We start from the raw sequence: 288358 nt of genomic DNA on the forward strand, positions 1-288358 counted from the left end.
GGGTGCAATTGTAAATGGGGTTGACTCCTTAATTTCTCTTTCTTCTGTCTTGTTGTTGGTGCAGAGAAATGCAACTGATTTCTGTGCATTGATTTTATATCCTGACACTACTGAATTCCTGTACAAGTTCTAGCAGTTTTGGAGTGGAGTCTTTTCGGTTTTCCACATATAGTATCATATGATCTGCGAAGAGTGATAGTTTGACTTCTTCTTTACTGATTCGGATGCCTTTAATTTCCTTTAGTTGTCTGATTGCTGAGGCTAGGACTTCTAGTACTATGTTGAATAGCAGTGGTGATAACGGACATCCCTGCCGTGTTCCTGACCTTAGCGGAAAAGCTTTCAGTTTTTCTCCATTGAGAATGATATTTGCGGTGGGTTTTTCATAGATGGCTTTGATAATATTGAGGTATGTGCACTCTATCCCTACACTTTGTAGAGTTTTGATCAGGAAGGGATGCTGTACTTTGTCAAATGCTTTTTCAGCATCTATGGAGAGTATCATATGGTTCTTGTTCTTTCTTTTATTAATGTGTTGTATCACATTGATTGATTTGTGGATGTTGAACCAACCTTGCAGCCCTGGAATAAATCCCACTTGGTCGTGGTGAATAATCCTTTTAATGTACTGTTGAATCCTATTGGCTAGTATTTTGGTGAGAATTTTTGCCTCTGTGTTCATCAAGGATATTGGTCTGTAGTTCTCTTTTTTGATGGGATCCTTGTCTGGTTTTGGGATCAAGGTGATGCTGGCCTCATAAAATGAGTTTGGAAGTTTTCCTTCTATTTCTATTTTTTTGAACAGTTTCAGGAGAATAGGAATTAGTTCTTCTTTAAATGTTTGGTAGGATTCCCCCGGGAAGCCGTCTGGCCCTGGGCTTTTGTTTGTTTGGAGATTTTTGATGACTGTTCCAATTTCCTTACTGGTTATGGGTCTGTTCAGGCTTTCTATTTCTTCCTGGTTCAGTTGTGGTAGTTTATATGTTTCTAGGAATGCATCCATTTCTTCCAGATTGTCAAATTTGTTGGCGTAGAGTTGCTTATAGTATGTTCTTATAATTTTTTGTATTTCTTTGGTGTTGGTTGTGATCTCTCCTCTTTCATTCATGATTTTATTTATTTGGGTCCTCTCTCTTTTCTTTTTGATTAAGTCTGGCCAGGGGTTTATCAAACTTATTAATTCTTTCAAAGAACCAGCTCCTAGTTTCGTTGATCTGTTCTATTTTTTTTTTGGTTTCTATTTCATTGATTTCTGCTCTGAGCTTTATGATTTCTCTTCTCCTGCTGGGTTTAGGGTTTCTTTCTTGTTCTTTCTCCAGCTCCTTTAGGTGTAGGGTTAGATTGTGTACCTGAGACCTTTCTTGTTTCTTGAGAAAGGCTTGTGCCACTATATATTTTCCTCTCAGGACTGCCTTTGTTGTGTCCCACAGATTTTGAACTGTTGTGTTTTCATTATCATTTGTTTCCATGAATTTTTTCAATTCTTCTTTAATTTCCTGGTTGACCCATTCATTCTTTAGAAGGATGCTGTTTAGTCTCCATGTATTTGGGTTCTTTCCAAATTTCCTCTTGTGATTGAGTTCTAGCTTCAGAGCATTGTGGTTTGAAAATATGCAGGGAATGATTACAATCTTTTGATAACGGTTGAGACCTGATTTAGGACCGAGAATGTGATCTATTCTGGAGAATGTTCCATGTGCACTAGAGAAGAATGTGTATTCTGTTGCTTTGAGATGAAATGTTCTGAATATATCTGTGATGTCCATCTGGTCCAGTGTGTCATTTAAGGCCTTGATTTCCTTGTTGATCTTTTGCTTGGATGATCTGTCCATTTCAGTGAGGGGAGTGTTAAAGTCCCCTACTATTATTGTCTTATTGTCGATGTGTTTCTTTGATTTTGTTATTAATTGGTTTATATAGTTCGCTGCTCCCACGTTAGGGTCATAGATATTTAAAATTGTTAGATCTTCTTGTTGGACAGATCCTTTGAGTATGATATAGTGTCCTTCTTCATCTCTTATTATAGTCTTTGGCTTAAAATCTAATTGATCTGATATAAGGATTGCCACTCCTGCTTTCTTCTGATGTCCATTAGCATGGTAAATTCTTTTCCACCCCCTCATTTAAATCTGGAGGTGTCTTCGGGTTTAAAATGACTTTCTTGTAGTCAACATATAGATGGGTTTTGGTTTTTTATCCATTCTGATACCCTGTGTCTTTTGATTGGGGCATTTAGCCCATTACCATTCAGGGTAACTATTGAGAGATATAAATTTAGTGCCATTGTATTGCCTATAAGGTGACTGTTATTGTATATTGTCTCTGTTTCTTTCTGATCTACTACTTTTAGGGTCTCTCTTTGCTTAGAGGACCCCTTTCAATATTTCCTGTAGAGCTGGTTTGGTGTTTGCAAATTCTTTCAGTTTTTGTTTGTCCTGGAAGCTTTTAATCTCTCCTTCTATTTTCAATGATAGCCTAGCTGGATATAGTATTCTTGGCTGCATGTTTTTCTCCTTTAGTGCTCTGAGTATATCATGCCAGCTCTTTCTGGCCTGCCAGGTCTCTGTGGATAAGTCTGCTGCCAATCTAATATTTTTACCATTGTATGTTACAGACTTCTTTTCCCGGACTGCTTTCAGGATTTTCTCTTTGTCACTAAGACTTGTAAATTTTACTATTAGTTGACGGGGTGTGGACCTATTCTTATGATTTCAAGGGGGGGTTCTCTAAACCTCCTGGATTTTGATGCTTGTACCCTTTGCCATTTTGGGGAAATTCTCTCCAATAATTCTCTCCAATGTACCTTCGGCTCCCCTCTCTCTTTCTTCTTCTTCTGGAATCCCAATTATTCTAATGTTGTTTCGTCTTATGGTGTCACTTATCTCTCGAATTCTCCCCTCATTGTCCAGTAGCTGTTTGTCCCTCTTTTGCTCACCTTCTTTATTCTCTGTCATTTGGTCTTCTATATCGCTAATTCTTTCTTCTGCCTCATTTATCCTAGCAGTGAGTGCCTCCATTTTTGATTGCACCTCATTAGTAGCTTTTTTGATTTCAACTTGGTTAGATTTTAGTTCTTCTATTTCTCCAGAAAGGGCTTTTATATCTCCCGAGAGGGTTTCTCTAATATCTTCCATGCCTTTTTCGAGCCCGGCTAGAACCTTGAGAATCGTCATTCTGAACTCTAGATCTGACATATTACCAATGTCTGTATTGATTAGGTCCCTAGTCTTCGGTACTGCCTCTTGTTCTTTTTTTTGTGGTGAATTTCTCCACCTTGTCATTTTGTCCAGATAAGAGTATATGAAGGAGCAAGTAAAATACTAAAAGTATGGCAACAACCCCAGGAAAATATGCTTTAACCAATTCAGAGGAGATCCCAAATCGTGAGGGGGGAGAAAGGGGATAAAAAGAGGTTCAGAAAGAAAAAAAAAACAAAAAACAAAAAAAAAAAAATGAAAGAAACAATTAAAAAAAGAAAACGAATAAAAAAATATAAAAAAAAGAAAATATATATATTAGATAAACTAGTTAAAAAACGTTAAAAAAGAAAAGGGTAAAAGTTAAAAATAATTTGGCAGAAGAAGAGAAAAAAAATTGAAAAAGAAAAAAAAATTAAATTAACTGCAAGGCTAAAGAATAATGGGGAGAAAGCCATGAGTTCCGTGCTTTGCTTTCTCCTCCTTTGGAATTCCGCTGCTCTCCTTGGTATTGAAACTGCACTCCTTGGTACGTGAACTTGATGATTGTTCCAATCTCCTTACTGGTTATGGGTCTGTTCAGGTTGGATTTCTTGTTGCTCTTCTGGGGGAGGGGCCTGTTGTAGTGATTCTCAAGTGTCTTTGCCCCGGCGGAGTTGCACCGCCCTTACCAGGGGCCGGGCTGAGTAATTCGCTCGGGTTTGCTTTCGGGATATTTTGTTCCCTGAGCACTTTCCGTAGAGTTCTGGAGGACGGGAATGAAGATGGCGGCCTCCCGGTCTTCAGCCCGGAGGAGCCGAGAGCCCGAGGCCCCACTCCTCAGTGAGCCCTCAGAGAACAGCACCCAATTACTCCCGTCACTCTGGCCTCCGGCTGTGCTCCGAGCTGACTGAGCCTGAGACCGGTTCAAGGTAACCCCGAGCTGAGAGCTCACTCCTCTGCTCTGTCTCTGTCTAATACCTGTAAGCTCTGCGACACTCAGACACCCCTGATCCTTCTGTGACCCTGCGGGAACTGAGGCCACGCTGACCCCGCGTGGGCTTCACCCAGGTTAAGCCTCTGGAGCGATGTCCCTCAGTGGAACAGACTTTTAAAAGTCCTGATTTTGTGCTCCGTTGCTCCGCTGCTTGCCGGGAGCTGGCCCCTCCTTCCGCGCTCTATCTTCCTGTCGCTTTGGATTCACTTCTCCGCCAGTCCTACCTTTCAGAAAGTGGTTGATTTTCTGTTTCTAGAATTGCTGTTCTTCTTTTTGATCTCCCGTTGGATTTGGAGGTGTTTGCAATCTTTAGATAAGCTGTCTAGCTGATCTCCCGCTACCTGAAGTAGTCTCAGCCTGCCACTTCTCCGCCATCTTGACAAACTGTATTTTAAAGCAAAGACTGTAGTAAGATATGTAGAGGGACACTATATCATACGTAAAGGGTCTATCCAACAAAAAAATCTAACAATTGTAAATATCTCTACCCCCAACAGGGAAGCAGTCAATTATATAAACCAATTAACAACCAAAATAAAGAAACCGATTGATAATAATACATTAATAGTAGGAGACTTCAACACTCCATTCACAGCCATGGACATATCATCTAAGCAGAAGATCAAGAAACAAGAGATTTGAATGACACATTGGACCAGACTGTGCTTTAAGAGCTTGAAGGAAAATGTCAGAGAAAGATGTTTCTCAGTGTCTCCACTCTTCAGTTTTATTCAAGAATCATTTTGGACATCAAACTCAGTCTTCTCTCTTGTCCCTGAAGTTGGTAAGAAGGCTTAAATTCAGATATTGACTTTCTCCAGCACAAATAGCTTGCACGCCTTCTCTAAGTCTTAATCCTTTATCAGATACCTCTGAAACGTACCACTTCAGCTTCAACTTTCTGCAGAGTCATTTAGTGATCTTTGGACTACATCAGCCAATCTTATAAATTCATGACTTATTCTCCTTTCAATTTTTTTTTTCCCTACAAGTGTACTTTTCACAATAGCATTCTTAAATTTTAGCATGGATTATACTTCTAAGTCCAAGTTTAAAAATACATTTTCCAGGAACATACATGAAATGTTCTTTTTTCCCTCATTTTCCCCTTGTACTACTTTGCTTTATACTTTGGGATCATATCACATTTCTTTTGGTCAAAATCATAGAAACAGAATTAATAATGTTAAAAATAGCAATATAACTATACTTTACTAGTGTCAAAGTACTTTAATAAGAATTATTAATGTACTTGACATTTATGTCAGCTCTCTGAGATCTGAAAATAATTCTCATCTTCATATTACAGATGTGAAAACTGAGGCGTATTAAGGACATGGTATATCCTTAAGCCTAGCAATACTGAAAGGAAAGGTCACAGACTGAACCTGGGATTTTTTTTCTTTTTTAATTAAAACTTAAAAAAAAAGAGAAAAGCATACCCTTGACAATATCTCACAGAGCTTTCCTCTATTATTAGGTGTTCCATGCATTTATGTTTTGACTAATCATTTGGAGTTAAAAGGAAATTAGACATTTATTTGCTTGAATAATCTCAAATGATTATGCATATTCATATTTAAAAATGCTTGTGGTTTTTCCATGTAAGAGTTCTTTAATTTGTATCACATGAAGAAATAACTGAAGCTGTCAGACTTCACATGCTGATGTTCTGTTTGATAACAACCTGTGTTTGTACTTTCTTATATAACTGCTATGGAGCCCTTGTATTTGTGCAAATCCATTTCCATTTTTGGAATCATTAGGCATACATAATGTAGTTCATTACTATCAGAATTTCATGCTCATATAATATAATTGAGTCATAGTAATTAGTGGGATGCTCATTTCTGCCTGAAGTTAGAAATTTTCCTTTTTCTTCCTTTTTGACTCTTGGGTCAGAGATATAAAGCTAAGTAGAAATTTGTATAATTATCCTGTGCATTTCAAAAGTTCTAGAATGTCTAACCAATTTAAGTGATTAAATAGTTTTTTTCTCTTTTTTTTTCAAAAATCTGTGAATTCAGGGAAATATAAAGCCTTTCAGATGTAATTAAATTAAGAAATCACATTTTATTTCACTTTGCCTAGCCAACTTCTTATTATCAACATTCCTAGCCTATATACTAAAAAATAATTAATTAACATTTTATTTTAATCACTACATTTCTGGTATTTTAAAAAACCAAGACTTTTTTCTTAATTTTACACCATTTGCTCCCACACTTACTTCAGTCATACATTCATTTATCGGCTACGCATTTTATGTGTCAGATACTCAGATAGGTAATTAAATAGAAAAACAAATAGGGCATGTCCTTGTTTTGACTTTATATATTACATATTCTAAAGGAGTAGGCAAAAATAGCCAAAGTAGAATGTAAGAGATACTCTAACAGAGGGGTGTATGTGTTACTTCAGTAACAAAGAGGAAGAGGAAGACACATGTGGTCTGCAGGTAGATTGGTTGTCAGGGAAGCTTTGTCGGAAAAGGCTGCTTTTAATCAGAAACCTAGAGTCTGGAGTAGTTTGCTGGATATACCAGGCAGGATATAGGGAAAAGACACACACAAGACAAAACAGGCATCTTAAAGTGCATGTATATTTCAAGCAGAGTGAGCAAAATATTGTTTGGGGAAAAAGATGGTGAAGGATATTGGGTGAGTGTCTTAGCGAGAAAACAACTTTTAAATATTCAATTTGAAAGGGACATTAAAGTATGGTTGAACTATAGATAATAAAAAAGGCAAACTTGACTTGAATCCTCCTTCTACACCATAACAACTGCCTCGCCTTGGACAAATTGCTTGACAGCTATGTCTTGGTTTTCATACTTGAACTATGTGGGTGAATTTATAGGTTTTTCGGATTTAAATAAAATGCTAAAATTCATGTGGCAAACATAGTGCTGAATTCTACTCAGATTTCAACTATCAATGTGGTTCCTATTTTTATTACTACCACATTATTAGGGCTTTATTCCATAGGAAGATCATTCCAGCAGCTCTGTAGAGGACTCATCGGTAGAGGAAAATACTGCAGGCTAGGGAGTCTCTTTATAGAGTATTACAACCACCCAGTCTACTGAACAAAGCAGAATAACAATATTGATAATAGCAGCAAAAACACTATATCAAATCATTTAGTGCCTTGTACAGGGAAACAGAACCAGTATTTTACACACACACACACACACACACACACACACACACACAGATAAAAAGAGACAAACAGAAGACAGAGACAGAGATGAGAAAGCAAAGAGGTAGAGATAGATTTATATTAAGGAATTGGCTCCCGTGATTGTGGGGGCTAGAAACTGAAATCTGCAAGCTAGGTGGCAGGCTGGAAACGCAGACAGAATTTCTATGTTACAGTCATTTTGGCAGAATTCCTTCTCCTTCCAGAAACCTCAATTTTTGCTCTTAAAGCCTCAACTGGTTGGCCTTCACATTAGGGAGGATAATCTCCTTTACTCAGTTCTACTGGTTGTAAATGTTAATCACATCTGAAAAATCTAGATAACTGGGACGCCTGGGTGGCTCAGTTGGCTGAGTGTCTGCCTTCAGCTTGGGTCATGATTCCACAATCCTGGGATCAAGTCCCATATCTGGTTCCCTGCTCAGCGGGCAGCATGCTTCTCCCTCTGCCTCTGCCCATCCCCCTGCCTGTGCGTGCTCTCTCTCTCTCTGATGAATAAATAAAATCTTAATATATATATATATATATATATATATATATATATATATATATAACTTCACAGCAATATCTAGATTGGTGTTTGACCAAACCACTAGACACCATAAACTCGCCAATTTGACACATCAGATTAACCTTCACAACAGGGCTGATGAAACCAAGGTTTAGTACCCTTAACTGATAACATGTGAGATGTTTGAGAGGTAATAGCCCAGGCCCTGACTATCTGACTTCATACTCAGAATGTGTCCCATCTGCTATCTTGTCTCCTAGTAAGAGTAGATATGGAGAAGAGGGGATCCATGTGAAAACTGTGTCTACATGAAGGAAATGAGAAAGCAGAGGGAGCATAAAATTGTTTCCTGTAGTTAAGTTTTAATGATTAGGTAGAGAGATTTTAATGATTAGGTAGAGAGAGGCTGAAAAGGAGTGAATGTAGGGGATGAAGAAATGGTGTGTTATGAATCACAGAAGTGAGAGTCCTGGGAAGATCAACCTGTTACCTCCCCGAGTAAAAAACTTGGATTAAAAAAAAGAAAAATCATTGTTCCTTGCCTCCTTCCTTTCCAAATATCATCCCTGCTGCGTGAAATGTCTTTCCACATTTATCCACACCCAGCTCCCCACTCCTCCAAGTTTTGGATAGACGAGTATCTTCGTTGTGAAGTCTTCCGTGAGTCTCCAGGCACACTTAGTCATCTTTCCTTTGCCTCCATAGGCACAGCTTTGCCAATGCTGTCACACTCGCCAGCAGCCTCCTGCACGTCTGACCCAGCTTTGTATACTCACAGCTCACAGAGTGTTTGGTCCCCAACACTGGGCAACAAGCCACTCCTGAACGAATAAAGATTAATTTCCTCATTTTATTAATGTAAGTATGCATATGGTTGGTCAGGATTCTAAAATATTATGACAGATTTATAAATCCTTTTAAATATCTGGCTTAGGTATGAAGTAATAGGTTCTCTGTTCTATAAAGTGGAACCATAACTGTAAATTAAAATGTTGTCCCTGAACTCATTCACACCTCCCTGTGTTTAGTTTGTCTCAGGGTTGATCCCAAATTATATAGCATTCTTATGCCTCTATGTTCACGTGATTAAGTGTGCTAGAGAAAAAATACCATTGATATGTCACTGCTTATTATGGTCTAACTTGAACTAAGTCTAAAAATAAATAATTAAAGAGGGGAAGGAATTAGTATATATTGGCTCACTGAATAAATTCAGCTTTAGAAAAAGGCTTTACTTCCTTTCACATTGAAAGGGGAAAACAAATTAGTCTTTTTTTTTTTTAAGATTTATATTTATTTATTTGACAGATAGAGATCACAAGTAGGCAGAGGCAGGCAGAGAGGAGAAGCAGGCTTCCTGCTGAGCAGAGAGCCCGATGCAGGGCTTGATCCCAGGACCCTGCGATCATGACCTGAGCCGAAGGCAGAGGCTTTAACCCACTGAGCCACCCAGGTGCCCCACAAATTAGTCTTTTGTATTTTTTTTTTTTTTTGGCATCTCACCCAGGCATTTATTTTATTTTTTTAACTCAGGAAAATAAGGGGGCTCTCTAACATTTTGATATAGTTATATAGCATTGCACTACAACTTAAAACTTTATAATCAAATAATTGATTCCAATTCTAATGACTAACATTTAGTTAATAATAGCAACTTTAGAAGTACATATTCTGCTCAAATGATAATACATGTGAATTTATTTGGAAGGAGGAGCAAGTGTGGATTTATGTACTTATATTTATATATTGTAATTTATATTCTGCTTTATATTCTGATCTATATATTCACTTTCAAGCCCTGGAGTTTTGTCTGTCTTTGCAACATTGGACCACAGCGGAAGCAGGTCAGTCTTTCCGGGACACATAGGTGTCCAGTGAAATTGTGCTTGGTAGCTTGTGTAGCGGGTGAACCCATCAGTGGCTGAGCACAAGATCTCCCCTCTCAGTGGGAGACGCTTTCAGATTCATTTTTGCATCTGTATATGGTTTTAGGCCAAAAATGAATGGATTAGCAGCAACTTGGAGTGGCACTTTGGCTACATACATGGCACTTACTTTTGTAAAGACTTTAAATTTGTGTAATATTGGCATATAAAATTCCAGAAAGAAAAACAGAATGTCCATTCACTTTCATGAGAAAATAATTCTATTGTAAATAATAGAGATGCACAAATAAGGATATCTACAACCATCAACATTAAAGAAGCATAGAAAATTCACCTTTTTTAGATAAAAGGATGTTTTTAGTATGCAGCATATTCTAATGTCAGAACCTTTGTTGACCGAGTTACATTAAACCTAGTCTGTTCTAGGTGAAATGTTTTTTTCTTCATTCTCCTATTCTTTCACTGATTGGCTGTTCAGTGTTATCTATTCTTAATTTTAAGCCTCTGAATAAACATAGAATTGCTAACTCAATAGTATGTAGAATACAAAATATATCCTATTCAGATCAAAACTTTACATTTCCTTTACTATTAAATTATGTGGATAAATAACAAGCTGTAATTAGGTTATTTTACTCCATCCTAAATATATGTTTCTTTTATAAATGTATCCTACTCTTAAAATGAATGTGCATATTTGGATTAGCATGTCTTATTCTGAAACTCCCCTTATTTTCAAAAATTCAGGAGAATTGTATTAGCCTCTAGAACATTCTGAGAGTGCCTCCAGGGAGCTTCTCAGGTGCCAGCCCCTTCTTCCTATCTCACCTATAGTTTTAAGCCATTTTAAGATGCTTTACGTAAAGGACATTGCCCTCATTTCTTTCTTGTATTTTTTTTTTAAACTTTCTCTCTTGTAGTAATTCAACAAACATTTAGAATGCCCACTAGGTGTCAGACAATCTCCTAGTAATTAAAATAGAAAGAAGAAGAAAGAAAGAAGGAAAACTTTTCTTGATATCTTCACATATGTAGAAAGAATGAGACAAGAAAGAGCACAATGTGGGGTGCCTGGGTGGCTCAGTGGGTTAAAGTCTCTGCCTTCAGCTCAGGTCATGATCCCAGGGTCCTGGGATCGAGCCCCACATCGGGCTCTCTGCTCTGCAGGAAGCCTGCTTTCTCCCTCTCTCTCTGCCTGCTTCTCTGCCTGTTTGTGATCTCTGTCTGTCAAATAAGTAAATAAAATCTTTTTTTTTAAGATTTTATTTATTTATTTGTTAGAGACAGAGAGAGCATGAGCACAGGCAGACAGAGTGGTAGGCAGAGGCAGAGGGAGAAGCAGGCTCCCCGCTGAGCAAGGAGCCCGATGTGGGACTCAATCCCAGGACACTGGGATCATGACCTGAGCCGAAGGCAGCTGCTTAACCAACTGAGCCACCCAGGCGTCCCAAATAAAATCTTAAAAAAAAAAAAAAAAAAAGAGCACAACGTGAGGAAGAAGTAATTTTCTGTTATTTTCTCTTTGAAAATGAGGAAGTAGCCTGCTTTCTGAACATTTTCCAACTGGAGCTGGTTTTACAATTGATTGGATTATAATACTATATCTTTAAAAAATGGTTTTGTGTAACAAATTAGCACAATAACATAGTTACTCTTTTAGAGACTCATTTGTAGAAGATGCTGCATTGTTCATGCAGAAAATATTTTAAAGAAGTTTGTAAATAATGTATTTTTTTCATTTATTCACAAAACATTGTTGGAGGTCCTATTCACAGTTTCTGTGAAGAAAACATAATAAAAAATGGTGCTTACTCAAACCTAGAGAGAGAGAAATTAATATAATAATATTCAGAAATGCCAGTTGGAATGTGAACTTTACATGTTCAATTAACAAAGACAGAATTTAGGTGCCAATGTAAAACTTAATTCCATTCTTATACCTTTGGGCAATTTTCACATTAAAAAAAAAAATCTATGTGGGCGCCTGGGTGGCTCAGTGGGTTAAGCCGCTGCCTTCGGCTCAGGTCATGATCTCAGGGTCCTGGGATCGAGTTCCGCATCGGGCTCTCTGCTCAGCCAAGAGCCTGCTTCCCTCTCTCTCTCTCTCTCTCTCTGTCTGCCTCTCTGCCTACTTGTGATCTCTGTCAAATAAATAAATAAAATATTTAAAAAAAAAAATCTATGACATGAATAAGACTTTATTCATTTTAACTAAAGATAAGCAGTCTTAAAAGAAAATAAAAGCTCGAATAAAAAAAAAGCATGTTGCATGTCTTGATATTATATTGCAAAAGAGGTCCATTTCTTATTCTTATTCAATAAATATTATTTTGAAAATACTTAGGTATGCTCCTAACTAAAAAGAGGCTTTAAGAAACTATAAGGTAGGGGCGCCTGGGTGGCTCAGTGGGTTAAAGCCTCTGCCTTCGGCTCAGGTCATGATCCCAGGGTCCCGGGATTGAGCCCCACATCAGGCTCTCTGCTCAACAGGGAGCCTGCTTCCTCCTTTCTCTCTACCTGCCTCTCTGCCTACTTGTGATCTCTGTCAAATAAACAAATAAAATTTAAAAAAAAAAAGAAAGAAAGAAACTATAAGGTAAGGGCATTCACATTCTAAGGGAATTTACAGATTTCTACATTAAAAGAAGATGATTATTTCAAACTGTATTTTAAATTCAATATGCTATGTATGATAATCTACATTATGTTGAAGTAAAAATGTAATCTACAAGTTCATTGGTTGATTCTTGTTTATTCTTTTAAAGATTCATTTGTTTGTTTTAGAGAGAGAGTGCAGAAATGAAGGGGGATGGGCAAAGGAATGGAGAGAGAGAGAAAGGGAATCCTAAGCAGACTCCCCATGGAACTCAGAGCCCTCTTGTGGTGGCGGGGGTTGGGGGTTGCTCCATTGCAGGACACTGAGATCATGACCTGAGTCGAAATCAAGAGCTGGACACCAGGGGCCTCAGGTGATTCTTTTTCATATATGCAATATCCAAAGACATCTTAGATTTTTTATATCTATTCTAAAGTGTTCTATTTCCTATGTTTATCATTTAATTTTATTGTTTTAATTCATTGCTTTAGTCTCACTCTAAAAGCTTTTTTTCCCCAATATTGGATGACTCTTACTTAATTTAATAATAATAACAACATAATTATTAATATATTTTATAATTATTAATATTAGTAGCATTATTATTTGGAAATCCTATTCCAGTTCTAAGTTTCTGTGTTCTGTTCCTAGATGTTGCATAAGTTGGACAGAAGGTACTGTTTCCACTGAGAGGTACATGCTAGGGTCATTTCCTTTGGCTATGATCTGTTCCTTCCTTTCAGAGTGTAATTACCTTCTAAGAATATTTCTCTATTTCTTCATTCTCAGGACTGACACTGCTCCAGCTCATGATCAAGTACCACTACTGTTGAGTTCTGAGAAAAATGGGAAGAACTCAAATGGTCTGAATCTATTTCCCCCATTAGTCGCCTTGACAACCAGTGTTTCTAAGTTCATTGTTGCATCTTACATGCATGGAGTCAGTTTGGCACTCTCTGATGCTGGTCCTACTTTTGCAGTAATTATCTGCTATACTTGTGCTGGGAAGTGGTTTCTTCAAATTTGAGATATGAACATGTCTACTTTCTAAATGTTAGGGTCCCCTCAGTATCTCTGTAAAGTGACATCACTTTTTGTTGTTTTGTTAGACATCCATAGGTTTATTCTTACTTGTGAAATACTTTTTTGGGTTCATTTAAAGGAATGTTAAGTGAGAGAGATAAAGTGTACGTATTTCTTATTTTATTATTTTGTTCCATGTTGCAAACTTATATTTATCTTTCAATACCCTGAACACTGTACTCTTCCCAACACAATTTGTTGCTTTAATAAAGAGTTTTTTATTTGAAAATGGGTTTCTTTGATTCTTTGTTTCCTTTCCTCAGGGGATGACAACAATATTCCCTCACTATACCTACACAAAACTTTAAAGTCTTGTTTCCTCTTCAATCCTATCCCTTCTATTTAAACTATTCAGTGAGGTTTAATCTGTTAGCTGTAACTGGGTTCTTTTTTCTCTAATACTTTATATTAAATATTGTCAAAATTTCCTTCACTTCCATTTTTCACTCCCACTATTTGGTTCCACAGCTACTGTTTCTTGACTGGCCTATTGCATTCAGGTCAGTGGTCATTGCCTTCTTTAATGTGCCCAGCTAATTAATTTATTTTACAGCAGATAAAATCATTCCTAAAGTGTAAATCAGATCTCATTTTCCCATGAATCTCCAATGCCTCTGGAGAATGACCTATCATCCTAAATGGAGCACAAAGTCCTTCATGATTTTCAGCTCATATCTCTCTGACTGATTCCTGGCATCCATTAAATTTGGAGTTCTTTTCTCTGGTTCTCCACTTTCTAATATCCTTGATTGTGTGTAGATCTCAACTGAGAAGTCTAGTCACACTAGTGTACAAACGGACATCTCTTCAGAAAAAGTCTCTTAATAATACCTATTGATTACAGACACTAAATGTGGAGCAGGTGAACTCTTGGTGCCATTATTAAAACTTTCCCTCTCTTGGTTTCTATGGATTTTCACTGCTGGCTTCTGTACACTTCTCAGGAACCAAAGAAAGGAAAAGACAACAACAACAACAACAAAAACTCTCTCAGAAAAGCATGAATAGTCCACTGGTCTTACACTTTTTTAACTCATTTTATTCACCACCAACATGAGAAATTCCCTTGGTGCCTCAGAGTTAACTTTCTAATATCAGATTAAGCCATATGAAATTAACAGTTTTTTCTTAGTCAAAAATGTCACATTTTTGCCAATGTTAGGTGATTTAACCGAGTATGTACAGTATTACATTCTACAAAATATTAGCAAAAATTATTGTCTCTACTTCGTTACATTTCCAGTGATGATATGGTACTGCTCAGGGTTTGGTCTATCAGACACCTCACATGCTGATCTACCTCTTAATGTATTTAATTCAGGTAAGATATTTTTTCTGGCTGAAATGGCACTTTTTAAAAAAGATAGACTTTATTTCTTAGAACAGTTTTAAGTTCACAACATAATAGAGTGGAAAGTACAAAGTTTCCATTTACCCTCTGTCCCACATAGGACAGTCTCCCCTACTGCCAATATCCCCTAACTAGAGTGGGGCATTTGTTGCAATCAATAATATTACACTGGCACATCATAAGTGCCCCAAATCCTTAGCTTACGTTGAGTTAACTGTTGGTCTTGTACATTCTATGGGTTGTGATGAATGCATAATGACATGCATTCACCATTGTGGTGTCATACAGAATAGTTTCACCTTGTAGAAAGTCCTCTCTGCTCCACCTATCCAACCTTTCCTCTCTTATCCCAATTCCTGGCATCCACTGATCTTACATCTCCATGGTTTTGCCTTTTCCAAAATGTCATATAGTTGGAATCATAGAATATACCGTCTTTTCCGATTAGCTTCTTTCACTTAGTAGGATCCATTTAAAACTTGTCTATGTTTTTTCATGACTCATTTCTTTTTAGTGCTGAACCATACTTATTTACACATTCATCTACTGAAAGACATCCTAGTTGTTTACAAGTTTTGGCAATTTTGAATAAAGCTTCTATAAACATCCATACGCAGGTTTTTGTATGGACATGTGTTTCTGCTTGCTTGAATAAATACCAAGGGCATGATTGCAGGATGCTAAGAGTATATTTAGTTCTATTAAAAAAAAAAAAAAAGGCCAAACTGCCTTCTAAAATAGTGATGTCATTATGAATTTTCATCAGGCTTCACCACTTTTGTTAGCTAGGAGAAGTCTCATACACTATTCAGGTGGAGCCCATTTCTCTCTCTCTCTTTCTCTTTTCTAATGAAACTTTCACAATCTCCAGTAAAACCAGGCATTTTGATCTCTAATCCACCAGAAATATTGTTTTCTTAAAGCATATGTTAAGTAGACCCCAAATGAAGTCACATCTAGAAAAAGAGGACAAGTGTCCTTGCAAAGGTCCGCTCACCTGAGAAAGGTTTTGGTATAGGATGGTGACTTATGTCAAATATCAGAACTGAGTTACTACAGAACTCTTGTTCCTGGGTGGGGGGGGGATGTATATATGTATGTGTGTATGCGCGCACGCACACACACACACACACACACACACACACACACAGTCCCAGGAACATATAATATATGAGTATTGCCAGTATGTTTTTAGAGTCCACCACAATAGTCTATGGCTGGATACCAGTGAATGAAATAACAGCTTGCTTATGACTTCTGATGTGGGAGCCCTGATCTATTTTGGCAGAAGCTCTTATCTGAGCACCACACGGGAAGAGAGACTTCCTACCCTCAACATTGAAGTAGTACTCGGCAGATTGGGAACAGCACAGTGCCCTTGTCAGGGTGCCTCCTATTGGGAACAGCTGCAGGATGGCAGAATTCAGCAGGAGAATTTGACTGGAGGAAGGGACTGCCTGGTCACAGGTTTATCCTGTCTTTGAAACCATGACCTGTGAACAGAGTTCTTAAGGAAATTGAGACCAACACTTAGTGACGTCCAAAAATCAGTTGATTTGTAACTCATCCTTAAGGGTTAAGGACTGATAAAAATTACTCAGGAAAGGGAATCAGTAGGGAATACCTCAAAATCAGCAGAAAGCCAGTGCCTGTGAAATATTGCTAATGAAATAAGTATGCAACAGAATCTACCAGTTATAGGAATGATTAGAGATCAAATAAAATAATGCATACTGTTGTACTTTGAAATAACATTCTATACAAGGTAAAATATATCATTTATTATAGAAATAAATATACTTTAATTGTATTTTAAAAACCCTTAAAATAACTACATACTACTGCAGTTAATATCCCTTAATGGTTAAGATTAATATAGGAAAAAGTCTTAAAAATTTTTTCATTCAGTATGAAAATACAAATATATTACTTGTTTCAGTTTTTTATTTTATATATTCTTCTGGCATTTTTGACATTACTATCATCAAAGAAAAAAAGTGAGTTCACATAATATAGTAGGTAACAGGCCTGAGGATCTAAAAAATTCAATACAAATCTCAGGAGGATAAACTGTTACAATTTTTAAATTTCTACATTGAAAAAATGACCATCATTAGGTTTTAAAAATGTATTCATTTTTAATGAATGTTTAAATGCTTGCCAAACCGGCAGTGAGTCTTCAAATATTAATGTTTGTCTTGTTATTAAACCAAGTGACATTGACAGAAACAAGGATATCTGCCAAGAAGAAACATTTGTTATTTCTTGTTCAAGAAGGTAATAGAGATTAGACACTTTGATTCACTGAATACTCAACTTAGAGATTTTAGAAAAAAAGTTTTTGTATTATTCGAAAGTTGCAAAATGTTTATACAAATTTATATGTAATGTAGATTTGAATTGTATATATTTTCTGTGAGAGTACTAAATGATAGTATGTATTTGACTGATTAGGAAAGATTGATAAATATGGTAGTGGTTAAGAGCATAGATTCAAGTTACAGTGTTAAATTTACAGTGTCAAATCTTATTTTGGCAAATTATTATCTCAGTGACCTTGGATAAATTAACAGTGCCTTTTTCACTGAGATGGTAGGGGGATTGAATAAGTTGACATCTGTAAATGATTTAGAATAATGTGTTCAACATTTAAAATAAGTCAGTGTAATTTACCATATTAACAGAATAAAGAATAAAATCGATATGATCATCTTAATAGATGTAGACAAGACATTTAACAAAATGCACTACCCAGTTGTAGTAAACACTTTCAGTGACATAGTTACGAAGGAAACATATTTAACATGATAAAATATTCCATGGAAAACCTATAGCTAGCATAATGCTTAGTAAACAGACTACAAATTCCTTAAGCTGATTGAGAACAAAGTAAGGCTGTCTGCTGTCACTTCTATTCAATATTGTGCAAAAAGGAAAGAAAAAAATAGTTCTGATAAGAACAGAATTTTAAAAATTTGGCAGAAAACATAATTACATTTATATAAAATACTAGTTAATCTGGGGGAAAATTAAGATTATTAATAAGCAAATTTATCAAGATCATAGGCTTCAAATCAATATGAAAGTTAATTATATTTTAGTATACCAGTAAACTATTGGAAATTATCAGTTTAAAAACAACAGCACTCACAACAACTTAATTTTAATTTAACTTAATTTGGGAGGTACCTGGGTGGCTCAGTGAGTTAAGCCTCTGCCTTTGGCTCAGGTCATTATCTCAGGGTCCTGGGATCGAGCCCCACATCAGGCTCTCTGCTCAGCAAGGAGCCTGATTCCCTCTCTCTCTGCCTGCCTCTCTGCCCACTTCTGATCTCTTCCCTGTCAAATAAATAAATAAAATCTTAAAAAAAATAATTTAACTTAATTTTTAAACTAAAAAATATATTATCTGGCAATAAATATGATAATCCCATTATAATGAAAACTATAAAATAGAGCAGAGAGAAATTAATAAAATCTAAATAAATGGAGAGATAGTTTATATCACAAATTTAAGGGATTTAAATACTATTAATACATAATCTTCTCAAAAACAATATACAAATTCAATATCCATCCCTGTAAATAACTCAAGAGGCTTTCTTACAGAAATTGACAAATTGATTCTAAAATGGACCCACAAATGTAAAGGACCAAAAGAGAAGAGTTATGGTGCTTAATTTTAATACCATAGTTAGTATAAATAGTTAGGAGAATGTAGTGATAGCAAATAGATCAATAGAACAGAGTCCAGAAATAGACATAAACAGACATAATCAATTAAATTTTAATGCAAGTACAAAGGTAATTAACTGGCGAAAGGTTTTTCTCTTCAACAGATGTTCTGAAACAACTGAAAATACATATCAGGGAAAATAAATCAACATCCCTACCTCAAATGATTCATAAAGTTGAAATGGGTAATTGAACTGAGTGTAAAAGTTCAAACTATAAGCTTCAGAAGCAAACTTCGGATGTTATCTTTGCAACCTCTAAGTAGGTAAAGATTTATAAAAATACAAAAATAATTAAATATGGAAGAAAAAGAGAATAAATTGACTTTATCAAAATTATACACTTCTGCTGCTCAAAATATTGATAAAATGGAAGGGTAATCCACTAATTAGCAGGAAACACTTAATAGATGTGAAGCTGTCAACAGACTTGTATCCAGAATTATCTATGTCTGTGTTTGCACATGTGTGCACATCTATAATTCAATTATAAAGAGTAACAGTTTATAAGATGAGCAAAAGTCTTCTGAATCCCATGAAAGGATACTCAAAATATTAGTCATCAGGGATGCAAATTAAAACCACCATGAAAAAGCACTTTATATTCACTTTAATGATAAAAATTAAAGTCTGATGCCACCATGTTAGTGAGAATGAGCGCTATTGAATTCCATACACATTTCTGCTGGGAGTATAAGATATTAGTCACAGCAGAACATAGTTTGGCAGTTTCTTTTTTTTTTTTTTTTTAAGATTTTATTTATTTATTTGACAGAGAGAGAGAGATCACAAGCAGGCAGAGAGGCAGGCAGAGAGAGGGGAGGAAGCAGGCTCCCCACAGAGCAGAGAGCCCGATGCGGGGCTCGATCCCAGGACCCTGAGATATGACCTGAGCCGAAGGCAGTGGCTTAACCACTGAGCCACCCAGGCGCCCCAGTTTGGCAGTTTCTTGTAAAGAAGACCTATAATATGATGCATCAATTCCAATCCACTAAGCATATGACTCAGCAATTACTCCCAAGAGATTATTCCCAAAGCTTCATTCATAGTAACCGAAAGGGAAATGACACTAATATCCATTAATGTCTTTATCCGCTAATGGATAAAGAAATTGAGGCGTTCAAACAATTCATATCCAGTAACAAAATGGACAAGCAACTGATATATGCAGAGACATCAATGAATTTCAAAACTCTGTGTAAGTGAAAGAAGCCAGTTACAACATAGTACGTAGAGCACGATTCCATTTATATTAAGTTCTAGACAGGCAGAACTCAGTAATGGTGAGAAGTCAGAAATGTGTTTTGCACTGGAGGACTTGAGAGTGTGTATTTACTGACATAGGACCTGAGAAACATACAGTAGTAAGGAAAATGTTCTAAGGTTAATTGGGATGGAGACTGCATCTGGCACATATTTGGCAAAACCCCCCAAATTCTATACTTAAAACACATCTTATTAAAAAAAAAAAACAAAAAACAAAAAACAAGAGTCTACCTGAAAGCAAAATAATTTAATCTATGCCTACTGAACTATAATAAAAAACAGCTACAAGGAAATATCATATATAAAAATATAATAATATCTATATACTTATATGAATATAAAATTACATGTAGTATATGACAGTTTTATTATCTATACATATAACAGCATTATACAGCGATATGCATATATATTTGTATGACTGTGTATTACACATATACAGGTGGGTGTATATATGTAACATAGGTGTTATGTCTCCCTGGATACACCAGTAAATATTTAAAAAGATGGTTAAGAACAAGCAAGAAAATTCAATATACATTTAAATACATTTTAAAGGTTGATCTTCTTTAGTTAGTCAACCATATTTTGAAAAGTTCATTTGAATATCATCTTAAAAAGCATGTTTACATACTTAGATATTATCATTATTGTCACACTAAGATAAAGCTTATTTTTAATATGTTGGTGATTCATGCAGATCATTTTAAGCAGATAAATTTTGTTTGTATTCTTAACATATTATTTCTTAAAGAGCAGTTGTTTGTTTTTGGTTTGTTTGGGGTTTTTTTTGCTATTTATAATAACAGAATAAAGTTGGGGCTTTTCTGCCTTCCTTGTGAGACAATCCTAAAATATTCTTAATAATTACAGTCTTAATGATAAACATACTTAAAGCTTTAGTAAGTAAATATAAGTCTGCTTCTTTTTTTTTTCTGTAACAAAAAAAAGAAAGAGTATTAACTAATATTTCCTTTAATCTTATTCTTTTTTTTTTTTTTAAGATTTTATTTATTTATTTGACAGAGAGAGATCACAAGTAGACGGAGAGGCAGGCAGAGAGAGAGAGAGAGAGGGAAGCAGGCTCCCTGCTGAGCAGAGAGCCCGATTCGGGACTTGATTCCAGGACCCTGAGATCATGACCTGAGCCGAAGGCAGCGGCTTAACCCACTGAGCCACCCAGGCGCCCCTTATTCTTTACCTATAATTTCAAATCCTCTTTTCTCAAGTAATTGAGAAGATAAATAAACCAAGACATAAGACAATAGATTGTTAAGAAAGACTTGAGCCAAAAACCAAGCTTTTGACCAAGGGAAAAACACACTTTGGCTCCCAGACTCTACCTTCAACCCACAGGAGGGACTGAGATTGATAGAACTGGCTTTACCAATACCACTAAATGCTGAAAACTTTGTAGGAATATATAAAGAGCCTTTCTGGAAGGAATGGGAGGAATGGAACCCAACATTGGAGAAGCCACTACCTTTGTGTGGGTGAAGACAAGAGGACACACATTACGATAGAACAGCCTGGGAAAATTATATTACCTGTGTTGTTGTTCTTTTGCAAACTGACCAGGAGGTATCTTATCCTACTATTGGCTCACTAAGACTAGTACAGAATGAGAGAGTCCTGGAGTTCATATGGTTAATTAGGTACCAGCAATGTGTAAAGCAAAGTATATCAGTGTGTTCCTTCTTGTTTTTCCGAATCTACTTCCCAGCATGCATCATTTTCAAAATGCTTATCGACTACAACAGACAATTGCAGGCTAAAGATTGTATACTGCTTAAAACCGTAGTGATTGAGAAATTATTTGAGGCTATAGGAAAACCTGTACACACCCAACACATACGTGAGTGTGCGCACACACACACACACACACACACCCCAATAGTAAATTTTACTAATACTAATATCCAAATCAAACATCTACATAAATACCCAAAATAAACATTCTGAGTTTTTAAAAAGTAACAAAAATCCCACAAAATACAATATCCAAATTAAGAAAAATACACAAAAAGAAGGATAGATGCAAAGAGATTTGATTGGATTCACTAAGTCAAGAAAAAGAAAAAATATATGTCAAAAATAAAAGATAGTATACAAAGGTGACAAATTAAAATAGATTAGGATGATATCTAATAAAGCAAACTTATGAAAGGAAACAAATAGAAATAAAAATGAAATAAAGAAGTGGAAGTGTCAGAAGTAAAAGTGATTGAAATAGAGGACAGGCAAATAAAGTCCACTATCCATGTACTTGAAGTTCTTGACGAAGAAAGCAAAACAAGCAAGGAATACAAAAAAAACCACAACGTCAAAAAATATTGTGGAAATGGTTTTTATTATTTTTTTTAAGATTTTATTTATGTATTTGACAGACAGAGATCACAAGTAGGTAGAGAGGCAGGCAGAGAGAGAGAGGGAAGCAGGCTCCCTGCTGAGCAGAAAGCCTGACCCAGGGCTGGATCTGAGGACCCTGGGATCATGACCTGAGCCGAAGGCAGAGGCTTGAACCCACCGAGCCACCCAGGCGTCCCTGGAAATGGTTTTTAAAACTTTAAATATATCTATTGAAATTTGAAATATTGAAATATTGCCTACCACATACCTTGGAAAAACAAGGCTGCAAAAAATCAATCCTAAGATATATTTTAGTTAAAGTTTTAGACCTTAAAACAAAGAAAAACGATCTGTGAAAACACCAAAAATACCAAACTACATAGAAATCGGTGAAATTCTAATGGCGTTAGATTTTTTTAAATGCTACATAATAAAACTGGGCAATGAGATAGCAGACTTTCAAGAAACTCAGGAAACAAACGCCAAGGATTTTATGTTCCACCAAAAATAGATTCAGAAGCAACATTTTGAAAAGACAAAAACTCAGGTAGTGCCCCTGGTTGAGAGGGTAACTGGTCTACTCCATAAGATTACTGCCTTGACATCCAGTTTGTATAGCCTGAAGGGGCCTTGAACTACCCCAGCCCCGCCTATGAGTCACAAGTGTATGCAAGTTCCTGCTATCACTCTCCGAACTACCTGTGATAAGCATTTTTTTTTTTCTCTCTCCAGGGTCTTCCCCTCATGTGCCCCCTGTATAGGGCCCCCAAGAAGCTCAACGAGACCTGATTCCTTTGATCTGAGTTGACCAACCTGGTCTTAGCCCAGGAACCACAAAGCACTTCCTTTGTGGACCCAACTAAAAGCATATACTTGGGATCCTGCCCCATTCCTTCTGCCTATACCCTGTCTTGACCTTTTATGGCCCCTCAAGGCAGGCTGTGTACCTCCTCCAGAACCCATGAATTAAACTTCTCTATTTCACTCTCCCTTGTTGTACCCTGACTGGACACTTCAAGACTTCAAGACTTTACTTAACAAATGTTATTTAGTTTACAAAGTCACAACAATTGGCTTCACCAACAGAACTGGATAGATGGAGTCACAATTGGGATAGACCTTGGCGGGGGTGGGGGTTGGGGGCATGTCTTTTAAATGCAAATGATTCTTTTTTTTTTAAGATTTTTTAAAAAAATTTTATTTATTTATTTGACAGAGAGAGATCACAAGCAGGCAGAGAGGCAGGCAGAGAGAGAGAGGGAAGCAGGCTCCCTGCTGAGCAGAGACCCCGATGCAGGACTCATGATCCCAGGACCCTGAGATCATGACCTGACATGAAGGCAGAGGCTTAATCCACTGAGCCACCCAGGTGCCCCGCTGCAAATGATTCTAATGGCTGAATACAAATGGTTGAAGCACCTAGCCACAGCTCTCCTAAGGCTCTCCAGGAATTAAAAAGTTTCTTACTAAACTGAAAATGCCCATGGAAGGACTGGGCACTCCTCTGTGCCACAGCAGAACAATGTGCCAACACTCTGGTTCTACCTTCTTAAGGCCTGGGGCCAGTCCTCAAGATCCTGTCGCCATGACACTAGGACCCCAATCCCAGTGAGGTCGACAGGGGCACCCTGGAGAGGAAATCAGCTGAGTATGAGTCAAACCAGTGTTTTGAGACATTCCACTCCATCTTTGAGCAACACAAAAGTTACAGCCACTGCCCCGCATAAGATCAAAGGACCAGCTGCTGAGGTCCACTGACTTCAAGGGACTCATTGAGCTCAGGCCTGCGATTCCTGTCCCTGTAAGACATCAGCTCACAATCAAGCTGTGTACTAGGCACGGCACATATTAGGTCCCTTTACTGTTCAGAGGCATCAAGTTCCACACTAGTCCAGTCTACTTCAGGCTACTTCTGCTCTTACATGCAAATCAGTGTCTTGCCATTGGAGAGAATTTCAATGAACTCCCTTGAAGGAAGTCCAGAGAGTCACTCAGCAGGCACTGCTCTAGGCCCTTGGGGCTCAGATTTCTGAGTTGAGTCACAGGTGACATCTCATGGAGATTGGTGTGATTCCATCTGGCTGCCCATGGGGTTTGGGATCCAACACCTGCCCCAGAGAGCAGCCAAGTACATGCCACTCAAGCAGCAAAGTGTGAGAGCTCCCTGGACCCTTTAAGAGGCAGAGGGACTCTCAGGCTCATGGCTCATACTGCTTCACACAAGTCCCCATTCTGCCTTGCCAGTCTTAGCCTGGCAACTGAGGTCTCACTGTTCAAAGGGGATGGGGTACCTTCAGGAAAGGGCGAAATTGGATATCAAGGGCCTTTCTAGATAATGGGACAATGTAGCATCCCCCATGCTCAGGTTCCTGCCCACTGACATTAAGGTGCATCTACTGGTACCCTCAAGAATGGCCCCACTGGCAGACAGGAGGACTCCTGGGGACCAACTGACTGACATGTGAGGGGAGTCAGTATTCTTCAACAATGGCAGCACTACCATTGTCCACAGTGCAGCATGCTAGAAGGGTGCATCATTTCATCCTGCTAGTGGCATATCCCTAGTCCATGAGGCCTCTCCTGTCTGGGTCCATCTGATAGATCAGTGGCAGTGGGCTTGGCTCTATAACAGGCCATAAAATTAAAGCTGCAAAGGGCAGGCATTTTTATTGATTCATGGATGGTAGCCAATAGGTTCACAGTTTGGTCTGGACAATGACAAAATAATAATGTCATGATTCAAAGAAAGTCTCTCTGGGGTGTCTCCATTTGTAAAGAGATAGCCAACTCACATATGTTGACTATGATCGCTCCTGTTTGTGCACACACGCCAACAAACACCGGAAGCACATTATATTAACATTGCAGACTGATTCAAATTGCATGCCTGTTCAAGGCCCCACATGAGCCACCGCCTAGAGTATCAGTCACAACTCCAGATACAGAACAATCCTTACCCCCAGGCCCCACCGCAAGATGCCATTCTCTATTAGCAGACCCATGTTGCATCAGGTAATGTGGAGTAACAGCACTCACTGACTGGGCATACAGGGGTATATCACCTCCTCACCCTGGCTCTAGCCAAAGTAGTGAAATTATCCCCCCTTTTGGTCCCAAATAAAATTCTAGAAGGCTCCCAGGTAGGGACACGTGCCCCTAGGCAACAGACCTTATGCTACAAGGCTTACTGATTTTATTGGACCACTGCACCCTCCAGTGGAACGAGTAGATATGCAGCTACGATCATTTATACTTCGCTGGGATTCCTGGGACAGCATCCTCCAGAAACGCTGCTTCCCATCATGTAAACTCTTTCTTAATCAGATATGTGCTCTTCTGTTTAGGCCCACTAGATGCTACACATCCAGGTTAAAGTTCTTACTTCCTCTCCAAGTTGTTCCATCGTGGGCTGTAGAATAGGGAATCTCATGGCATTTCCATCTAGCTTACCAGCCCCAAACAGCTGGATTTACAGAGAGGCATAACAGTCTACTCCAAGATATGCTCCTTAAGTTTTAAACAATAAATGTCCCCCAAATGGAGAGATATTTTATCCCAAGCTTTAACACAGATCTGGTCCTCAGATTTTCCAACCTCCCACACCAACCACCAGTCTCCCAGTACTTACAGGGAACCTTAACGTCTTTGACATTAGAACGGACATCGTTCACATCCTCTTACCGAAAAATGCTCCCCTCACCATCTTGATTTTCTCCACACACTGGCCACACACTTGAAGATGTATTGTACAATACGGCTCTCATATCAGAGAGTGCAAGGGGACACAACCCTATGAAATTGCTTGGAAAGCATGATCATACAGATTTTACTGGCCCAGACAATTCAGCAGTGAATTTCAGGCCAAATGGGTGTGGTTAAAAACTACTACATTTTCCTGTGATTAGAAAGTTTACTCTCCATAACCCTGCTGAAAGAAATCTTACTATCATCACCACGTAAGATACCAAGATTGATTATTCATCTTCACCAATAGTAAACTTGGGTTTAAAAGGACTACCTCAAGAGTCGAGTCACATGTGTCCCCCGCTCCACTTTGTAAAAAACGTACAACCTTGAACAATTTTATGTAATTCTCACTTATATTTTTCTAATATGTCAAATGGAGATACTAACTGTAATTACCTCACAGAGTCATTATGACGATTAAATGTGTTAGTATATGTTAGACACTTCAAGCGGCTCTTGACATTTTAATAGGCATATGTGTATGTAAGCTATCATCATCATCATCATCTCTGTCATCGTAATCATTACTATTACGGTAAATGGGACACAGCCTTACAATTCTATGTACGAGTTTTTCAAGCATACACATTAAAGATACTGTTAATCACTGACATTTTAAGTACATTTTATGTACTTAATTTACCAGTTAGTACTTAATTTACCATTGTAAAAAATGGACCATTGCGTTTTAAGTGATTCGGAGACTAGTCTTTCTATTTGTCCTTATTTTTCCTACTTTTCAACAAAATTTTAAAGTATATACGAGGGGCGCCTGGGGGACTTAGTCATTTAAGCATCTGCTTTTGGCTCAAATTGTGATCCCAGGGTCCTGGGGTTGAGCCCTGCATCACATCAGGCTCCTTGTTCAGCGGAGAGCCTGCTTCTCCCTCTGCCCCTCCCCCATCTGGTTCTTGTGCATTCTCTCTCTCTCTATCAAATAAATAAGAAATAAAATCTTAAAAAAATAAAAAGAAAAATAAAGTCCATTCTGATGAATGTATCAAGATACAAAATTTAAAAAAAAAGATTAAAATTAACTGTGTTCGATATTCTGTATTAGTAATGCACTGAGATTTTAGCTTCACAGATAGGGAACCTGAGATATAACGTGATTATCTTTAAATAACTTAAGTTAACCTCTTTGCCAAAAAAATAAACTAAAAATTGAATTTCACTTCTTTTCCGTTCCTGTCTCAAAAATAAAGTTTATAAAAGAGTGCATCGAGTTTGGGTTTCCTTCCATCCAGTTATCTAAATGCTGTCTGCTCAAGCTATCACTTTTGGGAAGATGATGTAAGAACGTTTCAATATATGGTTGGCATAAATGTGCATAGCTGCTGTCAAGAATTCCTAGGCAGAGACTGTCATCTGAAAAGGTTACTGTGACATTTCTAGAATATGCTTTTTCAAATATGAATGAAACACGTTGCCTTTTTGGTTGAGGGTAGGGAAGGCATGGAACCTGACATTTTCCACAGTGCCAAAATTAGAAAACAAAGTATTAGAATGCCAAGATTAATCAATCACTCAACAAGTATTTGTGTAGTACCTGCTTAGGCGTCCCCTGTACTGTTCAGGACTTGCATTTTATCAGGTATAAGTGTTTAATCAAATGAAACCAAAAAAATCAAGGAGTTGCTTTAACCTAAATTATATAGATCTGCCAAGAGAATGTTCCATGCGTTGGCTACTGAAGTACCTACACACTTTTGAATGAATCTTTTCTATGCTCAGAATTATTATAAATGTAGAATCAAATTCTGCCTATAATAAAATTTCTTTGAAGAAATAGAAATACGAAATCTATGCAGCTAAGATGTGTATATATATGTATATCTCAAATCATTACATTGTACACCTTAATCTTATACAATGTTATATGTCAATTATGTTTCAAGAAAGCTGGAAAAAAATAATAATTTCAAACAAATAACCTGCAATACTAAAGTCTTGCTTTTCTAAAAGGAAAGTATGCCAGAAGTAAAATCAACCACTAAGCTTGGCTGTTCTTTACAAAGATGTATTGACATTAACAAAACTATTTAGGAAAGACTTATTTTAGGCTATATTAGTAATAAGGATAGTGGAAATAAATATAAACTGTAACACAATGGCATGGATTTTACACATTGGTTTAATAAACTCATTTAAAATCCTTTTGACTATGAAAGGAGAGAGGCAAAGATCATGGCAAAAGTCTTAGGAATGCTTCTAAATATTTCACATCATGTAGGAGGTTTATTCAGATAAATTTGGGAATGAAGTTGCTGTGCAATCCTTCCTGTGGAGTTGTAAATGTCATGTTCCAAATTCAGGATAATTCCACAGCTGGAAAAGAGTTTTTGCAAACTGTCTACCAGTTTCCTATTATGCTCTTAGTAATTGTTAATCCTTTCTTATACAAATCCCTTAATTTAATAAAGACTGCTCATTGTGCTACTTTATGCATACTTTAAAATAATCTCATTTATAATAATAGTAGAAAATAGGGTTGAACAAATTATCTTTATTTGCCTTTTTTTGTTGTTTTACTCCTACTAATTAGAATTGTGAAAAGTGCTTTTTTTCCCCTCTTAGTTGAGTTCCTTAGTTGAGTTCCATGTCTGAAAATGAAATAGTTCATTCAGCATAGAGATAAATACTATATTTGTAGCCTTAAAGAAATAGTGAAGTTATCAGGGGGATTAAATGCAAACTATAGTATGTATAATAAATGTTTCAGTAGACTAAAATAAAAAAATGTATATATAATTAGATAGATAGATAAAAATTATATATTACATATATTGTTTTGCTGGCTTTGGTTTGGAATATTATATAAAAAGGTATATATGTGCATACTTTTTTTTTTTTTTTAACCATCAGGGCACTTTGCTTCCAAGCATCTTTACTCATTCATATCAGTTCTTTTGGCTTGTTTCCTTGGTTTTGTTGTGGGTTCCTGATTCAAGGTTGTGTCTAGAGTCCCCACTCAAGTAAGTTTGAAGGCTGTCCTCATTGCATATGAGTAACTCCATATGGTTTTGGCAATTCCAACATGTGAAATTTTCTAAAAGTGATCAAGAAAATAGAGTCTTCTGTTCCACTTCAACATTCTTTTTCATCATAATCTTCCTCAAAACCTTCCCTCATCAACAGTCCCTTTATTTGTCTTTTTCACAGCACTATTAAAGTCCCCCAAATTGTGACATGGACCCCAAGGACACCAAAACAAAACGTGGAAAAGTAGTCATCTGTGTTTCTAGCACTTATTTTATTTTATGTCAATTCCCACTATCATAATTTTTAGTACTTCACAAATGTTCCAAATACATTTGCAATGTAACTTCATTTGAAACAATGTTTTGCCTTTCTCAGATTTGTGTGTCCTTGAAGATTTGTCTCTGTTTTCCTAAAGCAATTAGCCAAAATAAGCATTGGCTAATGAACATTTATCTTTATTTTTTTTTTTAAGATTTTATTTATTTATTTGACAGAGAGAGATCACAAGTAGACGGAGAGGCAGGCAGAGAGAGAGAGAGAGAGAGAGAGAGGGAAGCAGGCTCCCCGCTGAGCAGAGAGCCCGATGTGGGACTCGATCCCAGGACCCTGAGATCATGACCTGAGCTGAAGGCAGCGGCTTAACCCACTGAGCCACCCAGGCGCCCTAACATTTATCTTTAAAATGATGGCCCAGTACAGAGCGAGTCTGGAAACAAAAAGTTTTCTAGTAAATGATCGAAAAAGTCACTGAGATTCCTCCTATAATTTTAAGAAGTTCACTATCTAAAGAAGGAAGAAATATCAGATGCAAAGAATGTGTGTATCTATATATATACATGTAAAATTAAGTATAATGTGTGATAAATCCAAATAGTACAATATTTATTAATCCTTCCAACAAATGTTAATTGAGCACCTAAACGGACATAATTCTGTCTATTGAGCATCGTAATGAATAAAACACCAAATCCATGCTTTCATGAATTTTACATTCTATTTGAGAGAGACAGAAAGTAATCATAGTTAACAAGTAAGTCATAGAACATGTTAAAAACGTAGTAGTGTTAGGGAGAAAACGTGCAATATAAGCAATAGGACAGTCTACAACTCTCAAGTAGTTTGGATAGGGGAAGACCTCAATTTAAAAATAACATTTAATAAAGATTTTTAAAATTATTATTTGATAAAGAATTTGAAAAAGGTAGGGACACAAGCTACGGAGGAGAAATCACCAGTGCAAACTCATGAAGACAAGAAGAAAGAGCAAAGAGTCAGTGACTGAAGCACAGTCAATAAATGGGAGAAGAGATCAAAGGGCTTTGCAGAGGCTTTAAAGATATTATAAGAATTTTGCCTTTGACTCTGAGTTAAGATGAGGGAAGAGTAGAGTTTAGAACCAGGGAACAACCAAATGTGAAATTTGTTTTGAAAATATTTTGTAGACCTCAGTGCTGACAGGGGAGTGTAAGTGGGGAAGGTGACAACAGAGAGACCAAGTAGAAAGTTAATTGCTCCTAGTAATTGAGAGTTTGGAGGTTTAGTGCAGAATAATGGTAATGGTGAGAAGTGGTGGAATCCTGTGTATGTTTTAAAAATGAAATGAATTCAACTTCTTGAGTGTGGGATTTACAAGAAAAAGTAGGGTCCAGAAAGATCGCAAAGTCTTGACCTTGGGCGTAACGTTGTAGTAAAAGGGAAAAGACAGCCCTTGCAACTAGATGCTACTGCCTTATACTATTTACAACCTGCAGGATAACTCGGTAACCAAGGGGAAGCTCTGAACCGCTTTCCGTGAGCCAATTCCGTGAGCACTCTTTCAAAGCAGTGGGAGAGTCCCAGCAGCTGGAGAGATGACACAAGGAGACCAACGGTTCACTTTATTTCAAACTCAGTAACAGGCTTCACTTCCGGCAGATCTGAGTCAAGAAGATTCCTTTGTGGCTACCAGGGAGACTGCCCAGGTGTTGCAGTGCTGCATAAGGGTGCACCCCAGGCTCAAGTTCCTGGGACAAGGGAGCGGCAGCTTTTGGTTAGCGGGTGTCTGGCAACAGATGGCCAGTAGGGGGCGGGGTAATAGCTGGTGAAGGCATAATGAAGGGATTACATAGAAATACTTGGGTAGATGTATTTGTCACTGAACCGAGATATTCCTAATTCTCAATCGTAAATCTTAGGGGATTTTACATTTTTTATTTTAGACTATTTTAGACATCTAATTACTCATAATTTATATGTTTAAGTCTACCAATAAATTTCTGGAACTTCTCATTTGCGTGATAGTATCTACTTGACATATAGACAGAAAACTTAGCATAAAAGCATTAATTTATCTTTCCATAAACTTTCTTTGATATTTTGTTGAAAATAAAACCAATGAGAATTGACTTAATCACCATTTCTAATGACCAAAGGTTATTAAATCAATTTATTTCACTTATCTGAATATTTAAAACATGAAAAACAATGACAATAATTTTTCTTCTGTGTTTAAAAAATTAATCACAGTAGAAGTTAGGTTTTTTTTAATAAATTCTGAGTGTTTTTATAACTATTTCACAATTTTTTCCATTTTCACTAAGAATTATTAACATATATAAAATTTATCCACAATTTTTTATTACATCTCTAGGGTCTAGAACACCCTTTGATTTTTATAATAGGTGCTCAGAATATTTGATGAATGAAGGAATAAATGGATGAATAAATGAAAGGCCCACAGTGTTCTGATATAATCAATGACACAATACTGAGAGACATTTTCCACATTTCCAATATTAAAAAAATTGGACATAGAATAATCTGTGTATTGGGCATTCTTTGGGAAAGCATCATACAAGGGAGATTACTGAGAGAGTTTGAACAATGAAAATCATTGTAGGGACACTTTCTATTTTCAGGATCTCTGAGAACTTTAACATATGACCTTCATTATAAAAAATAATAGGATATCTGTAACTAAGGACTGCTTCAGAACTCAGAAAAAAATGATTTCTATACAACATAGTTCCTCTATTGCCAAAGAAACTTGCTAATCAGTCTCCTTCAGGATAATTTTTGGAGACCTGATTTGATGATACTAGAGAAGACTGTCATCATAATTTTTAAATTTATTTAAAGTGAGTAATGAAATAAGTGATAGGGCAAGTTAATATCAGTTTGAAATTATCTGAATGAGAATAATTAAAAATATTCAAATAAGAATTCCAATTACTGATATGCAATATTAATAAAAATAACTAACACTGGAAAATTTTAAACTAATTTTCAATCAAATGAATATTATATTTTGAATCATAATTAATGTGAAATATTCATAAGATATACATTCTTTTAACTTTTCCACTTTTTGTTGATTTTATTTGAATGGATTATCCTAGGGTATAGGGTTTTCTCTCCCTTCACTTCATTCCCCCCCCACCCCTTTAAACTCCGTCCTTTTAACAGTCAGCCTTCTAGTTGTATGAATGGGTTCTTGGAATATAAGAAGTCAAACAAGTCAAGTTTTACTATAATTTGATTTGACAGTCCTTCTAATGTGACTAATTTTAACTAGACCACATGCCTTGTTTTTCTTTTATAAATATATTACCATGCAAACTAAAATGTCTGTAGTCAGAGGAATGTGTGCCTTTTCACCCTGTAAGGTGGGGGGCAAAAACACATCATTCAAGAAGACTGAAATAAATAATTCTGCATTAAGGATATGTCAATATTGTACTCTCCCTCCAAAAGCATAGCATTTTCACTAATTGGAAAGTACAAATCTTTGGTATTGTTTATGATATACTCAGCAGGGAATGTGACTTCCTAGTGCAGGCCCAACAGAGTGCTCCATTTATAAATAAATCATATTTGCAGCTTGAGAAACAAGAGATCAGTTGGTGGCAGTTGGCCTCTGTGAATCTCAGGAACTCCAGATAATTAACTACCAGTATTTTTTTTCCTCCTCTATTGAATCATTCATTGACAGAAAAACAGACTTAATTACAAATAAATATGTAATGCATTTTTGAAAATTTGACATAATCACATTGCTATATCTTAATGGCATATTCAGCATTATTACTGTCATTACTAGGCATTTTAAAAGTCACATGGGAAGTAAGTATATTTTCCATTAAAGGATTATTTCAGTCTGAAATCTGTCTAAACTATTATTACCTATAACCCTCAGTAGCACAAATGTCATACAAAAATAAGAAAATGTTATATTCGGGGCGCCTGGGTGGCTCAGTGGGTTAGGCCGCTGCCTTCGGCTCAGGTCATGATCTCAGGGTCCTGGGATCGAGCCCCGCATCGGGCTCTCTGCTCAGCAGGGAGCCTGCTTCCTCCTCTCTCTCTGCCTGCCTCTCTGCCTGCTTGTGATCTCTCTCTGTCAAATAAATGAATTAAAAAAAAAAAAAAGAAAATGTTATATTCTTTCAGTTATTACTTAAGTGAGTAGAAAAAATGAAATTACTATATTGCTGATGTTTCGGGATAATTAGCATAAAGATGGCCATGTTTTAAATTGGCTTACAGGATAAATTTTAAGTGGTCTATAAATGACTATTACTTTTAATATGGCAATTATTTCACAAGTCAGAACATAACAAAAATTCACTGGAGAAATAATTCTACCTAGATTTTGTTAATTTGGCGAGAGGTCTCCATAGTAATTATAATGATTTTGTGTCCTCACCTGCATTCATTGTCATTTTGTTCCAAGATAGTGAGTCCACAAAGAAACGTTTTCTTTCTAGGGATGGGACAGCTGGGTGGCTCAGTCAGTTAATCGTCTGCCTTTGGCTTAGGTAGTGATCCCAGGGTCCTGGGATTGAGTCCCACTTCAGGTTCCTTGCTCACTGAGGAACTTGCTTCTCCCTCTGTCTGCTGTTCCCCTTGTTCATGCTGTCTTTCTCCCTCTCTCTCTGACAAACAAATAAATTTAAAAAAAAAAATTTTTTTTTTCTTCCTAGAGAAAAAAATGAAGCTGGAGCCAAGGTAGTTGTAAAAACTTGTTTATTTTTTTTAAAAATAAATACAAAAATATAAATATAAAACATTAGCAGATAGAATTTGATGAAATGAAATTGCACAAACGTTTGTATACCAGGTTGCAAATCACACCTACTAACACCACATGTACTTTTTTTTTTCTTTTTAATTTAATGTACAGAACAGGATATACCTTAAATTTTTTTCTTCACCTTTTTAAAAGCTTCATTGGCAAGGGCAGGACGTGTATCTAACAGAAGCGGCTTGTTCGTGAGGTTGCTTAAGGGAGAACTATCCTGTTCGTGTTTCTGAAATTATCTTTTATTTCTAAGATGGACAACACTGAATTTCCATAGCTTTGGCTCTTGGAAGTGATTAAATAAAATTTCGTATATATTCCATGAGACATCCTACAGGAAAAAAAAATTAATGTAATTAATGAACAAATTAAAAAGGAAATGGGAAAAAATTGTGCTGCGTGGCAGGAAAATTCTCCTGATTATCAAATATTGTGTAGTGGAGACGGCGTCTGTCAAGTTACTTGCTCTTGCTTGACTAGAATAGATACTGCAGATCCTCGGTTACGAGTCTTTGTCGCTTTCCCCGCCACCGTACAGCTCCGCCAGCTTATTAAACCGAGGGCCCCACTCTCGGAGGTAATCGTAGTTCTGGTCTCCGTCCGTGGTACCTGATTCCAGGGAGCTCAGAGACTCCGCCACCGAATCGTTTCCTTCGTAGGCGTAGGTTGCGAGGGAGTCGTAGGGGGGCGCCGTGGGGTCGAGATCGTGCTCTTTGAGCCTTTCGTTAATGAAATCCCGGACGTCCGTGTTATCCGGCGCGGTGGGAGTCCTCCGAGGGATAAATAAAGTTTCCGGAATGATATCTCGCCGCAGCTTCTTGTCCTCGATCGCCGCGGGGTTCCGCAGGGTGCCGATATCAAAGGCCTGCGTGTCCTCCTCTCCGCCACCTTCGTCGTTATAGCTCACGATGTTGTCTCTGATGTCTTCTTTAGACAGGATCAGAGGCTCCTTTTTTCGCTGTCTTTTCAGGGCTGCAAACAGGACTACTATAACTTAAAAAAAGAAAAGAAAAGAAAAGGAGATTCATTAGCGGGCCGTCTAAAACACTGCATAAATAACAGGCGGAAGTACTGGGGAGGAATTGAAGTGATTGAGGTTTTCCCGGACAGGCGAGGATTTCAGGCTAAGGTTGTACTTCCATCAGTGCTGGGGGGGGGGGGGGGGGAGGACAGAGGCAGCGGAGGGCTTAGCCAGGGTGGGTGGGGTATGCAAGCCGTGTTTCTAATGCATTTTTTAAAGCCATCTGGGATATTTCTCAAAGGCAGCGAGATATTTTGTCTATTTTTCTAAGAACTGTTTGAAGTGAGTTCCTTATTGTACAGACATTATTTATACTTTGCATTGAATAGCAACATAAGGTGTTACATAAAAAATAGACACAAATGGAATTCGGCTTCAAGTAAAACAATTAAGGAGGACGAAAATATGCTCATATTTTGCATATCCTTGTATAATATTAAAAAAGGCAACATGCTTCACAAAATACAGTGTTGGTTTTGGTTAAATAGCTTTGCTGATGGAATTTACACCACCGGTTTAGCCATCTCTGGGGTATTACGTAGAAATATATATCACACATGACACCAAAAAGAAAGTTACCCAGTCACGTAATAGCAAAGAGTAAATTTCAATTTCTACACTAAATTACCTATAGAAAACATGTAGGAAATTAGCTAGGTATATCTCAAACAACAGGAGATCTACAAATAGAAATGTATATCATTCAGAAAGGGCATCTCTTGGACGCCTGGGTGGCTCAGTGGGTTAAACCTCCGCCTTTGGCTCAGGTCATGATCTCAAGGTCCTGGGATTGAGCCCCGCATCAGGCTCTCTGCTCAGTGGGGAGCCTGATTCCCCCTCTCTCTCTGCCTGCCTCTCTGCCTACTTGTGATCTCTGTCTGTCAAATGAATAAATAAAATCTTTTTAAAAAAAGAAAAAGAATGGCACATCCTTACTACTGATACCTAAGAAGGTATCACTAATAGCAACATAATGATTTTACTAATCATGATGATAATAGCATAAAAGATAGGAGAATGTTAAATTCTCTCTGGCTGTACTAGTTTCCCACTCTCATTCACTATTTCCAAACATTTTGGACACGATCCTTGAAAAGAATAATTTTCAAGGAAACAGATCTGAATTCAATTAAATAAGAAAAGAGAGGGAAAATATTTTACAGGTATATGTATGATGAAATAGCTATATTTATTTAGCTTCTTTAGAAGAAACATTTAAAAGATATGGGATTTGTTATTGTTATGAACTGAATGTGTCCTTTCAAAATTCATGTTAAAGCCCAGATCCCCAAAGTGATGGTATTTGGAAGTGGTGGAGTGCTTAGGGGGTAATTAAGTCAAAGTGTGGAGCTGTCATGAATGGATTAGGTGGTTTTATGAAAAGAAACAAGAGAGAGGATTGCTGTCTGTCCTATGGGGATACAGCATAGACAGCCACATCGAAACCAGGAAGTATGCCCCCACCAAATCTGGAATCCGCCAGTGCCTTGGTTTTGGACTTTCCAGCCTCCAAAATTATGAGAAATACATTTCTGTGGTTAAAACCATCCAGTGTATGGTATGGTTACAGTGGACTGAACTAAGAGAATTACATTAGTATGGGGAGGGCTCTTAGCTTTTGTTTTCTTTTTTATTAACACAGGACAGTCAGACTACCTGCCTTCAAGCTTCTGTGAAAGGGCAAACAAGGGAAATTTTTAATGCAAAAAAAAAATTAATAATAATAATAAGCCTTTAAAAACTGGTAAGTATTCTTGACCTTCAAAGTGGTTAAAAAATAAATAGGCCACCACTAAGACAGGAAAAAAAAAATACATTTATTCTTCAAGTCTTTCAGAAAAATTTGCTTAAATTCATATATTCATGCACACACATAAACTCATAATGTAAAGATTTTAAACCTTAGATTGTTTATTGTCAGCCAAACGATCTTACCCAGTAAAAAATGTTCTAATCATGAGGTTAATGAAACTTACTAAGATTGGCTCCAAAACCCAAGTTCATTTTACTGCTTCTTAAAATGTCAGATACAATGTTTTTTGATTAGGGTCATAGGAATATACACCATAGTTTTAAGATAATGCAACTGGAGAATAAACTTAATCTGATTTTTCATTCAAAAGCAGTTAAAAAGCAATTTGCTCCAGGTTATAAAATCAAGTATTATTGTTTCAGGGAAAGGTGAACCAGGTAAAGGGCTATTTTAACATGATTTCAGTGGAAAAGCTCCATCCAGCCATCATACCAGTAAAAAGCTGGAAATAAACTTTACATTTCCTGAAAACCTAGCTATAACGGACAGCAAAGTACCTTGCCTTGGTTGAGCCACTCAGAAATTGTGTAACCTTGAAAAATGTTTTGGATAGCTCTAATTTTCAGTCTCGTGATTTAAGAAAGGCAATAAATACCTGATCAGATAAATTATTTTAATATAAACAACATCCCATCATTCATGTAGGTCTATCTTAGATGATGGAGTTAATGGGGGTGGAGTTATTTTCATCACAGAATCTCTTATCCACAAATACACGAACGCAAACAGTCCAGGAAATAATCACGTTTTCCATGAGGTCGCTTACCCAGCAGAATAATGATACAGAGGAGAATGGCGATGAGGGCGCCGGTGCTGAGGCCAGCAGGGAGGAGCAAGGCTTCGGCGCTGCAGGACTGCATGTTGCCTTGGCTGTCACAGGCGCACACGCGGATGGTCAGCGTGCCTGTGCTGCTCTGAATCGGGTAATCGTTGTCCGAGATCACCACAGGCAAGAGATACGTACTTATTTCGTGTCTATTGAATCCATTTTTTCTGGTTAAGATTCTGGCAGTATTATCTAAAATAAATTTTAACATATTACAGATGGCTTGGGATCGTCAATTTCTCTCATGCTGATCCCCGTGGTTTGATAGACAAGTAAAGAGATGTTTATGTAAAATATAAAATGAAGATCGGTTTTCCTGTAACATGCCTACAGTGCAACATTTTAAAATACAGATAAGATAAATGAGGTAATCTGAGGAATCTCAGACGATGTTTCTTTATTTCATTTCCAAGTTTTCGGCAGATAAGGCTTTTAAGATGGTGAATTTTTATAAGTAAACATTTTATCAGGATAGCAAGGATAATGGCATACTGTTTTTCAGAGTTTTCAGAAAACACAAAAAAGTATACCAAGAAAAAAAATCACAGTGAATGTTTTCTATTTATATATGCATATACGTTTATACATACACACACGCACACAGAATACACACATTAACCCAATACTCATGAAGAAAAATATGAACGAGTAAATTTTACGGATAGTTGCGCTTTTAAAATCAATCACACACTCGAAATCCTTCAAGAGTCACAATATATGAACAATGGTGAACAAGTTTGTTTTTTTCTTTATTTCTTTTAAAGATTTTATTTATTATTTATTTATGTATTTTATTTATTTATTTATTATGTATTTATTTATTTTAGACAGAGAGAAAGAGAGAGTGTGAAGGGGCACAGGAAAAGCGAGAGACAGAATCCCAGGCAGACTCCACCCTGAGCACAGACCTGCTGCAGGGCTCGATCCCATGACCCCGAGATCCTGACCTGAGCCTAAATCAAGAGTGGGACGCTCAACCAAGACACCCAGGTGCCCCAGCAAGTTATTTAATGTTTCTGAACTTTTGATTTCTACTCATCAAAGCGAATACAATCTATAACCCATCTGGCGACTGATGCGGACTACTAGATAAATGCACAGGCAGATGTAAGGATTTTAAAAACCCAAGCATCCTACTAACTAGTATATTGCTACAGATATTTTCTTTATCTGATAACATCCAGTATCCTTCAATGGAGGTTGTGCTTTTACTTTTTTATTTTTTTGAGTTTGTGCTTTTTTTTTTTTTTTTTAAGATTTTATTTATTTATTTGACAGAGATCACAAGTAGGCAGAGAGGCAGGCAGAGAGAGAGAGAGGAGGAAGCAGGCTCCCCGCTAAGCAGAGAGCCCGATGTGGGGCTCGATCCCAGGACCCTGGGATCATGACCTGAGCCGAAGGCAGAGGCTTTAACCCACTGAGCTACCCAGGTGCCCCGAGGTTGTGCTTTTAACAAAAAAGATTTCACCTAACCTTCTATAATCAATATTTAAAAAAATCAAAATGTACATGGATGATAATTTCCTAGTCTGTTTGTCCAATGCACTTAGTCTTCTTTAGCCAATCCGGTAAGCCTGCTCAAAATGCTAATGTAGGGAAAGGAGTGAGCTAGCCAGTTGCTAAATCAAATATGACAAGGAAAAAAAAGGTGAAAATTTCTTGCAGGTAGAGTTGTTGAACATAAAGCAGTAATTTCCTAAATTATTAGTAAGAAGTCATTTCTACTACATCAGTTAACTATAAAGGCTAGGAAAGAAGATTACCAAAATATAAGACGTACATAAGCAAATTTAAAAATAAATTTAATCCTGGCATTTTGCAAATTTGGCTTATCTTCCAAAAAGTATTAGGGTATAATTCTTCCGTTCTCAAACCTACACTGAAATAAATATTTATATGCATATGGGTATATGTTTTTCCCATTTTCTTTAAGTTTTTGTTTAGATTTTAGTTAGCATACAATGTAATATTAACTTCAGGTGTAGAATTTAGTAATTTATCACTTCTACACAACACCTGGTACTCATTCATAAGTGCACTCCTTAATCCCCATCACCTACTGGACCTGTTCACCCACCCACCTGCCCTCTGATAACCATCAGATTGTTCTCAACAGTTAAGAGTTTATTTCTTGGTTTGCCCCTCTCTCTCTCTTTTTCCCTTTATACCTTTGTGTTGTTTTTTTAAATTCCACAACTGAGTGAAATCATACGGTATTTGTCTTTCTCTGACTGACCTATTTAGCTTAGCATAATACTCTGAAGCTCCCCCCATGTCATATCAAATGACCAAGATTTCATTCTTTTTTGGTGGCTAAGTGTGTATATATATATATATATATATATATATATATATATATATATGGCACTTCCTCTTTATCCATTCATCAGTTGATGGACACTAGGACTGTTTCCATAATTTGGCTCTTGTAGATAATGCCGCTATAAACACTGGGGTGCATATATCCCTTTGAATTAGTACTTTTGTGTTCTTTGGACAAGTAACTAGTTGTGCAATTACTAAATCACAGGGTGCTTCTATTTTTAACTTTCTGAGAACCTCCATACTGTTTTCCAGGGCGGGTGCAGCAGTTTGCATTCCCACCAACAGTGCAAGAGGCTTCTCCTTTCTCCACATCCTTGTCAACACTCACTCAGGATAACAACCCTCAACAAAGTAGGTTTAGAGGGACTATATCTCAATATCATGAACGCCATACATGAAGAACCCACAACTAATATCATCCTCAATGGGGAAAAACTGAAATCTTTTTCTCCAAGGTCAAGAACAAGACGGGATGTCACCTCTCACCACTGTTATTTAACAAAATACTGGAAGTCCAAGCCTCAGCAATCAGACAACCGAATGAAATAAAAGACATCAGAATCAGCAAGGAAGAATTAAAGTTCGCGCTGTTTCCAGATGGCATGATACTCCATAAGGAAACCTAAAGACTCCACCCAAAAACCACTAGAACTGATAATGGAATTTAGTGAAGTTGCAGGATAAAAAATCAATGTAGAGAAATGTGTTGCATTTTTATATACCAATAATGAAAATTAAATTAAGGAATCAGTCCTCAAAAACCAAAAGATACCTAAGAATAAACCTAACTAAAGGATGAAAGATCTGTACTCTGAAAAGAATAAAACACTGATGAAAGAAACTGAAGATGACACAAGGAAGTGGAAAGACACTCCATGCTCATGGATTGGAAGGACAAATATTGTTAAAATGTCTATACTACCCAAAACAGTCTGCACATTTAATACAATCCCTACCAAAATACCACCAACATTTTTCCACAACTCTAGAACAATTTTAAAATTGTATGGAACCCCAAATAGCTAAAGCAAACTTGAAAAGGCAAAGCAAAGCTGGATGCAATAGTTCCAGACTTCAGCTTCTATTACAAGGCTATAGTGATCCAAACAGTACTGGCATAAAGACAGACACATCCATCAACAGAACAGAATAGAAAACCCAAAAATGAAACCATAACTATATGGTCAACGAATGTGTAACAAAGTAGTAAAGAATATCCAAGGAGGGGGCGCCTGGGTGGCTCAGTGGGTTAAAGCCTCTGCCTTCGGCTCAGGTCATGATCCCAGGGTCCTGGGATCAAGCCCCACATCGAGCTCTCTGCTCTGCAGGAAGCCTGCTTCCTCCCTCTCTCTCTGCCTGCTTCTCTGCCTACTTGTGATCTCTGTCTGTCAAATAAGTAAATAAAATCTTTAAAAAAAAAAAAAAAAGAATATCCAAGGAGGAGAAGACAGTCTCTTCAACAAATGGTGTTGGAAAAACTGGACAATGACATACAAAAGAATGGAAGTGGAGCACTTTTTTTTTTTTTTTTTTTAATGTCAAGCACCAAAATAAATTCCAAATGGACTAAAGACCTAAATGACCTAAATGTTAGTTAGACCTGAAACCATAAAAATCCTAGAGGAGAACACAGGCAGGAACCTCTTTGACTTGGCCAGAGCAACTTCTTTCTAGATATTTCTCTGGAGGCCAGGGAAACAAAACCAAAGATAAACTATTGGGAATTCGTCAAAATTAAAAGCTTCTACACAGTACCAGGGATGTCTAATCTAAATTTAGAAAACTAAAAAGCTTTCTAAGGAATGGGACAACATATTTGCAAATGACATATCTGATAAAGGGTTATCTAAAATATATAAAGAATTTACAAAACTCAATAGCCAAGAAACAAATAACCCCCAAAACAAAAACAAAAACAAAAAACCCAACTAAACCAATTAAAAAGTGGGCAGAAGATATGAATAGATATTTTCCCAAAGGAAACATACAGATGGCCAACAGAGACATGAAAAGGTGCTCAATATCACTGATCATCAGGAAAATACAAATCAAAACTATAATGAGACATCACCTCACACCCGTCAGAATGACTAAAATCAACAACAGAAGAAACAACAGATGTTGGCATATTGGTATATTTAGGATCTTCTTGTCTTATTCCTTTTTAACTTTTCAAAAGGTTCTAAATCTTATTTTTGCCTACAATACTTTTAATACATTGAAGAATAAAATGAAGTTTTACCCTAAACTAACCATCCTATTCAAATCATTTTATTAAACATTCAGAAGGTCATCATACAGTTATGCTTTTGACCTATAAGTTAAGGAATGTGAATTTTAAGAATCAAAAGCTCCAAGTGTGGTATCACAGAAACAGGGAATTAATTTTTAAAAATGATAACATAAAATTAAAATTTTCTAATATGAACATTTAGACAAATACAAGGGCATTTTCTTAAGAAGAGCCATAAGGTGATGTCTGTATCATTGGAATTTCTTTCAAAATGCACTCAATTAAAAAAAAAAAGCAGTGAGTTTATGCACTTTGGAATAGTGAGTTATGCAATAGTGAGTTCATTCCATCTGACTTTAGTGGTACTCTATATAATGACAAGTTCAAATATATATTCATATGGTTTCGATTCTTGTTTTGAGTAACTTATATAAGATCAGGAACTCTTCTGAATATAGAAAGATGGCCCTACTTGTTAAAAATAAATTAAGATTCATCTTAAGGTGCTTACCTAGTAACTGTGAGATGCTGTGATAAGATAACACTATTTCAAGTCTCTATTACTTTTTATTTTATTTTTTATTTTTTTAAAAGATTTTATTTATTTATTTGACAGAGATCACAACTAGGCAAATAGGCAGGCAGAGAGAGAAGAAAGGAAGCAGGCTCCCTGCTGGGCAGAGAGCCCAATGTGGGGCTTGATCCCAGGACCCTGGGATCATGACCTGAGCCGAAGGCAGAGGCTTTAACCCACTGAGCCACCCAGACGCCCCTCTATTACTTTTTAAAATTGAGAGATGGCTTGTTGGGATCCATGACTCAGTTTAACAGAAACATAAAACAAATTAAAATGCACTTAGAAAGAGATATAATATTGTCAAATCAGTACCAGGGATGTCTAATCTAAATTCTATATTTAGGATGCCAGATTGAGCAAATAAAATGATGGGTGCTGTTTTTCTGATATTCAAATGGAACTGGACATCTTGTATCTTATCTGCCAACTCTATGACAATTTTTCACATCGCAATTATTTTAGATGTTCAGAGGAACATCAGATGTTCAGATGGAAAAGAGACATTTCAGAAACTACGATTTAATAAACAGATGTTACCAGTGGATGCCCTCTTTTCAACTGAACTGTGTGGTTTCGGCCGTATCAAATACCTCAAACAATAACTGGGTTAATGGAAAACTATCCATTATCTTACACTTCTTTCTGATATTCTGAAAGCCACTGAGAGGTAATAGAGCAATCTGGTTCTGCCAGTGGATATATATTGTTACAGAGGTATTGTAAATATGCCAATGTAGTTATTAAATGTATTTTAAGAATAACTATATCTACCCCCATCTAAGATAACTATGCCTTTTTAAAGGAAGATTAGCTGATATAATTTGTTTAACATAAATTTATTAAGGGGAAACAGGCTCTAACTATATACTTTTGTTTAGACTAGAATAATTACCATGTATATTTTTGAAAGAATAAAGCTGCTCAGCTTTTTAAAAATAGTAACCATTTTCATATTTTTTCCTCTTAAGTATGTTTTTGTCCTCTTGGGGAATATAAGAAATATAAACAGTACATTTTAATCACAGAGATATTATAAAATTTATATATTGCACAGAAGAATAGTGTATCTTACCTTTGCAACTGCTTTTGTAGTGAAACCCCTCACAGACTAATATGGATACTTCTTCTCACTCATATCCCATGCCTTTTTGGCTTTGTGAATATGTTGCCGCCAAATCTCATTGAAATTTGCACAAGGATCTCACTGAATCATTCATTTCTCTACCCCATGTGTCTGATTATTTCCAGCCTTTCTAATGTTTTCAAGATTCAAACTTTTGACTAGTACCCATATTGAACCTTCTTTCACGTCTTTATTGTATTGAAATTTAAGAGAATGAACACGGTCAAGAAAGAAATTAATATCTCATTAAATGTCTGATGAAAACAACATTTTGTAACATAGATCAGTACATTAATACATAAAATGATTGTTACTTTGGAGAAAAGGTCTTGCTAATGTCATCTGAAATCATAATGATGACGTTCTAAAATTTACCTTCATTATCCTGTACTGTGAAGTTTGGATTGACAGCAGCTAAACTGAAGAAAAATTTCTGTCCACCTAAAGGGTCATCTTTGTCTACTGCGCTTATAGTCTGTATTAGCTGCAGAAAAAAGAAAAATGCATATTTATCAAACATCTATGGTTATAATCTGCTTTATAATATGTAATTCTCTAACATTTACTTTTGTCTAAATTTAAAGGCAGTTGATTTTCTTCCTTGTATATGAATCTTTATTTTATTCCGTCTTTTTAATTATTACTTTGACTTTAACAAAATCTCTATCTCTCTCTCTCCCTTCCTCTCTGCTTTTTTCTGTCTCTATTTCTCTCTCCCTCCTTCTCAATTTCTCCCAAATATTATCCATTTCTTCAAAATAATAAATGGCAATATTATATTCTTTGCAGTCTTATTAACTTAGATATAGTATTTGACATGAGTAGGTTATTACATATGTATTTAAACAATGATCTGGGAAAGCTTATCTAATGGAGGAAAAATTTAGAAAACTATTGTAATTATGGCTTTTCTCCTTATCAAAAGTGAAAACTATTCAAAGAATGTATAGATTTCATAGATAATATCATGCAAAAATTTTTAAAGGAACGACTTAAAGAATATGATCTACTTTAATAGTAATGGTTTACTTTATTTGCATTGTCAATAAAATTACATTTTTTAATTCAATATATGTATAACATGCAAAATGGTTATTTTATAATCATCTCTGATTTATTTTAGGATAAGATACAATATAAGGAGCTATCTGGTAACAAAGCATAAAATGTAACACCTTTTACTATAATTAGATCACTTTGAACATGTATGATTAATATTATATAAATATATATGTACTATATGGCTATGTACTTTTTTGCATATATATATAATTTGTCCTTAACTTATATGTATAACAACATTTTATATAATTTTTTGCATATCTTAATTTTGCAAGAGAGCATCAGAAGTTGCTAAATTTGTATACCATATATAAATGGTGAATTTATGCTTAACTGAAAAGAATGTGCTTTACCGCATTGACTTATTTAACAGGGTGTCAATACTTGATGAAAATATTTGTTGCTGATGTTTTGTTGCTGTAAAAAGAGATTTCAAGTTTAAAATATTATAAAATTGTAAAAAATAAGGAATTATTTTAACCTTTCTATATTCAATTAATTTTCTTTTAAATTACCTTATAAAAATAAAAATGTGATAAATTTTAGCTGTTCCCTATTTAATTACAACTCTAGCCACTGATTTCAAAATAATACAAGAAATATAATTAGATCAAACAAAGATAAATGTTTATCATCTAGGAATAAGCAGCCCAAAAAATCATTTAAACTTTGAGTAATTTTAAAATAGATTTTAAAATGTAACATAACTTATTTAATGAAGTTTTAGTGGTAATTTAAGATTAAGTAGAAAGCAGGGATTTATTGCTAATAGCTTACCTATCCAATATAAGACCAAAAAGGGTAATATGTGAAGGAATTAAAGAGAAAAATGTATAAAAATTATTAGCTAATACCCTTTAAGAGGTTTCAATTCAGTTACAAAATCATTCTTGATTGACTTGTTGTCAAGCAGTCTAAAGATTTTATTTTTAGTGATTTAAGAATAAGCTGAAGGAAAAAAATGACATAAATGAGACAACATCAAGTAAGGTAGTAGACTTAATAAAATTTCTATGTTTATATATATATCATTAAGATTAATATTTTAGCACATAATATAGATACAAAATGATAGAAATTTAAAAGTAGAGCTAACGGTCTTTTAAAACAAAAGAAAGTCTCATAATAAATATGCATTTTCAACTGTGATTAAAAATTACAATTTCAGTTTATATTTATAAACCAAAATAATACATTTCAGAGAACAAAATGGCCCTATCTGTACATATATCTGTAAGAAGTTATGATGGTTTACACAAAAATTCTTAATTAATATGTTATTTGAATGAAAGATGATAGCATTGTTGGTTTCAAAATTAGTAATTCACTGATATATTTTCTTAAATGTTACTAAGGAACTAGCCCCTGAGTTGTTCAAGGATCAAATATATTTTGTTTTGGCATATATTTGTTTATTTGTTTCAGTATATGTACCATGTATACATGGGTATAACATATGCATAGGCATATGTACATATATGTGTATGTATATACATGTAAGTATGTGCTAAAATAGAATTCAGAAGTTGGCAACATGAAGGAGATAAAACCACCTGGTCTTTCTATAGAGACACTTGCAATTTATTCCTCCTGGAGTCAAGTTCATTTTAACTCATTTCTAATATAATAGGTTGCCACAATTATGGGGGAAACATAAAAACACTGGTGATGTCCAGTATTGATTTTGAGCATATGAAGAATAGACACAGATAAATCATTTATATTTAATCTCCTTAGCTCTTATATAAATGGTTTGCATTTTTACTAGGCTATTCTAAAATCATCTCAAATAAACTTGCGGATTTTTTCAGTGATCATACCATAATGGAGTGTGGGATGATGACGGGATTTTAAGATATTTAAGTAAGAAAACTGGTCACTAAGTTTTAATGTTTTAGCTTTTTCAGTGGAAAGAGTACCAGTTAGGGAAGTAACTAAACATTGTTCCATGGAAATATGTAATAGGATATTTGGGGTCTGACGAAGGCGTAGAGCTTAGATACAATCTGTGGGTAAGTGTAAGCCCCAGTCCTCCCGTGGGAGACTGCAAAACCTGGGAGACTGAAATGCTTTCTTCCCATAAAGATTAAAAATTATTGAAATATATTGACTGAAGCAGTAAAATTTATTGACTGAAGGAGTGAGACATGCGTGAGGGAAAAGGAAAGAAAAATGAAACAGCTAGTCTTCTCGCCTCTCCTTTCCCAAGATGCTCTTTCTGAGGTGGAAAAGACAGGGAGTTAGGTAGCCTAGTTCAGGCGACAGAGGGGACTGTGAATTTACATCAGTTTTAAGCTGCATCTTTTCCAAAGGAGAAAGTCTCCTACCCTTAGAGCAGAGAATAGACAGAAAAGGAAGAGGGAATGGCAACTATATCTGTCTTCTCATTTTGTCCACACACCAAATAGAGGGAATCATTTCCTATGCTGTCCTTCAAAGTGCCACTTTAATAACCAGTACTTAATTCAGAGGAGAATTGGGTGGGTTGAAATACTCTATAAATAACTAAAGTACACCCACGAGTTCTAACAAGGTACAACATCCCTAGAAGGAGGGGAGACGGAGTTAACGTAAATTTCAAGGAAGGTTCGGTGAAGGACTTTTCCAAATAACCCACTTGGTTTTGCCTGCTAGGCTGTTGCAACCTAGAATTCCATCACTGAGTACATAATGGTTTAGTTCAAGCAACCATTTATCAGCCAGGAGACCAAAATGACATTTAACAAACTGATCTTATTAAAAATAACTACTATGGGAAGCTATAGCACATTCAGCCTATTAGACAAAAATTACTAATCACGTTATTCTTATCAAGTTTGTCCAAATAGGCTACTTTTTAAATTAAAATTGTCTTTGATTTTATTATTTTCCTGCAATATGCCAACTGGTTTCTAAAATCCCCAAATTATAAAGTTACTGAACCAGATTTAGTTTTTATTTTTTAAAGACGCATAAGGGAAAAAAAAAACCAACAAAACACAATCCCTTATTTTGTATATTTTGAATACATTTGGAAATCAGTATTTTAAATGACTCAAATGCTCTGAAAAGATATCTCTTGAAAATCAAATGGAATAACCATAGAGGGAGCAATGCATGTGGCAGTTGTAAAGTGGGTAATTTATCTCTTAGAGAAAAGGCTTCAACTTATATCATGCTGAGCCTGCCAAGCAGAGGACTATTTGGAATGGTATTTTCAGGGCAAACACTGTTTCATTACGAAGTAGGTCGGAAGTAGCTTTGTCATTTAAATATTCCAAATTAAACATTTCCATAACATTTTCAAATAAAAAAAAATGAATCCAATTGCAGCAATTTCACCATTTCAAACAATAGACAGGCTATTGAATTCCTGTTAGAATCTTCAGAGGAAGAATCGTGTTATCCCACAACGTAATTTGCATAAAAATGTAACAATGACATTGATGGTTATAGGGAGCTTCAAATGATGTCAAAACACAATGTAGTTTTGTGATGGCTCCTATTTCTTTAATAAAACACATTTGATTCCCAATGATTATTTATAACATGCAGCTTCCTTCTGTGAAGATAGCACTCAAACCAATTAAGAGCATTTCTTTTCAGCCATATACACTGGAGCTTTTCAAACAACAAAATGAGTCCACTGAGGAAAAGACTTAAAGAGTTATAAACAAAGCTGATGTAGGAAGAATGTTCTAAAAGAGGAAAACTAAGTCATTAAGCACTCTAAGTGTTGCTATAATGATGAAGTACAAGTATAAATTTAAGGAGTGAATCCTGCAGCCCTGCTTTGAAATCATTTGCATACATTGAAATATCGATGCAATGTTTTGCTGATCCCCTGTATCTGTCTGTGTTCTCCTAACTTCCATCTCCCATCTCTTCTAGCGGTTATCAATATTTACCTAGAGAAATAGCAGAGGGTTTTTTTTCCTGGTTTTGTTTGTGAAAATTTACAAAGTGAAAGTTATTTCTTCCTACATCTTGATTTTTGTGGCAACAATGATATCTTAAACTTTCATTTCAACTTCACGAAACAAATGTGAAACACGCTATATGGTCATTTGGAACCCTAAAAATATCACCCTTTCTTTTCTTTTTTTTTTTTTTTAATATTACTGGGACTTATATGAGCATTTTTATCTCTGTTTACTCATTCTTCTTAAGATTGGGAATGGAAAACACTTAATAAACCATTAAAATCTTCCGAAGCGGGGCGCCTGGGTGGCTCAGTGCGTTGAGCCGCTGCCTTCGGCTCAGGTCATGATCTCAAGGTCCTGGGATCGAGTTCCACATCGGGCTCTCTGCTCAGCAAGAAGCCTGCTTCCCTCTCTCTCTGCCTGCCTCTCTGTCTACTTGTGATCTCTCTCTGTCAAATAAATAAATAAAATCTTAAAAAAAAAAAAAATCTTCCGAAGCTTTTAGTCTTATGGGTGCTCACCTGCCCTGGTCTCGCATTTTCACATACAAAAGTGTCATAGAACACAGCAAATTGTGGGGCGTTGTCGTTAACGTCCAAAATTCTCACAAAAACAGCCACGCGAGTCATCTCTTTGGGATTGTCTAGAAAAGGGAAAAGAAAAATTTGTTTAGGAAGACACATTTGTGCACCAGGTTTAATTTATATAAGCATCTTGTGGATATTAAGTGCTCACATAAAAATAAGCATTGTGTTCATTCTGCCAACATAATGAGCAAATACAATAAAGAAAATTACTACAGAGCCTAACTAAGGAGTTGTAAATTCAGTTATTATTGGCCTCAAGAGAACTAGTATTATTTTGGAAAATCTTTTAAAAAGCACAATCCAGTGTAACTGAGTTCATTTTGTATTTGTGGCTTTACTGTCCAAATATGTAAAATAAGATCAAGTATTTATTAAATATTTGTCTTGCAGTATTATATTAAGCTTTACTTAATAAAGTTTTTGGATGAAGAAATAATTTTAAATAAACTATTAACTCGCCCATGCTCATTAGCTCCTAAGTGGGAGTTGTTATATTACAACTTAACCTCCTGACTACTTTAATCACAAAATCACTACTTTAATCACGAAAATGTGGTCCAATGGCTACTCCAAACTCCCCTTTTGGAAATTTTAATATATAATAATTTTACAAGTTTGGTGGAAATTCACAGGAAATATACGCACTTGAATGTTTCATTAATTGTAACCTGTACCACTTCAATAATCCAGGCTCAATTTTGTATAACAAAATTAGCTCAATAGTGACATATAGTATAATAATCATGATTTTTTTTTGCTCCAAATATTGAAATCAAAAGCATCCAAGTGTTCACATAAAAATATACATTAAAAATTGTCTTGATTTGTAAATGGAATTTTAAAATATGAATGTCTATTTAGCTTAGCCTTGGGTAACACCCTCTTTTAGTCAGAATTGTATTATCTCCACAAATGGGCTTTTCTAGGCACTAGTATTGGTATCTGAGAGTGTCCTGACATCGTAAATTCAGGATATATTTATCAGCCTTTGTGATATCCGAAGCTTAGTCTTTGGGTGCAGTTCAACTTCTGTGTGGACTTCAGCAAAGTCAAACTGAAGATCAATGGAAAAGGAGAAAGGAGGTAAGTAGCTAAAAGCAAAGCAAAACAAAGCAAATAACAGATGAGTGAGGGATAATAGCAATCTTATTAAACAGCCTCTACTAACATGGGTTAGGGATCGTAATATTTACCTTTGTGAAATGTATCTGACTTGCTAATTTTATCTATAGAGTTTTCATATACAAGGGTAAGAAAGTATTGTATTGTAGAGATAGGGAGGTTATTACCATGCAAAATAATTTATTTCTCCTCCTTTCTCTCCATGTAATTACACTGTTAGTAAAATAATGAAGTCAGCACTTTTAAAAATAATGTGGAAGAACTGATTACTCAGCAGGGACGTTTACAAGGTTGAGTCGTTATGAAGGAAGGCAGACAGAATTCTAAATCCCTGTGAAGTGTCTTTATCTGCCTTCTTTTTTTCAAGAGAAACTTGGAAAGGCATCCTCTAACACTCCTTTCCACTCTTATCACCCTCGTGCATTCCATTCTTAGGTTCTGATTTCCCATTTGCTAATGTAGTGCCTATTGTTTACTTCTTAGCACATCAAGTGGTTGGAGAGTCCAGACCCTGGTGCAGAACAGAGCTGCTTAAAATCCCAGATTCACCACTCACTCATTGTGTGCCTTCAGTCAATTTACTCCATCTCAGGAGTAAATGCCTGAGGTAAAATGCCTCAATTTACCCAGTTAGAAACTAAAATAGAACTTCTAATCTATGGCGTTATTTGAAAAATTAAGTCAATTAATGTATGAAAACTATCAAATGCTATTATCAAAGTATTAGTTCCTTGGTAAACACTCAATATATGTCAACTATTAAAATCATCTTTATTTTCACTGTGATACCTCTTTGATCTTACATTGCTTGAGAGTTTATGCTATGTCAGTTCACACAAAGCACTCACACAATAAAAAAATATGTTAACTAGTTTCCCTACAGTTCATACATTTGGGGAGCAGTGGAGAAAGGAGAAAAAAAAAAGAAAAAATTCTATTCTATTCTTTTTCTAACCCACCTAGTCCTAAACCATTTGCAAATAGCCAGAGTTCACATACAAAGTGTTCGTCTCAAATGAATTCACAACCTACTAGAGCTATGGCGTTGCTATGGGTATGAGTGGGAAGGTATGATTCTTCCATATTTTCTAGCATGTGGTTTTTCACCTAATAGAGTTAGTGAACACAAACAAAATATTTTCTTTCAATTGTCTTGACATCAATGTAACACTTGCTAGAAGTCAAGAGAGGCAGAACAATGTCAGATCTGAAAACTGCACTGTCAGGCCTTTCCCTGACACAAAATGATGATTCTCCCGCTTTACAGATCACTCAAAAAGTCTCTTCAAATCAAAAGCTAAATCCAGGGGCGCCTGGGTGGCTCAGTGGGTTAAACCCTCTGCCTTCGACTCGGGTCATGATCTCGGGGTCCTGGGATCGAGCCCCACGTCGGGCTCTCTGCTCAGCAGGGAGCCTGCTTCCTCCCTCTCTCTCTGCCTGCCTCTCTGTCTACCTGTGATCTCTGTCTGTCAAACAAATAAATAAAATCTTAAAAAAAAAAAAAAAGCTAAATCCACAAGGATAAATGTGTTTGTAAAACATTAGGCTTAGAATCACCTGTTCAAACAACAGTGCTCACCCTAATCTTTTTACTGGTAGATATTGCAGTAAAAACATAAAGCATCCACGAAGCATCATAGGGAACGGTAGTTGGAATATTTACCACCCAATTCTCTTTCAGAGTCATGCAGGCACACTCTACTCTAGCAAGAATGTATCAGCGATAAAGGACCTTAGAACGTGAAAGCATTCCAATCTATTCACAGTCTTTGCCCTATCCAAGGAAACAAAAGCTTAAATCATTATCTAAAAATCCCAGCCTTTGGAAAGATGAATCTTTTCTACCTGCTTAGGGCAAGAATTTCCACTCTCAAAGAACTAGGCATAGATAATGGAGTCTTTGGTCGTAAACTTTGCTCTACTGTTCTTCGAATGTATTGCAATGATTATAGTCAAGTTTTCAGATGTGGCGAGAGGAACTCATTACGGATTTCTACGATCCAATTGTGACCTCAATTTTAGATTCTTCATTCTCCAAATGGCATTTAAAAAATAATTTTGAAGAAGGAAAAGAGAAGTTATTTCATGGTGTAATGCACAAAATATTCACCTGAGGTGGCACTTGCCATAGGATGTGATACATGCTGTGGAAGATAGAATTAAACTGTTAGAGGCAGGGCTTGAAAATGCACTGGTAAGAAGTACATTTAAACGTCATTCTGCCCTGCTTAGGGCTTGGTATAATGCACACTTACCACAAACCCAGTGCTTAAAATCTAGTAAAAACAACTTCCTATATGCTGTTTCCCTCTCTCCCTTATCCATTTAATGCCCAGAACAGCATAATGGGCTTCTGACTGCTTGTGGCTTGGCAGGTAGGCATTTCCAACAGTTACTCCATAAATTGATTTCACTTAAGGGCAAAAAATAGGTTTAGTTCTTAAAAAGAAGAACGTAATTGGCTTAGCTTTTTACAGAATTGTAATTACTTCAACTAGCTTTAGAAGTTAAATTTCTCAAAGTATCTGAAATGGAAAATGCAATTCCTAACTCATTAGGGTTTGAATTAGGATCTTGAATCAAGCGGAGAGCACAGACAACCATGATGCTGGAATGATCAGATTGGACCCTGTTGTACACATCTAACTGCGGTGACATGGAGATAGATAATAGGAAAAAAAAAAAAAAAGAAAGAAAGAAAGAACGAAAGAAAAGAAAGAAAAAAGCCTTCCTTAAAAGAAAAACAAAAAAAAATCTTCAGTCACCTTTAAAAGACACAGCCATTTATATCTCACTATGGAAAAACTGGGTCATTTGGATGGTGGAATTAATCAGTATTTCAGAGCCAGATTTAAGGAAAAAGCTAAATCTACCATTTTATCCTGAAGCTTTGAATTCACTGTTAATGATCAGTCCAGCCTCGTTCCATTTTTCTGAGACTTTTGGCGATTTGGCCCCATTGCTCTGCCTTCCAAATCCTGGAACGGTGGATTCAAATAACTTGACCTTGATACGTGTTTGTGAATTCGGCTTCATATTTCAGGTCTGGAATTGATAGGCTTAGTTTTTCACCATCATTCAGTCCCTAATTAATGCTTCTTTTTAAAATAAAGAGTTGCTTCATTCCAGTAAATCACAGCCCAGGAAGTAGAGACCTGAACAAGTTTGCCTGAGTGGACAAAGTGGCTGCACAGGCCTGTGTCACTGTACAGGGCTTCCCTCTAAGAAGGGTCCCACGCTTAAGGCTCTGCTATTCCCATGTCAAATGTCTTACTCATTTTTGAGCAAGACGTCTGATGTTTTGTTTTATAATGCCCCCCACAAATTATGTGTCAAGTCCTGTGAATGGGTAAGAACCTTTGCAATTAGAGGCAGATACGATTTTGAATCCTGGATCTGACTGCTATTGCTTGGATAAAATTCTGTAAATTAGGTGTAGAATTAAGTATTGGATCTGGAAACAGAAGGATTAGTTTTAAATCTCAGTTTTACTACTTCTGGCATGGTGACTTTGGGCAAGGTACCAAGACCTCTGGATCCTTAGTTCCTTCTCTGTGAAAAAAGGTCAGTAAGAATATTACTAGAAGGAAATTAATATAAAATTCCTAGAATAATACCTGGCCTAGAGTGCTTAATGTTAGCTATTATTACCAATACCTTGGTTTCCTCATCTGTAAAGAGGAAGAAATAATACTTATCTACATGTTTGTTGTTAAATGGTACACACCAGCATTTAGCATGCATTTTAATTTATAGTGTCTATGTAATAAATCTAATTCATATATTTTCCCCCAAAAGAGGATATCTTTAGGTCAAATTCTAGATAATTTTTATTAGTCAATATTAAATGTTGATTTGGTTTACCTATAACTATCCCTCAGTATATAGGGCAACTATTGAAAAGAATTATAGATGTTGAGAAGTCTTTTTTTTTTTTTTTGCTTAAAATCAATGCTTTATTCTTTTTTTAATCAAGATTTTACTTAAATTCAAGTTAGTTAATATATAGTGTAGTATTAATTTGAAGCCTTTTAAAAACTTAGATTAAAATTACAAGTCATGTGTATAATGAGAAGAAATTATTATTATTATTTTTAAAGATTTTATTTATTTATTTGACAGGCAGAGATCACAAGTAGGCACAGAGGCAGGCAGAGAGAGAGAGAGAGGAGAAAGCAGGCTCCCTGTCGAGCAGAAGCCCAATGCGGGGCTCGATCCCAAGGAGCCTGGGATCATGACCTGAGCAGAAGGCAGAGGCTTTAACCCACTGAGCCACCCAGGTGTGCTGAGAAGAAATTATTTTTAATATGAAATAAAACCTAATATATGTTAAATATTATATACATAAAGTTTATCTTACTGATTTCAGCAGCTATAACAGTAAGATTGTGCCATTGAGATAGTTCACGGTCAAGTGGCTTTGATGTATAAAGGGATCCATTTCCAGAATGTATGTTAAAGATCCTGTCAAGGTCCGTATGGCGATCCAAGGAAAATCTGGACATAGAAAGAGAAGAAAAATACATAGCAATGTTACCAGTTTGTAGGGAGAAAATGGTGTAATGTAAACACACACATAGTAACATGTAATAATTTCATAGGAATATATACAATACTGATGTAGAATGAAGACTATTTCATCGATTTATCTCACACACACACACATACACACAGGATACACCCCCTCCTACTCTTCCAACTCCTCCACCCTCCCACCGCCCAAAATCTCTACCTTCCTCCTCTTCCCAAGGCATGAGCTGGCACTTTGTTCAGCATTTAAAATGATGGCCTTCTGAATATTTACTTTATTAAATCACTATCTATTGCCATATTCAACTGACTGGGAAGTATTTTTTTTTTTTCCTCACAAAGTAGTTGGCATTACAGATGGTTACATTACCGACTGACCTTACCTAGAAGTTGAAAATTCTGTTAAGGATTTACTATAAGGATCAAATGCAAAAAAGCATTCCCAGAAGCAAAGTCTTTTCTATAGTTATAAAATTGGAGCCAACATTAGTTTCAACAGACTAGTATGTTATCAATTTATGATGCTGTTTAGTAACTCCATGGTATGATACTCATGTAGCTTCAGTTTATTAACCATATATATCATTTAAAAATGTATACATTTTAACTCAAGATGTATTAAAAACAGAAAAGTTGGGGTTAGAGTTTTCATACATTTGTGCCAAGTAAAGTCTTAGTAAAAAAAATAAAGTTTTAGCATATGTATAAGAAACCAGCTATGCTGCAAATTGATTAAAATCATTGTGTTGGATTTCATTCTAAAGTCAGGTTTATCAATCAGGTTGCTAAAGTTGGGATAAAATCCCATTATTTGGGAGATTGTCAGGCAAGGTTTAAAATAGTTATATCCCTCATCAGTTCCTGCTACTTCACAGTCCTGGTGGCTTACAAATGCTTTATAGTCCTTGGGTTAGCAAGCATAATCCTCAAGTAATATCTAATGTTCCATAAAAAAAAAAAAGTAACGCAAAACAAAGATGACAAGTCTGGGAGTAACATTCGTTAATGGCATATCTTTTCCAAAGCCCCAACTGTCACTTACATTAGGAAAACTTCATGAAATACTATTTTTAAATTGTGGTTTTGAATAATAACACAAAATAATGTTTAAGTGCCATAAAACTCTTTTCTCTTTTAATGTTCCAAACCTGTTCTAAAAATCAGTTGAAACGTATAATCCTTATGCTGGGTTTTGAATAAATTGCATTAGAAGAACAACTTAAGCCATCAATACGGCTAATGTGATTCTACTTTGAAGGACTGCTTAATTTAGATTTTTATTTTAAATCAGTTCTAACTGGAACAGACCAGTAATTAACGAATCTCCTTAATAAGCCCTAGCCCTCTCTATTAATACAATATAAACTCAGTTTTGCATTTGAACTGCATGTCTTACCCTTCACACATAAGCTTCCAAAACACTGAATCTCTGGAATAATTCACAAATTCTCTTTCAAGTTGACAAAATTATTTTACTTCTGAAAGACTCAACATAAATTTACCTTCTCCTTTGAGTGTTTCCTGATTACCTAGAGTAGAAGCTTATTTGTCTCCTTCCCCCAAAGTATCTTTTACCACTCATCTCTAAATGTAGTATCAAAGTGTACCATTTACCACATTATATTAGGAATTCATTTCAATGTCAAAATGTGAGTTACATTTCAAACAGGAAATCAAGCATGAAAAAAACAAGTAACATTCTTGAAGTATATTAAGCACTCAATGGATATTATTTCTCATACTGGGTCATCTTCCCTAACAGACTGAGAACTTCTTGAGAAATATGTTAATATCTGATATGGTGATCCACAAATATTTGTTAAATGAAAGAAAGAACAACTGAATTCTTTGGTATTTTGGCAAATAAGTTTTTTCATTTCTATAGAAACTTGATGTGAAGTTGCAATATATAAATAAATATAAAGCATTATTGTCCTTGTCAAATCATCTTATATGTGTATGTCTTATTTCTTATAATTTAGTTTAAAAACTAATGACACAATTTAGAGGATTATGCAAAATTATATTAAAGATAAAGAGAGACCCCGGTTCTTTTTCAAACATGATGTAATTACATTTTCCAATTCTCTGTTGGCAAATTATGTGTGCTAATTTTTATTTTCCTTTTTAGATCATTTCCAGAACAAGCACTTATGTAAATTCCTTTGATTATCACATTAACATCCATAATATGACCTAAACAATTTATAATATGCCCAGTATTATATTATCTATCCCATAAATACACTGCATTGGTAAAGCTATTTTATCCCTGATTTTATATCAGTTGGTTTTATCATTATTAACACCTAAAAATATTCAATTGCATTTTCTACATCAAGTCAGCATAAATTCAATTATATGACAAACTTTTTGGCATAGATTTTGTCATTAGTAAGCATTAATTGTTTCCATATAGTATAGGTAAATGAATTCTTCCCTTAGATTTGCATTCTGATTAAATATTTTATTTTTGTTTCAAAAATCCACAGACATATCTTGATGTATAATAACCACCAGTCTATAAGAGGATGTAAAATCTATTTCATTGTGTGAAGAGTATCTTTGTATTGCCACTTTATAACACCACTGGATTTAAATTGAACTCTTTTTTAAAAAAATATTATATTTCACCAAAACAAGGCCACTTTAAAACCAGGAACACAGCACACAGCCTGTTAAATTTCTTAGGAGCTATGCCAGGAAAATGTTTGGTAAGTATTAAATAGGTAAAATTAAACATGTATATTGGTTCTATAAAAGATCCAAAGGGGAAAAAAAATCCAAGCAATACAGCAATTTCAATGAAGACAAATGGACTGGGGAAGAGGCAATTATGGGGAAGTCATGCTGGCAGCTGGGAGCTGTATATCATTACCATATATGTAACCTGTGATGCTCTACGTGGATGGATGGACCTAGAGAGTATAATGTTAGACAAAGTAAGTCAGAGAAAGACAAATATCATATGATTTCACTCATATGTGGAATTTAAGAGACAAAACAAATGGGCAAAGAAAAGGAGAGAGACAGAGACAGAGAGAAACCAAAAAACAAAACAAAACAAAACAAAAACAAAAACAAAGACAAAAACCAAAAAAACCAGACTCTAAACTACAGAGAACAAACAGATGGTTACCAGAGGGAAGCTGGTTGGGGATTGGGTGAAACAGGTGATGAGACTGAGAATACACTTGTCTTGATGAGCACTGACTAACATATGGAACTGTTGAATCACTATATTGTACATCTGAAACATATAACACTGTATGTTAACTGCACTGGAATTTAAAAAAAAAACATAAAATTGAACAAAAAGAAAATATTTAGATAAAATTATATAAGTCAAATAGTAATTTTAATATATAGAAGATATAACTTCACTTGAAGACGTGGTAGAAACTATAGCACTTTTAACTTTAACTTGAGTTAGAGTCGCGAGGCATACAAAATTAGAGATTCTCTACATGCTGCTGCTGTATTCTTAGAAATCAGAGAAGAGTGTGCTTGGAAATTGTTAAACATCATTTAAACTCTTACTTGACTGGTCCATGTGGAACAAGGAGGAGACAAAATTAACCTGTTGAGAATAGGGAAGGGAATGAAATCCAAAACACGTGATGCACTAACAGCTTAAAATGAACAGTCATTTTGATGGTCAATATTATATATAGATCTCTGTATTTCTTTAAAATGATAGAACAGATGTCAATAAAAACTTTTGAGTCTTTCTCATTTGTATATTTATTCATATCTCATACATTTTTAAGCTGCCATAAGAAAGCAAATCAAAAACAAAACAAAAGAAAAAAACAAAACACACACACACACACAACTGAAATTACTGTGATCTTTCTGGCATGCTCTGATTTTTTAAAAATATTTTTTGATACAGCCAAAACAGAAACAAGTGAACAAAACCTTCCCTTCTTTGATGGTAGGAGTACAGATGAGTTTCTAAAATGTAATTCAACTGCATTATGACAGTGCTGTAATTATATTCTTTTAACTGTTACCAGTCTCAACTTATCATTTAAGTTTTATTCATTTAACTGAAAGCACAAATAAAGTGAATTGGTTACATTGTAAATGCACAGCTGACACAGAGCCTTTTATCTGTACCAGGGTCAGAACAACAAATACCTTCCTTAAAGAGACAGACAGATGATGCAAGCTAGGTTTTAGGCTAAAATGCATGATTTAAACTGGACCAAATGACAAAGCTATGCATACCTTGCCCCAAAACATTCAGAGACAATTTACTTCAAACACCTGTGCTCCTCAAATTCATGTACAGCTAAGGAGAGACTCATGTATTTCACTGCATAAATGCTATAAATAGAATTTCATGATCTCTAGGTTTATTTTAATTCCCATCCTTTCATCTGAAACATAGACATAGTTACCTAATGGGGCTAGAAGCAGAATCTGGGTCCCTTGCCATTACAGTTCCGATGATCGTCCCTACTTCAATATCTTCATGAACTTCAAACAGGTAGGACGATCGGCTAAAAATAGGAGGTTCATCCACATCTTCTACAGAGATTTTTACAATTGTTGTATCTTTAAATGGTCCCAGGTAATAAAAACGTGGATCCACATGGGTATTTTCTGCTTCGACCTTCAGAGTGTAAAGTCTTCGGCTCTCATAGTCAAGAGGCTGTAAATAAGTAAATCATCAAATTAGAGTGAGGGAAATTGGATTATATGTTCCTTTCAAGTCACAGTGTGATTTTTAAAGCCTGGTTGAGTTCTGTCAGGTTCTTCATTAAGTGTAAATAATTAAAAGCAATAAAAAATAGTAATATAACCTTTACACATTGGATAGGGCTCAATTTTTACTTTTTATGGATTCAATGTGTAATACTTCAGAACATAGGAAAATTAGATTTTAAATCTTGGACCCATTGGAAAGGATATTAAAACCTATCTTATAATGTGGTGACTAGTTATAAAAAAAATGGGCTGAGACACCGTGCTGTGTTTACGTGTGCATGTGTGTGGGCTGAGGTGTTGGCTACTGCTTAATGTTTGTAAGCAAAAAATTCAGTTATCTTTTTATGTTTATGTTGTGATATTTCCATTCAGTTTAATGACATGGTACTACATAAACTATAAAATTTTGAAAACTAATATAAAACTCTCAACAGTTGGGGTGCCTGGGTGGCTCAGTGGGTTAAAGCCTCTGCCTTCGGCTCAAGTCATGATCCCAGGGTCCTGGAATCGAGCCCTGCATTGGGCTCTCTGCTCAGCGGGGAGCCTGCTTCCTTCTCTCTCTCTCTGCCAGTCTCTCTATCTACTTGAGATCTCTGTCAAATAAATAAATAAAATCTTAAAAAAAAAAAAAAACTCTCAACAGTTGTATGAAACACCGAAGATAAGGAAAACCTTGAGTAAAGAGAACAGAGAAAAATTTAGTAATTAGGTTACATTATGAAACAAAATTCTGGAACTTAGATATTGATGTAGTTTAACATCAAGCGCCTCCCCTCTCATGCCTCTAAAAGGTACGTTTGTTAACAGAAAAAAAGACATTGTTGATTCACAGTCCTTCAACCTTTTTTTTTTTTTTTAATCTGATAAACTGTAGATTCTATTTGCATTACAATTACTTTCCAGGCATGAAAAACAACAAAGAATCCTCATCGTCCTTTGTTGGTGACTGTCCATTTAAAACCCTTTGGTTGTGTATCTTGGCTTTTGCAACAGAATCTCCGGATAGCTTCGCCATTATTCAGTGTTCTCAGTGGTTACTTCGTGCAATAGAATTTGTGGCACATTTCTTTGGGATCTTTCCCTGGGCCTTATTTTTTCCTTATAATGGTGGTATTGACTCTACCATAAAAAAAAAAAAAAAACCTAGTTACCTTTAAACTGTATCACTGAGCATATGTTAGCAGAAAAGTTTACTTTATGTAGCAGAAGCGAAAATGTGAACAATTAAATTATCTTCCAGAATACGCTGTCTCTTTTTTTTTTTTTTAAGATTTTATTTATTTGTTTGACAGAAATCACAAGTAGACAGAGAGGCAGGCAGAGAGAGAGAGAGGAGGAAGCAGGCTCCCCGCTAAGCAGAGAGCCCGATGTGGGGCTCGATCCCAGGATCCTGGGATCATGACCTGAGCCGAAGGCAGAGGCTTTAACCCACTGAGCCACCCAGATGCCCCACGCTGTCTCTTTTTATTAGCAACTCTAATTATTGCTTCATACATCTGCATAGATGGCATGCTACTTTTTATGCCTCTAACTGTGATGATATATTGCTGTTATCAGCTATTAACTGCTTTTTGCTTTAGAATATAATGTTGTTATGAGGGGGGTTTATTCAGGTGACTCAGAAATAGAGTCACGCAGCTATTAATTTGCCTTTTTTTTTTTTTTAAAGATTTTATTTATTTATTTGACAGAGAGAGATCACAAGTAGACGGAGAGGCAGGCAGAGAGAGAGAGAGAGAGGGAAGCAGGCTTCTTGCTGAGCAGAGAGCCCGATGTGGGACTCGATCCCAGGACCCTGAGATCATGACCTGAGCCGAAGGCAGCGGCTTAACCCACTGAGCCACCCAGGTGCCCCTAATTTGCCTTTTTAACTTTGTAAGAACTCAGGTTTCGCGCTTCAACCAACAAAAGTATTTGGTCAAAATGTCCAAGATCTTTGGCTTTATGTTTCTCATACTTGGGCACGACATACATCACATTGGGACTGATCCTGACGTCTCCTAATGGATAATGTGCGAGTGGAGAGCGCATAATGAAATCTTTATTTGCTAAATGGGCAGGTGCTTATTTATACTGAGGTTGGGCACCTTTTTCACAGTTATGATGCCTTCCTGTGTGTCCTTCTCAGTTATGATGTCAAACGTATCAGTCCCATCGCCATCAATGATTCGGTACTCTACTTCTGCATTTTTCCCCGTGTCAGCATCCGTTGCTTTTACGCTCCCAATAGCTGTGCCAACTGGGGAAGATTCGAGAACTCGGAGGTGGATGGTGTCTGCAAAATATGTAGAAAAGGGAGAGGGGGAGAGAGATTGAGATATGTCAATAGAAGTATTCAAGAGTAAACTGTGTATGAGAAAACATTCCAAATCTAGAGCTCTACATCAATGCTGACTGATTAATGAGTTGAATACACACAGTGTGGATAACATTAAATTAAGGGTTAGGAATGGAAAAAGTGGAATTTGGGAGTCTTGGGTCTGTGCATATTACAAATACTGAGTACCAATCTCTAAGAGCGTTAAGAATTCTGGTTTGAAAATGAGCACATTGTCTTTTTTTTTTTTTCTTTTGCATTTGCACAAATAACTAGAGATCAGCTTTGAGTGCAGGGAGGTACCTATGTTTGCTTATACCATCACAACAAATCCCAAGATATACAGTGAATATTTAAATTTCATTATTTCCCCCTTTGTTGTATTTAGTTATTAACTACCCTTAGGTTATTTGAGCTGAAGGACAGAACATTACAAAATTCCATGAATTGAGCTGTAATGGAGAGGAAGCCTATTTTCCAGTTGTGACAGAAGAAACAAAGGATAGTCTGTAGGAGAAATACAAGGAGGCCCTTCACGGTGTCACTGTGAAAACACTCAATTCTGACAAACTCCTCTCTGTTCCACAGCAAAACGAGAATTTAGCTAAGCCTCTAGTGCACCTAGATGTGCTTCCAGTGGGAACAACCTCTACTGCTAATGAGATTTATGTTCTAACACCTGATCATAAACTACATATTACTGACAGATTAATCGACCTGAAGCACACTTCTGATTATAGCACGTTCATGCTCATAAACCCTAAGTAATTCTCCTTAATATACACAATAAAGCCCAGACCTCTTAGCTAGTCATGCTCTCACCTGAGTATATCTTTCCCAGTGTATTTTCCTTTAGTCACTTCTCTGAAAGATTTGCACCATGCTGGATTTTTCAAAGTGTGCTAGTCAAAACTTAATTTCCTAAATCTCAATGTTTTTCACATGCTACTTCACTCACGTAAAATTCTTCCCCCACTATCCTTTCGTAATCACAATACAATTTATCAGATCTTAGGAAATGGCACTGTTAGAGTGTTCAGTAAGTGTTTGGGGGTTGTGCTCCTCAAAATTCATATACTGATGCCAGAACCCCCATTCAGTACCACAGAATGTGACTGCATTAGGAGACAGGGTCTTTAAAAAGGTAATTAAGATTAAATAGGGTCATTAGGGTGGGCTCTAATCTAATATGGCTGGTGTCCTTACAAGAGTAGGAGATCCAGACACAGGCACAGAGCAGAGACCGTGAGAAGACACAGGGAAAAGATGGCCATCTAGAAGCCAAGCAGAGGCCTCAGAAGAAACTGACCCTGTTGCTCTTGAACCTCAATCTTGGACTTTTAGCTTCCAGATCTGTGGGAAAACAAACTTCTGTTGTTCAAGCCACCCAATCTGGAGCACCTTGTTATGGCGGCCCTAACAACCTCACACAGGCACCTCTCTCTATCTGCTCAGTTTGGGAAGCTGTTTCCTAGGAGACATCAGTAAGACGTGGCTTCCGCTACACCCCAATTAGTCTCAGCCTGTTCTTTTTTTGTTTGTTTTAACATTTTCCTCTCCATCTATTTTTGGTAACACGTTACTAAAAGCAACTCCCGACTCATTCCTTGGCTAGTGTCTTATTGGCTCTCTACCTTTGCTGTTTCCTCTAGAAGTCCCTGTCCCTGAATATTCAGATGGCTCTCACTCCCTTCCTGCAGACGACCGCTCAACTGTGACCTCCTCAGAAGCTTTCATCAATAACCTTACTGAAAAAAGCAACCATATTGAAAAAATCCTATTTTCTTCCTAATACTTGCAACAGCTAGTTGTTATATTATTTACTTATTTATTTATATGTACCATGAAGATGTAATGCAAAACAGGGACTTGGTATTTTTCTGTCATTATTTTCTCTTTCTATTTCTTTGAATGTAGTAGCCACTATACACTGATTTGTGTATTGGATAAATGAGAAGCTTTCTAAATTACCTACCCACAGCTTTACTTGACTAAATCCAGTCAAATCTCAGATACTCTCATCACACACTGCGGCCATAGTATCATTTTGAAAACAATGCTCTTATGGATATTTATTCAGAGCTTCAAACTTCTTTGATTGGTCCCATTATACTTAAAATAAAACATACATAAGCTTGTCCTCCATAAATTGGCTTCTCTGTCTTGTCATCCTTTCTCTTAATTAATATTCTCTACAACGCCGGTCTTTTTTAGGTTTAGGTTTCTCGAAACACTACGCTTTTCTTATTTTGACTTTTCTTATTTTGACTTTAAGATTTTCAACTCTTTGCCTGGCTTCCTCTGACTCTTTCTTTTGAAAATATCTATTTCACTATGCCTCTATCGCAGAACATCATCAACTCAACCTATTTACTGCAAGAACTTTCTTTAAAAAAATTAAATTTTATAGAAGCAGCACTTCGATAAATTAATTTATTATATTGTAGCAGAAATAACTTCTCTAAAATACAAAAATAATATCACTGCTCTACTGAAAGCACTTAGTATTGATGTTGGGATAATTTTTAAAAATTTCATTATTTAGTTTATAATGTCTATAAAAGTTGCTTTTATTTTTTTTTAAAGATTTTATTTATTTGCTTGACAGACAGAGATCACAAGTAGGCAGAGAGGCAGGCAGAGAGAGAGAGGGGAGGAAACAGGCTCCCGGCTGAGCAGAGAGCCCGATGCAGGGCTCGATTCCAGGACCCTGGGATCATGACTTGAGCTGAAGGCAGAAGCTTTAACCCACTGAGCCACCCAGGCGCCCCTAAAAGTTGCTTTCTGATAAAATCTTTAGTATCTTGATTATCTATTCTCAGATCTAGAGTGTATGTGAAATATTGCCATAATTTTTTTCAATTAGTGATCAGTTAACTAGACCAAGAATATGGAATATATGGAATATTTAACAAAATAAATAAAAATAATATGAATGATTTGATTGATATACATATGAAATCTCCACAAACCACCTAGAGAATATAGATTTTTTTTTTAAGTGGACTTTTAGCACTGAATCTCATTTGATCAAGAATTAAATTATTAGATATGTTTGAATAAATTTTAACAAATCAGTATCAACTCTCTGACCATGCTACAATTAAAGCAGAGGTTAATATGAAGAAGAGCACTCCTAAATACTTATAGTCCTGAAAAGTTAAAAGAAAACTAAAAGTAATTCCTATGTAACTAATGGTTCAAATAAGAAACAAATACAGAGACCAAAAAATAATTGAAAAATGAATGAAAAAACAAATACAGAAACAAGAGTATAAAAATGTCAAAAGTTAGTTTTTTAAAGAACTCTCAAAATGAATATATATGACAAAAATGGTTCATAGAAAGGGGAGATTGGGCAAAATAAGTATTAAGAATTATTTTAAAGAAATGCAACTACAGAAAATGTAGTGATTTAAAAGATTAGAGAGTATTATGAACACTTATATGTCAATAAAATTAACTAGTTAGCTAAACTGGTAAATTCCTAAAGATAATTAAAAATATACCAATGCTACCAAAGAGGAAATAGAGTATGATTTTAAATACAACTTAATACATGATTAAATATCATTTAATATATGATATGTGATTTAAAATGATCTGTCCTTCTAAATACTAGCAGCTCAAATATTTTTTTAAAGATTTTATTTATTTATTTTTGAGAGAGAGAGAGAGAGAGAGAGCATGCACACATGAGCAGGGAGGTGGGGCAAAGGGAGAAGCAGTCTTTGCCCATTGAGCAGAGAGCCTGATGCAGGACTAGATCCCAGTACCCTGGGATTATGACCTGAGCCAAAAGCAGAGGATTAACCCCCTGAACCACCCAAACGCCTTTATCAGCTCAAATATTTTTAAGGAACATTCATGGAGCCGAAAATTCCTTATTATCAGTTCTTATGTAAATTTTCCTATAGAAAAGAAAAATGAGGACTCTTTCCAAGCTCATTTTGAGATCAATATAACCCTGATACCAACACCAGACAAGAGTCCATGGTTATATAGTGTGGACTAAGATTCAAGATCCACCACACCTAATTGTATAACATTTAGCAAGTTCATTTTTTAAATTTTTGACCCACCAACATTTGCCAACATTTTGAGTTAGTTTTCACCAACATATTTGAGTTTAGTTTTTGGGAAATGTTATTTTAATCACTTTACTATTAACTAATTCCAATTTGGAGTTCACCGGCTTTTCCATTAAAGCCTTTTCAGAGGAGTGTGTGGGTGGCTCAGTTGATTGAGCATCTGACTCTTGAGTTAGAGTCAAGTCATGATCTCAGAGTCATGAAGTCAAGCCCTGCATTTGGCTCTGCACTCAGAATGGAGTCTGCTTGAGATTTGTTCTTCCCCTCTCCATCTGCCTCTCCCAAATCCCCTCAAAATAGATAGATAGATAGATAGATAGATAGATAGATAGATAGATAGATAAAGCCTTTCAGAGATCCCGCTTTGCATTTGGTGGTCATGTTTTCTTACTCCCTCAAATCTGTGAGAACTTTTCAGTCTTTCCTTGTCTTCAATATCTTCTATATCTTGACGCTTTTGAGGAATACTGGTCAGTTACTCTGTAAAATGTCTTTCAATATGGGTCTGTCTTATATTTTCTCATGATTAGATTGAGTTTTTGCATTTTTGTCAACAGTACACAGAAATTATCTCAATTCTCAGTGTATCATATATCAGGGAGAAATGATGTCAGTCTGTTGGTTAAGAAGGTATTTCTGTCAGTTTCCACCATTATTAATAAGCAATTTTTAAAATAATTAATGTATATCTTAGGAGATATACTGTAAGATTATGCAAATGTTCTGTTTCTCCTCAAAAATCTGCCCATCAATTTTAGTACTGATCAGTGATCTCCTCTACAGTAATTAATACTATGATTTTCTAACGGTGATTTTCTATTTTGTTGATTCTTTTCGCATTTACTACTTGGAATTCTCCTGAAAGGAAGAGATGCTCCTTCTCCACTTGTATTTATTAATATTAGTATACATTTCAATCAGTATAGACTCAAAGACATTTTATTTTATACTGTGTATTTTAATCCAATAATATCCTATATATTGCTTTGTGTAAATTCTTACAGGTTTCTTCAGTGGGTGATCCTTTAGGTTGTTTATGACGTCTTTTCAACATGGCTCCATCACTTTTTTTAAAAACTAATTTCAACACTCAACATGGGGAAGAAATCACAACTCCAAGTCAGGAGTCAAATGCTCTACCAACTTAGCCAGCCAGGTGCCCCATCACTTTTTTTTCCTTTTCTTTTTCTCTTTCTTTTCTTTCTTTCTTTCTTTCTTTCTTTTTTTTTTTTGAGTATTTCCCTTAATATCTGCCATCACAAAATGTTACAGGTTCATCTTATATTTTCTTTGACCAAGCCCTAAAATTAGCTATATCTCAAAGTCCTTGCTCCATTTAATAGAAATAAAACCATAATTTGGGTATTATGTGGTATTCAAAGACTTATAATAAATGGCATAAGTCTTGATTCATAATGTGAAATGTGTCAAAAAGCCAAAGGGAAGGTAACTATTTGTATTTGAAATAAGAAACCTAATTATACCTTTGATATAAAAATAGAAATAATAGTAAGCGATTGTCTTGCAACTTGCTAATTGATCTCTGTTTTAAAAATAAAACATCCATATCCTTCAAAAGGAATTTAGATGCTATGATTTATAATATTAGCATTAAGCTTTTACAGCCTAAAGGAAAATCCTGTATTATAATAGAATAAAATATTTCATATTGTTATTATAATATTGTTATAATATTAAAACTGATTTTATAAGTTCACACTTAGAAACTAGCTGTATTTTTATTTTTATTTTAATTGTTGTCTCTGAAAAGGTCTAGAATTTTATTCCACCAGCATGAAACACAATCCTAATGCCCAAATGCTGGTCACAAGAGTTTTCTATAGTATGAGCTAAATTTTCTTGGAGACTTGCTGTTCCCAATTGGAGGAATGGAAAAGAAAGTGAGATTAGGATTTCCTCAGACAGAAATTGAGATATCAGATTAATGGGATCATAGAAAAACACAAAAATCAACTTGTTACTACTGTCCATCATTTTGAAAATTTGATCATCAATAATATAATAATTTAGTTGATTAAAAAACATTGCTCCTGGCAATGCAAGCTAAGTAACTCAGTTCGACTGATAAACAGTAACTATGGATCATAAATTGAGATAGAAATATACATTTGAAGTTATTAAAAATGTATAAGCCCCAAACTGACAGAAAATAAAAACCTACAAAAGTAAATAGAAAACTGAAGTCACCTTTTGGCCTGAGGATATTTGCTATTTCCATAAAATTAATCATTATTTTTATGGCCTCTTGAAGTAGGGAGGATATATATCACCCTCCAAGTCATCCACAGACTTGTTATACAACAGCAACTAGTCTCTGCAATAATGTAAGACTTGTGTTTTGCATGGAAACATGGTCTAGGCACAAACCACCCTCACAAACTTTTACATTCATACTATGGGTTCAAATGGCCCTAAAGAACTATATTTTTACAGACATAAGAGCTTTCACCACTAGGGGAGACAGCTGACACCATGGCCTCCATCAACACGAAGGGAGAGGGTCATCAGGCAGTCTGCAATGACTTCAAGGAGACTCTGTGTATGGATGAGAAAAGCACTGAAATTATGCTACCTGGGAGGACACTTCTTCACTGCCTCTTGCCATCTCTTTCTTTTTCAAGTGCTTTTTAGAAAAGAGAGAGACATTAAGACAAAAGATATGTTATAGCTCCATGAAAATATAGTTGTAAATACTTGGCTCATAAAGATACAAAGGAAGGAAAATGATGGAGTTAGGTGCCATAACATAGAGGACAACATATCAAATGCCTCAAATGTCTCCTGAGATACACACACACACACACAAACACAAATACATATAGATATACAAACATATACATATGGATATATGTCTCCATATGTACTTATATGAATATACATATTCTTAGCAAAAAAATAGTTCTTTAACATTTTAATGGAATATTTTATCAACAGTCTTTACAAATAAGCTTTTGAAATTTCCTAATGAAAATTAATTCAGCCCTGTCAGAGGGTTGCAGGAATTTTTGCCTTGATTATGACAAGATTACTTCTTCGAATTAACATCGTAAGTTTCTTCTCTTCTTCCTTCATGTTTCAGAATAATTCTTGAACTATAAAATATTAAGTCATAACTGCATATTAATTAAATTATTTTATTGCTAAAGACAGCTTTAACCTACATAGAAGGGTGATGACATGGAGATGTGTTTAGTTCCAACTTTATCCTGCAAAGGTCGTTCTTTAATTTCCTTCACATATGCAAAAGTTTTAGTAAAAATTCTGAGCCAGATCTTTTTGGTTTTCCACAACAATCCTCAAAACACGCACACACACACACACACACACACTGCTTCTAAAACTTTAAATTACAAGTAAATGTAGGCCAATAATTTAGCAATCTTTAGTAAGGGAAATATTTCTAAAATAAGACAAATGTATAAAATAAAAGGTTGTAAATCAATCTATGCCCTAATTAACAATCTCTATAAATAAAAGACAATATAGAGATAGTGAAACATATTAAAAAAAAGAATAATTTCATATTGACAAACATAGTATCTCTAAAGAGTCATAAGAAAAGACAGATAAGCCACCAAAAAAATTAGTCAAGGATATGATCAATGAACAGTTTATAATAGAGGAAACAAAAAGACAAATAAAAATACACTGGATTTTAATCAAACAAATGCAAATTAAGGCCATGATGTGCTACCATTTTATACCTACTAAGCTGGAAAAAATTAAAGCTGACAAAACCAAGTATTAAAAGTACGTGGTATAATGGGAACTATTATGCAGAGCTGATGGGTGTTAAATTTGGTGCAATAACTTTGGGAAATGTATTAATTAGCTAGGGCTGCTTTAGCAAAGTACAAAAAAGTAGGTGGCTTAAAACAATAAGTATTTGTCTTATGGTTCTGGAGTCTAGAAGTCTGAAGTCCAGGTACCTGGCATGGCCATGCTTTCCATCATGGCTATGGGAAGAATCCTTCTTTCCCTCTTCTAGCTTCTGGTGTTTGAGAACAATCTTTGGTGTTCATTGACTTATAAGTACATCAGTCCAGTTACATGGCTATTTTCTGCCTGTTTGTTCACATTGTCTTTCCTGTGTGAATATTTCTATGTCCAAATTGCCTTTTTTTATATGCACACCAGTCATATTGGATTAAAGCCCTAACCCTAAAGACCTCCTTTTAAGTTGATTACCTCTTTAAAGACCCTATTTTTATATAAAGGCACATTCTGATATACTGATATTTTATACTTAAAAATATAATTTATAGGGACACCTAGGTGGCACAGTTGGTGGAGTGTCTGACTCCTGGTTTCAACTCAGGTCATGACCAGGATTGTGAGATCCTCACCTATGTCAGGGTCCACACTTAGCAGGGAATCTGCTTGAGATTCTCTCTCTCTCCTTCTCCTTCTGTCCCTACCTAACTTGAGTCTCTCTCTCTCTCTCTCTCTGTCAAATAAATAAATAAATAAATATTTAAAGAAAGGGAAAAAATTTTTAGGGGATGTAATTCAACCCATAACAGGAAACAATATGGGATTACATAATGTGAAGTTAAATAGTAGCATAAACAAAATCCAGCAGTGCATATGAGAATAGTTGCAGAAATGCCATATGGAATTACTATTTGTAAAATGAAAAAAAAAAAGAGAGAGAGAGAAGAGAACCCAAATGTCAGACAGCATGAGAATAGGTAAATAAACTTTTTACATAACTCACATTCCTACATAATTCAAAAGTGAAAACTGTGAGCTACAGTTACGTGGGAAAAATACAGATGAATCTTAGATACATAATAAGTGGAAATAAATAAGAATGTATCAGAAAATTATAAACAGTGTGATATCATTTTCATAAACCATAAACAATCAGAAAACAGTATGTTCAGTGATATATAGATGCTATATGTATATTTATAATCTCTCTCTATAAATATATATATCAAACAACATTAAATCTGAGCATCATACATGTTAACGCAATTTATTTTTAAAGTCCTTGAATGATTTAAAGTGGTACTACTTATATTCTCTTGTAGTTATTATACACTATGTGAAAATTTAAAACAAACAAGCAAACCCATACACACCACAAATAGTCAAGTCAAGCAGTACTTAAAAGTATTGGTAATGTTCCTAGCACTTGACAGATGCAGACATCCTTTTAGGATTGAACAGCAAGCTTCACAAATTTCAACTATATATCCCAGATCTATAAATTATATATTGTATATATTACATATTATTAAAATAATATATTATATAATAATATATCATTTTATGTCATTATATCATATATTTAAAAATATATTTGGGAATTATATATTATCCATATAATTATATAATATTTTATACATATTAATTATATATTAAGTTGTATAGTACTATATTATATTAATATAAATTAATTATAAAGTAATATAAATATTATATATAGTAACAATAATATGTGTAAGTGTGTGTGTGTATAAAAAACAATACAAAGAAACATGAGTATCACAGGAAAACAAAAGAAAACACTAAAAAGTAACAACAATAAAAAATTCCGAAAGCAAGAAAATGAAACAAATAAAATCCTGTAGTTAAATCAGATAACAAAACAATTAATGTGGACATTTTAAAGGATATTCAATGTGCCTTAAGAAGTAAAAGTGGTCATAAAAATCTCACCATATAATAACTATAAAAAGTGGCTGGGCTTTGCTGTTATAGAGCCAAATACAAGAAATAGATATTTACAATATAACAGTTGAAGTTAAAAATTAATGGATGAGCTAAACTGAAGATCATGATCATCCAAAGGGGACTTTGTGAGCAAGAGGATAAATGGAAGGACATGTACACCATTGGAAACGAAGATGTAACTGTGAGGTTGGGGGAAAAAAAAATACATGGATTAAAATGTCAATGGACCTTACAAGGTAACCCCTGATGCTAGAAAAATATTGAGCAATGTCATCAAAATTTGATGATAAAATTACTTTGTACCTCGCCAGCCTATTAATCAAGTGTGATAACCGGATAAGGATACTTTCAGACTCAGCAACTTTCTCTGTCTTTGAGTCTTTTCAAAAAACCTAATGAAGAATGTATTCCAGGAAAATAAGAGGCTAAATCGAGATATGGGAATACATGAGAACTAGGTGGCTTTGTATCCAAATTACAGAAGCAAGGAGTCGGGTATGGTAGGATTTTCTGATTCTAAAGATTAGCCGCCCGTGTTGGAATGAGAATACAAGGGCTCTAGGTGTGCAACCCTGAATGCTGGCAAAAGGAAGCTAAATGCCATAGCTGCTCCCCGACAAATTCTGAGCAGCTGTCCACACAGCACATTGAAAACACAAGTTGTAGTATCTTGAAAAAATACAGTTTTGTTCAAGAGGGCCTCTAATATTCAATAGTTGAAATTATTACATGGGAAATCAAATGTCTGGCTTTGCCTGAGACACCTGAGAGCCAGTGCATCCTCTATCAAACATGTTGGCGCACAAGACCAAAATTTTACATAGTTAATAGCATCGTATTTTGATATGATCATGGTGAAAATCGCAGGGATTTTTTAGACAATTAAAAAATCTATATATAGCTAGTGCTTCTATGAAAATGCTATTGGGACAGAAAAAAGAGAGAGTGAGAATGGTGGAAATAAAAAAAATTAATTACATATTATTTAAATTTGCTAAAATAACTGATAGAGAAATGGGGAAAAAAAAGCACTGATATATTTACAACTGGGGGAGAATAGATTGAAATGTTGCTGAGCTTCGTTTTCATCAGAGGTGAAAGGAAGTCAAAGACGATATATATAAAAATATTTCATCAAATAATACAATATTGCTTACATAATTGCAGCTTAACCTAGATGAACTAAAAAGTAAGTTTAAAGTTGTTTTCTGTAAGGATTAGAGCTATACGTAAGGAAGAATGGAAGAGGTGTCTCATTTTCCTTTTTTTATTTTTTAAATCTATAAACAACACTTTGATGCAAAATATTTTTTTTTTAAATTCAGTAGAAAATGTTCCTGATATTAGGGATTATCAGTTCTGGTGAAAGGTTTCCATATCATGGATCTTCTTTTAACAAATAGAGAAAGAACAAAAGAACAAAAGGTTTTATTGTTTCATTAATTTTACTGTCACATAGATTTTACTGAGTATTGTCTCTGGGAATTTGTTCTCCCACTTTTTATTTTTAGCTTGGACATTTTTGAGATTGCTTGTATTTTTAGGCACACGCTTAGATTCTGAAAATCTGTCTGCTTTAAACTTGTCATTATAGTTCTGGTCAAGGATCCAAAATTATTTATCATTTCATTTTATTTCTTAGTTGGTGCAGGATTTATCTCACTGCAAATTTTATTTCCTTTTGAGGAGAGTAGGCATTATCTGTGTTAATTTTCAGTACCTTTTGAGACTTACACAGGTAAGCAATCACATTCCATTGATTCACATTATCATAAGCCTAAATTATATATTACATATATATGCATATATGCATATGTATATCAGTTCTCTTCCACAATAATTTGTTGGAAGAGACACACAAACACACACTCACACAAACATATAGAAGGTGAGTTGTGAATGTGTGTGTAACATACATGCACATACATATATATATATTTTTTTTTTATCCCAGAAACATTAATAAAAGTGTTTTCTTTTTTCTTTTTTTCTTTTTTTTTTTTTTTAACACAATAAAAGTGTTTTCAAGGTGTCTCATACTTTCCAAAGAGGTCACGATAAAGATCAAGCCCATTCATCAAAATAGTATAGATTTAATTCTCTGTTAAGTAATTCAACAGCTATATTATAAAGATAGATATGTTGTATACACACATAAAATATGCACATTCATGATTATTTTAATTATATGGCAACTTAAGTAATTAATTTGTTCAAGAACTATTTATTCAGCTGGTGGAGCATAAGGAATAGCATGGAGGACATTGGGAGATGGAGAGGAGAAGTGAGTTGGAGGAAATCAGAGGGGGAGACAAACCATGAGAGGCTGTGGACTCTGAGAAACAAACAGAGGGTTTTGCAGGGGAGGGGGGTAGGGGTGTGGGTGAGTCTGGTGGTGGGTATTATGGAGGACTCGTATAGCATGGAGCACTGGGTGTGGAGCATAAACAATGAATTTTGGAACACTAAAGAAAAAGAAATTTAAAAAAAGAACTATTTATTCAGTGCCCAACATATATAATTTGATAATGCTTTCTCTGGAATTATGTTAATGCTCATAAACCTATTTAGGGAAATTTATTTGGTCTATTTTAAAGTTAATAGACTACATTTCTATTTTTTAAATGTATGAAAGAGCTATTCATTCACATTTCCTAATTCATGTCCAAGAGTAGTGTATTGAACGCAAGTATCCTAGTTTGTCAAACAAACTGAAATTACTTACTTTCACTAGGAAGAGCCTGCAAGGGTGTTTACCATGTAGGGGGAGCAGCGGGAGGGGCATTGGAAAGGAGACAGATTGTTAAGCATACAGTTACAAAAGCAAAGTAGCTCCTGTCACCCATCTCACGTTTCATTTTTCCTTAAAGACATCTATTTGCATGCTCCTTATTTTTTATCTTACAGTTGATGGAGCTTTAATTATGTGGTACGCTTTCCTATCAATTCCAATTTATAGTTGTTTTAAAATCATTCCCAGGTGTCAGATTGAATCATTTGCTTCTCTTTTAATGTTTCGAGCAGATAAACGCTTCTTCCTGGTGAGTATGCTCTTAGTTTGGTTATCGACTTAAACACAAAGGCGGAATGCAAGGAGGAACTGCCATTTCTGTATCACATAGGGGAAGTCACATTTAGAAGTACAACCTAAAAGGTAATATTGCAAAGACTTCCCAAGGACTGGGCAAAAATACACAGTAAGTGCACTTTGAGACCATTATTGCCAACCTCACACAACACCTGAATTTTCACTATTAAAGATTTCAAACAATTTCAATGTATTTCTGGTTTTCTAGGATTCAAGTCTAAACATTTCAGGTCACTTATTTTACCAAAATTTTGATCAATAGGACCTTTGCACTTGAATATTAAAGACACTGCAGATTTGTGTACTAGAATTAGAAATAATTGATGGCTCAATGTGAGAACCTTTGGAGGAAAGACATAAGACAGGCAAAGTAAGAGCTGTGACAAGGTGACATCCTTAGAAACCACAGAAGAGGTGCCAGGAAACATTAGGAGGGCGAAAAGGGCAAACTCGGGTTTTGAGCTTGGCAACAAAGAGCTGCTGTTTTGTTTTGTTGATAAAAAAGCAGTAAGGTTCAAAGAGATATAATTTATCTTTTTCCTCTGTTCCCTGCCCTTGTTTCTATTCATATTTACATAAGAACTCTCTACATTCCCAGCATTGTGATTAAAAAAAAAGCACCACATATATGAATCAACAAAATAATTTAACATTAGTTTAATTTTTTTATTTGCTTTGTGTGTAATCTTATTGTAACATCTCTATGCTGCATAATAATCTCAAACAATACTTGCTTTAAGAAAAATGACACAATTATGCATGTTTATAAACCATTCCATTGTATAATGTTTAAAAGATGTCTTTTAATGAGCTTAACAGGAAGAAATTAAAAACAAGATAAAGCTCCTTGGAGGAAACTGCACAGTAGTTAAGGAAATTATGCAATGCTAAATGGGCATTTAGGAGAAAGGAGAGGAGAGCAGAAAGTCACACTGGAGACTGACAAAGGAATGAGGCTTTGCAACTGAAGATCCTCACCAGAGGAAAGACGGAAACCTAAATTTGTGAGCGCTGGAGAGGTGATCACCAACTTCACTTAGGGCACTGAAGTTAAATTAGAGCAAAACGAGATGCTGGGTGATGTCTTAGTTTCCTGTTCATTGAGGAAAGCCACAGGACAAAGCTTTTAGAGAAGCTGCCATTGATCTCCAAAGGGTAGGAAATCCATCTTGATACATATCTTGGAAATTGTCTCCAAGATAACTGGCATCCATAGATGCACACAATTGTAATGTATAGAAACGAGAATGTATATAGGACTTGGGGAGGTTAAGATAACCTTAAATTAGTCATTCATAAACAGATTACATTGTATCAGATACTCCCTCTGTTTGCAATGTGTTTCCCAGAAGGCATAATAAAACTCTGTAACAGCTAAACATATTTGCACAGCTAGTGCGTATCTAAGTATTATATCTATACCTATTAAGGGGTATTTTTCAGCTTCACTCTGGAGGATCCAAAGGAACTTTGAATCCCATTTTGCAAAATGCCAAGTAGCTTAGTCTAAGGCAACTTTCCATGGAATAAGAGGAGAGTTTCAAGTGAAATTTTGTATACTTTCCATGCACATTATTTCTCTGAAGGATTTATATATTTCAGCACACCAAGAATACTTTGCACTGTCTGCGGCCATACCACCCTGGACACGCCCGATCTCATCTGGAATATTGTGCATTTCCCCAGTTCCGTCACTCTAAACATTGAGCTTAGCTCAGATGAAACATGTCTGTTTTCACTTGAATGTCACGCCTGTACCTCAGATCCGCATTATCTCACTACTCCTAGGGATTTAAAACCTACTGTCTTTCCACAGGCATTGTAATTCAAAATGTTCAAATCAAAATGAAATCGCTCTCTCTCTTCAAACAAGTTCTTCTGGTAGAAAGCTAGAAAATAGCTTTTTCCTTTGCTCTCTCTCTCCCTCAGACCTTTTATCGACCTAATTACTAAGTCCTGTGGCTTGCCAACTTAGATCTCTAATCCCTCCTCTCTCAGCATTGGTTCAGACCCTCATCCACACTTGCTTCTGTGATCCAAGCAGTGAGCTTAATTGCTACCAGAATAATTAGCCAAAAGGAAGAACTGTGCCTGGGGCTCTCTCAAAAAATATTCCTTCGGCTAATATATATGGCATTTTATTTTTATATCCATCCTTTTTCCTGATGCTAACCCTGCCTTCTCATCTCCCCATCCCCGCTGCTAATCCTGGGGTCCAGCCACACCAAATTGTACTCATTTTCGTGATACGACCTTTTTTCTTCTTGTCCTTCCTATCGAAAATGCCCTCCCCTCAATGCCCCTTGTTTTCCCATCTAGAAAACTCCTAAATAATTGTCTCTTTCCTGATCCACTTACATCTAAAGAGTTCATCATTTTATGATTTAGACTTGAATTGGCAATTATAGCATGAATCTTACTGCATCGTTCCCCAATAATATGTGTGCACATAACATATACATATGAACACATACTTGTGTATATATACTTATACTCATGCATATGTATATACACATAATCTATGTCTACCACTAAAGCAAGAAGAGAAGTGAAGAAGACAATGGGTGTGAGAGAAACTACAATGTAACAAACAAGGGGGTATATGTATGTATGTGTGTGTGAGAGAGAGAGAAGGGAAAGAGAGAATTTGTGTCTATACAACCTTTCAATATACAAACAATTTATGGATGTATCCTGTATCTCGTATCCCTCTTTATTCATTTATTAATATTTCCTAGCATAGTTCCTGCCCACACTAGAGAGCTTCAGTTGGTGTTTTATAAATCAAGGAATGCTTTTATAACATAATTTCTTTGTAATCTTATAAACTATAGATATTAGGACCATGGGGAAGAATCCTACAAATATTTTGGTGGTCCCAATAAAAATCACAGGTATATCTAACCAATATAAATTACAGAACAATATAAATTATGTATCTTTTGAATATAAAGATATTCAATTTTTTCTAGACAATAAAAAAGGGAAAAAGAAGCATTTTCAATTTCATTCCTTCTTTCTCATGCTAGAGCATCTTCCTCGGGACATACCTGACTCTTGCTCTAGTTGAAGTGCGCTTGATAATTTTAAAATATGCAGATCAGCCCGAGGCCTACATTACCTTGGAATCCCCAGTGGAGGAGAGGTTGACTCTATTTACAAAGCGAAAATCAGCACTTATTAAATCAAATCTCTCTTGTACGAGGCAGGGATTATGGTAGTCTCACAGCTCACTGAATGTACGGGCCTTAAATCCCTATGTATATCATATAGACATTTCCTTGAAAGATCTTGTCTCATGCAAACTTGTTTATTTATCTGTCAAGGAGTAGAAGGATCCCAGCAAAAAGTCAGTCATGTGTGGTCCCTGAGTATTGCAAATGCACCAATCAATAAAGGTTTCATTTCCCTGTTTGTGTAAAATGCATAGACATTTTAAGAATTTAGTATACCCTATCTAAAGTTGTCTGTATAATCTATATATAAGTAGTGAATCATGGAATTAATGAAAAGCAAAATGCTCCAGGGAAGATAAAGAGAATCTTTGATGTACCAACTTCTTTCTTGGTGTAGTGGTTTTTGAACCAAAGAAGCTTGATCCCCAATCTAACTTTTATTTCCCAGTTGTAGAACTTGGAACTAGTAACTTAAGTTGACATGTTTCTGGTTTTTTTTTTAAACTAATAAAATGGCATGGACAATTATATTGTTATTATAATTACAAAAATGGGCAGTTTTAGTGAATTAATGTTTGTATTATATTTTATAGTGTTTAGTAAATGCTGTAATACTGTTTCTATTACTATTATTTTTACAATGCTGCTTTATTTTATTTAAATTTAGGCAAACCAGATAACCCATATTTATGTAACTTTATATGCTAAATAAGGTTAGTGGCTAATCTAGGTCATTCAGATAAAACACGTAAATATACATATGAAATTTTTTTGTAGACTCTGAGTGATTCTGGAATTGTTTACTATTGCTTCTAAATTGGGTATAGTTATGTATAATCTTTAGATACACTTTGATGGGAATATAAAGGATAGTATTAAAATAGTCAGAAAATTAGAGTCTCATTAAGTTTATTTGCACACCCAAAGTGTCCCATTACCTATAATTTATCTTCATAGAAACTGCCCTATAAAGGGGAAAATCTGTGTTAATTTTCAGAACTAATAACCTAATGAAGGACTGATTTTTGTTACTATTCTTAATAATTCATGGCAAAAATATCATAGTAATGAATTCACTTGGGATAGCTCTGAAAAATTATGTAATAAATATTATGTCAAATTCTCATATATTTGATGATTATCTACATACATAATGTCCTAAAACTTATCTTAAGAGAGTCAATGATAAATAAACACAAATAAAACTATCACTCAGTTTGCTTGCATTTTAATAAATCCCCCCCCCAATAAAGTCTCAGCTTAGCTGACATTACATAAATATACAGCTACTGCTCCCTCACGCCCACCTGTCCACCTAAGTTTGGTGCAAACATGTCTGTGACTCAACACTGAGTGGAAGAGGGGCATGTTTCTATGACAGTTGGTTTTCTCAGGAGCCCATACCCACAGTTAAGATGATGAGAAAATAATCTACTTTCTCTGTCTTTTGTTTGTGACAGGATGTGTGGGAAATCATCTAAATGTGAGTAAAGCGCTGTGGTCTTGAACTAGGCCCTTGAGCCGGCTCATTTGTGGTTTGGAGCTCCTTGCTGGGTATCAGATATTTAGCTTCCTTCCTTCTTCTTGAATCCCAATAAAATATCGCCCATCAAAAAACTAGAGCCAAGACCTAGGTACCCACTTGCAGGATAGGACCCTGGCCATCTGCATAAGTGCTTTTGTAAATACTTTTTCTCTAAGCCTGGATCTTCCTTCTCGATGTCTCTTTCGTTGTTTTTAATGGATTTGAGAGTCTTATCCGACAGCATTCTCTGCTCTATTAAGGCGAAGTTAGCGGGATCAGCCTGGCCTCTGAAGATCAGATATTCCTTAATCACTTACTCTGGTGGGGATGAAAGTCAGTTATCAAAACATTTTCCAAGAGATGCTTAAAGAAAAGAAAAGAAAACAAAACAAAACAGGGCACCTGGGTGGCTCAGTCAGTTAAGTGTCCAACTCTTGGTTGCAGCTGCAGTCATGATGGGGTCATGATCTCCGGGTCATGAGATCCTGCCTCCCCAGCACCAGGTCAGGTTCAGCCCTCACGGGGGAGTGTACAGAGATTCTGTCTCCCTCTCCCTCTGCTCCTCTTCCTGCTCATTCTCTCTTTCTCTCTCTAATATATAAATAAATCTTTAAAAAACAAAAAAGCCATTGGACACAAATCTCGTCCCAGTTGTTTTTCCAAGCCCAATGGTGATCAAGTTTCAGCAACTTAAATCTTTTCATAGACCTGTTCCATGAAGCCTATTTTTTCCCATTTTAGGGAAAGAAGAAAGGAGATGGGACGAAAGGCACTCAACTATTCAAGCAGGATACTGGGAGCTCAGATTGCAGGTGAGGAAGTGTGACATCTCTGTGTTAGCACGGTGACACAGCAACACTCAAGGACAACTGAACATTTGACTGGTTGACGAGTAGGAAAAGGTGCTCTGGAGTCCGCATTCATGAAAGTATTTATTTGTTCTTGTGAGGCAAGCACATTCGTTTTGTTGTGGCCAGTGAGGTTATAGGTCTCTCCAGGCTTAAGGTGTTTCTATTTAATCTTTGGCCACAAAAGTACAGCAGCAGAGACAGGAAAATAGTAAGATCAGAAATATTAGATATACTCCTGGAGAAGGAAAAGGGAAGGGGAGGAAATCCATTTTTATCAAGAACCTATTATATATTGCCTTTACTACTGAAGACATTTTACATATGTGACCTTATTTCTTAACTGCAACACTCTCAGTATTGTACAGACCTAAGGTCTAGAAAAGCCAAATTACCTAATTTTATGCATTTTTAGTTTCTGAAATTATGCAGGACACCCTAGACAAGCCCCCCCCCCAACATAATCCCCCCTAAAAGAGTACACCTGCCATTCTCTAGCCCCTTAACTGCTTTATGTTCCTCACAGTACTTACCACACCACCAGCCCTCACATTATATTCATGTCCTTATCACTTTATTGGCTAAACCTTCAACCAGGAGCTCAGGTCTCTTGTTCACCACTGTAGCCTAATTCCCACTCAGGGGCTGGCGGAAAGGAGGCGTTCAGAAATTACCTACTAAGCCACCCTTAATTCAAGATTTTTTTCTAACTACTACAATATATTCTTTTTCTATTTTATTTTCTTATTCATCTTAGCTTCTTAAAGTATAAGCATTATTTCTTCAATCCTTTTTCCTGCTTTTCTTTTATTCCTCAACTTAATATCCTCCAGTTTCTTCCAAATGATTGCAACTAAAACCAGTTGGGAAAGATTATCCACGATTACTCCCATTATGTAAATTCCAATAGCTGCTATCATGTGCTCATTTACTTGGACTTCTTGGAAACAACTGTCGCTTTTGTCCTCCCCATTCTATTTTTCTGTGGGCTTTTTAGCATTAAGTTACAAAATATATAAAAATAAAAAAATACAGAAAAGCAAACATTAAAACCATCTACTATTTCATCACCAAAAAATCTCCACAACCACGTTGAAGCATTTATCTTTTTTTTTTTTTTTTTACCCCTGAACAGAATATGCACTTTCATAAATCGGAAATGTGCTGATTTTCAACTTTGTGAATTCTTCTTGTCCTGTCTTTATGGCATTCAGTGGTTTTAAGTAGTAGTTTTAAGAAAATAATTAAATCAAAAGGTAAGTTCTCCAAGGGCTCCTGGGTGGCTCAGCCAGTTAAGCATCTGATTCGTGGTTTAGGCCTAGGTCATAATCTTGGGGTCCTGGGATCGAGCCTCACATTGGGCTCTACAGTCAATGTTGAGTCTACTTGAGTTTCTTCCTTTTCCTCTGCTCCTCCCCCTGCCTGTGCTCTCTCTCTCTCTCCCTCTCTAAAATAAACAAACCTTTTAATAAAAGAGAGGTAAAAAAGCTCTCCAGAAAAGCTTCCACTGTAAATGATGCACTCAGACCCTCGCCCCTCTATTTGGATAAGTGCTGCTCTTGTGTTCACCTGTTGCATTGTCTGCAAGCTTCCTTTATCACACATGATTTTCTATTGAAATATTCTCTCTCCTGTTAGACAATAAGCCACTCATAATCAGGAATCAAGACATTAATTTTGATGTGCTTAGGTGCAAACACAGTGCTTACCAGTGGAAGGTAAGCAATAGATTTTTGTTCTTTACTTACTGTTTTAAAAATAAATTATGTCACTTGAAGTAACCCAGGATTGTGAAACAATGTTAACAGAGGTATTTTTTTGAGAGTGAAAAATACAAGTTAGTATCTAGAACAAAACTGCAGAAAATGCTTTTGGGACTTCAGTTTTCAGGTGCTCTCTAAGCTTCTAATGTATTGTTTCTCTTTTGGAATCATACTAAAGGTATGATTATTATTATTATGTTATATTAATGTTCACCTGTCCATACACCTCTAAAAGCACAAAACCGTGATGATAACTTACATCAGGCAGTCCTGACCTAAGTTTGTTAATACCAATAAAAATTTACTATTGTCAAAGTCCCTGTGAGTATAGAGTTCTTTGATCTAATCTCCCACCAACCTCCTGTTGTTTGGAGGTTCAGCCACAACGTCTTTAGTTCTTGACATTCATCCCTCAATTTCTAATCTTAGCATTTCTCACATGCCATTACCTCTGCTTGGTGGATTTTCCCATCTCTTTCTATGGCTGGGTCTACTTCATCTTGCCATGTTTGGATAAAATATTACCTCTTGAACAAAACCTTCCCTTTTTCTTCCCTTGGCACACACAGTTTCGTCTTTTTATCCATGACTGAGCCAAGACCTTCTATGTACATATTGTCTTTACTTATGTCTGATCTGCCTCCCCTACTGTAATGAAAGGTCATAGTGACAAAAACCAGGACTTTCTCTCTTTTTTTTTTTGACAAAATTCATATATCTAATTTTTATAGTAGTGTTTGGTACAAGCATGTTTTTAAAAAGTATTTTTAGGTAAATGAATTCATGATTTCACTTGAACAGATCCTCATGTAACATATCAAAGTTTCCCAATCACAGCACTATTGACATTTTGGGCCAAGTTATTCTTTCTCATGTGAATTGTAAGGATGTTTAGTAGCATTCCTATCTTCTACCCAGTAGATTCTAGGAGTAGCCACTAGTTGAGACAAGCAAAAATGTCTCAAGACATTGCTAAATGTTCTCTGGGTGGCAAAATTGTCCCTGACCGAGAATGACTGCTACAGATCCAGACAATAAAATAAGCTCAACAACGAGGCAAGACATCTGAATTTCCACCTCTAGCTGTTGTTCCAAATGACTGAGATTTTTATCTTCCACAGATGAGCATTCTGGGAAATGTTGAGTTTGGATCAGCCAATCTACATGGAAACTTAAGTTCTGAGGCTACTTTTATAATATTGACTAACAATAGTAATAGAGCAGCACTTGCACAAATCAACACTACTGAACCCATAAACACGCTAGTGCCAGCCACTGAGCCAAGTGCTTCATAGATGTCAAATGATTTAGTCTTACACTGTTCCATGGAGTGTGCACTGCTATCCAGGTTTACTGAATGGCATTGAAAAACAGAGGGTTCAATTGAACTGACCAATAGGAGAAAGCTACTAAGTGAAGAGGACAGCACTGGGACTCATGCAGAATGACTCCACAGTCTGCTCTGTCAAGGTCCTATTATATGGCAGCCACTGGTCAAGCTACTCACCCTCATGCAGCTATTGACAGGAAATGGGGTTAGTCTGAACTGAGACTTGATCCAACTAGAAAATACTTGATGTCAGTGGGTATTTCAAAGAATTACAGGGAAAAATGATTATTTAAATATCCAAAAAAGTTTCATATTGATATGTAGAAAGGACAATATTGCTAAAGAAAATATATGGTTAAAATACATACCTTCTGCTTCTTTTAACTTTTTTATATGGCTGATAAAAAAAAATAATAATTACATACGTGGCATGCACTTTTTTGGTTTACATTGTATTTCTATTAGGCAGCACTGGTTTGTTGTCCTTATCATTTCCACTCTGAATCTCCTTCACTTTTTCCATACATTGGGTATAATAATAATAATAATAATAACAAGGAGTCTATATAGGTTAGTACTGAGTTCTCAATGTTATCCTGCATATGGTCTTCATAAACTGTGGAACTCTCTCCAAACATTGGTTTTTTAATAAAATGATTAGAAATTAAAAACTAGTTCTCTGGATGTTAGCCTATCAAGTAACATTCTAATTGTGATGACTGAGTGTTCCCAATAGTAAGGTATGGATGCAAATATTCATAGCAGAAAAGATAATTGAGAAAATAAAAATCCACAAATTATGTTTCTATCTATAATTAAAAAATAATGAGACAAGATACAAGGTACTCTAAAATCCCTCTAAATGTACCATACTGTACATCTGGAGTTGGACATGGATTTCAACCCACCTCTTTCATTACTTATAGTTTTGCCTTAACATCTACAACCTTGGTTTCCTCATTTCTAAAATGGAGATCATAACACTGGGCTGAATGAGTTATTGGGATTAAATACAATAGGTCAATAAACAACTTGGTACAATGTCTCCCAAAAAATGTTATTCAGAAAATAGGTTATGTTGCTGTTTCCTTTTATTATCATCATTATATTACTATTATTATTACCAGAGCTACGACTATTATAATTATGTCAGGGCTTGTGTAATGTTCCTATCAGCTATCAATCATAAATTCTGAGTTCACAAAAGTAAAGGAAATAATTATGAAATGAATTAATAAAAGTATTGTAGTATATGAAATAATATATAATTAATTTTCATTGGACATTATTATTTTTCAGATATCTAATCTTTGCTTTTAATTAGAGTTATTAATTGCTTAATTGGATGAGCCATTTTTAAATAAACTGCATTTTTGTTCCTGAGCATTTAAAATATAATACTGCTCTTAATGGTCATTTATTATTGACAAAGTACTTTTTTGAGAAATACCTTTGATTATTGTGAATAATGAGATTAATTGGTTATGGTTCATTCTCCTGGTAATAAGTTCATGCTAAGAGGTGGTCAGAAATATACACACAATGTGAAATTTGAATTTTAATGCAACTAAGCATGAGATTTATTAGTCTTGAGATTAATCCTGGTCTTGAGATATATTCTAAAAGAGCTATTAAGGATTATTATTGGCTTTCTTTTCCCTGACCACGCTACAGGTAATCTGGAGCTGTAATCTGGTTATTTGAAAAGAGCATAAATGAATGCTCTTTTCTCTGTGTTTTGGGGCCAACCACCATAATAGCAGACCAAATGGACATATAACTTAATATCTAACAAAAGGATCATCACAAATAATAAGCAAAAAATTAGTGTGCTCAAAAACATTCCATATGAATTTTATAATTTATCTACACACATGATTTTATTTTATTTTATTTTATTTTTTTTAGATTTTATTTATTTATTTGACAGAGAGAGATCACAAGTAGACGGAGAGGCAGGCAGAGAGAGAGAGAGAGGGAAGCAGGCTCCCTGCTGAGCAGAGAGTCCCAGGACCCTGAGATCATGACCTGAGCCGAAGGCAACGGCTTAACCCACTGAGCCACCCAGGCGCCCTACACACATGATTTTAAACAATTCAATTGAAATTATCACTATTATTAATAATCAAAGTTAGATAAAAATAGCATAAAAGAGAGGTAAAATGCTTTTAAACAGTCAAATAACCCTAATTTCTTCTGCTTTGTAGTCTTTAGTATAAAAATATAAATATCACAAAAAAAGCTACATTTTAGTATGATATCACAAAAGTAAGCTAAAACCAAACTAAAATTGAAGGGTCTATTTAGAAGTTAATACACAGCAAATGTTTAAACTTAAGGACTTATAACCTACTACAGCCTTTATATTATGCTACATTTCTAACAACATAAAATTCTACCCTGAAGTGTAGGATCTTTCAGGTTAGTAGGAAATTGTCTGATTCTTGGGAGTGAGAGATCCTCTACTCCCAAGGATCTGAGATCCAACATCACCCTCTCTGGTTGCATATCTACCAAATTTGTATAAAAAGGGAGAATAAATACATGTATTATATGGTCAGAAGCTAATGGTTCTTAACTATTGTTGATCTACTTTGAGAATTTGAAGGGTTCATTTTATAACAAAAATAGATCTAAATAGAAAATAGTAACACTGAATAGATTCAGTGTTTTATAACTAAATATGTCAGGAATACAAAATGTTTCAATATTTAAAAAAAAAAATGTCTTAGTATCATTACCATTCCAAACACAGAAATAGTAACTTCAAGTCTGACCCACTGATATTAAATACAAGTCTGATTAGTTTGTTAAGTTCTGGCTTATATTGCCATTTCTGGCTGAGTCCTCATATTATGACAAATTAGACATTTTATTGAAAAATTTTACCCTCAGGTTAGAATCTTATTAAATTCTAAGTAGAAATAAACACATTCATAGTAGAAGTATGGCTTTGTTTAAAAAAAAAACAACACATTATTTCCTTTTACTAACTAGAAGAAATAGTTCTTGGATTACAGTCATAGATGCAGGTTTTGTGATCACAGATCCCCTGCTTCCAAATGAAATATGTTGGAAATGTTTAATTTTTATATTTTAGTAACAGTGAATTCTTCAGCATATACACTTTTCCTTCACATTTGTAGCCCATTTTCAATGCTTTTAAAATTAAATGATTGACAATTTCTTTTTACTTTCTCTTCTCAGTTCAAAGCTTTTGCCCTGTGGAAAGACCATGAAAGGCAGCTTACTCTGGGGGAAGCGAGGCGGGTTGTCATTTACATCTGTCAGCGTGATGTTCACCGTGGTAGTCCCCGATAAGCCTCCCATCTGGCCGCCCATATCTTTGGCCTGGATTACCACTTGATATTGTTCCCTGTTTTCTCTGTTCATGTTTGGTAAAGCAGTCCTGATGATACCTTGAAGAAAATATAAAAAACTTTTGTTATCATCATTAAAATCTCAGCTAGTAGCTGACTAAGACCACAAATTATCTATCTAGTGATTTTTGAAAGACAAAGTATATATTTTTTGCTCTTAATTTTAATTGTCTAGAAATTGCAAAAGTGGTTCAATGTAAATATTTTACCCTTTGTGTGTGTGTGTGTGTGTGTGTGTGTGTGTTTTGTATCACCTGAAGAGGGCCATAAGTGCTATATAGTGACCTAAACCCATAGATTAAAAAACATAAAAACAGGTATATTTCCATCACCTCAATCATTCAACTTCGAATTCTTAAATCTTTAACTGTGGCATCATCACTCTTCTGGAAGTATTACAGTTAATGTTTTGTTCTTATTTTCCCACCTTTTTTCTACTTATAAAGATCATAAAGATTTAAATTAGCAAACACTGATTCATGACTCCTGACCTGTTTCAGGCTCCACAGAGAAATATGGCTGCCCTTGAAGGATGCTGTAAATGACTCTGGCACTGTTTCCGTAGGAAGGGTCATCGGCATCTGTAGCTGTGACTTGCACCACAGAAGTACCTGAAGTATCCAAACTCAGCTTAGTTCTGCACAGTACCAGAAGGAGGAGCAAAAGCACTGGTTTTCATGGAAGACTGGAATGATTTTGGCTTTAAAAATGACCTCTTAAAGAAATATTTATGTATAATTGACATGAAAATCATGTTTATACTGTTATTACAGGAAAACTGTGAATTCAGCTACAGAGTTAGCCAACAGGTATATTTTCATGCATGCATAGATAATGCTACAATATATCAGATTATAATAAATGCAGTTACTTTACAAATGCTAAGGTTTGATATTTAAATTCATTTTCACATAATAGATTTGTTTAGTGTAAAGGGCATATCTGATCACAAGGGAGTAGGTGTGCTCCTCTTTCCTCCTCTCCACTAATTAACTATAAAAATAATTAACATCTGCTCTAGAATACAATTTTATGAATAGATTAAATTCTAAATTTAGAAACAATCCAAGATGATCCCAAGTTCCATGAACTATTAAGAGCTATTTAATAAAGTTCAAGGAATATAAAAGGGCTTTACAATAAAGCAATTGCCAAAGTCCTTGGGATTTAGTGAAGTAAATATTAAATAATAATCCCAGAACAATGCTTTTGAGAAATGCAGAGTTGAAAATGTGCTGCTACAACTGTTTAAAGAAAAGTATCAGAATTATTTCATAGGTTTATATGACCTCTCCCACGTTTGAGAAATAGATCTATTCTACTAAGTCTAAATATACGTCTCTAAAAAATGTTATCATTGTTTCCTGATATTTACTCTTTTTGTCAATCTCTAATAAAAAAAAACAGTCTGAACTTTTTTTGCTTACAAATACAACTTTCATTTATTTCCAATAAAAAAGAAAATTCCATTATCTTGAACGTTATACTTACAGGTTTTTCACGCCTTCTGTTTTACAGATTCTACAACCTAATTTTTTAAATTCTGTATCAGTATGTGATTGTGGAATTTCAATTGGGTTATTTGAATAACAGATTTATATCAGCAGAGTTTTACATATAACATTATAATTAAAAGATGTTTCAAAATACTTAATATGAAAGAATCAGATAATCTAATCAATTCCACCTTTTGTATTATCTAGATAACAAATTCTTTAGATAAATTATAACTAGGCTGTGGATGCAAAGACTCTACAACTATAGTGTTCTGAATGTTTGTATTTGAAGTCAGATTTTTATACAGCTTCTATACACATCTGTGTGACAAAGATATATTTCCATAGTTTTTTTACTGAAGTTCAATGATATTTTCTTGGGTTTTTGAGGGAAATATCTACTTATTTGTAAAGACTTAGAAGTCCATAGCATGTAAGAAATTATTAATCTTTTTTTCTGACTCATTTTCTACATGAGGAAATTAAGTAAGTACTTTTGGAGGGGATCAAAGAAAATGTCAATTGACTGATTATAGTATTTTAACAATTTCTTGATAATCATTTCTTATACTTTTGGGATACCATGATAAATTTTATAAATGAACTTACCCACAACGGACATTTCTGGAACACTAGCTGTATAAATTTCTTCTGGGAACGTAGGCTCATTGTCATTGATATCATGGATTTTGATCACAAACTCAGACTCTGGTTCTACTGGTCTCAAAGTTCTTCTGTTAATAGCTTGTGCACGCAGAGTATAAAAGGCCTTTTCTTCCCTATCAATTCTTCTTGTGGCATGAATGTCACCTGTTTTTTCATCAATAATAAAAAGAGTACCTGCTCCATCTCCAGATAAAATATATTTGAGTGATCCATCTCCTTTATCTTGGTCTGAATGAAGCTAGGGGAAATAAAAAAGAGCACATCCATGATAATGTCTAAAGGTACATAATGCTGAAAGAATTCAAAGTCTCTCGTGTCCCATCACTGAATAATGGGGTCAGTTATCTTAGTTCCTGAAATGAGAGTTGAATAAGTACGAACACACTCATCCATATATCTTAAACAATGAGACTAGCATCTCACATATCAGTATGATTTTTACTCTAAATGGGAAAAAGTAATAAAAATAAACACAGTTCCCTTCTTTGCTTTGCTTGGTAAATAACCATTTTCATAGGCAATTAACTCCTGACAAAGATGTATGTCATCAGTCTTGACATGCTTGTGTAAACATTACTTCTCTCATCTCTTTCGGTGAGTGAAAAATTCTTTTACTTTCATATTTTGAGGAAATTCTTATAAACTTGTTATTGCATTTCCATTGGAGAATCAGTGATGTCTTAACTGTAAGACAGGCAAAGTTGTAAGAGACATAGCTCCTATGTTAGAAACACTATGTATTAATTTTTGGTTCACACGGGCACACACACACCACAAAAATGATGGCCCCACAGATATATCTGGGACTCGGGGAAAGAGTACAAACAGATGTCTATATTTTAAAATTATAAATCAAGTTAATAAATTCTACAACAAAATGTGCTCTATATAGGCTCCTATTTACCTTGTGAAGTCTATCTTCTGAATAACCTTAAGCAAGTTTTGTACAGGAAAAAGGAAATACAAAGCATGTCGGTTTCTTGCCCTTTGCCTATGCCCACAACACTAATCTTCAGGAATTCACTCGTCATGTCGAAGAGTTTTGCAAGCATTCATGTGGACACCTCAGCCCAGTGTGTCACCCATCCCAGGGCAAATGCTACCCAGGATTCCATGTTTTCACGGGCAAATTCTATCTATGTTGTATTTTAACAGATGGTTCACTAGGCCTGCCCCCAGGATTAAGGATGTATATAACAGTGGGTATGTCTGGCCTTTGGGCAACTGACGTGAGGAAGAGAGCCTCCTTGGACCTAAAAGTAAGCTCAAGGATGTCTGGGCAGGGAATAATGGGTCCCAATTATCTTGAGTATGATCTGGAAATTGATGTGTAAATTCCAGATATGAATATCCCCTGCACTCCATGGAATTCTTACCCTGAACAGTGGGGCTTAGGGGTTGGAGTGACAGAGCACGGCTTTGTAAAATACAAAGATTGTAAGTTTTTCTTTAATTGTACCATCCAACCAATAAACATTTTCTATGTTGGGATCATAGTTTAATTATTTGCAATAAGAGATTATGTCTTTAAAATTTGGGTTTTTTTATCAGATAAGAAATATGAAAACAATGTGTAGATTTTCTAAACTTCTGTAAGGCATTTATTATAAGTTAGACATCAATGAAAACTTTTTTAAAGAATTCATGTAAAATGTAGTCATAAATCAGAATGGGCACACTGATGCATAATTAAAAATTAAAAATTGAAGACAATATCCTTCAATTATACAAAAAATACAGAATTAGATATTCATCTAAATAAGGTTTGGTGTTTTGCTTTAGATTATTTTCATCAACAGACATTTTCATCTAATTGCATATAGAAATTTAAACTGATTACTTTCTATTTAATACAGAATTTTACTTCTTTATTTAAAATTTCTTTTTCTTTTTTGAAGCATATGTCAGTGAACTTGGCTGTGGAAACATTGTTACATGAACATGAAACTGTTTAAAATAAATACATGTTAGAAACACACACCTATGACTAAAATGTTGTATTACTGGTTATTGTTGGATCTATAAAAGCAGTCTACTCTTTAGTTAATGGTTTTTTAATACTTAGCATGAAGCCATCCAATTTGGATCAAACTCAATTTTTCTGATTTCTGGACAAATAACTCATTATTACAGATATAATGAGGGGCAAAAAAAACCCCACTGGATATGCTCTTTAAAGAAAAAGAGAAGTCAGGTAACAAGTAGCTTTTTACTGCATTTTTAGCTATTCATAAACAACAAGATAAGGTTGAGAAACTCCAGAACTCTCTGCTTTTAGCTTAAAAGTGCTCAGAAGAAACATATGACTGTGTTGTCCAGGGAACCACTTTAAAAAAGTCACAAGATTGATGCTTTTTAGTTATTGAAAATACACATAGTTGCCAGGAAACTTTCCATTTACATGAATGTGCAACCGTGGCAATTTTCCAAATGGCAAATATAAGCACTGCATATTTCTTATTCTGTCTGGGAATCAAAACAATTCAAGAAAAGATTATTGATATTATCAATCATTTGATCAGATAACTGTGGTTTGTAGTAAACAGTTATGACTTTTATTGTCTGTTCATTCAACAATTTTAATTGAGAAATGTGTGTTTATTCTCATAAGAATCAAGTACTTCTAAAAGTAAATCAACAATTCCATTCCTCTGCTATGGAAAATTCAAGTGCTGTGTGTAATAGAAATTCACAGGACATCTCTAAAGCTAGCTCACAGCAGAATGTGCAGCTTTCCTACAGTACATAACACTTAAACTACCAGATAAAGAATATGTAGAGGTTTAAACTTGGGAAATTTTTTGCATTTTACAAATCATACAGACCACTAGATGAATACAGAATGTAGATTTGGAGTGGGGAAGGATACAGAGAAAGATGGGAATCATGAAGACCAGTTCTGCTATTCTAAACAGTTAGACATGCAAATAAAAAAATCGCTAGAATGGTGAGATCTAATTATTATAAAGTTCAATTTTGAAATATGAATCACAGCAGGATTTTTACCTTCACTTATACACAGCAAGAGAACCTTGCATCGTGTAATTGTGGAAGTTTCCGTGAGATTAGAAAGTTGCACATGGGGGAACGAAATCAGGGAGATGAGGGTTAAAATCTGGGCTGTGGGGAACCAGAAATGAGTCTTAAGGAGGGCCACGTGTTATGATGAGCGCTAGGTGTTATAGGCCAACTAAGAAATGAAAGGATTTCTTCCTTATAATTAAGGGAAACAAATGAGACCTACACGTTTATAAGCTTTGGTCTTGAAAATGAGTGCTGGGTGTTATATGCAAAGAATCATGGAGCACTACATCGAAAACTAAAACTGTATAGTGACTAACATAACATAATAAAAAAAAAAGGGAAAAAAAGCCACTTGTATAATGCATTTTTCTTAAACCATTAGAGCTTGTGTAAAATTTAAAACAAAACAAAACAAACATGTCTTCCTTTCTCACAGAGCACTAATACTAGAATAAGGGACCCAAATGACCACATTTGGGGGCTTACCATTGGCCTGTGTTTATTAAAATATTATTTAAATAAACATGTTTGGGAACTGGACAGGTAAAGAAACTGCAACAGATATTTACTATGAGGCAGAGAGATGTATTTCTAGACCCCCAAGACCTGGGGAGTTGAAACTGTGATTGAAACCGTCCCAAGACAAGAGCTAACTCATAGCAGGTATGCTGATGATACTGATTTCTTAACAGTTACAGAACAAGACCACTGGACAAAATTCTTGAATTATATTCTACAGCTTAAGTGTTCTCTCTTCCCTTTAACTTGCTCTTTATTATTTTAATTATCTCTTCTGTTGTATATTTTTCCCACCCTTACCCTGGTACAATGTCTCTGCTCCTCATTCCTTATAAATAAAATTTTATTTCACTTCTGACTCATTTACTAAGTAAGTAAATATCAGACCAAGGTTAGTTAGTCCTTCTAATAATAGCTTTCTCATTACTCTTCTCTCTCTCTCTCTCTTTTTAAATTTGGGTGTTAGGTACCAATACTTGGATTTATTAATCCTTAATTGAACAAAACCAGTTGTTTTTGTTACCGAGAAATATGATTATGGATCATGTGCCAAGTATCTTACAGTATCCACTTTGAAATAACTTTTGTATTGATTTGACCTTGTGCTATTTTATTATGTGAGACATTAAGTTTTCTTTAAACAGAGAAAAAAATGTCAGAATATTGTGGCTTTAGCTCCTCAGTAACACCTGTTCTCCAGTGTGAAACATTTGTGCCACAAATCTTTAAGAAGAATTTTATGTTAATACTGACCTTTTCTTTCCTTGAGGAAAGCCTATTAAAAATTCACAACCTGCTGTGTTCCTTGTAAATTCACAAGCAGATAAAGGACATGGCAAGATACATGACAATTAATGAAAATAGAACAACTTGGTCCTGTGCTGCACATTTAAAAGTCATTTTCTTATTATTTAACTTTTCTATTTAGATGTGGTTAATTATATAACCCACTTGCTTGTAGTGAGTAGCTTGCTTAATAATTAAAACTAAATAACCCATTGATTTTAAAGAAATGCTTGAACCACAAATTACTTAATGAAAGCCTGTTAATTTTGAGTGTGACAAATTTCTGATAAATTTACATTTCATGTAAAGTGTCATCTTAAGATATTTGTCCAAAACAAAGTTTGTAACCTAATCGAGGTCTCACAGCTTATCTAGTTTAAGGCCATCTTTTTTTTTTTTTTTTAAGATGAGAAAACTGAGATATGATCAGTTTTGGTTTTTTGTTTATGACACAGAAGTTAAATTAAAATTATACCTCAGGACAGCTGTTATGTTGGTGGAATCTTTATCTCTCAATATTAGTTCTTTTTTATTTTTCAGTTCCCCACATTAAGAAATATTATCTAAAAAAATCAAAGAATCTGTCTGTAAAGTACAGGAAATTTAAATAACTTATTACCAAAAGAATAACTGATAAAAGATTTTACCTTGTGTTTTCACCCTTGGCTGCAAGAAAATGAAGAACAAGTTTTAAAAAAGTAAAAAACTGCCAAGAAAACTAATTACTACTTGTTCAGAGGAATCTGTATTGCTGTATGAGATTCTCTCTCATTCAGAATATTGATATCTTTTTGGATGTTGGTAATTGTTAATATTTAATTCCATTCCAAAAACTGGAAAAAGGCAGAAGAGAACATTTGAATTATGTTTATAAAATCATTCATAATTTTATTCATAATAGACTAGGTCTCTCTTTTTTTTTAAGATTGTACTTATTCATTTGAGAGAGAGAGCAAGAGGGCAGGGGGGCGGGGATGGGGGGGGATGGAGGGGGGCAGGCAGAGGGAGAGGAAGAAGCAGACTCCACACTGAGCAGGGAGCCCAAGGCTGAGCCTGTTGCCAGGACCCTGGGATCATGACCTGAGCCAAAGGCAGACATTTAACCAACTGAACCACCCAGGCACCCCTAGACTAGTTCTTTTTTTTTTTTTTTTTTTAAGATTTTATTTATTTATTGAGAGACAGAGAAAGAGCGAGAGAGAGCACAAGCTGGAGGAGGGGCAGAGGGAGCGGGGGAAGCAGGCTTGCCTCTGAGCTGAGAGCCTGGGGCGGGGGGGGGGGGGGGGGGGGGGGGGGGGGGCGAGGCTTGGTCTCCGGACTCTGGGATAGGCAGCTGCTTAACCTTCTGAGCCACCCAGGCATCCCTAGAATAGTTCTTTGAAGGATACATTTTGATGAACAAGTCACAAGGTCTATAACATTCACTACCTGAGTTTAAGAATTTTTTGTATGTGTTCATTAACTTTAAAATATCAGAAACTGTTGAATAGATGTTCTAATGCACAGTGATAATTTTATGACCATTATTCTTTCAAACAGCCGATTTAGTCTATATTTGTTTAAATAAATCCAGAATGTGGCAAATATGCTGGGGTGTTCTGGCAGGATCATCATTAGCAATTTGCTCTAATTGCTCTTATAATATAATATCAAATGGAAAATAAGACATTGAATCAAATACTACAAATTTGTATCCAATAAAAAAATAGTAGTAAAGATGGGCTAGCATCAGAAAGCAGCTGAAAGCATGTTAAAGCAAGTAAACACAGTCTGGTCAGAAATAAATACATAGTTACTCATTTTGTTGAGAATGGGTAAGAAAAGGGAAGAGGAGTGGTAAATCTTGAACTGGAGGATGTGAAGCTTACGGATTGAGACTGGGCATTATTTTAATATTAATGATATAGAAAAATAAAGCCAATATTTATGAATCCCAATGAAACAATTTTCTCTTCAAAAACAGAAGTGGAGAGGAGAAATTAAATCTTATCAATGAAATGGACTGTAAAAAAAATTATGATCATTTTAAAATACCCCAAATATATGATTTAGATTGGCAAATACCTTTTTTTTTTTTTTTTTAATTTGACAGAGAGATCACAAGCAGGCAGAGAGGCAGGCAGAGAGAGAGAGAGGGAAGCAGGCTCCCCGAGAGAGCAGAGAGCCCGATGCGGGGCTCGATCCCAGGACTCCGAGATCATGACCTGAGCCGAAGGCAGCGGCTTAACCCACTGAGCCACCCAGGCGCCCCGGCAAATACTTTTTGAACAATCTTATTCTGGGGCCAGAGGCAAGCACAGAGGATTAAATGATGGATGGATAATGATGTCTGCTTAGCTTTGGGTCTGGTTAAAAAAAAAAAAAAGAAAGAAAGAAAAAAGAAGAGTGGTTTATTTTCCACATTTGAGAGGATTCTCTAGAAAGTGTCCTCTAAGAGGAAAATCCCCACTGGGGTCTAGAGTCAATAACTAGGGATTCTTTTCCCATTTGGTCTTCCAAGGGTACAGCCTGTTGAAAGTTGTGTGGGGTGGTTGTTGTTGTTGTTATGTTTTGTTATTTTTGCTTATGGACCACCCTAACTGGTGAGTCTAATCTGGCATCATCCTATAGTTTTGGGGCACTCTTTGAAGCCATTAGAAATTACTCAAGAGCCTGCCACAGGTCAGATTTCTAGCAGAGAGAGTTCTAAAATTCAAGAAGACATCAGTTAGAACTACTGCTAACTCACATCTTAAAACATCTCAACTTGGGTGCATTGCTTTACTAGTACTGTAAAGATACCAAGATTACGCTGAAGGGATTTATTTAAGTTTTCCACAGACATAATTTTACAGGATATTATCTGCTTCAGGACTTTAAATGATATGTATAATACACAGTAATCATATTATTTCTGATGTATTAGTTTATTCTTTCTAAAGAGAATTATTGGGGAAATATTTTAGAGGAGATTCATATTCTTTTTTTTTAAAAGATTTTTATTTATTTATTCGACAGAGATCACAAGTAGGCAGAGAGGCAGGCAGAGAGAGAGGAAGGGAAACAGGCTCCCCACCGAGCAGAGACCCTGATGTGCGGCTTGATCCCAGGACCCTGAGATCATGACCTGAGCCGAAGGCAGAGGCTGTAACCCACTGAGCCACCCAGGCGCCCTGAAGAGGTTCATATTCTTTTAGAAGCCTGGCATCTTCCTGCTTATAGTTTCGAAAATCACTAAATTACACAATGTATCCCCTTGTGGTGTGAAAATTATGTGAAACATTTTACACCTCATTTTCCCCTGAAACTTGGAGAAATCTTCTTAAACACCTTGGATTTATAATACAGGAATATATATAAACACATGTCTAAACAGTTGTTAAGGAAATGTAAAATAATTAAAACTAAGAGATTTTCATTTTCAATCAATAAGGTGAAAAGAAATTAGAGAAGAATTAATAAAGGACAATCACTTCTTTTCTATGGGCTACACGGGCAGCTGAGAAACCTTCCTGCCTCCTTTTCACCAAAAAAGGGCTGAAAATAGGAGGTGTAAAGTAAGGAAAGGGTTAGGCATAGTTATGCATCAAATAAATTTATTTAAATAAGTATTTCTTGAACTGGATTGAACTAATGTAAATTGAAGGAAATGAGAATTCTAAGTGTGATATTATAGGACTTAGACATTTTGGAGATTTTGCTACAGAGGCAGTATTTGAAGCTATTGGGTTTCTAAGACTTGTAAAGGTACTTTCATCTTGAAAGCTATAGAGTAACAAGTACATGATTGGATGCCCAAAGGAGAGGAACCAGGCAGCCGCCTGCTGTCTCTAGGGGCTATGGTCAAGAAAAATGAAAAGGGGTTTGGATCTTTACATGCATTGGATTTTTTGAAGCATTGGCTTAAATGAGAGTCTTAAAAAGGTTATGAGTGCTATCTTATAAAAGAAATTACATACATGTGTCTGTGTATGTGTGTAAAATACAAAAACAATGTTATATGTAGTATCAGAGAGTGCAAATATCCTCTAAAATATGGCCACAGATCACTAAGTTAAAAACTCCTATTTTAGGTCAACTTTCTATGTTTTTCACACACAGAAAAAGGAACTGAGAAATCAGTATGGATGTTCTCTTCAGGAAAGGGGATTGCTCACTTGATTGAAAGACTTCGATTTCATCAAATGAGGAAACCTAGTTCCCAGACAATATCATGCCTCTATAACTGTTTCCTTCCCTACTTCTTTGATTCATAGTCATTTCAAATTCCTTTGTAAGCCTGAATTAACCTTTTTCCTTTGTGCTCCAATTATAATTTGTATGTATATGTTATATGTGTGTGTGTGTATGTATATATATATAATATATGTGGATATATGTGGATATATGTATTATATATGTGTGTGTGTGAAATTTCATAACATCTATAGAAATTTTCAACTATTATTTTTATAAGACTTTATGGAACTAAATATACTACAAATATATTTATTTTGAGGATAAAAACCAAGTTTTTATTCCTTTGGACTCTTAACATTTCACAGAACATAATACATAATTATTTACTTGTGGAAGAAAATGAACATCAGCACCAAATGCCACAGTCATGAGGAATAAAGAGTTCATTTTGTACTACTTCCTTGGAAAGGCTAAATATTCTGAATGGAGTGAAATGGAAGTAGAAGTCCATAATGAAAACTCCACATTATCAGTGCACATAAAGAAAATTGCATTCTTTATATTGAAAAAGTTTAGAGCTGTAAGCTAGTAGAAATTCCAGTTAACTATGAGATTGGATCAGTGATATAAGATCTATACACAGATTACCAGGGGACAAATTTAAGCTTTTCAGAGAAGAGCCAGGATAGAAATGTAAAACTAAATTTGTCTCTGAAACTGTATGGTAAGTCATTGTAAACACCTGTAATTTATCTTAAAAGTAGGATGAGGTAGTTAGGTAATAATAACAGGACAATATTCCCACTGACAGTGTATATAGAACAACCAGGTAAATTACAAAGAAAATGGATTGCCAAGGCCAAGATGCTGTGTAAACAAGAACTGAATGGACTAAAACTTGGGAGGAGAGAATAGTAGAAAAGTGAACTGGGGACGGGCAGCTGCTTTTTCCATGTGGGAATTTGCCTACTCTGGGCTGGATTTGGAGGCAAATATCTGTGTTTGTCCAAAGAGGATACCTCTGGGGTAAGAAGAAAACAGAAAAGAGTTTAGAGTTCCTGTGGTAACGGGAGTAAGAACATTGGAGAAATGGAGGTCCTCAAATGACTTCCTGTAAGACATTTGTTGAATTGTGGGTCTGTAGATAGCTGAAGGTCCAGGCTGAAAGCCTCTGAGAGCCAAAATATAATTGTTCACATTCCTAGAGAATTGAGGTTCTAAGACTTGAAAGGAAAAACAACAGTGATTAGGTGAAAAGAAGTTCTCCCAGGGAATGTCAAATTGAACCCGAGGAAATGCAGGAATTTTTCATTTCGGGGCATACAGTAATTCTCAGTGTCTCTACAGGCTAAAAGTGCAGATTGAATCCTTGACAAACAGGGAGAAAAGAAAACAGGACACATTGTTTTTCATGCAAAGCTTAAGTGGCAAAATACAGCTTACTCTCCTAGAGATTTCTGTCAATTGTTGAAGCAGCTTCAAGCAAATGATCAATTTTTTTTTGAAGGGTGGAACTGTGGAATTCTGTGGTGGAGGAGTTAGGAGCCACTCTTACTTGAAGGGTTCACCCTCTCATAAAAGAAATAAACTGTAGTAGAAATAGTCTTACCAAATGGCTATTCTAGCCTGATCTTCTTCAATCCCTGATTGAATTGTGGTCATGTATTAAGGTTCTCCAAAAACCAATTGGTTCTCTGAACCAATACAAGATATATATCTATAAATTTTTCTATCTTATCTTTTTTTTTTTTTTAAGATTTCATTTATTTATTTGACGGAGAGATAGAGAGTACAAGAAGGCAGAGCAGCAGGCAGAGGGAGAGGAGGAAGCAGGCTCTCTGCTAGCAGGGAGCCCAATGCGGGGCTAGATCCCAGGACCTTGGCATCAATGACTGAGCCCAAGGCAGGCGCTTAACTGACTAAGCCATGCAGGAACCTCTCTATCTTATCTTTTCTATCCAGAGAGAGAATAAGGCATTGGCTCATGGGAATGAAAGCCAGAAAATCTAACATCGCTAAGGAAGGACAGAAGTCTCAAAATTTATGTAAGAGTCGATGTAATCTTCAGTCATGCCAGCAGGTAGAAACTGGGCAAGGTTTCTATGTTACAATTTTAAGTTTCTTATAAAAGGTTCGGTTTTTGCTCTTAAGGCCTCTAGCTGATTGGATGAGGTCTGCCCATATCATGGAGAATAATTTGATTTAATTAGAGTTTGTTGATTGTAAAGGTTAATTACATTAAAAATTACTTTCCTAGAAACGTCTAGACTAGTGTTTGACCAAACAACTGAGCATCATGTTTTAGTCAAGTTAATACATAAAATCAATGATCATGGATGATAACCAAATAATCCAATAAACATAGAAGACTTTCCAGTGAAAAGTAACCCATCCTGGAGGCTTCAAATTCTTTATATATAAAATGTAATAAGAATGAAAGTTATTCTACATGCAGAAAGGCAAGATCATATGACTTATGCAAGAGTAAAAACAGAATAGAGACTACAAAGAATTAACATACTTAACAGACAAATTGAAAGGTAATTATGTACCTTTGAAAATGAAAGGGAAAGATGGAAAAAACAGGTGAAAAATGTAAATGAACAAGAATCAAAAGAGCATTCTAAAATGAAAGTAGAATGTCTGGCTTTCATAAATCAATAGAGAGTTTTTACAACAGATTGGGTATAGTAAAACATAAGATTAGTCTTTTCAAAGGTAAATAGAGGTTGTCAACTTGGAGTTAGGTATATAGAAACTGAAATGCAGAGAGAAAATATATGAGAAAAAATAGATAAGATCATTGGATACTTGTGAAATAAAATCAAAAGTTACAACACACATGAAACTGGATTCCCAGAAAGAGAGAGAAGAGAGAAATGCAGCACAAATTATATTTGAAGAGAAAATGGGGAAGAATTTTTTAAAACTGGGATAAGATATCTACCAGTAGGTACAATAAGATCTGAGAAACTCTAACGGGACAAATAAAAGTAAAAGCAAACGAATCCCATTATAGTCACATTTTCAAATTAAAAAGTAGAGAAAACTGTGAAAGTATTCAGGGGGAAAAAAAAGATGCATTAACTTCAAAGCAGCAAACTGTAGTCCCAAGTGCTGTTTTCTTAATAGAAATGATGGAAGCCAAAACACAACAGAATGACATCTTAAAGCATTGATAGGCAATACCTAGCAACCTAAATTCTACACTCTCCAAAAATAGGCTTCACAAAGGAAAGTGAAATAAGTATGTTTTCAGATTAAGAAAAACAAAATAAAACAAAACAAAAAACAAAACCGAAGGTATTTATCCCACCGGGCATTCAGTAAAAGGAATACGAAACCAAAGTTTTCAAGATGGAAGAAAATGATCTCAAATAAAACTTCTGAAGGGAATGAAAACACCAGAACTGGAATTATGTGGTAAATATAATGATTAACTGAATTTACAAAGTAATAATAGTAATGTCTTTGGATGTAGAAATAAAGCACATGACAATAACATAATAGAAATAAAGAAGAGGGGATGGAATTTAGAATATTCTAAATTTAAATCAGTTTGTGACAATACATTGAATTGTGAAGTTTTGATATGCACATTTTTCTTCCCGATTATTATACTTCAATACAGAGTTGGCATAATTTATTTTAATGTCTTCCCACCTTCCATCTGATCCCTTCATGCACCATCAACTCCAGGCCTACAAATCTGGCTCTAATTCCAAAGAAAATGGATGCCACCTCAATACAATATAAAGAAAAGTATAGAGAATAATAAACCAAACACGTGAGTGCCAGGATTCCATAAATGTCAATATTTTGCCAAATGTATGTCAGATCGTTTTTGCTTTAAGCAGAAAAAAAAATAAACTGTAGTTTCTATAATTGAAGAATTCTGTGTCATTTTGCTCCTTTCCTTATATCCTCACCCATGCCACCATCCTGAAGAATCTTTTTTCTTCCACGTTTTATAAATCTACAATTTGAGTAATAGTGCTTGTCCTCAATAGAATGTTTTATTTCCACCCTCCCAACACTTCAACTCTTCTCATTTTAGGAAACTGCATAATTACCAAACCAGTCGTTCAAACTAAAAATCTGGGGGTCATTGATTTTCCTCCCAACTACTCATTTATTCCATAAGCAAATCCTTTCTGACTTCAAACTCTATTGCCGACTGCTTCGCACTGCCTTCACAGCTGCTATCTCAATAAAAATTACCTTACTCTGCCACGATGCTTCCACACCATCTCCCAACTCTATTTCTGTCCTTTCGAGGTTACTACTCTCCCCCTCTAGCCAGTGATTATTGAAAAATGCAAATTGATTCATATAACAACTCTGGCCAAAATTCAGCAACGGCTTCCCATTCCGTTTAGAACACTAAACACCGCACCCTAATTTACAATATTCCTAAAGATGGAGCCCTTGCCTGTCATGCTGATCTCATCTCTCTCCATTATCCCTTTAGCCACTTCAACTCATACTAACCTTACTGTTTCTTGAACATGTTAAGTTTATTTCTACCTCAGGCTTCTGCACTTGCTGTTGCTTTGAATGAGACACACTTCCTCCTTTAAATTTTATAGACCATTCAGTTAATCTCTTGTGTTTTCATACCTTTTTTTTCCTTTGCTTCTCTTGCACAGTGTGTCATATTCTCAATTTGTAAGAAATTCTTTATATATGTGAATATTAGTAATTTGTTCTTAAGCCATCACAAATGTCTTCTTCTAGTGTTTCTTTTAACATTGGTTATAGTTTCTTTTGTCCTGGAAAATGTTTAATTTTAAGGGAGTCAAATTTATCAGTCATTCCTTTCACGGTAATTTCTTCTTGTGTCTTACTCAAGAAACATTTTTCTAACCCAAAGTCACGTAATGGCCTCATATGGTCTCTTCTCTCTTCATTTTTAGTATTTTTAAAACTTTTCTTTGGGCAATTTAGCTCACTTTTATCATCTGAATACTGTGTGTGTGTGTGTGTGTGTGTGTGTGTGTGTGCGCGCGTGCGCACGCGTGTGGTGTTAGTAATAAATCTATTTTGCTCTAATAAGGATTTACCGTAGATATCATAAATCATTGATTTTAATTCTATCACCTAAAGTTATTCTACATAATGACGTGTATGTTTTGCTTTTTATTTATTTATTTTTACCCTTGTTCTAACAAGAAGAGCACCTCCGAGGGGTTGCTGGACATCAAGCTACAGAGGGTTAATGTCTTCTAGCTAGAAGCTAGAAGGCTTCCCCTTCGCTGCAGCTCTGCATGGGGTTGCTGCTCACCTTCTTGGAGAAGTACAACCGGCAATAACCCCGCTGAGCATGCACAGCTGGACGCAGCCAGGCCACCCTGGTCATAGTTAGGGCCTCGCCCCTGTTCTTGAACATCATGAGGAAACTGGCTGGTTGGTTTTGGGCCCTCCACCAGCAGTGACTAGAAAGAGCCCCAACACCCTCCTCAGGTGAGAAAGCCTCCACCTTTCCAAGCACAAATGACCAACAGAGCCGATGATTTTCTGAAAAAAACGTTTTTCTAGATAACCACAAGTAGGTTGTTCTATTTGTCTATTGTCACCATTATAGAGTAAGTACTTAAAAACACACTCGATTTCCAAAGGTTTATAAAGATTGATATCTGTTTAAATAAGTACCCTTTATTATCCATTTAAAAAAAATTTGTCGGGACACCTGGGTGGCTCAGTTGGTTAAGCAGCTGCCTTCGGCTCAGGTCACGATTCCAGCGTCCTGGGATCGAGTCCCGCATCGGGCTCCTTGCTCAGCAGGAGCCTGCTTCTCCCTCTGCCTCTGCCTGCCATTCTGTCTGCCTGTGCTTGCTCTCTCTCCCTCTCTCTCTGACAAATAAATAAAATCTTAAAAAAAAAAAATAAAAATAAAAAAAATAAAAAAAAATTTGTCTTGGGATTCTTGGTCTTCACCACATATACTTTTACATTAGCATGTTCCTTTCTATTTAAAAAAAAACACAAAATTAAAAAAAAAAAACATGAAATCTTGGTAAGTATTTGATTGGGTTCACAATTTATAGGTTAAATTGGAGACAGTGTAATCTTAAACATAAGAACACTTCCTATTCTCAAATATTGTTTTTATCTGCATACATTAATGGCATATTGATGCCCTTCATTATAATTTTACATTTTGTTTTGACATTTAGCTCATTTTTGCCATCTGAATTCATGAGACTTCTTTTGAGGTTTCCAGAGACTATCAAGTGAGACCATTCGATGTACTTTTTAAATTCATGTAGTTCCTCCTTGTGTCCAAAACTGTTATTTTGAATTATAGTAATTTGAAGAAAATTCATTATATATGCAGCTCAGCATCAATCACTTATAAGCAATATAATAAGTTTTCTACTGAACCCTATTTCATAATTTTTTGTCTGTCTTACAATCTGATTACACCATCTCACTGTATCCTTAGCAATTCTTTTTTCTATTGTCATACTGTTAATCATTCTGTATTTTGTTAGCACTTTTCCACGCATTATATTCAACCTCTCTTTGTTAATATAATTAAGATCGACTCTTAAAACACTGAGTTGATTTCAGGTCTATTCCTCCAGCATGATGATTAATTTTACTTTCCAACATATTATCTTTGTTACCACTCATATTTTTCTCTTTTCCTCACAAATAGAATTTGCTGAAATCCTTAGTTTTCTGTGTGTGTGTGTGTTTTCCTTTAATTCGACCACAAACTCTTCCACAACTGTGTGAATTTCCTCTCAAGCTGCTAAGGCTAAAACAGTTTTCATCCTTCTGAAGACAATCCCCCAGAGTCCCTGCCAGGTTCCAAAAGGGACTGTTTGAGATTCACTTTCTTTACAGCTGTTAACCTCAGATCTTTCTTCACCAGAATTCGTTGCCTTTCCAATCTCCTGTATGCGTCCCTCTTTTTTTGTTGTTGTTACTATACGATTTTGAGGTGACATCCAAATACTGGATGTACATGGATTTTTCTTGTTGGGCAAAGAAGGCAAAGCTGGATATTATTTTTCTTGAGAATATGAAATACACGACTCCATCAACTTCTTATTAGCAATATTGCTATTAAGAAATCTGAAGTCTAGGGATGCCTGGGTGGCTCAGTTGGTTAAGCATCTGCCTTAGGCTCAGGTCATGATCTTAGGATCCTGGGATTGAGCCTGCATTAGGCTCCCTACTCAGCGGGGAGTCTGCTTCTCCCTCTGCCCCTGCCCTCCCCCCCAGCTTGTTCTCTCTCACATACAGATAAAAAAAAAAATTGAGTCTTAAAAAAAATCTGAAGTCTTTTTGATATCTGATCTAATTTTTCTCTGGAAACTTTAAATCTGTTGTTTGTCTAGATTTCTAAAAATGCATGGTATTGTTCTTTGGTATTTATATATTTCTATCAAAATCACAGGATTCTTACCAAGTGCTTTCATTCTGCTATCTCTGTTCTGGGACAATTTAATAAACTTCTCATTGATATCCCCTCTCACTCCATTTTCTCTATTCTGGAACTCCTTTTATTTGGATATCGTCTATATTGTTTTTTCTTTTACTTTTATTGTGACTCCGTTCTGATTTTCCAATTTGAGGTCTTGTTGCTCTACTGCTATATTCTTAATATTTTCTCTATGCCATCTATTGAAATTTTTACAGCTGATATGATATCTTTACATTCTGAAAACAACTTTTTTTTTTCTATGTGAATTCACTTCTAAAGATTATATACATGTAGCACATAACATTTTTCACTGGTGGTTGCAACAATATTTCTAGCCTTTTTCCCCTTCTGATACCTTGCCACTGCATAATTAAGAAGAATAACTCCACACTCCTCTTTGGAATCCCCATCAAGTAGAGTCTAATCCCTTTCCCTTGAATCTCTTGTAATGAACAGAATGTAGTTAAGATAGTGCTGCATAATTTTCTAGGCTGTGTTAGAAAAAGTGGGGGATAAAAAGTGAAAAATTTACTGCCTTCTAAATGTAACACGTGGACTATGGCCCTGAGTCACTGTGTAAGCAATCCAGTTGTGGAGCTATCGGGCTCTAAGGAATCCCTTAGATTAGATCCCTAGATCCCTTAGATCTCCCTACGCGTGGAGAAACCACAGGAAGAGAAGTGCAGAGACAGACAAAGAGACCAACAGTCAGAGACAAGAACCATGACAAATAAAAATATTCTTGTTGTGACAAGTCATTACATTTTGTGGTGTTAGGCAGCAATGGCTAACCATAGAGTAATCTTTTATTTTTTTTTTATTTTTTTAATGTTAACATATATGCACTTATACATATTAACATTGTATTATATATACATTGTATATAAATATATGTTAATCTTAAATAAATGAAGAAGTTGTTTTTATGGTTTTTCTGCACATATTCTCTAATTCCTTCAAATTGCTTTTTGTATTTTTTCACTATGACTTATACTAACAGCTCTCTTCAAATGTCTTGATAGTTTAACTAGATATATAATGTTATGTCCCAAATAATTTTTTCCTCAGAAAATTTTAGAAATGTGCCATTTTTATCTAACACCCATTTTTGGCTGTTGAAGAAATCAACAGAATCTGCTTTTTATTTGATTATAATAAAAATAATTTTAAAAAGATATTTTGGGTGTATTTAATCCAAAGTTCTTGTCCTCACAGTTTTAAAATCTCATCATAATAGTTCTAGAAATTAAGTGCCTTCATTTTAATCCTTTATGGAGTCTTTTCAACTTAATCACTGATGTCTGACCTCAGCTTTGGGGAAAAAATGTATTGTTTAATATTTGATTATCTCTGCATTTTCTGATCTTTATTCTCATTCTGTGTGTGTGTTCTTTTTCTCTTTCACTTTTACCTGTTCATCTTTTTCTAGGTTTGTAATAGCTTATTAGATCTTTAGAATTTATCCTTGACTGTATTATCCCTATGACCCCCTTTTAAAATTTGCTTTATTATAAAACTTGTTTCAAATGATTCTTTTTATTAAAAAAGTCCTACATTTTTCCCATTCTCTTAGAAGATACAGTTTAATTATTCTAAAGTTCCTAACTGTTCTCTGACTTATTTCTTGTTTACTCTACGTTTACTCTTAGAGAGTGATGCTCTATTTATTAAAAAGGTACTTCCTTTTTTGTGCTACAGGAAATCCTAAAGTGTTAGTGACATTTTGTTATTCTTCTACGTTTGTGTAAAAGGTTCATTAGAGGCTTTAAATGGCTTTTCTCCTTCCTTACAAGGCTGACTGTTAAATGAGCATGAGGAGAGCAGCCTGTCTGAATAAGGTCCTTAAGCAGCAAACAGTTCCTAAGCAAAGCTTGGTAGCAGCTGTTGGTTAGCCTGCCATGCTTCCGTAGATGTGGCCATTAAAGGTAAACTGAGGCCAACAGATTTAGACAGTTTATTACTCTGAAGCAGAGCAACCTGACTAAACTTCATGTTTGTTCTGGTTTCCCTTGCTCCCCAGTTCCTAGGAGGTGATGCAGAATTAGAGTGGATTTGTATCACAGCTGAAAGACACCAGCCCAGGAAATCCCCAACGAAATTTCTAGCATTACCTTTATTGCCCTGGAATAAGCAAAAGAGAGACAGAGAGTTTTCTACCTACTATTCTGAAATACCACTGGGGAGTGAGTTATATTCTATTTGTATTATTCTGTAGTGTAAATTAATATAGGCAAATTGGCTGTTAATACCTAGAAGTGCAGAAATGTAAAAGTTTATGAAAAGTTGTTTTCCAACAAGGATAGAATATCTCTATCGGGATTAAGAACTTCAAAATGAACTGTGCAAATGGGAAACAGGAAGTGAAGCTCCCACCGCCTATACCATGCACAAATTTTGGGTATTAGTGATACCCTCTTGAGAGCCATAACCACTTCTAGGAAGATACCTGATTGACAGTTTTGCTTATGCTGGTAGAGGTAGGAGGAGGCGCAGTAGGAAGGAAAAGTCAATACATACAGCTGACCGTCAAGGAGGAATTAAACTAAATAGCCAATGAGTACAAATTAAAGTTGAAATTAATACTTCCATCTGAGCTTTCTTTTCTACTACTCTCATTAAAAGTTTACATCTATTCTGGTGAAGGGTGTAGCTATCACTGTGGACCCAATCCATTTTTAGTTGCCCATAAAGTTTTCACAATTTTTGTTCAATTGAAGTCTCATTCATTCCCTCTGTTTTTTATCTGTACATATCTTCTCATTTTCTTCCTTTTTAGGTGGGAAAGGAAGTAACAAATAGTGACCAGGTTACTATGTTGAACAAAACCTACCTTCAAAAAAACAATAGTGCAATTGTATTGGGTCATATTGAAACTGTAGGCTCTCACTGCTCTATAAACAAGTGTGATTTAAATTACATTATTAAATAAAATATAATAAATCCATTAAATAATAATTAATATAGTACAATATATAATATAATAAAATATAACAGGTTGGGAAGGTTGTGCTAATTTTAATTTTTTGCTGTAGAATGTCCAGATTTCTAGAATATTTAAAATCTATAAAATGTTTCCCTTTGCTCATTTGTTTCTTAAATTCCACATATGAATGAAATTATATAGTACTTGTTTTTCTCTGACTTATTTCACTTAGCATAATACTCTCATTCCACCCATATTGTTGCAAATGGAAAAATTTCATTCCTTTCTATGGCTGAATAATACTCCACGTATATATACCACTTCTTTTTTTTTCCATTTTATTTTATTTTATTTCTTTTCAGTGTTCCAGCATTCATTGTTTATGCACCACACCCAGTGCCCTCTTTAATACCCACCACCAGGTTCACCCAACCCTCCACTTCCCTCCCCTCCCCTCCAAACCCTCAGTTTGTTTCTCAGAGTCCACAGTCTCTCATGGTTTATCTTCCACTCTGATTTCCCCCAACTCACTTCTCTCCATCTCCCAATGTCCTCCATGTTATTCCTTATGCTCTGCAAGTAAGTGAATGGACAACTGGACTGTTTCTGTAGTTTGACCCTTATTGCTGTTATAAACACTGGGGTACATGGATCCCTTTGAATTAGTGTTTTCATATTCATTGAGTAAATAATTAGTAGTGCAAGAGAGAGGCAAACCAACAAACAGACCCTTAACGATAGAGAACTGATGGTTACCACAGAGGAGGTGGGTCAGGAATCAGTTAAAAGGTGATGGGGATTAAGGAGTACACTTGTGATGAGCACAGGTGATGTATTGAAGCACTGAATTACTATAGTATATGCCTGAAACTAATATAAGTTAACTAACTGGAATTAAAATAAAAACTTAAAAAATAAATAAAGTCTATAAAATGTAGCTATTCTCTAGGATTAATGAGCTCAGTAGGCCTTCTTTATAAGGCTTAATTAAAATGATTAAGTCAAAGCTCCATTCTTACTGAAAAATCCATTAAGGTTCTTTTACCTTTAATGATTAAACAAAATTTTTGATTGAACTAACCATTAAACAGTAATTTCTTGGATGACTTTTTAAATTTAACGACTAGAAAACTATAAGGAATAAATTTAAAATATTAATAAAATTTAATAAAATATTTAATACATCTCTATTAAGAAGCAGTCCTCTGGTCTATAATAGAGACCAATGTATGACAGTATATATGACAGCCTATAACAGCAAAAATTAATTGCACATAATTTTTATTCTTCTTATTACACACTGATGACTATTAACATTCACTTGTATTCGAGAGTTGTTCACAAAAAGATTTTTGCATATATTTTCATGCATTTGTAATTACTTGAAACCAAACTGATAAATTTGAATCACAGATTTTTCATGCTTCTTCTATATAAATTATAACTATAAATTATAACTTAAGATATTCTTCTTTTCAAGTTTGTTAGACCACCTCATTTCCTTTGCCTAAATTCTTTGAAAAACATTAATGTGTGTGTGTGTGTGTGGTGGCAATGTGGCAAGGGGGGTGTTGATGATTTCTGTTGTTAGTACTGTATTCTACATCCTTGAAGACAGCTAAAAGTGGGGTTATTAAAATCTCTCTTTTTAATTTTGTAATTACTTTAGTATCTCTCTGTTTGTAGTAAAATAGAACCTATTGCTGGCTGGAAAAAAAAAAGGTCCAATATATTTCCATATAATTCCATGCTTAATTTCAATTGGAATCCTCTCCACATAAAAATAAAGATAACACACCATTAATGTTTCATAGTTTAATTTCATTTTTCAACTAAGTTGTCTGCTTGCATTCTTCAGTCATTAGTCAAGGAAAAAGAAATGAATTTCCAGTCAGTTAGAAGAAGAAAAAAAAGACACAGAAGAAGAAGCAGAAGAAGAAGACAACGACAGTGATAGCAATGGCCTGAGGGTGCCTAGAGGTATCTCTGTCCACAAGAACAAATAACTACTTCAGCTTCTTTAGCAACTGATGATGTTCCAAAAAGCACTGTGCTGAATTTGACAATTACTTTAAAACTGGCATAGTCATGAAACAAAATAAGATGAATGGAATGGATTGAAGATGTAACTAATGATGCATAGCAGTTTTCTCAAGCAAGAATCAAATTTATTGTTTTTAACTCTTTTGAGAAATCATGACAGAAATTTTACATTTTGCTTAAAATGTTTAACAACCCTAGAATTCAAGAACACTTGTGTGCTTATTATAGTTTTATGAAATATTAAACAGCATTAGCATAGAAAGAAAAGGCAAAGTGTATGCTTTAAATTAGGAATAATAAAATAAGTATATTTTAAAACAGAGACCATTTAAATATTGTAAATCTGTAAGACTTTCCCTAAGTAATGTTGAAAGTTACTATGTTTTGGGGCAAATTTTCTGTAATTGAACTTTTTAATAGAATGCTAGCATATTTTATCACCTCAGAAAATTTGGTTATATAGAAATTGCATAGAGAATTTAGATAACTATAATTCTTTAGTAATTCATTATAAGCTATGATTGGGATTCTGAATTTTCTGGAACATTCATAGTTTCAAATATTCTCCCAAACTATTATTTATGTTTAGCAAGTAAACTATGACAAAATAATATAAGAAAATAAGTAAAGTAATAAAAATCTATTGGAATGAAAATTTTTAAAATCCTAATTAGTCTGGAGAGCTAATTTAGAATATTACATTTTTTATTTTAGATGACCACACAATCAGTGGCCTACTGGATGAAAACTATCCAGTCCTCAAAAGGAGAAAGTATATATTTTAAGAGATATTAAAATGCATGACCATTCTCAGGGTATGCTTTTGAGTTCGAACAAAGAAAATAGTCAAAGTCAAGAAATGAAGATGTCAGCATAGAAATACAAAGAGAAAAAGGAACAGAGAAGAAAAAGTCAAAGAAAATTTAGAAGGAGGGGCATCCAGATTATTATAATTTAAATGAGTTTGGTTCAACATACACTTACAAGTATACACACTATTTTAGAATCTGGGGTTCATTATTGAAGAAGTCTTCATTTTTACCCTGCTGTGACCTGCTGATATGAAATGTAATGTATCATATTAGTTACTGAAATATTTTACATTAATGTGTTTTAAGATTTGGTGTCTTTTTGCATATGCCTAATCCTATGTCATTCAGTGTCCTGATTTTTAAATTTTTGAATTTTTTTTTTTTTTTTTGTATCCTATCCCTTAAACACACATTTGCTTAGGGTGACTTAGTGGGGAGAGGAAGGAGGAGGAAGGAGAGAGTATTGCATAGTATGAATTATTTGTTTTAACTGGTCCCTTTAGAGAGTTATTCCTGTAAAAACATTCACTTGATTCCTTATTTTGTTTTATTAGCCCACACAAATAAACATACTGTTAGGAAATAAATATCAAAGCAATTATTCTCCCCTTGTTTAATAGAAATAAACAGATAAAGAAAATAAGCTGTGGTTATTTTACTCTTCAAGAAAATCATCTTACAAACTCCTTAGCCAAGTGGCATACCACAGCCAACTTTAGTAATGAATAGACATCTGTGGAAATTTATTATTTGGTTCTGACATTTTTTTAGCTATGAATCTGCATATACAAATGTATATCTAGACACATAAAAGAAACATTCTTAGTGAATTACTTTTTATAACCAATGAATGCATAGTTATAATGTGCATAAACTGACCCTAGATCAATATCCAATCAACAACACTTTCTTTAAACATTTCACTATTGGACTGATTTATACTGCAGTACTCTGTTTTGAGAAATGTGTTTATTGGAAGAGAAAATTCAAAATTTCTGGTCTACTGAAAATATATCATGGGTAAGGAAGAGAAAAACAGTCTGTTCTAATACAAGAAAATCTGTGGTGAAAATATTACCAGAAATGGATACATCTGACGATGGAACAAGTTATAACAGTAACTGATAGTTTTTAAAGAAGAAGAAAAAAAACTAGTTGCAAAATGACACTTTGAGGACATAGATCAAATTTCCTAAGAGAGAAATGTTACAGCCTAGTTTAATATCACTATTCAGAAAACAAAGATTGAAAATTTTCTTTTAGAACTATTTAACTGATTAAAATGGGAAAAAAAATCCATTTATTCACTAGGCCAGATTTCAGTTTTAATATTATTTTAGGCCAGAGAATAAATTAAATGTGTGATTATACTTCCCATATTTTAAAGTGTGATTTTTAAAAATATTTTGATACTTCCATATCATTGCCCTTAAATTACTTATCAGTTTTCATTAATATATCTCCAAATTATGTACATCTATTTGTTTCTTTAACTTAACATTTTTTGATGATTATACCTTAGCAAATGATGATTCCAGCTGCTCAGCTAAAGGCAAGATTTTCTTTTCTTTCTTTTTTTTTTTTAATTATTTGACAGAGGGAAAGAGAGATCACAAGTAAGCAGAGAGGCAGACAGAGAGAGAGGGAGAAGCAGGCTCCCTGCTGAGCAGAGAGCCCGTTGTGGGGCTCGATCCCAGGACCTTGAGATCATGACCTGAGTCAAAAGCAGAGGCTTAACCCACTGAGCCACCCAGGTGCCCCTAAAGGCAAGATTTTCTTAAGGACACCTGACTGGCTCACTCTTCGGGGTGTGAGGTTGAAGCTGACATTGGGTGTAGAGATAACACCCTAATAACACCATTAACAACCTAATAACACCATTATTCCTATGGGAATAACTCTCTAAAATCTTTGAAAAAAAAAATAAAAGCAAGATTTTCTTTAGCTTTTTGATTAAATTAAAATAAGATAGTTATGTTTCCTTTAGAAATATTTCCAGTTCCCTGTGTGTGTGTGTGTTTGTGTGTATCTGTGTGCAATAATTTCCACAATTCCCTTTGGCTTACATATTTCTGGCATATTAAACAGGCCAATAGGAAAATACGTTAGGAAAGAAGTCCTACCACCAACATAGCACATTCCGGCATGTAATCTTTACTTATACTGCCCCTTCCATGTCTGAATAGTTCCTTTAGAGACTTCTTTTCCTTTGTGTAATTAAACTTGCATTGAGTTAAATAAGCTATTGTGTTTAGTCACTGATGTGTGCCCTAAATTGTAATAATGTTGGACATTTGGAGAGGGTTTGATAGATTTTTAAAAGTTTGCATATTTGTTACCAAATTTTGACTTTCAAAATTACATCTTGCATAAACAGATGTTGTTATTTCCTTTAAAAATATGAAAACTGCTCTCTAGGAGATTAGATCATGTTTTCAAGGAATCTTGGCTGCTAATGTGCACTGAAGTTGAAACTCGGGAGTTTTTCGTCTATAAATAGTTGTCAGTATTTTGAGAGTAAAGCAATTTCAGGTTGACTATTTAATGCTTATAAACTTACATATTCAATAAAAACCCTATCCACAAAAAAATAAAATAAAGTTATGTTTTCTCTGTGATGTTTTACATAATTGACTAATATACTATAGTTAAATAATCCAAGTTTCCTGGTAATAGAGTACTACATTTGAATTCTAGCTATATAATGTACTAGCTAAATAAGTAGCTTTAATACTTAGCTTCTATAAGCCTCACTTTCTGCTTGGCAAAGTAGAAATAGCAATCCTTGTGTTGCAAAGTGCTATGTAAATTTAGCATTTAAAGGACCCAACAATAACTGGCATACACTATGCTTCTAATAAATAGTAACCGGTATTATTTTTATCATTTAATATTTAAATTTATAGATAGTAAAATATACAAATGCAACAGAATATGTACGGAATTTGAAAGCAGAAATATCAGAGGTTCCAACATAAATTTCATACTATTTACTATTTACTTCATAAATATGTGCTTGGTATAAATTTGCATTTATTTCATAATCAAAAATATTTTAAATATAAATTTAAAAATGGACTTCTGGTTTACAGTTCAGCCTATGAAAATCTTACAGGTTCCCTCCATCTTAACTAGAAGTAGAAAGCGAACAGTTTGAAGAATCAAAAGCTCTTCTTGGGTCCATAAGTGAGGGAAAGACACAGGGCAAAATACTATCCACAAGATTAGAGGCAGAAAGGCAATCACAGGGATTCAACTTAACAAACCAGAGATTCATGAGCTGAAACCAACACAGGAAACTGTGCCAGGGTCTTCACAGTGAAGACCACTCTGAGTTAAAAACACCAAGGGACTCAGTTATAGGGGGTACTATATAATATTGTGAGACTTATTTCCAGGAGCTTGAACAGGTTTCCACAGTAAATATTTGAGAAAAGTCCTCTCAGGCTCCCAGGAGAGGGGGAGGAAAAGGAACCATTTTGAAATATGCCAAAGGACTGCATTCTTCTTAATAAAGCCTGTCCTCAGGAGAAACTAGTTAAGTACAGCCTAACCTGCTTGGGTATTAACAGAACCTAACTTTCCTAGGAAAGGGAAATACCCAACTCCAAGCCGCTCTAATCTTCCACTTGGGAGAGTTTAATCACTCAACTCCAGGATCCTCTAGCCATTCTACCCATTTGGGTAGTAGAGAAAAAAACTGAGAAACACTTGTAAGGTTCACAGATCAGAGGTAAAGGATCACTTATAGAATGCTTCCCTTCCCCTCAAACCTTACCATCACATTAACAAAGGACTATTTATCCAGTAAATCAAGTCCAGCTATCAAGAAAAAAAAATACAGGGCATATTAAAAGGCAACAAACAATATGAACAAAATCACAATATGAAGAGAGAGAACAGCCATCAGAACTAGACATATTAGAGATGTAAGAATTATCAAAATGGAGATTTAGATCAGCTATGATTAATATGTTAAGAGCTCTAATGGAGAAAGTAGACAGCATGCAAGAACAGATGGGCAATGTAGGCAGACAGATGGAAAATTCAAGAAAGAACCAAAAAGAAATGCTAGAGATAATAAAAATAAAAAATTGTCACAAATATGAAAACTGCCTTTGATGGGCTGATTAGCAGACTGTACATGGCTGAGGAGAAAATCTCTGAGTCACAGTATACATGAACAGAATTCTCAAAAACTGGAGATCAAAGGCAAAGATTTTAATGAGCAGAACAAAATATTCAAGGACTGTGAGGCAACTACAAAAGGTGTAACGTGTATTTAATTAGAATACCAAAAGGAGAAGGAATCTGACCTATAGAGGAATAAAGACAAGTTTTATGTTTTATGTTGGCTTCTCCTCAGAAATTATGGAAGAAAGGGGTGCTTGGGTGATTCAATCAGTTAAGCATCTGACTCTTGATCTCAGCTCAAGTCTTGATCTCAGGGTCATGCTTTGAGTCCTACATGGAGCTTCATGTTGGGCATGGAGGCTACAGGAAAGGAAAGGAAAGGGAAAGGAAAGGAAAGGAAAGGAAGGGAAAGGAAAGGAAGGGAAGGGAAGGGAAAGAGAAAGGGAAAGTGAAGGAAAGAAAAGGAAAGGAAAGGAAAGGAAAGGAAAGGAAAGGAAAGGAAAGGAAAGGAAAGGAAAGGAAAAGAATGGAATTATGCAAGAAGAAGATAGTGGCAGTAAACATTTAAAGTGCTGATAGAAAAAAATAAAATAAAAAATAAAGTGCTGATAGAAAATTTAAAAAGATCACTAACCTCAAATTCTGTACTCTTAAATTATTTTTTCAAAAGTGAAGCAGAAATAAAGACTTTATGAAACAAAATATAAGGGAACTTGTTGCCAGTAGACCTGCCTTACAAGAAATGTTGAGAGCATCTTTAGAAAGAAGGAAAATAGTATAGGTTTAGGTCTATATAAAGTAAACAACAGCCCTGGAGAAGGAATACTTGAAGGTAAAATGAAACCTTTTTGATTTTATTATTCTTATTTGATCTGATAACTTTTTTCAAAATAATAATACCAAAAGTGTATTTGATTGTGCATGATTATGCATGTGTCTTATGTAAATGTTTATATGTACTTATATTGAAGTAAAATTAATAACAGCAATTATACGAAGGAAGCATGGGAGAAATGGAAATTATGCTGTTATTATAAGATTCTCACACTATTTGGAAAGTGGTAGAGTGTTATTTGAAAGTGAACTTGGATTAGCTGTAAATGTATATTGCAAATTTTACATCAACCACTAAGAAAAAAATTTGAAACAAACAAAAAAAAAAGTATAACCACTATGCTAAGAAAAGGAGAGAAAATGGAATCATTTAACATGCTCAGTTAAAACCAGAAAAGGCAGAAGAGTGGAAGATTAAAATAGAACCAAAGAACAATGGTAGAAAATAGGAAATAGTAATTAATATGGTATCTATAGCATCTATATCAATAATCACTCTGAACATAAATGGTCTAAATCCACCAATTAAAAGATAGAGACCATCAGAGTAGATCAAAAGACCAAACCTAGGTATATGTTATCTACAAGAGACTCATTTTAAATATAAAGACACATATAGATTAAAAGTGTCGAAAAATATACCAGGCTAACACTAATCAAATGAAAGCAGTTTTAGTTTGTATTAGAAAGGAGTAGCTATATTAATTCCAGACAGAGAAGACTTAAAAGCAAGAGAAGTTACCAGGGATAAAAGAGGGCATTACATAATGATAAAAGGGTCAGTTCTCCAAGAGGACAGAACAATTCATAATGTGTATATGCCTAACAAGAGAGCATCAGCTTACAGGAGGCAAAAACTGAGAGAATTACAAGTAGAAATGAATGAATCCCCTATCAGAGAGACTTCAATACTCTTCTATCATATGATCTCCCTGATATGAGGAAGTGGAGATGCAACATGGGGGGTTAAGGGATAGGAGAAGAATAAATGAAACAAGATGGGATTGGGAAGGAGAGAAACCATAAATAACTCTTAATCTCACAAAACAAACTGAGGGTTGCTGGGGGGAGGGGGGTTAGGAGAGGGGGTGGGGTTATGGACATTGGGGAGGGTATGTGCTATGGTGAGTGCTGTGAAGTGTGTAAACTTGGTGATTCACAGACCTGTACCCCTGGGGATAAAAATATATGTTTATAAAAAATAAAAAATTAAAAAAAAACAAGAAATAGACATGATCAGCAGGCAAAAAATCAATACAGACATAGTGAACTCAACAACACAATCAATCCATTGGATATAACTGATTATCTATAGACCATTTGATCCAACAACAGCAGAATACATAGTTTCCTTAGACTCACATGAAATATTCATCAAAATAGACCACAATCTGGACTGTAAAAAAGTTTAACATCTTTAATAGAATAGAATCATACAATGTCGGGTCTCAGAACACATTGATATTAAACTAGAAATTGGGGCACCCAGGTGGCTCAGCGGGTTAAGCCTCTGCCTTCTGCTTGGGTCATGATCTCAGGGTTCTAGGATCAAACCCCAAATCGAGCTCTCTGCTCGGCAGGGATCCTGTTTCCCCCTCTCTCTCTGCCTTCCTCTCTGCCTACTTCTAATCTCTCTCTCTCTGTGTCAAAAAATAAATAAAATCTTAAAAAACAAACAAACAAACAAATAAACTAGGAATCAATAACAGAAATATAACCAGAATATTCCCAAGTAAGCAGTAAGTAAACAACCTACTTCTAAATAACACGTATGTATAAAAATATTATGATAAATTTTAAAAAGTATTTTTAATTAAATGAAAATGAAAACACAACTTATCAAAATGAGTGGGATGCAGGGAAAGCAATGCTTGGAAATTTATAGCACTGAAAGCAAAGTAGAAAAGAAAAAAATGTCTAAGGTCAATTATCTAATTTTCCACATTAGGAACTTAAAAAAAGAAGAGCAAGCAAATTAATCAAAATAAAGCAGTAGAAGAGAAAAAAGAGCAGAAGTGAGTGATATTGAAAACAGGAAGTCAATAGAGAAAATCAACTAAAAAATAGTTGGTTTTATGAAAAAATTCAATAAAATTGATAAGCTCCTAGCTAGGTTAACTAAAGAAAAAAAAAACAGATGACACAAATTACTAATATCATAAATGAAAGAGGGGCCATCATACAGATCCCATGGACATCAAAGTGTAATAAAGGAAACTCTGAGTAATTCTATGTGCACAAATTTGATAACCAAGATGTAATGGCTCAGTTCTTTGAGTCACAATCAGCCAAACCTCACACAAGCAAAAGACAATCTCAATAGGCATATATATATATATCTCAAAGAAATGGAATAATTAATCACGTTACAAAGCAGAAAGTGTCAGGCACAGTTGGCTTCACTGGTAAATTCTATCAGTATAGATTTCATCAATTCTCTACAATCTCTTCCAGAAGATAGAAGCAGAGAGAAACACTTTGTACCTCATCTATGAAGCCACCATTACTTTAATACCAAAACTAGACAAAGGCATCATAAGAAAACTGCAGGCCACTATCTCAAAAATATAAATGTAAGATACCCCAGTGAAATACGACTCAAGCCAATGAATAAAAAGAATTATACATCACAACCAAATGGGATTTATATATCCCAGGTATGCAAGGCTGGTCCAACACTCAAAAATTTAATTAAATAATCAATCTTATCAACAAGCTGAAAAAAGTCACATAATCATGTCAAGACAAAAACCATTTGACAAATCCAAAACCCACTCACGTTAAAAACTCTCAGTAAACAAGAAATAGAGGAAATTTTTTCAACTTGTTAAAGAATATCCACAAAAAACTATAGCTAAATGCATATTTTATTTATAATAAGAAACTCAAAGGTATCCTACTAGAAAGGACATCCCCATTCACCATTCCTTTTCAACATCACACTGGAATCTCTAGCTAATTCAATACACAAGAAATGGAAAAGGAAATAAAGGGTATACTGATTAGGAAGGAAAAAGTTGTTTTTATTCACAGATAACATGATTATCCACATAGAAAATCTGAATCAACAAAAAATTGGAAACAATAAACAAATATAGTAAAGTTGTTGGATATGAGGTTAAAATATAAAAGTCAATCAATTACCTACAGAAATAAACAAATTTAATTTCTAATTAAAAACCCAATACCATTTACATTGGCACTTCCCAAAATAACATACTTAGGTAGAAATTTACTACAATATATATAAGATCTATCCAAGTTCATGGACAGGAAAACTTAATATTGTTAATGTGTTAGTTCCTCCCAACTTGATTTATAGATTCACTACAACCCTTAATATTTATCCTTATTTAATAAAACCTGTTTGTAATAAATCTCCCATACCTGCAATGATGTTGAAACCCTAATCCCCAGTTTGGCTGTACTTGGCAATGTGGCCTCTAAGGAGTAGTAACTGTGGTCATAAATGTCATAAGTGTGGGACTCTGATCCTACAAGATTAGTCCCTTTATAAAAGACATAGGGGTGCCTGGGTGGCTCAGCCACTAAGTGTCGGCCTTTGGCTCAGGTCATGATCCTAGGACCCTGGGATTGAGCCCCCCATGGGGCTGCCTGCTCAGCAGGAAGTCTGCTTCTCTCTCTCCCACTTCCTCTGCTTGTGTTCCCTCTCTCACTGTGTCTCTCTCTGTCAAACAAATAAATAAAACAAAATAAATAAGAAGAGACATAGAGAACTCACTATCTTTTTGCCTTCATGAGCACACACCCTGAAGAAAGGCCATGTGAGAACATAGTGAGAAAACAATCACCTGCAAGCCAGGAAGAGAGACCTTTCAACAGAAAATAAGTCTGCTGGATCTTGATTTGGGACTTTTAGCCTCCAGAATGGTGAGAAAATAAATTTCTGTTGTGTAAGCCAACAGTCTATGTTATTTTGCTATGGCACTCCAAGCAGATTAATGTAAGGTGTTAATTCTATATAACTTTATTTATAAATCCAATTAAAATCCAAATAATACTTAGTATATATTAAATATATTTTTGGTGAAGTTAAAATATATTTAAAATACAAGTGCCATGGAATTGTCGAAAATACTTGAAATAGGGGCAGGTGGGTGGCTCAGTACATTAAGCATCTGACTCTTGGTTTTGGCTCAGGTCATGATCTCCATGTCTTAAGATCAATCCCAGGGCAGGGCTCTGTGCTGGGTGTGGAGCCTACTTGAGAATCTCTCTCTCCCTCCCCTTCTGCCCTTCACTCAGAAAAAATACTTTAAATAAAATCAAGGTTGCTGTGCTTACTTGATTTCAAAACCTACCTCAAATCTGCAGTAAACAGGATAACATCATAATGGCATAATAATAGACAAGTAGATCAATGGAATGAAATAATCATTCATAATTAGACTATAATGACAGGGTCAACTGATTTTTGACTAAGGCATGACAGGATTTCAATGAGAACAGGAAAATGTTTTCACAAATTGTGCTGGAACCACTGATTCTCTACATGGAAGAACAAGGGCAGCAGCACCAACCACGGAATCTCTATTCATACACTGCACCATACACAAAAATGTGTGTGAGTCTAAATAGAAAATATGAGGGGCGCCTGAGTGGCTCAGTGGTTTAAGCCTCTGCCTTCGGCTCAGGTCATGATCCCGGGGTCCTGGGATCGAGCCCCGCATCGGGCTCTCTGCTCAGCAGGGAGCCTGCTTCCCTTCCTCTCTCTCTGCCTGCTCTCTGCTTACTTGTGTTCTCTCTCTGTCAAATAAATAAATAAAAATCTTTAAATTAAAAAAATAAATAAATAAATAGAAAATATGAAACTCTAAAATTTCCAGAAGGAAATATAGGAGAAGAAAAACCTCATGCTCTTATGGTAAACAAACATTTGTTAGACTAGAGTCTCTGTTAGCACTATAAAAGGAAAAAAAATAATATATATATAAAATGGTCTTTATTAAAATTAAAACCTTCCATGCAACATGAAGAAAATGAATGAGCAAACCAAAAACTGGGGGGAAAAAATCATTCACAGTAACTACATATCTGATAAAGAATTTATATCCAAAATACATAAAAAACTCCTATGACTCAATTATAGAAGCCCCCAAACCCAATAAAATATTAGGTAAAACTCAAAAAGATACTTCATAAAGGTATATCTACAAATGGCCATTAGCTATTTTATTAAATTATAGTAAAGATACTCAATGTCATTAGTCATCAGGGAAATGCAAATAAAACCACATTGTGAAACCATTATGCACTCTGTGGAATGGCTCAGTTTTTAAGACACTAACCCTCAATATTATTCAAGATGATGAACAACCAACCAGGAGCTCTCATATGTTAAGTAAGAGTATCAAACGGTACATATAACTACTTTGGAAAACCAGAATTTCCTCATTAAGTTTACTATGTACATAGCTCATGACCCAGAAGTTTCATTTCTATGCATCTATGCATTTACAGGAAGGAAGGAAAGTAGGAAGTAAGATAGGAAATACATGTACACAAAAGGTCCCAAATAGCCATCAACAGGAAACTGAATAAACAAATTGTGGCATACTAATCCAACAAAACACCACTCACCAATAACTAGGAATGATCCCACTGATAAATACAATAGCACACAAAATCCTCAGAAAATATTCTGAGAAAAAGAAACCACATATAAGAGTGTCTGCTATAAATTCATTTATAAAATTCTAAGTGAAGAGATACTAATCTCTGTTGAAAGAGATGAGAACAGTGGTTGCCTGTTGGGCAACAACAAAGGGTTGACTGAGAAGGAACACAGGAACTTTCTAGGGTGATGGAAATGTTTTAGGATTCATGTGATGACAGAGGTATATGCATTTTTCAAGACACATTAGACTATACCTAAGATCAGTGTGTTTTGTTATAGGTAAATTATAGTACAAAAATTCAAAAATGCTTTTCTTGAAGAGATTTGAGAAAGTTTAATTATGCCAACAAATAGTATATCCACTTTCTCTAACTTTGTAACTGTGTGTATATTTTCTCTTTGCTTTTTATCAGCTATGTTAATATAGAATTATAAAATGCAATGGTGTCTCAAATTTGGTCTCACCCAAATACTTGATTTTTAGTGATAGTCAAGCCAGAAACCTAAGGTAGTAAACATTTGCCCGTAATTATAAACAGAATTAGAGGCAGATCATGGTATTCAACACAAGTGCTGTGATCTACTCTCCAGAAAATATATCTACAAGACTGTTTGCCTTACCTATTTATTTTTAGTTTTAGATGTAGGCATAAGGAACTTCAAACATTTTTTTATGTGGACTTGTTATTAAAAGAAATACTATAGGGGCGCCTGGGTGGCTCAGTGGGTTAAGCCTCTGCCTTCCACTCAGGTCATGATCTCAGGATTCTGGGATCGAGTCCTGCATTGGGCTCTCTGTTCGGCAGGGACCCTGCTTCCTCCTCTCTCTCTCTCTCTGTTTGCCTCTCTGCCTACTTGTGATCTCTCAAAAAAAAAAAAAAATACTATAGAATGAGAATCAAAGGGAAAACATTAATATATTGAACATATTACCTCTATAAAGGAATATTGGGTATAGAAAATGTATTCTTAATTCACATTTTACAAAATCATTTAAAATGAAAGAATTTTAAATAAACATCCCAATTAAAAAATGAGGAAAGCACTTGATAGACAATTTCTCAAAAAAAATATGTGGATGGCCAATAAGCCCATGAAAAGATGTTCACTATCACTTGTCTTGAGAGACATACAAAACAAAACCGCAGTGAGATCCCATTAGGATTCTGATTAAAAAACAAAGTAAAATAAAGCTGTGGCAAGGATGTGGAGAAACTGTAACACTTTCACATTGCTGGTGGGAATTAATAAAATAAATAATTTTAGGAACTTTATTAGCATACTAATTTTAATATATGTGACGTGTAATGCTTTTTATACATATACTAGAAGAAATGCAATAAATCCATGTCCCTGAAGACTCACTAAATATTTTCAGAATAATTTCTATTGTCAAAAACACAGGTTTTCCTTGGAGTCATTAAGGTCATATCTAAAGTACTCTGTGCAAATTTATATTTAAAATGACTCTATACTTTCTCCTACTTTAAATTTCGTGTTTTTATAAAATTTTGGTAGGCCAAGTAAATTTATTTCAAATATATACAGTTTTTTTTTTCAGATCTTTATTCTACATTGGGAAAAAGCTGTCATCTATGTGTGTATTTGTATGAGCAAGTGTATGCTTTCCTCGAGATATTTTTCTGAAAATGTTCCAATTTTCTATCACATTGGGGATCTGTTATTTTCCTAGAGATATGAATTTGTAGAAACATCTGCAGATGATCTTAGCAGTGATAAAATATTTCTACTCAATTTTGTTTTAACTGAAAATGGGTAAAAGTATAAGGATATGTCCATTTTCATTCAGTGAAAGAAGATTCTGACAGGATATTTAAGCTCTAGACACCGACGAGGTGAGCTGAGGCTGTAAGGCATGCATCACTGACAAACTCTCCTTGTTCAATTCTAATTCTTGCACCTTCTTTCATAGGTGTTTATGCCAAGGAACTTGCTAATACATATTCTGAAAGGCTACATCATGCAACACTTGAAATACATACTACTTGACATTTGTGATGAGCATTGCATGTCATATGTAAATGAAGAATTACCCAATTCTACTCTTGCTACCAATATTACACAATATGTAATTGAGTAGTGCTTATATAAAAACTTGGAACAAACAAACAAAGTTATATTATTATCCAGACCTGAAAACAAAACAAAACAAACACACTACTTGCTTGTTATCCACTCCTGCAAATAATTTATGGTAGTAAAATGCTCCCTGAATTTCTATCTCATCAGACTTCAAGATTTAAAACCAGTCTCCTCTAGAGAAATCTAGAAAATTCTGCTCATAATACATTTATGCTTCATAATTTTTATTTAATTTGTTCTGGAACTTATTTTTCTTTTTACCAATATTATAAGCTTACTTTTGTGGATGCTTTGAAGTCACTTTGGTTTTTCCAAAGAAATTTATGACCTGACTAAGCTTACAGTTACATGAGATGAAAAGTGTGTTAGCAGCTGCTGGTTTGAAGTCCTGCTGGCCGACAATCTATTTTAATAAAGATTTGTTACCTGATATGAAGAAAGAAAAGAAAGACAGTCCATTAACTCCTTCTTTTAGATACTGAGTGTTATTCAGAATTTTGTATCAGTTAAAATCCAATTTAAGAGTTTTTACAGAGAATCAATCCTCTCTCACTTTATGTGGCACCCACCATAATCAGCATCTTTGGTAGTCAGTTGTGGATGTTATATGCAGGGTAAATATGTTAATAATTTATATGCTTCAGTGAATTTTAATAGTGAGATTCATGAGGAACCTTGAAGATTACAGAGACAAAGGGAAAGATTTTAAGAGTTAGAAAAAAAAAAACAAGATGTAAGAAATAATAGAAATGGCTTCAATTAAACTAAAAGAATAAACAAACTAAGAAGAGATTTATTAATGCTATAAGCTGCAGGGGTCAGCAGAAAGAAAATGCCTCAGAGAAAGGACTAAGTGAGGAATTATGTGACAGGAAAATAAATTAATTTAAGTCAGAGGCCAGGAAAAGTATTATCATTCAGTTTTGAGTCAAGATCAGTAAAAGAATAGTAAAGTAATTAAAAGAGCCCATGAGAACTAAAGATACTGGCTAGAGTGAAATAGCAGGAAGGCAAAAAGGGGAAGAGATTATTAACATCTACTGAGTATTTGCAATATGCTAGAAAACATACCTAACGTATTCCACAAATTATTATATTCAGTTCCAGGGACATCTTCCTGGGGAAAATAAAAATGCTGCCATATAGTGGTGAATGCGCAACTCTTTTTTAATAACCAGCTCTCCAGTGGCGGGAGGCCTGATTTGTAGTGCCTGCCAATTTCTGTTGTGTAAATGCCACATTATACTTAGTTTAAAACTACCACTGCGGCAAAACAAAACAAAAATAACAAAACTACCACCGTGGCATCAACTGACATGTAAATATCCTGAAAAATTAATAATTGGTTCTTGCAAGCAGGCATGAACTGGTTCTACCACACCACTGCTGCTATGTATAGCCTAGAAACAAAGACACTAATACAAATAATAAGTCCAGGAAAGGGTAGACTCAAATTTATATAGACTTCTCTAGTTCAAAAATCCATGCTATTTTTACTAAACCAGACTTAAGGAAAAACAAAAAATCCTTGTTGTCTGTGTCACTATGGAGGAGTCAGCACAATTCCAGAGATCTGGCTGGGCCAGAAGCTAAAATTAATTTAGAACTTAAAAGGACCCAATGGGCAGAGCTAAAGGAATGAAGTTAATCTTTCTCTGCACATCCAGAATGGTGTTTTTGAAACTTGCCTTAGAACTCCAGTTAAAAAATAACAATACATAAAGGCATTTCCCTTTTCCTCATCCTCAAAACATCTAAAGGAATTTAGGAGATCTAGATGGAAAAACACCTGCCCCATCTTTGAAGAAACCAAGTGATATGCCAAGGCTAACCAAAGGCAGTGAATTATAAATGGCAGGAGAAAAAAATACCAAGAGAGAATGACTGGAGCTGAAGAGCTATAAAAACCCTGGTAGAATTCAATTTGACAAAGAATTTGACATTACATGACAAGAAAAAAAATCAACACCCTCTTATTTAGAAAAAAAGGAATGGTTATGTGGTTGATGGCAAGAGTAAAGAAGCTGTTTTGACACATGCATGGCAGGGTAAAATGAATCAAACAGAAGAGTCATATTTGCAGGAAGTTATGTTAGTATAAGACTGAAAGATAAGACAAATCTACATTTGAACAGTCCCAGAGTAACCAACTTGAATGGCTCCAAAGAAGATTTAAAAAATCTAGCCTCTTATTTATACCACATTCACGTCTAGCTCACATTATATCCACATAATCAGAGAATTCCTTGCATTCTTGCCTCCGATTCATTTATTTTATATCAACAACTGGACCAGAAAAGGCATTTTATTTAGTAAGGAGTTAAAAGGGACCAGCTCAGAATCTATTTCATTATACTAGAATAAGAAAAAAAAAAAAAAAGACCAAAAAAAAAAAGGACGAAAAGATATATCCCCCCAAAAAAGGTCATCAGAAAATTATGATGAAAGAGGCATGACATTTTTTTATGGTGTAACATAATTTATATGGAATTACAAAATATCATACAGGAATTAATTAAAATAGTGTTTTTTAAAGCCACATAAAAATGATAAGCACAACATGCATAGCAGGAGTGAATTATTAAAAATTGTAGCAAGAAAATATGCTTCTTGGGACGCCTGGGTGGCTAAGTGGTTAAGCCGCTGTCTTCGGCTCAGATCGTGATCCCAGGGTCCTGAAATTGAGTCCCGCATCCAACTCCTTGCTCAGCGGGGAACCTGCTTCTCTCTCTGCCTCTGTCTGCAACTCTGCCTGCTTGTGCTCTCTCTCTCTCTGATTGATAAATAAATAAAGATAAGAAAGAAAGAAAATCTTGAAAAAAAAAAGAAAGAAAGAAAGAAGGAAAATGTGCTTCTCTATTAAAAAAGTCCAAATCATTGACATGAGAGTTGATAGAAGATATTCCAATAACACAGAAGAAAGTTAAAATATAAACAAAATTTAAGAAAAAAATGGGAAAAATAAAATTTAAAAAAAGGAATGTAACAGTGGAAACAACAAAAGAGACAGAACTTTCTATAAACAGTAAACAAAAGAGAAGTCTAGACAAAGAAAAGCAAACAAAATGAATTAGAAATATTAGATGGACACATCTAATAAAGGAATGATATCCAAAATATACACAGAGCTCTGAAAACCCAACAATAAGAAAACAAACAACCTAAATAAAAATGTGCAACAGACCTTAAAAGATACTTCACCAAAGAAGATATACAGATGGCAAATAAGCATATGAAAGTATTCTCTACCTCATATGCCATTAGGGAAATGCAAATTAAAACAGCAACGAGATACCAGCATATATCTATTAAAGTGGCCAAAACCCAGCAGAACACTGACAACACCCAAGTTTGGTGAAATGTGAAACAATAGGAATTGTCACAATGTTGGTGAGAATGCAAAATGTTATAGCCACTTTGGAAGACAATTTAGTGTTTCTGTACAACACATTCTTAATGTGATGGTCCAGAAATTATGTTCCTTGGTATTTACCCAAAGGAGTTGAAAACTTCTGTCCACCCAATATACAGATGTTTACAGCAGCTTTATTTATAGTTGCCAAAACTTAGAATCAACCAAGATGGCCTTTCATAGATGAGTAGATAAATAAGCTGTGGTATACTCAGACAATTAAATATCACCCAGTGTTAAAAAGAAATGAACTGTAAAGCTATGAAAAGACATAGTGAAACTTTAAAAAATGTACATTACAAAATAAAAGAAGCCAATCTGAAACGACTATATATTTAATGTTTTATTCCAAATATGTAGCAGTTTGGAAAAGGTAAAAACTATCACAAAATGATCATTGGTTATCAGTGTTAGGGGATGGGGAGAGATAAATAAGTGGAGCACTAGGGTTCTTAGGGCAGTGACATAGTCCCTGGGATTCCGTAATGGTGGATACATGTCATTACACATTGTCCAAACCCATAAAATGTACAATATAAAGAGTAAACTATAAGGTAAACAATGAATTTGGATTATTATAATGTGTTGATACAGGTTCATCAACTGTAACAAACATACCATTCTGATAATGGGGCAGTTGTGTATGTGTCTATGAGAAATATCTGTATTCTCAATTTTGCTTTGAACCTAAAATTGCTCTTAAAAATAAATTAAAATATGAAAGGGAATAAATAACAAGAATAACTTTGTAGGGGAGATGCATTTTAATCCAATCTTCATAGTTATCACCAGTAAGGGGACACGATGAGATCTTGTACCATCTGATAGGATGGTACATCCCTTCTATGATCTCCTGCCAAAGATGCATAGCCTAAATCCAATCAGGAGAAAATATCAAACAAACCCAAGCTGAAGGACATTTTACAAAGTAACTGGTCTGTATTTTTCAAAGGTGTCAAAGTCATGAGGTCAAAGATCGAGAGCTATGTCAGAAGACAGAAGGAAACAAAAAAGCATGACAACTAAATGCAATGTAGAACTGTGAACTGCATCATTTTGTTTTAAAGGACATTACTGGGACAACTGGCAAAATTTGAGTGGGACCTGAGGTAGATGTTTGTAATGCAGTAGTGTTAATCACAACACAACCATTAAAATAAACTGTGTAAGACAATGCTTTTGTTTGAAAAAAAAAAAAGAACTGCTAAATTTTTGAATGTGGAATAAAAAGATTTTGAGAGAAAAAAAAGGAAAAGAACAAAAGAAGTTGTTTCCAAGAAGAAAATCAGGGAGAAATTTTAGATAAAACAAATAAATACATTAACTCTGTAAAAGTAATCAAATCAATCAGATGTATAAATACATATTCAAATGACTAAATACAATATATACTGGTAAAAGTAGAGAAATTGCTTGGAAAAACTCATGTTGAAAACGATTTAAAATGCTGGAGAGAATATAAACAGTAGTTCAGTAAAAGCAATGAAGACAAGATGTAGCAACAAAATCTAATGGAAAGTAGAAACCTAGATCGATTAGTAGAACAACAGATCACAAAGCTCTTTTCTCTATGAGAATATGTTTATACATGAAAACTCACTTTTCAGTTTTGTGGCCCACCTTGGGTAACAGGCACACCATTCAAGGCCAAAGATATAGATACAACATGCAAAAAACAAACAGCTATGAACAGTTGCTCATGCTATGGAACTGGAGAGATATTTATCTTAAATGAAGCTCTAGGAATAAAGGAAAGTCAATGCATAAATAGTAAAGGTGAAGATAAAACAACTGACCGTGAGAAGCTTTGACTACAGGCTGGTCCTCACCAATATTCTGAGCCAGATTAAAAATACGCAAGTAAACCAGAGAACTCTGAGAGTAAAAACTTCAAAGCACTCAGACAAAAGTAATTAGTTATCTTCAAAGGGGAGGGAGACTGTCAGCTGACTTCTCAATAGCAACAATTCATTAATAATGCAGGAGACAGAAAAAAATGTTACCTGAAGTGGTTGCCATTCTCAAAATCTATACCCACAAAAACTGACTTGTTAGCACAAGGCCAGAAAAGTATCATCAGATAAAGCTGAAGATATCATCACCACTGTTTGTATTAATACACATTAGGGCAACTGATTCCTAAATGAATGTCTGAGATCTAAGAAGAAACAGTGAAGAGAATGCAAAATACATAAATCTAAAGCAAAGAAGGAACAGAAAAGACAATGATAGTATAATTCACATTGGAGATGGAGAGTACTAACGTGGTCTGTGATACTTGTACAACCAGCCTCTAGTTTACTTACAGAATAAAGAAATTCTTAAAGATATTTTACAACAACAAACAGGAAAGAGTGTGAGAAGCTGCCAGACCATAAAAGATGCTCACCCTCTATCATGTATATGATGAGAAGAATGTAGGTGCTCAAGGAAGTACACATTTATTAAATGACTGAATAAATGGTTATGAATGAGCAGACATAGATATTCACTTAATTGTAAACAGTGCATACACTCTATTTTACATCATTATTTTTCACAATGGAAATAGTGTTTCCCAGCCACATTTCCATGTACTTTTATAATCTGTATATTTGTTAAGACTTGTTCAAGCCCTATATTGTGCTGAGATATCTTAATCACTTAGTCATTATACAGTCATTGGGGGTTTGGATAGGCTCCCATATGTTGTTTTGTAAATAGCATTTCTGTAAACATTTTTATTTTTTATTTTTTGGAATTAATAATTTATAAATTGTGCATTTGTCCAGGCTGTGATATGGTGTTGAGAATGACACTTGACCTCTGTGGTCATCAGTATCTCCAAAACCCATAACCAGAGTCCACTCTTGAGAAAAATACCAGGATAACTCAATTGTTAGACATTCTACTGACATTCTACAGACATCCTAAAATACCTGATTAGTACACCTCAAAAATGTCAAAGTCATCAAATCAAAAGAAACATAAGAGCTTCCACATCCAGAGGAGCCTAATACATGATAATCAAATAAAATAGGGTCTCCTCCTAGGATACTGAAAAAGAAAATGGTCATTAGGAAAGACATAATGAAATCTTAATGAAGTATTGAGTGTAGTTAATAATAATGTATACATATTATTTGTTACTTATGACATACTATAGTAATTTAAAATCTTAGCAATAGAGGAATCTGAGTGTTCAGTTAATAGAAATTCTCTACACTTTTACAACTCTTCCATAAAACTAAAATAGTTTTTAAATAAAACAATGTATTTTTAAAAGTCTTTTGGAGACTCCTTCCTGCATTATTTTATTTCTTCCAAGAAAGATTTAATAGCAAAAGTGCAACTTACAGAAACTAAGAAGGAAAGAGAACCTGAGTATCCCTTTGAGGGTTAAGGAAAATAAGAGTCCAGGTTTTTTTTACAATAAAACTACTTATCATAGGGTATTTTTAATGAATTCTAGCTAACATTCATGAAAACAATAATTCAATCACACATAAATTATCTAAGGTAATGGAAAAAGTATAGTATTTCCCATCTCATTTTATGTGATTATCATAAGTTTGATATCTAAATATGGTAGAAATAGACCCAAAGAAATTTCACAGGATATCTTAGTTAAAAATACATGATTTATAATAGTAGAATTTAAAAAAAAAGAGCAAATGGAATACAATAATGGAAAGCTATTATATCAATTCAACAATATCAACAATTCCATAGATATATAAATATATTTGATAGCATTTCATATTCATGTATGACTTAAAAACAAATCATACTGGAACATAAAGCAGTCTTTGGCATAATAAAAATATTTTGAAAAACAACCCTAACAAACTTCACAATTAATAGTAAAATGTTGAACTCTAAAAAAACATCATGAACAAAATAAAGATGCTCCCTTTCATATCATTTATTCAATCTATCATCAGAGGTTTCTTGCAGAAAGACAAAAGAAAAGTTCCTTTCTTCTTTTCTTTTTTTTTTTTTTTAAGATTTTATTTATTTATTTGACAGACAGAAATCACAAGTAGGCGGAGAGGTAGGCAGAGAGAGAGAGGAGGAAGCAGGCTCCCCGCTGAGCAGAGAGCCCGATGCGGGGCTCGATCCCAGGACCCTGGGATCATGACCTGAGCCGAAGGCAGAGGCTTTAACCACTGAGCCACCCAGGCGCCCCCCTTTCTTCTTTTCTTGATCCTAGTAACACTTCTGCCAGATACTGCTGCATACATTGCTCCTCTATCGAAAGACTCTCTAGAGTTGCTGGCATGTACTTACTCCAATTTCTCTCACTTCATTCCTTTTTAATCCATTGCAATAAGAATTCGGAATAACCATATCATCAAAACCATAACACAAGTTCACCTATAATCTCCAAAGTTACTATTCAAAACTCTCAACATACTTGATATTCCAGCAACTGTCAACATAGTTAAAATATTCTCTCCTCCAAACATTTTCTTCACCTGTATTCTAAGACCCCCAGGCTCTTAGTGTGCCTTCCGGTTCACGGAATATTCATCTCCATTGTACTGTTGGTTCTTCATCCCTCCCCGCATGTCCTCCTCTACCTCACATTCATCTCAAAGTGGGTTTGCCCCTGAAAACAGCCCTATGTTCTCTCTTCTCATTACACTCACTTTCTTGATATCACAGTCCCATTCTGTTAAATATCACCTATAGGCTGATAACTCCTAAGAGGTTCCAGCTTAAAACTCTTTCCTGAACTTATATAAACTCCCCAAACTCCATTTGTTTCAATGCATCTAAAGATAAACATAGTTCTTAGTCCTACTGCTCTGTTACTTCAAGTAAAAGAAAATCCATCTCTCTAGTTGCTTGGGCCAAATTTTTTTGAGTCATACAGAACAGTCCCTAACGCTCCATGTATAACAAACACTGCAGAAATGTCTCTTGTATCAACTTTAAAGCCAGAAGCCAGAATGATATTTTTAAAATGTAATTCATGTAATGACAGTCTTCTGCTAAAAATTGTACAAGATCTTCCCATTTCATTCAGGATCAAAGTCAGAATACCTACAGGGTCCTGTCCACACATGGTTACCTATTGCTGCTGCAACAGATTCCCACAACCTCAGTAGCTCAAAACCACATGAAGTAATTCTCCTATAGATCTGGGAAATCAGAAGTTTAAAATCCAGGTGTTGGCAGGGCTCCATTCGTACCGGAGTCTTCGGGTACTTCCTCACAGTTTCCAGATTCTGGAGGCCTTTTACACTCATTGGTTTGCACCACTTCCTCCATGTTCAAAGCTCATCACCCTAACCTCGAATTCCACTGTTACACCTTTTATTTGACTTTGACCCTCTTGCCTCTTTCCATATGATTACACTGGGATCACCCAAATAAAGCAGACTACATTCTCAATTTCAATGTCCTTTATCTCATTACAGCTGAGTAGCGTTGTTTTGCTATTTAAAATAACATATTCGCAAATTTTGACAATTAAGGTGTGGATATCTTTGGGGACCATTGTTCTGTCTATCATCCTCTGCAAGATCTGGGCATCTCATTACTTCTCAGTCTTCCCTTTCCACCACCTGTTTCTAGATTCTTTTGTTCCACACTCACTTTCTTGTCCTTCTCACTGAATATTCACAAGGAACCTCCTGACTGGCGTGTTTGCAAGAACTATTTCTTCTTTATGCAAAAATAAATAAATAAATATATGTATATGCATATATATATATATATATATATATCTCCCCACTGATAACTGCTTAGTTACCTTTTTAACTTCCTTCGAATCCTTTGCTCAGACATCACCTTCTCAGTGAGGAAATACCTGACCACCACCACTCGCTATGTCTCAGCCCCTACCTCACCCCTTGTTTTATCTCTTCTTTTCTGATAGCTCTTCATCTTTTAACATATTGTCAGAGTAATGTATTTATTATGTTTATTTTAACTTTCCTGCATTTCCATTAAAAATATGAGCTTCATGACATAGTGATGTGACCTAGTGAAATAATTAGGTGCCTGCTCCACACCCATTATGGATTTGGGGATGAAGCAATCCCTAGGAAAAGAATAGATGACCTAAAGAAATAATCGGTAAAACACTTGAAAAACATTTTCACAGAAATGAAATCTCACTATTATTTAGGAAAATGCAAGTTAAACCACTAGATTTTTGGGGGGGAGATTGTTTTTTAAAAGATTTTTATTTATTTATTTGACAGACAGAGATCACAAGTAGGCAGAGAGGCAGGCAGAAAGAGAGATGGGGAAGCAGGCTCCCCGAAGAGCAGAGAGCCCAATGTGGGGCTTGATCCCAGGACCCTGGGATCATGACCTGAGCTGAAGTCAGAGGCTTTAACCTACTGAGCCACCCAGGCACCCAAGGTGGGGGTGTTAAATAACAAGTATGTATGTCTAGAGTAATGGAAACTCTCATATACTCTCAGTAGGAGTGTGTATTGGTTAAAATTTAGGAAACTAAGATGGCACCATCTGGAAAAATTGAAGCTAGACACATAGTATATAGATCAGCAACTTTACCCCTAATTATATACTCTAAACTTATTCAATATACATATGGATCAGGATGCATGTTCAGATGTTTAAAGAAGCATTGCTAGTAATATGCAAAGCTAGGAGGAAGGAACAACTCGTAGTTCCATTATTAATAATATATCAGTAAATCCAAACATATTCATATAAAGAGATCCTCTGCATAACAGTATGGGTTAATTTCATAAACCTATATGAGTAAAAGAAGAAAGACACAAAAGAATATATGAACAATGATTATACCTAATTTCAGAAATATTTAAAGCTCTATTATTCGGTTTAGGAATGGCTACATAGAAGTTCAAACTGTAAAGAAATGCAAGGCATTACTGACACTAAATGAAGCTTATAGATGCCTTCATAATGGAGAAATGGTGTTAATAGAGCCATAGACAGGGTTTCATAAGGTTAGAAGTTTTCCATTTCCATTGACTTATATTTATTCATTAAAGTGTAGATATGTGTTTTATTTAATCTTCTGTATGGATTACATTGAAAATTTTTAAAAAATAAAGGTCAGTTAATAAGAAGAACTTAGAAATAAAAAAAAAAAAAACCTAACTATCTTGTCAGTAGAAAAATTGGCAAAATATATAAACACTCATTTAAATAAATGGAAAACACTTTAAACACATGAAGAAATACTCATCCTTATTTAAAATAAGAGAAAAATGTTTTTATTCATAAGACTGAAAAAATTTAAAAATGATAATTCAGATATTTCATATGATTGTGGAGAAATAGTTACCATTGTGGTTGGTATGCTAAATTGAAACATTATTGGAGAGCAATTTTGCAATACCTACAAATGTTTAAAATTTCTCAAGACTTTGCTCCAACATCTCCACTTTAAGTCATATTCCCAAAGATTTACCTGCAATGTCTAAAATAAGTTCATATTATTACTAAATGATTTTTTTAAAATAACCAAATACCAGTCAAAAGGAAAATGATGACTTATGACACATACACAGGAAAGAATACTATGCTGCAACTGAAATTTTATTTTTTTAAATGAAGCAAAGTGTTATGTACTGAAACTGTGACTTCTCAAGTCATATTTTTAAGTTAAAAAAACCCACAGTATATAAGATTGCATAAAGTACATCACCATTTATGTAAAAACATACATCATACATGTGTGTTTACATAAAATTCTATAATATCTCTTGAAACATATACCCACTGCCAAAAAGCATCTGGTAAATGAAATTGGTTCTTAGGAAGAGAACTATAGATGTAAGAGGATCATGGTGGGATTCTTAGTTTTAACAGAATACTCTATTTTGCCCTTTAAATTTTATACAAGGTGAATGCATTACCAATTCCATACATAAATTAAATAATAAACACATGACAAAATAAGTTTGACATCTCTATGACATGGTAGAAATATCCCTGGGCACCTGGATGGTTCAGTCGGTTTGGCAGGGTCCTGGGACCCAGGTCCACGTTGGGCTCCCGGCTCAGTGAGGAGTCTGCTTCTCCCTCTCCCTTTGCTCCTCCCCCTGCTTATACTCTCTCTCTCTCTCTCAAATAAATAAATAAATAGAATCTTACCATAAGAAAGAAAGAAAAAGGAATATCCCTGTTACATATACAACTATAGTTTTCTGTTGATATCATTCAGAAAACTCAGCTAACAAACTCATCATTGTACTCCTTAAATAAGAATACATTTTTTTTTGGCGAGGTAACACACATAATATTAATAACAACAAGAATGGTGTAATGAGGTGTAATAGGGGATAGCATATAGTCTGGAGCCATACTTTCTGGGTTAGAACTTCAGTTCTACAAGTTTCCTGATTGGTGCTCTGAGGCAACAAGACAATAAGGACATATTTTTCTTACTTGTAAATGAGAGATAAAAAAAAACTACCTGATGTGATTATTATAATATTAAATAGTCATAAATAAAATAAATTTTATAATTATCATTATCAGGATATATAAGGATTTTTCAGATTATTATAAATTATATCATAAAACAATATGTGATAACATTTACACCTTTTTTTTTTTGTTTGTTCCAGAAGTATGTCAAATATTAGTGGCAAGAAAAGTGGGTTTTTTAAATTGTTTCATTTCTGTTGGTGATTTAAGTGAGAATACTCTTTTTGGTTGGTGATTATGATTATGTGTGATGCTGTCAGTTTCACAGATATTTTCAATTATAACTTTAAAAATTTTTTTAAGATTTAGAGAGAGAGAGAGAGCACAGAGGGAGAGTGAGTGGGAGGAACAGACCCCCTGCTGAGCCGTGATTTCCCAATGTGGAACTTGATTCCAGGGCCCAGGGATGGTGACCCAAGCAGAGGGCAGATGCTTAGCCTACTGCCCCTTCAATCCTAACTTTTAATAAGGGAAGTGAGCGCATCTGTTGTACATGTTCACACCCTCTCTTTCTGTCCATATCATAATATCTTATCTCTAGGTCTTCCTCATTTCAAAATATCTCTCACTCTTCACATATTTTGTCTCGTTGATAATATGCCTATGAGAAATTGGTGTGTTGCCTTCTTTCTAAACCAAGGCTGTCTATCGGACTGCCATTCATCTCAGATTATGAGAGTAACTCTCTCCTCAGTCCACACTGTTTTTTAAGTTGCTACATTTGTCTTTCGGTTGTGTTTGCTTTACACAACAAGATTAGTCACCTGTTCCTTGGAGCTTTTTCTCTCCTTTGGCCTTTATAATAATCCTAGTCTTACCTCTCTTCCCCACCACCCAGCTTCTCCTCCTCTGCCTGTACCTCTATGTTACTTTATTTCTTATCAAAAGTCATGTCCCTGATCTTTATTTTATCTCTTTATTGTTTCCCTTCAATTTGACCATCAAGGATGCAGAAGCTTGGGTCATTCACAACTCACAACTCTATCCTTCTGCTCTGCTAGACTCAGAATAGTCAAACACATATGTACAAACTAAATTTGGTGCTAGATTTGATGCAGGTTTGTGACAAAATTGGTATCAAGGAAAACTGGAAAACTCAGTGGTCTCAGAGCTTTTGGGGGCCACTTGGAAGACACAACACTGAACTCAGAAGTTCACTGATGGAATTTATGCTAAACAGCAGCCAAAATGGGATATGTTCCTTGAGAAAAATGTCTATAATAGTACATGTTCTTACTTGGTAGAATTTCCTACTTGGTAAAATAATTTTAGTCCTGGGCTGAGAGTTAACATCTTAATTTAAAATTCTAAATTTAATAGTTTTATATAATCTATAGACACATAAAGTATGGTTTAGCATGTGAAATTAAAGAATTTTACCTAAAGAGGGAATCTGAAATTTACATAAAATACCCTTTGCCTATTAAAGATTAGGGTTCTAAAGAGAGAACTAAAGGTGTATATATCATATCATATCCCAGCAAATTACTCCTCCCTTTTCTCTTTCTTTCTTTTTTTTTTTAAGATTTACTTATTTATTTCAAAGCTAGAGAGAGAGGGAAAGAGAGAGTGCACATGTTGGAGGGTGGCAGAGGGAAAGAGGCAGACCCTTGCTGAGCCAGAGTCCCACACACACGTGGCTTGACCAGGGGCCCCAAGCTCATAACCTGAGCCGAAATGCAGTCAGATTCTTAACTAACTGAGCCACCCAGGGCCTCTCCTCCCTTTTCTAAATTTAGTCTCTCTACATGGAAACTTAACTGTTCATACTGTTCTTTATTTTAGCTTTTAGTCACAATTATGAGAAGCCATGGAACAGTTACCCAATTAACATCACAATAATAATAATGGCATTAGTAGTAATAATAAAACAAAATATTAAAATTAAATAACATTCTTTAATAAAATGAATGTAAAAATGTAACTATAGTATGTGAAAATTTAAGAATTCAGTTCAGAAAATTTATTAAAGTGTCCCTTCCTTTTCATGCTTTAATAAGAAGCAACTGAGAATTTGAGGATGTGAACGTATACCCGAGTATGAGACACTGATGAGCAAACATTAACATACCATCCCACTTTTTCATTTTCTTTACTGAAAAGAACATTATTCTTCAGTACAATGGGGACAAAATTTAATTGAATATATAATTATGTATTGTCTCCAAGAAAGAAAATGAAAGGGCTTTGGTAGAAATTCATAATACCATAATAATAATTTCCCATGCTTCATGACCATTACACACGCACCTGCTACTTATAAATTACATTGAGATACTTTCTGCTGAGCAGATTTATGTGAGATTTAATACTTGTTTTCATCTATAGAGATTTCTCTCGTGTTTTTGCTAAAAGTAATAGACTCAATTTTCATATAATCTTCATTATAAAATAATTATGTTTCTTAGAAGTTTATATTTGAAAAATTACAGGTCAAATTGTAATTTAAATTTTTATTTGAATTTGACTATTTTTATACAATAGGTAAAGTTTTTCAAAATTTATTTGACAGGCAAATTTTGAGTCATTCTGTATTATCAGTCTATTATTGTTTTGAATAATATCTAATTGTATCTACTTCTAAGTATTACTAGACTTCACGAATTCATTGGCCTAACATCACAGAAAAAAAAAGATTTAGAAAATAAATCCATAATTATCTTTTATCTAAGACATATACTAATAAAAGTTCGTTCAAGAGATATAACATAGGGAGGTAGATTTTAAAAGATGCTATGTGACTAGCTGAAGAAACAGAAAGAGAAGCAGCAGCTTCTGTGGGACGGGATTAATAAAATGGTGAACATGAGACAGGAATATACAAAAGGAAGGCTGTGGTGGGGGAGAAGAGATCACAGCATTCATAGCATTTCGGGGTTAGTAACTCAAATGGGAAAAAAAGGAGAATGGGAGGGTAGATTTCCCACAAATCCCTCGAGGACAGTATGAGCAGCAGAGTGTGGTAAATGTGTTTAGGTGGTGGGTGTGTCTGTGTAAGAGTGTGTGTGTGTTGTTTTATGAAGGTTATAAAATGAAGTCATGACATGTATACATGAGTAACCTTGATACTTGATAACACGTCATGTAAATAACTTCATGGGAGAGTGTAGTAAAAATATGTTTTCACTACTATCAGTAAGAACTTATAAATGAAAGGATGATTATGGTTATTTATATATGAGTATCTCATACTTAATTCTATCTTGTTCTTTCTTTTTTAACATTTGACACTTGACATTTTGCTATTTTTGCTATATTTTGAAACTGCTAAAAGGGATCCTTTTTCCTATTATTTTAAATGGGAAAGACAATAACAACAGAATACTCACACATGGCACCTAAACTCAAAACCAGTTTCCTAAAAAGTAACCAAAGTAAGACCTGTATAATCAGAATAACAAGCTATTATGTTAATATGTAAAATACTTAAACCTGTATTACCTAATCATCTGAAGGTTAATATGAATGAACATGGCTTCTCTGTGTGTTTATAAATCTTGGATATACATTCTTTTTGACAGCCTTTGTCATCTTTAAACCATCTATGTGTGATTTTGAAGTTTTATCTTCAATGCAAGTGTATCTGGAATGCAACTCAATACCTTCCTAAATATTGCTTTGTAAATATACTGAGCTTTGACAATGTAAGCATATTTTCCCTATATAACTGCTGGCTGAAATATCATTGTATTGAGAGATATAAATATTGTATGCATTTTGAGAATTAAAAACCAAGAGGTGGTCTGCCTGGAAAACATTATCAATGTTTTGCAGGGCATGCCTCTATTTAAAAATGCTTTTATTGCTTCTTGCTTGAGGAGTAGTGTAAAAAGGTCTTAAAAACTCCACTGCATTTTTGTTTCATTTCGTGGTCTTTGTGTATCAGAGAAATAATGTCTCTATTCATCCAAAAGTCCAAATGTATCTTTGTCAGGAAAGTCTATAGCCATGTCATCTAAAGGAGTCTATGCCAATGTCTATCAACTCATCCTGATTTATTTTCTTCCAGATCTTTTACTGTTTAAAATTACTACTATTTGTTTTATGCCTCATTCTTTCAATGGCTGCAATTAATAAGGTCCAAATAGAAAAGAACTCTCTACCAACACTCCTCCAGCCCCCATCCCACCACTAAAATCAGGTCTATATATATATATATATATATATATATATATATATATAATAGTTAAACAGTTTTCTGTTGTTGTTTTTGTTTGTTTTTAATATAAGGTCTTTTTGGTCATGTTTGAATTTAAAAAAGGAGTCACCTGGAATTTTTAGTTTCAAGAACAATATCATTACAGTTATTAGAATATCCAACTCTCTGAAGAGAACATTCAATCCATTAAAATGTTTGCAATTCTCGAACTCTTATGTAGCATTAAGTTTTTCCACATACTCAATTCAGATCTGTTCACCCCAGAAAGACTGCAGTGGGGAGGGTGGGGCAGCTTCTTGTCTCTATCCTAGTCCCTACTACTCTATCTCCATTGTAACCAGGTTTGACTTATTTGTAACTATATGGCCAAAGGAACATGGTCCAATATGGTGGGCACAGTTGGCATTTCTGGTATTCTGTTTAAAGTTGGGTTATTCTTTCATGGATTACATTTTTTCAGTTTTTGGAAGATCTCTCTTCTAGAAATTTCCAGTGAGCAATTTTTATGAGGCATTGTACAAAAAATAAACAGATAAACAAAAAAAATAGAAGTATATACCTTGATTCTCCAATCTCAACTTTTAATAACATGGATTTATGTCATGTAAAACCCAAAACTGTTTTATTTCCACTTTACTTACAAGTCCTGCAGACATAGAACATGGCAATATTTGGTACTTATTTTTCTGTTCTTGGCTTTTGGGTTCTTTGCTTTATCAGAGATTAAAAGACCCCATAAAGTGCTGTTAGCTTTATTATTTTCTCTTCTCTGAAAGATGGATACTTGGTGAGCAGAGAGATTTATTTTTGCCATCATGTACTCAGTAACAGAGTAGGAGTACATGAGAAGTATGCCTTCTACATATTTATTGAAATAATGAATGCATACTTTATCCCTAGTAGGTTTGTGGAGCTCACAAGTCTACGGAGAAGAATGATCAAGAGGTTGGAGCCAAAAGTGTGCCTAAGGATTAGATAGGACATGAAGGAGAGGAGACCTTGAAAGAAATCTAAGTTTCACAAAGCAAATACTCATGGCAACTCTGGAAGGAAGAAATAAAATTATAACTGAGAGTAGGTCCAGAAGCAGGAACCCAGAAAGAACTAAAATAAAAATTGAGCTGTTTAGGAAAATGTAAATGACTGGCAAACTAGGACAGGATTTCTCCATCTTGTCACTATTTACGCTTCGAACTAGAAAATTCTATGGAGGTCTGTCCTGTGCATTGAAGGATTTTTCAGCAGTAACCTTGGATTCTGCCAACTAGATGCCAGTCGCACCCTCCTCACCCGCCACCACCTGGTTGTTTTCATTAAATCAAGAAATGTAGGCAGTTAGTTTAATTACTTTTAAAGTATTATTGTGTTTTCACTTCCAGGAGTGAATTGCCTTACTAACTATGCTGACTCAGAATCAGGTTTATTGTTACCCAAGTGCGTTATTAAATTTTTGGTGTTTGGGGATTTTTCTCTGTATCTGGTTTTGATTAAAAATCTAATTTTAACATGCTCTTCTCCATTTAAGAATAATTATATAAAATGCAGACAAATTTTTGCAGTAAATAAAATTAGTATTTCTCCTAAAACTATATATCTGTTACAGCTTAAAGTAAATTCAAGAGTATCTAGTTTCATGTCATTATTTATTTTATTTGAATATTTAGAAACTAGAGATTCAAAATTATTTGTCCAGTGCAACTGAATCAGACCATAAGAAGCTGTGATTATAAGTTGTGCTTAAACTAATAAAAATAATTTATAATCACAATGTTTTTCAAATGTTAAGTTGGAAAACAGCAATACAACTATAGAAGGTTGCAAACTGAAAGCAATATAGTACACGAAGTAGATTACTTGAAGTTCAAGTTTTAAACCCCTTGCTATGGAAGGTAAAGACAATTTTGTGATTATCTCACTGAAAATAAAAAGTAAAAATACAACAAATATATTTTGGTTAAAGTGCATTTGACTGAATGATGTAGAGGAAAATTTTGATCATTGAAAGCTGAACGATGAAATGCTTTGAGTTCATTTTTGGTTGGCTTGGTTTCTTAATCGCTCTGAGACAAACAGTGGTAGAAATGAGGTTACATCTCAGTTCCTCTGACTGTTGGTTACATGCTTTTCCTAAGCTTCCCTCTGCTTTTACCCAGAGAGAAACAATTATTTTTTCCCTGTTTTAACCCCTTAAGTAGTAATGGCTTTTATATGAGAAATTATATGCCATCCATTCTTTATAGGATTTGGTTGTCAAATTGTATAATATATTTTTTTAAGATTACTTATTTATTTGACAGAGAGAAAGAAAGAAAGTGTGTGCACAAGCAGGGGGAGTAGGAGAAGGAGAAGCAGGATCCCTGTTGTGCAGGGATCCTGATGTGGGGCTTGATCCCAGGACCCTGGGATCATGACCTACCTGAGCCTGAGCCAAAGGCAGATGCTTAACTGACTGAGCCACTCAGTTGCCTATCATAGCAACCATAAAATGTACCTTAACCCTCTCATTTTAGGCATCCTGTCAGATATGACCTGTGATAAATCTGGCTATGATGGCCTTTCTCATAAGATTGTCACATTGCTGGTGCTTTTCCTTCTCCTTCTAGTTAATGTAACATTTAACCTTTAATGTCATCTTTGTCATATTGCCAGACATTTAAAAAGGACTGAAATAATTAGAACATGAAAAAACATATCCAAGTGTTTTAAAATCAATGAAAAATACTTTCAAAATTGTTTTTAAAATTAGTTTAAAAGTAGTTTTTCTTAGAGGATAAAAACTTTTAGCACAATTTTAATTATTTGAACAAAGCCATTAAAGTTTAGGTTAATACAAAGTTCTCCATCATGGTAATAGATCATACTTCTACAGTGTTAATAAATGATGTGTTAACATGTGACTGTATTTGATTTCATTTTGCTAGTGTATTTTTCTGTTTTCTTTGATATATTTTCATATGGTCCATAAAAGTAACCATGACTATGAACATGAATTCTTTCTTAAGACATTATCTAACTTCTAGGACATTCAGAGAGAGCCAAAAAAGAAAACTGAAAATGAATACAATGTAGTATATAGAAGCATCCATTGTTACTTTTCATTCCACTCCCAACCACAACTAATTTTCCTCACTAATTTTTATAATTGAATAAGATGAAAACTTGTCTCTGTGCACATATCACAATAAGTAAGCTACTTCTACCTGCTTGTCTTCTACTTATTTTTCCTTTATATAAATGTGCCCATAGTGACACTTGAGAAAAATAAATAACACTCATATCTGAAATAAGTTTCCTTATAAAAAAGCTATTTGGGATTGGGAGGGAGACAAACCATAAGTGACTCTTAATCTCACAAAACAAACTGAGAGTTGATGGGGGGAGGGGTGTTGGGAGGGGGGGTTGGGATTATGGACATTGGGGAGGGTATGTGCTATGGTGAATGCTGTGAAGTGTGTAAACCTGGCGATTCACAGACCTGTACCCCTGGGGATAAAAATATATGTTTTATAAAAAATAAAAAAAAAATTAAAAAAGAAAAAAAAAGCTATTTTGGGGGGCATTGGTCATACTTTTAATGACATTTGCTTTTTCATTCTGTAGAATATTAAACAATTCCTAAATGTCTTTTCTTCCTCGCTGAAATCAAGAGCAGTGTGAAATATAGTATTTTAAATGGCTACATTGACACATAGTTTTCTCACTATCATTGATATCTAACTACAAATTCTAAAAGTGCAATTTTTAGTACTTCTTTAGTCCATAAGGAAATGGACAGAATTAATTCTAGCATGCTATATTTATGTATCCTATAGTTTCTCAAATTATAATTTCTATTCTATAAACAATAATTACTTGAGGATTAGAGAATCAAATTCATGAGAATGATGATCTTAAAACCCTCAAATTTTCCTAAGACATAATAAAAAAAGAATTTAAATATTTGCCATTTCAATGCAAACTTACCTTGCCCACATATTGATAATCAGATCCTGTATATTCCTCCAGTAAGAAAAATTGATTCCACATCCAACCACGTTTTTGACGATGCAGAATTTTGCCATCACTCCTAGGCACCCGTGCACTTAAAATTCTTTTCTGGGGCACAGGAGTCCTTCTGAACATTATCTCTGGAGAACAGAAATGTGGCAAGCATACCCAGAGTAGAAATAGTACCAAAAATTGATATATTGTCATAGTTCACTTCTTGAAAATTTCCAACGTGGATGAAGAGAAAGCAGTCTTATTTTATTGGGTTGAATTTTACTGTGTTTCAACTGGTTTCCAACATCTCATCAACGTTTTGGACATGTTTCCAAAAGCTTCAAACAAACAAACAAATAAAAAAAGTCAGTGGACAACATTTTGAATGTTACCTGTCACTTCAACCTTAAAGTGATAAAGATTAACTAATAGCAACCAAAATATTTACTTTCCCTCTTTTATATAAAATACTGAGTAGTTTTTGGGAGATGTTACTTGTCTAGTATCATCTTAAATTTAAGAAAATATAATGGTAAATAACTTCTTTCAAGCAAATTCTAAGGAAGGGACATATTATGCTTTCATTAATTTTGTCTTTTGTCATAACTGTTTTCAGGAATTATAATACCAATATAAAGTGGAGATGTCGTTAATTTTGCATGCTAATTTTTTCAGAGTAACTTTACATAAATTAAAACACTGAAAACAAAATAGTGACTTAAAAAAACTATAGAAAACATGCATCTGTTGTGCAATGCAAGGTTATTTAAATTTTTATATATTTATTTATTTTTTTTTTTAGACAGGGGTGAGGGAGAAAGTTTGGAGGTAGAGGTAGGGGCATGTGATTTTATTTGGTTTTATTTTGCTACTGTATTTCTATTTCCTGCCTCCTTCAAGAATTTCTTGAAACCTCACCTCATATTCCATATACAGGAATATACTACAAGTGCTTTATTTATTGATTGGGGATATATTCTGTCTCCCTGCTATAATCACATGGGTTGTTTTGCTACTGTAATAAGTGTCTTCAACAGACTCTTGCATAAAGATGATCAATAAGCATTTGAATTGAATGAATGAATACACTGTAAGTTGACTCAAAAATCTAAGTACCATCCCCTTTTCTATATGGCTATACCTCTATATTATGTATGGAAACACACATTTTGAAATCATAGTTATTTTATTCTTCATTTACATTATTGTCAATCCTAACAATATTATTTTCATTTCAAAATCTTCTTTGTAGATTGTTTTTGTTTGTTTTCTGTTAGGCATGAATTTTATTTCAGCACATGATAAAATACTTGTTATAAAAAAGTGGTTTGGGGACCAAAAGGCTTGAATTCCTCTTCTCTAACATGGCAACATATTCTAAGGATCCAGAATAGGCACTGACATTTATGCTCTCATCCACGATGATCTGTAAGCAATCTGTTTACTTTTTTTGGTTTTGTTTTATTAAGAAGATTTAAAGGTTAATGCAAACATGCTTTTACAAATAAGATAAATGGTGAAGCAGTATTTCCCTTGAGTGTATTAAATGACAGTGGAGCTCTTGACAGCATGGGGGAACATTCAACAGGACAGATGTAAACTATTAAAGCAACGACATGTCATGCTACACTTTGAGTATAGAAATTATCTGATACATAAAATGATTTTACATTACGAAGCACTGACTTTACAGAAACTTAAATTGATTGGATTCTAAGTAAGAGGAACATTTGCCAAAGCAATGTCTGTCTTTTTATGTAATGGGGCATGATAGATGGTATTCTCCAGAAACATACACTGTTCCTAAGAGTTAGAAGAAAGTGTGTCATTCAGACTACTTACTCTTTTCTTTTTTTTTTCTTTTTAAGATTTTTATTTATTTATTTGACAGAATCACAAGTAGGCAGAGAGGCAGGCAGAGAGAGAGAGAGAGGAGGAAGCAGGCTCCCCGCTGAGCAGAGAGCCCGATGTGGGGCTCGATCCCAGGACTCTGGGATCATGACCGGAGTCAAAGGCATAGGCTTTAGCCCACTGAGCCACCCAGGCGCCCCCAGACTACTTACTCTTTTCTATCAAAGCTTTAACATTTATTGAGGCAACAATCATCCTCATCTCTCTTTTATTCATTAAAAAAAAATCTCAACAACTATACGATATACTAGTGAACATTCTTAATGCAATTATAACATTATCTATAATTTTAAAAGCTTAAGCACCAATATTTTGGGGAAGGAGTAGGTGGAGAGGCTACCTATAAAAGCTGTAGGTAAATAATTGGAGTTCCACATAGGAATGGGATCTTTTTTTTTCATCATTGCTCTAGTTTCTATCTTTGAATGCCTGAAGGGTCTATCATGAAATGCGTTATTTAATACTGATTTAATATCATTAAAATATGTTTAAAATATATTATACATAAGTATCATTTGATAAAGCCATTTCAAACAATAACAAGATTAAGTAAAATTTTAAAAAGCAACAGTTTTTAATTTTGATTATTTTGATTTATGAACTTTTTTTCTTTAGTACATTGGGCTTTGGGTCCCATATCTAAAATTTTTGCCTAACTTATGGTCAAGAAAATTTATCTCTTATGTTCTCTTTTCAAAGTTTTATAGTCTTAGTTGCTACATTTAAGTCTATGATCCAACTTAAATCAAGTTTTGTATATGGTGTGAGAAATGAATTGAAGTTCTTCGTTTGGTTTATGAATATCCAGTTACTGGAGGCTCCATTTGTTGAAAAGTCCATTCTTTCTCCACTGAATCGCCTCTGTGCTTTAGTCAAAAATCAGTATGTCTACGTATGTGTGGGTCTGTTTTTAGGCTCTCTAGTTCATTACATTCATCTATTTGCCCAACTTTATATCAATAGCATACTATCTTGATTACTGTAATTTGTTTTTTTAAAGATTTTATTTATTTATCTGTGAGAGAGAGCACAAGCAGGGGAAGCAGCTGAGGGAGAGGGAGAAGCAGGCTCCCCAGTGACCAAGGAGCCTGATGGGGCCCTGGGATCATGACCTGAGCCTAAGGCAGAAACTCAACTGACTGAGCCACACAGATTACTGTAATTTATAAATCTTGAAATCAGATAATGTTAGTGCTTCAAATTTGCCCTCCTTTTAATTTGTGTGTGTGTGTGTGTGTGTGTACTTGTTATTTTAGTTGTTTTGCCTTTTATATTTAAATTTTGTAATTACCTGAGGGCACCTGGGTGGCTCAGTCAGTTAAACAGTTGAACGTCTGTCTTTGGCTTGGGTTATCATCTTGGGGTCCTGGGATCAAGCCCCACTCTGGGCTCCCTGCTCACCAGAAGTCTGCTTCTCCCTCACCCTCTGCCCATGCCCGCACTCATGCTCTCTCTCTTGCAACTAAGTAAATAAAATTTTTAAAAAATCACAATTACCTTGAAATTTTTATATAAAAGCCTGTGGGGATTTTGATGGGGATTGCATTGAATCTTTAGATGAATCTGGGGAAAACAGACATCATAGCAACATGATTCTTCTGACCTATAAACCCTGTATATCTCTATATTGATGAGTTCATCTCAGTAATGTTTTCTAGATTTCAGTATACAAATATTGCTCATTTTTGGTGAAATATAACACTAATATTTTCATGTTTTTGTTGCTATATTATTTTTATTTTTAAACCACTTTCTTGAGGTATGATTAAGATGCAAAAAGTTGTACATGTTTAACATGTACAACATGATGAGGTTGAACATGATAAAATTCATTATTTAATACTGATTTAAGATCATTAAAATATGTCTAAAATATACTTTAGGGGGAAAAAGCCAGAAATATTTAATAACAGATTGCAAATCATAATTGACTATAGGCATATCTAGAAGATACGAAGAATGCTCAAAATCCAAGAATAAAAAGCACAAAGCCCAATAAATAAATGGGGGGAAAAGCTGAACTGATACTTTACCTAAAAACATAGAAAACAAAAAGTACATGAAAATATATCCAACATTGTTCATTATTTAAGAAAAGCAAACTAAAACGATTAACTATTAACAAGTGTTAGTGAAGATGTGGAGAAAGTAGAACTATTCTACACTACTGATGGGAATGTAAAATAGTACAATGTCCTTGGCAGACAAAGTGGTAGGTTGAATAATGGCCCCTCAAAGATATTCACATTCTAATCCCTGGAACCTGTGGAACCTGTGAATATATTACTTTGTAAGGTGAACGGGACTTTGCAGATGGTAGTAACTGCAACGTTGTAGAGATTCAGCAGAGTCCTCTGATTATTCAGGTGGGATCGTTGTAATCATAAGGATCCTTGTAAGAGGAAGGCAGGAGGATCAGGGTCAAGAGCAGGAGATAAGATCAAAGAAGAGGTCAGAGTGTCTTGATCAAGAGGGCAGTAGCCAGAATGCAAGAAGCCTAGAAGCTAAAAAAAAAAAAGAAACCTGTGGATTCTCCTAAGAGTCTCCAGATGGAGCACAGCCCCTTGGACAACTTAACTTTAGACTTTCACCTCTAGATATGCAATAGATACATCTATGTTGGGGTAAGCCACTCAGTTTGTGCTAAATTGTTACAGCAGGAATAGGATTGGCAGATTCTTAAATCATAAAAGTACATCTACAATATAATCTGGTCTGCTCCCAGATATTTATAAAAGAGGAATGTAAGTATGTGCTCATCTAAAACCCAGGAGGTTCAGGTCAGTTGAATGTCCGACTTTTGGTTTTGGTTCAGGTCATGACCTCATGGGTTGTGAGATCTAGCCCACCACCCCCACCCCAGGTTGGGCTCCAAGCTCAGTGGGGAGTCCCCTTGAATATTCTCTCCCTCTGCCCCTCCCCCCTCTCAAATAAATAAATAGATCTTTAAAACGTTGTATATGAAGGTATATAGAAATTTATGGATAATAGCAAAAAACCTGGAAACAAACCAAACATTACAGGTGAATGGATAAGCAAATTATAGTATTTCTGTACAAAAGAATGTTACTTAGCAATCAAAAAGAATAATCTTTTTTGTTCCACAAGTAAGGAGCCTGAGGTTACCACTCCAACGTAACAACACAAAGCTGAACAGACTGAAAAATCAACTCTTCTGGATCCATGAGATCCACAGGAGGACTCTGGGCAAACTCATACTCCTGAGATTGGAGAGACAGATGGATGAATAAAGGAAACAAGACTTAGCAGCAAAGACTCAAGAGCAGAAACCATTTTGGAACCAGTAATCATACAGGAAACCTGAACTGTAACTGACAAATTACTGGAATCTTACTGCACACAACTCTAAAACTGAAAACCTCCAGGGCCATCTAGGGATGGGGGCGGGTCTCCTCAATATTACAAGATTTACCTGCAGCAGCTTGACCAGGTTCCTACAGTAAAATCTTAGAAAAATCCCCTATGTTTTCAATTGGAGGAGCAGAAAACATTTTGAAATGCCTAGATCATTCTTTTCCTAACAAGGTCTGCCCTCAGGGGAAACTAGTTAACCAGAGCCTAATTTACTGGAGTATTATCAAAACCGAATTGCCCTGGGGGAAGGGAAATATATGGTTCAGTTCTATCTAGTCATCACGTTTCACCTACAGAAGGAAAAAATTGAGAAATGTTTGTGAAGTTCACAATCCAAGGGCATAGGCTCACAGGCTCACTAAGTGAGAGTACTAACCACAGACTATAGTAGGCTTCCCCTGACCCTGCACGTAACCCATCGCATTACTATAGGACTATTTATAGCAGTTCCATTTCCCCATATGTGTCCACTTATGACCAAAAATAATTATAAAGTATGCAAAAAGGCAAAGAATCACAAACTGAAGAGACATAGCAAGCATCAGAATCAGACATGGCAGAGTTGGAATTTAAAGCAACTATGATTAATATGTTAGGTGTTCTGATGCATGAAGTAGATAGCATACAAGAACAGATGGGTAATGTAAGCAGAGAGATAGAAATCCTAAGGACTAAAATGAAATAGAAGAGATAAAAAACACTGTACTGCAAATTAAAAAGGACTTTGATAGGCTTATTAGTAGATTGGATGGTTGAATGTCCAAGGACATTTTTGGTAAAAACAAAAAACAAAAAACAAAAAAACAAAAACAAACAACAAACAAACAAACAAACAAAAAACAAATCACCATACAGGTAAGTGATGTTGAAAATGGGAGAGACTATGAATGTGTGGTGGCAGTGGGTATTTGAGGAATCTCTGTACCTTCATCCTAAATTTCTTAGAAACCTAAAAATACTGTAAGAAAAAAAAACTTATAAACACACACACAAAATAAAAATAGGAAATTATAGGAAGCAAACCAACAGTTAATTTGTCCAATGTTAATTCTTCCTAGGTATGTTCTTTGTAGCTACAAGCCCAGTTATTAGCATTTTCAAAATATTGCTCCTTCATTATAGATGCCACAAATAATTACTCTTCCACTAACCTGATTCAAAATACAGAGCATCTTTGACACTTTCATTAAATCAAGTATACCTCCAACATGGTCTGTCAATATACACTCTTGCTTTTGTTTTTTTCTTCCTGGTTGTCAGCTCTTCCACACCCATACTATGTGCCAGCACACTATTTAAATAGTTTTTTAAAGATTTTTTTTTTAAGATTTTATTTATTTATTTGACAGACAGAGATCACAAGTAGGCAGAGAGGCAGGCAGAGAGAGAGGAAGGGAAGCAGGCTCCCTGCTGAGCAGAGAGCCCGACGCGGGACTCGATCCCAGGACCCTGAGATCATGACCTGAGCCGAAGGCAGCGGCTTAACCCACTGAGCCACCCAGGCGCCCAGTTTTTTAAAGATTTTATTTATTTATTTGACACAGAGAGAAATCTCAAGTAGGCAGAGAGGCAGGCAGAGAGGGGTGGGGGGGGCAGCAAGCTCCCCACAGGCTTCAGTCCCAGGACCCTGAGATCATGACCTGAGCTGAAGGCAGAGGCTTAACCCACTGAGCCACCCAGGCGCCCTGTGCCAACACACTATTTAAATCACCATTATTTCATGCAGAAAGTGTATACTATCAAACTAACAAATTTTCTTAACCTTCATCTTTTTTACTTTGTAATATATCCTACAGGGTTTTAGCTAAATTAATTTTCCAAAACCCACTTCACCAAGACCCAAATCAATTAAAAATTTTTAACATGTCTAACTACCGGGAAGATAACATCTGAACTTTACAGTTCATTGTAATGTCTGGAACCAGGTGATATTTTTTAAAAAAATATATTACATTATTTCCAATTATTTATTTCATTTAAAATCTGACATGTAAATTTTTACATACATAAACTACTCCCTCACTAATACATAATTCCAAATCATGTCTAGATATTTATAGTCTGTTGAATTTCCCTCACTAGTGAATTGTTACATGCATAACTGAACATTCTTGAATTAAGCAATAAATATAAGAGTTTTTCTGAACAGGTTAGATTATTTATGGTGAAAGATAAAAGCTAAATTTTAGAATATGAAAATATAATGTAAGGGAGTGATACTTGTTTGAAATTGTAAACAGAATTATAATTAGAAGCAATTAAGTGGGTTGAGACAACAGTTAAACTATTTCCTGATATGAAAATGTTAAAAATTAATGAAATTCTATATTCATTTCCAGTTAACAAATTTATTTTCAAGAAATCTTTTCAACACCACAGTACCTTATTTTAATCTCAAAAATCACTTAGTATGAATATCACATGAGTTTAAAAATTTTTGAACCATCTCTTAGCATTCTGCATTCCTGTCATTCCTTTAGATCAGTGCTTGGCAACATTTAATGTAAATTCACATCTCCTAGGGCTCTGGTTAGATGTCAGTGTTCTCATTTAGTAAGTCTGGGTGGAGCACAAGCTTCTGCAGTTCTAACAAGCTCCCCAGTAATGCCAATGCGGCTGGACCACACACCTTGAACAGAAAAACCCAAAGACCTCTCTAAACCTAAATCATCTTCAGAACATGTTCATGACTTTTTCCTGTTTAATGTAGCATGTTACAATGATGGGAAAATACAATATAAGGTGACTACAGGAAGATCATTATTATTTCCAAATAATCAGCTTTTTTCCAGATTCTTTTTTAATCAGAAGAAACTGTTTGATTCAAATCAGTGCACTACAATAATTAATCTGCTCATACTAGAAATTGTTTTCCTTTCAAAGGAAAGGATCAAATCTTTGTCTGAATTTTATTTCATTTTTACAACCAGAGAGTTTTCATTATTCTTCTGAAATATTTATCAAAACCATTGTTTTCTCTAAAATATGCTAATTTTATTTATAAATAGTAAGCCAAGAATGGCAGATTACAGAATATAGTATAATAGACATTTTGACACATCTCAATTATTAATTAGGTCTCCACACATCACAGATGATCAATTAAGCTGTAATCCATCCTTGGCTAATAAAAGGAATTAGTTATTCTTCAGTCAGTTGATTATGTTGATTAAGATCTTAATGTACTAGCTTTTAAATTTTTCTTTAATTTTGTCATTTATAATCATAATAGAAAATCCTAAAGATTATTAACACCAAATCCAAGCCTCTATGGATGAACAATTTTAATCCTTTTAGAGTTTCATAGCACCAATACAGCCTAATGACATTTCAAGATCGAGAACTAAAGGAACATTTTTCAGGTGTGTTTATACAATTTAAATGAGCCAGTGCATACTAAATATTTCCTTTTTATGCAGCTGATACCATTTTATGCATCTAGTATAAAGTACTATGTGAGATAATTGAATCAAAGTACTACACTAAGGACTCAAATAATACGAGTCCATATGCTTGATCATATTTTCCAAGAGTTCATTACACATTACCTACTGTGCTCTAATGTCACAGGAAATGCATAATTCTACGTTGAATATTTATCACTCTATCTTAAGTATGTGTCTGCATATGTATCTCTGTTTAGACTGTAAGTTTAAAACAGGGTCTCATGTCTTGAATCACAAGTTAAAATAAAGGGACTGCACAAAGTATTAAACATTTTTGGAATTGGACTGAATATTATTGTTCTTTCAAAAACATTTCAATGAGAAGGAAACTTGGTTTCTTTTTCTAAAAAAAAAAAAAACACACAACAACGTATCAAGGGCCCTTTATAGCATTTTATACTCACATCCTATTTAAACGTAACATCACAGAATTCACACAAAATATTAGTCGAATTGGAAATCAATATATCCTTTTTGAATGAAATACATAACACAAAGGTTTGCTAGTATCAGATAAATTATCAAACATTGCTAGGATTTTTACCAATGCAGACAGGATTCCAAGAAGCTCGATTCCTTGCTATTCTCCTCAGATTAAAATTCCCCTTCAAGCAAAACCATTTGAAATTAATTTTATTCCCCAGGAATGTGACCTGCACACAAACCAGCAATACACTTCTCTACTCTACTACGTGCTAACATTTTAACATGATAATTAGCAAAACCAGATAGTACGCACATAAATTTAGGGCAGTGTGTGGATAGAGCATGTGGCAGGAGTCAAGAGAGCACTGTTTAGTGAGACATATAAGTTGGTGTGGCCATTTTCTCTAAGGTCCCCGCTAATAAGCTAAAAAAAAAAAAAAATAGCACCCAAGAGTTCTTGCTTTGCTCTCTGCAGCCTTTTTAACTTCAGTAGCAAGTGACAGTCCCAGAGGTAATGTGATCTTCGCTCAAGTTAGCAGTGCTAATACAGCTGTGACATTACACGTGCTGCTTCCTGGAAGTCTCATTCTATTGTAGCTAGGATTTGTTTCACTATGTGGAAATTGGTAGCAAGAATGCTCTCAGGGTGACTTAAAGATGTTAGGAGAAAGGCCATCTGCTACCCAATTTTCTTTGATCCAGGACTTGAACTGCTTCTGAAAAGCAATAAATGAAGAAATGGGGAGAGAAGGCTTGAGAGTTTTGTTAGGAATTCCTTCCCAAGAGAGGGCATGATTCCTCATTTAATGCATTCTTTGTAGGACATCAAGCAAAAATTTCCATAGCTAGAAGAAAAAAAAAAACAAAACAACACTTAAAGATAACTTCCTTTCGAAGTTATTTATGTGAAGACCTGTGCATGTACTAATAAATAACATGCAAACAATCACTACGCACCTCACTGTGTTCTACTATGTGAATTTATAGCAAAGGCATGAAATTGGGGTCAACCAACAGAAAACTGTGTTCTTGCTTTTCAACCTAAAAGTGCAGAAAGACATGACATTAACTTGTAAAATTATTCAAAAGTACAAATGTGGAGATACATTATCGGTCATAAAATATCTACTTCATTTATAAATATAGCTATTACATGTGGATAAGCACAGTAATCATAAGACAGATCTTTACTGGCATGCATTTATGAGACGGTCAGGCTTAAATAGAAGAAGCAGACAATTTTATCAGCACTAATTTTTAATTCTAATTATGCTTCAATATTTGCACAATACTAAAAAGCCCATTTGTAGATAGCCTATCTTATCTCTATGTGGAGGCCCATTACATAAAAAAGGATTAACTCCTAAATTATGCATCTGTAGCTGAAATAAAAAATTGGAATAACAGTGTGTTTAATTTCATCTTCTTGAGGGCAGAAAGGACTAGATTGTAATTTATTTTCTATTTTTCATAATGCCTGGCTCAATGTTAAATAGTACTTTCATCATAGTTTTCAACTGAACTAAAAAGACAGTATACGGTTTATTTCTTTATTTTCTATTTTTTATTCATATTTTTAAGTCTTTAAGATATCCATGCTTAAGTATAGACTCTAGACTCTAAAACATTGCATGAGATTTGTAGATACTTGTTTAATAGTTTAAATAATTTAATAATTTAATACTTTATTGGTTTACTTTAATCATTCAAATTAAGTTTAATAATTTAATAATTTAATACTTTAGTAGTTTAATTTAATAGTTCAAATTAAGCCAGATTATAATGAGCACCCTAATATGCTAGTTGTACCAATAGTTGTATGTTGGTGTGTTTTGTTTTGTTTTTCACAATCTCAGTGGAGTGTGCTTAGAATTTTCACTATGTAGACGGGGTCAATGAGGTTCAGAATTGTTCTCTCAGCAATGTTTATAGAGCACTTTCTGTGCACCATACAATTTGCTATATGGAAGCTGTCAAATGTGAACAAAGCTGAAACAACTCTCACCGTCTAAGAACTAAGTGTTGATGAGCACCAAATCCAAACATGGATGGTCTGAGAAAGCTTTCTTCAGAATATCATGTCCTACATGACACATAGGGAAAAGGAAACAGTGTCCTTGTGCATACATGTGTGCATGATGTATGCAAACTAGCGTGGTTGTTAAACCGAGTTCTGGCAACCCAGTGGGATGGACTGGTGTCCCATGAATTGGAATAATGGGTCATGAATATGTAATGGGTCACAAACAGGAAAAACAATGTGCAAAGCTCCGGGGGTGGGGCAAGGAGGATGTTCATGGACAAAATGGAACACTTCACTTTGATTTTACAACACAATTCTTCAGATGCCTAAGCTCAAACCTAAATTTAGGTCCAGGCCAGTTAAAATGCAGAGTCCAAGTCATCTGATTGTTCAACCACAATTTTCTCTCAGTCAGGTCTGTCTTATCAAGGAGGAAGCAGAAGGCAAGCTGAGGACAAAGCACAAGCCGACACCCCACAATCTCTCCCACCCCTCAGGTGGGACATGTGTGACACTCCTCAGGCACTCCTGCCTGAGCTAAAGCTAAAGGAAGGGAAAACAAATGGATAATTTACAGGGATTATAGTCCTGCAAGACAGGAGTGTTCCTCAGTTTACAAATGTCTTAGTGATTTACTGAAGAAAAAAAAAAAATCAATCTTATCAATAGTCTAACTTCCAGAGACCCATAGACTCAATTTCCTGGAGCCCTAACATCACCCATCCATCCATACTGATGTGGAAAACAAAGGTAGAAGGGCTGTAAATAAAATAAAATTTCCTTATAATTTATCACCCATTGACAAATCCTTGAAATAGGCAGAGAGACACTGCCCTAGGGACTTAACTGATTCTTTGTTAAGGACAAAAGGCGATCTTAGCCTGATCCCCAGGATCCTGTAAGTCTACTCTAACATATAAAAATTTCTTTGGAGACCTCCTTTATTTCTACCCCCACCCCCACCCCAAGATACATGTTGGGAATCATCCCCAAAGTATATGACCCACTGATATACATCTGAAGGGTCTCACTGACTAAGAGATAGGCAGGACTAGGTAGGGGGAGATAGGTAGAGGGCTAAGGGATCAGGCTCACAGAAATACCAAAAACTGCAGAGGTGTGAGGAAACCAGAGATAAGGGAACAAACCAGACCATGCTGCCTTAGCTGGGCTCTTGTTATAACAGTCACCTGTGACCAATAAAGAATTACCAGGCCCTAAAAAGAGAGTAAACCATTAAAGATGTTATCACCAGTCCTTACTCAAACCAAGATGTCACAAGATTGTTAAGGCCACAAACTCCCGGTCAGTTCTAAATAAAAGACCATCAGTGGAGGCCCACGCAGGCAACTCTGTTGAGACCTCTCTCACTATGGAGAGCTTCTTCTGTATCCTAGCTTAATAAAACTCTCATCACTTTCCTTACTCTCCTTTGTCTGTGAGATTCATTCTCCAACTCTGTGAGGCAAGAATCCCACTCTCCTGCTTCATTATGACTTTCATGGGCCCTATGTAGTTTACCTTTCTGGGCTTTTTCCTCGATATAATAATAATAACAAACATTTTATAATGGCATTCATATAAAGACACATATATTAATATTACATATTAAAGCATTGTCTTTGACCTAAAAGTTCAATTTTTACCTCTGATTTTAAAAGAAATAAACCCATTTTGATGGGACCCTCCCCTAAAAGTACTAGGAACCCTAAGTTCTATACATACTCTGCCTAATGGAGAAGTTGGTCCTGACCGTAGCAGCAAACATATGATCAAACACTTTTGAACTGAGCTTCAGAAATAAATTTTTCACCCATAATTTCATCTGACGGATATGGAAACAGTTTCAAGAGTAATGTTACGTGATGTGCTCAGTCTCAAATAGTTAGTGTCATAACCACAAATATAACTCAGGTCACCAGATTTCCCTTGCACTGTTCTGAAATGTCTTGAATAATTTAATAATGAATAGATGTTATCATGATTAAAACTTAACACTTAAATACTGTTAGCGAGAAGACATCCTGGCTAGCTTCCAGTTTGCTGAGCACAGAAAAGATGAATCTACTTGAAGTGGGAGATCTGACAGCACAAGAAGTGTGTGAACTACAGATCATGAAACTATCTGGACATATATACATAGTAAGTTACTGGATAAAGAATATCTATTAAAAATGTTAATGAGAATGTGTTTGGACATATAAATTCCACAGATTGTTTTTGACTTAAAACACCATTGACAGGGGCGCCTGGATGGCTCAGTTGGTTAAATGGCCAACTCCTGGTTTCGGCTTAGCTCATGATCTCAGGGTGGAACCGAGCCCCCATTTTGGGCTCTGTGTTCAGTGCAGAGGTGTCTGCTGAAGATTCTCTCTTTCTCTCTCTCCCTCTGTTCCTCGCCTTATGCTCTCTCTCTCTCTCTCAAATAATTAAAGTTATAAAAACAAACAAAAAGACATGTCATTGAAATGCTGAATTTTAAGTACAAATTTGTAATTCAAGTCGCTTTGAGAACAAAGTTTCAGTAGCAGTCTTTCTTTTTAAAGAATTGTGTTTTAAGAAGGAAAGTTAGAATTAAGACAGAAAATTAGGTAATTAAAAATATTAAAAATTTTCTTTAAAAAACATAGATATACATAGTAGTTTCTGTCCCTTACTCTGGCTAACTTACATTCCCTGATCCTGGCCTCATCACTATCAACCAGTCAATTCTCAGCAATGTCTTTTGGAATTCCAATGGAAATAGGGTTTTCAGTTTTTCATGAGATAAGTTTTATGACCACCTATTTTTTTTTCCTTTTTTTTTTTTTTAAAGATTTTATTTATTTATTTGACAGAGAGATCACAAGCAGGCAGAGAGGCAGGAAGAGAGAGAGGAGGAAGCAGGCTCCCTGCTGAGCAGAGAGCCCGATGCGGGGCTCGATCCCAGGACTCTGAGATCATGACCTGAGCCGAAGGCAGCGGCTTAACCCACTGAGCCACCCAGGCGCCCCTATGACCACCTATTTTTAAAAGTTTTGTTCCATGCATGTGTATTTGACTTTTTTTTTTTTTTAGTGCAAACATCAATGGAGGAATCATCACCTGTCTGTCATTATTTTTAACCATTTGAAAGTATTATAGTTTAATGTCTGTTTTACTGAATCATTTAGTAACTAAATCCAGTGTAATACAAAAAAGTCACTATCGCAAAAATCCACACTATTGAAGGCAATAACATTTGTAAGCTTTCAGATATTAAAGGAAACAACTGTTTCCCGAAAAAATTATATACTTGACCCATATTCAGTCACAATCACTGTGGGAACTAGAAAGATGCATCATTTTAATAAGAATTTAGTGAGTTAAGATCAGTGCCAGAAACAAAGTAGTACATCTAAATTCTGGACCATTAAGACACAATCTATAAAATCACATTGACTCAAGTCAACTGCAAATTGCTCAGCATTTCCTAGCTCCCTTGGATGGGTTGTAGATGCTCTGCATACAACCCCTTCTGTGTGCATGATACATTCTGAATTTCTGCATGGGGATTCTTATTATATGGCGTTACATCCTAACTTTTGGATTATTCCTCCAAACGTGAATTCTACATCTTGGAAAAAAGCATATTTTTATTGTTTTGTGTGTTTGTGTATGTGTTTGTGTTCTTGTGCATGAATGGCTTTTCATGGACTGAGATAATCAAAGGAAATATACAACATAAGCATTGTATTTAAGGAGTTTTATTTTCCTGCCTCCTACAACCACCAAGAAAGAATCATAAATACCTGGGGGTGGGGGGTAAGTAGGGGATATAGAAAAGAAGTTCAATGTAGATTAAATTTTCACGTTTTGTTTTGTTTTGTTTTTCTCACAAGTCAGCTATGGAATGAGAATAAGTGGTCACAAAGAAGGCATATACCTCAAATGTTAATTTTCTAAAATGGAAGTCTCCTATATTCATTCAAGATCTCTCCTGATTTCTTTTGTCAACATGAACATTCACCTTTTTAAGCACAATACATTGATCACTTCCATAATTTATCTTGAATTATAGCAGTTTCATTTGATATTAAAACTCTAAAACCAGAGCTGACTTCAATTTTTACTTTTTTAGATTAACTTATTTGAGAAAGAGAGAGCAGAGAAGGAATCCTCAAGCAGACTTCCTGCTGAGCATGGAGCCTGACATGGGGTGTGATCCCAGGACCTTGAGATCACCCACTGAGCCAAAATCAAGAGTGGGCCGCTTAACCAGCTGAGTCACCCAGACATCCCCGATTTTAACTTTAAAAATAGAAGTAGGACAACTACCAGGGAAGAAATAAAACATCTGTGGTACATCCAAGAAACAGCAGAGTGTGATGGGAAACATAGCACTGTGCCTAAGTCAAAGTATCAGTAGTTTCTGCCCTCCTCAGCTTTAGTTATAAAGACTGTTCAGTTCAACCTGTACTCTTGGTCTATGGATTCTAAAGCAAACCAAGCAGGATACACACGGGAATGCATGCACGTGCACACACACACACACACACACACACACAAAACAGTGGACTCATATGTCTAATGCTGAATATACTTTAAAGCTCTAAAAAAGAAGAATCCATAGCACTGGGAAAAGGATGATAAAACTGTATGACAAGACACACAAAAAACAAAATATCATTTAAGATCACAAAGCTCATAATGGTCCTTTCCAATTCCATCCCCCCAAATATTCATTATGTCTGGTATGTAGTGCAAATGTGTACCCTAAGTTTGCAACTGCAAAGTGTGATTACAAATCATAATTGAAATTGTGCATCTGGAAAAAATTAATATTGGAGGTTAATAAAAAATAATGTTAGTGTATATACTCACATCATCGCAAATGGCAAGATTGCATTCTTTTTTATGGCTGAATAGTATTTCATTATTCTTTATCCATTCATCAGTTGATGGACACTTGGGCTGTTTCCATAATTTGGCTATTGCAGATAATGGTGCTATAAACATTGGGGTACACATATCCTTTTGAATTAGTATTTTTGTATTTTGGGGGTAAATACCTAGTAATGCAATTGCTGGATCATAAGGTAGTTCTATTTTTAATTTTTTAAAAAACCTCCATATTGTTTTCCAGAGTGGCTACACCACTTTGCATTCCCACCAAGAGTACAAGACATTTCCTTTTTTTTCCCCATCCTTGCCAACACCTGTTGTTTTTTGTGTTGTTGATTTTAATTTGAATAAAATTTCAAAAAATGATGTATTTTAAAATTTGTAGGGTATAGTTAAAGAAGTGTTTGGAGGGATATTTATAGCACTGAATATCAACTGCAGTAAAAAGAAACATAAGTCAAATCAATTATCTAAGCTTTTTTAAATAGACTATTAAAGGAAGAATTAATTTTAAGGAGACAAAAGCATATTTATATACACATAATAAATACATACATATATTTAATATACAATGATATGATATATATAGTATGTCTTTTATAAGGGACATAATAAACTGAAAATACAAATCATAATTTAGGGAAAATAATTACAAACACATATGTGGTAAAGCATTTATCCTTAGTACATTAAAAAATACCAAAGTCAATAATTAAACAACCCAATTGAAAATAGGCACAGGCTTGAATAGGCATCTCAATAGTAACAAAGAATACTTATGCCAAATAATTACATAAAGAGATGCTCAACATCATTCACCATTAATAAAAACCTGAAAAGTAAAACCACAATGTTTACCATTATACTACATTAAATAGCTAAAATAAAATGTAAAAAAGACATTAACAAGTGTGGGAAGGATGTAAAGCATATGAAACTTCTATACTTTGCAGGTGGGAATGCAAAATATTCTAGCCATAATTGAGGTTTCTTAAAATGTTACATATATACTTACCATTTGACGTAACTTTCTCATTCTAGGTATTTGTCCAGGAGAATTAAAGACATTTGTTCACATGAAACTACAGTATATGTAAATGATCATACCCACATTTTTTGCAATTCATTAACCTGGAAAGGATCTGAATGTCCTCAAATGGGTGCTGGGTAAAGGTGCTCACAAACGTTCACTGACATGCTCCTTGTCAGTAGAAACATATGAACTACTGATACAGCAACATGAATGAATCTCAAATATATTTTAAAAAAAGACTTAAAAATCATATAGAGTGTATCACTCCATTTATATGACATTCTTGAAAGAATAGAAATATGGGGACTCAAACCACAAAAGATTAGTGGCTGCGGGGGCCTAATTACCAGAGTGACATGAAGGAACTTTCTGGGGGAGATGGAAATGTTCTCTATCTTTTCTGCGAGGATGGCCATGAGAGTGTATATATTTCTCAAAATTCGTAGAATTTTATACTAAAAAGGATGAATTTACTCTATGTAAATTATACCTTCATACAGATGGCTAATAGGTAATGAAGAAATGCTTAGCATCACTAACCATCAGGGAACATGGAAATCAAAACCACAATGAAATTTCATCTTGCAACAGTTAGAGTGCTTATTACATAGAAGGATAACTGTCATTTCTCAAAAAGGATATTTAGCTTCATTGTATTTATCTTTATCAAATATTAAAAATTTTAATAATTTTAAAAGCATTGAAGAATGTGTGCTCTTGTAAATTACCCATAAAATTAACTACTACATGGTATTTACAAATCTAATTAGGCAGTATCCAGAAAAGGTGTATTATTTTGAAATTTTATTCAAATCAGTGGATCCTTTATTCTCCTCTGAGACACTGGTGGTCCAAAGAAAAAGATGCCCTAAGCTCTATGCCCCAACTTATTTCCTTTTATTCTTTAATTCTAGCTACTTACCAGTTGTCAAAACAACAGACTAAACCTATTACCTAGCAGTGTGCCAAGGATCTTTTTAAAATCTACGTAATCTCATCAAGACTTTATAACCTGAGTTTGGCCTGCCACTCACAGTTTCAGAAAACAGGGAGTCAGTGCAATGGTGCATACATTATCAGGGCTCTGAGAGTCCATGCCTGCTTATGGGAGTGTGTAATTTAATAAAGTGTTCATTGATGTCAGCGCCCTAGCTCATCACACTTGTGTTGATCTCAAGGCTACAGCACAGAGACTCCTACTGCTAATTAGATGACTGAAGTAAGATTACATTTTCCCTTGGAGCCAGACGCAAAGGTGGGAAAGTTATTCTCAAAGGGAGTTAGATTTTCGAGTATCTGATGGAACAGAACAAAAATAGGGAAGGGTACACTTTAGGAAGAGCCAGCTAGAGAAACGAACTAGACAGTTGCATTATAAATGAGAACAAAAGTTATGAAATACACCACCAGGCTCCCAATGTTCCCACTTTATTCCCACACAAATTTCTAACATAAATTATAAGTAAGGAATAATATTTTTATGACTTACATGTTAAACTTTCTAACAATCTCTTGTAAATCCCAGAGAAATTCAAGAGCCATGAGTTAGAATTCCATATATTGTATTTTACACTTTACTGTCTAGGGATGCCTATTAGCTATACCTTTCAAAATTATATCCAAAAAAGCCAAATTAATGATTTCTCAAAAGGAGTTGAATTATGTATCATTCACAAAGCTAGGAAGGATTTTTCATCAGAGATCATACAAATGGAAGTTTTGTTAATATTGAAGCAAAAGCAAATATTCTGTGATGATTTTCATAAAAGTGTTTTATTAATGCTTTAAATATTTTATCTCCTACTCCAACCTAAATATTAGAGATTATCCTGTGATAAAAAATTATCAAGTCAGTATTATTATAAAGGTAATTTTATATTTAAAACAAGCCCCCCCCCCTTTTTTTAAATTTGATAACATCAACCTGGACATTTCAGCTGCGGACAAATTGAATTATTTGTTTGCCACTGATATATCCTTCACAAGAAGTAGTTAATATTTGGAAGAAGTACACTAAACAGTGTATGTGATGCAATATTTTGTATTTTTAATAATTACATAGATAGTCTTACAAAATAAGTAGACTGCAAATTAAATTATCACATTTTAAATCAGTGGTAATGAAAAAGGATATGAAATAATAATAGATTCTATTAGCAAGATGAGCCATCTTTCTTGACTTTTCTTACTTTACCTGTCAACACAATATGTGTTGCTCTTTAATGGTTTGATTTATTTATGTTCCAAATATTTTAACAAAAGATTTCAAAATATAAAATATCGGCGGAAATTGCATTATCTCAATATTTGTGAAAAAATTAAGTTTTTTATTATCCCATCACTTAATCAATCCATTCAGTGAACAACTATTTAATTCTTAGTATGAACCAGATACTGTGATATATAATGAGTATTTAAAGGTACAACAAAACTCCCTTAAACAACCAAACAAACTTAATGTTCACTGAATAAACAGCATTTTTAAAGTTATTAAAGATTTGTGCATTTAAAAAATTTCTCATGGCACATGTTGATAGTTGCTACACCCCAATTAATTTAACACCATTCTTTGGGCTGGAGATTTTGGGTGTTAGGTTCCAAGGATTTAGATAGAATAAAATGGTTATTATTTCACAGTGAGTTTCAAATTGTATTTTCTTTAGTGTATCTGTAGAAAGTCAGTAATTGTTGAATTTGTAAAGCTTTAGTAAGTATGGAGAGAAGTAAGGATACTTACTTCTCAGTATGGAGAGAAGTAAGGATACATACTTCTCAGTATGGAGAGAAGTAAGGATAAAATTAGAATTCTCACTCCACTGGAAAGGAGGAAACCACTAGGAATTCTGAAGAAGGGCTCTCAGGAAAACAGACGGAATGGCAAGTGGTCAAAGAGGGTTAGTCTCTTGGCTGCTGACCATTTCTTCCTCTTCTATGCCTCTAGTCAACATCTTTAAGGCTTGGTGGGGTGGAAGTGGGGGGAAGAGCTAGAAGCACAGACTGGGTGGATAGATAGAAATGGCTGATGAATGTGTCTAGGTGGGTGAGTCAGAGAGCAGACCGACAGAGTCTCATACAATCAAGCACATCCTGAAGAATCAATTCATGAGCCAGCACAAGTATTAGAAGGGGGAGAAGAAAAGACAAGGAAGTGGGACCACAGACTTCAGTCACAAGATTACAACAGGACACTACCAGAAGATATGAAGCCAACCACACTACACCAAAGGCCGGCAAACTCTGGAGGAATCTACCAAAATAATCATCCCTGAAATGATTACAGTGTACTTTTTAAGGACTAGCTACATTGCAACAGAGACCAACAGGTATCCAAGAGACCAGGCATTGCCACCAGAAGACTATGAGAGCTTCCCTGCAATGTTCTGCTTTCTGTTCTTCCCTATTAGACTTCTTTCTACACACATATTGCTCAGCTTGGCTGGAGTCATCCTCACTACTGCTAACCATTTCCTAATTCCCCTGGTCATTTGACCCTGTGTCCATGATCAGACACCCATCAGAATTACTAACAATGCTGTTAGCTGTCATATGTCTGTTCATCTTTTCCAGAATTCAGGCAATAAAACCTGGTAAGCACTATAATGCAAGACAGTGGTGCAGAGCCAAGACACTGGAAGCAAACCTATTAAAAGTTATTGGCATATTTTAAGGGGTTCCTGGACTCAGAAATATTCCATATCGATCTACATACACTGGACATTTTTAGCTAGTTGATTTTTTTTTTTTTTTTTGTAGGGCCTAATTTTATCTTGAGACAGTTCTGGAAAATTGACTTTCATATATGACCAATTATTACATTCCAATCACTGAGCAAAGTACTCTCGCAAATGCTGTTACTTCTTAACATACTGTGAATTAGATTTCTAACTATATGATTGAGAAAAATAAGGCAAAAACACTTAAGATGCATGTGTTGCACTTTAGAAAATAACATTTTATTAAATAACTTCTTAAATATAAATTGAATTCTTTAATCTTAATTTCAATAAACAGTAGTTTTATAGGCCATTTAAAAATTTCATTGACTGGGGTCATCTGTATTTTTATTTCCACTATGCTAATTGTAGTTGATTAAATTTAGAGATAGATATTTAAATATTAATATTTTTCATATTATAAATATGAATGTTTGGCCTCCATTTCAAAAAAACACTTATGATTAAAACATTACATTTTCTTTGGATGGCAATGTTAAATAGCTCTACCAAATGGAATTATGATCCCTGAATATAGAGATTATATATTGATTTAATTTACTTCTGGTGAAATCTTCATACTAACATCAAAAAATACTTCCTGGCAATATTCTCATCCTTAATTTTATTTTTCTCAGTCCAAATCTTCAAGAATATTTTAAGTGCCTGTACTTATGTGCATTTGGGGGTACAGAAGAAAGATGGGAAATGATAAAGAGGTAAAGAAATGTAAACAGGTGAGAGTACGGAACAAAATAGGGATGCCACCCCTTTTACTAAGCTCCTGAGAGGAAAACAATTCCCACCTTAGCTTCTCTGAAGGATCAATAATTAATACTTATAAAAAGACAATTAAAAAAAAACAAAAAACCTCCAAAGGCTCAACATTGGCTAAGTGACTATTATAGGCCAGACATATTTCTATATAGTTTAAATACTGTTTCCCATTTTAAATTATTTACTGCTCTGGGAGAGGAATTTTTTTTTTTTTTAAAGATGTATTTATTTGAGAGAGAGAATGAGAGAGCAGGCAGAGAATTGGGAGAGGGCCGGAAACTCTAGCAGACTACCCACTAAGTGCAGAGCCCGACCCCGGGTTGTGGGGTGGGGGTTGGGTAGTCAGTCTCACAACCCTAAGATTATGACCTAAGCAGAAATCAAGAGTTGGTCACTCAACCAACCGAGCCACCCATGCACCTCATAAAAGGACTTTATTACTTCGTTTTTTTAATCCCTAGGACTTAGCATGGATCCTTGTATATACAGTCACTCAATAAATCATTGGAAACAATTATTGGAAAGTAACATATTATTTTTCCTTGGCAGGATACCCACATCTAGATCATACAAACTATTAATACCATTTAACTGATAAATCTCACAAGTCTGAGGAATTATGCAACATGTCTCATGTGGCATAGCTAGTAAGAGACTAAACTAAGATTTTAGAACAGTCTCTTGCTTTCCTCTTTATTATTATATGATCTATTTCATATAATAAATAAGACTGTTCAACTTGTAAAACAGCAATAAACATAGTTACAGAAGAGAATATGAAACAGGATTACTAGAAATGTGGTTTAAAAGTTCCTATCACGGGGCGCCTGGGTGGCTCAGTGGGTTAAAGCCTCTGCCTTCAACTCAGGTCATGATCCCGGGGTCCTGGGATCGAGCCCCACATTGGGCTCTCTGGGCAGCGGGGAGCCTGCTTCCTCTTCTCTCTCTCTCTGCCTGCCTCTCTGCCTACTTGTGATCTCTGTCTGTCAAATAAATAAATAAAATCTTAAAAAAAAAAAAAAAAAGTTCCTATCACCTGTTTTTCAGAATAAGTTTTTGTTAATTGGTAGGTATATTTCTAACATGGTCCCCAGTGATCTCTTCCTCCTGGTGTCCACAGTCGTGTGTAATCCCTTCCTCTTTAACATTGGGCTGACCTAGTGACTTGCTTCTAACCAACAGAATACAGGAAGCATGAGAGAGAATAATTCAAAAGATTGTGACTTACATCTTGCTAGCAGACTCTCTATTGCCTTCTCTGCTTACATGATCGAATGACAGGCTGCCATGTTGGAGAGGATCAGGTGACAAGCAGCTGACTCTGGCCGGGGGCCAAGAGCCATCAAAGAACTGAGGCCCTCTGTCCAGCAACTTATGAGTAACTGAGTTCTGCCAACAACCAACTATTCAGTCCCTCTCATGGCTCCTTTGACTGCAGCCTGTGAGAAAGATCCTATACTGGACCCAGCCAAATTATGCCTGGATTTATGACCCACTGCCACTGTGATATAATCAAAGTATGTTGTTTTAAGCAGCTAAATTTTTTAATAATTTGTGACATGTTAATATATAACTAACATGATAAAATTCAAAAAGAATAATTAAAAAAATCATATATTCCTGAAAAAGGTATCAGTTGCTTATAATCATACAAATAGAAGTAGTTAAGGGACACTTCCTAAAGCCTCTTGGAAGTAAGAATAGTTACTTGTTATACTTAACTAATGAATCATTGAACACTGCATCAAGGACTAATTATGTACCATACAGTGGCTAACTGAACATTTAAAAAAAAAAAGCATAGTTACTTGAACTACAATAAATGCCATATTTTATCTGGTTCCAATCACAATAAGGTACTTCAAAAAGAATTTTTTTCAAAAATTGTTATTTGTTTTTTGTAGATAGATACACCAGTTCTTATGATCTTAACAACTCAAAGATACATTGTTTTTTCACATTTTAGCACCTTTGAAAGGAGAAAACATCTTTCAATGAATGACATAGTTGAATTAAAAGAAGTTTATTCTCTTACTGATATAAAATAACAATGTTAATAAAATTGATAAACCATAATAATTTATGAATGTGTTAAGGTATAAAATTTTAATTTTCTTTTTTTTATCTGTAATATTGGATTAAAAAATCTGACTCATGAATACAGTGGTCCTTAGAAATTCAAAGAAGTCACCTAAGAAAATATACAGCCCTAAAATTTATACACATATTTCTTACAATAGTTTAAAAAGTTATTTTTTCATTTGTTCGAGTTTATTGCTTTTATTTTTTTTATTTTTTAAAGATTTTTATTTATTTATTTATTTGACAGAGAGAAAGAGATCACAAGTAGGCAGAGCAGCAGGTAGAGAGGCAGGGGGAAGCAGGCTCCCTGCTGAGCAGAGAGCTGGATGTGGGGCTCCATCCCAGGACCCTGAGATCACGACCTGAGCCGAAGGCAGAGGCTTAACCCACTGAGCCACCCACATGCCCCAAGTTTATTGCTTTTAATCAGTACAGTGAAATTGGTATCACCCTAATTGAACTTTGGGAATGCATGATAATTTTTCCACTCATCAAAAATGTACATGTTTATAACAGCCTCTGATGGAATATTACTATTATATTTTTGAGTCTTTTTAAAAGGATGATTGAATTTTTGAATTCGTATTGTGCAGTACCTTATTTACAAAGCATGAGGACACACCCTTCAGAGATATAAGTCCCATCTCTTGTTTCTGAGACAAACTTTAGGAATGTCATTGTCATCTAGAATAATTCTTGACCACTTTGACATGGGAAAAAAACACAAGAGTGCAATGTAATGGTTTTCATTCTACTTTTGCTAGAGGTATATGCTTCCTAAAATTGAAAATGGAAAATTGAGGTGCACATCAGCAGTAGAGAACGTGTGGAAAGTGGCCTAGGTATCAGCATTCAACTGTTATTATTTCATATTTTGACTATAGTTGTGGTGAACAAAAGTACCGTAAAAGTAAAAACAGGAAAAACAATGCATTTGTACTCTCTGCTGTAAATATATCAATGAGCAAGTATAAATAACTAGATGGTTGATAAGACTCATTTTTCCAGCAGTATGATTCACTTTTATAGCCTTGCTAGCAGAAAAAAGAGATTAAATCACCTTTATTTTCTACATATCCTCTTACTTTCCTGTATAGTAGTTTTCAAAATTTTGTTCATTGTTTCCACTGTATTCTTTGCCCAATTCTTTGGATTACAAGCATCCTTTTCACTGGAAAAATAAATGAAGTATAGCTTTCATTTATTATAAAAATTAAAGGAAGTCCTTGGAAGTCTTTGAGGCAGCTTGTGAAGATGTTCTAAGTAGGAATTGGAACCATGTTGCAATATAGGACATGCTGGCAATTGTCTCAAGCTTTACAGGAACTAATTTGGGGGCACATGATTTATTGGTCATTAAAGAACCAGTCTCTTGCAAAGATACAATATATAGTACAGAGGAAATCTTTTCATTATCTTTAGAGTAGAAAGACCTCTAACAGAAAGGTCTTTGTGAATGGGCTTCTATTGTTCTCCCATCGCCACTGAAAACACCTTGACTTCACTATTCAGTAAGTAGGTGTTTGTTGAGTGAAGCATTTAAGAATAGAAAAATTACAAATGCAACCTGAAGTCTGAGGAATTATTTATTTGTAGGGACACCTATACAGCCAAATCTAACAGATGGTCTTCAGAGTAAAAATATGTGTTCTGAAAGAGTATGACTAAAGTCAGATCAGACAGCTAAGGCACATAGTCTTATCATTCTGATAAGGTGTTTCTGGTTCGATTGTATGGTTGGAGTTAGTGTATGGGTGTAATTCAAACTCAGTGGATCTGAAAGCGTTAAAAAAAAATAATGACTCATCTTGATAGGACAAACACTGGATATGAGGACAAACCATATCATTGCCATGATAATTTACAAGGTGGGAAAATGTAAAGAAGTACAGATGAAAGGCACGTTCAAACAATGGGACCTGGCATAACACAACGGGCAGTAGATTCCCCTTCTAAGCCCACAGAGAAATAGAAAAATATCTACTACTGTCATGAAATTCATTCTGGTTTGCCCCCTTTCAACAACAGACACACTTCCTTCTGATTGGATGGCATAGAATTTAGACAATATAAATATGGAACAGAAAAAGTAAGAGTCATGAAATTGTATTTGCTGATCTCGCTGCAATCAAGGATGGACACATGTACTTTAAAATTTGGGATAATAGAGGGTTGTTAAGTTTTTGGTAACAGATCCAGCACGACGCTACGGAAGCCAGCAAAATGGGTGAGGAATCAGTCCTACAATGTTTTCTCTGCCATTGCCTTTGACAACCTTCCCACTGCCCTGGCCACCATCTGATGAAGCTAGTTTTGTTGTGTTTTTCAAACAAGAGAAGCAGAGATCTAGGCACAACTATCAGGCTACTGATGTTTGCAATAATTATCTCTGCCAACTAAAATGATATTTCAGGATGAAACCTGGACACTATTGAAATTGAGGCAGAGCACAAGATCCGTATTTATCTCGGCTTTCTTCATTTTGCCACCTGCTTGCTCATTGTTTACCAGCTGCATCCAAGAGAACAGGGCTTATTTTTTTAATATACCCCCCACCCTCACTGTTTTTCTGTTGCCAAAAATAGTAGCTGACTAAATGTGTGGGCTTTGGCTTCAACCATAATACCATCTTCAACTGCAGGAGCTCAGCACCTGGAGGCATTCACATGTTCTGATGTCTCCAGCGAGTGTGGCCATTACCCCAATCCACTTATGTACATTCTTAACTATGCTTTTTTTCTTTTTAAGTTAAATTCATGTATACTTTATATATAAAAATACACATATTAATGTATGCATTTTGATGAGTTTGGATATATATGCATGCACCTGTGACATCATCCCCACAATCAAGGTAATAAACATGTCCATCACTTCCAAAGATTCTGTGCATCCCTTGTTTTTGCATATGGTAAAAACACTTAGCATGAGATCTCTCTTTTTAAATTTTTAAATGTATAACACAATATTATTAACTATAGGCTCTATGTTGCACAACAGATCTCTAGAACTTATTCATCTCCTGCAACTGTAACTTTGTACCCAATGAATGCCAACTCCCCATTTCCTCTTCCCCATGTTGTCTCCAGTTGCCCAAGTTACTCAGAATGCATTATAAACTACCTCTGTATATTTTTCTAATGTCATCTTTCATATATTTCTCTTGGTTGGTTTTCTTCTCCCTCCATTTATTTCCACCAATACATCAAGGCCATTTCTGCATCAGTATCTTTATACCCGCTGCTCCTCCTGTGTGGAAAGCTCTCTGCACACATTTTGCACATAACACATTTCACAACTCTCAAGTCTCAACTCAAATATCACCTCCTCAGAAATCTCTGTCTTACTTAAAACTAGGCCTCAAAGATATTCCTGTTCACCTCATTCGTTTCTTTTGTAGACTGTTATCACACAGTGATATTAGTGCTATTTTTATCCGTTACTTAACTCTTTGTCATCTACTCCTAAAATACATCATAATACATGATTCCAGGGAACTAGTATTTGTTGTTCTTTGTTAAATACACAAACACAGAGCCGTACCGAGTACATGGCAGAACAATATTCTGTTAGCAACAAACTGAATGAAACAGAGAATGAATGAATAACTTAAGTTTTTTCTAAATCTAGGGAGCTTCCCTAAAGTGTTCTATATCTATCATGCATTGTGCTTCTTCTCATGAGTACAAAGCTCCAAATGATATAAACATACCTCTCCAACTTTCACTTGACTTCCAGGTAACAATTTAGACTCTAATTTTCAAGGCTATCCATCAGACCGACTTTTTTTTATCCTGGTGATGCCATATAGTAATGCATATATGGGATTCCATAAAGTGATCAAGGCATGTCTTTTGGAAATTACGCCTTAGAGCATGAAGTGGTCCTTACTGTGATTAGCCATGGCAGATGTTCACTACCCAAATCTGCTGGCAATTAGAGGTTATGATTTTGACTATAGTATTTTGTAATTTATTTTTCCACATTGTCAAGCTGGCATGCCTTCTGTTTCTTTAAATCATTTCAGTAAGAACCATACTCTATTCATGCAATGTTACCTATAGTAATTTTCTTATGCTGTTTTGAAAGAAAATATGTATTTCATGACATTGCATGTATATAGTGCTTTTCAGCATGTTAAAAAGAAGAGGAGGGTCAATGTGTAGTAATCTTCAAGATGTATCTAGGTTTGGTTAAAAAAAAAGAAAGAAAAAGAAAAGTAGAACAATTATTTCATTTTTCTGCTGCAAAGGCCAAGTATTATTTAAGTGTTCACTACTTAATTCATAATAAAATTAGAATGATTTTTTATGTGTTTCCCAAAGCTAATGAGAATTAGCAATTTTTAAGCAACAAATTTGGATTAATGTTTTCAAGATTTCTTGCATTTTTAGAGAAGAACATGGAGTATGGGTTCTACAGCCGGGTATTTCTTAAAGCTAAGAAACAATAAAAAGAAGAAAGCATAAAATAAATAGGTATAAAACAAATGGTGTCATTGATAAATGTGAATGAAGTTAATTCAAAATTGGGGGCTATTACTAGATTGCAATTATTTTGGAAACCCTGGACATAACTAATACTCTCTATATTAAAAAAAAAAAAAAAAAAAAGTATAGCATCTTGTGCAAGGTAAGACTGTTTAGAAGCATCCCTGGCCTCTATTCACCCACTTCCAGGAACGATGTCACCTTGTTCAATTGTGACAGACAATTGTGCTCAATTGTGACAGACAAAATATCTCCAGATGTTGCCAAATGTTTCCTGGGGAAATAGAAGCAAAATTGTCCCCAGTTAAGAACCACACAATGGGGCGCCTGGGTGGCTCAGTGGGTTAAGCCGCTGCCTTCGGCTCAGGTCATGATCTCAGGGTCCTGGGATCGAGTCCCACATCGGGCTCTCTGCTCAGCAGGAAGCCTGCTTCCCTCTCTCTCTCTCTGCCTGCCTCTCCGTCTACTTGTGATCTCTCTCTGTCAAATAAATAAATAAAATCTTAAAAAAAAAAAAAAGAACCACACAATGGTAACATCACCTATAATATTTGTATTTAGATGAATAACTTAATTAAAGACTGAAATATTTATATTTAAATGAATAACTTAATTAAGGACTAAAAGCAAACCCTAAATAAACTGTGTATGTTAAAAAGGAAAGGAAGATTGAGGGCTGAAATTAGAAGCTAAGTCCTGAAAAGAGGAAAGCATTGTGCATATGTTTGCTAATTAATTTGTATGCAAACTTAGAATGTAAGTCAATTTTTTTATAGAATATCATTCTGTGTTCCCATTTCTAAAACTATTTTTATAAAAGCCTGAAGTTCAAAATGACCTGAGTTCATCTAATCCAAATCAGTAACTGTATAAATGCAAAAAATGAGTCATCATAGGGGTAAATTATTTCCCTAAGGGTTCATACCGGCATAGCTAATCCAATAATCCAAAACTCTAGATTCCAGTCACACCAAATTCCCGAACACATTCTGTATGTTCTCAGGCGAACACTTAGGCTTTTCCTGCAAGGCACTGAACCAAAACTCAGGAAAATATCAAAAAGCTCCTATACACTAAAGTATGTGATTAATATGGCTTAGTAAATTCTGAAATAATTGGCACAGAGACTAGCTGAAAAATTGACAAATGAGGAATATGGGTGAAGGTAGAGGAAAGAATGCTTAGGTTCAGAGAATCTCAAAAACTCACTTTTCGTAAGAAACAGCATACAGTATATATTTATTAGAGTTTTTATCCTAGAAGTCTAACCATCTACCTTTATTCTTCCCTTAATTTTCATTAGAATGCACTAATTCAACATATCTTTTTGAAAGAAAATCTTCATTTTTGGTTTAGAGGCAATAATGACAATAAAATATTTGTGGTATTTTTTTTAAAGATTTTATTTGTTTATTTGACAGAGAGAGAGATCACAAGCAGGCAGAGAGGCAGGCAGAGAGAGAGGGGAAAGCAGGCTCCCCGCCAAGCAGAAAGCCCAATGCGGGGCTCAATCCCAGGATCCTGAGATCATGACCCGAGCCAAAGGCAGAGGCTTAACCCACTGAGCCACCCAGGCACTCCAAATTTTTGATGACTTAGTGATCTTGGCTTATCTGATAAGTATAGTACTACTCCACATTTAAAAAGAAACAGTTGGCACTAATTTAAAATATGGGGAAAAACATATATTTAGCCAAATTTACCAATGAATATATTGATTATGTGAAATGCAATTTGATTTTCATAGCCTAGGTATGTCAACATAAATTCCAAATGACTGAAAGAGGAAATGTAAAAGCGAAGCTAACATTTAATATCTTTCATATCTCATAAGGAAAACAGAAGACTAGAGAAATATCCATCCACAAATTAATGGAAGGTACTAGCAAGAAATAATGAAATAACTACTTTTAAGTCTTCATTTGCTCTTTCTGTTAGGGTTATAGATCTATACTCCTTACCATGCCACCTCTAAAGAGAAGAGAAGAGCCTCCTAATTGAGTGAATGACACGCACATCCTTACTCCATTCCCTTTTACATTGGTCGTGTAACTTGGTTAGGCCAGCTGATTGGCAGCCTCAAGTTCAAGAAGACTGCAAGACTTTGTTTTGTTTACACAAGAACATCAAAGAAATAGCAGACAAATAGAAGCTTTGACTTATGTATTTCCAAGTATGCATTGATTTCATATCAGGAGGAAAAAGATAATTTGGATACTTTTTGAGCAAGAATTGGAGGGGGAAAAAAAAGCACAACTTAGGATCCTGATGGAATCTAAATCAAAATGAACTGAAAGGTAATTATAAAAATATCACACCACCATTATAGACAGGAGCTTTTAAAAAGTCTTTAAAGAAAAAACTGACTATATTAAATAAGATAAAAATACAGTTACTGTAAAAGCTATAATAATAACAAACCTACACATTTTTAAGGACAACATGCATATTTGGAAAAACTATATGTAACATATATGATAAAAGATTTAATAATTCAAAGGGACAAAGTACTTTGACAAATTAATAAAAAAAGATAACCACAATAAAAAGTGAGTAAGAATGAATAGACAATGTCTCCAAAAAAGATAAGAATCAGTATATTATATATTTGTCATTATTTTTGCTGACAAGTCTATTTGAAATACCTTTTCAATATTGATTGAATGACCTGGTTTTTAATTCCTGAATCCCAAGACAGAATTCCAAAAAATAGGTTTCTCATCCTCTGTGCAATTAGGAAACCCACATGTGAATTTCGTTGCACAAATTGGTAAAACCATTTACAGGCAAAAGAACCTCAGGGCAATAAGGTAATATTGACTTTAATATCAGGCCTAGTCTAACTGATGGTTCCAAAAAAAAAAAAAAAAGGTCCAGCTGAAATTAAATATGAATTTTTATCATCCCATGGTCTGCTGTAGCAAAATAACTGATTAAATTATGACCTATGGTAACCTAGAATAAAATGCTCACTGAGCACAAGGCTTTGAGGAATCAGGTGGCTTTTCCAAGATAACAATATATAAGGCCTGAGGAATGTGTGAATTGTGAAAGAACTGGTTGTTTCAAATTGAGAGAGACCATGGGAATAATCTTGTATCATCTACAACTGTAAACCTAAGGCAGAGAGTTTAGGTTTGAGCGTTTTCTATTTCGATCAAATTGAAAATTTGATCCTGCCAATTATAAAATGTTAAGTTGATTGCATACACAATTCCATTACTACCACAGCATAAAAACTAGTGAATTAATTTAGAACAAGTAAGATTCTGAATATTGGAGTAGGGAAATATGGTAGGCTCCGAACAGCTCAGTGTCCCCCAAAATCCCAAATATCCCTGACTCTTCACTGTTAGCAAAAGCACCCCTTCCTCCCAAGTGCAATAAGGCCCTTTATTTTGCTTTTGCTTAAAATCCAATAAGGACTTCATTTGAGTACTTTACAAGGGAAAACTATTCTTATTATGTCCATCGTCCACCATTTCTAATTACCTCCTGATCTAAATCAGAATCAGAAACCAATGTGCCCAAGGGAGACAATTACAAATTCAGATTCTAGAAGTCACAATTAAGCATAAAAACATTGCAAGAATTTTTGGATTTGTATCAGCAAAAATCTAGAAAATACAGATAGGACTAAATTTTGAAAGTAAAAACCCAGGATTACAGAACATAATTTTATGATGCAACATTTATTAATATCATTGCCCTTCCTACGAACTTTAGAATTATTGTGCTAACTTCAGCACATGATAATGGGGTTTGCTTTGTTGTTTTATTAGCTAATTAAAATATGGACTTAATGAAGACTCTGAGATGCCCAAAACTCTGCTATTTTTTGTGTAAAGGCATTCATTTAAGTAAGAAAATGAGAATGGTAGACCAGTTTTATTGTATGTAATTCACTCAATTTACTCCTTACATATCTTAAAAAAGGATAAAACTATTTTCTAAACTATTTCTAAATATTAAGAAATGCATATATGATGGCAAAGCCTCATCTTCAAAAAGTATTGTTGAGGTTTTTCCCTGTTGGCTAAGAATGCTGCTAAGAGATTATGCAGTTAAAAATCTTCCCTATTTCTATGCGCAAGAGGGGACCCTGAGTATTGGTATTTTAGAATAAATGTGAGAGTATTTCAGAGCACATAATGCTAATGGATCATCACATGCAAGATGTAATTTCTGCAATTAATAGCAGTTCAAAAGACCATTTTTCAGTGACTAATTGATACAGTCTTTATGACTGAAACAGATGCATAGCACTCCAAGGTCTGCAAGAATTATATACCTGAAAATACTTTAGGTTGGTCAGACAGAAAAAACGATGCACCAACTACAACAGAGATTTGTGTCTCCAGCCAAATTCCAGAATTGCTTCACTTCAAAGACTCAGAGACCAGTGAATTACTGAGTCTTTGACCATACCTGGGTAATAACCATGATAACAGCAGAAATATCTTCTCCCTAACTTTTTCCAAATGAGATTTTTTGGGTTAACTGTGAACTAGGAGGACAGAAATAACTAGACATTTTGAGAACTTTGATAAAATTTTCAAGCTTATAAAAATACTCAGGGACCTACAAGATTTTCTGATCCACTACAGAGAATGGGGACAAATGAGCATTAAAATGGACTTTTGATCTAATTTTATCTCATGATCAGTTCAGTGAAGCCTCAAACTTACCCAATATCAAGGTACACAGTTTCTAGGTAATTTTATTGAAATGGACGTGCTTAGAAACTGGAAGAAGATTCCCAATAGCTGGAATAGCCAGCATTCATTCCTTTTTTCTCTTCCTTAAATATTTAATTTCATATTCAGATTTTTATGCTCCACCCTCGCCTTGTCAGCTCATGTATGTAAAGGAAAGACTTAACCATATCTGATTTTACAAATTCCAGCAATCCCATGTTCCTTGTTCTTAACTGCTTCAAGGACAGAATTCTAAGAGGATCTCTTTAGTTATTATGATAGACCTGTCTCACTCCTTCTCTTTCGTGCATGGTAGTTATGAAGAAGAAAGCATGTAATCTAGATTACTACTATTTTACAACCATAAGGGGACTTATCACTGGAAGAATTCAAAACTGTGAATGAAAGAGAATAGATCCAGAGGAAACTAGGTTTTTGAGCAGTGTGAGATCCCTATATCAGTCAACTATAAGTTTGACCCATTTCTGGCCTTCTAATTAACTGAACCAATACATTATTTTAGAGATGGAACTATATTCACTAACTGGAAGTTCACTAAAATTTGCAAACAAAATCATCCTAACTCTCTGTGACTAGCTGTAGATGCATACCTGGAAATAAAATGGTATTTGTTGGTTTAGCTCTCTATATAGGACAATGTACTATAATTATGTTAATTATGAAATTTTGCTAGCCCAGGTATTTAATTTTTTCTTGATGGGAAAGCAATTTTTTTATTAAACAAGAATAATTCTGGCAATCTTAATATTAAATGTGAAAAAAACACCGTGACACCATTACTCACTTGGAAATGTGAGATATTTCTAAATAAATTTCCAGTTATTAAGATGTTTAATGATCACTTCAGTGCAATTTATACTTCCCAAGAATTTGCCATTTGGATTCCTAAGAGTATGTTTTTCTACAGGTAATATTTTATTCATTAGGACCACTAAGACATTTAATAAGGGGTTTAAAATTTATCAATGGACTTACTTATTAATGTTGTACCATAGATTTTATTTGTTATTTAAAAGTTTTAAAAATAGTTTCTAAAAAGACATATGGATTTGAAACTTTGAACATTTGGGTCTTAAGTCTAAACCATAAATTTACCCAGTGAATAGTTTAAAACCTATAACTTCACTAATTTAATTCATAAATCTAGTATTCAATGTCAGGTATTTAAAGTTAAATAACATGCATACATTTTCTTTCTAAAGTTGAGATGTTCACACGTAATTTATATTCAATTTCATAGACAAGAAACTAATTTACATCTTGCTGAAATGTGTAAATGGGTGCTTAGAGTTACCCTTTCAATTTAAAGATGTAAGTTAATACTTGCATAAATATTTAAGGATTAGGAAATTCACATTACTGTTGTATATACTCTTATTAATTCAAAAATAAACTCATGTTTTGAGTTATTTTTAAGTTTGTCTCTTTTAGTAGATTACTGACAAGTCCCACAGAACACACTAAAATAATAAATAATAACACATAAAAATTAAAGTTTTGACAGAAGCTCTTGAAATCTACAAATAACTGAAAATTTAAAAATCAAGAATAAAATTTTAAATATATATTGAGGATAATTAAGAACATAGGAAATTTATTACTGGCACTATGCAATACTTCTAGATACTTCTCAATATATCACTTAATTTCAGTATAAAATAACCTCTACAAAGGAAAGAGAAGTCTAATTAAAGAAAATGATCATGATAAAAACTTCATGGTCATGAATAAACATTTGATTAAACTGTTATAATACTCAAGCATTACTTAGATAATTATACAATATAAATTTTTTCTATAATTCTATAAAGTGGTCAACATCAGTTAATGTTTAAAGTTTTAAACAGTTAAATGGTTCTCAGTTAGATAGAACCAGTACTTCCTTAAAATCACTATGTCAGAATATAATTAAGATCAGTGTTTAAAAGATATAGTTAGTACATATTTAGAACTTTAATAAAAATATAAAATTCAAAAAGAAAAAGGGTTTCATGCTTATCCACTTAATATTTGTGCATTAAAGTAGTATAGTCAAATGAATCTTAATAGTGACATTTAAATTAAGTAAATACTATGTTAACTGAAAATATGTAAAATATAGCTGTCAATAAAGCACTCAGCAACCAGCTTTACAAAATTTTCATGATTTGTATGGTTCAACCACAGTTGTCTCCTTAACTGGTTTGAACTTTTGCTTCATAACTAATTAGCCTTTAGTAACATTCCAAAGAGTAAAAACTCCAAAAGAGTTTCCATGGAACAAAAAATTCCTGCCATCATGCCCATGTCAAGTTATTTTAACCCAATATCATCCAAAACTACACTTATAATAACAGTTTATTTTTTCTAAGATGGGTTCTTGAACGAACAAATGATAAATCACCTTGTGATCTATACAAAATGGATGAGGGGAGGAATGAACTCCTGCCGAATGCACATTGACTGGACATTGATGAATTGGGGGGTATAATCTACCTTTTTCACAACTGCAGGAGATACAGAAAAATCACAAAACATTTTTGACAATGGTGTATAAAATGAGGCCAGAGACACACCAATGGCTTAAATTCTTAGTCTCTTTGGACTGTTATGGTATAAAAATGTCATTGACTTGGTGACTTAAATAACAAACATTTATTTTTCATAGTTGTGGATGCTGGGAAGTCCAAGATCAAGGTGCCAGAAGATTCTATGTTTGCTGAGAATCCACTTCCTGGTTCCTAGGCCACCATTTTCTTGCTGTGTCCTCGCATGGTGGAAGGAGCAAGGGGGGGCCACTGGGTTCCCCTTATAAGGGCACAAACCTAATTCAAGGCTATGCCTTCCTTATCTAATCACCACTGAAAGGCCCCACCTACAAATACCCTCACATTGAGGATTAGGTTTCAACATAAATCCTGACAGGATAAAAACCTCAATCTATAGCAGATCCCTAATAATTCTAAAACTGTATAGCTCTATTACCAAGAACCGGTTTTAAGGTGGCTAACTAGATTTGTAGGTATGTTGAAAGTGATGAAATAAAGTAATGTCCTAATGAACCTTCTTACCCCAAAGACACAAATGTAGTGATTTGAAGGGTCACCTGCACCCCAATGTTTATAGCAATAATGTCCACAACAGCCAAGCTATGGAAAGAGCTCAGATATCCATTGATAGATGAATGGATAAAGAAGAAGTGGTATATACCTATAATGGAATATTACACAGCCATCAAAAAAGTGAAATCTTGCCACTTGGAACAATGTGGGTGGAACTAGAGGGTATTATGATGCTAAGTGAAATAAGTCAATCAGAGAAAGACAACTATCATATGACCTCACTGATATGTGGAATTTAAGAACAAGGCAGAGGATCATAGGGGAAGAGAAGAAAAATTGAGAAAAGACAAAACCAGAGAGGGAGACAAATAAGATACTCTTAATCTTAGGAAACTAAGATTAACTGAGGGATGCTAGAGGGGAGGAGGGAGGGGGATGACGTGCCTGGGTGATGGACATTGGGGAGGTTATGTGTTGTGGTGAGTGCTGACTGTTGTGCAATAGTGATGAATCACAGACCTGTACCACTGAAACAAATAAATAATACATTATATGGTAATTAAAAATAATAAATAATAAATAAATCAAGAAAAATAGTAATAAAACTGTCTGTGGTCTGAATTATACATTAGGTACCCAATTATATACATCTTTATATATAATTTTATATGCATATGCTTTTAAAATTTCTATGTAGTTTATAAATTAATTGTAGTTTATTTATCTTTTTATCCACCTCCATACCACTCCTCACCACATCTAACAAAGAAAACAAAAACAAACAAAAAAGTGTAGCATACAGTATCTTCACTTGATCTTAGCAAAAAGGCCAAGAAGAGATAGCATACAGTATCTTGGAGTTGTTTTCATATACACTCACAGTGAATGATATTTTTCCTTCCTCCCACATCCAGAGAGAAAAGACTGAGCATGTTAAATTCAAATAAATTTCACTAAATACAAAGGGTACAATTTTCCATTATCAATCATTTTAACCTTAATCCCCCCAAAAAGTACTCACTGAAGGGACTGATATTTTTAAGCATCAGGAATTCTTCCTAATCAAAAATTTTCCAAGGCTTTTAAAAAATTATAAATATTTCTCCCTTTATATCTTTAAATAGGAAAAAAAAAGTGTTATTATTAGAAAGTGTATCAGACAGAATATAGAGGTTACATACTGATAAAATTGTATATTGAAATATGGGATGTGCATTGGTATATATATAGAAAGAAAATTATGTTTCATGTTGATATAAAATTTTATAATATATTTGAATATGGAACCATAAGTACTTGGGAAATGGGAACCTTTCTTCTCAATAGTCTGCATGAAGAGAAAATTAAACACAAGCCAAAATGTTTGAAAATCTTTCAAAACTTTTTAGTAAGTTCTACAAATGCAATTTGATATTCTCTGTCCATTCTTTTTACTATGTTTATATTAATGCCTGTATTTTAAAATATAAAAATATTGCAAGAGAAATTCAAATAACCAAAAATGAGATTTTAGACATGCTAATAAGCATCACAAATGTTTCAAATGTCTCTCTTTAAAAAAAACCATCATTCTGGCACTTCTCTTTCTTCTCCCTCTACAAATATAACACTGCCATAAAAATTCATGTGTGTATTTTTGATGCTTATTTTTTTTCTATTTTTGCCAAAATTTGTGTATCCAAAAATAACACATAATTTAATTTTGGATTGTTTCTGCTCTTATAGTATAGCACTGGACTTTTTTTTTAATTTTTGCTACACTGAGATTTGTTCATAAAAAGGAATACTGTTAGCAGTATAATGAATGTGGTATAGTCACATGTACTGGCTTAGACATTTCTCTGAAAAATCCTGTTAACTTCTTTCCTTTTCAGTTTTACCCATACTGACCTCAGACACAAAGCTCTAATCTCTCACAGATATTTACAGTTTTGATCAGTATAAACAAAACAATAGTTTTTTTTTAATATTCCTGAACATAGATATTTCCCTGTTGTCCTTTTGACAGACAGCTCAAAATAAAGCAGTTAATTATTTATACTTGCTACATTTTGACAAAATTATATATATTAAAGGAAGATTCCATATTGTTTTTAAGACGTGCATAACTTCCTCAATAACTAGGTGTCCAAATATACTGAGAAAGAGTAGTACTAAGTACTACTAAGTACTTAGTACTAAGAAGCTAAGTTCTTCATTTTGTGTAGAATTAACAAGCCTTCATTATGAATCAATTAAGATAAGAAAAAAAAATTTATAGAAGACATATAAAATGTGATTGAGCGCTCTTTGTTCTCAAAATCTGGCCTTTGAATAAAGGAAGGTCTCTAAAAATGAAGCAGCACATTAACTCTGCATTTGATTTAAAATCATATAAATCCAACTATTTTTCTAGGAGGGTGGTAACGACAGGACATATACCTGTCAAAGTTCTACTTTTCTGACCTTTATATATTGTTTAGAATTACTCTAGGCAGTCAACTCTGAATATGCTAGTTATATATGATCACAGTTATGGGGCAAAGCAGGGTTGTTGTTTTTTTCCTTCTCATTGCCACAGTTTTGTAAGTGGTGCCTGTACCAGTCAGTATTCATATTAGACATAAAGAATGTTGACAGAAGAGATGCAGACAAAATATACAAATCCCAGAAAGCAGCAATCAATTTACCTGACTGACTAGCTCTGGACAGTTTGTTTTAACTTTTGAAGGTTTATGGAAAATTCTTTTTAGGTTCATCTTATTGTCAAGGTCTAGCTGTCGGCATAATCTACGAGACATTTCCACCTATCAGCATCTGACTTTATACTGTGAAGTTGAAACTGGGCTATATCTGCCAACATGTAGTGGGAACCAGTAGCTCTGATGCAGTTTAATTCAGGAAGGACCCCCCCCCCCCTTCCATCAGCTGTCTACTCGAGGACAGTCAGAACTGCCAGGTCAGGGGAGCCATGCCTTGGAGTCTGTAAGTGCCCTTGCCTCGCAGCCCTTGCTCACCATTCGGAGGACTATGAGAGCATCAGTGGGGAGAAAGAAAACCAAAGAAGTGATCTGGTCTCTTTGCAATCTCCAGGATTGCTCACCACCTAAAAACCCTACAGAACCTCCATATCCATTCACTTATTTAAACATTCAACCATGCATATGAACTGAGAAGACACAGAGCTGAACAGATCAAACAATATTCTCAGCCAGCACTGAGCTTACATTTTTATTGGAAGGATTCAAGCAAAAAAACACAATAAATATGTAATGCACCAGAAACAAAACAAGCAAATTCACAGTCATCAGGAAGGTTAATTTTATTGGGAGGATATCAATAACAAACAAATGGGATAAGTTAAATATATAGTATGTTGGATGTAGGATGTTAGGAAACTCTGAAACTGGATAAATGGCTCAGGAAGTGTTGAAGGATTTCTATTTTATTTTATTTATTTTTTAAAGATTTTATTTATTTATTTGGCAGAGGGAGATCACAAATAGGCAGAGAAGCAGGTAGAGAGAGAGAGGAGGAAGCAGGCTCCCTGGGAGCCCGATGCGGATCTTGATCCCAGGACCCTGAGATCATGACCTGAGCCACCCAGGGCCCTGAAGGATTTCTATTTTAAATAGAGATATCCGGGAAAACCTTTCTGAAGGGTCATGTTTGAGTAAAGACTGCTTTGGGGAAAGGAAAGGAGGAAAGGAAAGGAAGGCGAGCCTGAATTGGCATATACATATATATACACACACATGTAGGTACATGTATATGTATATATGTAAAATATGTGTGTAAAAACATATATGTAAAATAGATATGTTATGTGTGTCTATGTGTGTGTGTGTGTGTGTGTGTATATGTGTGTGTGTGTGTGTGTGTGTGTGTATATGTGTATGTATATTTATGTCCCTAAAATCTTTCCATGCAGAAGGGACATAAAAATACAGAAGCTCTACCCAAAGCAGGGGCGTAATAAAATGTTACATGCTCTGCTAGAAGCCAAATGGTAGAGGTGGTGGTCAGCCCTGGGAAAGAGGACATGTGCTTGGAAAGAGAACGGGGATCAGATCCTAGAGGGGCCTTGCCAGCTCTTGCAAAGTCTTTGGCTTTTGTACTACATGAAGCATTTGCACAGAGGAGTAACATAAGCTAATGTACTGGGGCTGAGAGTAGGTTTAGGTGGGACAAGCATTGAAACAAGGAGATCCTTTTGAAGGCCACTCAACTTAGTTAGAATGAAGACTCCAGAAAAATGTCAGTATAAACAAATTCACGCAAAACAGCTGACGCTTGACAAAACACGCTCATTTATTAGCACCACGCTCTAACCGACTGCGCTAACTAAAGCATATTCATTGAATGTGGTGGAATTTTTTCAGCTTTTGATTGTTGTAAGCAAGAGTACAAGTGACGCATGAAGAGCGTATGTGTCATATGTGGGCTGTGAGAACCTGCAAGGAGGAAGAAGATAGGGGCATGAGGGAAGAAGGGACATTCTCCTAGCTAACCATAGAAGATTCCTGATCTCTGTTGATATTAGGAGATTTGTTCTGATAGGCTGTAAAATTTGGAATGCATTAGGATGAATCAGAATGTGCAGAATCAGATACGGGTTTTAGCCAAATCCCTCTTGCTTCTAATGAGAAGATGGATCACCGTTCCTAATCCCTGTCGGTTTTGAAAGCGATAATCATGATGCATTTGAAATCTGCTAATATAAACTTTGAGATACACAGTATGTCTTACTCTTCTTCAGGTCTCCCGTACTTAAAATTTCTAGGATAAAGGAGGCATTTATTTGTGGTGGTAGTGATTGTGGTGGTAGTTATGGGATCTCTCAGTATTTATGAGACACCAACCATTACTTCATGTGTTTTAACTACAAAGAAAAATACAGGTAGCTTGGTGGGGGGAGCCTTCTAATGTCACATTTATATTTTACCCACATCCACATATTTTTTTAAAATAAATCTTTCCTTAGAATCATTCCACTTTGTAAAACTCAAAAAAAAAAAATGGAAAAATACAGAAATCATCTAATTTAATTCTTTCACTTCAAAAAGAGGATTCTGAGACCAAATAAAGCTCTGCAACTTGCATATTTGACCTTAGTTCTGGCACTTTCTAGGGCATGTAAAAATGTGAGGTAGCTTCAAAGAGTGCTGTACTTACAATGCCAACTATGTGGAAAAGAAGGAAAAAAGACAGTATGACTCCGCCAGAAATGAGTACTATTTCACCCTCCCTTGGTGTTACACAGGAAGAAGATATAGGATTGGGGAAAATGAATCTACTGGATCAGGGCAGCCTCCTCATGCTCATTCACAGTCAGTTCCATGCCAGCGGTTCCCACAGATGCCAGGCAGCTAGTCAGGCACACTCCCTGTTGGGGGACTAGTTTTATTTAACAGTCTTGAACAGCTGGAGAGCAAACAGCTAATGACCACTTGAGCATGAAAGTGTCTGATGACTGCATATAAAATATGACATGTGATGAAGATAAAAGGTAATAGCAATATATAACAGAACAAATGTGCAGTGACAGCCCAAAACATGTAAATTGCATAACAAATTTTAAAAGAGAGTGTCATTGTAAAGTGCATTCTTATGGTGGAGTATTTCTTTCAAATCAGAAATAATTTAAACAATCAGAGAACCTCTCTCTTCAAATACCGCAAAGCTACATGAAAGGAAAATGATGCAAAGATAGCAAGAGAGAATAAGAAAACCCCAAACCGAGAGATTTGCAGGTCCGGTAGGAGTTTTTCAATAGCATTTAAGCATCATATGAACAAAAATATTTACGAAATCAAATAACCCTCTGGTCAGAGTATCTCTTACATTGCAGAAAAGGAAAGCTATCAAAAACAAAGCAAGCAGAAGGCAATGCTGAATTCCAAATGCAGCAGCAGGGTGAGCTGTACTTTTAAATAACCGCATATATGTTTTTGGGGATTTGTCTCACAGCATGTGCCTTTTTTTTTCCCCTTCACATAACTGTCAACTATATCAGTGATGAAAATGAAAAATGTATCACTCAAAACTATTTTTTGCATTTTCGGAACTGTACCTTATCTGGTGAGAAATGAAAGTTCTCTTTCTTTTTTTTCCCCTATGAAATACATTTCTATAACATTTTTTCACGATCACAGTGTAACAGCAGGTTGGAGGGAAAAAAAAAAACAAAAAACAAAAAACAGGACGTAGCCAGATAACCACACAGCAACGGGTTTTTAGAGAGCTCACTAGGTGCTCCAAGGTATAGTAGGGACAAAAATCTAGCCTTCAAAGAAACAGCATCCTATGGTGAGGAAGGAACCACTGTTAGACCAATACTCCCCCTCCTTTGCACTGTTTCCTCCATAGCACTTATCACCATCACCCTATTAAACAGTTTTGTTAGATTTGTATCATGTGATTCCCCACCCTGGAATGTGAATTCCACAAGGTCATAGATTTTTATATATGGATTTTTGTCCCACTGCTTCAATCAATATATAAATGAATCGATACAAAGTTACCAAATATTACTGAAAATTATTCAATCAAATTGAGGGTAGGTAACAAACAAGAAGGAGGAAAACATTCTGAGACGTTTAAAGAAAGCTATAATGAGGTGACACGAGACCAGGAATGGTGGTCATGGGGGTATGAGGTTTCTATGTCAGTATATAAAATTATGTGGCCAATTCCATAGTAATCACCACACAAAGGTGAAACCTAAATCATTTCGTTTGTATTCCCAGCCTCATTAACCATATACAAAAGTAGGTTTTCTTTTCTGTTTAAAAAAACAATTTTGTAATTTCATTTTTGAGATTCTATATTCAGAAAGGAAATTAGAAGTCAACTCTCTTTGGGGAAAGCAAGATAAACCCAACAGGTATAAATGCATGTGTTAAAGATCCTTTGATTGGTGGAAAGGGCAAGACAGGAACTTGTATTCTGAAATGCTCACTCTTTTTATTATGAACTTCTATGGCCCACTTGCCTGAATGTTCTTGTGCAATGCTGACTGCATCGCCTCCAAGAAATATAGTAAAGCTGGAAAATTCTTACAGAAAGACAACTAAACTATTGTTGAAGAAATGGAGAGGCTTTGTCTAGGAAGACCTTACAGATTAGAATCTTCAATCTGGATACTCTGACATCTATTAAATCATGAAGAAGGTTGATAGTGTGAAAGCCAAGCTATCCACAAATTTCAATTATACAAGGTCTAAGGGCATCCTTTGAAGTTTAAAAGAGATAAATTTAGGACAAATGATGGGAAGTGCCATACTACTTTATTTATTAGATAGAGTGCTTACGGAAGTAACACGGGCTGAAAATATAATAGGTTCATAAAAGGTTTAGATAAAAAACAGACAATAAATCAATCGTAGACTATTTAAGGGAAGTGTCCCAATATACCATTAAAACTGCTTTTATCTTTGTCCAAGTACAGGGCTCTTCTTGCTCTTTAGGTATATTTGAAGTGATCAAGCTTGAACATTTTCATGCTGAAATTAAGGAACCAGGTGTCTTGGTAACGTGGGCTAAGTAGCAAGAGTTGATGTGGCGCAGCTGTTTACATAACAACTACTCAATAGCTATCTGTTGACTGAATTAATTTCCTGTAGTCAAGATAAGATTTCCAAACCACCAATATCACAACATGATTAGATTTACTGAACTCTCTCTGAAGGTGTGCTCTCTTTGAATGTTGGGATTAAATCTTTACCTGTAGCAAGAGCTGTCTGGTCTGAAATACACACACACATATATTCACAAATCCACAGACATGAAAATATATCAAAGGCTCTTTTTCTACCAGACATGCACTCTAGATTTTGGTACACAGAAGGCTCTCTTTTGAAACATCTGAGTTTCTTGGTGTTAGAAATCTATGAGCTTTTCTAGTCATGAAGTCCATCCCATTTTAAAATGTTAATCTTAGCTGTAAAAAAAAAAGTATCACCATTATATATCACTCTCACTTAGTAATTGTGATTTGCAACTACTAAATATCAAGAGATAATTCTGGATTTGTCATGGGCTTTTACATGGAGTTGTGTTCTCTTATAATTCCTGCTGTTACGTTGATGTAAATGACTTGCAGAATACTGTTACTGGAACTACTGGAATGTGTAAAAACTAAGCAAGAGAGCTTTTTTTTTTTTGTAAAATGACAAACATTTGTACTTATAACACAAAAAGTAGCAATTGCAAAGAAAAATGATATAATTAATAGCATTCGAATTAATACCAATTTTATGGAACAGATTATTTTGGTTCCCAAAATCCAATTGATTGAATATGAATATGGCACAAAGAATTAAAATGGGAATTGTTCAGAGATAGAATATATAGAACAAAGTAAGTTCTTGGTTTACATTCTTCTATGTGGCAAAACTTTCAAATTATTCACATAGCAATTTACACCAAATAGCATTTCCAATGCAATACATTTACAGATCACTTGGCAAAACTCATAAGATTTATAATACTTCCACCTCTGTTCTTTTTTCAGGAACTTAAAAGAAGCATGAAAGTAACAATGAGCACAATGGAGAAGTGGGGTCCTGGAATAACATATGTTACAAGATAGTTATTCACCTTCAATATATGATTCTATTAAATATATCCATACTATCCTATGAAAGCTCATGGTTTTCAAAATTCGTATAACCTAAATCTGGTTTAAGAAACACTGGTTTATGTCACAATCTCAACATGGTTTCTAATGATTATTCTTTATAGAAATATAAAATTCCTCTTATGGTTGGAGCCACATGGGAAAAAACAATGTTATTGGGTGTTTTCCTGGTGATAACTGTTGAATTTATTAAAGCTCAGTAAGTAGTGTCTGTATGTACATTCACTTATCCGGATTTTTTTTCCTTTGTATTAAGAGACAAGGAGTGAGTCAATTTATGTTACAAAGATGAGTTTAAGGGTTTAGAATCTTTCATGTCTCTTTTGCTCAGTAAGCTTTATGATGATTGACAAGTTGTTTTTTTTTAATTAAATACTGTTTTGAAAAGTAACTCATATTCGTAACACTTTCTAATAAAACAATATACAATGTATTAATTAATGTACAATGTACAGGGGTGCCTGAGTGGCTCAGTAGTTAAGTGTCTGCCTTCAGCTCAGGTCATGATCCAGGGTCCTGGGATCAAGTCCCCAACTGCTCAGCAGGAGGCCTGCTAGTCCCTCTCCCACTCCCCCTCTTTTGTTTCCTCTCTCACTGTTTCTCTCTCTGTCAAATTAAAAAAAAAAATGTACAATTTACAATTGAAGATGGTTCTCTAACTGTAGACACATGAATCCCTTACCCCATACCTAGAGGCAACCACTGTGGCTATTTTTCTTTCTACTTCAAAAATATTCTATGGTCAGAAACCTCAGTATAGGCCTTATTTCTCTAGTAAGAGGCGTTAAAAACTAGTATGTTAAGAGAATGGCATGACATCCATGAGAAATTTATGGCTACTTTTTAGGTTAGATGTTTTAGCAAAACTTTTCATACCTACTTTTCCTTCTCTTCATCGCTCATAAATCTTGATAACTCAATTGTACTTACTAATAAAGCAGTACCAAAAATATGGCACATTTGTTATACTTTTACATGCTAAACCCCACTCATTTTTAGGCCAATTTTCTCTCATTGAAAAGGAAACAACAAAAATAGTCATGGTAGATAGAAGTTTTACAAAAAATAAAATAGGAGTAGGAAAAAATAGGTCATACATTTTCTCTGTCAACTATGCATACATGTAAACATGAAGTAGATGGTGAGAACAGAATGACCATATTATTAGAGTTTTCATTCTGGCTCTCTCACATACTACCTTTGGGATTTGTGAAAGTCATCTAACCTTTCTATGCCTTGGTTCTCTCCTTTGAAAAATGGAGATAATATTTTTCATCTCTTTAATGATGATTAAGAAACACCCTAGATATAAATCACTATGAACAATGTCTGGCACTTACAAAATTCTCAGTAAGTGACAGTTATCATTATTACGAGGATTATCAGTATTCGGCCATTTGCTTTAACACTTTTTAACAACAGATCTAGCGTCTCCTACAAATAATCAGTGTTAGTAAAAGCGCAATGATAGCTTTAATTATTATGTAAAGAATATGTCCTGTGTGCACTATGCCTTATAACAGTAGCATATTACATGTGTTACCTCAGTTAACTGTAAGAAATAAATAAGGCCATGAAATCGATCTTGTCTGAGTTTCCATTTTAGAGTGAGGAAAACCTTAACTACTTTTAGAGCATGGTAGAAATAACACAGGGATGGGAATTTTAAGACATAAGTTCTACTTTGTATTTTGCCAATAACTGTCTATCAGATTAAGAACAAGTTGTTTTGGGGCGCCTGGGTGGCTCAGTGGGTTAAAGCCTCTGCCTTCAGCTCCAGTCATGATCCCAGGGTCCTGGGATTCACACATCCAATTCTCTGCTCAGCAGGGGGCCTGCTTCCTCCTCTCTCTCTGCCTGCCTCTCTGCCTACTTGTGATCTCTGTCTGTCAAATAAATAAATAAAATCTTTAAAAAAAAAAAAAAGAACAAGTTGTTTTCTTTTCTTTTCTTTTTTTTTAAGATTTTATTTATTTATTTGATCATGACCCAAGCCAAAGGCAGAGGCTTTAACCCACTGAGCCACCCAGGCGCCCCAACAAGTTGTTTTCTGAAGAGAAACACATACACACACACAAATGGTCCTCAAATGCAGCAGAATTTTTAAAAAGCTATCAGCACATCAAAGATGTTAACTCATTACTGTCACATGAGTAGTTTTAATAGCATTGGAACACCAGATCCCGTCAGCACACACAGACTGGAGAAACTTATACTTCCGTCAGTGGTAGAAGGCGCTAAACAGTAATCAAGCCATAAAGAACTACATACGAAGTGGAGAAAATCACAGACGCCATGTGGTAACCCAGAGCATGCGTGTGTTCAAGAGCACATACAAGAAAAGTGCTGGTGGTGGAGAACGGGCAGATAGACTTGGACATACTCTTTAACAGCAAAATTCCATTGGCACTACCAGGTTGGCTTAGCTCAGGGAACACTTTCTGGTTGACTTTGAGGCATTTAATTGATATTAACACCACTATACGAGGCATGCAAAATGCCAAGAATAACAGTTGATTATTTTTTAAGCCTCATTTGTCCTAATGAATTCAGGATAAAACAACACCTTTTTTTAAAGAGATTTAAAATAGTACGTCTTTTGTGAACTTTTTAATCATGTCTGAACCCCTTAACTTGTTTGCAAGTTTCTTTATACACATAGTATTCTCAGCATCAACCCAGCTTTGTTCCTTAGCAACCAGCCATTTTTCCATATTCGTTCCTGTTTTCACTCATAGTGATAAAAATCTTGAAGTGACTGCCCTTTGCATATTTCCTATACATCCTCCAAGTAGAGGTCAAATTACAAACCTATCTCCCCCATTACTTCAACTTTCGAAATTATACTAATGATTCCTAATACTTGGTAGTTTAGAGTCATTTTAATGCTTAATTATATATGACCAAGTATTGCCTGTGCTACTTTGTTTCTCAATAACATACTATGTCTCTTATTTTTTCTATTATATTTATCTCAGTTATAACACAAGGCTCTGTAAGGTGCTTAAAACAATAAATGGCTATAAAGAAAGAATCAATTAAAACAAATCAAATAAAAGTGTGTATATTTCTAAATGAGTACTATCCCCTTCGATGTGGTTAGTTTCAAGAAAAAAAATACTTGTTATTTTCAAAGTATTTATGAAACTTTCCCTTTTAAAACCAATTTTGTCATCCGTTTATGGGCTCAGACATAAAAACACCACAGTATTTTCTAGTTACATTTATCTGGTGTGCACATTCAAATTATTCAGCAAGAATTTTAAAATACAAAAAGCCATACCATAAGTCCAAAAATTCTGATGCAATAGGTCTGGGATGGGGTCAGTTGTGCATATTGAATGAATAAGATAATCAGTTTGAGAAAAAAAAAAAAAACTGCTTTAGAGTTCTTGCTTCCAAAAGAGAAAGTTGCCTGTGATTAAAGCAAAGATAGTGACTACTGTCCACTGGAAAGGACATCTTCAATGCATCTTCAATGAGTTAGTCTTTCAGTTACTGGTAGTATATTGATCTTTAAATTATGATCCGTAATACATGTTCTACTTTTCTGATGCATGAATTTCCTTATCACACATTTGCTGCTATGTGGGAGTTACTGAGCTCAGTGCTGGTGTTGTGGATAAAAATGAAAATGATCCTGGTTTTAAAAAAGTAATTATATATAAAAAAGAAGGAAGTCATATACAAAAAAAAAAATAAAATAAAATAACTCAAGGCAGATGATGGCCCATGGTAACAAAGAAGTGTAAACAAAGAGTTAAGACTTTTCTAAAAGCTAGGGAGACTTTCTAGCAGGAGAACTGAAAGAGCCTCTCGAGAAAAAAGTATCATTTGGAGCCTACCTAAATGTGAGAGTTTTAATAAGGAGAACCTTGGGGCAGAGTGGCAATATAAATAAAGCCAGAGTGATGGAAACTAATAATAATTAAATAATATATAGGACAAGGAGAGATCTAGAACTGAGAGTTGTCAATTTGTCTGTATTAATGAAACAAACTATTAAGTGAGGGCAGGTGGGGCATGGAGAAGGACCTACAATGATTTAAAAGAAGAGAGAAATAGATCAGGTTAGATTAAAGAATTTGGACTTCACCCTGCAAACAGTAATAAGGTTGATAATATTTACTAGGAATTTATAATTGCAAAACAAATCTCCCAGTGTTTTACAAAGTTCAGTTACATTTAAACCTTTTAGTAGGTTTAAGAAGTAGCCATCATTGTCCCATGTTCTAGACGAGGACACTGAGCCTTAGCTAGTTAAATACCTTGGCCAAGATTCACACGTTGTTTGGTGGCAGAGGTGAAACCATGGAGTGAGAACTCCCAACTCTGGAGTGAGAATAATTTACCACTCCTAGTAGTATCTGTCAAAATGGAAATGTGCAGGAAAATTTTTAAGCTAATGAGTGACACAGCTTTATGGGTTCAGTTTTAATCTTCATCTCTGAAGGAAGCCTTTCTTAGACTCTAAGATTGGGATATGCCCTCCTCTTTAACTTCATGGTACCCTGTGCTTATACTGTTTCTGGCAAGTATCAGACCATATTGTAATCTCTGTTTTGCTTATCTCCTGGAAAATATCAGAAAGCATTTGAGGTTAGAAATTTGAATATTACTTATTTTCCATCACATCTTGGTACCCAATTTATTGCCTTCTTTACAATGAAAAATCAATAAGTAACTGAATAATTATATGAAAAATGAATTAAGAAAAATATACTTTAGGAACGATTAAAGCAGGGAGAGAGAAATCACCTAGGAGGTTTGGATTTGCACATACTCATGTCTCTTATTTCATTAGTTTCACCTTTAATAACCAATTAAATAATGAATCATAATAATGAAATAACACCTTTCAAGTTCCCCTTCATCTCCTCCATGATTAAATTGCCATGTTCCCTCATCTACATTCCCCTAAAACCTCATTTATCCTACCAGCGAAACACTAAATAATTATAACTGTGTTTACCTTTTTGTTTTTTAAGATTTATTTACTTATTTTATATATAGAGAAAGCACAGGGTGGGAGCAGGGTACAGGGAGAGAGAGTCTTAAGCAGTCTCTGCCTAGAGTGCAGAGCCCAACATGGGGGCTCAGTCTCAGGACCCTGAGATCACAACCTGAGCTAGAACCCGAGTAAGATGCTTAACCAACTGCACCACCCAAGCACCCCTGTATTTACCTTTAAATGTTGCTTTCTCCTACTGTATTTCATCTCATTGAGGAAAGGACCAAATTATAACTGTTACCTAAGTTCCTAGCAAACTCTACAAAACATATTAAAAACTCTAAAAAATATATATGGTTGAACGGAGGAGGAAAGATGTAATTTGAACCTCTTCGGTAGCATTGAGTTGGAATCAGAAAAATGATCAATTTTATAATTTTATAGGGTTAGAATTTAAAAGATTAATCAAATAATCATATTGGGGGAGGAGAATTAAAATGTACAAACAATGCATTTTTAGTCCTAAGTAAAAATGATAGAATATTCAAATATGGTCTTAGGAATGATGGTTAATGATGGACATCTCTCTTATCACTTGAGGCTAACTAGGTATGCTATGTTTTAAACTAAAACTGAGAAGGAACTAGAAGTTTTTTAACTCAAAGTGTTTGGGGTTGTTTCTGAGTTTCTACTCACCAGGGCAAGTGTTTTTAATAAGTTTCTCTCCATATTTATGACTGTCTGCTTACCATCCATTCTGCAAAAAAAACTTTGCCCAAAGCAATAGCCCTAAATGTGAGAATGATGTCATCAAAAGGTTTCATCTAAACTTTAAACATTTCTAAACCCTTAAACACAATATTTAAATTTCTCTCTCCCTTTTGGAGTTGAAATACTTTATATGTTTGTTTGAAATAATACAGTGTGCAGCAGAAAAAAAATAAAAACGAGCCCTAGCAGTCTTTTGAGAATAAAAGCAAATCAACAGTAATACCTCTTAGAATAGAAGCACTTCTGTTGACAGAGGGAATATAGCTTAATGGGAAGCAAGGTAATCTTTGTTTTCAGTCAGACTATCGGGCTGTGCATGAGAAATAACATGCCCCGACCACTTGTTTTACATTAAGAGGCAACCTGGTGTGTTCAAAATTGAGACAGAAAACTATTTGCTCTATAAAAGTGAACACCTTATGGCTTTCACACAGAACGTGGCAATAATCATCATAAGATTTTTTTGTAATTTTATGAGTTTATCTTCAGTTCCCAGTGAATTCTATTCTTTTAATTGAAGTCAATCATCCCACCTACCCAAAGAGAGACAATTCAGGAGCTGATCACATTGTGGGGTGTAATTGGGATTAAGCTAACCCATGTCCAGTCTTGGAACTGAAGTTTTAGTCAGGTGACAACGACGACAACGACGACGATGATGAAGATATGCTGATGAACAGTGTTATTTCAGGACGGTAACATAAATGTGCCCAGTGGTACGGACAAATAGAGAAATAGAGATAACTATAGATATAGTTCTAGACATAGAAATAAATCAAAGGAAATTTTTTCCTCATCTTTTGCTATGGGCAATGAGTGAAGAAAATTTATTCTAATCAAATTTCTTTATTTTTACCTGTAGAGAATAAATTAAACAATGAGGAGTAAAACCATATAAGGGATGACTGTTCCAGATTTTAAAATCTAGAAGAGCTTATTTTTAGTTTCTGGAAAAGAATTTTATTGTTTTGTTCTTAAGTGTAGGTATTTCATTGTAAATAAGAGATGTGGTAACTGTGAGTCCTGCTCTGATGCAAGTATGTTATTTGGTTAATTTAAAAAGAAGAAGAAGAAGAAGAAGAAAACAGTAAAAAAGGTTTGATGTTTGGAGGTTAGGTTATGCCTCACAAAGTAAAAATTATTCTAGTATTTATGGAAAAATGAATGCAAACAAATTTGTCTTCCTAAACTTTCAATGAGCTCAACTGAAAAGCACATTCAGTAATGGTCATTTGTTTGCTTTTCATGCCATCTGCATATTTACATTTAAGTTTTGCAATAACAGAGCCCTTGATTTCTTTGTGATGTACACCAGAAGATGTTAGAAGACACTTTGCTTGAGAAAGTTGAACATTTAAGCAGTCATTCGGGTTGAGTTGAAGCTACACAACAAAATATATTTTAAGTTAAAAATTGTATCTTGCTTCAAAAGTCTTGTTTAAAATATTTTGTTTAGATTTTATAAAATAATAACCCTTACATGTACATATACATGTAAAAATTAAATTGAATTCATCGAAAAAGATCCATTTTTAATGCTATTTCTTAGCCCTTAAGTTCACATTGATTTCAATGTTTCCAAGTGTTTAGTTGGAAAAGAACCTGAAACCAGAGTATTCCCTAATATGTTATGATATGACCACAAGGTGGCTCCAAAGACCGCAGATTATTATTTTACCACTTAAAAGGTGAGTAGAATTTTACCAGAAATATTAGCAATAATTTACCCTATAAATGGGACAATACTTCAGAAATATAAACTCATTTCAACCTTCTAATTAATTTTTTGAAGTACAATTGATAGTATTTTAAAATGCAGCTATTCAAAACAACACATCAAATGGTTTAAAACCTTGAAGAATTTGAAGAATTTTGAAGGGAAATAATTATTTAGCCTGCATAATTAATTATTCAACAACATCTCTTTTGTTTAGGCTTTTATAATTAATTTTGCCTTTAATTTTGCATAATTTGATTCTCACCTGATTTCCAGCTAAATGAAAATACCTGCAAGTTAATGAACTTTTTCTCTAACATAAAGAATTTTAAAAATAAAGAGAAATCCTATCTAATTTTTAATCTTTGGAAGGCTTAATTCTAAAAGTACATGATTTGAGAAAATGTAGTAAACTAAAATATCTAATAATAACATATTTTAAGTTAGACATCTTAATCAGCCATAAGATTAAATCACTTAGCCAAATATTATAATAAAATTGGGGGGAAAATGAATGCTATTAAATAATCACAGCATATAATAAAGATGACATAAGAAGACAGTGAATTTGATTAGATAAATAAATAAATATGTAATAAATATAAATCTACAGCTATGACAAAAATGACTAACTTTATTATGTTCAGAGAATTATATCTGTTGGCTAAGTTTTGTAGTCTCTACGATAACTCACCTCTCCTTCACATGTGGTTGGATAATAAAGTACTAAGTATATTCATTCAATATGTGAACTTCTAAAATATGTATATTAATTAGTCCTGGGTTATAAATAAAATTTAAAAAATGAAAACTGTGATATAATGCTGGATTTTAAAAATGAAGTTTTAGAATGAAAGATATTTATGGACTAACAGAAATATGTATTTTTATGACCTTAATGTTTTGGTTTGTTTCTGTAACATAAAATTCATTTCAGATGCTTTTTAAATTGCCATATAGAGCCCCAAGACATGAAGGGAAAAAAGTGACTTTAAATTGATCTTCATACCACCTTAAATATGAAGGATGAAAAGAAAGAATTATCTAAATAAAACCTGTTAAAATTTCCACATTTTGCTGAAGATTCTACATCTTCATCAGACAGTTTCTGGAACCTAGTGTAAGAAAGCGGTAGTCCACTGACCTTTCAGCTTGTAATACAGACTGCAGAATTATTCTCGAGATTTATGAGTATCCAAACTTTAATGGGATTATTTCTATAATACACTACCTCTGTTCATCATTCTTGTTCTAATTCTCATTACTCTGACCTCAAGAAGGAGAATCTGTGAAAAGAACCATTACTACAATGTATTCAGAAATGGTTCATGTTTCACCTGAGTGAGTTTATGTGGCTTATGGAACTCACAATTGTAAGTCTCTATCTTTCTAATGCTTTTTCCCTCCTCTGTCCCCTTTTTAGGTCCTTAACATCATTTTCAAAATTCATATCCATTAATTCCCTAGTTCATGCAATTACTATATGTAATTCTGAGAATGTAATTCAAGTTTTCTGGTTACACTCTTTCTTTATGCAGCCAACATTTTCATAATCAGTAGGGGATGAGCATAACAGTTATATAACAGTTATATACTGAGCCCTTGTCACTTACCGCAGTAGATCATATGAGCCCTTTCGAATTCTAACCATGGATAAACTGTCTTTGGAAATTATATGATTCAAATTCCCATTTCACAAACAAACAAAAAAAAATTGAAATAAAGAGTTTGTGATGTTATCAGTAGAATTAGTGACAGAATCTGACCTAAAACAACAAGAACTTTCCATTCAAGCACAAAATTACTATTATATGGTATAAGTTAAAATTTTTTAAAATTTTGAAAAATTGGTAGCCCAAAGTCATATTGTATGCTATTTCAAAATAAAGCACCTTCAATATTAATTTTAAAAAGCATAGGTCCAGGGCGCCTGGGTGGCTCAGTGGGTTAAAAAGCATAGGTCCAGAGCACTTGGGTATTTCAGTTGGTTAAGACTCTGCCTTTGGCTCCAGTCAAGATCCTAGGATCCTGAGATGTAGTCCCAGCAGCTGGCTCCCCACCCAGTGGGGAGTCTGCTTCTCCCTCTCCTTTTGCCCCTCCCACCCCCGCTTGTGCTCTCTCTCTCTCTCTCCCTCCTCTCTCTCAAATTAAATCTTTAAAAATTTTTTCAAAAAAAAAGCATAGATCACATGAATTTATATATAGTAATAGTAATACCAATAAAAATAATAGGTAACAATAACGTGTAGCACTAGAACACCTATTTTCAGGCGTATTGTATTTTACATTTATAATTTCTAAAAATCATAACAAATGCACTATTATGTAAGTACAATTCTTCACCTCATTTTCCAGATGAAAAACTATCTGGAATATTAAATATTAAATACATATTAAGTGACAGGATTTGAAGCCAGACAGCTTGGTGCCACCCTCCACACTTTTATTCATCAAAGAAATTCTAGGAAAGGCACTCTTGCCAGTCTTACCATTCCAAGAAAGGCAATCTCGATGCATCTGGCATCTTGCCTTATGAATGCGTAGGCTCTCTATTATATATAACCTTCATCAGGTGTCCTCACAAAAACAGAATACCGTATCAGGAAAACTTTTTCTCAGAGTGACCAAGTTGCAAACTCAATGGCTTCCATGACAGTGAGTATTTTAATTAGTTGAGGGGATGTGAGAGCTTCTGTTAACAATTTTCAGCAATAGATTTTGGGGGTCTACTTGGTCTTCAGTTACAACCTTTTTATTAGGCTTCTTGTCTGCGATGCACATATTGGTCTCAAATTTGAGTCCTTGATGCAAGATGACAATTGGCTACCGCCAAAAGGAAGTAAAACATACATCACCAGGGGCACCTGGGTGGCTCAGTGAGTTAAAGCCTCTGCCTTCAGCTCAGGCCATGATCTCAGGGTCCTGGGATCAAGCCCCGCATCCGGCTCTCTGCTTGGCGGGGAGCCTGCTTCCCCGTCTCTCTCTGCCTGCCTCTCTGCCTACTTGTGATCTGTCTGTCAAATGAATAAATAAAATCTTAAAAAAAAAAAAAAAACAAAAAAACCATACATCACCAGCCAAGAGGGCGGCTCCTAACTGAAACACCAATTCAGAATCCACTGAATGAATCTGAGGGTACACAAAAATGGATCTTGAACTAATCTAATGCATTCTGACATTTTCTTGAAAGATACCATGTGGATCTGAATACAATTTTTTTTTAAAATAGGTGAATTAGAGCTCCATATTATTCATTTTAAAAGTGTGCAGTACTACTCTACTCATCTTTCTTACCAAAACTGGGCAATAATTACAAATCATGTGTTTATTCATCTCATGCCTCACTATAGCAGAGGTTTTATTTGTTTTAGTTGGGTTTCTCTCTCTCTCTCTCTCTCTCTCTCTCCTTGTGTGTATCTCTGGATGCTTGCAGTGTGTCTGGCTTATGGTAGGGACTTAAAGAATATGTGCCAAATGGAGGAATGAGAGAATGAATGAATTAAGCCAGATACTGAGAGGTTTTTTCCAGTGATTTAAATAACAGAAAATCAAAACTGAAGATTTTGTGTTAGGTGGAGAAATGGGTGAATGCCTAAATGATGTTCTGGTACCTAATTCATTGCTATTCTATGAAAATTGAAATATTTAAAACATATCTGTCTAATATTTCTTAATATTTACTGTGAGTATATTTATCGTGACTAGGTTACATTCGAACCACCTCTCCTCAAGGACAAGATTTGCACTGGATTCATCTTTATATCTCTAGATGTGGCACTAAGGGTCCGGCTCATAGAAACTTCCTCCAAAATGAATAAAATCAGTCAGAAGCTGAGGGAAAATTGAACAGGGTATTGTTTAGATTCCAAGAAACTATTTAAATTTATAAAGATGAAAATGAAAAATATAACATGCAAAAAAATATGGTAGCCTAAAACCAAAGAGAGTTAAATTAATGATTGCGAACTTCAGATAACCATGGTACTTCACCTGCTGCCACAACTAAAAATTGACAATTCTCACAAGGATTATTTTGAGGACAATGGTTTATATCGGACATCTTAGTTGGCTTCTACAAAGGACAAGGCTCTTCTAATTCACACATTTTTTTTTTTTAACCTTGAACCTGCCCAGAAATGAGTTTGATACAGATCCCACCTACAAAATGAAGTGAACTGATGTCTTTGCTCTGAAGTCAAGATTATGTACTGGATGCCAAGTACAGGTTGTACACCTAACAGTCACATGGCTTTGTCCTAAAAAAGAAAACACTGTTTCCCCCCAGTTTGTTCAAATTTCATATTCTGATGGACACTAATCCAATTCTAAGGAAAAAAAAAAGTTTAGTTAAGAAATGATCCATTGTAACTTAGATTGTAAGGCTAATTCATTTCCCCAGCATTTATTTATTTTTTAGTATTGGAAAGAATATTTGTGTCTATTCCCAAGATAGTGAATTTTTACAAATTAATTTTCAAAATGTAGAAATAACTAGGTATTAAATGTGGAAAATTTGGGCATAAATTTTAAAAGGCATAGTAGCTAGAACAGAAGACATTCTTAGACAATATGGAGAGTTCTCATATTTTTACTTGCATCCACCCAGAAAGTTTTATGTCTGTAAGAAAAAAAAAATCCTCCTTTGTTTCATAGAGACATTCTATAGAAAATCTCCACTCTTAACTTCAGTGGGAATACACACACACACACACACACACACACACACACACACACACACACACACAATTATACACATGCACACACATGAAGAAAAAGTCAAGGAGAAAGAGGGAAGAGTGCCTCTAGATCCATGCCTGTATTTAGGATGCTATGTTGAACAAATCTCCAAAAAAATAGCTGAAGCCTTGGAGAAGGAATTGATCAAGAAATAAAGACTTTCCATAGGTTTTTATTTATAGGCAAAGGCTTTTACAGCAGTACCCATTTATCTGCTGGAAATACATTCTAAGACCCCCAGTGGATGGCTGAAACTGCAGGCGGTAGCAAACCATACATAAAGTTCTTTTTTTTTTCTGATACATACATATTTGTGATAAAGTCCAATTTATATAGGCACATTAAGAGATTAACACTGAATAATAAAATAGGACAATTGTAACAATATACTATAATAAAAGTTACATGAATGTGGTCTCTCTCTCTCTCAAAATATGGGTACTAATCCTTCTTCTCAAGATAATGTGAGGTGATAAAATGCCCATGTGATGGGATGAAATGAGGTGAATGATGTAAGCACTGTGTCACAGCATGAGGCCACTAGTGACCTTGTGAGGATATGTCAGAAAGAGGATCATCTGCTTTCAGATGACAGTGGACTATGGGTAACTGAAGCTGTGGAAAGCAAAACCATGGATAAGGAGGACCACTGTCCTCAAACTTAGGAAACTAGATGTAGAGAGGAATAAATGTGCATGTTGGTGGTTTTCTCTCTTCACAGACTAAACATCAAAAAGTCACTCTGGTGACAAAATACTGTTCAAGACGACAGAGAAAGAACAACCTCCAACTTACCATGATTTAGGAAGAAATCCAAAAAGGAAAAAAAAAGAAAGAAAAGAAGAAAATTTTACACTTGATTAAGCTAATGTTTAGTCATTGTGTACTTAATTTTTGCTTATTTGATTTAATAAGTCAACATATATTATTTTATTCCAATGGCTTCTTCCCTTTTCTTTAAAAGCACAGCAAATAAATACTATACTGTTGGTATTAAACGTAGAGTGATTCATATTATTTATATTTAAACCAATGAATTAGAGGTAGTAAAATTTGAATATTCTAGTTTATTTAAAGCAAATATTTAAAATAAAATAATAAATATATTCTACATTTAGATTTACATGGTAAATACAAAATCAGTAAAGTCCCTCAGATAGTATAAATATATTCAAATCTACCTAAATAAAACATTAATAATTTAAAATTAATTCTTGTAAGTTAATTTATCCAGAAATATTATGTCCTTCATCTAAATTTGAAGTATGATTCAAGAATTATGGAAACATTCATTACTTTTAGAAATCCCAGAAGTTACCATGGTTTCAAATGGAGTTGATTTAACTTGGTTTTACTGGGTGTAGAGTTACATACAAAAGGCGAATCAGTTACATTTTAAAAATTTATATTAGCATTATGCAAAAAAGTTCTCAATAACCTAGGCAAATACATTGATTATCTTTGATCTACTCATATAACCATGTCAAATTTCAACTTTGAGTCTTGTATTTGTTAGTACTGTGTGAACATTGCAGAGAATTACCAGAATAACCCAAGTTAAGAAACCTACTTTACTCAATTTATTGATTATTTTAATTTTCCATATATTCTGCTTAACTTGATTATGGTTACAGGTTATGTCTCCCAAATTTTCTACTGAAAATGAGAAGGAGCGATGCTAGTTCTTTACAATATCTACAATAGATGTTTGCTCATTATGTATCAATTTACATTCTTACATTACAAACTGGCAATATTTGCATCATGCAACAAAGAAGAATCAACATGTCTAATGAAAGACTGCTTCCTGGAAAGTGCAATTTATGTTTAATTTATTTTTAAAACCAGGACTGTCAAATTATCTCAATATCTTCTGTTACAGTAAATCAACAAAGATTCCCAATCAATAAACCAAGGTACTGAACATAATAACTCATGTCTATGCACTCCACATTCTGATACTTTGGAGAAGTCATTCCATTAATAAATGCTGAATTTCCCATACTTTGCTTGCTAGTGCAGTAAGCTACATTGATGCCAATTTCAATTCCTTAAAAGCCTAGGTGTTAGAACATCTAAAAGAATTGCTTTTGTTTTAAAGGACATGAACCAGCCAACTGAACTGTCATACACTTTATGCTATAATGCAAAGAATAATGTAATAAATCAAATGTAGAATGTGATTGATGATAGAATACTGGCTATAAAAACCACAAGATTTAGAGAAATATTATTTCATATAGGGTAATATTTTTTAAAAAGCATATGGAACACTCATTCAAGGACCTTGGTAATTGCCATAAATAAAGGAGGGGATGGAGGGGAGGGAGACAGAGAGAGGGGGAAAAGGGAGGGGGTATGAGAGAGAGAAAGAGAGAGAGAGTGCACTGCAAAATTTCTGAGCATCAGCAGGGCTCTGAAGTGCTTAGACATGTCATTTAATGCTGAATTCCTTGTTGTGAAGCAATGTTGTATTATACCTTGTAGCCTATTGCTAAATTCTGTCCTGAAGTCAAAATGTTACTCAACTTTATGTATTTGTGCATCATGGAGAGTATGGAGAATCAAGGCTGCTTTCCAAAAGAAGGGGGAGCATATAGAGAGCACATGGTTTGGTAAAGTGCTCTATAATGTTACTGACAAACTCTCTACTACATCCCTCTGCTACCAGGGATTGTTCTATGAGGGCATTTCAACTCCCAAAGGCAGTCATTATTTTCAAGAAATGTTCTGAGTCCTTAAAATGAGGTAAAATCTAATTTTATTTTATTCACTCTTACTCAATTTCCAGTTTCCCCTTTCTTTAAATCCACCACCAATGTGGTAATGTTTAACAAACATCTCTTAGTACTGGAGAGGTTAGATCATCACATGCACTTCAAGAGAAAAATGGGATAAAAATATAAAGACATTTGTGAAAACATAGCATCTTTATTCTTTAAAAGATCAAGTTACTTTTTTTTGGCAAGAAGTTGCATTGATAGTAAAGAGTTAAGTGAAAGTTATTTTGAAACAATTTTTTTACGAAACTCTCAGGTTATTTAACTGATCAATGTTAATATAACATTAAGGATAATGCATTCCCAGCAATCTGCAACTTTAATGTGATAGATGCTTTCTTACAATGTTTGCCTTTTGAGTTAGTTGAAGTGAGCAGTGACAAAGGAGGTATGGCAAAGGCAAAAATGGCCTCATGCTTTAGATATCCTTATGAAAGACAACACAACTAGATTTGAAAGGGCTCCAAGTCTCATACTGAAATGTCAAGTGAAGTGAGGCTGCTGTTTAGCAAGAAAGGAAGAAGTGAAGAGAGGTGACCCTGAGCTGATATTGTTATCTTAGAAAACAGGCACTCCTTTTTGATTGAAATTTTCTCGTTCTTAGGCGTGAAAAAAAGAAATCTATAATTTTGAGTATTGAACTTGTTAGAGATAAAAGCAGGGAATGTTATATTAGTGCTCTGTGGACATAACCCAATTGCTTCAACTAGAAAAAAAAAAAGGCAGATTTAAAAATGTTTAAATTTAGGGCATTTCTTTCTACCTGCATATTTCAAATTATTTTAATTATGACAAAAGAAAATTTTCTCAGTGAACTCACTGGTCTGAACAAAGTGTCAAGAAAGGGAAAATATATTTTCCTATGTTTGCTTTCATTTCTCAAATATGTGTTCATGATGATATTCCTTGGGCTCTGATTTCCTTTTCAAAATAGTCATAAGAGGGACCATATATACTTAGTACAATGCTTCGTCAAATCACCATTGTTCAGTATAAGCCTAACAAGAATGAGGGCACCGTTCTTGCTACTTGGTTTTTAACTTCAGCCTATTTCAGACATGACTGCTAAATATAATATGGTTAGTAAAGTGGCTTTTCTGAAACCCTAACCAGATAATATTTTAGGTTAAACAAAACTAGAGTTTTCAAACATAGACCTGAAGTTTGGAGGTCAAATCTCTGCATAAAATTACTTATGGTTGATACAAATAATGCTTATATTTCTCTGCTCATACTTTGTTACTTTATTTCAGTATTTTACAAGCATTTCTAATGTGGCAACAGTATTAGAATGCAATTTGCATAGTCGAAATCACAATGTATTATGGCTGGTGCTTTTAAAACCCAAGGGATAGACTGGAGATAGTTGGGTTTATATCCATGAGTTGTATTAATTGCTTACTATACAACACTCTTACTGATAATAACACTTAACAAAAATATGGTTCACTTTGCTGCTGAATCAGCATCATTGCTGCTAATGCTGTTCGTGTGCTGCAGCCTAGCGGAATGATTTGGTATAAAAATGACATATTCCAGGAGGACACAGTGTTATCACTTGCTGCAAAGTAGGTTAAGACATAGAAAAGAAGTCATATGTCCAAAAATCCCTTAGATAATATATACTCTGCCTCAGTTATTTGTTTATACGAGAAATTAAGTGAAGATCATGAAATGAATCCTAGAGCCTGAACAGGGTTCATATATTTTGGAATTAACCTTTCAGTTTCAAGTATACTCTTTCAAGAAAAAAAAAAAAATCATACCTCTTTCATATTATACTACTTTCTTAATAATGTGCCAGAAATTTATATCTCCCTAGGTAGAAAAATCAATTTTCTATCCTTTTTTTTCTTTTTTAAAGAAAAATCTCCATATAGTAAAAAATATATATATATATAATAGTGTAAAATTAAATTGAATACCTGTCTAGTACTGGTATCACCAAATAGCTAGTTTTTATAAACATCTGGGAATATCACCTAAAGCACCATTCAGGTACTAGGGAATTTAACCACTGACCTCACATACATGCATATGTATGTGGATGCTATACACACTATATGTTCCTTCCTATTCTCCTGGCTTCCCCCCTCCACTCTCCTCCACAAGACATATAAGTGCACGGAATTCTATTCTTTGATTGGAGTCAGGGAAGGCATATGCATTCACCAGGAAAGTCAATTTGTTAGTAACAAGTATTTGAAACCAAAAAAGTATCTGATTTCATGAAAACAGACATTGACTCATACTTTAATAACAGCTGGAAAAAAAAGTGAAAACAAATGAAAGAAGCATTTCTTTATGTTTTTATCATCAGAATGGATTCGGATTTGAAGGGTCTCTAAGACAGAGACACATTCTGCTTATATGTGTGTCCTCCCCCCGCCCCATAAACTACTATTTCCTTATGCATACACACTGAATACATATGTGCCTCATTTACTACCCCGCAGGGAACAGGGACAAGGTGGATGATTTATGCAACTTATTTACCTACTTCTCTATGACACAACCTCTTCCTTTTTTCTTCATCTCTTTAACTAAAAATGAACCTAGAGCTCTTGTCAATGACATAATGTTTTCATGAAAGTTCTACTAATTAAAAATCCTCACCATACCAGACCTAAAAAAATGAGCACACTCTTGCCAAGTGTTATTCACCACAGAGAAGCTCTTGTAGCTACATTTTAAAGAAGGATAGAGAGGGGGATGGTGTAGAGGGAAAAAGTCTACTAACATATGCATTGAAGTATAACAGTTGTCAGCATCAGAGGGACAGATGATTTTTAATATAGATCCTTTAAGAAAAAAGAAGAAGAATAATGCATTTCCCAGCAGCTGAGAGTAATGGATGTGCAGTTTTGGATAACAGAAGCTTTTACTGGAATGAAGAACCACTATTATAGGAAAGAGGTTTCTGTTTTTTGTTGTTTTTTTTTTTTAAGCAAAAGATGATAGGTCAGTTTTAAAATGATGTTTGTCTTTGATTGCACCTGTAGACCCCCCTCCCCTTTTTAATGATAAGGAGGTGGTAGGTTTTTATTATAGCGACGTAAAAACACTTTCAGATTACTGCTTTTGCCCATACTTACAGTGTTATCAGTAGTTACTTGTTGGGGACATGCATTTGGACTTGCAATGTGCTGCATTAATTTAACACCACATAAAATATGGATTTTATTGCAGCAGAGACAATAAATGCTGCAATTGCTGACTACATGCATTTAGACCCCTTCGTCCCCTTTCCCCTCTCACTTCTGACTCAGATACACAATGTGAATGTAAGAATTATGCCTCTTCTATTTCTGATGAATGCCAATCTATTTTATTTATGTAGATGCTTAGTGGCCATTGACAGTTTCAAAGAATCTGTCTTCTGCCTGTCATTTCTCTTTATATTGAACGTACGATGAACTATGACCAGAAATAAGTGCAGAGTGGATCCATTCATATGGAATGCAAAGTAATGTTAGATGATGCTAGAGTTCACAGCAACAAGGTTACCTCTTCAACTGATTTTTAAAATAAAGACGAACAAGTATAAGCATGACAAATTACACTCCATGATATATTTTTGGCATTTGTTCAGAGAGAATGAATTCACAAACTCTAATATCATGACCCACTGTTGAGCATAATATATAATTTATCTAGTTTTACATTACCTCTTAGAGATATTCAAAGCAGTTGTTTCTAGAATCTAATATAGAGAGTTTTATGCTTATTGATTTCTTCATGTGTTAAAGATAATTATTTGGAAATAATTGTTAAATACAACTTAAAAACAAACATTTCCCATCCCCCAGGGAAAGAAAATAAAAGACCTTAAGGGGGTTAGGGGGGGAGAAAGGGGGGGGGGTTGAGAGATGAAGTCTTCCTACCTTTTTTATCAGCTTCTGGATAACGGAAGTTGGTTCCAGCCAAAATCACCCTGGAGAAATTGTCACTACGTCCCCTTTTTGTTTGTTTTCGGCTGTTATTTTCTATCACTGATGCTACTTCAATCTAACTCAAGCTTTCTCTCAGCATCACTTTCAACTCTGGACGGCAGGGAACCGAAGAACACGGGGGCGAGCTCTCTCTGATTGGCTTTCATTCAGGGCTTCTGATTAAGGGGGGAAAAAAGGAGAGGAGGGGGAAAAAGCCCTTCCTCACCCGGAGAGAAAGGTTCTGCTGATAGAGCGGCAGTACTCGCCATGGGAAGGTTAGAGACTGGGGAAGTGCTGGCTTTTGCTAGCACACAGCTATTTGCAAGTGAATGCGAAGGGGAGGGCGCATCCGAGACGAGGGCTGGGGATGAAAGGCTTCCCCTCCCCCGCAGGGCAGAAAGACTCTCTGTTTCGAGGCTAAGGTAATCAACCCAATCTAATCCGGCTGCGTCCCTAACGCAATCTCAGGAACTGGACCGCTGCTTGCAATTCTTCTTTAATAGACACTTCTTCTTCTGACATATATATTCCTGCACCATCCTTACACCAGACTACTGAAATACAAGTATTAACGGAGTGCCAAGTCACGTTGCAGCCAGATCTGATACGTTACCAGAGTGATTTGGGTGGAGGTTTATGATTTTTATTTATTTTTGCTTGCAGTGAACTTTCTTTTTTGATTCCCCAAATACCTTATTTTTATTACTTATTGCCATACGAGATCATACCTTACTGATCGTTTTGGAATGTCTGTGAGGCAGTCCTGTCTCCTTAATCTTATATGCATTGCATTTTTATATTCTGCAGATAAAATATTTTATTCATAACTTAAATATGCAATTAATGCCATTAAAATCTTTAGACTTTGGACTTGTCACAGTCTCCTTTATATATATGCATATATATGTATATATGCATATATATATCCATATATTTTTTTTTCTCAGAAATTTGAGTTTCATGCCCAAATGTGTGTGGAGGTAGATGTAAATACATCTGGGTGATTCTATTTATTTATCAACCATCTAATTTATTTATCAACCATCTAATTGTCCATTTCTCTGTTCTTCTATCTCTACATTAAGTTATATTCGGTCAAAACCTTACCAAAGGATGTCAGTATAGCTCCAGAAAATAAAGAACACCTTTCTATTTTTCTGGCTACATGTAGATTTGTCTTTAAAGTGAATACATTTTTCACACATACAATGAAATAATATATTATAAAATAATTTTAAAACTCGAGGAGGAATGAAGGTAATCTTGTCTGGCAAGACTCTAATAAGAACAGATAATACTGCTCAGAAATGTTAAATGACTTGCTTAAGATGACAGTGCTAACTAGTGAAAGAGTTAAAACTACAATGAGTTGATAATTTACATTTACATAAATATAAAACATACATATTTACATATATTTTTAATTCCAGTTTAGTACTGTTTCTGAGATGTCATACCACATCCTAAGTACATATTTGATTAGTACATCAGTAGCTTCTTTATATAGTCAGCATGATGAGAAAGAAAGAAACTCAATCTGGGGGCAGCAGAGAACAGGAGGGAGATATTAAATTATATTTCAAAAAAGTTTTAATATGCCAAATGTTATTATATGACCCATGTCCCCAACTAGTTTTATATTTTAAAATAACAAATATTCCTGCTCAACAAAATAATAGAGGAGAAACAGACTTTTAGAAACTCTTGATTTCACAGATGAGAGCACAAGAATCTAGAAAATTGTAATATGTGTAACAATAGAGTTAGGATTCTTCAATTTATCTCTGGATTGCTTACCCGTAGTTTTTTTTTTTTTTCTTTTTCTTCAACAGAGTGCCCTAAGTTTAGAGTCAGCTAAAGAAATAAATAAGCAAATAAGTATTCCATTTTTCTCCTGCAATGTCTTTGTTAATATACATTAATATACATGTGTGTTTGATGTACTATTGCCATGGACATATTAAAGTTGGTTTCAAGAGAAATTATAGAATCTCATATTCTCTATATGTTATACAGTGTTTGATTAAACGTAGGGGTGCTGGTGTGTACGTACATGATGGCCTTTTACTAGATTAACTATTTTGTATATTTGTTGTTAGTTTCAAGATAAATGGTTGCATGATGTGAGGAGCTGTTTGGATTACATTTAAATGGATCTAGTTTAAAAATTAACCAAAGGCTGAGATCAGATGTGAAATGCTATTTTATTCATGAAAATACATGATGTGATGATGTATTCCTAAAATAATCACTTCTTAACAAGATGGAAGTTTGTTCTTCTCTTAAAAAAATCTCTGAGTTGATATCATTGTGGTGCTCTGGGTAGTCATCAGAAACTCGGGTTTCTTCTGTTTTTATGCCTAAATAATCTTAGGAGTTGAACTCATATATATGATCCAAGAGAGGTGACCACCACATCTGCTTTATAGAAAGAGGTATAAAACGAAGAAGGAAAGGATGCCCTCTTATGTTGGATTCTTCTATGATTTCATTGGCTGGAAACAAGATAGTTGGCCACAAATTTGTTGTGAGAGGAACTTGGAAATGCAGTATCTTTTCTGGAAAGCCATATGCCCAGCTAATTATCGAAATATCTCTGATATTATCAGAGAAGGAGGTAACAGAATTGGATACAAATAGCGACAATGCCACCATATCAATGTATCTTATAGTAGTTTATTTTCTGGATTTCTGGAGAAAAAAATGAAAATGTTATTCTTGTCTAAAATTAAAATTTGTTGGGGCATCTGGATGTCTCAGTCATTAAGTGCTTTCAGCTCAGGTCATGATCCCAGGGTCCTCGGATAGAGCGTTGCATAGGGCCCCTGCTTGGCAGGAAGCCTGGTTCTCCCTCTCCAACTCCCCCTGCTTGTGTTCCCTCTCTCACTGTGTCTCTCTGTCAAATAAATAAACACAATCTTTTAAATAAATAAGTAAATAAATGCAATTAAAATTTGTCATGATATTGGAGAATGGTATCTGCAAAAATGATTGTAATAATATTTTAAAACTTTAAAATATGAAACAATGGTTTTGCCTGGTATTGCATTTTGTTTTAAGACCAGGTAATGTATTTGGTAAATGATAAGCAAGACAACTATGTATTCCAAAATTCAGAAGTTATAGATATAAAAAAGAGAAAGAGCATTCAAACTATGAATGGATTAAAATGATGGGATTGGGAGGGAGACAAACCATAAGTGACTCTTCATCTCACAAAACAAACTGAGGGTTGATGGGGGGAGGGGGGTTGGGAGAGGGGGGTGGGGTGATGGACATTGGGGAGGGTATGTGCTATGGTGAGTGCTGTGAAGTGTGTAAACCTGGCGATTCACAGACCTGTACCCCTGGGGACAAAAATATATGTTTAAAATAAATAAATTAATTAAATTAAATTAAAAAAAAACTTATCCCATTTTACTTATTGCAGTCCTTTTATTTTTTTTAATGCATTCTTTTAAAAAGAGAGACTCATATGCTACCTTATTGAATATAAGCTTTAGTAATAAAAATTAAAATACAGAACAGAGCATTACCTAAAAATTAAAACCTTTGATAAGGAGTTCTGTTTTATTAACTATAATTCTTCAATTCCTTCTTTTTTTCACTCTGTAAATGGGTTAACTTGGGATTCTGCTAATTTCTCTCTTTCTTTTGTATTTTTCTAGAAATACTTTGTAAACTAGTTCTGCAAATTAAATAAACTCTTACAGTCACCAATGTTAAGAAATAGTAGCTCATGAAAAGTCAGAAAAACAGGCAGTAAGGTCTGTATGAATGCGATGAATGACTCAGTGACTCATAAGTGTCCTTCATTGTAAGGAGAGATCACATGTCCATCATAGGAGAATAAAATAAAATATATAGCTGTCATCAGCCTATATATATATATATATATATATATATATATATATATATATATATATTTTTTTTTTTTTTTTTAAGATTTTTGCCAGGGATGGGGAGGGCAGAATGAGAGAGAGAGAGAAAATCTTAAAAAGGCTCTGTGCCCAGTGCAGAGCGCCACTCGGAGCTTTACCTCACAAACTGAGACCATGACCTGAGCAGAAATCAACAGTCAGATGCTTAACCAACTGAGCCACCCAGGTGCCCGTATTTCTGTACTTTTAAAACTAAATGAGAAGTTGCACAGAAGATGCCTTACTATAATCATAAAACACTCAAGAAATTGAAGAGCATTCTGTTATTATAATAATGGGACTCTGTGAAGGCTGACCCCCTTCAGCAAGCATAAAATACTCAATTTTGTTAAAACCAATTAAATAAAACAACCTTCTATTTAGTGTGGAATTGGATGTCTGGAAGTTGTCATGCTGTTGCTAAACCATAACTGTCCATCTTTAGGGTGTCGTTTACTAAAGAGCTACATACCTGTTAAAATCAATAGCTTCTCAGCCACCCTTTCCTGGGTTCCTTCTAATGGTATTAGAGAGAACATCCATTTCCAATGTAATAGGAAATAACCCAACCTAGTTCTCTTTCCATGGCTATGAGATGAATGTAAAGAATGTCTACACTGCTTCCTTCTCCATAAATACATTGGAGGAAAAACAATTTTGCGTAGCTTTTTGACACATTTTTCTTTTCTTATTTCCTTCCAGTCTGCCTTATGGACTGTAGAGTCTGGAAAACTAAAAATTACATTCCTCTGGCAATGAGTGTTCGGGGTGGGGGTGGGGAGTGATTCATATGCTGTTTTTCAGATGTCCTCATGATCCTTAAATTAGAAATTGAGTCAAATAAGGAGAAAGAGAAGGTGGAAGACATTGATTTGGACACCATGGAGGGAGCCCGGTTTTGCAGTCACCCTTACCTGAGGCAGTATTGACAGCTGTTTGCACCACAGCAAGGGACCTGTGATTCTGGGGCTGGAAGTACATTTGCTAATCAGCTGGCCCTTCTCTTGCTACTCGTGTTGTAAACTACCATCTACATTAAAAATGCAATTATTATTATTATTACTATTATTATTATCACCTAAAGTGGCTAGAGTGGTTTCTGCTATCTGCAAGTGAACTGTTAACTGAAACCTCTGTTTCTAACAGTAACAGAAGTTACTGTTACAGAAGTAACTTTTGTTACTGCTACTGTTTAATCATATTTCAACATTTCTTAGATCAAGTTACTTGGAAGTGGGAAGATGGAGGATTGAGCCAGGGAAAAGTTAAATTATCACACAGCCAGTTATGTTTTTAAAAATGTAATTATTTTGAAAAACAATCAAGAGTAAATGAAAGAACATTTGATCTTAAATTTACTTTTGTCTTCTTGCCCCTTCCCCTTTATAAGTTTATGTTCTGTGTACTTTGGGTGTAAAAGTCGGGACTGGTTTTCTCCTAATTTTCTTAGATCAAACATGGATCACACTGCTTGATTTTTTTTCCCTTCCATTTTTAATGCAAAAATTTTGGTTACATATGAAAAGATTTATAAGTAAATTGAATCCCATCTTCTTAGCCAGACGGGGGAGGGGGGGAGATTGAATACTTCTCATGTTGATTGAAAAGTAAATACTTATTCAATCTGATTGCTTGTATCCATCCCAGAGTAAGGTTAGTGGCTTATTTTAAATTTTCAAAAATTGGTGCAGTGAAAGTAATCAGGAATGAATTTTCCATTGTCTGGTTGTGATTTCAGTTTATGCCTAAAAAAGTGAATGAAAGAAAAGTATTTCAAACAAAAAAATAGTGACAAACAATAAATCATAAATATAATGTGTCTACAATTGCATTTAATGAACACAAATATAACCTTTCTTTTTTTCTTTTTTCTTTTCTATTTTTTTTTTTTTTTTTTTTTTTGAGAAAGGGAGTGTGTGAATGGGGGTAGGGCAGACTGACAGGGAAAGAGATAATCCTAAGCAGGCTCTATGCCCAGTGCAGAACCAGACTCCGGGCTCAATCTCATGACCCTGAAATCATGACCTAAGCTGAAATCATCAGATACTTAACTGACTGAGCCCCCCAGGCACCCCTAAAAATATGATCTTTAACTTTATATTTTAAGTTGTATTGTTAATGCAAAGACTAGGTCTGAGTGGTACAAATAGCATTTTAATTAATAAACTCATTAAAAAATTCTAAGAATTCTTTGACTCTTTTTAAGAAAAGATAGTATTTTTAAATAAATTATTATAGAAAGATTAGACACATCATATCTATTGTTTTATTTATTTTTTTCGTAAAATATTTCATCCTTCCTCCTCCTTTCTTTCCCTCATTATTTGTCAATAACTTAATTTTGTGGTATTTTAACCTACTCGTAAGCTATAAAATTAGTTTGCCAGCTTCACAGATACTCAGCAGAAAAATGTGAGACTTCTCAGTCAGAGACAAAAGGTGTAGGAAGCAGCACGGTTGTCATATTTGTGTCAGTTTCCTTTGACTCCCACATGTCATTTGAACAAGCCTGCAGTGGGCTCAGGCGAGTGTTGCCCATGCGTTGTCTCTGCAGCATAACTGAGGGGGACACCAAGCGTAGGGAATCCCACCTTTTATATAATGGACTGTGAACAATATCTGAGCCTCCTCAGTTTTTGAGGAGGTTCTTCCTGTTTCACCACCCCTCAGATGATATCCATTCCCTGTTTTCTGCCTTCAGCAAGAATCCTTTACAGTCACATTAGCCAGAAATCCCCTCCTGCCCCCACGTTAGGCCTGATGTTTCCTCTTAGTAATTTTCCGTCCACTGACCCCCACCATGCTCCTTGGCTCTAAATTCCCACTTGCCTGTGCTGTGTTCAGAGTTGAATCTCTCTTTCCCACAGGGAGACCCCATTGCAGTGGTCCCTACACCAATTACCATGGCCCCCTTGGACAAAGTCTTCTTTACTGTGCTTTAGCAGTGTCACTGAATAATTTTTTCTTTAATGTCTGGAACAGTGGTTCTCAAAATGCAGTCTACAGACCAATGCTAGTATCACCTGGGACTTTGTTCTGAATGAGGAGTCTCAGAACTACTGAGTCAGAGGGTCAGTTCTAAACTACGGGAGTGGTCAGCATTCTGTGTTTTCAAATGTCTTTAAGTGATTCTGAGAGGTAAAATTTGAGAGTCCGTGGGCTGCAGTAGCTTTGAAGCAATCTAGAAAGGAAAGAAACCCAGACTTAAAACTCATGGTTTACAAATAAGAGATTTGTTTATGCAATCACTTATTATTTTTAACACACACACATATATATGTGTATATATATGCAGAATCACTGCAAAACATATGCTATTTATGAAATTGTGGGGGAGAGCTATAACCATGGTCCTGGCTAAATAAGGATTTAACCGTCTAATGAGAGAGACAGAAATGAAGACAAGTGATACACGAAAGTAAATGAAGGGGAAGAATGAAGGGAATTTTGCCAAGTGTGTCGTGAATGTAGAAGTAGTTACTCTCATGATTTCAAAATACAATGTTAACAACTCTGATGAATGTCAGTTTCGGTTTTCATTTCAGCAATCAACATGCTAGGAGAAGAATGGCAATGAAAATTCCTGGCCATGATGCTTCATCCTAGCAGCCTGTTGATTAAACAAAGTCCTATCACAGTTGCCAAGAGAACAGACCAGAAGGAGGAGGAGTTCTGAACTCCTTTCTTGTAATCTCCAGTGCTGGTGGTAGTTTGCTTTGCATACAAATGTCTTTCCTTACCCCTCTTGTGATTACACTCACTCCTGTGTAATCATGTGATGACATTATTGGAAGTGATGAGGAAGTGGGAAATAAAACAATGAGAGGAGACAGGAAGGGGAGAGTTTCATAAAATTAGATTCCAAAACTAAAGAAAACCAAAAAATATCTTTTTTTCTTATAGACAGGGTTCTCTTTATGGGAATGCAATCTGTATAGTCACACACAATTCTGTGCTTAAAAAGGGGCCACTCTTGGATTAATGCGCTGGGGTACACTTGGGAATTTCTTAATAACTTTTGGACAAGAGGCTCCGTGTTTCATTTCGCATCAGGGCGCATGATCTTGTAGCAGAACTGCTTTGTAACCCGCTGACAACCCTGATGCAGAATGATGTCACCCATGGACTAAAAAGGTCCTGTCATAGACAAATGTTTGAACAGTAATCAATGTTGACATTTAACAGACAAACACATCGATAAATTTGTCATTAGTAAACAAGGACAATAAAGTGTGCTTGGCTCATGTTAAGCTGGGCTTGACTCTGTAACATTTGATCTCTGGTGTCAAGGCATTGGCATAAGGCCTCAATGAAAACAGGTAAAATTTCATTCATTCATATATTCAGTTGTTCATTCACCAGCTACTGGTTGGGCTGCTACAATGTGCATAATTTTGGTGAGCACTGGGGGTGTGACGGTAATCAATAGCTCAAATAGCTAACTGCATAGAGCTCCCTCTCTAGCAGGAGAAAAGAATAATTATATTAATCTCACGAATTATTATATTATTATTCACTTTGGTCAGTGTTCTGAAGGAAGGCACTTGATTCTACTGCAGTCTTGACCTAACTGGGGGTGGGTGGAGGGGGCAAACAGGATGAGGGGCTGGTAAGAGGGTCACAGAAATTTCCTAGATGAAGTGAGGCTTGAGATGAAATTAGAAACATGATGGAATGTCCTTTATTCCAGTGACTTTGAGAAGAAATCATTTCCTGTTTTGTCTGGTTGTACTTAAATCATGCTCTCCTGACACCTAATTGGCCAAGCAGTTCCATTACTGCAGATTATCTATAACTCCTGCCACAATAAATTCCTAATTTATCAGACACGTTATGCATATATGCACCTCTTTTATTGCCCTAAGAACATCATGTTGCTTATGCTCTCTGTCACTGGAATAGCACAAAAACATACTTCAGTGCTACAATGCCCCAAAGTCACATCTGTCTAGCCCCTGAGGAAGTACTTTAATCTTTGCCAACTTTTCAGCCACATTTCAGCACGAGAAAAAGCAAAACGAAAACATATATTGATCCATTTGTTAATTCTTTGGTAGCAGACCATATTTTAGGGAAATCATGGGAGAGAAAAATCTGTTTTGGAACAATTCATTTATATAGTAAACCATGATATTTAATTAATAATGTAAAGATTATTTGATTATTTAATTATTTATTTAATATGTAAAGATTTATTGAATCGTTTTATACCATGGTCCCTGAGTCAAAGTACACTTTGGATGAAAAGTCACCAAGGTTTATCAAATATTTATTTATTTTTTTTAATATTTAAATTTTTTTTTAAACACAATCTCATTCAGCCTTTGGTTAAACCAAGAGCCAAAATAAATTCACTTTGCTTAGAAGAGTCTCTTTTTATAGACAAAGATTTACATTGCATAAATTTCACTATTTGATTGGTACAGTAACTATTCAGTTACATACAAAGATCTTAGGGTAAGTAGGGTATAATACTTAACATTTTGCATTTCTTATCCTAACTCATTTAATACAAATGGATTTAAAGTCTTTGTAAAGCAACACCAGTGTGGCTCAGTCAGTTAAGCATCTGCCTTCAGCTCGGGTCATGATCCCAGGGTCCTGGGATCCAGTTCCGCGTCAGGCTGCCTGCTTGGTGGGAAGCCAGTTTCTCTCTCTCCCTCTGCTGCTCCCCCTGCTTGTGTACTCTCTCTCTTTTCCCCTCTCTGTCAAATAAATAAATAAAATCATTTTTTAAAAATTAAAAAAATAAGGTTTTTATAAAAAATACACAATCAAGCACAAATTGTAGGTGATTTTTAAAATTTATTACCAGTTCAATTACTGCCTGTTTTAAAATATTAGATCTGGAGCGTGTAGGAGACTCAGTATCTTAAGCTTCTGGACTCTTGATTTCAGCTCAGGTCATGATCTCAGGATTATGAGATCAAGCCCTGCTTTGGGCTTTGCACTGAGTATGGAGCCTGCTTAAGATTCTCTTTCTCTCATAAGTCAAGCAGAGAGAGTCAATTATCATATGGTTTCACTTATTTGTGGAGCATAACAAATAGCATGGAGGAAAAGGGGAGATGGAGAGGAGAAGGGAGTTGAGGGAAATTGGAAGGGGAGGTGAACCATGAGAGACTATGGACTCTGAAAAACGATCTGAGAATTTTGAAGGGGTGGGGGGTGGGAGGTTGGGGGCACCAGGTGGTGGGTATTGTAGAGGGCACGGATTGCATGGAGCACTGGGTGTGGTGCAAAAATAATGAATACTGTTATGCTGAAAAAATAAAAAAACTAAAAAAAAAAAAAAGATTCTCTTTCTCTCTCTCTACCCCTTTACTCTCTGCTTGCACTCACTATGAATAAATAAATAAATAAATAAATAAAATGTTAAATTTAAATTTAAGAAAAAAAGTAAATCAAGAATAAGAATGATCACTTGTCAAATTCCTGAGTTGATTTCTGTAAATACTGTTCCAGGAGTGGAAATTTTTTATGTGTATTCTTTTATCAACTTTTTAAAAAAATTATTTGCCATCATTCTCATAGAGTAAAATGGTCTTCCCCTAAAGTAAAAAGAAAATGATCAATATTTAAGAAAAACAAGAGAACATCATTTAATAATATAACAAGGGCTAAACATAGAAATCCAAACATTAAGAGGTGCATGGGTAGCTCAGTCCATTCAGCGAATGATTCTTGATTTCAGCTCAGGTCATGATGTCAGGGTGATTAGATCAAGCTCTACATGGAGCCCTGCATTGGATTTCTCACTGGATGGGGAGTGTGCTTAAGATTCTCTCTCCCTCTCCCTCTGCCTAGCTCCCCCTAGCTCATGCATGCTCGCTCGCTCTCTCTCTCTATTTAAAAAAAAAAAAAAAAAGAAATTCCAAACTATAGGAAACACTTAAGTTGTAATACTCTCAATACTTTCAATGTTACCTCATATCATATAACATAACCCTAAAACTTTTACTTTATTTTATTATGTTTTTAATATTTTATTTACTTATTTGACAGAGAGAGGGAGATCACAACCAGGAAGAGAGGCAGGCAGAGAGAGGGGGAAGCAGGCTCCCAGCTGGGCAGAGAGCCTGATGCAGGGCTCAATTCTAGGACCCTGAGATCATGACCTGGGGTGAAGGCAGATGCCCAACCATCTGAACCACCCAGGTGCCCCAAACTTTCAAATGTGTTTGTCTAGACACGATATGACAATCATCAAAGTAAGTTTACACCTTTTACTTGTTTATTAAAAATAATTCCTTTTTTTTAGTTAGTGATTCATCACTTACATATATCACCCAGTGCTCATCAAAACAAGTGCCCTCCTTAATACCCATCACCCATCTAGCCCATCCCCCCACCCACCTCCCTCCAGCAACCTTCAGTTTGTTCTCTATAGTTAAGTCTCTTATGGTTTGCTTCCCTTTCTCTCAAGATGAATTCCTTTTTCCGTCTTAATCCTGAGCTGCCTTGCACTCTCACTCATGTCTCCTTTTGTAACTCACCCAGTCCTATTTCACATTTTTTTGAATAAGTTCATGCTCACTCCAATATTAATCAGTCTAGATGTTTTAGTTTCTTACATTTTGCACTGGGGTTGGGAGAGGCAGTATCAAGGAGAGAAGGCCTCAACTGAAGAAGATATGCAGGCACTTGGAAGTGGGAAAGTACTGAGTTTGAATCAGAGCCCCAGGGTAGGGAGGCCTCCTAGCTCAGCCTCATCATTGGAGGCTTATAGACCTGGCTTGGGATAGGTGGTGTCATCACAAAGGGCTGTTTCCCCACCAAAAAAACAGGATGGAGGGTAAAGTGGACTGTGCTAAAATATGACTCTATGATTCACTATCCTAGTAAAGTTCTACATACATTCTTTTTTTTTTTTTTTAAGATTTTATTTATTTATTTGACAGACAGAGATCACAGGTAGGCAGAGAAGTAGGCAGAGAGAGGGGAAGCAGGCTCCCTGCTGAGCAGAGAGCCCGATGCGATGGGGAGCTTGATCCCAGGACTCTGGGATCATGACCCGAGCAGAAGGCAGAGGCTTTAACCCACTGAGCCACCCTGGCGCCCCTCTACATACATTCTTAAGTGTCTCTGTCTTTGTCTCTCTGATTAGTATAATGTGTCATTTAGTTAATTTTTATATTTTCTTCTTAAAGAAAAAGTTATACACAAATAGAAGCCATTGCAAAATTTGTGAAATTGATAAGCACATACAGATCAGAAAATGTAAGTCTTTAGTCTATTAGCAGTATTGACACAGCTGTATGAGCTGTATGTAATAGGTGGAGGTATTTAAATTTTTCATAATATACAGTCATACACAAATAGCTATGTGATATTATCAAGGGGAGTACATTGCAGACATGAATTAATAAAACTTTGAAAATCCTTATCATGATATTATGATCTTTTTGCTTTTGTTATCTCCTTGTTTACAGTCCCTTGTACAGGTGACATGGCATGTGCTCATTTTTGAAGTCAGTAAAAATGAATATGTAGATTTTTGCTTGAATGCAAACAAAAATATAATGTTATTTTTTATGTGCAATCCTTCAAAAATAAAGTATAATGAAAAATTAAAATGATAACAATCAGGATAGATTTATGACCATGGCCAAAGGGAATTAAATTCAGATGATCATTATTTCAATGAGTTTTAACACTTTTCATTAGAAGACATTGATGTTCTATTCCTTATGCTCCACAAATAAGTGAAACTTTATGATATTGACTCTTTCCTAACACAGAAGGCATTGGGATATGGAGAGGAGAAGTGAGTTGGGGAAAATCGGAGGGGGAGATGAACTATGAGAGATTGTGGACTCTGAGAAACAAACTGAGGGTGTTGGAGGCAGGCGGTTGGGTGAGCCTAGTGGTGGGTATTACGGAGGGCACGTATTGCATGGAGCACTGGGTGTGGTGCATAAACAATGAATGCTGGAAAAATGAAAATAAAATAAAATAAAATAAAATTTTTTAAAAAAAGAAGACATTGATGTGCAATACTCATTATCAAATGTTTGGACTTCATTTGTTTTCTCCAGCAACTCTCCCTGCCACATACACTTTGGAATTTTGGGGAGGAAATCTAGCTTAACAGCCAATGTGCTATTGTGTGCTTTGTATTTCGTAAAGAATAAAAGTGTCACTGGTTATAAACTTTCAATATAGGATTTGTTCATTTTTATCTACTTAACCCTACAGTTCCTTGGATGGGTTTGGAGATGTGTTATTTTGCAAACAGATTGCTATAATAAAAAAACACATGACATATATTATTTCATTAAACCTGTAAAGTCTATTCTTATATTTAAATGAAGTCACAGATTTCTTGAGCAATATTTATTTTCTTTCTTTTCTGTTAAAAAGAGAGAGGAGGAGCAGAGGGAGACAAGGAGAGTGAATATTAGGCAGGGTCCATGCCCAGAAGAGCCTGAGATGGGATTCACTCTCACAATGCTGAAATCATGCCCTGAGCTAAAATTGAGTCAACTCAATTTTACAACTGAGCCACCCAGGTGCCCCTTTAGCAATATTTCTTAATTTCAATATTAAGTCTACTATTCCTGGTCATGAATATTTATTTTAGTTATTAAATACACCTGGCTTCTTTTACTCACTTAACAAATATTTATTTTTTTAAGATATTATTTATTTTATTGACAGAGAAAGACACAGAGAAAGAGGGAACACAAGCAGGGGAAATGGGAGAGGGAGAACAGGCTTCCTGCAGAGCAGGGACCCTAAGGCTCGATCCCAGGACCTTGGGATCATGACTTGAGCCGAAGGCAGACGCTTAAGGACTGAGCCACCCGGGTGCCCCATCATTTAACAAATATTTCTTTAATGCCTCCCATGTCCCAGGGACTGTTCTAGGCCTTGGGGATATATCAATAAAGAAAATATACAAAGTCTTTGTTCTCCAGAAGTTTGCATTCAGCTAAGAGGAGAAAAACAGTAAGCAAATGAATAAGCATAAAATACCACAGACGGTAGTAAGTTCTACATGCAAAAATAAAGCAGGGTAAGGAGGTGCATGTTGTAGGTAGAAGAATGGCCCCCAACGATGTACACACCCCAATCCTTGAAACTTGTGAATATATTGTCTTATATATTAAGAGACGCTTTGCAACTGTATTTCAAAAATTACAGTTTGCAACTGTATTTCATTTTATCCTGCAATATTCTGGCAGACTCAACATAATCATATAAGTTTTTAAAAGCAGAGAACATTTTTCAGTTCAAAAAGAGTTATGGAAATGGAGGAAGAAAACCAGTGGGATGGTGACATGAGAGGGACCCGGCTAAGTTACTGACCTTGAGGATGGATGAGTCAAGTATGCCCTCTGTCTCTAAAAGCTGGAAGACAAAAAGGAATGGATTCCATTTCTGATTTCCAACATTTCTTACATTTCCACACCTCCCATATGTTGAATTTATCTCTCTTTCACCCTGCCTTCAGCATCATACATGACTACTATTGTTTTCATTGACTGAAAAACTTCAGAAAAATAGTTGAGACCATTTTCATGCTCGATGCCCCACTTCAGTGCTGCTCACCCAGAAGCTCCTATCTTCAGTATCTTCTAACCTGTCTTCCTAACCAGCTTGCAGACTATACATTTTTCACTTGTAAATTCTGGTTAATGATTTTTTTAGATGAAACTAATTTGATAACCCAAATAAGAATATTTTGAAGGTACATGCAAATTCATTGAGATGAGATCTCAGTATAATAAGATTCTGCTCTTTGATTTTCTAAGCAATGGCAATTGGTTCCCAGGTGATGTTAAGTGGGAATGAGGACCTTTAACCTATTAAGTGACAGGTTTCTAACATTAAAAAATGGCTACTATTGTTTTCATTAATTAAAAAAATGACAGCATTGTATTTTGGAAGAATACAGTACTAGGAATGAGGAGGCCTAGGTGTGGATTCTTAAAATTAAATTAAAAAGTGAATGAACCTACGCATGGCTAATAGACACATGTAGAAATGTTCAACATCACTAGCCATCATGGAAATACAAATCAAAACCACAGCGAGATACCACCTTACACCAGTTAGATTGGCCAAGATTAACAAGACAGAAAACAAGTGTTGGCGAGGATGTGGAGAAAGGGGAACCCTTTTTACACTATTGGTGAGAATGCAAGCTGGTGCAGCCACTCCAGTATGGAGGTTCCTCAAGATGTTAAAAATAGGACTACCCTACAACCCAGTGATTGCACTGCTGGGTATCTACCTCAAAGATACAGATGTAATGAAAATAAGGGGCACATGCACCCCAATGTTCATAGCAGAATGTCCATGATAGCCAAACTATGCCCTTCAACAGATGAATGGATAAAGAAGATGTGCTTCATGTATACAATGGAATATTACTCAGCCATCAGAAAGGATGAATATCCACCATTTGCATCAACATGGATGGAACTGGAGGGGATTATGCTAAGTGAAATAAGTCAAGCAGAGAAAGTCAGTTACCATACAGTTTCACTCATATGTGGGATATAAGGAATAGCACAGAGGACCATAAGGGAGGTGAGGGAAAACTGAATGGGAAGAAATCAGAGAGGGAGAAAAACCAGGAGAGACTCTGGACTCTGGGAATCAAACTGTGGGTTACAGAAGGGAGGGGTTGGGGGGATGGGATAACTGGGTGATGGGTATTAAGGAGGGTACATGTGGTGATGAGCACTGGGTGTTATACTCAACTAATTAATCATTGAACACTACATCAAAAATTAATGGAGTACTATATGCTGGCTAATTGAACATAATTAAAAAAACAAAAAAAGCATAATAAATCAAAAACAGTAAGATTAAAGAATGAATAAATATTAAATCAGAAATAAATGATTTGGAAAGAAAAAAAGCAAATGAATCAGAATAAAGTCAAAGATAATTTGTATTTAATTAAAACACTTACATTAACTGCCATCTTATTGAAAAGTAGATCTCAATAATAAACTCTCAAAATTCATATGACGTATATAAATTTACATTTACCATAAATTCAAAAATTGTACATAATATTTAGTTTGATGTAACTTAAATATGTATATCTCTTATTGTATTACAGTAAAGTAGTATTTTTAAGCCTTTACTGATCAGCATAAACTCCCAAGAAAACATCCACTAAGAAAATAAGTTTAATGCCAAGTAATGAAATTATTTTGATCATGTACTTTGTAGATTGTCATCAAACATCTGAAGTATGTTTAGAAATTCTTAATGAAAAAAAAAGTTCTTTTTTGCCTGGACATGTGAGCTTTCTACAGGTTAATTTGTGTTCCTACGAGATTTACTGTGTTAATACTGACCTTTGATGCTGTCATGTAGGCATACACATCTGGGTGGATTCTTATAAGTACATAGAGCACCACATAGATAGAAAAAAAAAATGTTGTATTAAATAGTAAGTAGTTGGTAATAAGTATTAGTACCAACTGAGTCATGACCTAGTTATTGAATTAATAATATAATAATAAAATATGCTCACTAATTTGTGTCTAAATATAAAAAAAAATCATTTAAAGCTAAAATAATGGCTCTTTCTGTTTCGCAATAAAATGTGTATATTCTACAAAATTCAGAATTTTGAAAATAGTAGTATTAAATTATTATTCTGTTAATTTATTGAAACCATCTGAAATTACCAAGGCAGAATGCCTTCCATTAACCTCATTGTTTTTTAAAAAAATTAATGTGAGGTGTGATCAATAGCCATGCAAGGGAAACCACAACTTTATCCATGTTAAAATCATCATTAATCAACAAGGTTATTTTCTTTCCTGCACATAAAATTTAGTAATGTCAAAATAAAACTGTTCAGTTATGCTTTCCAAACATTTAATTAATGATTGTTCTGTATAGGTCTTATTTTTTCTCACCAAATTAAATCATAAAGTTACTAATTTTAACATATGCCATTCATTTGCTATATGACATTTTAGTTATAAGTTAAATAACTTATAACCTGGGTGGTTCAATTGATTAACCCTCTGCTTTTGGCTTAGCTCATGATCTCAGAGTCCTGGGATTGAGCCCTAGGACTCCCTGCTCAGTGGAGGGTCTGCTTCTCTCCCTCCCTGTGCCCCTTGGCTTGTGCACTCTCTCTCTCTCTCTCAAATAAATAAATCTTAAAAAAAAAATTTAAATAACCAGTCATTATGTCTTAGTATTTGGCTATCACGTTATGAAAACTTTTTTGATGTCCTATAGCAAAGACTTCAGAAAGGATGAATTGTGATATTTAACAGTGTTCTCTGATTGCCGCATGATCTAACTTTTAGTCTGTGACTACATTATGTGACCTCTTTTATGACATGTTGATTGTTAACTAACTCACTAAATCATAAAATCTTGGGTCTGGTTGGAACCTTGGAAGTAAGCTTTTCCAAAATCATTGTTTGAAAGTTGAATAAAATGTGTCAGAAAAATATTAATCCTTGCTCAGGGTTAACAAGCTGATTTTTAGCAAAATTGGGATCTGTCAAACAAATGAATACTTAAACATTTATTTATTCTTGTGCATATTGTCACAGAATTAGAAGCACACTGAATCACATGTTTTTTGGAGACTAAGGCACTTGTTAACGTGAAGCTGTATGTTTGAAGTAGAGGATTAAATCAACAACAATACTCATTTATGCAAATAATGCACCTTTATGGTAGAGTCATGTGGGCCACACTGCTTATCAACCCCCTTTGCAGAATTAGCAGTTTTATCCTTTCTTTTTTAAATGAAAGACTGATTCTCTATTTGCATATTTCCATTTACACTGTCTTACCCCACTCCCCAAATTTGAGAAAATAAATATTTACATTTTCAGGACCACTCTCCAAGGTTAGGGTACCAACCTATGGCTGATGGATGGAATTAATGGGACAGTGAAAAACAAACTGATGACCTCAGCTGTTTTGTTTTGATTTACCGTGACCTCACCAATTGAAAAACCAGTTTTTATGTCCCATGTAGAATTACTGTGGCTCTGTGGGCTATAACTTATTTGACAAAGGTTAAGGCACATGGGTCAACGCAGACTACAAAGAAGCTTTCATCATGATAATTTTCTCTGAAATAGAGTTTTGAAATATTATTACTTTTGGTGCAGGGTATGTTTCAATTCCCCAAAGAAATTTTTATCTCCTTATCTGCAAAAAGTACAGTAGAGCACAGAATAATAAGTCCATAAAGAAACCAAAATAATATCGAGTTTTAACTTAAAGTAATATCTATTTTTTCAAAAACCAAATACACACAAAAACAACAAAAGCAAATGAAGACTTTAGATAGTCAATGGTCTTTATTTTTCATGTATAAACTGGAAAGCAGCCGAGGGCTTTTAATTCCAGTTCTTTCATTTTCATGGCTTTCCTGAGAAACCTCATCTAAACCTAGGTTCTAAAAGTTTCTAATCTGTGGTACTGAATGAAGGTAGGAGCTATAATGAAGATCTGTGGGAGATTATTAGCTGAAGCTTTATAGGCTTGGGGATGTTTATTTTTGTTTGTTTGTTTTGTCCATGTTCAGATTTTAAAATCCACACAGACTTAAGATGGGCACCTGGGTGGCTCAGTGGGTTAAGCCTCTGCCTGCAGCTCAGGTCATGATCTCAGGGTCCTGGGATCGAGTCCTGCATCGGGCTCTCTGCTCAGCAGGGAGCCTGCTTCCCCCCACGCCCTGCCTGCCTCTCTGCGTACTTGTGATGTCTCTCTCTCTCTGTCAAACAAATAAATAAAATCTTTAAAAAAAAAAAAATAAGATCCACACAGACTTAAGAATTAAAGAGACTTATGTAAAAACCATTGTTCACTACCATATTCTTAACAGCAAATCATATTCAAGCACTGAGTTATTTCTAGTTGCTTGTGTACTCGATATTATTATCATCATAGAAGTACTACTTATTGGGGCACCTGGGTGGCTCAGTCGGTTAAGCGGCTGCCTTCAACTCAGGTCATGATCCCAGGTTCCTGGGACTGAGCCCCACGTTGGGCTCCCGGCTCAGCTGAGAGCCGGCTTCTCCCTCTCCCTCTGCTGGCCTCTCTGCCTACTTGTGTTCTGTCTGTCAAATAAATAAAATCTTATAAAAAGAAAAAGTACTACTAATTGTTCTGAAGGGTTAATATTAATAAAATTTTTAAATAATTTATTTTCAATAAAATTTTAACAAAGGCAGTTTTGGAAAATGCTCCATATGTATGCCCTCAGGAAAAAGTTCTTCTAAGATAATGTCTTCCAAATATCATTTCAATTATAGAACATTACATGGAAAAATTGTACTATAAATTGATCACCATCTGACAACATCTTATACTTTTTCTCTCATTTACATTTTCACTATTGGTCAATTATAAATGTAAAACTGCCAAACAATCATTCACTGACTCAATGACACATTTAGGGGACTGAGAGAATATATAAAATAGCACAGTATGTATAAAATGTTATGCAAGATAAAACTATATTTTGCTGCTTTAAAATATACCAGCTTTTGTATTTGTGGTTATATCAACAAAATAATACAACTACTTGAACTTTTTGAAAATGCAGTCAACTTGTTTTTAAAATGTTAAATAATATTTTTGATAGGTTTTGGAAAAACTCCACTGATTTTTAGTCCTGAGTTAAGCAAATTTCAATTTAATGTAGATACTGACTGAGTCTATCCAGAGGAATAGGCATGGTTTCATTTAGAAAATTCTAGTCTAAGTGAAGCATTTGTATGTGTCTTTGGTGCTTCATTGATAATGTCTAAACTGGGCGCCTGGGTGGCTCAGTGGGTTAAGCCGCTGCCTTCGGCTCAGGTCATGATCTCAGGGTCCTGGGATCGAGTCCCGCATCGGGCTCTCTGCTCAGCAAGAAGCCTGCTTCCCTCTCTCTCTCTCTCTCTGCCTGCCTCTCCGTCTACTTGTGATCTCTCTCTCTGTCAAATAAATAAATAAAAAATCTTTAAAAAAAAAAAAAGATAATGTCTAAACTGAGATATATTTTGGGGGAGGTAAGATATCAGTCTCAGTATATTTGTAGAGCTGGGTGTATTGGGCAGAGCCCTGAATGTTATTTTTTCTTGTCTCTTTTTTCTCTTTCGTCTTGGGGTCAGTGACAGTGATGTAACAGTGGTGACTAGAATTTGTGCTGTCAATGGGATGAGAGACAAAATATTTCATTGTATTACTTTACATTAGAGAATGTGTGCTGCAGTTCATGGCTCGGTCATTCAGTGGCTGCGGTATCGTGTAGATGACTTAAATTCTCTCTACCGTCATTTCCTCATCTACAAAATGGAGGTGGGGGGGAAATGCCTTTATCTCCTTCTGTATTACTCTCAGTATTGTTAGTACTTTAAATATACAACTGCCGCTATAGAAAATAGCATGCAGGTTCCTCAAAAAATCCAAAGTTGCACTACTATGTGACCCAACAATCTCACGTGAGGGTGTATATCCAAAGGAATTGAAATCGAGATATTGAAGTGGTGTTAGCAGCCCCATATTCATTACAGCACTATTCACAAGAACCAAGGTGTGGAAATATTCCAAGTGTCCATTTTGGTGGATGAGTGGATTTAAAAATGGAATATGTACATACAATGGAATATTATTCCATCTTAAAAAAGGAGGAAATTCTGCGATACGAGACAACAGAGATGAAGCTGGAGGATATCATGGAAAGACAATTACTTATGTGAGGTTCCTTAACTAGTCAAATGGATAGAACCACACGTGGAATGGTGGTTGCCAGGGCTAGGGAAGGGGGAAATGGGAAATTTCTAATCAACAGGCATGAAGTTTCACTTACACAAGATGAATAAGGTCTAGAGATCTGCTGTACAACATTATACCTATAATTAACAATACTATTTCGTGCCCAGAAAAATTTATTAAGAGGGTTGATCTCAAGCTAAGTGTTCTTGCCATAGTAAAATACGACTTAAACAAATTACAGCGGCCTGAAAATACATTTGAAATCATTAAAAGTTTTATGGGAATATGCCAGGTAATCTCCCTTATAAATGCAAAACAGTGTTGCTTTCATAATGTGCTTTGCCAAATCTGGTTTAGTCTTCCTTAAAATCAACTGTTTCAATGATACACAGCAAAAGTTTTCTAATATTTTGGCTTACTTTAAAATATCTTTGTGTTCATTTCAGAAAGTCTGAAAAATAAAAGTTAACTATTATCATCCTTGAAAACACACACATATATAATTGTATTTTTGATTTTAAAAATTACTATATGAATATTAGTCATTAGTAAATCAAACATAGATTTAATCAGAGAAAATGAATTATTAGTATTTAAAAAGGATTTTAGACTCACTTTATCTTATAAAGGATATGTAGAATTACTCCAAGCATTGTGTCACATTTAAGTGAATCAAATATTTAATTAAAGAATATATAACCATAAAACTTTGTTTCTTAGAGTTCTCTAAGGGGAAAGCGGAAAGGGAGAAGGCCCTTAGATAGTCATTGGTAAATTATTTAGGTTAAAAAATAGTGTATACTTATGTATTTCCTTGAAAAATAATTTTTATGTATTTACTTATGCATTCAGGTTATGTTTAGCTATCAATATGGCCAAATGTAATATATTTTTTTAATATGAATGCAGTTTTTTTTTTTTCCCCAGGGAGGGAGTTAATTTTGTTGGATGATTATCATTTTAAAGTAGTTCAGAGAGGCTTCCAATCTAGTGTTTCAACTAAAGCCTAGGACTGAGGGGGTTAAGAATGAGCTAAACTGCTCCCTATGGGGAATAAACAATGTAGGCAAAGACTCCCATTTCAATCTCTTTAGAGGAAGGTTCCCAAGATAGAGCTGGTTTGAAGTAGATGTTGAAATGGGATTTTAGATGGGAAATTCTCTCTTGCGTTGTAAGAGAATTATTGCTAGTGTACACAATAACACATTCACTCAAATCAACATTTTTTCAGTAATGCCATGTAAAATGCGTTTTATATAGAAAAATGCTAAGATATACTCTCCAGTGTTAGCTTAAAGCAGAAACAGAGGTTTTTTTGAGTGAGGGTGGTAGCCATATCTGGTTCTCAGTGTGTATGTATGCAAATGTGTATATGTGTGTGTTTCTTATGCAGTTCAAGATCAGAGTGCCTTTATAAAATAGGTAATAATTTATCAATAGCTCTATTCTTTTAAATATATGTATCAAAACTAAAGTAAACTTATAGTCCACAGAAATATTTGTCAAATTATTTTTTCTCTCTTTCATGAACTGCCCTTATCCTCTGTAGTTACTCCTCTATGCCCTCATTACTCTCTTAATCCACCTCTACCCCAAAATATCTTCCTTATATTTTAACTAAGTGTATTGCTGGTGCATTTTCCCTTTTTAAAAATGTAAGCTGTGTATATCTTCTCACTTAACCAGGGCCCTTCCAGGTTAAAAACAAAACAAAACAAAACAAAACCCATGTATTTATCTATCTTAATGGTTAGCAGTTTTAGGCACCCATGTCCCCATAGAAAGAATCAAATAACAGTCTTTATTTTCCTTTGATGACCTCAGCAGCTGAGAAGTCTATGACAGACTAAGGGAGTAGGAAAACAATAGTTTCTTCAATATCACATAACATGGTCGTTTTAGCATTCAGCTTCCTGTCTGTCTGTAATATTTGGAGCTCTTATCTAGGAAAGGCTCATTGACTGTCGGAAGCATGGTGAAGTGGCTAAAAACATGGATCCTGCAAGCAAAATTCCAGAGTCCAAATATTGGCTTTGCTGTCAACTAGCTATGCAATGCTAGGAAAGTCATTTATCCCTTCTACAACTCATTTTTCTCATCTGTGAAACGGAGAACATAATAGACCTACTCATAGATTTGTTTTAAGAATTAAAAGAGGTAATTTACACTTCAGAATAAGGTAATTAATGGAAGTAGAAGGGAAATATGCAAATCCATTTTTATCTTATGCAAAATGTGAAAATTACCAGTATTATAAACCAAAGATGAGAACTTAGCATAGATATAATAAAATTAAAATAATTACATTTGTTTTCATCTATTAATGTCACCAACATTTTTTATTTTCTTTCTTTTCCAAATGTAACTTTAGTCCAGTGAATAATGGCAATGGCAATATGGCCCTTTCTTTACATAGTTCCCCACCTATGCCAGAGCTCATGCAGCACACTTCAAGTATGTTACCTCATAAAAATCATGTTTATCACCATCATCAATATCCTTAGGAAAACCCATTATGCTGCTTCTGACTTACAGGAAAGAAAAAATGGGAACAAAAAGTAAGGAGACAATTTAAAAAATCCAATTTTTCATCTTTAGTACACCTTTTCCTTTAAGAAGAAAATAAACTTACTATACATAACAACTTCAAATTATAACTTGTTCTAACCATTTCAGCTGTCCCCTACCTGTTTTTTAGCAATTAAAATTGCATTGATCAAAACCATCTACCTGAAGTTTTATTCTGGATCCTTGCAAATATGTTTGATTAGAATTTCACAGAATTAAAGGGGCAGTAATCCAAAAAATATAATTAATTATCCCATTATAATAAACACAGACATGACTGTGAAAAATCTGTTTTATCTTTCTATAATTGTCAAAACATGGCTTACATATTTTTCCAGATTTGTTTACATCTAAAAATAGATCAATAAGATGACTGCAGTGAACAGAGAGCTATAATATAGCTTATAATATTCTTCTAAAATATAGAAGAATAATATAATTGCATAACTAAATCAATTGAGGGTCTTAGATTTCTCATTTAAATCATAGGCTAACTGTAATATATGTTTGTGCAAATTATTTCACACTTTTCAGATGTTGAGTGATTTGGCATCTAGGGATAAAATGTATCATATATAAGCTTATTTATTATGGTAAACTAAATAGAGTACCACCTCTTTTATTTTTTTTCTGATTTCAATCTAATTATTACAGTTGTTAGGGATTTCACAACTTAAAGTGAGATTTGCATAATAGTTAATATTTTCAGGGGAGGGGGAAGAGGCCTGGTTTTCTTCCCCTTCCCCCAAGGAAAAATTTCTAAATTTTCCAGTGCTAAATCTGTTTACTAAAAGACAGGCATTTCACCCAGATAGTTGAGGCAAAGCACAAAACTGATAAGCCTGGTATCATTTCAAATCAAAGTTAAAGTTTTAGAAATTCTGTGTCTCACCATCCTACTCATTTCACATTGGAAATTTTCAGCCACAGTGGTGTATCCAATTTGATATCTTCTGCATGCTTTAAAATAGCTATGCAATCTTTATTGTTGATATCAGGGATATATCATTTAGGACTATTATCAAAAAGTGTTATATTTTACTTGTTGAAAGTGTTGCAATAGCAGAAGCACACAGATCTAATTAGCTATTTGACCCAGCACACCGGGTCAAATAAGATGGTAGAATTATCATTCCATCAGCAAAGATTATTGAAAACAAAGTGTGTCTGAAACATTAATGTATGACTCTAGAAAAAGAATAACATAGACCATATTACAATTCAGAAAATCTTCAGAGGAGGGAAATGAGGCCAGAAAATTTAAGAAGTGTGTCAAAGTCACACAGCCAAGTGTTAGGTCAGAGCTACAAGTTACATCTATCTGAATATAGATCTTCAGTTCAATTTCCTATGAATCATTTTAAAAAAGAGCCTTTAACTTTGTACTTATCTGGAAGAATTTTGCTTTCAAGTTGAGGAGTCATGAGTCATGTATATGACTCAAAAACTGAGAAAGCCAAGTCAGTATGAAAAGTAGTGCTAAATCATGTTTTAAATATCAGTGAGTGTTAACGGTTGTGGAAGAATTCTTTATTTGGCAGACGAAAATTGAATTAGATCTTAGAGAAATAAACAATTTGAAGAGGATGCATGATTAGACAAGGCACGGTGCTACAAATTTTGAATAGTGCAAATTAAATGGCATATAATGATTTGAATACATCCTCCAAATACAGTACAGAAAATCCCATTTTTACTAAACATGTATACGTATATGTATATGAACACATGTGCAAATTTATGTGTATATATGTTTGCATACAAAATTAAATAAATTTAAAATGAATTTCCAATTTTATGGACAAACCAAAATTAAGGAGTTATTATCATTACTATTATTATCATCATCATCTAAATATTTGCTAGCATTGTAAATAAAATGTCAATAGGAGGTTCTAGTTCAGTAATAACAACACAGCTCAGTATCAGACAAAACTCACAGAGAGGACAAAATATAAAATTAACTAAATGAATAAACAAATAAAACTTAACTATTTGGGAGAAAGGAAGTAGAATAATTATAAAAGGAAAGCACAAGGAAAAAAATCAGATAGAAATTTGAGTATATGCCAACTTAAAAAAAAGGAAATTTACGAAGGTTTTTGTTTTTTTGTTTTTTGGGTTTTTTTTTTTTGAAGTGAAATTCTGATAATACTATAACCTGAGTGACATCCTCAGTCTCTGGGGCATAAATTGAGTAGAACTCAAGTAGAAAGATGCAGTCTTGTTGATTTAAGGTGTTGAAAGAGTTCTGATTACCAGACTGGCTGGAAGTTGAGGAAGAAGTCCTGCAAAGAAAGAAGGCTTCCCAAAGGGGCAATTCTACAATTTGCATATAAGTCCCTTTAAGTCCTTGAATGGATCCTGACTTACATATGTAAAAGGGAGAATTTGAGAAATCTGCCAGAAAATAACTATTGGAAAGCTAAAACTGCTGAGCCACAGGAGAAACAATGTATGAAGGGTGAGCTCAAAACATTAGCAGGTACATAGTAAACATTTCAGATGTATCATTTAAGACCTAAAATCACCACACCTTAAAATTAAGACTGCATCGCAGGACTAAAGAAGTTTTCCTTGAAAAAAAGAAAGGATGACACCAAGCGTCCACAAATTTAAGCTGACAGCCAGTAATTAGATTTTGTACTAGAAAAAAAAATGATAAACATATTTTCAAGGATGATATCAAAATTCATTCTCTACACACCATCATACACATTATCCAGTTTACAGTGAAAAATAACTAGACATGAAATAACAGGAAACGGGACCAAAGATCAAGAGAAAAAGCAGCCCATATAAATAGAAGTTGAGTTAACATGGGTATTAAAATGAACAGAAAAGCACCTTAAAACATGGTGGGCAGAATCCTAAAATGACTTACCAAGATTTTCTGTCCTAATTCCTGGGACTATAATACCATGAGCTATCACAACCGTGATCATATCATGTAACAGGGGAAAACATAAAGCAGATAAAATTAAGGTTACTACTTGTGGTGATCAATATTGCTTGATAACTTGGAGAATATGTTTGAATGAGACTAACATTTAAGCAGATAATCTTCTCTCTTATTGATTTGGATTACAAAAATGGTGAAACATTAGTACTGGTTTTGAAGATGGAGGGATGAAATGCAAACCCTGAAGTGGCTTCTAGAATGAGAGTTCTTAAAAGCTGAAAGTAGCCCTAGGCCATGAGCTAGAAAGAAAATGGTTATTTTGGTCCTACAACCACAAATAAATTTATCTGCCAAAGATAGGAATGAACTTGGAAATGGATTCTTTCCCAGAGCCAGGAAACAAGAGCCCAGAGCAGCTGACACTCTGATTTCAGACTTGTGGGAGCCTATGCATGTAGCAGACACTAATAGAGTGTACCATGATCAATGATCTTAAAAGGTGTGAGATAATGAATGGATATTATTTTAAGCAGTGAAGTTTATGTCATTTGCTATGGAGTAATAAAAAGAATATAAAGCAGATATTATACATTTTCTCTTTTTCTAATTTTATTTTTAAGTAATCTCTACAGCCAATGTGAGTCTTGAATTTACAAGCCTGAGATTAAAAGTCACATGGTCTACCAACTGAGCCAGCTAGGCATTCCTTAGCAGATATTATAAATTCTTAAGTTCATGGACTTACACAAAAAATGCGGTCATAATAAACAAAGAGACTATCTCAAAAAAGAAGTAGAAACTACACCAAAGAATCAAATAAAAATTCTATATGAAAGCTATTATATCTGAAATTTAAGGAAAATGCATGGACTTAATAGCAGATTGGACACAAGTACAGAATATAAAATTTAATGAAGACCCAATATGAAATAAAAAGAAAAAAAATCATACCAAAAAATGAAAAATGAAAAGGAATAGAATCTCAGTGAGTTGTGAGAACTATGAACCAGGCTAGTACATATCTAACTAAAAGAACAGAATGAATAGAGAAAAAGAATGGGAAAGAAAAAAACTTATTTGAAAAAATACTTACTGACAGTCTTGCAAATTTAGTGATAACAGTATATTAGAAATCTAAGAAACTCAGCAAAAAAAATATATATATATATATTGGGTGAAGAAAGGCCCACATGAGCAAACCATTGAAAATCAGAACTAGAAAAATTCTTGAAATTGGCTTAAAAAATAGTACATTATATCCAGGAAACAATGACTGGAAAGACAGTAGACTTCTTATCATTAATAAACTAGTACAACAAAAAGAAAAAGTAACTGTCATTTCAGAATTCAATATCCAATGAAGACCTCCTTTTAAAAAGAGCACAAAATAAAAACAATTTAGAAAAAAACAAATACTGAGAAAATTCATGCCACTACAAGCGATGCTAAAGAAAATTCTTCTATTATAATAGGAAAATTGCACAAGAGCACAAGATAGGAACTTGAATCTATAGAATGAAAAGTATCCAAAAAGTAAGTATATGGGGAAATACAAAAGGTAATACCTGTGTTTCTTTTAAATTATTTTAAAAAATAAATGACTATTTAATACAAACATTAAAACATTATGAAGATTCAGTAGTAAGACACTGTGGTAGTGACCTAAGTTTTATAAACTTGATCAATGAAGCCGAAGACAGAAACTGATAATAGCCCACATTTATACAACTGATTTTCAATAAGAGTGCAAGAAATTCAGAATGAATGTCTTTTTCTTTTTTAAGATTTATTTACTTATTTGAGAGAGGAGGGGCAGAGGGAGAGGGGAGAGAGAATCTCAAATCTTGCGCAGACTCCATACACAACATGGAGTCCAATCCAGGGTTCAACCTCATGACCTTGAGATCAAGACCTGAACCAAAACCAAGAGTCAGAAGCCCAACCAACTGTGCCACCCAGGTGTCCAGAATATCTTAAATAATAATAATAATAATCTGAGTATAATTTATACACAATGCTACATTAGTTTCAGGTGTACAACATGGTGATTCCATTTCTCTATATACAGTACATCATGCCCACCACCTACCATCTGTCACCATACAATGCTATTAACAATACCATTGACTATACTCCCTATGCTGTACACATCATTTTTGTTACTTATTATACAATGAATGTCTTTTCAACAAATGAGTATCTTTTCAATAAACGTAGGGGGAAAAAATCTCTTAAATCCTTACTTAATCCATTGACAACAATTAATTTAAGATGAATGGCAAGCCTAAACATAAATGTTAAAATTATAAAACTTCCAGAAGAAAATGTATGAAACAATCTTCATGACCTTGGGGTAGATAAAGATTTCTTAGAATAAAGGGGGAAAAAAGGGAACATAGAAAAAAAAAGAAAAACTTGTAAATTTGACTTTTTCAAAATTAAAATATTCAGATTTTGAGTTTTAGTCCCAATATGTATAAAGCTTATAGGTTATCATATCTGTATTTACATCAATAATTGACTTAACCAACTGAAATTTAATTACTTTTTTGGTCCCACCAAAGACCTGAGGTTGCAAAGCAAATCTCCACTCTGAAATCTGGAGAAACAGGTGAATCCAGAGACTCAAAGCTGAGATTTGCTTACCTGGAATACAAACACAGAATCTATAAACTTGAAGGACATTCAAAGGTAATTTTGATGAATTTTTGGAGTTTGAATGTGGACGAGCTTGAGAGTGAACAACTTCTGAGGTATGACCTTGGGGATAGGGGTGAACTTTAATCTTTATTAAATTTGTGAACTTTATCTTCGGAAAACTCACCAGGTTCTCAAAGTTCCCCTCAAGGCTCTGGCAGTGCCTAAAGCATTCCCCATTACAAAGGCCTAGTCTCCAGGGTAACAACATTTTACTAAAGCTTTTTATCCCAGTGAGAAGAATTTCCTCCAATTTCATCTCCCATTAAGGTCTTACTTTCAGATAAGGGGAGGGGACAATACCACTTTAAAAAACAAAGCAAGCAAACAACAACAACAACAAAAACACTGTGAAAGTTAAAACCCAGGGACAGAGGCCCACTAAAAGATGGAGATGTAGCCATAAGATTTTAAAAGGCTTCCCTTCTCTTCCCCCAAACCAACAGGATGTTGGCATAATAAGAATCCATTGCTGCTGAAAGGAGGGCTAGAAGCAGGCTCTGTGAGGGAAGCCCCATGTTAAGTTGGCAACAAAAACCCAAGAGGGGTTCGAAGCTTCTGGCACTTACATCTTTAGCAAACATGAAATCCAACCTAACCCTAGCCCGAATACCACAAATTCTTCCCCTTAAAGCCTATTTACCTAAGGTTCTAGAACCTCTTGAACATGTCTGGTTTTCAAGAAACATCAGAAAGCATGCCAAAAAAGCAAGAAAAAAAAATATATCTGAGGACACAGAACAAGTATCAGAACAAGTCTCGGATATGACACAGATGTTGGGATTATCAGCCAGGGAATTTATAGTAACTATGATTGATATATTAAGGGCTCTAATGGAAATAAGAGAAGACATTCAAATACAAGCAGAGAGAGAGAGAGAGAGAAACTAAGAAAGAATCAGAAAAACATTCTAGAAATTACAAACACTGTAACAGATTGAAGAATGTTTTGGATAGACTCAACAGTAGCCCAGACATAGCCAAAGAAAGCACCAGTAGCTTGAAGATAAGTCAATAGAAACTTCCTACACTGAAATGAAAGATGAAAAATGAGGGGATAAAAAACATTAGAGATCATCCAGGGTATGTGGGACAATTTTAAAAAGTATAACATATAATCAATACACTGAAAGGAGATAAAAGAGAGTGGAGGAGAAGAAATATTTGTAGAACTGACGATCAAGAACTCTTTAAAATTAAAGACAGACATCAAAGTACAGATTTAGGAAGTTCAGAGAATATCAAACAAAATAAATTAGAAAACAAACAAAATCACATCTATGTTGTCAAAATTCAAGAAAGCATTGAAAAATGGTTTTGAAAGCCAGAGAAAAACAAAACGTTATGTAAAGAAGAACAAAAATAAGAATTACAATGGGCCTCTCCTCAGAAACTATGCAAACAATAATAGAAAACACCTAATACACTTGAATTGTTAGAAAAACAAACAAAACAAAAGTAAAGCAAAAAAAAAAGTGCCAACCTAGAATTCTATGTCAAGGAGAATTTCCCTTCAAAAGCAAAGGAGAAATAGACTTTCTCAGACAAAAAGTAGTAGAACTCATGGTTATGCAAGAAATGTTAAAAGATGTTCTTCGGGGGAAAGTAAAGAATATAAGCCAGGGACTCAAATTTTCATAAGAGGAGTAATGTCAGGAAAGAAATAAATGAGGATTAAGTAAATCTTTTATATTTCTTATTCTTAACTTTATATAAAAGATAAAGGTTCATTTAAAGGAATACAACAACAAAGTATTGGGTGATTACAGCATATGTATATGAAATGAATGGCAGTAATGACATGAGAGATTAGAGGAAGGAATTAAGAATCTGCTGTTAAAAAGTATATATGTATATTTGAAACTTTAGGGCAAATACTTTCTTTATTTTAATTCAAAGAGGGGATTTCAATGAAACTGCATAAATTTCTCAAAACCAGAGAAAGGAGAAAATGAAGGGGCAGAAGACAAAGAAAAAAAAAAAAACTAATGAATAGGGATTAGTTACAACATGGTAGATATTAGTCCAACCATGTCAACAATTATTGAAAATGTGAATTATCTAAATAGACCAATTAAAAGGTAGGTTGTCAAAGAGCATAAAACAATAATAATAAGAACCAACCAGTTGTTTTCTGTATGTAACTCATTTTAAATACAAAGATGAAAACAACTTAAAGAAATGGGATAGAGAAAGAGGTACCATATTAACTCTAAAGAAACAAAACACACACACACACACACACACACACACCCTGGAAAATCTATTTTAATTTCAAGTGAAGCAGACTTCAGAAAATATTATTAAGAAAAACAAGAAATACTATATTTTGAAAAAGGGATGATTCTCCAAGATGGCATGACAATCCCAAACATCTATCCAACTAACAATAAAACATCAAAATACACAAGGTCAAATCTGATAGAACTGAGAGAAAAAGAAATCCACTATTATAATCAGACTTTAACAACCTTCTTCCAGTAATTGATAGATAAAATAGACAGAAACTCAGTAAAGATACAATTGACCACAGTAGCACCATCAATCAGCTGGATTTAACTGACATTTGTAGAATATTCCACCCAACAACAGCAGAATACACATTCTTCTAACAAACAGCAGAATACACATTCTTCTAACAAACTGTAATGCATCAATACAAAAGACTAATATTTAGTGAATAAAAATCAGCTGTTAAGCTACAAAAAGACTTGGATGCATCTTAAACCCTTATTGATAAGTGAAAGAAGTCAGACAGCAAAGACTACATTATAGTCTGTATGATTCCAATTATAAGACATTATGAAAAAGGAAAATTATAAGGACAGTAAAAAGTGGTGGTTTCTAGAAGTTTGAAGAGAAAGTGGGATTGAATAAGTGAAGCACAGGGAATTTTTTAGAGTAATGAAACTATTCTGTATGTAATGGTGGGTACATGATATAACACATTTTTCAAAACTCAAAGAATTTTACAGTACAAAAAGTAAAATGTTTTTGTATGAAAATTTTAAAACATCATTTAGGAGTTGTGGGCATCTGAGAATGGAATCTGAACTATGATGAAACCATCTAGTTGCACTACAAATAAATGAAACAGCCTCCCTTATGGGAGGGAGTCAGGAAAAAAGTACTGACAAATAATTTTGGAAATGAGTGGATTCTGTAAGACTAAAAGCAAAAACAGCTGTACACAAGCACTGCACTCTAGCTAATAATGTTGTTTCACACTGAGTTATTGGTTAATAATTCCAATACACTCTACAGTACACTGCAAGTAAACAAATAAGTATACTGTTGACAGGCTGTGAGAGCCAGGTTACTTAAACTTTCCTATCACCAAATGTTGGCAAGAATACGGATCAACAGGGATTCTCATTCATTACCAGTCAGAAAGCAAAATGTTAACAGCCACGTTAGAAGAAGTTTGCAGTTCCTTAAAAACTAAATATAAGCTTAACATATGATACAGGAATCATTCTTCTAGCTATTTACTCAAATGAGTTGAGAATGTATGTCCACACAGGAATCTGCATAAAAAAGCTTATAATACATTTATTCATAATTGTCCCAAATTAGAAACAACCAAGATGTTCTTCAATAAGTGAACGGATAAACTGTGGAATGTTATTTAGTCATTCAACAGAATGTTATTTAGTGATAAAAAGAAACGAGCTATCAAGCTTTAAAAGACATAGAGAAATCTTAAATGCGTATGGCTAACTGAAAGAAAAGAATCCAGGGGCACCAGGGTGGCTCACTTGATCAAGCATCGGACTCTTGCTTTGGCTCGGGTCATGATCTCATGGGTCATGCAATCAAGCCCCATGTTGGGATGTGCACTCAATGTGGAGTCTGAAAGATTCTCTCTATCTGCCCATCCCCCCACTCTCTCTCTCAAATAAATAAATAAATAAATCTTAAACAAACAAACAAACAAAAAACAAAGGGGAGAGTTTGAAAGGGCTACATACTGTATGATTCCAACTAAATGACATTCTAGAAAAAGTAAAACTGCAGAGAGCAGAGAAAAATCTGCAGGGGGCTTAGTTAAGATATTGGTAGGGATAAACAGTTGGAGCACAGGGGATATTTATGGTAGTAAAACTATTGTATATGAAACTGTAATGGATACATATGATTACACAATTGTCAAAACCCATAGAATATGCAACACAAAAAGGAAACTCTGTTGTAAACTATGGACTATAGGTAATAATGTATCAAGATTGGCTCATCAGTCAAAACAATATGCCTCAGTAAAGCAAAATATTAAGAATTAGGGGTATGGGGAAAGGAGAAATATGAGAACTCTCTGTTTTCTGCTCATTTTTTCTGTTAACTCTAAAACTGCTCTAGAAATAAACAGGATTAACTACAGATAAATCAATAAATCATAAACACACACACATACACTTGAAGAAAATGAGGGCATATGTTAAAGGGACACAGCAGTCAACTGAAAAATTCCCCAGTAGCCAAAACTAGAACATTTTGAGCAACAAAAACTCACAAACCATTGTATTTTAACCCAAAGTATTAAATATACGCCCCCGAGTTCATACTGATAAAATTATTGAATCGATAAATAATGGGGGAAATAAATAATGGGGGAAAAGCCAAATCTCCAGTGCCAAAGAATTCCAAACCATTTATTCAAATATTTCCCTTATGGTGGCACTCTTCGCTTTTTAACCCTTAAGTTTGGGTTGTGTATAGTGAATCTCTCTCTTCCAAATAATAGATTAAGGAATGAGAAGGGGAAGGGGATGTGTGTAACTTTTACAGTGGTGAAACCTCACAAATATTTCCTCAGCCAGTTGGTCGAGGTCAACCACAACAATAGTAAGTTTGGTTGATAGTATGTATCTAATGATGTGATGAAATGGCACTTGATATTCACCGTGTTCCTCTCAAATATACAGAACTTCAGTCTCATAGTGAGAAAAATGCTAGACAAATGCCACTCGAGAGACATTCTACAAAATCCTTGAACAGCACTTCCTAAAACAGTTACGATCATGAAAGACACTTAAGAAACAGTCATGACCCATAGGAACCTAAGAAGACAAAGCTACTATGTGTAATATTTATCCTGAATGGGATCCTGCAGCAGAAAAAAGATACTAGGGCAAAAAGTAAACTTATCTCAAAAAGTATGAACTTCAGTTACTAATAGTGCACTGATATTGCTTCATTAACAGTAACAAATGTACCATATTATTATAAGATATTATTAATAAAGGAAACTCGATGTGGAATATATGGGGATTCCTGTACTATCTGAAATTTTTGTGTATATACAAAATTGTTTTAAAATAAAAAGCCTGGGGCACCTGGGTGGCTCAGTGGGTTAAAGCCTCTGCCTTCAGCTCAGGTCATGATCCCAGGGTCCTGGGATCGAGCCCTGCATCTGGCTCCCTGCAGGGAGCTTGCTTCCTTCTCTCTCTCTGCTTGCCTCTCTGACTACTTGTGATCTCTGTCTGTCAAATAAATAAATAAAATCCTTAAAAAAATAAAATAAAAAGCCTATTTAGAAAAGATTTTCACTGCTTTTTGAAACTTACTTAAGGAAATGAATAAGTCAGACAAGAATACGTAAAACAGATATTTATATTCAGGATATATCGACTTCCTATAGGCTGATAATAATATTAACAGTAATATAATAACAAATGAAGTAGCTTAAAAATTATAAAGGAAATCATATGAAAAGCCAAGAAGCAACAAAGTACTCAACATCATGAATCATCAGAAAGAAATACATATGAAACTATCTCCTGCCTAATAACATGGAAAAAATTAAAAGTACTGTATGCACCAAATTTTTACAAGGATTGGAGCAATCGACTCTCACAGACATTGCTGATGGGAATGTAAAACAGTGCAACCACTTTGGAAAAGAGTTTGGCAATATCTTAAAACTTAAAGATATACCTACCCTATAAAGCAGCCAATGTAGTTCTAGATATTTAGTGAAGTAAAATAAACACCTACGTCCACCAAAGAAAACTTGCTCATGAGAGTTTATAGTAGCTTTATTCATAATGGATAAAAACTGATAGCTCAAAAGTCCTCCATTTGGGTAATGGATGAACTATTTGGATGTATTCATGACCCCTTATTTACACAATGGAACAATCCTCTGCAATGAAAGGAGTGGACCTTTAAAATGCAAAACACAGACAAATCTCAAAACATTATGATAAAAAAGTCAGCAACAAAATAATACATACTCTATGCTTTAAGAATAAGCAAAACTAATTCTGTGCAGATAGGAATAAGAATAGGGTTTACTTATGAGTAGATGAGGATTAGTTTGAAGTGGGCGTAAAGGAACTTTCTGGAGGGATGGAAACATGTTTCATCTTAATTGTTTTGGTGCTTACATGGGTGTCTGCATTTACAGAAACTCATTAAATTACGTTCTCTGCAGTTTATTGTATGTAAAATTTATCTCAATATAACATTTGTCATATTGGATGAAGAGCTATTAAACTATGTGTTGTTTATAGCTGCCCATAGTAAGTTTTGGGAAGTAATTTATTTTTGCCACAGTTTGATTCTTTTTTGAGTAAGTTGATGACAGATTCTTTTTTTTTTAAGTTTGCAAGACACAGCATGCTCGCTTATTTTTATAAATATGTATTCCCAAGAGATAGCTTTTAAAATACTTCCACATGCATATGTTTTGAGTTTTACCTTATTACCCTCTAATTATGTAACAGCAGTACTTTAAATGCCACTTTTTTTCTAAAAAAAATAAATCTTACAATTCATACTGAGAAACTGAAGGCACGAGAAAATAATGGGAGAGATGTTCTGAGTTCCCCATTCACAAGACTAGTGGTTGTTTTATTCCAGGGGAAGAGATGTCAAAGTATATATAGTAGGGGGAAAAAAGGGATTGAAAATATACTATAGAACTGAGGGCAGAAAAAGAACAGAAGGTCTAGAATGACAACCACGATTTGTAGGTTGCTGTACTATTTACACATTAGCAAGAGCTTACCTGGGTGATACGGTTATGTCCCTCAGGCAAAGAGCTCCTTATGGAGGGCAGATGGCACGCCTATTTCCCTGGTGTCGGTATCTCAGAATGTCTGTTTTACTCAGTTTATTTTAAATAAACATTCCTCCTTCTACTGAAATATTATACCGTATACAGCAGAAAGCAGAAGGGATGATGATGCAGCATAAAACCTGGAAACAGCCACAAGAAGCTAGGACAGCAGGTGCACTTGGCTGAAGAATGGAAAAGGCACAGTGTGGCACAGATAGCAGGAGATTAGAAGAAATTCACAGGCATTTTGTAGGAAGAAAAAGTTGGTAACAAATAAGTTTGAAAAGAAAACACAACAATATGGTCCTAGCCTGGGTATTGCTGAGAACAGAAGCAAAATTTATGTAGAGTAGAAAGTTAAGTGTTCATCTCAGAAACAAAACCAAAGCAATTATTATTATTATTATTATTAGGAATAGAATTAGAACCTTACTGTAATTATGCAATTACAAAACAAATTGTAACTACTAGCATACTGATGCAGAGGTGGGCAAACCATGACCCACAGGCCGAATCTGGTCAGTGTTTAATATGGCTTGGCAATAAGAATGTTTTTTACATTTAAAAACTATTGTAAAAAAGCAAACAGAAAGACATACCAGCAAAATACAAAGAAGAATATTTGAGAGAAACTGCATGTGCTACAAAGTCAAAACATTTATTATCTACCCTTTATAAAAACAACTACAACAACATTCTCCCACTACATTAGCCAGTTAGTCCACATTTAATTAATCGAATCATTTCTTTAACTCGTTTTCTTTGACTCATTAATAAAGATGTCTCATGCCTACCATGTGCCAGTGTGTCATAAGCTGTGGTAACACTGAGGGAGGCACTGGTCTGGAGCACTCCTGCAGGTAAAGGGATCAAATGCCAACAGATATTTAGAAAATATATAATTACAATAGTGACAAGTTCTGAAAAGAACCATATACATTTTCTAACAGGGAGCATGGATCAAGGGATCTTGTCTAAACTAGAATACCTTTGATGGCTTCCATGAAAAAGTAGTCACTAAATCGAGTGTTGCAAGACAAATATGAAGTGGTCAGGATGTAAAACATAGAAAAAGGAAGAATATTCCAGAAAGATAGAACAGCATGTGTAAAATCTTTCATAACTGAATGCACTTTGATGTATTTAGGAAAGAAAAAAATAAGAGCAATCTTTTTGAAACAAAGATAATGAGGAATAAGAAAGAAAGTGAGCTGACGTGTAGCAGAGAAGAAAGCAAGAATGAAATTTTTCAGTGTCTTGTGGTCTATGAGTGGTTGGCAATGTTTTTCTGTCTACCTAGTTCATGGGTAGAGTTATTTTTACTGAACTTTCCCTCCAGCCCAGAAATCAGCAGGAGTCCCAAGCTTAGCAGTCCAGGGGTTGGTTCAGGGCTGTCCATGTAAATTCTGTTGAGACCATCTTATTTCTTCTTGGACATTTATCAGAGCAATGTATCAGGAAGCACACTTTTTCTTTCTATGGAAACTCAAGCTATAATGTCATGTAAGCCTGGATATGCCACTGGCATCTTGAATCCATATGCAGAAGTCTGCTGGATAAGAAAGTCAGTGAAAAGAAAAACATTACTGAGAGAGAGATAGGGGAAAAAAAGAGAGAGAGAGAGTCAGATCCCTGAGGACATAATAGAAGCATCTATTCAGCCATGTCTGAAGAATATATCATTGGGTTTTTGTCAGCTTTGTGAAACAGTAATTTACTTGCATATTAAATCTTTGAAGTTGGATTTTTGTTACTGACAGCTGAAAGGGTCCTTAAGCATTGTGGATTTTATAAACCCATACTGGTAGTAATTTTATCTCATGTTCCCTAAAGTGTTTTTTTTTTTTTTTCTTAAAGGTTTTATTTATTTATTTGACAGACAGAGATCACAAGTAGGCAGAAAGGCAGGCAGAGAGAGAGGAGGAAGCAGGCTCCCCGCCGAGCAGAGAGCCCGATGCGGGGCTCGATCCCAGGACCCTGGAATCATGACCTGAGCCGAAGGCAGAGGCTTTAACCCACTGAGCCACCCAGGCGCCCCCCCCTAAAGTGTTCTTAATTCCCTCATTTTGAGGTACATGGGAAGAAATGAAATAAAGTGGAAATTCGTGAGAAAGAATTTCCTTCAGAATCTGCTGCCTGTCTCATGGAGGGGGAATGGAAAGGAGAAAAAATACTTAGAATTATTTTTTCACTCAACATATTAAACACCTGTCATGTGCTTGACATTTTTCTAGGTACTAAGGATGTAAAAACAAATGAATGATAATTAAAAAAAATCCCCTGCCCTCACAGAACCTCTGTTTTAGTGAACTTAATTTTAATTTTTGAGAATATCTTAATTTAAAATTCAAACTAAATCAGTAATATCACAGTATGGTGCTGCATATGTAGAATAGAAAAAACATGATTTACTAACGTCACCCATATAATTCACTTTGATTTCTATGACTGGAACTTAGAAGGAAATGAGCCAATACATGTGGAGTCTGGCTTCTGATATAACCATCTTTTTGAGACATAAGCACTGAGGTCATTGTTCTGCTCTGACTTTGACAAACTTGAGTTCCTACAATTTATATAATATTGTGAGACTGAAATCAATTGCTCTGATTCTCTTTGGATGAAAAATAAGTAGGGGCTTGTATGGTTGAATCAGTGGTTCCAGAGGAACAAGTAGCGAATGCACCATTAGTGACTTCCTTCCTCAGGAACAATCCCTGTCTGGCTTGGATAATGCAGGACTGGATAGTTGGTGTTACTTCCTTCCCTCTCTATAGAATAGTTCAGAGTGGACAGTTGGGACAAATGTGCAGGCACATTTGCCTGCTAGTGCACCAATGCCCTAATTCAGGGCACTTGAACTATTGTGAAGGTTCTGGAAGAAAAACAAAACAAAACAAAACAAACAAACAAACAAAAAAAAAACAAAAAACCCAGCTCGGTTAAAGAGAAAGAAGTTTGACTTGACTCTAGTATGTGATTTGATCATACATTAAAGTCAAGGAAGAAATGGTTCCTTTAAGCTTTCTGAGCTATTTAATAGAGTGTCAAAATAGGATTTCTGTGTGTGCTCATATCAAAGGCAATTTTGAACTAGGTGGAATATGGATTATGAGATGAATTGAGTTAGCATCATTGAAATCGCCACACTATTAAAATCCCCTTTTGACTTTTTTGACCTTGCCTTATTATCTACCCCCACAACCGTCCCTAGGGTTTGTTCTTTAGAGGATACCTACTGTTTAGAGGCAGACTTAACACCTTGTAGGTGTGAGAAGCATTTTTTAAATCAAATGAATGAATAAATGAACAAGATCATTGGCTGAATCAGATTTGAAGAAATGAACAAATTTGTTTCTAATAAACCTTTAACTACGTGTCTGGGGCCTTTGTTCTAGTCATATTTGGTTCATAATTGGAACATATTAATTGGCAAATAATTGAAACCAATAATCTTTTGTGTGAGAGGAGTATGCATCCATGAATACAGTATGATCTGGCCTGTGATAAGAGGAGATAAGAATATTATAAGACTCACTCACAGAAACAGCTCCCACCATATATACTTGAATCAATAACTCTGTCATGACAATATCAGTCTGCTAAACTGCAAAGTTGGAGGCCTTATAAGCTTCTCCTTAAAATACATGCCTATTTTTTTTTAAAGATTTTATTTATTTATTTATTTATTTGAGTGAGAGAGAGCATGCGTGCACATGAGTGGGGGGAGAGACAGAGGGATAGGAAGAGAAGCAGACTCCCCACTGACTGGAGAGTCCAACGGGGGTACAATCCCAGGACCCCGAGATCATGACCTGAGCCGAAGTCAGCCACTTAACCAACTGAGTCACCCAGGTGCCCTTAAAATGAATGCCTATTATTTGTAGGAAAGGAGAGTAACAAATACCAGTGGTTTCTCCTAATACACTATTGGTCTCTGATATAGCACCACAGATTTCTTTATTATGAAAACTCAGAAAAATATGGAAGGGCATAGAAATGTAAACATAATCCAAGTTCAAGAAGTGTGAGAAAAATACAAAAGGTCCAGCAGGAAGCTTATTCCTGAGCCAGAAGAATCCAAATGTGTTCACTAATTATTTGCCACTCAACTGATATTCAAACGTGCTTAAGTTAATAATGCATTTAACCCCCAAATAAAGCCTACTTTGAGTACATCAGCTGGGATACTCTTAGATTGCCAGTGGAGCGCCTCTGTTTCCACATAAAGCAGTAACAGTAGCGATAGTATCTGTCGAGGCTTGTCCTAGATCTTCCTCCGCTGATCCAGTAAATGATCCAGTAGCGATGAGAAGCAGATGTACTGGAAGAATGAATGGAGTGAGAGAATGTGTTCTGTTATGGAGGCCTATATGTTATGCTTGAAGGGGGCTGGCATCCCTCTGGAGCTAATGGTTTAATGATCCTTCCATTTACTTCACATAAGCTGGTGTAGGATTTTTCTCAATGATGGAGTATAAACATATAGATCCCAGAAGATGATAATAGTCTTGCTTCAGGGTAAGCTGTCCTCTAGCTTAAAATAATTCCGTTTGGTTGCAAGACTTTGCAAGGCAGTATTGATAATATACTCCACAGATGCTGAATTTTTAGATACAAAATATATAAATATAAATATAAAATATAAAACAAGATTTGGGTATAGATGAGAATCTTTATGTAAGGAACAAATAACTCATGGTCTTGACGTGTCTATCAAAACCCCACTTACTGGCACCACATTGAACGCTGAGCACCTTTTCTTCAGAATTTATATCTATCTCTCCCCCAGGAATCATCATAGTAAACTTTTTACTGTTTTCTCAGCTCTCTCTCTCTGCCTCCTCCTGCTCCTTACTCTCTCTTTTCATTTGTGGATTCGATCGGTTTACAGGGAAGAACATAGAATCAGCGTTCACCACAGGTTAACTAAAAAGGCTGAAAGCTTATGGATTGAAAACAGCACAATTATTATGCAAACACTTACGTATATGAAAAATACCCCTCGATGGCAGAGAGGAAGTTAAAAGTGTACAGCTTAAATGTAAGATGACCCTTGTATACTATAAATAATGTCATACCAGGAAATGCCACTTTTCAAATATTTTATTTCACTACTTACGAGGACAGATCAACTAAAGACAGGGATCAGAAAATACTTAGTGTTGATAATCTAGGCTGAGTGATGTGCTCGTATATAGATTCTTTGTGGTATTAACTCCACTGAACTTTATGCTTCCCCCTGATACCCTGTTGGTTTTCAGCATGTGTGTGCAGTCACTAGCGTGTGACCTTCTACTATTTACCACTTAAATATCTGCTCCCTTGACTTGCCAGCTGTACTAAGCAATGTTCCCAGGTATATTTTTGGCCCTGTCAGCAATTTAAGTAACAGGACATAGCTGTGAGTTCTCAAAAATTCTCCTTCCTTTTCCCACTGAATTGAGCATCTTACACTTCAATATGATTGATTACAAGTTGAATATATTCTCTTACAATTGTCATACTTTAAAATTTTTCTTCCATTTAATTTCAATATTCAAAACATATATATCTTCAAAGAGGATAGATCCATGTAAAGGAAAAGATACGATACACATTACATATTTGAGACCAGTTGCTTTAGGATAGTCACTTCATGATTTTTTCTTCCTATTTCTCCTTTTGTCCAGAGAAAATAATCTGAACTAGCTGTAAGATGAGGTAAATGGTAACATTAATAGGATTTTTGGCCTTCATCAGGATAGAAAAGTCAGAAGCTCTAAAAGCCTTACTGTCTTCTGCAAAGTTAATTTTCTTTGGAAGCTATACTAATTCCTTCAGGACCCATGGACCCTATTTACTCTTGAGTTGGTTACTGCTCTCCTTATAAACCTCCTTCCAGTGGTCCTGAATCATATTCAAATCCTTGAAATATGCCTACATTATTGAAGTATAAGAAAAGAGTTAATTGAGATATCTCAATTATCTCAAAAAAGGATGTGGCTTGGGGCTTCTGGGTGGCTCAGTGAGTTAAAGCCTCTGTCTTCATCTCAGGTCATGATCCCAGGGTCCTGGGGTCGAGCCCTGCATCGGGCTCTCTGCTCAGTGGGGAGCCTGTCTTTCCCTCTCTCTGCCAGCCTCTGTGCCTACTTGTGACCTCTCTCTGTCAAATAAATAAATAAAATTTTTAAAAAAAATGATGTGGCTTGACAAATTACAGTGAGCATCTTTTTTTTTTTCCTTTCAGATGAACATTTTTTTTTTCTGACTACATTTTCTTTCTTCTTTTTTTTTTTAAAGATTTTATTTATTTATTTTTTGATCACAAATAGGCAGAGAGGCAGGCAGAGAGAGAGAGAGAGAGAGAGAGAGAAACAGGCTCCCTGCTGAGCAGAAAGCCTGATGTGGGGCTCAATCCCAGGACCCTGAGATCATGACCTGAGCTGAAGGCAGAGGCTTAACCCCCTGAGACACCCAGGTGCCCCCGACTACATTTCCTCTTCCTTGAACAGGATAAATTTCTTTTCTTTTTTTTAAAGATTTTATTTATTTATTTGACAGACAGAGATCACAAGTAGACAGAGAGGCAGGCAGAGAGAGAGAGGGAAGCAGGCTCCCCGCTGAGCAGAGAGCCCGATGTGGGACTCGATCCCATGACCCTGAGATCATGACCTGAGCCGAAGGCAGCGGTTTAACCCACTGAGCCACCCAGGCGCCCGAACAGGATAAATTTCAACCAGCAGTGCCACTAATAGTCTCACTTTCACTATCTAATGATAACTGTATTCAGATGAAATGGTCTTTGACATATTTAATTCTCATGTTTAATGTTCTCAGAACCCCTTTGTTCTGAATGTGAGAAGATGGAATCCCCTGAATTAAGCAAACAGCAGAATAGGTTGCAACACACTATTGATTGTGATTTTTAAAATATTTTAGGATAGCCGATCTACTTGTATGCTGCAGAAGATTTCAAGTTTGGGACACTTGCTTAGGTCTCACTATTTGGATATTTCTGTATAATAATTTTAAACTTTTCCTTGACTCAGTCTAGGGCTCATAGAAAATATGAGTATACTAGAGTGAGTTAGAATATTTTTTCAACTTGAGAACTGATGTACTTTCTTAATTCTAAAATTGTGTAGTTATTCCTGCTGAAATACTGCTACTCAACTGTCAGTCTTTTAAATTCTTATTACATTTATCTTATAGCCCTTACTTGAGAGAGCGAGAGAGAGAGAGCAAGCACAGAGAGGGACAGAGGGAGAGAATTTCAAGCAGATGTCCCTGAGCATGGAGCCCAAAATGGGGCTAGATCCCAGGACCTTGAGATCATGATCTGAGTTGAAATCAAGAGTCAGATATGTCCCCTCACAGTCTTAGTTTTGTTTTCAACACACACACACACATACACAATAACATCTCTGTAACTTCTATATTCATTTTATATACATATACACATTATATACATATATCTTTAATTTTTTCCTGTTTTATAATTTTTGTCATTGTGTTTTTTGACATTATTCATCCATTTCTTTTTGACAATTAAAATTATAATTAATAAAAACTAATTTTATGTCAATAAGTCAACTAATTTGGAGTAAATTGTATCTACTAGTTTTCTTTGTTTGTTTTATGATGTTGTATTTACTCATGTGTTTTTGTGATTGTGACTCATTCAAGATGTAGCTTAACTTTCCCTTTTGCATCTCTATTTCTGTGTTTTACTTTCTCTGTCTAGAAGTTTTGGCAATGACTTCAACTAACTCCAGTCCCTAGAAATGCAAAAGCAGCTTGGGGACCTTGTCACTTGATGAGAGCGGATATTGCATAATCAAGCACCAGCAATCATGGTGGTTTGCCTCAATCACCACCTCTTCCAGGACCTCCAAATAATTCATAGCCTCAGGGAGTGATAATCAGCAGCTTGTTCCATTTACTTCTCAGAAACAGATTCTGTCCCTGATGCCTGCTTTAGAGTAGGGAGCCTTGTTTTGACACTGTGCTCTAAATGGAATGGTTTATTACAGAGGAAAACTTTCTTCTCGGCTCTAGTGTCTGACCGCTGAGGGTCTGGAAGCTTGAAACTTCAGCCCCATAGTCTGATTTATGTTTAAGTTCCGATTACAGATTATGGAAAAGGTTATAGGTGAACTCAGCAAATTATTTTCTAAATCTTAGATTATTAGTTAAAACTATTATGAGCTGGGTAGTAAATAAATCTACTTTTGAAATTCATAAGAACTAAGCTTCATATCTAAGAACATTGTATACTGTGGCATTTTTTTCTTCTTTGAAAACTGTGTATATTCCTCTGTTAACCTTATTTGGGATTACGTTACAATGTTATCCATAGACTGACTATATAAAAAGAGTAATCCTAGAAATTCAGTGAGCTATGATTTTGGCTATTGTTAGTAAGTTCTCTACACTAAGACTCAGAGAATTATTATACTGTTTGGCAAATGGTTACACAGAAAATTAAACGTTGTCTCTAAAATGTCAGATTCAGGGGCACCTAGGTGGCTCAGTGGGTTAAGCATCTGCCTTCAGCTCAGGTCATGATCGCAGGGTCCTGGGATCCAGTTCAGCTTCAGGCTCCCTGATCAGCAGGAAGTCTGCTTCTCCCTCTCCCTCCGCCTGACGCTCCCTCTGCTTGTGCATGTGCTCTCTCTCTCTCTCTCTGTCAAATAAATAAATAAATCTTAAAAAACAAAACAAAAACAACCATAATTCATAATCCAAATAAGAACATGAAAGTGAAAAGAAAGCTTTAGAATATGTTCATCTGACATATTCAATTTTTCTAGCTAAGTGATTATTGATTTGCTGGAATAAATGTTTATATGCAGGGTTAAATAGACTTTTTTTTTAAATCATGAAAAGATGAAATTAAAATTTAAAATTTTCATTTTGCAAGTAAGACTATGTGTATTTTGTTTCTGGAAGGAAATTTATCCTTAGTTAAACGTATTTCATTTATAGGTAATGCCATGATCACTGTTTATAATTAAGTTACTGTTGGGTATATATAGTATATGCATTTTGAGATAACATAAATAAGGACATTGAATATGTTCACTACTAAGTTAGTGTGTGTGAAGTTGCATTCATTAATATTAAAAGACTATTGATGTTTCATGAGTGTTGAGTGAATACACTCTTCTCATTAAATATTATCATATATTAAACTAGAGACATTATGCAGATAATTGTTTTATATATTTTCTCAGTGAGAAATTAGCACTAATTGGAGCAAAAGTCTTATGTGTTGATTATGTTTTTTAAAATATTGTGCATGAGATGATCCAAGAATAACCTTAAAAATCATTTATATCTGATGTAGTGCTCTCGTGTATATTTCTTCCTAGGTAAAGTGGATAAGTGATAATTATTTAGAGATTTTGAGACCACTAAATTACTTGCCTTCAGTGATATCAAGAGAGTTCAGATATAATTTTTTATCAAAACTTATGCACTCCTCTTTATCCAAGATTAAGTAAATTTGAAGTTTTCCTTCTACTTTTATCATTTCTGCTGAGGCTAATTAAATGGGTTAGCAGTCTTCCTAGTTGGATAGAAGATATGTAGGCCTTTAACCCAATAGGGTCTTTCATAATACTTTGGATTGGAAGGTACAAATTATTCTGCTTTGCTCACTGAGTATCTGATTTCTATAATAAGTTATAAATACACTCTTCATATTGAGAGTCAAACCATAATAAGATAACCAGTAATCCAGTAATTTTAGCCAAACTATATATTTTTTCCAAGATTTGTGGAAGTTTGATAAATATTTATCAAATATTTTTTGATATTTGATATCAAGTATCAAATATCAAAATAAATATTTCAATTTTACTAATAAAAAAGTTTAAATGTACTGTTCTCCAGAATTATTAAAATTAATACAAATATCATTACATAGAAAGACAAAAAATAGATATTGAGATTGCAATTAAAAACCATATTTTTATATTTATATACATACATATTTTTATGTATGTATGTATATTTTTATGTATGTATATAAGTATATACATATTCACTTTTATAAAAAGTGAATATGGTATCTTAAATGTCTCACAGCAGAAGAACAAATTATGTCACTTGTCTTCTTATAAAAAACATAGACCCCACAAAAGCAAAATAGTGTGGCACTGTTTAATTATGAGAAATCAATGGAATGGAATAGATGGGCCAATATAATTTAAAAATCATCACAAATACATGATGGGAAGATAACTATTGAGAAGTGGCTTTTATTAAATTGACTCTTTGGGGTTTTTTTTAAGCTTTTATTTAAATTCTAGTTAGTTGACATAGCATAATATGAGTTTAGGTGCAGAATATAGTGATCCAACACTTTCCTATAACCCCTAATGCTCATGCTCACCACAACAGGTGCACCTCTAGACCCTATCACCCAGTTCACCCATCCCCGCACCTGTCTCTCTTCTTGTAACTATCAGATTGTTCTCTATAGTTAAGACTCTGTTTCTTAGTTTGCTTCTCTTTCTCTCTCTCTCTTCCCCCCACTTTGCTCACTTTTTTTCTTAAATTCCACATATGAGGGAAATCATATGGTATTTTTTCTTTCAATGACTGACTTATTCTGCTTACCATTATACTTTCTAGCTCTATCCATGTCATTGTAAATAGCAAGATTTCATTCTTTTTTATGGCTGGGTAATATTCCATATATATATACACACATATATATGTACACACACACACATACATACATGTGTGTGTATGTATGTGTGTATACATATGACGAGAAGAAGTCATATATATATGTTTATCAGTTGATGGACAATTGGGCTCCTCCCATAATTTGGCTATTATAGATAATGCTGCTATACACTGGGGTGCATGAATCCCTCTGAATTAGTGTTTTTCTATTCTTTGGGTAAATACCTAGTAGTGCAATTGCTGGATCATAAGGTGGTTCTACTTTTAACTTTCTGAGGAACTTCCATACTGTTTTCCAGAGTGGCTGTACCAGTTTGCATTCCTACCAACTTTGCAGGAGCGTTCCCCTTTCTCCACATCCTCACCAGCTCCTGTTACTTTTTGTGTTGTTGATTTTAGCCATTCTGACAGGTGTGAGGTGAAATCTCATTGTAGTTTTGACTTGCATTTCCCTGATGATGAGTGACACTGAGCATCTTTTCATGTGTTTGTTGGCCCCTCCTCCTTCTTTGGAGAAACGTCTATTCATGTCTTTTGCCCATTTTCAATTGGATTATATGGTTTTTGGATGTTAAGTTTTATAAGTTCCTTATATATTTTGTATACTGACCCTTACCAGATGTCATTTGAAAATACGTTCTCACACTCCATAGGTTGCCAGTTAGTTGTGTTGATTATTTCCTTCACTGTACAGAAGCTTTTTATTTTGATGTTGTCCCAATAGTTTATTTTTGATTTTATTTCCTTTGCCTAATGTCAAAAAAGATACCGCCTGTGTTCTCCTCTAGGATTATTATGGTTTCAAGTCTCGAATTTAGGTCTTTCATCCATTTTGAATTTAGTTTTATGTATGGTGTAAGAAAGTGGTCCAGTTTCATTCTTCTGTTTGTTGCTGTCCAGTTTTCCCAACACCATTTGTTGAAAAGACTGTCTTTTTCCCAAAGGATATTCTTTCCTGTTTTGTCCAAGATTAATTGGCCATATAGTTGTGGGTTCATTTCTGAGTTTTCTCTTTGGTTCTATTGATCTATGTGTCTTTTTTTGTGCCGGTACCATACTGTTTTGATCACTACAGCTTTGTAACAGAGCTTGAAGTCTGGAGTTGTGATGCCTCCAGGTCTGCTTTTCTTTTACAAGGTTGCTTGGACTATTCTGGGCCCTTTGTGGTTCCATACAAATTGACTCTTTGTAATATAAATTTTATATTGAGCTTTCTCCAGTGTCTTCAAAAGCTCAAGTTGCTACAACAAATACCATGGACTATATGGCTTAAGCAACATCTATTTCTCACAATTCTGAAACCCTGAAAAGTCCAAGATCAACGTGCCAACCAATTTGGTTTCTAGTGACGATCTTCTTCTTGGTTTTCAGATGAATACTTTCTTGCTGTATTTTCACATGGTGGAGAGAGAGAGTTAATTTTTCTCCTCTGTTTTCTTATAGGAATGTTAATCCCATCTGGAGGGCTCCACTCTCATGAATAAATTGCTTTCCAAAGCCCTCACCTCCAAATGAGGACTAGGGATTCAACATGAGTCTTGGAGGAAACAAACATTCAATCCAAAGCACACAGTATCAAATTAATAAATACATAAAATGCATAAAGGACACTAGTTAGAGTTAAATGTAGCCAATAAAATTACAAAATACAATGTTCTAACTGCTATTAAAAATAAATAAACTCCTTCTAAACTGAATATTTACCTGAATAAAAGAAAAGCAAAACCAAAAGATACTTCCTGGATTTGACAATCTACAAAGGAAATATGACAACAACAAAGCATCAACAAAGTTAACATATAAAACTAGGAAGGAATTGCAAGAAAATATGAAAGGCGACATTCTTAATTCCTATCACATAGAGAAAAATATGTAGTATTAGTCGATTCCACGAATATAAAGGAAAGATATTCAATACACAGTAACCAAAATAAGACAAATAGAAAGAAACTACCCTTTCATAACTAGGGCAATGCAAAAAAAATGTATTTCTTATTTTTTTATTCTTTTTTTTTTTTTTTAATTTTTTTTCTCCCTGCAGAGGAAGCCCGATGAGGGACTTGATCCCAGGACCTTGGGATCATGACTTGAGCTGAAGTCAGATGCTTAAACAACTGAGCCACCCAGGTATCCCAAAAGATATATTTTTTAAATAAGATATAACCTTAAGGGGTGCCTAGGTGACTCAGTTGGTTAAGTGTCTGCCTTTGACTGGTCATGATTCCAAAGTCCTGGGATGGAGCCCCATGTTGGGCTTCCTGCTCAGTGGGGAGCCTGCTTCTCCTTCTCCCTCTGCCCTCTCCTGCCCATGCTCTCCTTCTCTCTCTCTCTCAAATGTTTAAGTAAAACATTTATATATGTCTTAAAAAAAATATATATATATGCCTTAAGTAGGTGATAAGTGAACTTGGCAGTATTAAAAATAATGTAGTAGCACATATTTATCAAGCATACCTTACGTGCAGGACATTTTTCTGGGACCTTAATTATATTGTACCACAAATTAAACCTCATAAAATACTTATGAAATAAGCATTATTATTATTAATAAGTATAGGCATAGAGAGATTCAAAACTGTTTAAGTTTTCATAATCAGTGGAGTGGCAGAGCCAGTATTCATTTTCAAAATTTCTTCACTAGAGGACAAGTTCTCAACCATAATGCAGTGCTTGTAGGTTTCAGTAATAATATTTATGAGTTATAAACACTATTTTGCCAGACATTATGGTAGATATCTATCTATTGATAGATAGATAAATAGATAGATAGATATCTCAAAATAGATAGATAGATATCTCAAGTAATTTCTAGAGTAAAATGTATGTTCTTCTTGGACTAGGCAAGGAAACTGAGGCTCAAATAGTTCATGTAAATTTCCAAAGTAACCATTAAATAGCGTAACTGGGTATTAAATTCCTAACTCATGGAGTTTTGTGCCTTTTCCACTTTGGCAGATTGTCTTTCTCTAAAGTAAAATTAGAGTATACATAGTAAAGATTTCAGTAATTTAGACCATGTTATTTCATTTTAGGATATCTACTGAGGAAATAATAATAAGTGGAGACAATAAGTTATATTTGTGAATGTACTTGGCAACCCTGATTGCAAAAAGGTAAAAGAAATTCAAATATCTAACTGTAGAGAATTATTAAATCCAAATACTGGCTAGAATGTAGGTATTGAGAATCAGGAGTTCAAAGATTATTTGATGATATATGCATACATTAATTTTTTCTCTCTCCATACACATGAGATATATGATGATGGAGCGAAGTTCACAAAAGCTAATAGCAGTGATTAATATATTAAGTTAGATATTATATTATATTATTATATTATATTGATTTATATTACATATAAATTATAAATATATAGAAAATATATTATAATTTCAGTATTTTTAAAAGTTTCCTGTTTCCTGTTATTTATTTTGGATATGTGACCTAGCAAACAAGAATGATGGCAAATACAATAGCAGAAAGTGAAGTGCCAAAAATGAAAGTTAAATAATTAAATAAGTAAAAACTTGAAAAAGGTTTATATCTTCTCACATAATGAACATCTCATGGCAATTGGGCAGTCCACTGAGTCTCTAAATTAGAGCAGATTTGGATGTTTCTGACAGTGTTCAGATTTTGTTTTCATCCTCTGAGATACTGAGATTCACTAGGGAAACCTAGTTTTCCAAATGTGTTAGAAAATACATAATGTGTCAACACATTGTGACATGGGAGTGATACTAGTAAAAGCTGTTTGGGTCTATTAATAACACAAAGCCAGTTCATTCTAATAGCAGGGAAAATATAATTCTTTCTTTTACTTTACTTTTTCTTGTTTGTATTTGTAGCATTGTTTTGTAAAAGAAAAATGGTATATATATATATATATATATATATATATATATATACACACATATATGACATGATGAAGAGTATGGAAATATCTTCTTCATTTGGAGCTAGTTATTTGCAAATTATATCCAGAACTTTGTTTCTTTTCTCCATTTCTTTCTCCCCATTGTATTATCCCTAATGCTATCATACGAATTACAAATGAGAGAAGACTATTTAGCAAAATTAATGAATTGGTATAACATTAGTTCATGAAATTTATTTGTTGGCTGTTATGCTGTTTCTGATGCCACCTTTTCCCGAAGTGATAGAAAAAGGAGAGACAGGGGCGCCTGGGTGGCTCAGTGGGTTAAGCTGCTGCCTTCGGCTCAGGTCATGATCTCGGGGTCCTGGGATCGAGCCCCGCATCGGGCTCTCTGCTCAGCAGGGAGCCTGCTTCCCTCCCTCTCTCTCTCTCTCTCTCTCTGCCTGCCTCTCTGTCTACTGTGATCTCTCTCTGTCAAATGAATAAATAAAATCTTTAAAAAAAAAAAAAAGAAAAAGGAGAGAACAAGAACAATAGGTAAGTGAATCTGTGAAAATGTTGCTGTTTTTAAAAATCTCAATTTATTTAGAGCATCAAGTATGTGTGTTTTTTAATTTTTTTAAATTGCTGATTGAACTTTGAAGGTCCTAATCCTGGCTAATACATTGAATTGCTTCCATTTGGTCAATAATATTTTGGAGAGATGACAGTGAAAACTGTCTGGATGTATACTGATTATTGCAGTTTCTACAGAAGTGTGTGTAACTAATGTGATGTATGACAAGGTGACCCAATGATAGTGATGGTAGTGATAACAAGTGGACTAGAAATCTCAGCACAGTTGTCAACTCAATTTAGTAAGGCAAAAGAAAACTCTGCAAGATTCTTTCCCTTGGGTAGCTTATTTTCCATTTAGTTTGCTCTTTCATTATTATTTTAAATTGAAATTAACTTATTTCCTCAATCTCATCTTTAATGTGCTAAGATATGTCAAATGTGTCCAATTGCATTGAACAATTTGAATACATTCTATTTTAATCTTATTGATTACATTGATCTCATTCTGCTCCTCAAACAACACAGCCAAAAATATGCCATCCCTTTCTGCAAATGAAACCTCTAGGTAAAGGTTAATTACAAGGCTTTTAAATGAAACAACTGAAAGAGACAATGATCAATTGAAAATAGACCCTAATAGAATATGAGAATTTTCCCTTACAACATAAGGGTTGGAATTATAAACCACAGATGCCAGTTCCCAGCTCCCCATGCCAGCTGGGGGTACATTTGATCCCACTCTTTCCCATTGGATTTGAAAACTGCTTAATTATCCTTGTATTCTAATGACTGTGTTTGCAGCAGGGCATTGAGACCTAAATCCTTTCTCTACACAGAGATGGGTTTCAGTTTATCTGTTAAAAAGGGGGATTTTTTTTTTCTTATGCAGATACATATTCAACTTTGAGATAGTAAGAAAAAGACACATTTGCATGCTTTCAATTAAAAAAAAATGTGCAGTGAATCTGTTCTGTGCGCGCGTGTGTGTGAGAGAGAGAGGGAATGTGTGTGTACACGCGCGTGAGGGGCGGTTGGGGAGAGACGCAAACTGGCACTTTTTCAGGGACAGTCTAGCTATTTGCTATTCCACAGTTGCTCCAGGAGTCTGGGTGGCAGCTGGTCGTTCTTCTCTGATGGCCATGCTTCCAGGAAACGGCAGAGAGCTGAAACTTAACCTGCAACAATATAAACTCAATCCTATTAATGACTTCCCACCCTTCCCCCTTCCTACCGAACCCTTCCCAGAAAACATCTGTCTTCCTGGTCTCCCTTTTGCATGCATAAAGTCACTTCTAAAGTTCACAGCTTCCTGAGCATTTTTCTATTTTCTATTTAAAAATGTGTCTTTCCCACCATCATCTGACAACCTTTCAGCAGGCAGAAGTTGTGTCTACTATTCAGCTTTATTGTCTCTGTCAAGAGTACTCAGCTCACATTCTAAGCAGTGAAGGCTCTGCGTGACTAATGAGAAGCAAAAATTATTGGGGGCAATGCTGTGAAATAAGACAATGTTTTCCTATAGGAAAATAAACCTTAACAATCTCACCCACCTCCTAGATCCCTTCCTCCCAATTGCTTGTTTTGTGTGGGGATTATTTTATTTTATTTTTGTTTCAGCGTATTTACTAATTTTTCCTTTCCACTAATATTGCACATTCATCCATTTACATTAAACTAAATGTGTTTCAGGACTCATTGGTCACCACCAGCGCTTACCCTCTCCTTTTAACTTCCCTGTGAAAATCCATGTTCTTAATTCAAATATATTTTCATTAAGAATACTGTTTGATGATTTCCTTCCAATAGATCCATAAAAGGTACATTCTTTCAAGTTTTGTTGTTGTTCACAAATGCCAGGTAGGTTTGAAATTTTGGTCAGGGACATGACAGTTGAATCACCGTCTGAACTTCTCAGTAGTCAATAGATGTTCTCCCTTCATCTTCCACCTTCTATTTTTGAAGATGAGAAGTCCACTAAAAAAAAAAAAAAAAAAAAAAATCTTGTACGTCAGTTGTTATTTCCTGGAAAGTGGTTCATTTTTTTGGGAGGGAGGGATAAACCTCCATATTATATTTCACCAAAATATTGCCTCACTTACTCTCTATTCATTTTCCATTAACAACTTGATATATAGTAGCACATGAGAAATATTAGGACACATAAATAAATATTGGTAGAGTGCCTGCTAGATACCAATGTAGGTCCTTTTACCCTCTGCTCAGTAAGCTTGAAGTAGGTATGTAAAGCGGGCAGTTAAACATTTTATTATAAAGAATACTGAGTGAGACTTGTTTGGGGTCTCAATGAATTTCTCTCTGGGGAAGTCAATAAATGAATTGTTTTAACAGATCATACAAAAGTCATTAGGGCTTTAAAAACAACAAACCTGTTGTCTCTCTGTTTAGTTTTCATACCAAATGTCTAAAAGTTTTAGCTTAGTAAGAGAACATAGGGTGATAGTCTCTTCCTTTGTATCCTTGTTCATTCACCATTTGGGCACCTAGTTTGTTAATGACGGCAAAAACACAGAGAAAGTAATTTTGCTGAACCTGACCCAGCGTTCGTACTCATCTGCAATCTAAACCAAATTTCACGGTTTCATCCAGGTTATATGAGGAGCTACATAGTTACCAGGTTTAGGAATAGGAAGGAGTCATCGATTCTCCTGGATGGAAGAAAGGGCATATAAGAAAGGCTGGAAACAAGGAAGAAAATGAAAAGCAAGTAGGAGATCATAAAGTACACACAGCCATATATTAAAAGTATGAACTTGAATGCTGGAAGGAGGCACTGAATGGACTGGATTCTTGATGTGAACTGATGTGAAAAATCATTCTAGAAGTCTCTACAGACAGGAGCCATATTGGAATGATCTTCTGGTTGTGTGATAAACAGGCATGGAAACAATATAACCCTTATTTTCATGAAATGCTTTCCATTTAACTCAAAACATTAGCAATAGGGAAAACTATCTAAAGAAATCTAATAGGTATAAAGGAGCCACTAGTTTTTTGTTTGTAATAATGGATCATGTTTTTGTAAATTTTGTACTTGATTCATATCTTAGCTAGTATAAAACATATTAGCTTTTGTTTAAAATTCAGCTACTTTTTTGCCTTTGAAAAAATCTCTTTGAAAAGCAGACACTAGTTGTGGAATGACTTCTGCGACTTGCAAGGCACCACCAAAATTCTGAGATTTCCTTAAAAAATAAAATAAATCTTCAGAGCATTGATCTGACCAAACTGAACAAAAATCCCAGTCACAATTTAAAAAAAAACAGCTTTGTAGGGTTAGTATTCCAAAATGTTTTTTAAAAACCGGATAAAACTCAATACCCAAAAAACAAATAATCCAATTAAAAACTGGGCAGAAGACATGAACAGACATTTCTCCAAAGAAGACAGACAACAGATACATGAAAGGATGTTCATCATCATTCATCATCAGGGAGATGCAAATCAAAACCACAATGAGATACCACCTCACACCTGTCAGCACGGCTACAATCAACAACACAAGTAACACGTGTTCACAAGGATGTGGAGAAAATGGAACCCTCTTGCACTGTTGGTGGGAATGCAAACTGGTACAGTCAGTCTGGAAACAGTATGGAGTTCCCCAAAAAGTTAAAAATAAAACAACCTTATGATCCAGTAATTGCACTGCTGGCTATTTACCCACAGAAGACAAAAATGCTAATTTGAAAGGATACATGCACCCCTATGTTTATTGCAGCAATGGATGAATAGATAAAGAAAAAGTGCTATACGTATACATACATATATATACACACATACATATATATATATATATATATATATATATATACACACACAATTGAACATTATTCAGCCATAAAAGTCTTGAAATCTTGCCATTTGCAATGACGTGGATAGAGCTAAAGAATATAAAGCTAAGTGAAATAAGTTAAAGACAAATACCACATGATTTCACTCACCTATGGAATTTAAGAAACAAAACAAATAAGCAAAAGAGAGAGAGAGAGAGAAATCAAGAAATAGACTCTTAACTATAAAGAACAAACTGTTGGTTACCAGAGGGGAGGTGGGTGGGGAGATGGGTGAAATAGGTCATGGGGATTCAGGAGTGCACCTGTCATAATGAACACTGAGTATAGAATTTCTGAGCCACGATATTGTATACCTGAAACTATTGTAGTGCTATATATTTTTTTAAAGATTTTATTTATTTATTTGACAGAGAGAAATCACAAGTAGGCAGAGAGGCAGGCAGAGAGAGAGGAGGAAGCAGGCTCCCCGCTGAGCAGAAAGCCCGATGTGGGGCTCGAACCCAGGACCTGGGATCATGACCTGAGCCGAAGGCAGCGGCTTAACCCACTGAGCCACCCAGGCGCCCCTGTAGTGCTATATTTAATTCCAGTTAACTACACTGGAATTAAAAGTTAAAACTTAGTAAAAAAAATAATAAAAACAAAACACAGCTTTTTATCAATACACTTTTGTACAGTTGGCAAAGAGGGGCATAATCAAAATGCATTTTGTTTGAGGATTTGTGAAAGTTGAAAAGCTAAGAGTTTCAGGTTATTTAGCAATTGTCATCTAAAGCAGCAATTTAGGGACGCCTGGGTGGCTCAGTTGGTTAAGCGGCTGCCTTCGGCTCAGGTCATGGTCCCAGCGTCCTGGGATGGAGTCCTATATCGGGTTCCTTGCTCGGCAGGGAACCTGCTTCTCCCTCTGTCTCTGCCTGCCTCTCTGCCTACTTGTGATCTCTCTCTCTCTGACAAATAAATAAATAAAATCTTTAAAAATAAATAATAAAGCAGCAATTTAAATGTTTATATTCAAATATTTTAAATGTAAATTAATATTTAGATGTATTATTAAAAATATACAGCTTTTCCACAGAAAGCTTTTGGGGTTCTTTTCTACATTGAGAATATCATAGTCATAAGGTACTGTAACATATCTGGTTCTGTTTGACGCAATATACTCAGAGGGCAGAATACATATTCAATTTGTATGTAGTTTGTGAGGATGTGCCTATGTGTAATTGCATGTGTGCACATGTATGTCCTGCTGGGTTAGGCTGCAACTTTCAATAAACAATTCTTCAATATAATTTTTGTATACTTTTTTTCTTTTAACATGGACTCTTGAAAATAAAAGACAGTTGTTACTCTAATGATTTACTAGCTGGTTGGCATATCTTCTAGTTCTACCACCATCTAGCTTTTTTTTTTTTTTTTTTTTTTTTTTTTTTAGGTTTACTGAAATACTGTTGCATGTTTTTTTTTAACTTTAAAATAATATAGGCATCCCACCCCCACCCCCAAGAAGCAACTATCTTACTCCACATAAAAATTATTTCAGGGACGCCTGGGTGGCTCAGTTGGTTGGACGACTGCCTTCGGCTCAGGTCATGATCCTGGAGTCCCGGGATCGAGTCCTGCATCGGGCTCCCAGCTCCACGGGGAGTCTGCTTCTTTCTCTGACCTTCTCCTAGCTCATGCTCTCTCTCACTGTCTCTCTCTCAAATAAATAAATAAAATCTTTAAAAAAAAATTATTTCAATGTTCTTCCTCTTCAAGCAATCTCCAAAAGCAAACATACTCAACAGTTAGCTATTAATTCTTATTGATGTTATTTTGATTACCCTTGAATTAATTTTAGGCATCACTTGCTAGTTGACACTTTCTTTTTCCTGATATATAACTAAGTAAAATATTATTCCAGGGGTGCCTGGATGGCTTAGTTGGTTAAGTGACAGAATCTTGATTTTGGCTCAGGTTGTTATCTCAAGGTCTTGGGATGGGTTGGGCTCCATGCTCAACACAGAGCCTGCTTGAGGATTTTCTCCTTTCCCCTCTACCCCTCCACCTACTTGCATTCTCTCTCTGTCTCTTTCTCAAAATAAATAAATAGATCTTCTAAAACTATACTATTCCAGTTCTTCTTAAAATATAAGGTTCTCTTTTCTTAAATTTTGTCATATCAAGATTGTTTCTTTTTACTTTAGATTATGTAGGATGAGAATATTTGTTACCCAGAATTCTTCTTTTCCCCGTTTGGCCTCCAAACCTGTGTTGATTTTAATTTCAAAAAATAATCTTAGCATTTCATTGATTTTCTTTCTCATTTTCTTTTTTTTTCTTTTTTTTTTCTTTCTTTTACCTTAATTATTTCCTTTCTCCTTTTTGGAGTATAACCTGATTTTTTTTTAAATTTTGCACTTCTTCTTGTGTGTGTTGGTAGGTATAACATTTCCTTGAGTTTCCCTTATTGGAATTATACTGAACTTTAAAGTTAGTGTGATATAGAATTCTAAATTTACTTTTTTTTTTCATTTTCCAGCTTCAAAGATGTTATCCCATTGTTTCCTGACCTGTTTCCGATGAAAATGAAGCCATCATTATATGTTGTTTGTTACACGTAAGATAGTTTATGCATTAGTTACCTTCTCTTTTTTCTTTTTTTTTTTTTTCTCTTTTTTTCTTTTGACATGTTGGCTTCCAGAATGTTAACTATTACATACCTACACATCTTTTTTATTTTTTTGGATTTACCATTAGCGTCAGTCAAACTTTTGGATAAATAGGTTTATCAAAAAATGTGTTAAGTTTCTAGTTAGTATGTTTTCAAATATTTTTCTGCATAATTTCACTCCTGGGATTCCAATTACACTTATATTATAATGTTTGATATTATGCAAAATGAGACATTGTTAATTGCTTGCAAACATTTTATCTGAGTATGCTTTAAATTTGATAATGTCTATTAATCTGTGGAAGTTTACTTATCTTTTCTTCTGCAGTGTCTAGTTTGTTGGTAAGCTCATCTAGTCAGTTTTTCATATTCTACATTGTAATTTTAATTCATTAATCTTTAAACACTGGATACAATAGTTTAATAAAATAATTAAAATTTAAAAAATAATGTTAACATCCTGGTGAATTGCATTTAAAAAACTGTTTTCAGGAGCACCTGGGTGGCTCAATGGCTTAAAGCCTCTGCCTTCAGCCTGGGTCATGATCCCATGATCCCACGGTCCTGGGATCGAGCCCTGCATCAGGCTTTCTGCTCAGCAAGGAGCCTGCTTCCCTTCCTCTCTCTCTGCCTGCCTCTCTGCCTACTTGTGATCTCTGTCAAATAAATAAATAAAATCTTTAAAAAAACTGTTTTCATAGTGAAATATATTTCTTAGTGAATCTTATTTTTTAGGTACAAAAAACATGAAGACAGAACAAGCAGAGAATCCAAGAACAGTGCTGCTTAATTACATGGAACTAAAAGAAAGAAAGGTGAATTACTTATTCTTGCTTATAGATAAACATCACATTTTTGTATAAGGAAATAATGATAATATTTCAGTTAGTGATTTACAGATAACTGTTTAAGTTTTAAAATATTTTTGCTGAATGAATCAGATAATAGACTCATCCATAAATATAATAATTTACCTCCACAATGTCTTTCTTAAAAAATAAATATTAAATGTAGATAATTTAGAGTGGCAATTTACAATTGATGTTTTCAGAATGGACCCAGAAAAATATTGTTCAATTTGAGATCCAAGCAGTATAGATTCTGATGAAAGCAATAAAACAAACTTCAATCAGCTATCTCTGTTTTCCTGTCTGATATTGTCAAAAATTTTGTGAGCAATAAAAGCAGAATGATCACATGGGTAGATAAGAAATAGTAAGTTCTTAAAATAAGCAACCATATGCTCTAGTCTTTGAGAAAAGAAGAAGAATTTCCAGATAAAATGGAGAAAATCTTTGAGGAAGTAGGCCAGGAAAGGAAGGAGAAAGAAAGAAAGAAAGAAAGAAAGAAAGAAAGAAAGAAAGAAAGAAAGGCAATGTTTTAGAAAGTTCAATTAAAAATAAAATAGTGGCATAATGTCATAAGAGAAAAATTATGCATTGTTATATAACTTTTTTTTTCATTTTTTTTCTTCTTCTCCCCATATTATTTAAAGAATTATACTGTCTTAACTCAGGCTACCATAACAAATACCATAGAGTGGGTGGCTTAAACAACACACATTTATTTCCTTGCAGTTGAAGGCAGAAATTCCAAGACCAGGGTGTCAGTATGGTAAGATTCTGGTGAGATCTCTTTTCTTGGCTTGCAGACGGTAAACATTGTAGTATGGTCTCACATGGCAGGAAAAAAAAGAAAGAAAGCCCCCTGGTACTTCTTCTTATAAGAGTGCTAACAATGGATGGATTGTTCATCTTAACTGGAGTAAAAAGAAAAATCTGAAGTTAGCATCCAGAGAAATAAGAGGAGCAAGTAGATATGAGAAGGGAATTCTTGAATTTGTGTTTGTGGAGGATTATGTTATTGGTAATGAGGTTTCAGGTATGGCTGTGCTTAGTGTGGATGCCAGAGATGTATATGTTGTAATTCATTGTTGTAGAGAATATTAAGTAAAGGGTATTAGAAAGATCATCTACAGGATATTAAAGTCCTCACAGTTCAGAACAAAAGAAATATTAGAAAGAATGTCAGCAAACTAAGGGCCAAAATCTTTAAGAAGTAAGGGCAAATACAGATGCTTCCAATAAGATCAGATAGTGAATTTAATAATCAGACAAAATTAGCTGCAAATATGGCTTTCCTATTTTGTTTCATCAATGCTTTGTTTTATGCTGGGCTTTATCAAACAGCAATTGTCCAGAGAAGTGCACTGAATAACATAAAGTAACTAGGAACATTTTCTTTCACTTATTTCACATACTCTCAGGGAAAAGAAACTAGTTATGATGGACAGAAATTATAAGGCAAATGTCAGTCTTAAAAATTCAACACTTTAAACAATGGTCTGGATTAGAAAGAATGGGCTTCAAGTTACTGAATGTTCAAGCAAAGTCTGCATGACCATCTGTCAGGGATTCTGTAGAGAAGATTACTTACTTTCATGGGAAGCCTTTTTACTACTTCAGCATTCCACTCTTGTAATGGAAACAGTAGAAAAATACCACAAGTTGATCAAATAAATTTCTCTCTCCTACCCCCCGCCCCCACCCTGGAGTTAAAGATGGCTTCATAGAGGAGAAAATTCTCCAACTCCTTTTGCAGGGTGAGGTGGATTGGGATAGTTTGAGAAAAGAGGAAGCAAATTTTAGAAGCAAAAAAAGGCATTTTCAAGGGGCGCCTGGGCGGTGAAGTTGGTTAAGTGACTGCAGACACTTGGTTTCAGCTCAGGTCGTGATCTCAGGGGATCTCAAGGCCCACTTCTGGCTCTGAGTTCACTATAGAGTCTGCCTGAGATTCTCTCTCCCCTCTCCCTCTGCCCCTTCCCTCCCTCTCTCTCTCTCTAATAAATAAATAAATCTTAAAAAAAAAAAAAGGCATTTGTCTAGATGTGGAGGCCCATAACTACAGATGCTAGGAAAAGGCCATGTTAAATCGGTAAAAGACAATTGGGATTCGAGGAATGGAGCTGCTGGAAATGAGTGGAAGATGAGGCATGGTCTGTGGGCAGGAACTTGATTATGAAGATCCTCTGCAACCAGCGAGTTTATGATTTGTTAGCTGGTTTTTTGCTTGCTTATTTGTCCTAAAATATACATGTAGTTACATCACTTCTTTAGTGCAACAGTCAAGTCACCATCCTTTTATCTCAATAAACCCCTTACATTCCATCTGTACCTACTCTCCCTCACCCTTTTCAATGAAGGCGAAACACTTGTGCTCTACCCCCCCATCAGGCTCTTCTGAAACTGTATGTTCTCTTTTGCCTTAGAGTCTGGTTAAAGTTGTTCCCTCTGTTTGGGACAATCATTCCACGCAATTTTCTCTATGACCCAATGCCTCCATTTTCTCCACCTTCAATTAGGAAATTCACAGGCAACTTCCAAGTTACAGTTGATCACAAGGCCCTTGGCTGACTGTGAAGCTTTGCTAATCCTTTATTTACAGGGTTCCGCAGGAACTTGGCTTTCATTTTTATGATACATATGTCATTGCTAGCTGAATTTTAGTCTTCTGTCTTCAACTATAAGCTCCATGAGACCAGAACCTTTGTATTCTCTTTACCGCTAGCTCTGTCCAAAGAGTGGATGTATGATTGGATAGACAGCTAAATGAAATCAAATACAAATTAAGGGGGTTTAAGTTCAATGGATCAAACAGGATGTAAATTGATCCAAACTGTGGTTTAGAAAATTCTCTTTGTTGAGCAAGAGGCAGAAACATGGTAAGAGATAAGATTAGAGTGAAACTATTAGGATATGAGTTGGATATGACTTTAATAGCTTAGGAAAGAGGGCATTATGGAAGAAGAGCAGAGAGTATCAAGTGAAAGAAAGATTACAGAGATATTTAGAACAGTATATAATAATTAACTGACTGTGTAAGTGGAGAGAGGAGGGTGGTGTGGTGGTGATAAGGAGGGGGACATTATTCTGGCTGTTTAAGTAGATGATGGTGTCTCTTATCAGAACAAATATTGAAATAATAATAGCTGGTCTTGAGATGAGGAAATAGGTTCAGTTTTAAACAAACCCAAGCTATCGATGTACAAAGAAAATTGACTTTACAATATGTTATTACTCTCTACATAGGTTTGGATGGGAAATCTGAATTATGGAATCAGTGTAGAGAAGGTAATTTTTAAGTAATGAAAATGAATAGGCTTTCAGCAGGCATAAGTGTCAAATAAGAAGGCAATACCGTAGGATATTACCTTGGGGAGCCTCAACCTTAAAAGATTGGGGAAAAAAAATAGCTAAGATAGCAAAGTTATAGGACAATGAGGAAAGACTTTCAACATGGAAGCCATGGGTAAATAAAATTTCCTGGAGCAAGTGATCAAAAAATATCAGATATGGCAGGGAGGTCGAATAAGAAGAGACTGGAAAGTGTTCTTCAGATTTCACCACAGATTATTGCTGCCTATTGTTAGAGAGGTTTCAGTCAAATGGTAGGGTCAGCAACCACAAAGGCTGAGAAGTGATTGTGAGGAAAGTTATTATAAGGGGTTGGTTCCTCCATAGAGAAATGTAGCTGTATTAGGAAAGAGAAGGAGAGCACCACAAGGCATTCAGGCTGGTGGAAGGGTATTTGTTAAAATGGGATTAGCCTTGATTGCAGTGGTATTTCAGAGTAAGAACACTTGTTTTGTATAAGGAAACAATATCCCCCAACTCTATTACCTGTGCAAAACGAAGTGCCCACTCAAAAAATTTTAATGCTTACCCTGTAAAATGTGTAGCATCCATATTTTTATTTCCATGTGAAGGTACTAGTGTTTGTTCCCTAATATTTTAATCTGAAGGTGAAGGTGATAAAAATGGTTTCATAGGTACTTAAAAGTATTTTGTGACACTGAATGGATGTTTAAATCTAAGACATTTCTATTACTCTTTCAGGAACCACTGGTTGGTTTGCTGACTAGATAACAGACATCTATGGGAACTTACTTTTAAATGTCTGCATACCCATTAGGAGACAGGATTTCTGTCCTCGTACCTCAGTAGCTAATTTATCATTGACAGTCACTTCCGTTAAGATTGCAGTCTAAATTTTAAACACTCCTTTCCTCACCTTCAACTAGTTACAATGTCACTTTGTGTATTGTCATAATATTTCATGTTGGAAATTTGTCAAGAAGAGAAAAAAAAAAGCAATATGCACATGGTTATTCCCTGAGGTGAATTCTCTAATAGCTAAAATGTCTTACAATAAAAAATTAAGTAAATTATAGTGTATTAACATGGTAGGATATTATTGTCTTTCAAATAATCATACAAATTTTTGTGTCATATAAACAAGAAATGAAGTTCCATTAAAAGGCAGAAATGGAACGATTCAGGTATTACTATTTCAACCATAAAATATGAGTATCCCTAATGACAGTATTCAGAAGATAATAAGCAAACATGAAAATAGTTGAGATTTGTTTTTGATTTATAAGATATTTTATTTTCTCCAGAATTCACTTTGTTTTTCAATAAGAAGAGGATATACCATAGGCTCCTTAGTGGCTATTGTTCCAACTTATTCCACTGTATATAAAAAAGCTAGTAAAAAATTTTCAGTAATTAAATCTGTACCACATGTAACAGAGAGGTTTCTTGGCTTTTCATAAGTAGTTTTTAGGTAACATTGTAATATTATTTTCTTCATAGTATATTCATCAATAAGTGACATTTTTGTTCATGTAAATAGGCCATAAAAACCTCTCCCTCCAGGATTCCAAGAGTGATCTCAGTGATTCTTTATTTACCACAGGAAATCCAAAGATATTTCGGTTTTCCTGGAGATTGAATTCAGCTCTTGGGTGAAACAATTGTTGGGCACGAAGTTTCAGCTTCACGGATGGTTATTAGGCTTGAGTTGCCCTGAGACAGAATCCCTATGTTGCTTGTATCATTCTATATTATTTGGAACTAATTGTATTTTCACCCAAACAAAAGGTTCAAACACATGCAATTAAAAACAAAGCATAATTGCTTCCTTTGATCTAACTAAAACTAAAAGTCATGATTTTTTGGTGGTTTCTTGCTTTTAGAAATTGACAGCTTAGTTAATAGGCCTTCGATTGGGCATCAGGCTAACCGGTGTATTAAAGTGAATAGAGGGCGTAACGTGTGGCCCATGTTCTGGGCAAGCTCCTGGAAGCAGGCGCAGATCACAGCAGCAGTTCAAGTGCCTTCAGGCGGTCTGGGAAGAATTGGTGGCGAGCGGGTGCAAGGGGCTACAAGACTCGTGGTAGAACAGGGCTAGTAGACCACCATTCTACCTCAGTTGACTGGCCAGAAAGCTTCGCATTTATACAAGAGGTCTTTCTTCACATGTCCACTTCTTCTAGCCTTTTTTTTTTTTTTTTAAGATTTTATTTATTTGTTAGAGAGAGAGAGAGAGAGCAAGCATGAGCACAGGCAGACAGAATGGCAGGCAGAGGCAGAGGGAGAAGCAGGCTCCCCGCCGAGCAAGGAGCCGGATGTGGGACTCGATCACAGGATGCTGGGATCATGACCTGAGCGGAAGGCAGCTGCTTAACCAACTGAGCCACCCAGGCGAACCTTCTTCTAGCCTTTTGATTGCCTTCTTCAATATCCTTTCAAGGCAATTCTCGAATATGCACATCTTTAAAAACTAGGCTTCTTTTCATGCTAGGATTCCCCAAACCAACCCAGCAATATATTAGCATGAGATGTGAAGCTGAGTAAAATCCTTTGAAGGGTAGATAACTTTGCCTCAGCCTTGCAGAGAAACCGAGAAGGCAGTGGAGGTCACAGCGTGAGAAAAAAGGAAGCACTACTATTGATAAGCATGCACCAGTTAGGACGTAACAGCCACCATTGGAACGGTCAAATCCCAGAAGCTTCTGGGATTTTACACACACTCTGTGCATGTAGGCAAAACAGGTTTTGGCAGCCTGGGGGGCAGCCCTCTGACAAACAGATGCAAGTACCGGCTGCTGGGAAAGGAACGTAGTTTTGATAGTTCTGCTGTGCCACAGTTCATAGACACACATGCATGTGTGCATGCATGAGAGCTTGTATGCTTTTAGTTGTCTTTTCAATAAATATATTTCCTTATGGAAAAAAAATGGTCCTTGGTGACTTTGCTTGGCAGAGCTCTATACTACGGTGACACTGAAAGGGACTTCCTTCAATATTGGCTTTCTCTGCAGTCCGTAACCTCATATCCATTACATTGAGGAATACATCCCAGGAGGGCTGATGAATGTTTTTCAATTTGCTAAAATATACCTACCCTAACCCCAGTCACAGAGACTAATGTTCAGATAGATAGATGAGTTAACTTTTTTTTTTTAACTAAAAGAGTCAAAAGAAATGGCAATATCAATGAGAGAGGCTGGTCATACCTAAAAGAAGCCCAGTGGTTTATCAACATCAACTTCTTTCTTGGCTTCTCTCACTAAGCCCTGATATGATTTACTTATTAATATGATGTCAAATTTATGATTCTCATCTAGAAGGTAAATTTATGTGAAGTCACGGGATCATATACTTTTAAAGCTGGAAGAAACTATGATGTCATTTAGCTCTGTCCTCTCATTTTACAAGTGAGGAAGCCATATTTGTAGAAAGCAAATATCTACACAGAAAAGCATAGATTTTAAAAATATGAAGCATGATAGTTTTGACTCTCCGTTCAATTATTTCCCTTCTTCCTTACGTACTATTCAATTTTCATAATGTTCCCCACTGTCAATCTGTAATATAAATATGTTTTTATAGGTAGACACATTTAAAAGAAAAGCCCAGATTCCTATGATTCAAGTGTGTGTACATTATGTCGCAGCTATCACAGCTTTCTATAGTGTGTTTTAAAAACTCCTTCTTATTTCATAATTAGCTCATCTGGTAGCAAAAGATGGATGGTTTGATTTTCTAAGTGGGTATAAAACTTTAAACATATATAGTGGTTCTGAGGAAATGAAGTGCCCTTTTTCCCCCTTCAGAATTGTTTTTCATAGTGATATGTGATCAGGAAGGCAAAAATCTCACTTTTTTAAACAGTGTACATGCACAAGAGGTCACAGTTAAGGTTACCTTGGGAGTTCTAATTCTGAATTTCCTGAATTTTGTGGGTTTAAATCATAACTTTAATGTTCCATTAATGCAGGGCATTTTTTTACACTGAATTGTTTTATGTCTTTTATTCTGCACTAATGGACATTGTGTTGATTTCTATGAATACCAAGGAGAGCTCAATATTCTGGTAAAACTCTTTTTAGTTCATGTTTTATTTTTTAAATCCTTTTATTATTTGAGCTTGACTAAAACAATTTAAAAGCTTTTCTGTCAATAATCATTTTTTAAAAAATTTTATAGAAAAAGACCAAGCAGTATTGTGTATTTAAAATTAAGATATGCCTTCTGAAAAGTTTGAAAATTTTATGATTTATTTGATTTAAAGCTTTAAAATACTGTTAAATCATTAGGCCAGTATCTGTCATTCAAATTCAAATACATCAGACTATCCATCATTTAAAAAAAAAAACAAAACTCAAACCAAAAAACAAATAACAAAACTGTAATTCAACATGAACATAAATCACTCATAATCAAAGTGAAGTTCTTTAACTCTGAAATAATTTATAAATTTCTTGATAGGAGTGACAATGTTTTAATTTTTTTATATAAGCAATCAGAGTTCTGAGTTAGTTGTTAAATAGATATTTACTGAATTAAACAGAGACTTTGAGTTTCTAACCTTAATTGTTTGTCTCTATTCTCTACCCCAAAATATAATTCTTCTTTTTAAGTCAGGGTGGTACACACCAGTTCCAATGAACTTAGTGGTAGTTCTAATAATGAACATTACATTGCAGCTAATTAAAAGAGAAGGAAGATGTGGCTTGGTAATTATGAATAAACCTATTATTTGAAGACAGACTCTAAGCTTAGTGAAAGCAAGGACTGAGTTTTGTTTACCACTCTGAGCCCCTAGCTATAGTATAATGCTCTTTGAAATTGATATCTTTTATGGTATGTTTACTATTTTAGCATTATGTTGACATCTTCATAACATGACAAATCTAAGATATTTGCCATACATATTTTACACATAACATATTTTTGTTAGAATGCAAATGCTTTCTGGACATACTAAGCAAATGAATTTTTGAAGCAACAGGAGTGTATTCTGATCCACACTTTTATTCCTAGGTATATATTCAACAGAACCATTTATCAATATTTACCAAAATTCATGCACAAAAATGTCCATAGCCTTACTTAAGATATATGCAGGTTTGGGGCGCCTGGGTGGCTCATTGGGTTAGGCCTCTGCCTTCAGCTCAGGTCATGATCTCTGGATCCTGGGATCAAGCCCTGCATCCAGCTCTCTGCTCAGCAGGGAGCCTGCTTCCTCCTCTCTCTCTCTCTCTGCCTATCTCTCTGCTTACTTATGATCTCTCTCTCTCTCTCTCTGTCAAATAAATAAATAAATAAAATATTAAAAAAAATATATGTAGGTTCATGCAATGGAATATTATACAGTAATGCTACTGAACATACTATAGTTATATGCCAAAAAGAGACAGATCTCTTAACATAACATTGCACTAAAGAAGGCAGACACAATTTTATACCATATGATTCCATTTATATAAGTTTCACAAACAGAGAAAACTAGTTTGTGGTTTTGATGTTAGGCCAGTGATTACTTTGGGGGAGGCAGAGACTAGAAAGGGGAGTTTCTGGAGGTAATATTGGCTGGAAATTTTGTTTCTTGAACTAAGGTTTAGTTACACGACAAATACGATCAGTTTGTAAAATCATTGAACACACACACACACACACACATATATTTGAACTTTGTTATAAGAAATCACTAAAATTTCTGTTAAAAAAAAAACTAAAATGAAAGTAAAATGTATTTTGGAGTCGCATAGATTTAGATCCAAATGTATCTCTAGTTTTACTTTAACTTGCTTTCAGGTCTCAGGTGGGGAAGTGAGATCAGACCACCTACATTATAAAGTTGCTTTAAAAGTCAATGCCAATGGTTAAACTACCAATGTCATGAATAAATACTTAGATAATACCTATTAGTTTTTTGTTTGTTTTTATATAAAAGTTCAAATGCACAGTGAGCACAGAGCTGGAAATTAAATCTATGTCTGATTCTACAGCCCACAGTTTTTCCTTAGATCATATTGCCTCTCTCCTACTGTGATTTTTCTCTTAAGGAAGAATTGCATTTTATGGCAATTAAGAAAAAAATATTGCGGAATAGTATATTAAAAAGCATGAAGAGGAAAAAATTCAACTACTATCGATCACTTTTAACCTAATCCTTTTTTTTTTTTTTAAATTTAGGATGAAGGAAAAACACATTTCAAATTTTAATTTGCTTGAACTCTCAATGGTCTCCAAACAACAGTCATGACAGTACCAGATGTTCTCAACTGTGATTTTGATTTACCAGTTGGTATTTTTTTTCATGAGAGTTCAGAATCTGATGACTTGCAACTTAACAAAAGAGAGAGAGAGAGAGAATGGTCGACATAGATCCCTTTATAACCTTGTCATTCTGTCACTGCTCTCCCAGGTAACACCGAGTTCTCTCACATAACAGCTTGTTTATTTCTCTGCCTTCTGACAAAATAGAAAGATGTTGACATTTTTTTTTTTAAGGGTACTCTTTCTCATCTGTGCAAAATGTCATGATATCTTGACTCACCAGGTCTCTTGCAGGTGGTTGCCGAATGACTCTAAATTTCTCCTCTACCAACCAATTCATTGAAGTTGAATAAAAGCAGGGTCCATTTAAGCTAGGATACAGACCATTTGCCTGTCCTCATTTTAAGAAAGTATAAGTAAATTTCATTGTCATGTCTTGGATGAAACATTAAACATACAAATTTAACTTCATGGCAATGAAGGACGGCAGGTCACAAGAACAATCTAGAACCTAGCATGAGAGCAGCCTGCGATTTCCCAGCAGGTTCTAAATGAATGAATGCAGATGCAGGCCCTGACCACGTAAAAAACTGAAAGTATGAAGATTTCTCATACATAATTCATTACAATGCCTACCAGGAACACCCGGGTAGCTACAACGAGGTGTTCAGAATTACCACCAGTATGTGCATTTAATACTTCGGGCAATAAATGGTGACCCTTTCACGAAGGTGAGCATTTGACATTTAGGAGATGTATTCATAACGAAAAGAGATGTAGTCCCTTATACTGATTCCACTGAGAATTTCTCATCTGGAAAAACCATGGGATTGTGGGTAAGATCACAGTTACAGAATAAGAACCAAGCACGGCCAGAGGTGAGTGAATAACCAACAGCTGCAGGGAAAGCAGGTGCCTAGAAGAGGTTTTTCGTGTCACCGGAATCATGTCTGATAAATAGCAAAGGAGTACTGCAGAAATAAATTCCACCTCTGTAGCCAAGGACTGAGAGGAGGATTATTCCAAGCAACAATAAATGAAGCTACCCTCCTGCAACAGTTAGTTGGCATGTTTGTAAACTTTTCTTTTTTTTTTCTTTTTCTGGAAACATAGGCAGGGCTGTTTCTCACAAAAGCTCTGATATTTGGAATTCTGAGCAACAGAGTCAGGGATATGAGATTCAGTTGACAACTTGTTTAAACTATTTTTAAGATGTAGCTTTGTTCATTTCAGGGATAGATTGTTATTCCGGAAAAGGCAGACCTATAGAGTAAGAGAATAAATTAGTGATTTCTTGGGAGGTTGGTGTGGAAATAGAAAATAGAGAATGACTGCAAATGAGCACAAGGGATTTTTGTTTTGTTTTGTTTTTGTTTGTTTGTTTGTTTGTTTGTTTTGAGTGAGGGAATTTTCTAAACCTGGACTGAGATGCTGGTTGCTGTACAACTCTATACATTGGCTTAAATTATTAAATCATACAGTTAATCGGATTTTTACGGTAGGTAGCCGGTACCTCAAAAAAACCATTTAAAAAGCCTTGAGTGTTTAGATTTCTCTCAACAAGCGTTGCTCCTCCCTGTCTTTTCTTTCTAATAGGCTTTTCTTCATTGGTTACTCTTTCATTTTGTGTGATCCCTTATAGTTAATTAAGACCCTCAAGAAGACCAAACCAAATAAACAAACAAAAATCCCAAAGCAGACCTAAAATCCACTGACATCACTAAAAACTATGATTTTTTTTCTCTTCTCATGAAAGCAGAATAAAAGGAAAACAGATTAAATCAGTGTCTATTTGTTTTAATCAAGATACAGAAGATCTCTGGGCTCTTATCAAAATATAAACCTGTATTCTATAATGAAAGTGAGTCTATGCCATGCCTGCAAATTTCCTTTTATAATCCTTCTTTATGTTGAAATCATACTGGTCTATTTTTTCATACTTCTGTAAAAGAATAGGATTAAACCACTCTTTTCATGCCTTTTGTGTGAGAGAGAATTGGGATAGAATGTTACCACAGACTAACACTTAAGGAAATAGAAAGGGAGTCAGAACAACTCTCCTTTCCCCTGACTCTTACCCTGAAAACTTTATTTGCAAAAAGCTTCATAATATGACCTTCCAAAACTCTGTTGTAGCCCACGAACATAAATTCTTTATGTTCTGTTCTAGTTTATCGTGTGTGTGTGTGTGTGTGTGTGTGTGGTGTGTACAAAGCATATACATACATACACACACACACACACACACACACACAGAGTAACCTGTTGGCTCCTCATGGTCTTCTGCCTCTTCAAAAACACCTTTTCAGAAAAAAATGTTTTCTCTTTTCTTATTGCGATAAAAAACACATAACATAAAATTGACCATCTTCACCATTTTTAAGCATATATTTCAGTAAGTATTAAATACATTGACATTGTTACAAAACAGACCTCCAGAACTTATTCATCTTGCAAATACGAAATTCAAACCTATTATACAAATTTTTTACCCTTTCGCCCAGCCTTTGGTAACCACCATTCCTTTATTTACTGCATTTAAGTGGAATCATACAGTATTTGTTCTCTTGTGACTGGTTTACTCCACTTAACATAACGCCCTCCAGGTCCATCCATGTTGTAGCCTGTCACAGGATTTCTTCCATTTTTTCCTCCTGCTTAATTGAAGTATAACTAGCAAAAGATGCAGGATATTTAAAGTGTACAATGTGGCAATTTGATATATATAAACATTGTGAAAGAGTGCCCCCCCACTGATTAATTAAACACATCCATCACCTCACATACTTTTTTAAAAAAATGAGAACATTAAAGGTCTACTCTCTCAGCAAATTTCAGTTATACAATACGATATTATCAACTGTGGCCACTGTATTATGCATTAGCTCCTCATACTTATTCATCTTATAACTGGAAGTTTGCACTCTTCTACCAACCTCTTATTTTCTCCACCTTCTACCTCTGGCAACCACTATTTTTGCTCTCACTTTTTACTAAAAATTCAGTTTTTACTAAAAATACTAAAAAATTATTTCGTTTAGTATAATGCCCTCCAGGATCATTCATAGTGTTTCTTCTTTTTATTTTCCCTGTTGAATATTATTTTATTTTATTTCATTTATTATAAATAAATAAATATATCCTCCACATTTTCCTTATCCATTCATCCACTGATGGACTTGTTGGTTCCTTCTACTTTTTGGCTATGGTGAATGGTGCTGTTATGAACATGGATGTACAGATGTCTTTTAGAAATTCTGATTTTAATTACTTAGGACATATACCCAGAAGGAGGTCATATGGTGGTTGTATTTTTAATGTTTTGAAGAAAATACATACTTCTATTGTGATTGCAAAATTTTATAATTCTACCAACAGTGCATGGGGAGTCCAATGTCTCCACATCCTCACCAACACTTGCCCTTTCCTTTTTTTTTTTTTCCTTTAATAGTAACCAAGTGTGAGGTGATGGCTCATTGTGGATTTATTTGCACTTCCCTGATGATCAGTGATGTGTATCTTTTCATATAGTTATTGGCCATTCAAATATCATTTTTGGAGAAAATTCTATTCAAGTCCATAGCTCATTTTTAATGAAGAATTTAATTTTTGTTGTTGTTGTTGATTTGTTGTGGCTCTTCATATATTCTGGATGTTAACTGTTATTAGATGTATAATTTGCAAATATTTTCTTCCATTGCTTAGTTTGCCTTTTCATTCTGCTGATTTTGTCCTTGATTCACAAAAGTTTTTAAGTTTAATCTAGTCCTATTCACTGTTTTCGCTTTCGTTATCTTTTGGTGCTGTTGGTGTCATTGCTAAGAAATCAATGTCAAGTCCAATATCATAAAGCATTGTCCTTATGTTTTCTTCTAGAAGTTTTACACTTTTAGATCTTATCTTTAGGTCTTTAATCCATGCTGAGTTCATTTTTGTCTGTGGTGGTGTAAGAGTGCAACTCCATTCTTTTGCATGCGGAGACCCAGTTTTCCTAACACCATTTATTGAAGACATTGTTTTGTTTTTCCCCAACTGATGGTTTGTTGAAGATCATTTGGCCATGCATCCAAGGGTTTATTTTTGGGACAACAACTATGCTTACTGCCACCTGCAGCCTTTTACCCAGAGGGATAAATTTGCCAATGAAGTGACTACACACTTGAAAGGAAGGCAATATTATGGGAGGAGCAACGATACTCTGCCCTTTGTAGAAAGATAACCTGAGCCAGCAGGGACCTTCTCTTTTGTCATACGGTCTGTGTTTTGACTTGTTGCTTGACAAACTTTAAGATACAAACAGAGTATATTTTTTTCTTAATTCTTTTTCATCAGCCTTAACATTAATACTTATTTCCTTAACTGCCTGACATTCTTTTTTTTTTAATATTTTATTTATTTGTTTGACAGAGAGAGAGAGAGAGACAGTGAGAGAGAGGGAAAAGAAGCAGGGAGAGTGGCAGGTAGAGCAGGTAAGGGAGAAGCAGGCTCTCCACTGAGCAAGGAGCTCAGGGTGGGACCCCATCCCAGGGTCCTGGAATCATGACCTGACCCAAAGGCAGACACTGAAAGACTGAACCACCCAGGTGCCCCAACTGCCTGACATTCTTAATTTTTCATGTTTGTGTGAGTTATAATCTAATTTTGTACCTCAGTAGGCATTTTAACCAAGAAAAGGTGGCATTTAATCAGGGGACACTTACAAATTTTCCGTTAAAATCATAGTTGCTTAAAACATAATCAGAATACTTTTAAATGACTAATAAATGGTTTCTTTATAGATTATTTTATAATCTGATGTACAATTACTCAGCAACTTCTTTTATCAGGAAGACAATGTTCTTTTTCTTTTAACGATATCTTAAGCAGTTTTTTCTTAGCTAACTGCAATTATTAGATCCCATTCAGTTATATTCTGAAGAACACTGAAATTTGCATGATTCAACCCAGTCCAGATCTGGATCTAGATTGTTATATAAATCCCGTTTTTAGGAAATGTCATAGTTTGTATCTCCATATGGCAAACATCTTTCCAGATTCATCTTCTGATCCTGCCTACATTTACTCTGATATAACTCATTCTCCCTGTAAAAACAATTCTGCAAGTTGCTTTTCAATCCTTTCAAGTTACTCTTTATTCAGTCATTATTAAATCAAACACATCAGGCCTTGGGATCCCCTTACTAGGATACATCCATATGACTATTGTCTGGTAACATTACTAGATCTCTAGTGACCTGGTACCTGGTCGACTTCTTCCTCAATGCTGTTGAAACTCTGACTTCCCAGAAAGGATCTATCATTGGAATAAGTTTAGCCTTGTCTCATGTATGCATACGTGAAATCTGGTCTTTCTATTCCAATTCTATAGAATAAGATTAAAATCAATTTTAATAAAACAATTTTAGATTCCCTTTTATAAAATTGTCTGCTTTTTAAGGCATATAAAGACAGAAGTGTTAGATCCCAAATACAAGTAATTAAATTTCCCCAAATCTTCTCACTTCCTTTATATTCTTCACCTAAAACCATATGCAAATGGTTGAGGAACTAACCAAGAAAGAAGTATAACTTTTTGTTAAAATTTTGCCTCTATCTTTTATGGAGAAATGCTTCTCAACTCAATTAAAAAAAAAAGTACATTTACAAAGACTTTGTTTGATCTGCTAAATATTTTCACAATCATTTTGATGGTTCTACACAATTTAATGTCATGTAGTAGGTGATAGGTCTAGAAAATTCGTGTCCTGTGATTTCAGTGGAATACTAATTTATTCAAAACAGAAGATAAGTTCATAAAAGTATGAGTAAAACATATGTCAACATAGGAGTAGTGAAACAGACAACAATAAAAGCTAATTATGTGTATTACTTTTGCTTGGAAATAAAATATGGCCATTTATAGCACTGACTATAACTAAACAATTTCAGATAAAAATGCTATTCCTGTATTCATTAATCAACAATATTGCACTGTGATTTAAAATTAAGTATTATTGCAGACTCTATAGATTACTGTTACTAACTTAAAGTGAAGTCTCCTCTTTGAGCATCAAAGTTAAACACAGTGTTCAAAAATATGCTTTTATTCTCATAATTTACTTTTCCTTATAATTTAAGATTTATCTGAATTGTGTTTTAGCCCCAAATTAATATTTATAACTTAATGATAGAGCATAGTATGAAGAAAAACCGTGAAGTTCTAAAGTTAGTGGATTTAGATATATATTTTTATTTAGTAATATAGGGAATGGCTTTTAGAATCTGCATTTTGGGAGCATTTCAAGGAATACTGGTATAGGTGGTCAAAATCTTCACTTTTCAAAATTCAGACCTAGCAACTCAGGGAAAGAAAACTGTAACAGAATGTGTAGACCTTAGGTCATTTACTAGATTATCATATAACATTTCCAATAACTGCTAAACATCTCTGATGTGGGTATTCTTTATAGCACATGGATACAACATGTCCAGAATGGAGTCATTTCTCTCCTAAGCATTCTTTTCTTTTGGATCTCTATTTCTTACGTCTTAGTAACACCTTTATATTCACCAACCTCTTTCCCCCCAACCTCATAGCCCCTCCACTTCAGCCTTCTTTAAACTCATTATACTGCCCTGAACTACTGCATTAAACTCCCACAGACTTCTCAACCCCTGTTCTAATCCACATGACACAATGGTGTCAGATTACTTTCCCTAAAGCCACCCCAATTGTGTTACATTTTGCATAAAAATCTTTTAAAGAGTCTTTCTTATATACCAAATGAAATCTACCTTAATTTTTTTCTGTGAAATTCAGAACTGTCTGTCCCCAAGCCGACTTTTCCAATTTTGTCTAATCATATTTCTTGCTACAAAATCTCTCTGCTTTACTTTGCTTCAAACTCTAAACCAATTAAAATGCTCACTATACACTACTTGAGTTACTCTACTTGTTCATTTTATGTGTATGAAAGCCCCGGGTCAAAACATTTCCTGTTTTGCCCAGCTGGAAGCAGATTTTTTTTTTTTTAAAGATTTTATTTATTTATTTGACAGAGAGAGATCACAAGTAGATGGAGAGGCAGGCAGAGAGAGAGAGGGAAGCAGGATCTCCGCTGAGCAGAGAACCCGATGTGGGACTCGATCCCAGGACCCTGAGATCATGACCTGGGCCGAAGGCAGCGGCTTAACCCACTGAGCCACCCAGGCGCCCTGGAAGCAGATTTTTGAAAACCAAATACTAACTCTTGGTATTTCCTTTTAATCTTATATTTAATATTATGTGAAATAATGATTTATATATAAGTTTAATTTTCTTTTCTAGAGCATATGTTTTAAGAGTGTGAAGTCTATTTCAACTTCACACACACTCAGAAACTATTTAAAGCTTTCTTCAGAATAGCCATTAATACTTTTCAATGGAAAGTATCTGGTTTTTCTATTCAGCTTTTCCCTCTTTTGAACCAGTGCCCACAAGCTAGTACATATTATTTTAAATCAACAGAATGTATAGAAATACATTCATTGTATTTAATATTTAATAAATACTTTTATGGAAGTTACTTTTGCCAGACACTCTTTGAATCATTAAAGATATTACATATATTCCATGGGAAATTCTTAATGTTACTTTATATATGAGATAACAATATAAATCACAATATAGTTTTTCCAAAGCAATACTGAATATATTAATGCAATATAGTAAAGACAGTTATAGAAATTGAGCTTTATATGTAAATTTGAAATAGCCTTCTATCATTATAAGATAAAATAAAATATAGAAATTTAAATCCACTATGAAAACTAACATTTATTTACAATAAAAGTGGGGATAATATAGGTAATTTTTCAAGATGTTTTGGGACTATGAACTGCTGCGATTTACTTAAGCTCTTTATGTAGATATATTAGCTTTTTATTCCTGGTCATAAAGAATTGTATAATATTCTATGCGTTGCTAATTAATTTAAAATTACCATCTAGGGTGCACCTGGTGGCTTAATCAGTTAAGCTGCCAACTCTGAATTTTGGCTCAGGTCATGATCTCAGTGTTCTGGGATCAAGTCCTGCATTGTGTGTGTGTGTTGGGGGGGAGGGGGGGTGCCTGCTCAGCGGGGAGTCTTCTGAGGACTCTCTTTCATCCTCTCTCTTTGCCCCTTCCCCGACTCTCTCTCTTCCTCTCTCTAAAATAAATAAATAAATCTTTAAAAAAATAAAATGAGATAAAATGACCTAAAATTTGGCTTCCCTTAGAAATTTCCTTTAGTATGAGAATAGATATGTGATGGAAATGATTACAATTTTTGAACATTTATGGAATTCAATTTGAAAAGAGATTGTCATTTTGTTATAAAATTAGGCTTTTTTTAAATCTAGGGAGAATCATTAATATGAATTACTATTCTATTTATACTAAGGATACTCTTTCATTCTTTTCATGTTTTTGATGTATACGTGAAATTGTCAAAAATATAAATTATAAAAGAAGAAAGTTTATAATTATAAATTTAAAACCAAATATTCCCAAAATCAGGTTTTAAAGAACATAGGTAGTTAAAATTTGTATGGAGAGGTAGGGCGATAAGGAATTGCGCAAGATATTAAAATAAATTTCCTCAGTAATTATTTCATATTTTTAAAAAGATTTTATTTATTTATTTGAAAGAGAGAGACACAGCGAGGGAAGGAACACAAGCAGGGGGAGTGGGGGGGGAGCAGGCTCCCCGCTGAGCAGGGAGCCTGAGGCAAGGCTCCATCCCAGGACCCTGGGATCATGACCGGAGTGGGAGGCAGACATTGAATGACAACAGAGCCACCAAGGGGCCCCTGTAATTATTTCATATTATAAAATTGGTTTTAAAAATAATTCTTTTTCACTCAATGTGAATTTGACTCGTTCAATTTTAACAGTTTTAGTAAGGTCCTAGAAAATTCTGTGCAATGTCTTTGTAGGTAACTAATTAGGTATGTACCAACTTAGAATTTATTTATTTGTAAGTAGAATTCATTGTGTTAAAGATGGTGTCTAAAGACATGGGACTGGAAGTTATTTCGAAGGTAAGGATAATGGAGAAGAGCCAGGGCACTAGTTTTCACTGTGGAGCACTCCAACATTTAGGAAAAAAGTGGCCAATCATTTTCTTTTCCATGACTTTATTTGCTTCAGGCAGATACACCTTGGTACCTTAATCTTATACCTTTAATTAAGACATCCCATAGATGTTCTTATAGGTAACTTAGTTAGTAGAGAAAGGCAAAAACTAGGAAAAAAAATAAGAAAGGAAGTCAGAGAAGCAGGAAAACATCGAGTGGAGTATTAAAAAGAGTGGAGAATTAAAAAGAGAAGTCAAATCCTCCACGCCCTCACTGGGCCTGTGAGACTGTTAACCTCCCAGGCACCTCTAATAATAAAAGAATAATACATACATTGATTACACGCAGTCAGGCACCATTTTACACAGTTTACTCACGTTCAACATTCTTTAATCCACACAATATGCCTTGAAGTGGGAACTATTATTATTTTTATGCAGATGAAGAAATTGGAAGTGCAAGACAGTTGAGTGGTTGCTGAACACTGGAGAGCTCTGTAAGTAATAGGAGAGCCCAGTCAACCCAGGTAGTGACAGAACAACTCAGGAAGGAAGGGACCAACCGAATCTGGGTCCAGCACTCAGCATCTATGATTTGTTTTTAACTCACTTTTTCTTATGGGTTGAATTGTGTCTCTTAAAAAGATATATTGAAATCTAAACCCCCACCACCTCAGAATGTGAGCTGGCTTAGAAATAACATCCTTGCAGGGTCCCCTGGGTGGTTCAGTCAGTTCAGGATCTGCCTTCAGCTCAGGTCATAATCTGAAGGTCCTGGGATCATGCCTTGCATTGGGCTCCCTGTTCAGGAGAGCGGCTGTTTCTCTCTCTCTCTCTGTCCCTCTTCACCCCTCATGTGTGCACTCTCTTCTCACAAATAAATAAATAATATCTTTCAAAAAGTAAATAGCAGCATTGCATATATAACTAGTAAAGTTTAGAGGTGGTCATACTGAGTACGGGAAGCCCTTAATCCAGTATGACTGGTGTCCTTTTAAGAGTAAAGAGTGACAAGAGTGACAAAAGAGAACACCACATCAAGACAAAAGACATCCACGTGACAAAGATGGATGCAAAAGCTTGAATGAGGAATCTATAAGCCAAGGAAAACCAAGAATGTCTAGTAACTGCCAGAAGCTAGTATAAAAGCACAGAACACAAAATCCTCCAAAATGTATCAACCTTGTTAGAATCTTGATATTGGAATTCTAGCCTTTAGGACTGTGAAAGAATAATTTTCTGTTAAGCCACCAAATTTCTTGTACTTGTTATAAGAGCTCTAAGAAACTAGTACATTCTACAGACATTATCTTTCTCAGAACTTTGTTTTATCTGACAGTTCTTATTTTTTTTTAATTTTATTTTATAGATTTTATTTATTCATTTGAGAGAGAGAGAGTGAGTGAGAGAGAGCATAAGCGGGGGGGGAGGGGAAGAAGGAGAGGGAGGAGCGGACTCCCCACTGAGCAGGGAGCTGAACACAGACTCCGTACTCGATGACAGTTCTTATTTTGAATTACATTGTAACCCATGCCTTCATTCAATAAAAACAGCCCACTGTACACTACATGCAAGGGAAGCTATTGGAAAATTGTGAGAAATGGTATACAGTTGGAAAAGATAGACGATTTGAAGGAAACAGTCATCGTTCATAAGGATGTAAGTTAAGAAGACATACATAGCACTGGTTTCTGAAGTAAGTTGGTACTGAATGATAGAATAGGATGTCTGGACTTTGTTTTGCTTCAGAGCACCACGGAAAGTTTCTGGCCAGAAAAGTAATGTGACAAGAAGTGCATTTCAGAAGATCAATATAACTGCAAGGGATTAGATCTTATGGAGTAGAAACAACTGAAGGCAATATGAATAGTTAGGAAACTGTAAGTCTCAGAGGCAGTGGTGTAGGTAAGACATATGAAGACAGCTAGTATTGGAGAGGAACCTTTGAAAGGGATTCTGGGGAAGGAAAATACAGAAGATATAATACTTGCATAGGGGGAAACAGAGAAGATACAGATAATTTCATGCTTCAAACCTGGGTGAATGAGATTCTAGATGTCTCATTATAGAGACAGTTTGTGACAAGAGATCTATTTTGTTTTACTTTATATTTAATGTTTACCTTGTCCTGTGTGCATTACTGGTGATGCAACTCTGATGAAGAGATCTTAAAGGTAGCTGGAGGTACATAAACCTAATTTAGAAAAGAAATAGAAATAATAGCAGCTAATATTCCTTGGCTGATGGTACAGTCTGGACCACTTGATGTTAAGAGCTTTCAGGTACTATCTTATTAATCCTTAAATGCTTCTGTGAACTACAACTGCTATTATAAATATTTAACCGATAAGGAAATTTGAGGCAGAGGAAGGTATAATAATTTATCATTGCTACACTATGAGTAAGTGGAGAGCCAAGATTGGAATCTTGTCAAGGTTGTCATGTTTCAAACTGTGGAGTCATCCTCATTTAAAAAATGATAGACAAATTAAATAATTAGATGAGATTCGTGGAAGTTAGCTTAGAAAGTCAGTAGGGCCAGAATCACAGTGTTAGAATATATAAAGTAATAAACTCCAAAGGGAGTACTTTCCAGTTATTTTGAAGATAGTGAAACCTTCCCTGCCTAGCTGCAGGTGTTTTTCCTTCAAAACCAGGAATTATTTTAATTGACATGACCCTCAAATGGCTCCACATCCATTTTACCATGATTAGATTAGAGATACCTTGAACTATCACTTATATTAAGCCTTAGCATAAAAGGTATAGTTATATAATATTTAAGAATTTTAAATAGAAAATACATAAATCTCTTAAACTATAAGGCTAGCCAGAAAAGCTTAAACCCCTCTGTGGCTCAGTCTTAAATTTAATAAATGTACACACGAAGCACAAATCATTTAAAAGTGTGTTATTCTTTTCTAGGATAGCTTATAAAAAAGTTTCAGTAAAAAGTAAATAAAATAATAGCAGTGTGCCAGAAGGGACATAGTGTTCTGTGCATGTTACATTTCCCTGGAGATTTTGACTGAATGGATTACCTTTTCTATTCCCCCCTCTTAACCAGCTTTGACATAAGTGTGGTAGACGGTTAAGTTTCTATATTTAGCCTAAAGCTGAGTGAATTTCACCGAAGTGTGAAGTAATTTAAAGCATGTTTTGTATAAAAATTTGCTGAATTTTAAAGCCACTCTGACATCACAGTAATTAAAACTTGCTCAAAACACAAATCAGTGTAGTTAAATATACTGACCACGTGTGATGTTTAAAATATGGAATTATGCTATTATTTTTGGTACACATGGGAAGTAACATTTTTATTATAGTCACAGCTAAATATTTTGTGTAGAAAAGAAATATTGAGGGGTAGTAATAATATTTAATATAAGTTTCATCACCATAACCTTAATAGATGTCATAGAAAAGGAAACTTATAGCTGTTACTAAGTCTTTCTGAGTTTCCTGCTTTTGTAGAAAGCTGTAGTAATCTTCAGTTTATGGAGAGTGAACTGACCCGATTTCTCTGCAAGGCTTAGTCTATCATGAGTATTTTTAGCTCAGCCAGTTTCTGTGAGAAATACATCATTATCATCCACTTTAGAATATTATTTGGTGAGTATAATAGCAGAAACATAAATTACATATAGAAGGGGGAAATATTACTGCTGTGATACTTTCGCCATGATGGTTATTGAACTTTCTTTTCAGCTGTCCACCAACCCACAGATAGTAATGGGGCAATAATGGCAAGAAATGTCCATTAGACAAAGGAAATTATATCTTGAGCAATAACAATGAATATAATAACCTACTTCACTTATCATTTAACTCTTTAATAACTAGCAATATACCAGGGGGCATTATAGTGGAATCTCACTATAAACTTATTTGTTTTAGAGAGGGAGAGAGAGAGAGCGTCAGCTGGAGGGACAGAGTGAGAGAGATTCTCAAGCAGACTTTGCACTGAGCGCAGAGCTCCATCTCACAGCTCTGAGATCATGGCCTGAGCCGAAACCAAGAGTTGGACACTCAAACAACTGTGCCACCCAGGCACCTAAGGAATTATATATTTTTATGGTGTACAACTTGAGGTTTTGATATAAGTATAGATTTTTAAATGATCACCAAAATCAAGCTAATTTAACGTATCAATCACCTCACCTAGTTTCCAAGCATGTTGTAAGAAAACTTAAGGCATACTCTGTTAGCAAGTTTCACGTTTACAAGATGATATTGTATCCCCATATCCCCAGAACTTATTCATCTTACATGACTAAATCTTTGTATAAAACTTCTTTTTTCCCCTTTGTATAAAACTTCCCTTTTTCCCTGTCAACCACCATTCTACTCTCTGTGTCTATGAATTTGACAATTTTAGAATCTACATATAAGTGAGATTATGCAGTATTTGTATTTCCTTTTTTAAAAAGATTTTATTTATTTATTTGAGACAGAGAGAGAGAGCGAGCAAGTGAGGGCACATGAAGGG

The 288358-nt window shown here is 34.9% G+C and overlaps 1 protein-coding gene across 1 annotated transcript; it reads right to left on the bottom strand.

The window, feature by feature from the left end:
• Positions 1–33899: 33899 nt before the first annotated feature.
• LOC125101003 (cadherin-10) lies at positions 33900–207202 on the bottom strand. The gene is made up of 12 exons (XM_047731594.1): positions 206896–207202; positions 143520–143875; positions 89099–89393; positions 87485–87604; positions 86865–87032; positions 61860–62047; positions 59463–59716; positions 54887–55023; positions 49339–49460; positions 44229–44337; positions 37536–37787; positions 33900–34928 (listed from the first exon to the last, which is right to left on the bottom strand). Exons 2-12 carry the CDS (start codon positions 143748–143750, stop codon positions 34438–34440), a joined length of 2367 nt encoding a protein of 788 aa, XP_047587550.1. The 5' UTR covers positions 143751–143875; positions 206896–207202; the 3' UTR covers positions 33900–34437.
• Positions 207203–288358: the final 81156 nt, after the last annotated feature.

This window comes from Lutra lutra, chromosome 5 (assembly GCF_902655055.1).
Source record: "Lutra lutra chromosome 5, mLutLut1.2, whole genome shotgun sequence".
In the NCBI taxonomy this organism is placed as follows: domain Eukaryota; kingdom Metazoa; phylum Chordata; class Mammalia; order Carnivora; family Mustelidae; genus Lutra; species Lutra lutra.

What these genes read in the sequence shown, in the direction of transcription:
- LOC125101003 (XM_047731594.1), bottom strand. Translation starts at nt 143,750, where the DNA reads ATGACAATATATCAATTTTTGGTACTATTTCTACTCTGGGTATGCTTG. An exon ending in ATTATCAATATGTGGGCAAG is followed by an intron (nt 89,394 to 143,519) that starts GTAAGTTTGCAT and finishes TATTTCCCCTAG; the next exon opens with CTTCATTCAGACCAAGATAA. An exon ending in CCCGCCTCGCTTCCCCCAGA is followed by an intron (nt 62,048 to 86,864) that starts GTAAGCTGCCTT and finishes CATATTTTGCAG; the next exon opens with ACACCATCCACCTCCGAGTT.